This window comes from Rhopalosiphum maidis, chromosome 2 (genome assembly GCF_003676215.2).
Source record: "Rhopalosiphum maidis isolate BTI-1 chromosome 2, ASM367621v3, whole genome shotgun sequence".
Taxonomy (NCBI): Eukaryota; Metazoa; Arthropoda; class Insecta; order Hemiptera; family Aphididae; genus Rhopalosiphum; species Rhopalosiphum maidis.
This window is the reverse complement of record NC_040878.1, coordinates 2246354-2495421: the sequence shown is the minus strand read 5'-3', so window position 1 is coordinate 2495421 and position 249068 is coordinate 2246354. Positions and strand designations below refer to the sequence as shown.

The 249068-nt window shown below is 26.2% G+C and overlaps 5 protein-coding genes and 1 non-coding gene across 8 annotated transcripts; 1 reads left to right on the top strand and 5 right to left on the bottom strand.

Annotated features, from left to right (window-relative positions):
• Positions 1-25194: 25194 nt before the first annotated feature.
• On the bottom strand, positions 25195-216756 carry LOC113551411 (rap guanine nucleotide exchange factor 4). Its single transcript, XM_026953644.1, has 20 exons — positions 216269-216756; positions 180727-180869; positions 119823-119929; positions 76987-77124; positions 48824-48875; positions 46002-46111; positions 35764-36007; positions 34371-34554; positions 34139-34284; positions 33108-33252; positions 32863-33021; positions 32596-32766; positions 32356-32494; positions 32042-32282; positions 31516-31769; positions 30502-30630; positions 30255-30433; positions 28077-28306; positions 27538-27657; positions 25195-26538 (listed from the first exon to the last, which is right to left on the bottom strand). The coding sequence occupies exons 1-20, from the start codon at positions 216304-216306 to the stop codon at positions 26414-26416; spliced, it is 3054 nt and encodes a 1017-aa protein (XP_026809445.1). The 5' UTR covers positions 216307-216756; the 3' UTR covers positions 25195-26413.
• Trnal-cag lies at positions 182373-182455 on the bottom strand. The gene has a single exon. It is a non-coding gene; the product is annotated as a tRNA-Leu (tRNA).
• A 13035-nt stretch (positions 216757-229791) lies between the features above and the next one.
• LOC113552176 (integrator complex subunit 13) lies at positions 229792-232964 on the top strand. Its single transcript, XM_026954911.1, has 2 exons — positions 229792-230450; positions 231281-232964. The coding sequence occupies exons 1-2, from the start codon at positions 229975-229977 to the stop codon at positions 232833-232835; spliced, it is 2031 nt and encodes a 676-aa protein (XP_026810712.1). The 5' UTR covers positions 229792-229974; the 3' UTR covers positions 232836-232964.
• A 541-nt stretch (positions 232965-233505) lies between these two features.
• LOC113553797 (glucose dehydrogenase [FAD, quinone]-like) lies at positions 233506-237495 on the bottom strand. Of its 2 annotated transcripts, XM_026957331.1 has the most exons (4): positions 237175-237198; positions 236664-237091; positions 235919-236234; positions 233506-234345 (listed from the first exon to the last, which is right to left on the bottom strand). In XM_026957331.1, exons 2-4 carry the CDS (start codon positions 237000-237002, stop codon positions 233663-233665), a joined length of 1338 nt encoding a protein of 445 aa, XP_026813132.1. In that variant the 5' UTR covers positions 237003-237091; positions 237175-237198; the 3' UTR covers positions 233506-233662. The 2 variants fall into 2 exon arrangements, with proteins under 2 accessions (XP_026813132.1, XP_026813131.1); XM_026957330.1 differs by having other exon boundaries at positions 236664-237495.
• Positions 237496-238394: 899 nt separating this feature from the next.
• On the bottom strand, positions 238395-241510 carry LOC113553304 (glucose dehydrogenase [FAD, quinone]-like). The gene is made up of 3 exons (XM_026956571.1): positions 240716-241510; positions 239363-239678; positions 238395-239118 (listed from the first exon to the last, which is right to left on the bottom strand). The coding sequence occupies exons 1-3, from the start codon at positions 241442-241444 to the stop codon at positions 238436-238438; spliced, it is 1728 nt and encodes a 575-aa protein (XP_026812372.1). The 5' UTR covers positions 241445-241510; the 3' UTR covers positions 238395-238435.
• Positions 241511-244044: 2534 nt separating this feature from the next.
• Positions 244045-248545, bottom strand: LOC113553463 (glucose dehydrogenase [FAD, quinone]-like). 2 transcript variants are annotated; one of them, XM_026956798.1, is made up of 3 exons: positions 247741-248545; positions 245191-245443; positions 244045-244910 (listed from the first exon to the last, which is right to left on the bottom strand). In XM_026956798.1, exons 1-3 carry the CDS (start codon positions 248476-248478, stop codon positions 244228-244230), a joined length of 1674 nt encoding a protein of 557 aa, XP_026812599.1. In that variant the 5' UTR covers positions 248479-248545; the 3' UTR covers positions 244045-244227. The 2 variants fall into 2 exon arrangements, with proteins under 2 accessions (XP_026812599.1, XP_026812598.1); XM_026956797.1 differs by having other exon boundaries at positions 244047-244910; positions 245128-245443.
• Positions 248546-249068: the final 523 nt, after the last annotated feature.

Below are 249068 nucleotides of genomic sequence, written 5' to 3'. Positions count from 1 at the left end.
TACTTTGTAACGAATATCGATTATTGATAGTTCGTAAGAAACAATATAATGTTATTTACCAATTTAAACTTAATTTTGTGACAAATGAATTATACAGAAAAAAAATATAGTATATAAATATTTGTTGATATAATTAATATTTGTGGACTGTTGACATTTGTTTAGTTATTTTTTTTTTATTTATATATATATTATATTATTAATTAAAACATTGTAATTGAGAAAAACAAAATTTTCTCGGATTATCAGGGCTGACCTAGTGCAATTTTCATATGCAAATTATTACGATGATTTCATTAACGTAATCACGAATAGGTAGTATTTGCATACGTGTACGGCGTTTTTTTGTTTGATTTTTTTTTTTAACTATGTAAAGAAATAAAACAAGAAAAATATAAGCTGTTATAAAGCTATAATATAATTTATGTCTGTTGTGTTTTTTTTTAACCGTAAAAACTTTCACGCAAATCTTCGTGTTTTATATCCCAAACGCGTGGATGTTATATTTAAAGTGATTTGTTTTCATTATTTTGACATGCTATGTCAAATAGTTTTGATCCCGTTGTGGCGGTCATGCAGGCAACTACGCGAGTAAAAAGCTCGAAGAAAGAAAACACATGAGTATACCTAAACACATTGTATAATAATATATAGTTTACAAGCTGGAATACGTCTATGAGAATGTTCGTGAGTTAAAACACTGTCATTTAGAAAACAAACCATATTTTTATAACACGCGTATTATTAGGTATCAGTGTCGACCAGCCATCATATATAAGGTGTAGCGGACGGTACACATTTAAAGGTTTTGTAAGGGATGGGTGTGTGTCCAAGTGTGAGCAATTTGTTATAAGAAAACTTTGTTAAACAAATGGAATCGATCTATATGCAATTAGGTATTGTAGTATTGTAATATTATGGAAGTTCGACCATATTATGTAGTCTGGTTATTTGTACTTTATTATAACAAGTAATTTGAGCATTATACGGTTATGTATTAGTTATATTATATATTTTGATAAAAGTGATGGACTTAAAAAACGTATAACGTTTGAATCGGGTACCTTAAACGTGACCAATAGTTTTTAACTCATAAAACTTAGTTCATAGAAGTTTAGAAGGCTGGTAATTTCTTAAAATTATTTATGTTCTGGACCATTATACAATATTTTTAATAATTTTTTTTTTTGCATAAAAATTTATCAAAAATCTAATACATTAACCCGAGACCCCTAAGACAACTTATACCTCGAGGTCCCGATGTACCCCCGCTAAATCCGATATTGATGATATCTATAATATTATATTCGTCGTATTGTGTTCCATTATTATTTATTTTTGACCTTTTAGAGGCATAGATTTTTAATCACAACATTCACAGCTGTTACTGTATATTAAATTATATTTCCGTTATTAATAATATTTTCCATGTATCTGATTGTAATATTATTATTAATTAATAACATAGGTACGTACCTATAACGCATGTAAGCCCGGAAACGATATAAAAAACTTTCGAGTTTTCAGACAGTAAATGTTGCCTTAGGTATATAATTTTATTATAATATCATATTGTACGTGTATTGTGCACTTTGAAAAACAAAATGTTGCAATTCATCGTTTGTGCGGGTATATTGACTATATTATAGTGCTTAATAATATATATATATCATTACCTTTGTCTCGGAGACAGAGCAAATATTATTCATTTCACGAACCCCAAAAATAGAAAGGTTGGTTATTATTTCAGTCGTAAATCAAACGCCGAGTCGTCAACATAAGGGGAGCACGTGAGTTGCGTCCTGTAAAAAGGGTAACACGAATTCCGTACAAAAGATCAGGGTTAATATTCTTGATTAAAAATAAAAAAAAAACTAATTATTGAATTGACAATAAATAATATATATATATATATATATATGTTTTAATTTGTTGTTTTTTTGAATGTTTAATAAATAGTTTATAAAAAGCAAATATACGTTAAATCTAATCAAATGTCAATATGACCAATGACATAATATAGATACTAATCTAAATATACATAATAGTTATAATATAATCATAGATTAATCAATCATGTATACATAAATCAATAAATAGTACTAGTAATAATATCAATCAATCAAAATGTTAATCAAAAATTAGGTTTATAAAATTAACTTGTTACAAAATATAACCTTGTTATTTCATTTTCATTTACATTTTTTATCTGATTTTCAACAAATAAAATTTTTGTTTTGGTGATGTTTCCTAAATGTACATACAGAAATCAGCTAACTACTAAACTCATCGGTTTAGATTATTTTTTAAATATCTGAGAATGTATATATTCGGATGGCCGGATGGGGAGCTATTAAAACAAATTAAAACCTAATCCAAGTTTTTTTTATGATATCGGATTACGATATCTATTAATAATTATTACTTATAAAGTTATAATATTGTATCGAATCAAGTATTCTATATGAGCTTGCATGGTAAATCCAGAACATTGTGAAACTAAATATTTTTATACATATATAGGTATATGTATAAGGTATATACTTAAAACAAAGTTTTACCGATAGAATTGTATAGAGGGCGAGTTTTTATTGATCGTGGCATCTATAATGATAAACGACAACTTGGCTACTATTACTTATCAACTATAAGAATATGTAAAAAATCTATTGATTATAAACCCAGGAGTCAATAGATAAATACACCGCAGCGAAGAGAAAACTCTAGAAAAAAACCACTACTTAACCTATGTGGTAAGAACAATTTGTGTATACCTATTTTTCGGGATACAACTTTAGTAGGTATCCAAAACATGAGTGAAATTATGTGACTCGTTAACATCTTTATATGTAACCAGAAATTGCAGTCATCGATAGCAAAAAAAAAAAATTTAAAAAAGATAGGAGAAGAAAACAGAAAATACGACACAGTGTGATCAGAGAAATATTGACAATGATTCAGGAGTGTAGAAAACGGTGAAATTTGCATGTGTCGGAAACTACGACATTCGCGGAAGATTTTGTCAACGTGCCCGCCGTCATCGTCAACGGGGTGTACAACAAGAGCAGGACGTGGTCGAGAAAGGATTAGTGGATATCGATAAATTGGAGCCTACAATACAACCGACGCTATACACCGTAGGTCTTTCTTGTCGACCGTACGAATATACGTATTTCCGGACGGTCTACCGGATGTTGTTCTGCGACTTTTGTTTCAATATAAAAAGAATTAACTACCTATAATAGTATTTTATTGATGATTCTTATTTTAAAACATTACATAGTATATTTATGTACATTAAAAAAAAATTATCGAGACAATTTTGGCTATTGCAAGTCAACTTTTGATTATAGTTAACTAAAACTATACATAGTAAAAACAAAACAAAATTAAATTGTTTGTAAAGGGGTGTAATATTATTTTTTTATTTTGATGATTTATGTCTATACTATGTATTGGTTGAAAGCTTAAAAAAAGAAATCTTTAGTTGAAATTTTCAATCTGCCATAATCAAAGAAAAAAAATTATTTACATTTTATTTTCATACGATTTGTACAATATGGGTTTAACATAATTTTAGTATTTTTTGGATGTGTAATTTTTTTATTTGAATGTACAACAGAATTAATTTATTTTAGTTTATGATAAAATAGAAATATCTTATGAGTTAGAAAGTGCTTACTTGTAAGACGCAGCATTCAAAGTAGCAAAACTTGTTCTATTTATAATGGAAAATTGTAGTGTCACTCTTGCTAAACACGAAAATAATGAGTTCACTACGCGATAACATCACTCTAAAAAAGGTGTGCGCTGCTACCTGTAGTGTACTTCAGTTCTTGTGTAGCTAAAAATTACTAAAAATAATTAATAAGATTTATGTTTTATGCAATATTTAATATGTCTTTTAAAAAGTTATTTCATAACAAATCATGTTATTTAATTATGGTAACAACTAACTAAATTATCATCGCTACGTTATTACTTACAAAACCAATTAACATCGATAACACGCGTATAGCGCGTATGACATATAATATTACACTCGAATAGACCGTGTACATATATAAAATAAAATAATCTTCTTTTAAAATGCATTGGAATCGAATATTTTTGTGTGTAAAATGTGTATGTACGACAAAATATGTTGTACATATATTATTATGTATTTGTGTCGCGCACGTCGTTTCAATTACTTTAAGTGACATAAATATTAAAATACACTAATAGGTGAACAATATCGATGAGTTACGTACGACTGTACGATTTTGTGTAAGATACGCATAGTATAATATTATGTGATCATTTTATGTTTCTACAATTTTGTATCCATTTTAAATATTATATAATAACAGAAGGTATTTTTTTGGTAACAACTATGGTATATTTTTAAAATATAAATTTACATTTATTTTCAAAGCCAAAATAACTAATTAACTAGTTTATAAAGATTATAGAGAGTTTGTAAACTGTCAGAATGTTTTTGTAGGTTTGGGATTTTCTTTAAATTATTTATTTTCCTTAAAACGTTGTCGGTATAATATCAGTCAGTTTTAATCGTACAGGTGTACAAAATATAATATTACTAGTTGTTTTCATAAATTATGTTACATATTTTTTACAAAAGAAAATTTTGGGTGATGACGCAATGTTCAAGACTGTACTCACAAATATTCGATTACTGGTGTAATCCCCAAAACATTAACTCCAACACATTTAAGTCACACGACGATAATTCAGTTATGATCCGTCAGAACGCCGTGATTGGGTTAGGTTAAGGTTTAGTTAAAGCATTACTGAACGCTCCTCTAAGACGTACTCGAGAATTTGTGGTAGGTGGACATTTTTGTTTTCACGTTATCTATAACTTTTTTTGTCAGTTTGTGGTGTCAATTTTTTTCAGAGAATTTATAAGATTTGTACAAAACAAATAAACAACTAAAGAAAAAACAACTGTGTAGAATAAAAATGTGTTGAAAGTATACATGACATCGTTCAATCGTTCGGATCGGAACACTCCCTATCCCGTATTTATTGTTATTTTCGAACATATATATATATATATATTAAAGTCGATTTTAAAACTTTGGCATTATACAAATACTACGGCCAACAATTCGGTTTCAATAAATTCATGTTGCCGTAATTTATATATATTCGTACGTACGTATACTTTATCGAATGATTCATTATACACTTACGGTGGTCGAAGTTTATAGGTTTTATTTGAAATATATATATATATAAACCGATAGGGGTCGAAATAGCTTAGTGTCTATAAAATAAATAGTTACAGCTCATGTACAATATATATATACATAAATAATATAGTATGGGTGTGCAACCGTGCATCGGTGATATACAGTGTTATTGTAAAATATATTTATTGCTGTGTAAAACGCATTTGGTTCCAACGATTTTAAGCGATTTAAGTGTTTGGCAATACGACACGTATATAATTATAATATTGTGCGTAATCATACTATATATAGTAGGCATGTCATCACCACGTCTGTAGTAGTGTAAGTAAACGTGGAGGTCATTAGATGTACGGAATGATCTATATGATCTATTTAACAGTGGGCTTCACTTATTATCTGGGTCGAATTTTGTGTACATTATTTTTTTTTTAAACACCGTACACTTTTTTCTTACTTTTATATTATTAATCTAAGCAAATATGATTTTTAAAAGTTTTGATTCACTCGTAGCTATAAATATCAAGGACTAAATAAACAATTTTTTTAATATTGAACTTTTATATTTTAGACGAGCGGAATGAGGTTTCATGCGGTCACGCCACAAAATCTGTAGGTTTACTACTTCAATAATTTGAATTTAAAATTCTCAATTAGATATTTTTGTTAAAATGTAGAGTTATGACTTATTATATGTGTGTATGCCTACAATCCACTTCAAACTTGTTATGTATGTAAACATATTTTGTTCAAAAATACAAAAGTCGATTAGAAAAATTAGTGTAGTTCAGTTCGATGGATAACTATAAATCTACATAATAATAAACGTCGTTATAGTTGATAACAAATATCTTCGTGAGTAAAAAAACATTTATTATCAATACTCCTCTAACTGGTTCGGTCTATTAACTAATAATACATATTATTATCGACTTTGAATAGATAGCATTATGCAGAACGTCCACACCCCGCAAGCCTGTGGCAATCTCGACCCAGATTCGTGTATTTATACGTACTGCATTTAAGTGTGTCTGAGTGTAGATTATAATATTGCTATATGTTTGTCTCCTTTTCATTAATCGGACCGATGATATATTATTGGCATACCACTATCAGATTTTCTACACGGTTCGGTGGAGACGACAACGACGACCACGACGTTTGTTCGGATCTGCCGAGTAAAATCATCATATTTTTTTTTTTTTTTACCTAATCGGGTCGAAAACGTATGTAGATACTCGTGCTACGTCCATCTGATTTATATAATATAAAGTATGTGACATGCGCATGTACATAATACTTTATAAGGTTGTCGACAATGTCGTAGAAAAATGCACAAGTCGATGAAAACATGAGAAAACAACACTCGATAACGGACTTCAAAGATAATAAAGATAGCTGATACGCTCGACACACAGGTAGGATAAGTCATTGTTTTGTAATATTGTAAATTGGGCAAATACTGTAGAATTAAAATAAAAAAACCAAGTTATAATTTTATTTTAAATTCTGATTGTTTATTTAAAAGCAATAAGGTCTTGTTTAAACATTTCAATTAACGATATTGTCGTATATATAAAAAAAAAAAAATATTAGAAAATTTAGGTGGTTTTTTTAGCAAAAATACGGATCTAAAAGTGTTTGTAATGGTTTTATGTATAAACCATACCTATACCATATGTACTCGTGTGAATAACATTGAATTATATATATACATAATTGAATAAGGATATATTATAATTATTATGATTATTACTTATTTATTTGAAATAAACAATGTATACAACAAATACACAAAAAAACTTATATACTAAGGGTAGGTATAGACATAAAAAGGGTTCATAAGAATTAAATATTAGTCACACCGAAGTACTGAACTTAATTAATTATTTAATAATTTAAAAATAAAGTATTATTATGTACGCCCTTGAAAATGATAGTAACGATTAATTATATTATTGTTTCAAATGGTATTGCTTGTTTTCACATATACTATCTTATTGTTTTTACTTAATTAATATTATTTATGTATTTTTGTATTTTTACCATAACACCTCTCAAGGACCACATTCGTCGAGGCGGTGCCCTAAGTCGATTTTAAACTGCGCATGGTAGATAATACATATTTGCACAATTCTGTTATTTCGTTAAAAGAATCGTAATCAACAAACTATAATACTCCAATAATCAAAATATTATTATTGTGTTTAACTAACTATATGTGACATAGATGAACTTTTAGTTAAATTGTTTTCTTTTATTCTTGGAGAGGGAGGAAGTTATATAATGTCACGGAACTTTCAATATCTTCTTTAATAAATCATATCAATCACTAATACTCAATAGTCTATATGTGTTTCAGTTGAAATTCGATATGTCGACATTACGAAAACAAAATTTTTCTTATTCAAAATAGATGTATAAAATAACTTATAGGATCGGGAAATTTGGAAATTATCTATTTTTTGTATAAAAAATAAAACGACTACTCTCCCATCATAAATGTATTCACGTAAGTATGATTAATATTTAACTGCGGTTTCAAACATTGTGCGCATATTATTATCATTATTGTTGTTGTTGTTGTAGGCTACAATACATATAACCCATATAAGGTTACAAATTAAAACACTAAATAAAATAAAAATATATTATCTTACACGTCAATTGGTTCGCGCGCGTAATAACAATCGCAATATAATACGTTTGTGTGCGATATAAATTCAAAAGAAAAATTATGTAGGTACACACGCATAATAATTGTGTTATATCCGCGATCGTGCAATATCAATATCACGTGTCGCCAAACGCAAAAGCATAACACTATTATACGAGTATATTATTTATACTACGCGTACTACAAGCGACTGTCGAGGAGATACTATTACAACAATGTATATTATCGTAACCGCGTCGCAGCGCAGCATACCGCCTATAACACTACATCATACCGCGATATGGGTATATACCTACAACAGAATATTATTATCATAATAATATATAATACACCAGCAGCTGTAGTGTACACGATATACGTGTGCGCACCGTATATAGAAAGGGTATTATAATAATAATAATAATAATAATAAAATATATAATTAATAAAATATAAATAATTGGATTTGTCCGAACTACGTACATAACATGTTATAATAATATGCATAAGTAACAATATTGTGTGGTGCGCGGTAATGTATACACATATTATATGCGATCGTGTATATATCCCTAAGAATATAATAATATTATGTATAACGTTTTCTTATTATAATTCCCGTTATTTTCGTTTTGATTGTCTCGTGACGAGATTTCCGAATTGATAAGACCACCGGCCGCCGCGGTCTTGTTAACAGCTAACAGCAGTAACAGGAGTAGGTATAATATATTATTATTATTATTATTATTGTTATTAGTATAATCCTCTGCAACAGAAGGTTGAAAACTCGAACGACTTTCCTTTAACACTCACCGCCCACGCATATTTCCAATGATGATTATTCGAACTAAATACATAATGTATTGTATACAATATCGGTTAATCTAATAATAATATTACCGAAAAAATCGAAAAATCCGTGTTGATATTAATTTTGCAAGATACCGTTTCGGTTCCGAAATAAGTGCACGTGCATTTATTTTTCCATTTTTTTTTCACGCTGTTACACAACGTTTTATTATGGGTATGTGATAACAATATAATACGATATCGATAATGTATATTTTCTCGTAGAAAAAAATGTACGGAAACTCAATTCGTTTTTGGTATTTTTAAGGTAAAAAATAAAATACGATATAAATCAAAGATGGTATACTTATAGAAGATAATCCAACATAAATCAAATTTAAAATGTAAATTTATTATTCAAATATTTACAATGAAAAAAGTATACTTCTTTTATTGTATAATACCAATATTATATTGTTAGATAACCTATACTATGTTATTTTATATTACAACTGACGAAGAAGTTGGGTTGCAAATATATTAATAAGAGGACACCGTTCACTTGGTTTTTAATTTTTTAAGCATTTTTACTTTTTCAGAATCAATACTTACTGGTTTGTAAATAAAAAATAAAAGAAAAAAATATCTTAACGAACGAATGACTTGTGATTAAGATTGTCATTAATAGTTATTGAAAAAGAAAGAGAAAAAGTAAAAAGCTCCGACAGATCAATATATTTTCTGTGTGTACGGTATTCTGAAGTCTGCGTAAGTTCGCCAATACCATTTTAAAGAATATGCGATGGCGTAGTTTGACTTAATCTTAATATACATTTTAAAATCACAGTAAATGAAATGATAGTGAAATATTTGTTTTGTTTGATCCATCCTCGTAAACTTAGAGTTCGTTTTTTAATTTTATTGATTTGTTTTAAATATTTATTTCTTAGAATAGTCAAGTACCTCTACTCATTATTAAAAGACCCTGACGTACTTGACACATATTTCCATAAGATAAAATATCGTACACACAATTTTATAAAAAACTTAGTTGTTCGCTTTTAAGTCCTATGAAAAAAAAAAATCATAATACAGCTCATAGCTGAGGTAGTGGGGAATATTATGGTCTATAGTCACCTTACCCCGTACTATCACCACTATGCGATACCACAAATGTGCTCTTTCATTAGCTTATAATTTATATTATTATTATAAATACAAACCACAATCAAAGACGATTCGGTTATTATAATATCGCGTATGTATATATAAATAACGAGCAGCCAGTCAACCATTCATTATAATATTCTGCAGTTCGCATAATAATATTGTAACGCGTATTTATATTGTTCCCCGGTCGTATAATTAACTGTTCGGGTTAAAGACATGTCATTATTATTATTAATATGCTATATATTATAATATAAATATATGCGACGTGTGTACGTTCATTGCGGTGGATAGGTGCAGTCGACTTAGGATCTATTATTATACGTTTTCACTCGGATTCGTTAGGTATTGTAATAATAATATGTGTACCTAGCTGATATAATATACCATAATATCATTACAACATGTTAAGTCACCTTATATCTATATGTTGTTTTGTGTTTGAACATTAATTTTCCACTCCGGTTACATATATATATATATATATATATATATGTACACACACAGCACGAAGTTTTCACGTGAATAATTATATGTGTGATATAAGCGATATCGGACTCATTAAAATATATTAAATTTCAATTAAAAATAAAAACTATTTTAATTTAATTTCATATGCGTATATATATTATTATATACGCATTTATTACTACGCGACGTACTTGCGTTTAACGACTTATTTAAAACTTTTAAACTATTGGATTTCATAGTCGTTTTTTTAATACCGTATAATGAATTATACGATTCGATGAATATGCAGACACGTGTGATAGCAGTACAGAGAAGAATAAATTGCGTGAAAAGTTCTGTACGTTCAAATTAAAATATTTACATTAAAAACGTTTTATGCAAAGTTATATACCTACACATGATAATATGTCTGTCCTCATTTCATTTTTTTTTCATTTTTTCAAAAAAAAATTACGAAAAAATGGACTTCATGAAAAACATACGACCATTTCAAATTCACTTTTTTTTGAAGACGCAACAGTTATTATGTCATCTAGCATATTATTATAATATTGAATTTGTATATTATATAACTCAACCACGTTTATTTTTTTTAAGAAATCGTCAAATTAAAATTATTTTAGTTATACATATACTATTATATTATATTATAATATTCTGAATTAAATAATACGCCACACATCATTATTTGTGACCGACATCATATTATTATTATTATTGCTGTTCATTACGTCTAACCTTCTCCTTCACCCAAAATAAATCTAAACAAATACTGTCATATTATAATCGTAAGTATACATTTACACAGTATAATATACTACGCTTATTATTATTATATTGTATGTATGCGAGAAAAAGTACTTTCATTTAAAATGCACGCCGACGTGATATTTTATATGGAAAAAACTCGTTCACCTACGTTATAAAATTAGTTTACCCAAACGCAGCATAACGTATAGGTACCTACCTATAATACCGTAAACGTTTTTGTAGTTTAGTTAAAAAAAATATACACCCATTTATAAAAGTAACAATAAACAGCCACAAGGCATTGGGAGTTGTACATTGGATACGACAGCTGACTACATTACCTATGTATAATATTCGTAACGGATAAATAAGAATATATTATATACGATTAATCGTATTAAAAACGATTGAGAGATGAGGATTTTGGAAAAAATTCCACTTTCAAAATACAATTTTGAACAAAATATGACATATCAACAGGGTAATATACAGTATATATAGTATAGACTTATATAATATGTATTTAAACTAGGTAGGGTATAAATCATGCCAATACAACAATATAGGCGTTTAAATTATAAAGTGTCTGTGATGTGAATCCACTCAATGTAGTTATTTTTTTATCAAAATAATTTTCAAAAAATTTGATGATATCGTTTAAAGTATAACGTCTAAACATTTTTAATTAAAAACGACAATATAATATTATGTTATGTATCGTGAATTAATGAATTCACGTCATCTATAGATCTTATGAACATAAATACCTTTATAGTGCATATTATAGGCACTGTTTTAATAGCTTTTAAACGTGTACGTGGTTACACTCATAAATTGCAGAAACATTAAAGTTTTGCAAATGTAATTAATATTTTTATTTTCATTTAAGACATAATTTTATTATATAGTTTAATGTTGTGGATAATATTATATTAAACGGATCTGACTTATACATGTATTAGGTACCAGGTACCTTATAAATATATTTATTTCACTCGTAAAATAGTTTGAAAGAGTTGTAAAGTATATGTATTATATTATAATGTATATTACTGTACACCGTGTAATTTTTTAAGCTATTGTACGGTAGGACGTCAATTAATTATTAACAGGATTATTTTTCCATATAGTCTGTTTTTATATTTAAAATTTAAATATTATCTTTTGAGTTTTTCACTATGCTATTTATTGATTTCTATATGATATTCACACACGTCTGCTTATTTATAGAATCTTATAATTTATTACACCGATAGGTATTAAAATAAAGCTATGAAGTCCAATAGTTAAAAATTTTAAATTGATGAAACATCTGTTGCGTTCTTTTAAATAATGATAATAAAGTTATATTATATACCAAGGGTGGCCAACATGAATATGTACGCGAGCCACATATATTAATGCAATTATATCAAGAGCCAAATTATCTAATCTGTACTTTTATATCACAAAATTAATAAAAATAGCCAACATCCAAAAAACATATCAAATTACGAAATATGAAATTATAAAATAATAATAATAATAAAAATAGTTTTTTTTTTATAAATGTATGCAAAAAAAAATTAAAATTTTGGTTTTTGTAAATAAGACCGCGAGCCACATACGTCGATGAAGAGAGCCGCAATTTGGCCACCCCTGTTATATACTGTTATAGTCTATAAAATCTGTTTTTTTTTTTTTAAATTATAAACTTTTCAGCAGCATAAAATATTTTAATTGATAAATCCTAACCTATTTTATCCTATGGATTTAACTTCACATTTTTACGATAAAGATGACGGGTACAAAACTTAACGTGATACTTTTTTATGTGTATTTATTTATTTTCTCTACACATAGCGTTTTAACTAAGATTTATTATTTTAGGCTGTATTATAATTGAAAGCAATTAAAAAAAAAATAAAATACAAATAATACAAATTTATATTTTAAAATGTATAAACTGTTATATTACAATAAACTAACTATTTCGCTAAATTATAAAAACTAGAACTGTTTGAATAAAAAACTTTTCAATTTATAAATTATTCATATAGCTAAAAAATATTTATATCGTTTATAAAAAATCCAAGAAAACACATAGGACATCAATTACTTCATATTGTTTTTGTTACAACCTATTTTACGAAAACAGATTTAACAGTTGTTAAAACCATAACAAAGTAAAAATTCTATGACACAGTAAATATTACCTTTTATATTGGGTATACATTTGGTGTATTTTGGTGTCTAAACTATATGGCTATAGCCGGAGTGGTTTTATCTTCTATATGAGAGTATTACGTTAAAAGGTTATACGGTCAAAATGTTTTATCGTTTGGTACATATATGGAACATACATTTTACTTTCTGTGCAACGTCCTCTGAAACATTAAATACACCTTTCACATATTATTTCATTTTTAAAAATATTCTGTTACGTGGTATAATAAATTATAACAATATAATAGGTACATTAACTAAAGACTTAAACATAATATAATAGAGATCGATTTCGTAGATATTATATAAAATACAATATATAAGTACCTATGTCATACACAATTAGTTTTTCAGCTATTAGGCGCGTCCAGATTTTAAAATTAAACAGATCATTTATGGTGGTAAAAGTTGAATACAATAATTTTTGTAATCGTCTGAATTAAATACAGTATAATAACAGTGTGTTCGATCGGTATTTACCACATCCATCGACGAAATCACGTTCCACGGCACATTAAGTCACCCCGGGACTGCTATACGTCTATAGACTTGACGTTTGATTTCCCCGCGCGCGCGTGTGTGTGTATTTATTTATACCTATAATAATAGCCGATGGTCAAATTGTCCATTAAGTATCACAATATAATCATAGATTATCGCGCGCGAACCGAGTACACCATATCATTATTATAATCAATATAGCGGTCGGAGTATCTGGGGGTCTATAAAAACACACATACGTATTTATCGATCAGACTGGACTTATCGGGAACAATAACAATAATAACAATAATAATAATAATAATAACCATCGCTACCAAGAGTATTTAACCAGTGCCCGACTTTCCTACTATAAAAATATTAATGTTATACCGCCGTCTCGCTCGCAAATGACGGTTCATGTATATAATCTTCCTGTCAAACTATCGGCAGTGGTAGCCCATATAAATTTATATATATATATATATGACTTATGAGTGTTTGATGCGTATACCTAATAACGTTTCACAGTGATGCTAACATTATTGGTTTTTCTTTTTGTATGGTTCTCGGCTTACCCGTTTTATACAAACTCATTGTGAAATATTATTCTTATACCGTATCGGGACAAAATAATAAATAGGTAATCAAACTGTAAATGCAAGCAAAGAGTATGATAATTATATAGTGGTGTGTTATCGATAGTTAGGTACCTAGTTACCGCTAAATATTTCAACTGAACATGTGTGCCGCGATTAAACGAGCCGTTTGCTAGCTATCTAAGGAAAACGGGAAGCGCTTCCGGATGGATTCGCAAATAAGAAACCACAGTGCATCGCTTTCTATATTTACATTTCAATTAGTATAATATACGAGACGTATATATTATTTATACTTGATTATACGCTACTATATGTCTAGACAGCCACTACTGCAATATTAGCTGAAGTATTTACCGTTTTTTTTTTCTTTTTAATAAGTACATCTTTGCATAGCGACATTTCTTCTGATATGAAGTGTCAGTGTGTTATTGCAACGTTATAATCATATAATATAATATTATGTTTCAGTCGAAAACCTGAAAACCTACCTACCTATAAATTGATCCGATTATATGCTTTTCTTCATTCCAGCACCACAAAAACCCGTCGTAGTAACGATAATATTTATTATTTATGTAGCAGGTGGGTAGTAGATACGCTTGTTTATAATATAAAAAATTTAGCACACTATAACGCTCATATTTTTATATTATTGTATCTACTTATGATATTTCTGAACAATTTTAAACAGTGATTACTATATTTGTACAATACAACGGCCGTTAAATAGCGATTAGATAAAACAAAGTGATATGTACATTTTATATTATAATAATTTAATATTTTATTGTCTATTTTTAATAATAATTATCTTATTGTGGATTAATTGATTTCAAAATTATATACATTAAATTCCAAAAAAAACAACAAATAGGTAAATAAATTTTATTTTTTAAAGATTTATTTCTTGCCAAGTGCGATGTCTATTTATATTTGTGATAAATATCAAAAATTATAATTATGGCTAAAATTATATTCAACGTACATGAACTCAACAGCGATAATCATTTACTAACGATTACAATATATTAATACGATTATCTCGGCACACTGCGAAATAATAGTTTGTTATAAGTACATATGTGTGTTTACGCATCTACGGTGAAAATATCAGAAGAGAAAAGTGACGTTTTTCTGAATATGTTATCACACCGCGTTGTCGATACTACTACTGTACGAGAGTAGTATATTATAATATATTGTTATAATATTAAGTATAAGTACTTATATACGTGTGCCTTAGTATAGTTTATAGTGTTTATACGTATAGACTTTATGACACACGCAGAAACGTGGAGTATTTGTATGTGTGACAGGACGTGAAAAAACCCGTTCGGAATAATAATTATCGTCCGGTTATATTATATTATTATCTTTATATATAAGCGTGTGTATAGGTAGAATACTCCTCTTAATCCATCGTCTTTGGTAGTGACGACGGTCGGTAAAACGCGCGCGTGCAATGCACCGCACCTGTGAACCGCATTGGTGTTTACGAAGACCCGCACCACGCAATACAGTAAATCAAAAATCGTACACCGTTTGGTCTACGTCCGCCGGAAGTATTATATATAAAAATAAAAGTTAAGACACGTTAAAAACTTGTAAGTTATGTATATTATAATACAATTTAGTATAGACAAACAAAATATAACATATTATTATATAGTGATGTATCTCATTTAGATAAGATAAATTTCAACCGAATGACTTGAGATTGAAATGGGAGATTTTAATGGAGTTAAAAGATACTTAACTTCACATTTTGTGCCAATTTTTAAAATTACTTACTTTACGATGTGCGGATATGCGCAATAAATACCTTATATTTTTTTGAACGGTAACACTCATATTAATATTATCAAATTTGGAAACTCCTATTTTATCAAGCAATTTAGTTGAAAATAAATTCGTTTTCCAACACGTAATTAAAAGTTTAAACATATAGTTATTTTAAACAATTTAGAAATACGAGTAAATCTTGTTAGTAAAATGATAGTTGATAAATATTATTATTTAATTTTATGGTTGCTTATCATCGGACACCATTATTTTGTAATATTTCATTATTACATATTTTTAACCACTTGTGTGAACAAATTATGAGAATTATGTCGCAATGAGAATTAGGATTAAATACTTAAGTCGATTACAATTTGTTTAGCCCTAATTCTCATATAGGTAATCACTAATCATACAATATAACGTAGTATTTATATTGGTGCCTAATTTATTATACATTCCTAATTGCAGTGCCGTATATGTCATTATGTGGCTTGGTGTGGTGCGATCGTACACTCAACTGCGGAAACACTCCGAGTGTATGTATCGGCCGGTGTTGCTAGCTCTCCCGGATGGGTGACCACCCGGGATTTTAGTGACAAATCCTTGCCACACATATAAAAAACGTGTTTCAACCTACCGTCCCTCCCCCATACAAATGAATAAAAACCATCCAATGGCCTTTGTTGCCACGGATTAATTAATATTAATAATAAAAAAAAATGTCATTACTGCATACAGAAATTTAAGTTCATTATAATTTTAAATTTATTCACATAACTATAAATAAATAATAATATAATACTGAACATTTTTCCGTAGATTCTTACCAACTTATTTTTTTCCTAAGACATTTTTGCTTCTATATATGTTTTTTCTTTTTATTAATTTCAAAGAAATAAATATTGAATATTTTCGCAGGGAAATCATTATTCATTTATGTCTAATTGAAAAAGAGTTTGGTACTTGAAATTCAATTTCAAATACAGACTTTAAAATATAACAATATAACAGATTCACAGATCACTAATATTACAAAGGAATGTTTTACATGATGAATAATGGGATTGTTATAATGGGGTAGAATTTTTTGGATAACTATTGGATATTTGATCAGTGATAAGAGAATTATGGGCAAATATCTTGATGGTTTTGGAACATTATATAATAAATTAATAATCAACTACTTCATTTCAACTTTGAAAGTTTTAGTATTCACGGAGCACATAATTTAAAACGAACAACTTTTCTTAAGTAATATAATATAATAATATTATTGAAATGTATTAAAACAGAATATTATAAATAATTACCACATATTTATAGATACCGGAAAAAAGGAAGCACAATAGTGGTGTACCTAAATTGCCTACTTATAACGCCGTTTAACTATTTAATTATGACGTAATACAATATAATTATATCGTACAATGTACATACCACATAATATTTTAGTGGTGGTCAAATGATTTTGTCACGGAGGGGGGATTTTTAAATATGTACTACTTAATCATTAAAATATAATTTATGGTTATACACTTATGCCTGTTATCAATGTTTTAAATTAAGGTAAATTATTTATAACAAGTGAGGAATGTTGTTATTGAATTCATGATCATCAAGCGGGGTAATTCCCGCATATTTTGTATAATTAACTAAATATTAATAATAATAACAGCCTTTTTCCTAGAATGAGTAGAATATAGATGGTAATAATATGTATACGCTTAAAGGAGTAGTTGTTTTAAAAAAACAATAAAACAATATTTAATACATTAACATTATAGTACAATGTTGTAAGAACTTGTGTTTTTTACCACCCAAAAACTACCCACGAACCAAGGGGAACACTTGATTCGTGACCTAAAAGCCGCACCGCGTGATGACCTTAAGGTCAAGTCGGTGGAACTTATAGAATTTATTATACACGCAGAGGTCAATAAAGACCAAAGATTTAATAAAATGGGGAAATAAAATATTTTAACTATAAGAATAATAATTTTAAGGTAGTCATGAGATTATATTTAACATGGTGCAGATTTGTAAATAATAATACAATTTAAAATTATATATATTTTAACATAATAATATTTGAATTTGGCACGGGTGAGTTCGCCCGTATGGCATGTACTAATATAGTAATACAAATTTTTAATATGTGGCTCCGCGGGGTCCACGGACACAGACTCGTGCCGTGACCACGGGGTTACCAGTACGAATGGTGCTCAAAGCACGTTCAATAGATATATTATATACATCAGGGGCGGCCAAACGGTCGATAGTGTTAGAATTTATTTTTAGGCTACACACAAAGTTTGTTTCTTAATAATTATATATACTAAATAATAATAAAAAAAAACTTTTTTATGGAAGTCGATCCTCAAAGGTGAAGTATATTTTTAGTAGATCACGGTCAAAAAAAGTTTGGCCGCCACTGATATATATATGTACATTTTACAAACGTACACCTATACGATATATTACATTAGTTTTGGAATATTGTTATACAAAAGAAGAAAAACGGGAAATTGTGATCATCATATTGAAGGAAACAGGAGGGGGGCAAAATGTAGTATACATTACAAATACGACGACGGTGTTGGCTGCTTCGACCGCCACGGTCCCACACGGTTGTTCTTAGCCCGTGTTGTTGTAATGATGCACCAGTGGATGTATAGTGTTAGCAAAATAACAAGTGTCGGTTGAAAATGACAACAGTGTTTGTCGAACAAGTCGCAGGAGACGTGACTCGAAAATACGTCTTTTAGAGTCAGCGGTCGTGGAAAAAGTGACTTGAGCGCGGTGTCTCCGTTTGTGCCGGTGGCGTCGTAGTCGACGAAAATGTCGTGGAGAGGGAGTATTTCAGTATCGTCGCGTCGCGAGCTTTTTTGAATACACTGTATTGTTGGGAAACAGGTTGCCCTGTCGGCAAGTGCCGGCGGCCGTGGCAGCGGCGCGCAACGGCGACGACGGGCAATCGGCTGCGACATCGACGCGATGAACACTGCTTGTGTGGGGGGTCGGGGGACATAAATTGCATAACAATATTGTTTGTCATAATAATGTTGAATATGCGCGTATACGATAACAGATTAACTATATAATGGGTTTGGCAAGTTTAATAATATTTTAATATAACGGCCTAAAATTCCGTGACGTTACAATGTACATAAATTTAATTGTTATAAATATTAAAGAAAAAAAGTCACGGGGATCTATCCCCCTCACCCCTCCAGTTTGACCACCACTGACAGTATAGGTACGTCTAAGTTGTTTCACGAGATTATACTATAAAAGGAAATTGTAAAATAATAGAAAAATTAAAAATACAAGTCAACATTGCAAAATAAAATTATAATGTTATACCTAAGTTTATAAATCGATTGACTGAGTAAATAATTAGTGTCTTTCATTAAAAACATTTAAAAATATTATTTTATGTAACTGCTTCAGTTAAAATAGCAGTACAAGTATACCAATAACGTTATACCACGTACAAATAAATAATAATAATAAATGATATTATATAATGTTATATTATTAATGATAATAATTCATATAGTTATAAATAGAAATATCGCATAATAATGTGTACAACCGATTTTCATTACTGCGCATTTCCGGAAAATAATTACTTTATTTTTATCATTTTAATATAATATAACATAATGATTTGATTTTGTATCCGAGTCGATACTACATCGAAGACGTCGTGCAATAACGGAAGTGATATGATAGTATACTGTTATAATGGATACCTGCAACGAGACGCGACTAAATCTAGTTTTGTCACCGCTGTCGCGGATGTCAATATATATATATATATATATATACATGTGTAAGAATATTATTTTAATTGACATTTCACACTTGTTTCCGACAGCGACATCGTATCGATGTACAGTGTTTCAGCAACTGATACTGAAATAATGACGTTATACAATATTAACGGGCATACCGGGTGTCTTACCTACATTTGATGTCAACGTGAATACCCGTCCGAGTGTCCGAGTGACACATATTATAATAATTTTCTATTTCAGCACTTATCGTCGGTGTTTCCACATCCCGTAACGATGTATCATGCTTATGGACTTCAAAACTCATAAAATAATATACGAACACGTTTTGAACGCCAGATTGGAGCTCCAAATTATTATTCATATACTTACATGATATTAGCTGCAGGCCATATCGAGCATAACCATACCTAACCAGATTTCTACGCTGAGACGAAGTACCTGGTTTATTCGTTTACGATTTTTTTTTTTTTAATTTAATAGAATAATATATGCAATCTGTGAAACAGATTGTAATTACAATAAGCATATGAGCGCGACAAGGTAAACATGCGCTTAAATGCTTGAGGAGAGTAGAAACCAGCAGTGCCACTTGACCGATTACGAAAATAGTTAAGGGGCCTCGCTACTGCCGTCAATTTGAGCTCAAAAGACATTAAGTGTTGACAAAAGATGTCGGATTTTGATTCTGAACAAATATCCGAATTCAGCAGAAAATTTTCTACAGATCGTACGGAATACTTTGTAAAAATTAAATCTTGTATTCTAATGAAGTGGTAATAAAAACTCGAAAATATGAATTTTTTCAAATCATATTATTAAATTTAAAATTAAAATTAAAACCGGAAAGTTTCGAACGATCTACAGACATTTTTCTGTTGAATTTAAATATTTTTTCAGAACTAAGATCAGACAACGTTAATTAACTTTAATCTTGTCAAATCAATAAGTAAGTTGCCGTATAATTCGTATAATGAATTTTTATTGTTATCGTGTGATTGACATGTGTATGCGCGTACAAGAGTGGTAACCGTCGATGACTCCAGCCGGTACCCGCATTGAATTTCACTTACACTAATAATCATTTACATATTCTAACACATAGATCTCGGGTGGCTAAGACGAGATTATGAATTGCCTAAATGTTGTCCCTTAAATAGTAACCATAGCGGGCGCGCCCCTTAAAAAATAAAATAAATTGTCATCGGTAGAGGAGATAACGGCAACGCATCTAGTATATTATCGACGGTGGAAAGGAAAAAGGGCATAAGCGACATGTTTGACGAAATCGGTTTTTTGCATTAAGGCGTATACGACATAATTCTACATTGATTGTGCTCACCCGATTATCGATATCTTGATTATTGACATAGTTATGATCGATAATAAAATGATCGATAGTTGAAGGCGTAAGCACCATCTAACAAGTTAATATTAAATTAAGGCGTATGAGCCAACTAACGGGTGTAAGCGCCAACAACTTTAAACAATTTAAAAATAGGCGTAACCACCACAGACGTATATAATTATTGATATTATGGGTTATTATCAGTTTTATTGATATCTGAAAATTATTTTAATTACCACATGAGTTATTAGTTAATATATTTACATTAAAATCGTGTAGAACGTGTAATAATAATTATTATTTGATTTTATGATATGATAGTTGTAACCACCCAAATTCAGATTTGTAACAAAAATGATGCGTAAGCACCATACTCTCATAATATGTTTGGCGTAAGCACCAAAAAAATATAAAACCTAACTTTTCAGGTAAAAAAAAATAACAATCATTATTTTATATGATGCCAATTTATTAAGAATAGTAATATTTAAAGAATTTGTTCAGGCGAAAATTCAATGAAATTATTTTAAACGGCTTCAAAATTAAATAATGTTTTTTTGGCTCTCCTGTATAATTGATAAAATGACGCTTACGCCCTTTTCCCTTTCCACCGTCGATATTATAATATTTATCTACTTATTATCTTATTACAGAGAATAAACACTGACGATAGGATGAACCGATACGGAATTTTTACGAAATGTTATATCTAACACGTAACGCGACATTTGTTATTTGCATATCTTGTACGATTTTTATAACAATATAACGTGTAAACATATTATTTGAAATTCTCATTCACCTTTTATAGTGTATAATGATAAATGATAATAAAATAACAACGCGTTAATAACACACTTCACTTACGGACATTTTTGAATACTCGTGGACTATAGTATATATACATCGGACAGATAGGTACAGATAACAATAAGCATTTTAACAGCATATTATTACCGTTATTTCGCGTACACAATACGGTAGAATACTCATGTAGTGTTATTATTACTAAAATAATACCTTCAATTATATTATTATGAATTTATAATATTATTATTAGACTAAGTGGGTTATAAGATAATGGTTCATATGAAAAACTGTAATATCGTCTTTAAAAAATAGTTCAAAAAATGTTCTATAGGTTAAATTACTTAAATTTATTTTTAATAAAATATTAAATATATTTTTATTAGATACATTTGTTATTTCTGTTGAATCAGTGAAAAGTTATTCAGTAAGTCATTATTGTTCATAATTAAAACTTCCTCTTATCAGTTTTTCTTTTCACATTTTATTATCTTATTATATTTTTAGCATAGGCTTTAACAAATTATTATTTAACTTAGAATTAATTTATAATTTAGTTAACACGAATGTGTAATAAATACCTAAATCAATACAGATAGACCGCTATAATAGGAAAAATTGTATATTATAATTAAGGTTACATTTTCAATGAAATATTAGTTTAAAAAAATAATTAAATTATCTTTAATTGAATTAGTATTTTTCTGTATATTCATCAAGGTTTAGATGATTTAGAGTTTAATAGATTGTATTTTTTTTTTTAACTCAAGTGATTTTCTTATCATTTTACCTACATTTAAAAATTCTACGTCTTGTGGGTAGTATAATGTATAAGACTGTAGTCACTGGCGTGACGACAGGCCGCACTGCCGCAGTGAGTCTTATCTGCAGTTCACACATGTCATAATTATGAAATATAACATGAATTCAAATTTTAAAATAAAAGTTACCCATATTTGGCTCGGATCTTATATGATAAACAAAATATTAATAACGACTTGTTTTAACATTTATTATGTGTTTAAAATTATCACGAGATTAAATGTTGAACAATTCATCATACAGGTAGTTCTCAGATAAGTAGTCCAAACCCGTATAATCGTATGTAATATTGCGGCATTAAATAAAAAAATATATATGGTTTTATTATTTCTTTGTGATTTGAATATGTGGTCATAAAATATACTTTGTTTACATTGTCTCCGTGTTTATTTTTTAAATTGTATAAGTAGACAGTTTAAAATATAATACACGATAAACGTTTAAAACACATCACATAAACCCAACTTACTGCAAAGCAATAATAATAAAATATCACATACTATATTTTAGTTATATTCTTTATGTATTTTACTTGATAAAAATGGTTTTCAATGTTTTCATAAATAAATGGTTATGTGTTAATTTATTTTTAAAGTGTTCTTGTGTTTGAAATTAAAAAAGTAGTAAAACTATAACATAGTTATTTTTTTTAATGAGGTATTTATAGACAATATTTTTCATGTATACTGGTTTTTGCAAAGAAGGTTATAAATTATAATAATAAACTGAAGGTCTGACTGACGTTTATTTTATTATCACTGCTTAGGTAAATCGTGAACAATACAAGGTGACAAGATTTTCCAACATAACTTATTCTCTTCGGCAGTGTTTGCTTTCATTTTGGAAATGATAAATAATAATTATTATATTATAATAATAATACCAAAAACATTAAACAGTATAATATCAATATATTATTACAATAATAATTGGTACTGCATAGACTTAATATGAAATAAAAACAACTATAGCAATTTTTTTTTTAATTATTTTGTATTTTTGTTTTAGAACACATAATATATTTATTGTTTAAAATTTAACACAAATGGTGTATAAATAATAAAGAAATACGGAACAAATTTTAAGTTTAAATAACACAATGTCTAAAAAAATTATTTATAATAATATAAAAATTGCATCTTATATATAGTAATATTTTGTAGGAATATATACTAAAATATAACGCGAAATATCGAAGGCAATAAAGTGATGGTAAGCCTAACAATGTAAACGATGTAGCTGTATCGATAAAAGTTCCACAAATCAATTTGGATAGAAAGAAGAACGTTACAGGAATGAATATTATACAGTGTCGAAGAGTAATCAATAATACAAAATATTAGCAAGATGTACCAATAGGATAAAACAAACAGAAATACCTTTTAAAATAACAAACTCTCGGTATGTGATGAAATATCGTTTCCAACTATGAATATTACGATACTACTACTATCTACGCAGCTATAATAATAATAGACAATCTTGCTTTTAGGTTTGTAAACAATACAATGTCTTCGAGTTTATCTCATATATAATAATTATTATACATACAATATATAAATCACTATAACAACTATTAAAATACAAACGCCGTTTGAGATGCACATAATAATGATCGAACAAACAAACAATGTGATCGGAAGATATATTTTGTAAGTTGGAAAAATGGACCCATAATATTATTATCACAAAAAAATATCTGTAGTCGAAAAAAGTATACTACATACAATTTAAAATAGACTAGATCTTAACGATAAGAACAAGTGTACATAAAGTCGATGGATAGAGTGTGAAAATAATCAGCTTAACAGCGGTGCCGATGAAAACAAAAAAAACAACTAACAATTTATTAGACATAATAACGTGTTACAGTAATAATTATTATATTATCTGTATTTTTAAATAATAAAATGTCATTTTTACTTTTTTTTCTTATAAAAATTATAATTGTAATTATTTTTTAGAAAACAATATAAAGTCAAGAACTCTCGACACGGCAGTAATTCGTACTGAATGTTGTCACACTCTACTCGTATATCTAAAATAATACATTATTTCTATATTTTTCAAGCTCTAAGAACCTATGGTGTTTCCGTGATGTATAATTTATTAAAGTATTATTGTATTAATTTGATAATAATTATAATCAAAAAAATTTACTGATCGGAATTTGCAAATAAAATATACATCAGTATCTATAATAATAATAATAATAATAATATAAATAATAATAATAACAATAATCATAATAATAATAATAATAATATAATCATAAATAATAATAATAACAATAACTAATAAATAATAATAACCATCTCGTATCATTTATTATTAAATTTCATCCGTGAATGATTATCATTGTTCTCTGATTGTCTCATATTATATTATAAAATACGTTTAAATTAAACATAACGTTAGGAATGAACGAAGAAATACATTTTAAGAAAAAACAAAACAATAGTATGACGTATCTCCCTACCCTGTATTAACACGTCTAATATAAGGGTAAAAAAGGAAAACAAGAAAAAAGATACTTATATATTATAATAAATTATAACAATAATATTGCCATTTGAGAGGAGATTCGTGCATCGATGATAATAATAATAATAATAACAATTGTACTAATCACATACGCAGTGATTCACCATACCCTATCTTCTTCTTTAATACTGAAATTATTCAAAAATCGGTTTCTTTAAATTTTTAAATAAACTTGTAGATTATATTTTCAAATATTATTTTTTGTATCACTTAAGAATACTCTTTAGGCGATATAAACTTTTATTTTTCAAATTTAAGCCTCCATTTTTTTTCTATAAATTGTTGGGCAGATATATATATATATATATATATTTATGTATTTATATCTAAATCAAAATTCGAACAAATGGTTTCTGAGTTATTAAACTTTAAGTTTCAAGGATAATGGTCAGTGTATATAGCCCGGCTGCCAACAATAATCGGTATATTGTTTATGTTTACGAAATAGGTTAGACGAGAGATTCGGTGCCCGGGATACAGATGCAGTACATTATTTTTTATACTTCAAATTTTTAGAACAAGTATTTGAAAATATGGCCTTCGTGTATATTTAAAAATTACAAAAAACAGATTTTTTAATAACTTCATTATTGAAAAAAAAAGTGGGTGGGCGTCCTTGGTGAATTACCCCGTATATTATCTATAATATAATTTGCACGAAACAAAAATGTAAAAAAAAAAAACAAAATTCATACGATTTAGAACTAAAAATAATATACTTATAGTACTATAAACGCTCACTGTGATATGTACTACAGCGTATTCACGAATAAAATACTCAATGTTCGTGGTCTATACGCACGTGCGTACTTATCGTAGCATAATATATTATTATATGTATTATACAGTATTTACTCGGCGAAGAAGAGTCTGCCGTACAATATTATAATATTATTGTGATAATATACAACTCGTGGGGAATCGTTGAATCATCGTAAAAGGTGTGCGTGTATATTATTATATTATTTTATGATACCGTCGTAGATGAGCGTCTAAGTTCTCCTGGGTTCTAGTTTCTGGGACATGCTCATCAACGTCCGTTCGTTGTTCACACATCTTAAACAGCTCACGTACGACTTGACGTCGGCTTCGTTTTTCGACACCGGCGGCTCCAACACTGAAAAACGTAATCGAATGAACGATGTGTGATGGTTAGAGCAGTATTATAGTAATACAGCGGTAAGTACAATAACGTACGCGTTGTATATTTTGGGAAATGATTCTTTACGGAAAACACTCATTATTTCAAAAAGTCTACTGTTTAAATAATTTAAAGTCATAAAAAAATAATAATTTTAGAAAAAAATTATATATATTTACTCTTTTGGAGGACAGCTCACATTGTTAATTTTATATTCCAAAGCAGAATATTATTCGAAGTATTTTGATCTATACCAAAAATACTTTATCTGTTATATTAAGTATTTAATGTTCAAATGATCAGAGTAGTGAACCAATATTTTATTGCGGGTTACTGCGGTACAATTCCAGTACTCCATTCCGCTCATCTAAACATTAAATACTTATGTAACTCGTAAACTAATACGGTTTTTGTGTACAGAAAGTGCTTCAAAAAATATTTTGCCTCGGATTAAACATAAAAAATAAGGAATAAAATGCATATTTTTATTACAAAAATTGTTAACATTTTTCAGAAAAATGACTAAAAATGATGTAGCATCTCTTATAATTGAATAAATCTCTATAATTAAGTAATTATTTAAAAAAAAAAAAATCGTATTTTAAAAATATCGACAGAAAATATTAATGATGTGACAAACACCGTCGTAAAACGCCTGTTGCATATTATTAGCGCATTTCAGACTACTTCAGCGAGTTTTCTGTGAGGTGGAAATAAGCAATTTTACTTATACGGCTTTTTTATTACGAAATAAATACGATACCCACATAATATAGATAATGAATATTAAGAAAGAAAAAAAAACCATAGGATGCAAATGCCATACGACCACTGCTTATAATCGTAATTGTGCCCCTCCCCCCAACAACCCCCTAGAAGAAAAATTGTTTTTAGTAACGGCCAAGCCTCTGCCACTGACAAAAATGACACCACTGATGGGGCATTATTAAAAACCGTATATGAAACCCGTCTCACCCAAATGCCTGGCTCGGCAGTACCGGAGCGTCCTCATGGTTTGCGCCAGCATGTGCATTTTTTCAAAGTTTACTAAACCGTCCACGTGCGTTTTGTTGCCGTCGTGGGTGAATTTCATGTCTAGAAAAAAAAAAACGTTACGTATTTAATTTATTATGATTTTATAATATGATAGTGTTATTACAGTGTGTTGTTGGGATAAGTACCGCTATTTTATGGTTTTATTACATTCGAGACGTTTGGTGGCTTTTTTTTTTTTTCAGCAATGTATGTGGGTGGATAACGATCGCGGTAAATAAAACACGTTTTTAAAACACATTGCGTCAACAATAAACATTTTTAGTAATAAAAATAATAAAATGAAAAGTATAACGTGTTTTGCTCTCGTAATTTTATTTTATTAGGAGTTAGGACAAACGTGATAAACAGGCCAAGTGCACTACTATAATATTAAAGTGTTTAGTGTTTATTGTTCTAAAGCGTTTTAGTGCTGTTTAAGTTCATAGGTTTGCAATAGTAGTTAATAGTTATACTCTTACCTTTGATGAGCAGGGGCATGAAAGGTATCATGGGAGAAGGCAATTTGCCCACAGTGATTCTGTACGCCCTGTGATTTCGGCTCGGGTCGATGAGCGTCTCATATTCAGTGAACTGTTTTCGTGATTTGGACGGTAACTTGTCCCAAGTAGTTGATAACCGACTGACGGCCACGTCACTTAGTCCCATAAGGATAGCGAAGAATGCGTTGAAATTATAATATTCTTTGCAGCTGAAAAATCACGATTAATTTTTATTTAGTTACACGTTCTGGTGAGAATACAAGCAAATATTAATAATGATTCATGTAATAAAATGATCGTTTTTTCTTTATAATATTCAATACTAAAATTATTACTGTACACCCAATATATAGCGTACGTTATTAAATTACTTAAAATATATGTTTTAATAAAAAGTACATAATATTTAAAACTAAATTTTATAGCTGCCCAATTTTTTAATTTTTACTAGATATTATCTATAAAGCTTGTCTAGGTCAAGCCATTATATTAAATGTATATAAAAAAAAAAAATTATAATTATTATATGATTAAATTTTGTTTTCGTCGATGTACCTTATTAGATATTTCGGTCATTTATGGTGATATATATATGTATTAACAATTATAAATTTAATTTTATAACTAAATATTCTACTATTTAATTATAATAAACTCGAACTTTTACTTATATTACTTATATTCAAACGTAATTTTGTATAGTTGAAAAGCAGAGAGAAAAAATATAATCAAGTTATTCGGCATTCTCTCTGTTATAATTATTTAATAAAGGCTCGGCTGATTCTTACATCATCTGCACCTCTCGCAGTTGTAGCCATGATTGATAAACCCCTTGAGCATGTGAATATAGTGATGAACTATAGATAATATAATAATATTTTTTGAGTGGTTGAGACTTCGAAGGGGATAAGAATATACAGTTTATACAATTAAAGTCTATAAAGTGTGTATGTTTCTGAAAGTGAAATTCTATCTATGTTTTCTGATAAACCCACCACGCAATATACGTTGGTCACTGACTGTCTGACTACACCACTGATAAAATAATAATTCTGTAAATCCCAACCCAATCATCTCTTCTTATAACTTTCAAAATCAACTTTCCCTAGTGGAAGACTGATGTACAAAATGGAGGCTAAAAATTGTACAATCTAAATCCATCATTCACTTGTTTTTCTGTTTTCACGTATATCACTCAAATTTGAATATCACAACAAATTATATATTTTATTTTTTATTAACTCTAAATTTTAGACTGATTCGGGCCCATTATATTAAATACAAACGACTCGATATAAATTCTTGTATACGCCCACTCGAAACATTTATTGAAAATAATATTCACACTATTATTAACACCAAATTGTTTATCTTTAAATTTATAACTAAACTATAATATATACATTTAAAATAATAACTTAATTATATGAAATATTGCAGTCCTTCGTATATTATCCAAAACCTATCTAAACGTCTCAAACGAAAATTGTGTCGTTGCCTTTTTGACTATCAAAGCTAATCATGAAAATATCAAATAGATCTTATTTTTTTTTTTTTTAAATATCATATTTATTGTCTCTACAATAAAAATGATTTATAAAAATATTGTGTATAATACTGTACCTATATAATATTAAATTAATTTTAGCTTACATATTTGAAATAATAATATAAATAACTAACTATAATAATAATTTTTAATAATGTTACTTATAATACGTGTTTGGTAGTTTGTAAGTCTACACTTGACCCCTAGAGACTGTTTGAAACGTTGTCAAATATTAACTCTAGAACGGCAATCGTGATTTGTAAATCGCTTGCATTTCCTAAGAACTAACTTGTTTAATTATTTAAAGCAAATTAAGCAACACGGAGTGAAACTTAGGTTGAGTTTTATACTGACTACTTAAAATTTATCGATATTATGTTTTCATTCTAAAACGTTTTATATTTAAGCAATAGATTGCGCTAGTATGTTGTTTTACTTTAATTATTTTCAAAATATCATCATTCAGTAGTATATTTTTTGTTTTATTAACATCCGGTATTAATTTAGCCATTTGTGATATTTTTGAATAGCAGTAATATTTTTAGCATTGAAATCAATCAATTCATATTTTACGAAAGTCAAAGTATAGTTAATTATACATCACTTACTACGTTGCCAATTTTATCATTTTCTTCAGTATATTCGTTCTTTTTGATATATTTTGTGATGTACATATTTCGGTGATAACCCAATATTGAATCTCGTTGAATCGTCTGAGAAATATATCTAAATTTGCTGTGATTTGTTGGAATCGATGTCTGCCGAACGTCAAGTATATCAATTCGTACTAAACAGTGCAATTAAATTGAGTTTTAATTCTTTCTTTGTAAAACAAATAATAATACTGCTTTGTACCTCATGGACGTTCCAAAATAATTCCCAATCGAAAAGTGTCATGTGATATGCCAGTTCCTTGGTGCTCAATGAATCAAAATCACTTGATATTTCCGCCCCTTCGGATTTTTCTTGTTCTGGCACACATGTCTAAAGTCATATATTATTATCCATATTAGTGATATTTATGAATAAATGATTCGGTTACAAAGCCTTAGTTATTTTATGATCTAATATGTGAAATAATAAAATCTAAATATTTTAGTATTGCGATTTATTAAACATAAATTTAATGTAAACATTTTTTTTTTTTAATAAATGGACAACAGATACAAATAGTGAGTTATGTACCTTTTAGTTTTACATCAAAGAAACTATTTATATAGGTATCTTTTAATTAAATATTAAAATTAAGGACATACAATATAATTACAAAAGTTCTATACTTTAATAAAATGATTTTTATGTATTAAGATAATTTAATATAATTTTCTATTCCAATTGATGGTCAAACTAATACAGTTTTTCATAAATAAACTGTTATATTTAAAAAAAAAAAAAACGATTTTAAGTATATTGTGGATTGTTTAGAATTAATTGGACTTTATATTTTAAAATCTCCTTATCCAACCTAATACTTAAATCACCAAACCTAGAAACAAATCATTATTTTACTAATATAGTAAATATTTTTATCAACTACATATGTACTATTTTTACCGTCAGATATCGTTTCCTATGATGAGCTGTTTTTAAGGTTTATTTTATATTTCGTTTACAAACTTGAAAATACATTTTCATTAATTTAATATATGTTTTCAAATTATGTATTCAAATATTATTTTTTATTTAAATTATTTTATGAAAAACATATACATTTTTATTCAGACAACCCTTAAAATTTTTCTATTATTCTGCGTATTATATACATAATTATTTAGGTAACTTAAATAAACAAGATTTTTAATTGTTGTGATCTAGAATTTAATATGCATACATCTGTACACATAAACCTGAAAAATGTATTTAAATTACCAATGCGTCCATATGATCTTTTGGCGTTAGAAATATGCAACTGTTTAGTGCCACAGTGGTGGGTATCGAGTGTTCGCTGTCCCTGAACGGTACCCTTTCCCCATTTGATTTTACTTCTACTATCCTCAGATCTTGTACGGGATGTCGAAGACTGCATTTTTCGTAGGCTCCCACTTTAATGGTTTCTGCCGTGGCATTGACAGGCAGTCGCAACGTACAAAATGTATGATCGGCACAATACACTCGGAATATGACTGAAATACACAGAATATAAAAATTAAAAATGCATACACTACGTGTAAGTTTAATGATCGTAATCGTATAAAACTTTAACTTAAATATATTAATATCTTATGAAAACTTCACTGAATTTTTTCGAGTTTAATCATTTTAAATTACTATACCAGATTTTTATTTAAAATGTAATGTAATGTAAAATGTGATTAAATTATTATATTAATAATAAACAATTTTTGGTGTTTACTTTAAACGATAATAACAAGAATTCATAATATCATGTGCTTACTGTCATCGTTTGGTCGGATGATCGGCCTATTATTTTTTGATGGATTGCTTATTGCCGAAAACAGGCAAATGGGTTGACCACCCGGCGGTAACTTCCATTTTAAACCCGAAGTCTCTAATCTTTCGTCTTGATATCTTCTCAATCGAGACATAATATGATGCATTAGGCTGGCTTCTTCTTGCAGAGCTTGGCTTTTGCCACCCAACAGTTGACAATCAGCTTCCACGTCACTGGCCAGTTCCTGATAAAAATATAAAAATGTTTTGTAGACGAATGTGAAAATAATAATATTAACTCCGTGAAATTTAAAATACCTCGAGAAATGACATCGAGATGACGTCGTCAAACACCGGGTGCCTTATGGTTACCACCCATCTGTATACGAATTGTACTACTTTTCTTTTACAGTTTATGGTATATTCTCTGTCCTGCGCTGGATTTTCCATATGATAAGTGAACATATGCGTTAAGGAAACAAATACAAATATTTAACATTATATTATAATATAACAAACAATATGATAATATATTTGTCTTATATTATAAAAGGATATTATTTATTGAGTTCCGACACTAATGTCCTGGTGGGCATAAACACTATGTGCGTTAGTAAAAAGTCGTCTAGACACGGGTCGTTCCTGGAGCTTGCGACATTCGTGCTACTTAGCCTGTGCTCTAGGAGATGTTCTAGAATTTTTTGTGGAGTTCCAGCAATAATCATGTATCTATGTCGATGAACATAAGCCTTAGTTAGTATATTCGATTGTACGCAATAGAAAAGTAATTATAGATGTTATAATATTGATATTGTAACGTCGTACTTGTGTAATCGTGGAGATTTTTCTAATACCAACACGTCACTACCGAGTTCTTTCAGTCTGACGGTATTCGCTTCGATGTCCCTAACGATTTTATTATAGCTGTCTTTGTCTACACGCAACAGATGGGTATTGTCTTCTTTGACGGTTATGGTCGCTGATCTAGATTTTAAAAAAATCGATATTAACACACAATAATAATATTGCGATTGATACAATAATATATAAAGCACATGATTCAAAAATACCTTGGAACGTTGTGTATTAACGCCAAACCACCGAAGTCTTCGCCTTCGTACAGTGATTCCACTACGCCTTTGGAGTACGTTTCCACGCTAACCGCGCCCTGCATAATCACGTACCACGCTTTTCCCTCGTCTCCTTGTCGAAACACTACGACAGAATACACAAAACCCCAAGGTGTTACGATCGCGGTCGACAGGTATTGTATCACTGAAGGTTTGACATCTAACGAACTGCATAGTCGCTGTTTATTATGTGTTAGCTATATGCTGTGTTCGTCGTGTTTACGGTTTATTAGGTTTCCGAGTTACATTATTCGTGAATAATCGAAGGAGAAATCATGACCACGCCGTATTTCCAGTTGAACGGCATTATAATAATAATCGCCCGGAAGCATACGGAATAATCATTATAGTATTATTGTGTTAGTGAAAAACTGTACTTATAGTGAAAATGCGTGCCCCTTTCATTATAGGTAAACAATTGTTAACATTAAATAGGTATTAAATAAATACTATATGAATAACGATATATTTTCTACGGTGGGACTTTATGATTCGACTTATAATTGCTTATGTATTTTATGATGTATTAACTATGTAATGTAATATAAGTATAATTAATGGTGTGTGATAAATTATCTTTGTTCGGTTTAAGCTGTTTTGGACTTGCAAAATCCAAGCGATCCAAATCCAATATCTGTATTGGATGTAATAGGCACAATATCTCTGAATAGTATTGTTAAGACGTTTTGTAGTACAGATAGGTAATTAAAATAAGATGTTTTTTTTTGTATTGTGAATGGTTTTTAAGAAACATTTAAATTTTATTTTCAATATTTTGTGCAACATATCAACAAATATATGAAAAAGATACATATTGGATGTATAACATTTATTCTATTTTGATCAAATATATCACGATCAAACTTCCGCCCCATTTTTTACCTATGATGCCATTTATTTTTTCGTCTTCCTATCTTATCATAATAAAAACTATTATTGTATTTTACGCACTTGGAACGTGATTCACTTACGTGTATGGCCGGCTCTCGGATGAGCTTCAAACACCACAACAGATGCTAGTTCCCGTTTTACCGAGTTTGGCAGGTGAGCTAGAGCCTTCTGCTCACTTAGTTCCTCAAATATCAGCTCCAAGTCCTCGGGCGTCCTCTCCGAGCTCCTACCGAAAAAAAATAACACCGAAAATAAGAGATGTGTTTGTAATATAAGGTTCATATTATATATATAACTGTCACGGTTACTCACGGTGATCGCAGGATCAGACGTAAGTGCGCATCTGGTCCCCTGTGGACAAGTTCCTGTAGCGCTTCTTCTAGATGTTCTTCGGCTTCGGCCACGTCCTGTATGGTAGGCGTGTTTAGAGCACCCTCTCTGTCTTGCCAAAAATTGTAAAAAAGACACTTGTCCTTAAACGGATGTTCCCCGGTAGCTATATGAATGACATGGAGTAATGCGTATTTTAACTATTGATCCATATGTTGACAATAAAATTACGTATAGATTATATTATACTATAGGGTGCTCGAAATCCTATTTTGTACATGGTGATCTGAATTTCTTACATGCAAGTTTCCTGGTATTCTGACAGTAATAAATTATAAAATAGTAAAAATATTCTGATTTTTTTTTGTTTGTTTGTTTTTAATTACTTGTATAATTTATTAACTTCCCGATTCCTTTTAATCGTCATTATACTGGATAATTTATCAAGTATTCTCAGTTTTCATCCTTATTTATTCTCTGAACAATTAATTTATTAAATTTTTTAATTTTTAAGTAGACATAAGAACCAAATTTTCAAATACTTAAATTTATATATTATTTAAAGAGTGTTATGAGGTAATGCTATTTTTTTTCAAATGAGAACCAACTATTTTTTACTATACATTTTTAAGAAGATTTTTTTTTATAATGTTGATGTACCTATATGCCCTATTTAGATTAAAATTTTAACAAGTTGTTTACGAGTTGTGAAAATGTATATAGCAAGGCTGGGCAATTTAATGATATATTTTAACTTTAATGAATTTAAGTAAAGTTGAGTTATATTATAGAAACTAACAATTAATTTAATAAGTTTAATTTTATGTTAACATTTTCACTAATATCTAAATAGCTAAAAGGTGTTTGAAATTAATATATAGTATCAAATATAGGTTATTTTTATTAGGCAATTTTGGATTGACAAGAAGAAAATTTAAAAATCAAATTTTTAATTTATGCGTATCATCAATAATTATTCTATTATATTTAATTATTCATCAGTCCGTGTTATTAAAAGTTGTTAAATCGTTATTTATTAAATTATTTAATTATTGTAATAAGGTAGATTTCAACTTTAAGAATTGTGAATAATTCGTTTTTTTTTTCATCAACATATTTGATTTAGTATTTTTTATTTAGGATATCTGAGCATTATATATTATTATACCTAAGCACACAAAACACATGGCTGGAATTTAGTACAATGTTTTTTAATACAATTTTCGAGTGAATTGGTATGATTTTAAATGAGTTTAAAAATAAATAAAATTAATAAACAAATCGAATATATATCAATATTAATAATAATAATAATAATAACAACAACAACAAATCAAACTATTGTTGCAATGATATAGCATTATTTTTATCTCACCGTGCGATATGACTCCTTCCTCGAGCAGAGCTTGCCACATGCCAATCACATCGTGTCTGCTGAACGAATCGTGATCGGTGGATACTAGGTTCATCAGCCAGTCGATCAGCTCGCTGCCGGAAGCGCATCTCCGGACAACGGATCGGCCACCACCGGTCTTCCGGTCCCTGAGCACGGTGTTTTGATCACTGAGCAACAGCGTGCGCACTACCCAACCGGCTCTGGCCATTGGCATACTGGGGTTCTGCGCAAACGCAACGATTACGAATTATGACACATTACAAAATTGACAGCGCTCGTGTGAGTAAGTGCATCTATGTATACAATTATAATAAGCATATAACCCACTGCGCCGTATGCATCAAACGATCGAGTTAGAGTGTTTGACAAAGATATGTGTAGTGTAGTTATATATACAGAGTGATTCATCGAGTAAACCCACCCCTCAATCCCTGTTTTATACTTTCAATTTTTACTTAAAAATATTGATGTATACTATACATCAAAATTCAAGTGCAAAACGTCTAAGTAATTAAATAACCAGATACGTCTAAAGATTAATAACTAATAGTCTATCATGATTTAGAAGACATGAATCTATTACATGATTTGAAACTATAACAGACAAATTAATATTAATATACCTATTAGAATATTACCTATAATTCATTGTATGTATGTAAAAATGTCAACAAATTCACGATTTTCCAATACATCGGGGTTAAACATAGCTGGCGAATCCTCCTGTAGATATACCGTATAATGTAAATACTACAATGTTCTGTCGTTAATTTGAGTTATAGTCGACGTATTATTTGTTTTACGCCGCCGTGACACGTCGTTGTGAACTCGTGAGAAATCTAATCTCGTTGACATTGCATAATCGGAAGGTACGTATATATAATAATATACAATATATACCAAATAATATTGCGCGATACCTACTGTTTTATTTTTATAGATTTTCTTAAATATATATATTATATTATAGATACCCAACAGCAATATCGTCGTAATATCATGACGTGACGCGCTATTATTATGCAATACAGTCGCTTAAAGGTTTTTTCACGGAATTATGTGATTAATCGATCCGGTGGAAAAATAATTGTCGTAGTAACAGTCAATATTTAAACTGCCATTGAACAATCACACTGTGCACAGTGCCTTCCGGCATTGCGAGAAAAATTACAGGTAACAACTAATAGAACACTGACACGTATTTTATATTTTTATCTGCGGCGCGTTTAGTGCAAATATATTTTTAAAACACTCAAATGTGCCGAGTGCCTACGACGTTTTTGGAATAACAATTTTTCTAAGTTCATCCGCAAATAGCATTTAATTTGAATTTAAATAATAAGCGGTGTTTTTACACGAGAACTCGATGCACAAATATGTTCTGATACAGCAATAATCTACAGGTACAGTAGCTTTGTTCGACGGAAGAGACCTAACGTTTCTTGAATTAAAGTGTAACCTATACAGTATTTAGTTGCTTAAACGTCAATAGGTATACACATACATATAAAATATATGTTGTTTGCAGTTTTTCTTAGTAATCGTTAATTAAAATTATATTATTGTGGCTTAGACGCAATTTTTTTAAAAAAACAATACATTTTATTCAATGGTTTAATCTTTCAGTCCATCGCTATGAATAATTTATAGGATTATAAGTTGAATTGAAAGTAATGTTAATAATTATGATCGATTTTTTTCAATAATCATACGAAACTAGTTGCCTGTGTACCTACTGTTAATTAAACGATGAAAACCTGCATTCGCATATATTAAATTAATTTTCACATTTATATTTGATGTATTCATATTATTTTTACAAGCACGAAAAAACGGTAATTATAAATATCCACTGGCACCGGATACCAAGCAGTAGTATAATAATATGGCAAGACAAAAAAAGGGGTTTTTTTTTTGAAAATTGTAATTTTAATAATTCAAATAGCGTTATACATTAAAAAATATTTATTTACGAAGAATAGTTTCGTTCTTACTTTTTTTTTATCGCACAAATTTAATAACGGTTTTGAGCGACCATATTGAAACAACTGCTGTAAATGGGTCCATATTATAATATGTGTGGCTGTGACCTTCCACATTATGTACAGTAAATGAGTGAAATAGTTCTATCAATCATTAACGCATACTGTCATATGATCGAGTATGTTCAATAATAACCAACCATTAATAGCAAAAGCAGGTAAGCAAATTGTTTGCCCAGTGAAGGGCATAACATTATAAATCCACACTAAGATAATATATTAATAATATGTAATAATAACCAATCGACTAATGGTAAATCATTCATACACATTGAGTTCTATGAAATCTCTAATTAAATTTATGAACGCCATTATTCATTCAGGTGAATAGTTGTTAATTGTTATGATGTCGGTTTTAGATTCTTAGCGTAGAGATGAATATTATATTGATTTAACAATGATGTGTGTGTGTGTTATTTTTTGTATGGGTCATGTGTGTACGCTTTTCATATAACAGACAAAATAATTCGATCCTTCGAAGGTTGATTTTTGTAAAAAATTGGATCAAGTTGGTACTTTTGGAAGGTCAAAAAGGAAAACCCTCAAATACTTTTTAAAATAACTAGATAAGACAAAAAACATAGAGTAAACGAAAATTTTTACGCAAAACCAATTTTTGATAAAATCGATTTGATTTTTTGTCATTATTCAAAAGTTATTCAAAAATATATAAACGTTGAGACTTTAAATTTCCATCAAATTCACTAGATATATCATAATTTTTAAAATATTTTTACTCCTTTTGTGCTAATTATAAATTATTTAATTTAATTTTTCACTTAAGTACAATACATTTTTTGTGTCTACACTAGATCTTTGTACATTTTTTTTTTACAGAAAATAAGAAATATTTCATAGGAATTATTCCAAGTTCATTTTTATAAAATTGATAAATTTTATGAATATTTTCAAATCATTTCAAAAGTAGGTACCTATAATTCTTAATAATTTAAATTTTTTTCTCAAAGTGTTAACATTAATTAATACAAGAAATCTCATTACATTTTTAAATGAAACTTAAAAAAAAGTTTCGTATATTGTTATACTAACTTTTTATGATCGATTGAAGATACCAATTTGATGACATTGGATATTTTAACGTATAACTATAATAATTTATCATCTACCATTTTTGTTATTTATTCATTATTATTTATTACACAAATATCGAATATATAAACTTAATACATTTTATCGTTTTTAATAACACACATTTTATATTAAATATAAATATAAACTGTTACAGTGGTACATCCGCAAAGAAAATTCCACCTTTACAATCATGGAAGTATTATACTTTAGTAAAATAAATAAATAGAGACTTTAAAACATGTAAAATTAAAAACTATAAAATAATAAATACATTTGGTGATTATAATAAAAAACCAACAAGGAGAATGATGGAAAAAAGCGTCCAGATAAACCACTTAAACAATATTATATTTATTTAAGTCATTTTATTTTCATAACTTGTAGTGTCTGTAGAAATTATTATACACAAATATGTATTTTTACTGCAAGTTTGGTATTACAATTTTTTGTTATCGGTTGGTTCATATCCCACAAAATTATTATTATTTATTAAAAAATATGCTGTACATAATAATATGGTATAATGAAATATTCTATTAATATTATATTAATATGAGTTCCACGTAAAAGAAAAAAAATTGTTCCATAAAATCAAAAAAGGTCTTTTTTTTTTATTAGTTATCGCAGTTTTCTTTCATATATAAACGTAAATTTAGTAATTAAACATAATAATTCGTTCAATATATTATAATGTATAGGTATATATTTCTAAAAGTGCCATACTACTTGTGACAGAAAACCAGCTACCATTAATGTATGGGTACAAAGCCGTAACTGGAACAAATTTTCCATTGTGGGATTAAAATTGAATTATATATTTTTATAATAGTTAAAAAAACTTACGTTTACTTTAATAATAAAAACAATATTTATATATTTAAATAAGATTTTTTTATGAATTTTATTTGTAATTATTTATAAAATGTTAAATAAAATATTTACATGACAAAAAGTCTAGCGCAGTCTTTTTTTTCTTTAGTGAAATGATAATATCCTTATGTGTCAGATAACATGAACATATTACGAGTACATATTATATTAACTAGTAACCGATTTTTTATGTGCAATAAAACAAAATAAAATAATATTAATATAAATAACAGTTAATTCACCTATACAGTTCCACACTGTATTTCTGCAAAAAACTGCACAACAAATAAATAACCTGAGTTATTTCCAATAAAGCATTTAAAAAAGCTTATGGGTAATGACATACTTATGTATCTGTATTCTATATACTATTATACATATATATATAGTATGATGAGTGTATAACAAAATAACGCCAACATAATTCGTATTCACACGATTATATTATAATATATCGTTGACTATCGTTTTTATCAAAGAAATTATCGTATTTTTAGTTTTATGGTTAATTACTATAATGATTTGAGTTTTATGAATTAAATTTGTTAACTTTAAAAAAGTTCCGAGCGGATTAAACACCCCAATTATGGCTTTGTTGTTTTATGTTAAAAATGGTACTACAAGTACGGAATTACGTATCAACTAATAAAGAATATTAGATATTATACGCCACAAAGATAACTATCAAGTTTTATAATAAAATATAATATATTGTGGTAGAACAGTATACATTTTCGATTCAGTGCGTTGTGTCACCTTCGGCCTGATAAATGTCCACGTGACTGCATTGCCACATACACAATAACTCGTACTCATAGTGTCTAACAGTTTTTAAGATATAAGTGTACGACTGCCAAATATTTAAAAAAGAAAACGATGGACAGTGGGTACATTATACATTGAAAGGGTTTCTGTGATGGATGTGTTAAATTTTAAATCAATAACTTATAAATTGTATACGAAAAAAAGACTTTGATTGGATAGGCGGCCTATCGGCTTACATCAATAAGTATATTCCATGTTATTATTTTTTGTTTGTGTTGCTATTAAATTAAAATTTATTTTACTATATTTAATACAGAGGGTTGAATTAATTATTGCCGAAAACGTTATATTAATTAAAAATATCGATTAGAACATAATTTATTGTAATAAAATGGTTAGTATATAATATTATTGTTTCAATTAATTTTATTACCACCTGAATATTACTGCACGCGGCATTCATATGAACAGATACGAATTTCAACAGTTTTTCACAAAAATACGGCGCATACATACATAAAATAATTAAAATATTCTGTTTTTTATAATTTTTGTAACATCACATATTATGCATGTGCGAATATTTATATATCATTTTTATAATGACTTAGTTATCATCAAATACATATGTGTGAGTTGTACACAAGAGATGTATGCAATTAAGCGTCCGTTACACTCTATCAGTTTTGAAGTGATCCTTTGAACCTACACCTATTTGTATTAATTAATTATATATGTATTTGATATGTGCATAAAATAGTATTAAATTAAGCCAACGCATATATTATAATATATAGAAATTGTCTATTATAATAAATAAATGTAATGACATACTTTGGTATGATTGGATTACCAATACCTATAGTTGGAGGAACTGCAATCGACGAGGAATAACGTTTTTAATTAAGAGAAGAATGGTATTAAAATCGGATTCGCGGTTTTAAATAGCTGATTTCGAGGTAAAGTATATATCCTTTTAGATCATTTAAAAGAAGAACGCGTGCGAAGACACAACAATAAATGCATCTCCGACAAATTATCAATCATTCACATCATAAATTCTATATAACATATTGTTATTTTTATCACTGGTTGAATATTTCCTCGAGTTGAGCACAAATAAAATGAGGCGTACTCTGGTTTCCACACTAAAATATGATATGATCATTTGATGATTATATTTACGATAAGGTATTTAGAATAGCATTATAAAGAGCTAGTGGCTTCTACAATGGTTTTCAAATAGCACTGCTAAGCCGTCAAATGATATGATGTTTATGATAATTAAACGATTTTTAAGGAATTGTAATAATATAAAATTTAAGGACGATATAGACGTACAAATAGATACATGAGGTTTAGTATTAAGTTAAGACGACGTAACATTATGTGGAGTGATCGATCATGCCCGTATGCGGTAAAATAGGTCGGTACGAACATTTGCAGAAAATAGTTGCTTGTGGAGTTGGAAAGAATATGGATAAAGATACAATGTCTAATAGGTTCGATAGTTGAGGATACCGTTTTAGGAAAAGGGAAGATGAATGCATAGTTAGAGTAACATAAAGAGTTAGTGAGGGAGTATCAAGAATTATGTGAAAGAGGGTGTAGTCATTTGGCAGATGTTTGACGAGAAAAAAGAAATTTTAAATGCACAGTTGATCACGAGATATAAGTATTAGGATGTCATGGTTATAACATAGCAGTATGTCGTTTATCCATATATTATTAAGTCTATATATTTTGCAGTATATTAGGATTGTTAATAAAAATGCAAATACATAATATAATCCATAATATAATAGTTAAGTCGTTGAACGTTTAGGTATTTGGACTATACAATTTCTCTCGAACATTTCAGAGGTATTATTACATTTTTTTTTTTTTATACATATATTATGATATACCACAAAAAATATTTTACATACCTACTAAATTATTATAATGAGGTATTATACCTCCTTATGTACAATGTACAAGCGTGATATATTATATGATGACGACGGCGGAGATGATAAATTGAAAATAATGTTCAGATCTCATTAATTATTTTAAATATGCAACCACCCGTTCGAGTAATAAAAATAATAATTATAGTACGTGTATGCCATTTTAAAATGCTTAGGTAATGTTACTATAATGCTTTGTGTATCCAGTAACTTTATGAAAAAAAAAAATCTATTTTTTAGACTTGCGGTGAATTAATTTATACGAAAAACAAAAACAATACGTATATCTGCAAGTTCCGCTTGGTGACCAACACTTTTTTGTTTGATATCGGTGTGCACTCGACACTCGTACATGGATCGTTCATAAGCAAATAGAAGATTTTATAAAAACGATTTTAACGAACTCCGATATGTACGTCGGTCGTATTGTGATTATATTACGTGTAATATTGAAAACATCATGATGTATTATTATTTAGTAGGTATTATTGCAAGCACACGTTTTTTTATATAGATAATAGGTACATTTTTAATTTAAATTTTTTTTTGTGATATATGACATTACCTAACTCATATCATAAACTCTTATTTTTGTAATTATGTTTTTTAACCCTGAAGTAGTAAAAAGTAATTATAAATGTATAACCATCGTTCATGCAATAAACTACTATACATGCTCACAAAAATAATTGGGTGTACTTTGGCATATTATTGTTATTTTATTTTTGAAACAGTAGTAAAATTAATGTATTATGTATAATATCATGTTAGGCGAAAAAATAATAGAATATTTAAATAGACATTTTTCAATGCATAAAATATTTTTTTTTTTGAAATTATAAGGATGAATGTTTAATTTGATGAAATGTAGATAACGTCTATTTTAGCTTAAAGTAATTTAAAAACAAACAAAATAATACCATAATATAGACACAAATAATTTAGAAATAGTAGAGATAGATACTCTAATTATAGATATATATCGTGTAAACTTGTGCTTATAACATAATATTTTATCACATAAAATGCACTAGACACGAATTTCCTCTTAGATATTCTCCTATATTATAGTATATCTGTTTATAAAAATCAGTATTTGTTCTATAGTATATATCAGTTTTTTTTTCACAATTGAATTTGTATTTTTATTTGATGATACAATTATTTTTTCGTCGACATATTTTTGGAAGAAGTGACAAAAACATATTACCGAAGGCCGTAAATTACGAATATATATGACTTCTAATAGGCTAGTTATCGTTCACTTGCTCACAAATTAAATAGGCACTATATTACAGTGTTTAGCGTGTATTATTATGTTATATATTTTGTATTGAGTAGTATTTCATTAAATATAACATTATATTACAGTATATTATGCGTATAAACATGCGTGACAGGTGTACCTACATATAATAACAATAATGTACTGATTCACTGGTAAAATTGACGTATGCCAAACTAATCTATACACTGTTACAACAATATAACATTTACTGTACTAACACCGTGCACGGGGCTGTATGAAAAAATTTATTAATTTAATGGACAAATCACGGGCCATTAAATCATGGTTTAAGGACCATTAGCTTACTATTAATTAATTAAATGTTATTTATTCATGCGACCTGGCATTAGTATATTGCAGATGTTATATTATTTTTGTATTTAACAGTAACGAAATATTATATGTTACTGTGGTTACTATATACAGGTTTTAAGGTTCCAAAAAATAATCCCTAATTTTTTAACAGGTATATGTAGGGTATGTTGAGTGATTTAAAAAAATGCACAGCCTCGTTGTAAACTAGTAATCGTTTTCATACAGAGAGCCCGAATTTGTCCGTTATCAAACGTTTCCGACGTTTATCACTGTCAAATTTATACCACAATTGAGGCGATGTCGTCCATAATAATATTATGCAATTGTACGTAAAGCTGGGTTTACACTTGTCATCTGCCGTGTCGTGTCTAAAAATTGAGTTCAACCCAAATGGAAACTACTTGGTAGATCGCGGTTTGTGAACGATACCATGATTATACGACGGACAATCAAAATACGATAAACACGACACTTTATACAATATGTAGCTGTGACACGGCTTATTCGTAACCATACGTGACCACGATATTCTCCGCAGGTCAATTATGAAATAAAACCGTTTGCTCAGCGTCCACCGCACGCCGTCCGATTCTCAATGATCCCTTTAAGACTACGGTCGATGGACAATGAAATATTGTATGCGGTTTACTATTTCCAACGGGTAAACGCGATGATCTCCGTTGATGCGATCAGTCAGTTTGAGGAAAGCGGTTAGGGAGATATTTCGCACGACGACATCTCCACAAAACCAGTATTATTGTACACATATAATAATCATTTCGGGCCTCGTTGCTTTCGGTCCGCGACGTCCATTTACCGAGGATTGCAAGCGCCGAGTAAAGTGAGTACACCAATATTAATGTTATTCACTGATTCCATCAACTCAACCTTTCTTAGACACTTCTACGATAGTTGTTCACTGCGATTGATTGGCCATGGTCACGCATCGTGATACGAAAATTAATTCATTAGGTTATTATGCTGTAATGGTGCTCCAAAGTAGTTCCGATTTGATAGCTCATAATTAGAGGAAAGAAATATTATAAATTTAAGCGGGGAGTGGGGTCAAATGGGAATTGGTATAATTCCATCACCTCGTTATCCTATGGTCGAAAAATAATCCAGTGCGTATTAAACCTAATTTTTAAATCGGTTTTCTAATTTCGAATTTCTAAAGTGCGTAGTACGTACATAGTATATACAATTGTAAGATTCAAGCTCATCATCAAATATCGATAAAGTGACTGAAATGAATAGAAATATGTAAATATATGACATTACGTGGAACGAAATTATAAAATACAAGTGTAAAATATATTTTATCGTCAGAATATAGCGAAAAAAAACATTGCATTAATATAATTATTTGCGTGTATATAATCAATAATTTAATTGTTATCGCGCATCTGTACACACACACCAACGTTAATAAAGTCATAAAATGTTTAAAATATGAAAAATATTCGTATTTATATTACTGTGATGGGTGGCTGCAAGTCACAAACATTCAATGTTCGGTGAGGCGTCAACTAAAATAGTTTCAGAACTTCTACTGGGTACACTAATTGGTAGTTATTCGTAAGCCCTCGTATAGTTTATTAAAACATATATTTTTTTAAATATGTAATAAAACATAATATTTAAGACTGTTATATTTTACTATCCATTAAAATAACCATAACGAAATTAACATAATAATATTAAGATAAATATAAGCGTATGTGCAAAGCAAATTATGCATAATTAAAATATTTTAATTAACAATAACTTTAACTACTTTAAAGAAATTACATTTTTTTTACATTGCAATCATAAATAATTATTAGAACGTTGATTGTACTACAATAAATTGCTATATTTTATTAATGGAGAAGTTAAATGTGTTTTTATGTTTACCTCCGTAATGACTTCAGCCGGATCAGGATTATCAGGGGTAACTGTTCTGCGAGTCTGATTCATCACAGGTGGAGGAGATTGGCACTTGGTTAGACTTCCACTGGCCATCCCTGTTAGAGGCAAAAATATAAAATTTTAGATTGGTGCGAAGTTTTCATATAATAATAAATAAATAATGACAAGAAAAATGATTACAAAAATACAAATTACAAAGCGTCATGATGAAAAGAAAAATTAGATTTCAAGTCTTATTAAAAAAGTTCGAAATACGTTTTTTAAGTGTCGAGATGATAAACTTATAATCATAATTTATTATCGGTTATTTTTTAAAAATTGGCATACCGAATAATTTGAAAATTATTACCACAAAGAAATAATATTGTTGTGTCATCGTAACTTATCGGATGTTTATTTTCGTACCTACTAAAAGCTGAATGTAGTGAAATACAAATTTAAATTTGTAATTATTATTATAAAATGCTACGAATATCCATCTTTTTGTCGACATTCGTCTGTAATGCGTGCATATTGTACGTAAAAATAAATAAAAATTTGTACCGAGATGTATATATAATATTTTACCCCATTATTCAACTTATCCAATATTGTATACCGCTATAGTATTAAGCATAATAAATAACACTGGACAGCTCATACAGCCATAGATCTCAAATTTTAACACTTATTTACCACCGTCTTTAATTTTTAATTAAAAACACTATCTTATCTTGTCGGCTTTGTTGTTCTTGTAGTGTTGTACGGAAAATGGATTTAAAACGATTTTTTTTCTCTTCCGCCATAGTCATGGGCACCGCCGAGTACGGACGGCAATCAAATTCTCCCGCGACTACATAATTAAAATCTTTAGTCGGGACATATATAGCGCGTCTACGAGTTTCGTCTCTCTTTTTTTTTCTCCAAAAGATGGTTTTTACCTCAGAGAAAAAATACGTGTCACCCCATTCATGTATTTATATATAAACCGTAGTCGGGAGGTGTACGTTATTTCCTTTTTTGTTTTTTTTTTTTTTGTTTAAGGCCACAATAACAATAGGATTAACCGATCTGGCTTGAGCTAACGGCATACGATTATACGAACGGGGAATTCGTCAAGCTCAATGCGACGTGAGCGGTAGTATGGTTGCGGTTTGGACACTGCGAGAACTCATAATATAAAGGGATCCGATCCTATGATTATAAATAATTTATGGTTACGGAGGTATGTATAGGTATATCGTTACATTGGTCGTGCCCCTAAGCACAACGTTCATAATATATATACGTAAATTGTACACACGACACTCACGCTTACCACCCATATGATTATAATATGTATATATTATGGAGGATGATTATTTTATCACTTTACAGTATTTTACACGGAAAACATAATATATTATTTTTAAAATAAATTATAAGTTATTTAAACATCATGCTGTGTTGTAATGAATTACAATTATATTCCATTTTCTGAACTGTGTAAAAAACTATATATCTTATCAGTCACATTATAAATTCAGTCGTTTTATGGTAAAATGCATAGTGATAAAAGAATCGCCTTGTTTAATGTGATACAATATACTGAGTATACATAGAGTATACATATACTATATAAGCTTATACGTGTGAAGTATGTGAGCTTTTATTCGAATGTATTCGAAACCATCTGCTGTAGTTTATTGTAATCGATACATATAAAATGAACCAAATGCATACTATTCGATTAAAGCTGTTTTGTTGTTTTCATACGATCTTTTAACTTTATTACGTCGGTATAATGTTATAATGCAGACGCCACCAGCAGAACCTATTGTGATAGCTTTAAGCAGCTGTGCTCTATTTAACGGTGGAGGGGGGGGGTTATAATATATTTTCGTTAAATATTTTTATTACAATTTCCTTAAATGTCAAATAAAATGTATAAATATAAAATTAATGTTATTATTCACTATTTAGTTTTTAAAAGATGTAATTTGTTTTTGTTATTGAATTTTGACTGATGATCTAAACCCTATTCATAACACAATATTTTAAATTTATAAATAAAAAAATATATCTTATAAATTACTGTAAATTTTCACTTTAGTATTGTCTTTTAATTAAATTAATTTTAAATTTCAATTAAGTATTGACGCGGGATCGGTTAATACATTTATCGTTTATTCGTATTTCTTTCGAACTCAACTTAATGATCTACCACGCAGAATGCTGTAGAAACTTATAATACAGAACCCTTTTAATCTTAATACATATTATTATAACCTTTAATTAAAATATTCTATCAAAGGTTGCAGGTTTACCTTCAACGCCTTGTTTATCATTAGCGACCTGAGTTTGGGTATTTTAAGATAAGATTTTTATAATTATATTATTGTAATGCATAATGCCTAAATATTAACAATAGTTAATTCATTTCATATTGTAGAATACTTGCCTGTATCCAACTGAAAATTGTATAATGATAACCATACACATTTTAATATTTAAAATATTATAGGTAATTAAATTGTGTTATTATAATCACAGTGGACCATCGGATACACGATTTATACTCTACTCTAATAAAATGCATCGTTGTAACTGTAGAGTGTTAGTAAGCTATATAAAATGGTAAATATAATAACTGAAATTAACTTTTCTATATAATTATACATCTTGGATAACCATATGTCACAACTTATATTATAAACATTATATTTATTTTTTGAAAACAGTAGGTATTCATTAAAAATAATTTTTAAATTGTGGTACAATAAGTACTTAAAAATCAATGATCGTGTACATAATTAATATTTAAACAATATAATAAAATAAAACCATACCGTTTCTTAGTTTATTAGTAGCGATTAAGTCTTTCATCAGATTTGAGTGTTTCTGAAATCAAAAAAAATGTTACAATTCATTAGGATACTACAACAATGTATATAATTTTATAATCCTTAAACAAATACATCTAAAATAAATTAAACAAAAATAACATTAAAATAATACAAACATTAATCACTAATTTCATAACTGTATCAAAGCTATTGTATGAATACAATATATTACAAATTAACATTTTACAATATTGACAAATAAGATAGTTCTGTAGAATATTAAACAAAACAAGATCCTACCCTAAAAACAATAAGTAATCAGGCTAATACAAGCCTGATGTATTTAAATTAGCACTACACCTTCATTAACTGTTTTTGTTGGCGCTATACTAAAAATGATAAAATTCAAGGTTTTGGGTGTCTCCAAATAATTACCTTCTATTTTGACTTGAAAAATCAAATTATAAATATTTTATTGATGACTTTAAAAAAAAGTCGTATGTCAAAATCTGTTCATGGATATTGATTAAAATGTGTTAATTACAAATGTGTATTTGTGTATATAAAAAAAAGGACATGTTTCACTGATTGAATAATCCTCTCATTGGAGAAACTTTATTTATACGAGTAAAAATTATAATTATATTACTGATGATATAAATCAACGCATGTTTATAATAATTGAAATTGTACAATTTAATAATAAATGATTAAACACGTTTTGTGGTATTGTAAATAATGTAAATACATTTAAAAAATAAAAATGCCAATGAATTTAAATTTAATAAAAATATATCAAAAATTAGACAAATAAAATTTTGTTTTATGATTATACGTCAAATGTTTAACATAAAAAATATACAGTCAAGTGGGAATTCAACGTAATCATAAAGACATTGAAGAATTTTCTTCAATAAAAGAACAAGACAAAATACATTAAATTAAAATAGTCATATACTCATACAAGAAATGTAATATTTGGACATTGGCTTAGATTTTTAAATACTTAAAAAATGAACCATGTCCTGTCAATTTGTTGAATACATTATGAGCTCATGTCACAACTTAAAAACACAACTGAAAAAATTACTCACTTAAACATACATTGATATTGACGTTTGACCTATTTTGTGAAAACCAAAATTTTAAATTTATAAGATCGATATTATTGGTTTTAATTAAAAATTATTTTAAAGTGTGATTGTTTTTCAAATACAGTGATTTAAATATATATTATAAAATAATTAAACCCTGGGAAGATAAAGTTTAAATATTTATTAATATTGATTATGTTAGAATATAATTATAAAAGATTCGTTAACTGAAACCAATGAGTGAATTACACAATTCCAGATGTTCATATATAATATTTAAGAACTACATTTTTTTATTATTGATGGGTACACATGTATTTAAGATTTAAGTAAGCATATTTTATATGATTGTTAATTCAATTAAATCTCGATCAAAACTCGCAATTTTCTTTTTTATGAGAACAAAAATAAATAATCATAAAATGAAATATTTTGGAAAAGAAACCTAAATATAAATTTAATATTTTATAAAATTAAAAAAAAATGCATTCTCTGTTCACGATAAAAGCTTATAGGCTTATAAGTTATTATGTTATTAATATAAGATTTGATAATAAATAAGGATGAGTATGAATTAAGCTCCAGATGAAAAGCTTTCCATGCGATCGAAATTGGCGAAACACATTGGATATAATACACCTGCAGCACGCGTTTGTAAATAGTGATCACGCGTATACACACTTTTATGATCTTAAACCTATATTCTATAGATTAATCAACTAAATAAAGACATCCGAGTAGAGGAATATATGCACGTTACTGCATCGTCATCACCACCATCACCGTAATTTTTACGATGTCTATGAGGTAAGAGTCGGTGTTTAACGTCTGTAAATAAATTCAGCTCTTGTTCGCCTTTTTATGTGATAAATAGGGATGAGGTATGAAGACAAAAAACACGGAAAATAAGAAACAGAAATGCGTACACGAAAGAACGAAAGAACTAAAAGGTTTTGTTATCTCAGGTTAGTACCTACTTTATACTTTACTCCTTAACGCTAATGCCCCGAATCTTTTATTTATTTATTTGTTTTTTTTTAGCATAGTGTTTTTTTTTCTTTGACTTCGTAAAAATAAATAATAGGATATTTTAAAACACGATGGACTAAAGCAACAACAACAGGAAAAAAAACCGTTCTCGCTCTTAAAAAAAAAAAAAAAAAAATCGTTTTACCTTTCTTTTGATTCTTAATAGTTTGGTTGTATTGTTTACATTAATGTTAATGTTTTCCTCTAAAATTAATATCATTTAAACCAGAAATAATGGGATACAATTGCAGTTACCTATATGAGAGACATATAATATTATGTACACAATACATATAATTTTTATTATGTACTAGACAATATAAATCTTGCGTTTATCTATTAATACTACAAATACACCAGTTGTTAAATAAGTTTGAAAATCTTAGTATACTTCATATTTTAATACCTATACGGAGCAATAATAGATAATACATTTATAATGTCTGAAATATTTAATACCCCTATTAATTATGCCATATGTTACCGTTTATCAATCTCAATTAGTCTAATAAATTTTTCCAAACTTATTGAATATTCTGCATAAACAGCTTTTCTCAACAAAATTTGATACATATATTGTACATATTTTTTTGTTATTTGACAACATTTAGCGTTAAAATTTTTATTGGTGCGTGTATAATAATATGTACTTATTTTATTTTGTAAATTTATAATTAAAATGACACGAACATCAATTTAAAAACTTATAACCAGGGTGATATTTTTAAGGTTAGACATTCATTTTTTTTTTTCATAATCTGAAGTCGTTCCAAAATAACAGTTGAAAAAAAAAATTAATTTTAATCTTTATTTTGTCATTATAATTTTTAGAGTTATGGATTTTAGAATGATAAAATATATTTTTAAATTTTATATTCCCAAGCAGAATATATTTTTTTTTGAGTATTTTAATGTACATAAATATAGTTTAGAGTGAGTAGGTTATTATATTGATACACATTTAAAGCTTTGATGAATAAACTACCATCATGCGGAACACGTGTGACCTCTCCGAGTGTACGGACACATAGACCCGGTTCATTTTTAGTGCCTATAAATTATAAGTTATAGTTAATTAAATACCTAAACACTCTTATTTATGAAAGAAAAAGTATATGTAATCATTGAATATAAAACAATTTAATACTATATTGATACAAAATAAGAAAAACTATAATTTTTTTTCAAAATGTTTGTTTTGTTGTGACTTCAAATAACACGAGAAATATAATTTAAAAAAAGTTAATATATTTGAAAAATACGAATGTTAACCACTAAGATCCTCACTATATTAAGTGGAATTGCTAAAAATAAAAATAAATAAAATAACATGATATTTAGTCAAAGAATTTTTTTAATTTAGCTATATTTAGTATTAATTTTCTACGAAATTACAATTTCTGCAAGCTCAACTACTGTGATTGAAATCTCAAACTTGACGAACATTATTTTTAGGTATTTTCAAAATAAATACGCTGCTAGTAAATTCGTTTTATGAGGAAAACGAAACAAAGCAATAAGTCGTAATGCATTTTAGCTGGAATGAATGACTATATATTATATATTATATTTTTACGATCCACCCAATCTCGTCAAAATATTATTATTAAAAGTAGCGAGGAAATATCATAAAAGAAAAGACCATCAGATCCCATAATACCTGCTGTATAGTATTTTAAAATATAGTTTTCTCTCGTTTATGTACCCATTAAAATATTATATTATACAGTTTTACTTTTATGTATTATTATTATTATTAAAGCGGTTTTATTTTTTTAATCATCACGCATAGCACGACCATCAATCACTTTACAATATACATATTATTAATTTTTCAAATAGTATACACAATTTATAGTTTTTGCAGTGGTAGTAGCTTTTGGGTAATCAAAAATCGGTCGAATTTATAAAAAGCTTGATCAATAAGATATAGCTGTTGTTTTAAGTTGTATTATATTACTATAAAACTATATCATGAAACGATTATCTAAATATAACGTGATATTTGTCGTTTTATATTTTTCAATCCTTGGTTAGGGTGGTTTTTGATACAAAATTTGATCTATATGGTATTTGAGGATTTTTGAGGTTCAAAATTTAAATAAGTACAACTTATAATAAAAGTTGTATTCAATTTTAAAGATTTTTTGAATAGCCAAATTTTTTTCATTGGCATTTTTAAAAATAATACTTAGAAAAGTCGAAAATTTCAATTGTCTATAAGCAAGTTAAAAAAGGTCAAAATATTTTGACAATTTAATCGTAAATAGATAATCATAAAATAAACATTTGGTGAAAATTATTTCAAGTATTTACAATGATTCGTTTTTGAATTACAGCAAAATCAAAAAATTGATTTTGTCGAAAAGTGGTTATGCGTAACAATTGCCGTTTTTCCGTTGTTTTTTCAGGGTTTTTCCCGACGCTTTTGAAAACTACTTAACTACTGGAAATGTTTTACTTTTGACTCCCCCAAAGTACCAACTAGATGAATTTTACTATTCAAAGAGGGGCTAAAGTCATAAATCGAAGAATTATTCCTACTCCAAAACGTGATGACAGACACAAAAAAAAAAAAACACACTTTATTGTACAAATAAAATATATTCATCACTCTGTTCAGAATCTAAAAAATGTTCCCAATACTTTTCAAAATTATAACGAAAAAAAAAACATGAATTTTTACGTTAAACCAGTATTCAACAATATCGATATTACTGTATCGGTGTAAATTAAAAAATAACCTTAGATAAATAGATAAATTTTACTAAACGATCATTTTATGCATATTTAATAAATGATACTACTTTAAAAATATTTTTACTCTTTTTAACGTGCATGAAGTTAGTCCCCCCACTTTATCCTATCCGCCTCAAAATTACACTAATATTTTGGCAACTAAAATGAATCACTACTTAAGAATTTATTTTCGGAATTCATGCTTGCTGCGTGCTATGTATTGACATTTTAAAAATTTCAAAGATAACATTTTTATTATGAGTAAAGCGGCGATACAATGAATGGTAAAATCTGTTCTTTAACTATCAAAAACCCTGAGGTTAAGTTAAAACCCGTCATTTAAAAATGTTTATATTGAATAAATTATTTTTTTTTAAAAAAATTTTAAAAACTTGGTTCCTAGTTGTTCCAAAATATTGGTGATGATTTTAAGTGGATAGGATAAGGTGGGGGGTTGCGTGAAGTTAGTTGTCCTTTTACCATGTTTTCTGTGAAAAACATGAAGTTCCAATTTTGGAAAACTTAGTTCCAAAATATAGTTCAAGATATTTGTGTTGATTTGAAGTAGACAGGATAAGTGGAAAGCCAATTTTACGTAGATCTTTTTTTGAGCCAGTCAATACAATTGATAAAATGTTTAATATTATAGCTAATTCTTATTAAAAATTCAATACTACGTTTTTTAAAAGAAGTACATACTATAACCAAACAATTTGAAAAATAAAGAACCTAAAGTTTTTCTTTTTTTGGATAAACATTTTAATTTAATATTATGTTTCATAAATTTTAAATTCATATTTGGATGAAATTAAATGTTTAAACGAAGAGAAACTATTTTGATTATTCGCAATAATTTAAAAATATTATTTGTGAGTATTTAAAATTTATACTATATATATAAACAATAACATTTTATGATGCAATATTTTCAGCAAAACTTTGTTGAACTTATTGTATTACTAATTTTAAAATAAATTGCCCTAATAACTATAAAAATATATCATAAATATAGTTATTTATATAAGTTAAGATACCGTCTTCTTTCAGAGTTATTTTTCGTGTACGATAATTATCATTAAATTATAATTCAACACATAAATCACAGTAACCTACTCTTGATTAAGGAAGTAAACATAATAATATAATATACTCTGTACAATAAATCGATAACTCACTTTCGTGACTTCACTTTACTTTATTTTTTTAATAAATATTTTCTATTATTTTGTATAGTCCTCGTGTTTTGGAGCAGAAGGAATTCTTTAATATTAAACTTTGAGGGAGGGTTTTGATTAAAATTTGTATGTAGTTATGACTTGAGGGGAGAAGGGTCGCGCTCTCGGATTGTGTTCCAAAGTAAGAAATTAATAGTACTTTATTAATTAATTGAAAAACTAATAAATTACAAATAACGGCAGAAAATTGGGAATATTTTCGCATCACTAGCTTTTGCAAAATCGATTTTGTTTTTTCCACCAAATATTTATTATATCATTTCCTATATATGTTCTAGTTTTTAATTATTTTTATCTTTTTGTGCTATTTATTTTTACTAAATTTAAAAATTTAAATATTTTAATCTTTATTGATTAATGTTTAAAGCATTTTTTTTTTTTTTATAAGTCAAACAGGCTTAACATGTAATATTAGTTTTTTTGTATACTGTTATAACAGCAGTTAAAAAATATTGATAATATATTGATATAAATTTTCATTTAAGTACAAATTTTGATTTGAATTACTAATTGGTAATGATATCTTATGATTATAAAACTATATAGTTTAAATATAAAACGTTTAATTATTTCCACCTAAATAATTTATGCCTTTTAACACAATTATTCTTGAAAAATATTTTTGAAGTGTATTTTAAATAGGCAGGTACTAAATATTAAAATGTAATTATAAGTTAATTTAAAAATAAGTCTAATATTTTTAAATAATTATTATTTGCCTTAAATTGACACTTTTCAAGCCAGGAATCTATCCATGTAAATTGTTTTGGTGTACAAATATTTTTTAAATTGAGTGTAAACAAAGCAAAAAGTAAAATCTAAAAAATTTAGTAAACGTGTATTTTTTAGGGTATACTTGTATATTTTAGAGTTTCGTATCTTTAAATATAAAATCACCAAAAAAGAATTTCTAATAGCTGTACCTATTTTAAATACAAAAAAAAGTAATTAAATACCATAAAAATGTTTTGACGAAGTGACTTCTGTTTTATAATTTATTTTAATATTTTATAAGTGGTATCGACGATTTCCGTGGCTTATAAATAAGTCGACTTAGGAGTTCGAAATTATATCGTAAAAAGTTTACTCACGAATTTTTTTGCTATAATGTACTTACAAATGTAACTTCGGCTGTTTGTGAATCTTGATGAGCGATTGATTTTAACCTAACCTAAGGAATACCACGTGACGAGTTCCTCGTTGGTTATACGTCCTTTATAATTTTAACCACGTTAGGTGGTTAATATCGGTAAATTAGCGGAGCATTGACACGGAAATTGTATATAATGTATATTATTATAACGTATGTGTTTAAAATATGATAATGGAAGTATATATATATATATATTGTACGTGCGCAAAGGCCACCTCCGTTTCACCCAAACCGATTTCCGTAACTTTCCATCACAAGATAATTTAATGATAACAGACGTGACTTAGTGACACGTTGTGCTTTGGCCGAATTTCCGGCGAGAATATATACGTGTTGCGTAAGTACGCACTAGTTGGCTGTTTTGGCTATTATGCTATTGTAATAGACCATTAGGTACGGAAACCTAGTCGATTTATTATGGCAGCCAGCCATTGTTAGTACATCAGAATAGTAATTAATTGGCAGAAAAAAACATAAAATTCGACACCCAAAAACGTAAACATAAGACAAAACAACGCAATCGAATAATTACTACAATATAAATATAATATTATACAGGATGAATTACTTCGTGGTTGTTTTCGTTTATATTCGTTCATCGACTATGAAACTAAATTTGTATACATAATGGAAATAACCAAAATTCACATAAATCAACTAAAATTATTTTCAAACGTAACTACAGTCATCGTTATTATTATTATTCTCAGTTTAAGTAAGCCACATATTTTATATATATTATAGTGTAATAATTTTGGATCTTCTGCGAAGTGACGATTTATCAAAATTAAATTAATTTAAAAAAAAGTTTGTAGAAAAAAGTTATCGATGGGGACACGTTAAGGTATTAATATAATATGATCAAATATAGGGCTTAAATAAATTATTTTCGTAGGTACAATTTTAGACATTTCAAATTTCAAAACAAATTTTTGTTCCAATAGTTTAAATATTTAATTTAAAAGAAGTATCAATAAATATTTATCATTAATATTCACCAAAAATAAATCTATAAAATCAAAAAAAAATATCTTACAATACAATGTACTTTGTGTTGAACATAAATGTTTATCAATCGTAATATTGAATTTGAAACTAACAAATAATTCGTAATAATAATTGATTTTGAAAAGTAATCAATCAATGTATGTTGTTGGTATCAATTAAATTACGCTATTCCATTTGGTATTCACTCAATATGTTTTTTTTCCATTTGATACAAAATTTGCTTCGTAAAATTCAGAACGAAGATTAAATTATTAAAATACATAAATTATATGGAGTCCAAAATAACATATCACTAAAACTTGACAACCAACAGCCGTAAACCGTCGTAAAAAGTCCAAAATTAAACGGAAAAAAGTATTGAACAACTTAGATTAGGCATCTTGGTTAACCACCTATCTCAATCTCAAATTATATTATAAACATTTTAAGTGAATTAAGTATGCAATATTATCATATTTGTTGAATTAACCCAAGCAGATTAGTATTTAAGTTGTATGTTACAGGGAATAATAATTTAGGGTTGGAGATATGCTATTAAAATTAGTGAGTGGTTAATAATACGATATTTAAACGAAAACGCTATGTAGATAAAATATACAGTTAGGATGTAGATACATTAGCGTTATGAGAAATTTCGTTTTTACACGATCAAAAACAAAAAATAAACGAAAATGTTATTCTAGTCATTTTAATAACAATATCATATTTTATATGTGTATACGTTTTAAATGTGCTCTTATGATACAGAAGTTGTTAATTAATTAATTTCGTTAATTACATATACCGGTATCTATACAGAGCAATATCATCTACACGGCTATATTAATGTTTTTGGAAAGTTTCCTGTTTTAATATTATTTATTAACACCTGGAACATACATGGATTTCTTCGTGTACAGAAAATATTGTATAGATATACTGCAAACATTAATAATTAAGATAGCAGTGATTTTTATTTATTTGAAGTTTTTAAGACGGTAATGCAGTACTGCATAGTCGATTATTGTCATACAACTCAAGATCGAAATTTGGTTAAAATATGTAAAATAACGATGATTTAATTGTATTTTCAAGCTATTCGGTATAGTATATTAACAAAATCTTTTTAAAATGGGTTAATACTATATATTATATACTACAACAATAATCTCATCTATTATCTACCAAAAGTTTTAACGATTATCTAATTGGTATTATAATATTGTGTGTATCGAATAATTTGTTAGTTTTTACAGTGTAATAGCCAATAGGTATTGGACATCATAAAGTCCAACCTGTGTAAAAAAAAAAAAATATTATTGATTTCATGGTAACCCACTGCTGGAAAAAGAAAAAAAAAACTAGTGTTTATATAAATTTATACTGATTATCATTCAACGGAAAATAAATATATCTCGTAAGCCATACATTTTTTAAGCATTTAAACCACCCGATTCACACTGTTCAGCAAGGGATTAAAAAGAAATCAATGACAGTTCGACGATTGTTTCTAAACCCTAAAAAAAGTAACGCGCTTAGTTCCTATTATAATCGTATTATAGTTGCGGTTACACGATGTATTAAAAAAAGATCGGTAGCGTTTAATAGGTACACTGTCGTGTAGTAATAATTTTAGCATATCATTATATTATAATAACAATATTGAAATCTTATATTTTAACGTAGTTTATTTTTAGTGCAGTGTACACATATAAGTAGGTAGGTGTATATGTTTACCTAGTATATAATATTATTATTTAGAAAATAGATATGACTATTCTTTTAGCGTCCCAATTTTACCTAAATAAATTATTAGGTATAGGTATTTAAAACAAATCAAAAATATTGCTAATGAAAATTTGTGTGAGTTTTGTGTGTCAATTATTTTATGGGGTTTTTTAATAATTATGTTTGTACTTCAAAAATTACATTTAGGAACCAAAATGCAAATAAAATAGCATATTTTATTTTAACATGATTTGTAAAAGATGTTAAGTGCCATTTTTGAAAATCATAAAAACTTTTAATAGAAAAGTGTTGCTCTGAAAAACAATAATACATAATTTTAATGTTTTTTAACATACCAACTAAAATATTCAAAAACATTTTAAATTCATTTATCACATATTATGACATTTAGTTTATTTTTAGTATTATTAATGGTTTAAAAGTTAAAACTACAAAAGGACTAATAACAATAAATTATTATTATTTTTTTTTTCATTTATGAAAATAAAAAACTCTTAAATGTATCGTTGATAAAGTCAAAAAATAATTTTTAAATCTCTAGCGTACATCCCATTATTCCTAAATAATATGAAATTATCTATATTAATATGAAAAAAAAAATTATTGAACTAGTATCTGGTTTGAAACATGTCAAGTTTTGTAAAACGATTATTAATTAGTTACGTTAATTTTTAACAACAATTAATTAATTGTTGAAATTTATCCTTGACGGTTTTTAAGATATCAGACAATTACTTATTTTATTTAAAATAGCACAAATAAAACATATTAATCAATAACTATAACAGAGTCCTAATTTTCGTCTCTTCGAATCGTGGAATGATTGTATTAGTCAATTTAAATTTAAAATAGTTTGATCATTTGATTAACATAAGTTAGTTTCATAAAGTTTACAAAAGTGTGAAGTATAAAGGCGAAGGTGCCCTGAACTCAACGGCTCTATTACACTTGAATATTCTGTGCTGAGTAACGAGTGCTTTCTTATATGTGGCTACCCTGGTCCTCTTCAAAAGTTTTTATTGTCAACCAATTCGAATAGTCATAAACCATTTATTATAAAATATAATATGTATATATGTATATTTAAACAATTTTGAGAATCGGTCTAAAATCTTGATACCAAATAAATTATAAAATTAAATATGATGTACTGTAATAACAAAAATCAGTAAAAAAAAAAAAAAACTATTGTAATAAATTTGACGATATGTCTTGAAAATGTAAGTTACATTCAAATCATATTGCCTATTAATTAGATGTGTTATTTAAATAAATAACTACACATTGGTACGACCTAAATTTAACATTGTTAGTACATTGCGTATGTGTGTCTCCACTGTTTTTGATTGCTTATGAACATAAGCATCAACACTTATTATCAATAACTCAAGAATTCTTGATTAAAATCAGCTATTTCAGTTATTCATGAATAATGAATATAGACTATTCATAGGCTATGATTAAGTAATTTAATGTTCTTAGATATCGTTTATTATCTTCCGGCGAGGTCATAATAATATGACACTATTCTTTAAATTTAATAATATTTTTTTGTGTTAGGTAAGTTCTATAACTAGAATTAGAAGCTTAAAGAAATTTCAAACTAAATATTTCTTAAATTAACATTAGAAAATTTAAAAGTTATAAATTACAATAAGTTTAAGGAAGTTATCATAGGATAAGGATAATATAAAAATAATATATATAAATCATATTCTTTTTCTTTTTTTTATTTTAATGCGATGTGATACAATTAAAAATAATAGAATTATAATGATATTATATTGTTAAGCGATGAGTTCCTTTGGTGTATTAAAAATTGTTGAAAATAATGAGTACTCGATGTACCATAAACCATTTGTTCTTTGTTATACTTTTTATTTTTATTATACATAAACTGATCGATTGGATTAGATATTATGCTTTGATCGTGTTAATAATGATTCAAGAATTCACTTATATATTATATTCACCTACGAAATAAAATACAAAATATAAAATAAAATACTGTCATAGCATGATCGATAGCTACTTCCTCGTATAGCTTATAATAATAAGCAACAGTCGACAGTAATTATTGGAAAAATAACTAGCTATATGAATACACTTAGGAAATGAACACTCTTTCGTATTAAATTTAACTCAATTGTATTAATTAAAATGATAGATGTTATTATTATTATTATTATTATTATTATTCGATAGAATATTTTACATTTTATTTTTTTTTTAGTTAGTTCTCAGAATTCAATATAGTTATTTTCAGTTTGGATTAATTTTGATATAATGATTATAAAATATAAGTTATAAAAAAAACTTAACGATGTTATATAATAATTTATAAATAGTATGTTTGTTTTTTGTGACCATGAATTTACACCATCTTCTTTACAGTTAAATTTGTATTATATTATTTTGGATAGATTTTGAAAGTGATGATTACAAAAAAAATTATTAAAACTTCTTAGCATGCATTTATATTCATTGTGTTTGCAAGTTTCCTACAGTAAAATAATCATACTAATGTTATAACTATATTTTTCAGATTTAATATGTTTAAGTAAGTCTCCATCACTCTACAAGGCTCAAGCTCTAAGTTTTTCCGAACTTCTGTCGGAAACAAATGGTTTTTGATTTTCCGGTATTCACTGACTCGCAGTAAGCCGTTCGGTCGGTATATAAGTCTTAGGCTTTAAAACAAATAAATTGTTAGAAAAAACTTTCGAAACGAAAAAAAGAATATGAAAAAACAGACACTGTCATCTTCGGCTATCCACGAACGTTTCGGTTAGCGGTGATAGACAGATGTCGCACGTCTTGTTCCTTACACAATGTGTTGTTTCCGGACATCCGGTCATTAACTGGGCGCGCGCGAAGCCGAATCGTTATCGAAACATAATAGGACGACGGTGCAAATCGACGGGCCTCGTAACCACAGCGGACGATTTGTCAGGATATCTGCGTGGGATAACTATTATTATTCGAGCGATCGATCGGAAAAGCGCGATCAAAAGATGTGGGTAAAAGAAGAAAAATAAACGAAGAAAAAGAGTATAAGATACTACGATAAGACATTATTATATAGCTGTTATGGTATCGTTATCTTGTCGTCGTATAACTTTAAACTTTCGTTCCGTAGTAGGTATATAATAGTATTTTATATGTATCTGCCTGGGGCAGTCAAAGTCATTTTTCACTGGAATATTCGATTTATTTATTTATTTCGTCTACCCCCATAGAACTCGAGAAAAATTTAAGAACTTTCTCCACCCTCGCGCATATTATATGAATAATTCAATGGCTCTTCTTAGGGATATTGCTTTTGCGAGTAAATTATTATTATTATTATTATTACTATCAACATTATTATATACATGTAGTAACGTTTACCAACGTTCAAACGGCGTTAATGAATATTGTTTGCGTGAATTAAATGCTATCAGTTGTATGTGTTCAGAGCATATTGGGATATAATATTAACACGAAAATGATTTTTACTATGTTGATAAAAAAATAAAATGTCAAACACTAATTTATGACTATAGGTACGTTTTTTATCAATTACACACACGATAAATTTGACAAATAGCACACACCTAGGCGTATGTATTGCCTTACATCGTAGGTATGTTGTTTAGCGTTATATATTATTTTATTGTGAACGTAAAATAATTCTTAATAATCGAATAATTAAGTACCCACAACAATAAAAATAATATTAGAGGTAATAAATAATAATATACTCGAATTCTGTTTTTAAAACAATACCGAAAATAATTTTATTTAAATTGATATGGTCGACACAAATCGTTTTTAAGCTATTGTAATTTTTTTTTTTTTGGGTTGTATGATGTGGCTTTTGTTATTAAGTTAGAGTTCCTGTTCGCATAATTAAGATAGGTGAGATGCAAATTATTGAAACTTTGAGTTTGTTTCAAACAAAATATCAGTTCTTTCCCGTTAATAAGATATTTTATTACATGCCTATTTAAATTTTTTAGAAAAAAATGTAAGACAATATAAAAAAAATATTATTAAAACAAATCTAAAATTGTTTTTAAGATAATATAAATCATAAAATGTTTCAGAAAATAAAAAAAATATTGTAAACACAATGTGATATATGATGACTTAATAGTCCAATATCATGAATCATGATTCATGATTAACACTTAATAGGATTACTTTATTGAATTGTATGTTGTTTATATTTGAAATAACGTTTTTTAACCCAACCAATTTCTCGTGATAACTAAAAGTTTGTTGATAAAACAATTTTCAAAATATAATTTAAGTAGAATAGTTAATTTAAAGCATTTTCATTTTTGAGAGATAAATACAATTAAAATATAATATATATTGCTCAAATACACGTATTTGATATGTTAATAATATCGTTGTAGATTTTAAGTAACTATTATCAATAATATTTATAATCAATATTATAATATCAAACATAATAAAAACTATTAAAAAGTTGCTAGATACATGTAAATTTGGTTGGAACGATAAACAACAACTATGAACATTGTATTTAGTGAAAACCATAGACATGAATAATAATAAAAAACCGTTGTTATATATTATACGTATATAATGCCTGTGTGGTGGAAACAAACATATTATTATTAAGTACGTCCATCAATCTATGTGTTATATTCAATACAATATTTTACTAGAGTATTTTTAAACCAAAATCAAGCTTATTAACAGTTATTAATATAACTACATTTATTTTTGTTTTGCTTGGTTGTTAAAAACATAGATTTTATTTCGTTACCTTATCTTATGAAATAATTATTAAGATATTACTACACATTTTTATCTGTCTAAAAGTGTATCAAATTCAGTGTTGAAAATAGTTTTTAGAGATTTTATTTTTGTTTAAAAAGAAATAATGATCATTTTAGAAGAATTCTATGAAATAAAAATGCTCTAAGCCACTTTTTTTTCGGACAAGGGGTAAGAATAAGGATAAAAGTAATAAAAAGAAAAGGCAATAAGTCAGTATAATGGATTATATTTTTATAATTTATTATTTTCCATTTTCCATTTTTTTGATATAGTTAAGGGTAGAAATAAACATGCATTTGGAAAAGAAATGGCATAATTGAAAATGACTTAGCGTGTTAATATGGTAATATAGTATTTGTCGGTAAATTTAAACTGTAAACATTTGCGTGTAAAGTCAAATAGCATAATATACTCGTATTCAGACGTATTTTCTTCAACTCGAGTTTTCATTGACACAACCGTTGTTTTTATTTTTTATTTAATGTTAAATCAATATTATACTGCGAGTTCATAACACTACTATTAAAACGAGATTTAAATGATATTGGTTAGAATATATTTCACAAATTTATATTTTAATAAATTATTGCCATTATATTATAGCGAATCAATTACTTTTAAAATCAATCCAGTATAGGCTTGCATGTACTATAAAATAACGTATTATTACCGGTGAAAAAACGAAATTAACAAAATGATTGAATTTTATTATATTTAATGCATGTGAATAAAATACTACCTATAATATAACATCTACACTAATCATAGATATAAATTGGTATAATATAGCGTTTGAAATATTGTTGATGCGCAGCATTATTATTGTATTAACGTTATATCAAAAACACTCGTAAAATAATTATTTAACGTCAACGCGATTCAACGATAAGAACTATATAATATATAAAGTTTTTGTTTCTGTTTTCTATATATATATATATATATATATGTGTGTGTGTGTGTGTATTGCTGTATACTACATATCATATTGTAACCGACATGGTGGTACGTGATAATTTTGTGAAAAGCGAAATAACATGGTATTTCATAGTATATATATATATATATATATATTCGTATACAGTGCGGTTTTACAAAATCGAACATTCCACAAAAAAAGAAGTAAAATATAATAAAACTCACAGGGTGTGACACGTAGAATCTCGATGTACAAAAAATACTTCAGTGACCTATAATAATAATTGGTGTTTCACATCTCTCAAAGTTTGAACTAGTTCCATTCCGAAACTGGGGCTAACAAATACAATGAAAATAATCGCGTTATTAATCTATATATCTCACTTAATACTATACTTATACGAGGACATTATCTAATTGACAATTTGCACTTCACAGTTATAAAGAGGGACGAGGTTCTCATTTGAAAATAATAAGTCTGTGTCAACAGGATATACTCTTTAAGAGACGTAATACATGTTTTTACATTATCTGTCATTCTACCTAACTGGCAAAATACATAAATAATTTCACACACAACTTATGAATAGAATATTTAGGGGAATATATTTGGCTAAAATTTAAATACATAATTGTTACTATTAATACTAAATTTTGAAGAGAACACAATAATTTAGGGACAATGTTATCCCTTTTAAAAACTATTATCTAACAAATAAATTATAATATAGTTTAGAAGTAAAATGATAATAAATAATAATAAAAGGAAAAGTAAAACGGTGTAACTTTTTTGTTGGATAATTTATTTTTATAAAAAGGATGACATACGTTCCTTGAATTTATTGTCTTACTTAATATTTGGCGATAAGTGTTTGGACAGTGATGTTAACCCAGCCGACGATCGTTTCGATTTTTCTTATTGGAATTTTGATGTATTGGCCATTACATATAGACGGATACACTGGAGTATAGGAGGTCCGCCCTTTATATTTTAAATGGCACGGATAGCCTGAAGTATTTGATAATGCGATCTTTAAGTATACTTAAAAATTCTAAATATCCGGATTTGAACGAGTGAACCATTAAAGCGCACAGCAAAGTCGGTTCACGGTTGGCGAATCATCCCATTTAAGGATATATTATGTGCAGATAAACATATTATAATAGTTTCTGGGAACACGTAGGATAATATGGCGTTTTCAAACACACACGCGCGTCTTAACGTAATTCACCAGTTATCTGAACACACTTGTGTAGGTATAGTAATAATTGCAACATTTGTCACGTGACAGATTAAAACCACTTCACCGGCACACGCGAGACGGTGGCTGTTTGTGAGGGTTCGTCTTAGAAGTGGTGGCGTACTCGGACACGGTAATTAACCACCAGTGACGGGTATGTGTGTATTATTGTTATTATTATTATTATTATATGAGTAACGGGCGTTTCGCAGTAATTAGCCGCGATGCGATTGTGTCGCCGAGCCGTTGTATTCTGTGCCGTTAAATGTATATAGTAATTTATTGTTTACGCGTCTGCCGCAACCACTTCTATAATTTGTTCACGGACACCCACAACCGCTAGCTCCCGTCCGTGTTGTTGTTTCCGGTTTTCCTGATGACGACGTAGGTACACCGCTATCCGGCGACGTCCGGGTCTCTACTCGTAATAAATTGGCATTAAGTTCCGGTCGGACGACCATAATATATTATGTACGCGTGTACGCAGTGCTTATGCGTTTGTTTTCACATCGGTGTTATACTACACACTGATATAGGACGTGTACAAAAGACACGCGCGGGGTGCACTAACGGACATATGCACCATTACCCGCCACCGAGCGACAGCCAATGTATATGACGTTCGTATCACGTTGCGCGTCATAGAATCCCGTGATCGAAGTACTTATATAATGACAGATTAAAAAAATAATAAACAAGAATCTCAAATCTAACGGTATATGATAAAAAATTAGAGTAAACGGAAATAAAATTGGCAAGCGCGTGTTATCTGAAAATGACGAATATCGGGACGTAATCTTACATTTCCAACACGATGTCATAAAATCACCAGATAATAATAGTATATATCCCATCCGTAGAAAAGTTCATTTTATAAATAATAAGTTTACGATTATCTTTATCCAAAACGTTAGAACTTGAGACGGTTTAATATGGAAAATAAATATTATTTATTCGGTCTTATTATTTTTTTTTTTTTTAAAGATATAATATTTATTTTATTACATAACTTAGTTAATTAATAATATTGATTCATTAAGTCTACCGTAAATGATAAATTCAACTGTTTATTATATTTCTTAACAATTCAAAACGTATTTGAACAAAAAACAACGATAGGTACTACTTGGGTAAAAAATCAATATAATCATAATAGCAGTACATTGAATTTCTTAAGTATCCTATCAGAATTGTTGCCAAGTTCTAACACGTAAATATGATATTCAAAGTAGGTACAAAAAACTACCGTGAAATCACTTTCAAACTTCACCGTTGAAATATCGAGAATAGTCTCCGACGTTAGACCCGATCAAACTAAAGGAATTATTCTATACCTCTCACGCTACTGCAATAGTTCGTTAAATATAGGCGCTTGTAATAGCTATAAGCAAGCACTTTACTGTCTCACTATGTCCAGTCGTTTATAATCAGTTTCGTCCAATATCTGTCATCGGAGGCTGTATCGATTGCGCCGCAAAATACGATTATTTCTCGAGATACATTCCTCGCACGTTTAACTTACGATGCAGAATCACCAAGCCTACCGGGTTCGCTTTTAAATCAAATAACTGCAGAATGGGTTCCTATTGTTTTAATTGTATAACTGATGTGGTGGTTAGTCGTCGGTTCGAACGTCGATGATTAACGATCGTTAAACTTGTGTTTGCTTTTAAACGAAATGGTTAGGTATGTCTATTTGTTTAACATATTTAAAATAAACAAAGATACAAAACAATCATGATATTTTTAGTTTAAAATAAAATTCAAAATCTAATAAATGAAATTAAATGAATTATGATACACTACTATAATATTTTCTTTCTGATTTCTTGTATAACCTAGAGACGCGCGTTTTTTTTTTTTTTTTAAATTCAATATCGTAAAGAATAAATAATGAAGGTTTATATTAAGCGATGTGATAAAATTCCATATTCTGATCCTAAAAGCTATTTACGTTTTATTTAATTATTTTTTTTTTTCTAGAATAATTTATTGATCTTGATGTTTCTTTCTTTATAGATAAATCGGTAAGATCTAGAAGTATAAATATAACTTGCATAGTTGCATTTAAATATTTATACTGGTGTACAATATTATTATTTTAAATAATTTTCTTTATATTTTAGCATACTGTTTTATAAATAATTTATCAAAGGATAATTTAATTATAATATACTATATGAATGCAAGCATTCAACTAAAAAAAAAAAAAAATAAATAAATATTATTCTATAATGAAATATATATATTTTTTTAAAAGTACCTAGTATATTATTTGTTTAACATTTAATTTTTATATTAAATAAATAAAAATTATATTTTAAGAAAACTATTTTATTTATAAAACAATATTTGCGTAGAAGCATTGAAGATTAAATGTCTTATTTTTATTAAATTCATTTTTTCTTTATTTGGCCAGTAAATTTTATTAAAATTAAATTTTGTTAAATTTCTATTTTTCACATTCATGGTATGTTAGTTATTAATATACAATAATTATGATATAAAAATAGATTTAGCAGTTGGACTATTGGAATATAAACGTTTTTCATATATATATATATATATATATATATATATGAACATATTTGCACTAAATTATTTCTTAATTATAATTAATATAATATATTCATTTTTAATTTTATAAATATATAATATATATTAATCATACAATTTTAAAACTAAAATACTTTTAAGATAAAATAAGTTTTTTGGACATATTATAATCTATATAATTATACATACAATGTATGATGTTTTTTAAGAAATTGTGAAACATAATTTATAGATTAATTAAATGTATTTATTTATTTTGATACAAAAAACATATTATTAAAAATTACAAAAATTACAAAATTTTTTATATTTTATTATATTTCTGTTTTACAAGTAATTTATGAGTAATATTGGCATTTATTGTCTAGAAACTTTTTTTCTTTTTAATGCTATTTTCAAGATATTTGAAATATATTTTAAAGTTTCATAAATCAATTTTATCTGATGACAGTTGGATTTACTTTGGTTAGAATTATTTCAAAATGTCTGATGGTTTTCCGAAAACAATTTTATAGAAATGCATAATCAAAAAGACATCTTTCAGTAATAATTGTCAAAATATTGGAAATATGCATTGTTAATACTTTTACAAAAGACGTAATTTGTATGATTGATCTGAGAGTACTTTAAAGTACTCAACGTAGAACATTTAAAATGTATAATTCAAAAATAATTTTTCACTAGATATTTTTATTATAATAATATATATATATATATATATATTACGATATTAATTTCTAGGTAATATTAATATAAAAATTGAATACAATTTTTAGTTTAAAGTAATTTTACAAAAATTATTCTATTATTTTAGTTTTTAAGTTGGAACGTATAAAATATTAGACACCTAAAACTTTCGTAATTTATTATTGATTTATTTTAATTAAAAAAAAACAAATGTTGTATAAATGAAATGCCTACCAAATTAATGAACGATATGTCCACCAACGAGTTACTATAATTTAATATAAATAAGTAAATAATATAAAGATAGTATACTTTATAAAATAAAATATGCAACAACACATATTTCATCATGTTTATTTAAACAATCGTGTAATAATTTGCATGTATCACACTGCAATGTTTTATTTAATTATAATTATTATAAATTGTACGTTTAAGTGAGGTGTTTACGTAATATAAAGTCGTTGGAAAATTGTTTTATAATAAAAATTAGATTAACACATATTAAAATAACTGTAAACAACTTTAACACGAAAACTTATAAATCATATTATTATTATATTTTAATATGCATATTAAAGTCGATTACAAGTTTTAATAATGTTATATCTTAAAATAAACCAAACAAAATATCTGAATATTCATTTAAACTATTTATACTAGCTGTAATATAGCATTAATGGCGCATGATACAATTTCTCAAAGGTTGGAAAATGTGTGTTAAATTATTCTTAGTATTTAAAATTAAAATATGTTTTATAAATGTACCTATGATTTAAAAAATTATGTTTTTAAAATGAACATGTTTTCTATAATTTCACGGAATAATAACATAATAATAGAGATAAAAAAAAAATTGTTTATTAAATTATTATCAAAAAGTTATGGCTTATAACTGAATAATTATTTTTGAAAATAAAGTATTGTATTGTTGTGAAATACTGAAACAGCTTAGGACAATACACAAAACTACCGACATTGTATAAAAGACGCGAGGACTGTTGGTTAATATAATGACTATGATTATACATACATCATATGTCATGTTATTGCAATATTATTAAGTTAAGAAGAATAACCACGACAAGAACGACGAAATCGCTAAAAATATAAATGAAATACATTTTATGATATTATTGTAATATTATGTTGAACGGTTGGTATGTGTAATAATTTGTATATAGGTATGCTGTAAATACGTATATATATATATATATATGATTTAAAAATAAAATGCAAAATATAGTATGGCTGTAAATTGAGTAAAATCCACCATTTTGAAAATGATAGTGATAAAATGAATATATCAAATTAGAATTCGTATGGTTTATATTGTGATGCACTGTATATAATACGTATATCTTTATCTTTTCTGCTTTCCATAATCCTACAGACTATTTTTTTGGTTTGGGATATTGTTTAGCATTTGGTTAGATTTCCGTTGAATATTTATAAAATATATTATTCAGTTATCATACGGATAACTCATTTTTATTTTTTTTTACATGAACTTATTATCCATTTCCATATTGTCAGATACGAGGATAAGATTGATATGAATTTCAGAAACAATCATTCTAAAAATAAAATCTTAGAGTATAAAAAAAAGTCACGACCTATCAATTGTATTGCGTTTATTTATTTTAATTTTCGTTACGACCATTGTATTTAAAAATTTATGCATATTGAAGCCGACGTTTGCACTTTACATTAAAAATGTGTATAAACGAATAAATCTTGAATTTCCAGTCTTCACTATAGTTTCATATTTTTACTCGGATTAAACAATACTCAATCGTTTCGTTAAAATAAAACCAATGACCAATATAAATTGATTGTAATTTAAAGATTTCATCGAGTATATAATAATAATACAGAAAAAAACATCTGTCTTGTATCTATATTGGATCCAAGATGTGAAATTGTTAATATTAAAATAAAATATAGAACATTATTCGTACATATAACTTTAAATCGATTTTCGTTCGGTCTATATTGTTCAATACGTTAGGTACACAATAATATATCAACTGAAATATTCACTTTCACTCTTCACACGTTCGGGTAACATCCAACGTTTTCGAACTCTGTTTTTGACACAGCACAAGATAAACTGTCACTGGACTAAACTATTATTCTTCTGCAGAGGATAATAGCACGTATGACGCGTGCATTATCTTTATTATACTATACTGTTTTATCACTGCGAAAATACATTACCATTATCATAATAATATATTACATAACGTTGAACTGTATAAATAAACAACAGTAAAACATTTTCAACTGCTAAACCGTCCCATTCAAAAATATTGGAATTAATCCACAACACGCGAATTAGACTTGTAATCGACGCACTTTGCTCCAGACCGATTAAAAGCATCCCGCCAGTAGCAGGCATTCCATATATAAACAACCAAATGAGCAGCCAGAATATCAAGAATGTTTTCCAGGACATCACAACTTACCCGAAATATACATTCAATAACATTTATACACAAAATATGGTTTGGAAAACATAATACGCACCATAACACTTTTGTGATCTTACTGGTTTCTCACAATGAACATCAATCTCAACATGCATACACCCCCCGAGAAATCAACATACTCTAATACACTTAATAATCTATTTATGGAAAATCTCTCGCACACTCAAATCCAAAAACATATAAACACATGTCGCGTCCTATACGGAATGTCGTATGTCGGGATGACCATCAATCACGAATATAACCAAATCCAGTCCATTCAGACTCTCCGAAAAATGCTTTATATATTAAGTTTAAACTCTAGCATTCTCAAAGCCGACAAATAAATTATTTCAAATATCGACCACTTTTACAGCACGATACATAGCGATTCTTTATATACCCTCATCGATTTTCAAGACCCTGGGCATAGCCGCTAAACAAGCATATTCGTCCTTCGATGCTCTAATACCTTCTCTCTATTTTTCTACAGCGATATTAAAAATTTTATCGAAATGGATACACTCCATCAATCGGGGAAAGGATAGAACAAAATTAATATCAAGCTCAAAAAAATAAAAAAAAAAATAAAAAAAATACTACCTTGGATTTTAACCGTTAAACCCCCAAGAAAATATGAGTTGGCTGTCAACTGCCTCAAGCATTTATATTTAATAAAAAAAAATGACCTTCCTATCTGTACACGCTGTAGGATGCTTCTCACCGTCAAACATATTCTTACTGAATGTAAAGTATATAACACGGAGGGAAAAATACTACGAATACCCGACCCCACCTATAGCGGAAAAATTAAGCCCTCGTCTAGCTTATATCATCGTATTTAGCCAATTTCAATCGGTAACACATCTCATCAACCAAGTGTAACGAGCACCTATAAACCATAACACTACAACAATATATCACAGTTATTATAAACATCTAAGTTACCTAATATTCCGTATTTATTTCTATTTTTAATATTTATTTATCTTTATTTGTTTACCCTATTTTATTTTGTTATATCTCATTTGATTTATAATATACTCTGAAAAAAAAGAATAAATGTTTTTCACCATTATTAACTATATTATAAAATGTAATATGTCTTAATATCTAAATTATATACTGCAGTGTTACGTCTAATGGCCACAGCAGCTTCAGATTTTTATTCTTAATAAAAAAGAAAAACATTTGCAATGCGGTCGATCTACTATTAGAAATTGTCACGAAAGCTCGTTTGTCACAGTATTTGTTAAGCTAATTAAAAGTGTCCAATACGTCGTTCAATTTCACTGGTTTCATCTTAAACGAATTTTTTTATTGTAATTTGTAGTTGATTTTATTTTTGTTTACAATAAATTACAAAAATGGTAACTATTTAAGATAGTATCTCAATTAGGTACAATGGTTAATAATAATTAAATTAAATTAAAATATTAATAATGATCGGTTAAAATCAAAATTCATACAGACAATACTGCCTTATATATTATTATCTTAATTACAGTCAACATTAAAAAATATTTCAATATTTTTAATAGTCTTAAGATAGTTAAACATAAAAAAAATGTATTATTTTTACTGTTGAACAGCTAAATATTAAAGATCGAAGTTTATTGTTGATAATTTTTCGTTAAAAAAGAATACTTTTGTATTGTTTAATTTCAGACGGGAAAATATTAAAGATATTAGTAAGATAACGTAATAATACAAAATGCGTAGTATTATTAATGGTAGTTACATGGATTAAGGAGTAATGATCATATTATAAGAGATAACGCACGTGACGTAATTAACATTTTTCGGCCGTTGAAGACTTTTAAAAATTTTTAATTTTTTATGATAATTCATGATGTATTTAGAAAATTGATAGATTTTTATGGATTTTTTAAAGTAATCGGGGGACGTTTTAATATTATATGCCGTAGTAGAATTAATACCTTTAACATGCACACATGAGTTTTTTTTTTTTATAATATCTGAAAGAAAACGGATGGGTTTATGTAGGTGTATCAACATGGGGTCTCGCTATGTTTGCTTTCTCACAGATAAGCGTCTACCCACTACACTATTAGCGAAGGAGTATTACTCGTTTATTGACGAAAGTTTGAAACTTATATTTCAATATAGGTACTTAAATTTAAATTTAAAAAAAAAATATATTTACAGAAATCACATCTATATTCAGCTACGTCATTGCCAGAACCTTTAATTTTGAATATTAGTTCGACACTTTCACAAGACGTAATCGACGTATTCTGTAATGGAATGCAATCACAATGATATCTCTTTTTGTGAATTACTTTTTAAATACATTTTGGTACTATAGGTGTTGGGGTATTTACACTGTGGCATTATGTTATCGACTGTTATTGATAGACAGTCTTATTCGGTGTGTTAATATTATGTTTAAACTAAATAACGATAGTATGTACACAATATGCATGTAAAATATTATATATATATATACATGTGTGAAAGACTAGAGATAAGGAGACCGAACTCGTATATGCAATAAACGTTCAGTAAATATTGTATACCTTTGTCCTCAACAGTTTGCACGCATTAACTCGTCTGACAATGTGACATTTTCTTGTTTTTTTTTTTTTTTTTATACATATATAGATAATATGTAATATTCTAAAATATGACAAACACAAAATTAACCAATACATTAGACAGAAAAATAATCGATTTGTCTACCTTATAGTAAATGTATAACAAATAACTTATAGGTTTTTGTAATGACTGTAAAATTACGTATAAATAAACATTATATAATATGTTGTATATTGTTATATTAAATAATATACATTAACCTAATTTTAAAACATACAAAATGTATAACAAGTCGTATTATTTTAGGATAAATCATATTTATTGAAAAAAAGCATCATAATCATAATGTTAGACGGGTTAAAATAGCCTTTCGAGTGACCGCCACGTAGATTAGTAGAGAAAAAGTGCACAATATTTTACGGAACGTACATGTGTATGAGTTTAGTTTCTATATCTTTAGTCTGCATGGGGAATATTTTGGTATTTAAAACAAAATACAATAATGGAAATTTAAAAAGTTTAAACTACATATATAAATAACTAATCAACGACGGTTGTATAATAATCATTTGTTTATAATTGGCAATACATTAAAGATAAAACAAACTCCGGTTTATCACTTCTTCGTTATAATTATATATTATTAAACATGAATTAATATAAATATATATATTTATATCATTAAAATGCAAAACGCCATATTATGCTAAACTAACTAATTAACTGTTAATTTCTGATTTGGAAAAATCTACCAGTTATTAAGATATATTTTATATACTCTTATTACAGAAATAAGTATAACTATTAATTACTATTGTAACAAGGTAGAGTCATAATAATTCATAATTAACTTAAATTTATTTATAAGATTAAAGATTATTTTGTTTTATATCGTATATTTGCATTACAATTTATCATGTGTGGTAAATGTGTTTATTAGTAAGAACGGTTAGTGAATTTTGAATAGTGGCTATATATAATTGTTACAATTGAACTTAAGTTGAATGAATATTTTATTTATAACTACTCTGTCAATAAAGTTTTTGCTAGTCTGAAGGTGGTTTTTTTTCTACGATAAAGTAACTGTTTTATTTTATTCAGCAATGGAAACTATTAGTATTTAATGAACTTAATTTGATCCTTCGAACCAATCCACAAAAATTTTATCAACGACGTATGTATACCGTTCATGTGGAGAGTTAACCGCATGACCCACATTACAGGATGATTTAATACTTAGAATTTAGGTGCACATATAAACTGTCTAAAGAATATGATAGATAGGTGGGTATATAATATAATAAATTCTTTAATATATTATATTTATTTATACTCTATACTCTATAGTAGGTAAATATATAAATACTTTTTATATTTGTATCATGTTTTTATTTTTAATATAAGACTATTAGGTATACATTTATTTATAAATACCTAAAATTGAAAAATATATTTTGATAAGTACCCGAGTATATTTGTGATTTAACGTCGATTCGAATTGGGTTCACGAGATGTAATTTATAAGAAAAATCTTGAATTTTAAGGTACAGTTGGTAATGAAATATTTACAAAATGTTATGAAAAATTTAATTCAAAAAACCTTTTTACGCATTTACAGTGATTTTTGGATAACATCACCCAAGTATCTGGTATTAAAAATTTTAATTTGAAGTTCTTAGTAAAAAAGAAAAAAAGAAAAAAAAATATCTCCATTATAATCAATAGAAATAACATGAAATTTTATATTTAAAACGTAAATTATTTTTGTTTTGGCGTTGTACAGATCGTGAATTACGTTGCGTAGGGTTTTTAAAAATGTCTAAATTAATGCGACGTTGCAGGTACCTCAGGATGTAGACCGCCAACAAACAACTAATAGCAAAGGATGATTGACGACGTGCGCAAAGTTTGTAATAGGCATCGCTGGGTGAGACTACGTCTCTACAATGCTTCCCAACAGCAGTTTTCGTTGTCAAAGTGAATTATATTTTTTCCAAAAACTGTGTTTTTCTTTTTCTTATACTGCCTATTTATTATTTTTATCACTATATAATATAATATGCGTGTTATTTAAAGACTCGCGGATATCATAGAAATATATTTATATTACTTTTAAAAAGTACATTTATATTCATGGAGTGTTTATCCGCCGTCGACTAGTAAAATTACAATACGTGGTGTTAAATATAAACGATAATGGGGAAAAATGAAAAAATAAATAATATTTATGGTATTTTTTACAAGTTAGGTTATTATATATTTATATAACCCAAAACAACAGATTTATTTGATCCCTTTACTATTGTTCTGTGTTTTGTTTGGCATATGAACAATATATAATAATAAAATAATAAAAATATTTTGCGTTTAATAGTTCCTCATTATTAAACAACGTGTTCAAATAACCATATACGCACTTTGATTTATTAATAAGTTAACTGTGTATTATAAATTAGTAGTATGATTATCTACGTAGAAAACAAACGTTTATCAGCCCGCAGGCATTGTTTTTTAGTTCAACAGTAATTTCAACTTCTGAATACAAAAGTTAAACATTTTTAACGAGTATAATGAGTTTAATAATAATCTATCTCTTTATCGTTCACGATAAACAAAAAAAACGTGCTTCTTAGAAATTATTACTAAAAATGCATTATTAAACGCAATAAATTATTATAAAATATATTTTATGTGATGCATTTTTTTTTCGTTTTAAAATACTCTGAACAATTTGAAAATATTGTCAATTGAAAGATTATTTTTATATAATAAGAAATATTACTGTAGCACAAACAATGAATACGTTGAAATTAATGTTTAATATTATTATGATACAATATTCTACAATGAAATAAAACATCAACGCAGTACCACAATTGCCTATACGATGCGCCGTGTTACGAAAAATAAAAATAGAAGCTATTAATAATTACTATTTTAAATGCGTCACTTACGTCCCAAATCTTTTTAAAGTCATTTTGGTGTATCCTGAGCAGCTCACATGTAGTTTTCGTGCACACTGTCATATCTCTGGGCAAGTCATGGACTATTGATTCGCCGAAAGTTGCACCGACGTCCAGAGTGACAACGGCCTGGAAGAAACATGAAACAATATTATTCATTACTTAATGTGCCTAGTGAAAATTAAAGTAATTTTTTACTGTACACGTGGTTACAAAATTGTTATAAGTTGATTTATTTATAATAGTAGTGTAAAGCTCATGGTTTTTTACAATTAAAAAACCATGAGCTTTAGTCTTAGTTTTGTAACGCCTACTATATTTTATATTTTTATATAAATAATTGTAATAAAAATAGATGTAAGACCAAATTTAATCAAAGTATTTAAATAAATCATGATAAATTAGAATTTTTTAGTAGTATTATTTGTTTAGTAAATGTTGCAAGCGCATATTATATTTTTGATAGTATTGTTTTTGTATGTTTTTAATCCTATTTAAAATCAATAATTTATATTTTAATTATTTTTTTGATAAAATAGTTGTTTGTATGTTTACTAAAAATAATATTATCAGCATTGTTCTTAATAGATCACCAGTTTACTAGTATAAAATGACTTTTTGAAAATATTCTTACCATATTAATGCTTCATATGTTTATCCATTAAGTTAAACTAATAATATTATTCCCGAATAATAATAAAATTAAAATATTATAAATTTGAATGAAAATTAAACGCAGAGTTAAAGAATGATACTAAATTTATTTTTCTGAGTATTATAGCTATATTTTTCTAAATATGTGTTGGAGATAGATTATCTTATCTAAATTCATAAATTCAAATTAAAAGAATTTTTTAACATAATTCTGAACATAAATTAAATTTGTATAATCTTGTACAATTTAAAAATATAATCCAATTTGTTACAATAATAAATTGATCTAATTTACGAGGGATTATTATTAATATTATTTTTTTTTTTAATTGAAATTTGTTCAAACATCTTTAGAAACGAGATTCGATTAATTTATTTTTCACTGCTGAACATCGTAATATATTTGTATTTTAAAGGTATTTTTTCATTAATTTTATGTAAGAGTATTTTTTTTTTTTTTTTAAATGGCAGTAATCATGAAATAAAAATTTTGTAATAATGAATTTCATATTTTTGAATTTTATATTTAAATAAAAATAAATGTATATGATATTATTTACACATAATACGTATTATATACCCATTTAAAATCGTGAAAATAATGTAACATGTAATTTGAAATATTTGAATCGTAGTTATTATTAAGCAACTACGTGTTAAAACCGATTTTCGACGAAATAATAAATTATTACACGGATTTGAACCCTTTTCAATTTCAATACGCCCTTGTGCATGCTATAAATATTAGCCAGACCGAAACTTTTTGAATTTTGAATAATACAATCCTAACTTTTATGACTTCATATAAACCGAATGTGTGATCGATTACATTGATAATGTCTAAATGCTTTTATGAAATTTTGAAATGCAATTATTCCAACAGCAAACTTCTAGAATATTCGTTAAAAATTGATTTTATAATTGATTTTACATTTTTGCAATACTCATTAATACGTATTAATACGTCATTATAATATTTACTATATACTAAAACAATAAACATAATTTTATAATTACATAAATATAATATATATATATAACACAATAATTAACGTTTAGAGCTTTAATTAGTAAACATTAAATAAAAATACAGTTTCATATAACGTACAACGTATTTAAACCGTGTAAGATCTAAATTATAACTCGAGTTTTTTTGTAAAAATTTGATAAAGCATTAAAATTATAATATTTTTCTATATGATAACAAACTACAACAAGAACATATTTTAAATTGTGTAATATTTCTAATTGTATCCATGAGAATGACGATTTATAACTTAAATATTCAATATTTTAAATTATTATTTTACATAATTTTAAATAAATTTTATTTTAATTATATTTTTGGTTTGTATTAAAGTATACTAATATATATGTATATATATTGAAAATGTAGATATTTTAATTTAAAGAACAATGAATGAAAGTGATTTAAGCTATGATTTTTATAAACTTAAAAGTTTATGATATTTATATAGAATTAATGAAAAGTTATATAAAAATGGACTTAATCAGTGAAAACATTTTAACTCGAGTATACATTTTAAATGAAAATCTAATTGTATGTACAATTATACATTTTCGATGGCTACAAAAGCAAGATTTTTCTGTTTAAATGTAGTGATAAGAAAATCTGAATCTATTTTAATGTACTAAAATCCTACTGTTATTTACATATTTTTCACTGTAAAATTACTATTTTAATATTCAGTTAAAGATATATTTGAAAATTATCGTTCGAATAAGGTAAACCACTCATGATCAATTAACAATTAAAATAAAGGTGATTGAAAATAGTTTATTAATATTTGTATTGTCTCTTTAGTGTTTTTCCTGAAATAAAAAGTACAGGTCATCAATATTTCACTAAGAAAAAATCGTAATTGAAAAATTTGAGCATGTGTTTTAGTGCAAAATATCACTATATATCTACATATATCTTTATCGGATGATTAAAATTAGTAGTCTTTATAAATTTAAAATTATATTTTTATCCTGATATTTATAATTATTATGCCTATTACGTGCGTCTTTAAAAGATAAAACTAACTTTTAGGATAAAATCATGTTTCTAATCACAGAAAAAAAAAAGATTTAAATAATATGTATGGTCTTAATAACTGAATCATAATTTCACATGATATTATATTGATTATTTAACCTAAATCTCAGTACTAAAAAACATATGCATGTACGAACTATCTTCATTAATTATATAATTTTCTTTTTTTTTTCTTTTAATTAAATTGTATTTCAAATTTCTTTTTACAATAATAGTTATAATTGTATTCAATAAAGTATCTATTATTTTTAATAGTCAGCTACAATATTTAAATAATTCGTACACCACTTAGTTTTTCGTGTGACCACATAGCTAAAATTGTGATTATTTCCAAGCCAATGGCTCCACTAATATTTCATAATTTCAAGAAGTATAATATACAAATTATTATTGTATAATATTATTAAATATGACGAGTCATATAGATATTGGTTCGTGATATTTTTAATTATAAAATTAATGGATACGATTACGATACAAAGTGAAATATACGCTATGAGATTAAATAAATCAATAAATATGTGTAAAATTTTATTGTCATAAAATATAAATTAAACACATAGTGTTCGTTTAAATACAATGTATGATACTGATAATACCATAACTTACAGTTATAATCATAATAATCTTATAAAATATGAATATGTGATATAAATTTTTTGTGGTAGTTTTAAATTAGTAATTATATATGTAAATATTTTAACAACTGTGGTTTGACTAAAACATATTATTTTTATGCAATTGTGTTTAACAATAATAATATTAGCAAATGTAAAACTAAAACCGACCATCCGAAAGAAGTTTATAATTACAAAAACGAAACACTCACAAAATCGTTATTCACGCGTTAAATTAGTCAAATCGTGTTCTAAACATTATAGCCGTGGCTTTTTGTAGTATAACTTTTAAAAATAAAAACGAGACTCCGCAAACAGATTTATGAGGTGGGTACTTGACAAGTTTTTAATTAATTATTGAAATGAGAACTTCCGTCCGATTAATACAGGTACTCTATGATTCACATACGTATGACCATATTCCTATATGGCTACAAAACGTGTTAAAAACAATAAATCAACATACATTAAATAATATAAAACAATAGAATAGCCGAGTTGTTGAGATGCTATATACAGTGGTGTATAATGGCGAGTGAAACTAATTGGAGTTTCCATTGATTGGGGTGACCAACGCATGACACGACGTGTTGAACGTGACAACAGAGCTGATGATGAACTGAAGTTTTAGCCCCACAATTAGATTTAAAAGTGACAAAATACTATAAACGGAAAACGATTCTACCTATACACATTTTTTTTATTTCGAATAATGTGTATAATTTTAAAACTTCCTCTAATTAATATATATAAATATATTTATATGTATAAACATTACTTAAATAATATATTTTAAATGTATTCATTTTTTGTGCTATAATTTATGATATAATAACACATTATATTTTATGATATTATCATATTCATATTAAATATAACTGTAATAATGTCAGATGTAACAAGTTGAAAACAGTTTAATTATAATATTGCGAGTAAATTTTAAGATTTTACAGAAAAACTATTCAGCCAATTCAAAATCCGATATAAAGTTTTGAAAATGATTACTCATATACATCCAAAATAGTTGTGACAGACATAATACCCGAATTAAACTGTAACGCAAATAAAATAGGTATCAGTTGACATCATATTATTCGAAATAACTTTGAGAAATAATACGACAGGTGATTTGATTGTATATGTTTCATGACGATGATTAATTTTCAAAACTCTTAAAATGTGATTTTATTATCTCTCGAATATAAGATTTTTTAAATGCATTGCAATAACTATAAAATGCTTTATAAGATTATGTGTTATATCTATATTAATATTCGTTCTTGTGTTTAATAATATATGTTATAATATTTATACTATATAGTTAGTTATATTTAGTATTAATATTCATCATATTTTAACTGAAATTATATTACCACAAAATGAATATCTTATAAATATTAAAATATTCACAGTTCACTACAGGTGACACATATAAAAACATGGTTAATAAACACTACAATAGATTTTATTTTTAAAATTGTTAACATTAATATAAATATATAATAATGAAAAAATTAATCTTTTATTAGAATAACGATTATGAACTGTAATTTTCTGACATTTCTTGTAAGTGATCGAAACAATTAGGGTCGTATTAAGAATGAGATGATAAAAATAAGGGACTATTACCTCGGATGACTGATTTGGGAGAGAGACAGATGACTTTTTAAAATATTTATTGTTTTATTCCTTTTATAAGTTAATTGAATTATTTAATTATTTACACTTAAATTTTTTTTTTTATGTTATGCAATTTGTTATTATGACTTGTTAATTATTTTAATATTATCATGTTAGCATACATATTTTAAGCGTGTTAGTTATGTATTAAATATCGAATGTGATTAAATTACCACTATCAATTTTCAAGTATGATTAAAGTATTTTTGAAATTACATTCAAGAAAAACAATTAAATAATGTTTTTATTTTCAATTTTTAATAGCAATTTTATTTTGTCAACTAAATTGTTTTTTTTTTTTAACGAATATATTTAATAGGGTCTAAAAATTCCTAACTACCTACTACCAGGAATATGGTTATTGGTGATATTTTTTTACGTTAAGAAAATATTTTGGAAAATCGAAAAATAAAATGTTCAAAGTATCATGTATAATATATTTAAGATTCTCGAAATGTTGAAGGTTGACGTATACAAGTTATTGATTACTTTTTCTGCCGAAACTGTGTTCGCAATAAAATATCATAAAAATAAAAAAGAATATTATTGTAAAACCATTACATTCCTTTCATTGTTCAGCATCTAAAAGTTCAGAGCTTTTCAATATTGGGCACTTTTTTCTGATTTTGGCTCAAATAAATGGGACATATTATTATTTTGGGCACAGCAATCTATATTATTTTAGAATAACTATAGTTCCATTTCTTCGACAATAATATAAATATAGTTTTGCATCTTAAATTTTTCTGAAAAATAATAACAATATAATTGTATATTTCAAAAACAAGACGTTATATTATGTACAAAAGTATCATTTATATTCAGTTTTTATATTCAAATATGCATATATTTTTGTATAGCTATTTAATATGAAGCTAAAAATGATTGAAAATCACGTAAGAAAAACAAAAATGTATAAAGCCAATGGTGTAAGTAAGTACTTGTTTTGATTTTTAAAAAGTATATAAGTTTCTTTATGATTTAAAAGTCGTGAGTCGTTTCAAAGTTCAACGGCAATCCAATTTTATTCGGCTCTAGCTCAAAAATTAATTTTAAAATAATTTATTACGATTAAGTATTAATTTCATTTATTTGGTTGTATATTATCGAATACTGTAAAAGATTGTTGGATTTATCACATTTTTCGAATGTAGATTGTAGTGTTAATACTTAATTGTTTAGACTATAAGTGTATAATATACCGATGTAAAACATATTACTATTGTGAGCTTCAGCATCTATGGTAAATAATATATTTCATAGATTTTATCAACTAAATTAATTTTACGGTTTAAAAGCAAAAACAGTATGACTCTCGAATAAACCAAATGTCAATTTAATCCATACCTATATTGGTTCTTAATCACTTTTAGATTCTGAACGGAGCATCAATAAATGTATTGATTTTACAATGATAGGTATTTTTTTTCTTTAAATAATTTTTGGGTGAGTAAAAATTGTTAGGTTTTTAAAATTGGGGATGTTTTATGGTAGCAAATATTTATAATAGGAAAAAAACAAAAAAAAAAAAATTAAGGAAAAACGCAAATCCAATTTATGATAAAATAATTATTAATGATAATTTTTATTTGTATATCTAAATTTTGAAAATTTGAGTAAATCTTCCTTCATGAGTAGTTGATACTGGGAACCATTAAATCTAATAAATATATAATGATTATTATTTTTATAAATATTTTATATTTAAATTCGGACAAAATTATTTTTTTATAGTTTTTTTAATTACTTGTTTTATTTTAATTTAAAAACATTATTTGTGGAAACATAAAACTTTTACGTGCATTATTAATTTTTCCATACACGATAAAATTTTTGATTTCTTTTAGTTGTATATTATCGATTTATACTATGAATTTATTATTTTCTTTTGCGGTATTTATGAAAAGATGTTAATACTTTTTGAGTTACTTATATACAATGTTTTTAATAGCATAATATAAAAACATACTTTTAAATTATTATTAAATAATATTTTCGGAAAATTATTATCAACCATTCTACAATACTAAAAGTAAAATAAATTACTTTAATAGCTACATCAAAAACATATCATAAAATGTACTTGGTAATATAAGTTGATAGACCGCCTTCGCTCTGAATAGCTTTTCATATACAATGATGTACCATTGAATCTAAATTTAATACACTCATAATAGTGACTCATTCAACACATAATGTACAGTAGACTGGTAAGCACTTGACTAAATTTTTATTTAAAACCAGTCCCTAAAGACTATTAAATTAAATAATAAACTTTAAGTAAAGTATTAAATGATATAATGTAGTGATTGTCAAAAACAATTTTAAATTTTTAAATATTTTTAATTTTTACTTATTAATCATCTTAAGCATAATAATATATTATTATTATTATTTTTATTTTTGAGAATAATTTTGGTACATATAATTTAAGTATTGAATATCGAGGATAGTTGACAATAATTATAGTTATAACTATTTGATTTTTTTTTTGTAACTGAGAGTAGTGACGGAACACAAGTATACTGGCAAACAATGTTGGTCCACTACAAAATATTAATATATCTATTCCGTTCATCTAAAACGTAAATGCAAGTAACTACTGGTCAATTTGATTTCATTATCAATACACTTTAAAGCTTATCATGTAACACACAATACAGTTATATGTTTTGTATTTTATCTTGGTATAAGTACTTATATCACAGTTGATTCAATATATAGTACCGTATAATATCGCTTACAAGCATCATTATTATAATATAGTTTAAATATTTTATGCCAATGCTATATTATAGTATACTCGTAGTTTAATAATAACGTAATGGTGTAGTATTGTATCGTATTTATTAATTTTTATTTATGGTGGGCCATGACAAATCTTGTTTCCACTTAGCCTCTATCGAGTTTAGAGGACTTAACCCGGGTCGTCTGTGTATTATTATAATGTTATAAGCCTGGATATAGGTATCAAAACCGAAAAAAATATAACCGCTATAACACGCCAACACGCATGTCGTAGTTATAAGAATGATGATCGCGTGTGCGATCAGTATGCGGAGGCGTCGTGACGTAAAAAAATCGTGGAGAGAAAAAAACCAAATGATGAAATGCTTTTTTTTTAGCGTCCCGCAAGCGTAAAGGGATCGAAAGGGTGCAAAACAAACACAAACGGTACTTTATAAATAATCTGCGTAATAATCGAATAAATAGTAAAACATATAGTCTATAATACATAATATGCGTGGGATTAAAAAGTGTAGGTACATCAATGAATATTTTGATACGAGTATAATGATTTTTATCGGAAGGTGCGCCCTAATACGCTGAAGACGTGATTTATATCATTTAATTTAAATAATATACAAGGTATCGTTAAATTTATTAAAAATGTTATTATTTTATTTTTAAGAATAGGGTGATTTGTTTTTACCGAGATTAAGAATGTTGACGAAACAGTGGCAATTTTTATACTGTACATAAACGAGGTAAAACACGTTTAAATTAATAACTATTAATTTATAGCGAGTGCAGGTTTTTTTTACGATACAATAGACAGCATATGAATAGAATTTAAAAATAAAATGAACGGTTATGTTTTTTTTCGTGTTTATACAGCAAACATTTATTTGGTGATGTACAAATCCGATCACAATAATAATTCTTGACAAGAAATAGTATCTGATTTTCTTTTGAAAATATTTTACATGCATTGTGCGAAACGAAACCGTACAATATACTTGTCAATAAAAATACAATTCTAGTACGCGTTGATTGAAGTAAATATCTAATAATAACGAGCAACGGTTTTTTTATTATTAAGTTTTTGAAATATGGACATTTTATTTACAAATTTAAATTATAAATAGTTATTGTTGGTGCAAAATAATCGATCTTTATTATGAATATAGAATCGTAAATAAAAAATAGAATAACATTGTACAAATTCAAAAATATAATAATATTTTACTGTTCCAAATAAGAATTAGCTTAATGGTAACATTTATATTTTCTTAAAAATAATTTAAATTTTTGGAAATAATTTGAACTAATAACATATTAACTGATCTTGAACGGTGTTAATTATGACAAATTAAAATGCCTATGGATTTAAACGTTTTTAAACTCCGTCAAATTATGTAAACTGTATAGATTTTTAACACGGGAATGTTTAAATATTAAGTATAAAATACATGTTTAAATTATATCCAATCATTATATCTACAGTAAAAACTCTTTATAATTATAATAAAAAACTCCATACAACGTAAATATTACATTATATAATGGTTGGTTTGATTTATAACCTATTATATAATTCTTATACCCTCTGTATTACTTAAACTCTCTATATCGAAAGAATTCTCTTGGTTCCTTAAAATTCATTATAGAGAGTTTTCGCTGTATTTTATTTTCTATATCCAATGGCGAAAAAATATAAAAATGATAGTTTTTCGTGAGTCGTCTGAAAATGTACGCGTTGAATAGTAAAAAGTATGCAATAAAATATAGGATATATTACACTAGGGATATTGCTGAATCTATTATCAAACTTTTATGAAAGTTAGTCGAACGCTGTGGATTAGTTTTAGACCGATTTGGCCGTTTGTTTTTGTATATTATTTTGTATTGTTGAATTTATATAATATTTATTAATGTGGCCGATCCTGAAAAACGTTGTCCAAGACAAATAAATGAATAATGTCAGTAGATTAAATGCATTAAACTACACATATTTTTAACGCAGTTATTTGGGTTGTATAAAATACAGGTCTAAAAATCATATTAAATTATTGTAGCTATATTTTATTTTTTGTAATCAATGGCAACCGTTCAAAAACAATCGTTTTGTGTGAGCCAATAAATCACTCTGCGATACGCTATTTAAAATGCAAAATCTTAAAAATTGACTTTAATGTGCGCATTCTTGAATATAGTACCTATGTACTAAATTTCAGAATCACGAATATAATAAACTTGGTTATGGATCACTACCTACATACATACAAACATTGTCTTTTATTAGTATAGATCAAGTTGTATGTTAAATAACTATGCATATTATACTGGGTCATTTATAAAAAAGAAAAAGAAAAGAATATTGCTCATAATTACAAAAATCATGTTTTATTTATTGGAGTCATTATAGATACATGATTATTAAATTTTATTTATAAAGAATAAAAAAACTGAAACAAAATTATTATTATTATTATATATGTAATCGACACAGTGACCTAATAATAAAATATAACTATATTATCCAACCTACCGTACAATTAAAAATTTCATTTATATTTCTGTTCAGTATTTATTTTATATGATACGCGTTTGTCATAAAAATGATTCTGTATGAAAAGATTCAAAAAAGGATTTAGATGTGTACATTTCATACATAAACAAACAGAAAAACTAAAAATATGACAGAATTTTTATAGTTTTCATTCACGTGTGGTTTATAGCATTGTTGAATATAAACTATTGGCATCAATAAATAAGGTAAAGGCATTTCTTTTTTTTTTTATAGTTCAGTATGATCGTAAATTTCTTTCGTTTATTTTACGTTTTGATCTTTATTATACCAAAAGCAAGGTGTTTCGTATCTTGAGTGTTTTAGATAAACTTTAAACCAAACGTTGCATCGATCATATAAAACAATTTAAAAGATATGGATTTATATAATATATTACGTAATACTTATTGTAATATAATAAAATTCAAAAAAAGTTTACTCCAAAAATATAAAGATAATTTTCCATTGTAAGAAACTAATTTAATCTATCTACTTCTATGTTTTAGGGGAAAAGTTTATTTTTTTTTAAATAATTTATGGAACTCATACACCTGCAGTATTGTAAATCAGAATCGTTTTTTTTATTGCATATAATTTTGGGTTTTTCCTGTTTTGAAACTGAATATTTTTTTTTAAGTATTAAAGAGTAAATTGATATTTTTTTAAACCTTGTAATTTTTAAAGTACCTACATATTAATAAACGAAGTAAAGAATAAACATTTCACAAATACCGGAACACCATTTTACGGTAGACATATTTTAATTAAATGTTTTTGAAAATTAAACTACTTATTTTTATATCAATGTTTCGTGTTTGTAAAGGTATCAAAATGTTAAAAAAAATTTCTTTTTCGGGAATATATTTTATTAGTGCATATTTTTTAAATAACTCACGATCCCATATAGTGGATAAACAGGAAACTAATTTTACTGTCTTTCAGTCGAATTTGCAAAATTCCTTAACCCATCTGTTGGTATGACCCCAATTGCATCACCCCTATTTTGATTGCATACATACTATATTGAAAAACGGTATATAGACTGATAAACAATGCATATTTAATGGCGAACATCAATATTTTTAAAATTATATAAAAACGAAATATTCAATATAGACACGCATAAAAGAATATGACAAAAATTAAAAACATTAACCAGCAAAAAATTGTAATTTTTTTATTCGTCGCTAACACAATACATTATTTGAATACCAATAGTATGGAGAACAATCTAATAAATAAATAGTACATCGATAATACCTAGAACTAAAATGATTATCAAATTATGATAAATTATTTTAAGTAGTTTTTATCAAAAATTACTCGTGTACGGAACATACCGTTTTGAAATTAGCCACATAGCCAATATTAATTTAATATAGCCTAAGGCAGACAATATAAAGGGCGTAGCGAACCATAATTTATTTATTTATCAAATTATTTAAACGATATGATTAAAATTTACAGATTTATGAATAAACTTATTCATGATAAGTATTTCGTAATAAATTGTGAACAAAAATCAAAAATGAAAACATAATGCAACATGAAAGGGTTTACTAATTCCAACTTACGTACATTACGTGTACTTATTTTATGTACACTTTAGTGATTAAAAGAATCAGGATATATCAAGTATATATTATTTATGTTGTTCATTTTTTTATTTGAACATTAAATCACTATATTCTCAATTATCCGAGAAACAACTAATTATTGAAGATTCAGTTTTTATAAAAACATTCATATTCATCATTAATTATGTATTATTATCTATTCTATAGGATTTTCTTTTATTCCAATACAGTATATGTATGAAACCAAAATAAGGGTGTAATTGGACACATTTCAGCAGATAAGTTAAAGAAATTCGGAAATTCTATTGAAAGACAGTAAAAGTTTCCTGTTAAACTATTGTATAGTTTATATCCGTTTCAAAATTCGAATGAAATCACCACCTACGTACTTGGGCTTTAAATTGAATTAAATTATTGTTATACTAATATAATTATACTCGTGTGCTATAATCTCATCTTATTAATGTAACACAATAAGTAGGTGATTAAATTTATATAACATTGAAGATATATTATAATTATGGTGTTTCAAATAATGAGACTACAGTGGTATATGAGTAGAGAACGGATTTAAATTCTCTAAAAAACCAAGAAAAATGTCCTAAAAACTACGTTTGAATTCACTCATAGCAGATATATATTTTTTTTTAAATGCACTAAAAATTATTATTAACATTGAAAAAATGTTTATGCTTATTAATTATTTGTTTAATTGTATGTATGTATATTAAGAAACAAATGCCTGTACGTATCAACAATAATTTCATTTAAAAAACCGTATTATAGGTGGCGACAGTGTCATATTTATCTGATTGATAAAAACATAACAAATAATATAAATAGAAGCACGACAGGGCAAAATAAATAATATTAAATAGTATTCTTTTAAAATAAATTTTAACTAAATTTTTAATTTTTATCAAATTATATACATTCTTATATAAAAATCACTTAAAAACGTAAAAATACACTAAAAATGTCAAAAAAAAAAAAAAAAATGTTTATGGATATTTAGAAAAAAATTCAATTCGCATTCAAATCCGTTTCCAATTTATAAGTGGCAAAATATAGGTTTAGTAAAAATCATTTTCTGTAGCAGTTTATACTTTTAAACGTTCATTATGCTGTTATTGGAAAAATTATATTTTTGTAACCAAAAGAAAAATTTCCACGGAAGTATAGAACATAGTCGCATACAAAAAAAAAAAAAAAAATATGTATATATCTAATATATTATGTTAATTCCTCTTTTCCAACTTCTTAATGTAAAATCGTACGTGAATATTATATATTACATATTTTATGTTATAATTTAAAATAATAAACAACGGATACATGTTATAAAATAACAACCAAGTATAATTAAGTTCTATGTATTGTATGCATGCATTAGTCAAGATTTTATTTTAACAACAATCGTTTATCTCTTTGTTTGCAACAATTACAGTATTAAATAAATTATTTGACGATGAAAAGATAATTTTCAATCAAATTGGCTTTGTAGTCTTTGGCGGTGCATATATATTATATACGTTGTTATTTCACGGTAGGAATTTAATTTCATCTAAGAATGGCGTTTATTTGTTAGTCATTTCGCCTACTCGCTTTGAACAATAATCTACATTACGTACAGAGATTTCTAGAATAGTACAATCTCCTTTGAATTACTGTAACCTATTGTCTGTTGTGTTTAAATAACGAGAGAACTTTTTCAAACTCCTTACACGCCACGCGCTTGGAGTTGCCGCATTGAATATTAAACAAACAACAAGTGATATGGAATTATGGTCATAACTACGGCGGTGTTACATGTTTCAGGAAATATTCCGTTAACACACATAATTCGTACTATTAAATATCAAAACTAAACTTCAAGTGCATTTTCCGATAAAATATAACGGTGAGTGCAGTTGCTTACAAGTTTATATTAGCCAATTTCGTCTGAGAAATTTCATGAAATATTCATATGCGTGTAATAATAATATACGTACTGTAAGTTCCAAGGAATTTTTAGGTATAATACATATGTACGGTGAGTATTGCAATATACTTGTTAATGGAAAATATCGTTGCACCACAATAGTAACTTTTTTCCGACTGTGTTATAAAAATAACGTTCTATGAACAGATCAATGTGCAGTCGTAAATTGCATTTATAGTTACAGGGAGATTATAATATATGTCTGGAATAAAATAATTCATTATATACGACGTTAATCATTCGAAAATAGATAGTTTACACTTTTATATTTCCTTATTTTAAATAAAGGTAAAAATATTAAATTCTAACAACTTTTCGTAGTTTAAAATAACCTTATTAGCTTTTTACACTATATTATATTATCTACGATATACAATCGACCAGTTTTCTTGACATAATTTATTTTATTATTTTTTTTTTTTTTTGAAATTAAAATAAAATATATTCTAGACACAACGTACCTATTTATAAAAGATTGTCAGCGTAGAAAAAAATTATATATCATTGAAATATTATGATATTTATATCTGAATATTTGTCTCATAATATTATTTCAGTGTATTGTTACAATAAATAATTTATGTTAAAAAGTTATTACGTATATTATGCCTATCACGCCTATTATTCCTATTATACATAATATATCATAAAATATTAACACACATTTATGTCATTGTCTGTAATGTTTAACCACTTGCATTTTGTCGTGACCACAATCAGAGAAGTGACATATTGCGATAGTCTGTCGTTGTAGCTTTACACTTCAATGCCGAGTATAACAGTGATGACGTCTGGAGCCAAGTCAACCACGCTGCGGTTGTTGTTAATATTAAATGAAATTTTCAATTTTATTTAAATATTATATTATTATATGATAATAATGTCAATTTCATTCAAATATCCTATCAATTATTTTCTGTTTCGTAAATATCTCAATAACAAAAACCATAAAATATAATATATTTTAAAACATAATATTATGTTTTGAGACTAAGATGAGAAAATACGCAAAGAATATGGTTTTTTATTTTAAATTAATGAAGACTTAAAAGTACATAATATATAATATATCCTTTGATATAGAATTATCTATGTTCTAAATTTCAGAATCATGAGTTTTATAGACATCTATAGCTAATATTGCATACACACAAGCGCTTAATTTTATTAATATCGAAAATATGTAGGTACCTGTAATCATAATGTGTTATAATATTAATTAATTAATATACATTAGATATAATAATATTATGTCAACTAATTACTAGGTGCATAATTAACTATAATAAACTAGCTATATTTCCCGGCATGGCACGGAGAAAAACGATTAAACAAAATCGAGATGCAAAATCAACTTGTGGTGGGTATAGTAATAAGAAACTTATTTTTCTTATGTGAACCGATTTCAAACAAAAATTATCAGACATGCAATCATGATTATTATATTGAAATTATCCTCTCTAAAACAATTAGTTCAATGCATTATCAAGCACTTTGAATCAAAGTAATCACAGTCGGATTTTTCTGTAATATATACTACTGTAAATATCACCCGTTGCTTTTATTCTACTAATTTTGCGACCCATACGCGAGTTTCCAAATAATATTTGTGTAAAATTTAGTACAAATCGGTCAACAGCTTTGAATTTGCATACGTGTAATTAAGATATGACCTGAATAATACAACCGACTGTTTATTATAAGTTATAACCTAACTATCATGTACGTTCTGCTTCGGTTGAAATATTCACTATTGTTATTTTTTTTGACAAAATCGTCAAGTATTGTTTTAGTATATAAACATGAACCGTAAACTTTGACTCTTGGATATATATATATATATACATATAATAGGTATTCCTAAATTACAAAATATAATACAACACAGACACATTATACCCGATCGTACTATTTTATTATCTATAACCAGTGGCCACACTATATTTATAAACAAAAATATATTTAATTTTTTTAGTCAAAACGAAATTTATGTAAGTCACCTTATAGCTTATAGTTACTTGTAAAAGTTAAAATACGAATTTATAATCCTTTCATGAATCTCGTAAAATGTATTGATATAACTTTTATTAAAAACCGTCCAGTATAGTTTTTGTGCGTATCGGACAAAAAAAGAAACATTCATTTATAACATATATTGCTTTAAAAGGTAAGTTTATAATGTCACAAACACAAGTTAAAATTAAAACTAAAATAACTACGGTAAATCGTATTGATCAACACAAAAAAAAGTTTTTAATGTTATTTAATTGGTTTTTATTTGATGTCATTGAAAATAAAATTCCAAAACATTATAGTAAAATTAATTCACGGTATTGAAGATTGTGATTACTTATTTTTGGGACTTTGGAAACTAACAATGTAAGAAAATTACTATAAGAGAAATCTTACACTTAATTTTCGATTTTTTTGAGATTTGGCCAAGGAGTAAAAAAAATTAATAATAATACACTTTGAAAATAAAAAAATCTAAAAAATTCAAACATTTCAAATATTCTTAAATAAAAGAATTATTTCAAATTTTTTAGTTAATTAAGTAAATTCTAATTTTAATATTTCAAGTTTCTACTGTTGTTTATTTTTTAATAACAAAAACCAAAAAACAATATTTTTATCAAAATGTTAAAATTACCGTTTGAAATTTAAAGCAATACATAATCCTAATAACATTTTCATATTGAAAAATACTAACCTAATAATTTCATTATTGAATTTAGATCATTGTGCGAAGTATATTATATTATTACGGTATATTATTATTTCATATTACTTGTCCTCGGATACACGTATCTTATATCTATAATATATAGTGTACACTGCATACACGAAGTATGTTATATAAATATAAATATTTTATTAACTGCAAATTAATATTTTTAAATCTGTATAAGGCAATACAGTCGTCAATAAGTACCTAATATATATATATCTTGACAACTTATACAAATATATAATAAATAAAATAATGTTTATACAGGGAATATTACCTTTACATTATTATTTAATTTATTTTTATATTAAGAGATTTGTGAGGTTACTTTGCAAAGTAGGTAAGTATGTACTTCCAGTAGTAATTAAGTCAATGTCACGAAAAATATCAGTAGATTCGGATACCGAAAATTTAACTATAATAATTATTGTTATACATTATTGTATGTATTTATATACTCCTAATAAGTACCTTACTAAGATTTTAACGATAGTTATCATTATATCAAGTATCAACAAAAAGTTAACTAGACAATTATGTTTGGTAATAAATATTAATTAAATACTTGATGTTAATCTTCAATACTTGAATAAAATATGACATAATTTCACTATAATTTATTTTTATTCATTCTCATTTAAAACGTGATTAAGATAGTAACATCGAAATTCACAAAAAAATTATTTACTGAAAAAATTAAAATTAAAAAGTAAGTGGCGGGTTTCTCAATTGAAACGAAAAAAGTTATTATAACTAAAGAGCACCACTTAAACGTGATAAAAAAAAAAGGACTTAAAAATTCCAAAAATCAGATTTTGAACAACGGCACTATTAAAGAAAGGAAGGGGACGAGAATACTGCGTGAATCAATGAAAGGCCCTGTATACCTATAATAATATAATAATATTATATTATAAAAAAAAAAATAACGGTGAAGTATAAAATATCAATGACACCAGTCAATTGCACACTAAAAATGTTGTTAGCCATTTCGATAACACACAAAGCGATTTCACTCATCAGAGAATACAGTGGTCAGCGAGTAAGGTACTATAGGCCTATACGTTTATGAGAGTTTGGTAGTAGTGAGCGAATTCTTGGGTTAGAAGCTAAAAAATAATATATATATATAGCATAAAATATGGAAAAAGTCTAAAATATCAGTCATATTATAATAATATATTTGCCACCGCAATGAGTGCCATTGCGTGACCGTTTTTATACTGATCTATGAAAACAAACATATAAACACACACACACACAAATGTATATATATATATTAATTTAGTTACAGCTGGTTCCTTATTTTGCGGGTAATTTAATTAAAAAGGTCGTTTTATGTAACGAAATGGAGGGGAAAAGTGGACTCGTGGATTAATCAGTTAATAAAACTATGGCCGATTAGTCCTGAACGAGAAAATGTATACCTACCATAGTATTACTATAAATAATTGGAATTTTCAGTTGGAAAGTAATAAACCATTAAATGAATAGTGTATTATATTAACTGTAATAGAATATATTTGATTTAAAAATTATTTAGTTGGAATAAATGAATTTAAGCATTATTATGTACTTGTGTAAAACACAGCCGAATTATGAGCAGTGTATTTGACATGTTTCCTGAGTAGAATAATTTTCATAACCATAGTAAATATTGATTTAAAAGAAGACGTTTTACTTATTTTAGAACGTTTCATTTGTCAACAAACCTACTTGACAACATATTATTTCAATGTTATTATTAAAATTACAATACTATTATTATAATAACTTGTGTATTTTATCTCGTGGTTTAAGAAAATTAATTATTAATCATTTTGGTAGAACAATAGGAACTTGTTATAATTGAGTTGTAATAGCTTTGTATTTTATGAGCAAAAATTACTTTACATTTCTTTCAATAGAAATAGGTAATAATTCATCATAATATATAATGCACCTTAAAAAAAAAAACATGCTATAAATAATATGTCGTTAATCAAAAACGAAAAATCCCCGCCTTGAATTTTCCTGGATCAATAATCATAATCATTGTGTAATAATATAATATAAAATATCACTAATATTTTTTAAATTAAATACATTTTTTTCACCGTGTAATTACACTCAATTATGATCGTTGCTTTTATAAATTTATGACATATAGTGGTGGGGTCAAGTGCATTATCAAACAAGTTTTTACTTTTTTGTTAAAAACAATTAATAGTCGTATAATATAGATTACATATTATATTCATCGTATTGTTTCTAACCAAAAGAATCATTTAAATCATCCGATAAATAATATTGAATACTTAGAGCTTAAATCTAAAAGAATTGTTGATATTTTTATGTTTCAGACTTTTCCTGGGAAAACTTAAAAATATCTAATGCATAAATGTATGACCTAAAATGTTACCATTTGTAACGTTAAACATAAAAATAGTTTAAGTGGACATCTCACGTGTTTTCTCCACCGTGTTTTGTAAACGTACAAAATGTCAAGTTTTTGTTCAGCAAGAATAATTTTGTGATTTTAGCTTTAATATTAGACTATACAAATTACCTATTATTAAACATAAAGATAAAAAAATTATTTGTGTTTGTAAGTTGATTTTTACGATATTTTAATTTTTAAGTGAGTTATAAATTATAATATGTTATATTGTAACTTAAATTATATTTCAATTTAAAAATGCTTATATAATATAACTAGCTTAATTAATACATCGTAAAAAACCTAACGCATAAAGACAAATAGTTTTCATAGCTTTATGTCTTATAAATTATAATTAGTAAAAACACACAGTCATAAAGTTTATTACACAAAATTTGTTCTTTTGAACCCAACTTCATATATTTTTTATTGTTTTTATTTTTCAATGTGAAAAATATCAGAATTTAAAAAACATAAATATTAATATTTAATAGAATAATATTTTAATTTATCGAAAGGACCAGAAAAAAGATATTTAACACAATTTTTAGCAAGATTCAATGCCGCATTAAACATATTTGTTCATTTTTTTTAAACGATTATCAATATTGTGTATGTCACATATATTTTTAAGACATAGCCATCAATAGGTAAGAACTGATTAGACCATTATTTCTAATTTAGCAATTTTTTATAAAATAGAGGTATACAATTAAAATATAAATTTCGTTGCACTTGGAAGGAGTTTACACGATTTGTGATGGCAATACTCGTATATTGCTTTATTTTACGCACTAAAAATAATAAATGAAAAAGAGTAAAAAAAAATACTAAGATGACGAAAAAAATCGTTTTACTGGCAAGAGTGCTCTGATCTTAGACATTTATTAAACACATGAATGCAGTAATCCATAATTATTGTATAAGGGAAAAATTTTAAATTTAAGCATACATGTGGAGTTCAGCAGATATTTATAATATCTAAGTATTTTATTTATAAATAAAAAGTCGTATGAAAAAATAAATAAAATAGTGAGCAATGCTTTTCAGTAAAAGCAATCTTGAATTAAATTTTCAATTCTTTGTTTATAAAATTCCAAACTTTATCAAAATAAGTAAAAAAAAGTATATACATTGGATCATAATATAGTAAAAACATACTTCCATGAATATATATTTCACCAATTTAAACTTTTAATGGTAGTAATAATAAATTCTGACAAGTTTTGATGTAATATCTAAATAAGTCAAAAAATTATATATGTTTTGGCATAATTAAAGTTCAAAATTAATTAAATTATTAAATATTAAAAAAAAAAAATATAATAAACATTATTTTACCGCGGCATAAACGCGTAAATTCAGTGAAAATCATAATATTGTTATCGTTATATTTTTATGTCGTTCACCTAAGCACAGTGTAAACGGAATCGTTTTTAGACACCATTCATCCGTCGATTTCACAATGAATTATGTTTTTAGTTGAGAGAGAGGCAATTTCTATCCGCTTGATTGATATTGAATTAGTAACAATAATGACTCAAAGTGGCTGACTTGATGTATTTAATAAAGACAAAACAACCGTTTCGCGTAATCGATCAAACTTTGATTTTGGATTTTGGTAACATGATCGAGTCACACATTAATTAATATTATAACACAATAATATAACATTTTAGAACAACGCGTTGGCGTTATCAATACCGACGCCCAACAATAACGCCATGTAGATGATTAAAATTGTACGTTTCAATAGGTATAGTTTAAATATCGAAGTAGGTTTTATGTAAATATATTATATCATTTTTTTTTTTTTAGTCTTTGCCGCATGTTTTAGTCGATTTTTGTATATAAATACTTTTAACGTTTTAAGATTGCGGTGGACATTAAATAAATTCAATACATATTTTCGTGAAACAATAAAATCTATGAAATACAAGGATTTGTTCAAAATTGATAGGAAAATACTTCAAAATCAGTTTAAACCTATAAGAACATTTGTTATAGGTCCAAAAATGAAAAAAACGAATTGAAGTTATAAAAAGTAATGGTCTTTGGTAAGTTTTCGAGAACGATTGCGGCGGTCGACCAATTTCACGGAAAACCGAAAAACAAATTCCAGTATATCACAGAAATAATAATAATAAAAAGAAACATTTATATTATTACATAATATATATATATATATAAATTGACGTGTAATTATTTTACAACACTCGTATAACGCGTAAAAAAAAACATTGAAAGTAGGTAGAATATATAGGAATTTTAATAATAATATAGTATCATATTATAAAAAGTTTTAAATCACATTACGCCGGTGAAAAAGTAAAAAATACAATAATATTGTAATACAACGGCGTCTTTTTCGTATTACGTATAAACGTAAAGCAATTGGGTACAGTACGGAGAGACGTATAATAGTAAAGTACGCCCGAAGACAATATTTCCGTGATGTAAAACATGTGTTTTACAGTATCGCGGTAGTGACAAAACGTTATTTTCTGCTCGTTATTGAAACAACGCGTACCTACACATAATAATGTTATTCATAGTGTACTCGTATATTATATGGGCGAAATTAATTCAAACGGGTCTTTCATTTTGATATATTTTATGCAGAAAAACAACACACGAAACGGTGTAAATGTCATAACGTATCGTTTTTTCTAACATTCCACGATAAGGCAACATATTTTACGTTTACTACCTGCTGGTGATATTTATATTAAAATATTATTTATTGTTTTCTTCAATTCTTAATAATTTAATGTTATCAGTAACAATTTTACGCAAAAAGTATCTAACGATTGAAAACGTAAAAACGTTATTTTTCGGCAAATAATATGTATTTTTGTGTTCCTCCTATTAACGTGAATCGTGATGAAAAATATGGTTCGTGCATAATTCTCTGTTATATAACTATAAGTTGTTAACAATACACCAAAGGATATATACTTATAGTATATTCTCATTACGGTTTTTAAATATTCTATTAGCATAACCAAAGTATACAAATATATTTTCTTTTTAAGGTGCCTTACAGTCTACATTATTACTATATAAAATAAATTTCGTAGTAACCCCAGAAAAAAAATCATATTTTGTTAGAATATAAATATTATTACCTACGCTCATTGTTGGTTATAAATATTTAATCATCGAAAGAAATGTTTTAAAATCGATATCAGTCGTTTAACATCAGTACAGTGTACAATTCGAAATCCTCAAGACATTTGATATAAAATAATAATTTATCTACTATTTTAGTTTCTAAGCCCATTTCATTTCCTATAGTACTCAATGGCCGTTGATATTGTAGATGTATGTTTAACAAAAAAAAAAAATAAAAATAATAAAAGTGTATAATTCAAAGGCAACAGTCTAGTCCGATTCTATTTGAGGTGTTAAACTCGCTCGCTCGCTTAGACACAAACATGACTGCGCCTGCTATTCACCGCAGATGGCAAACTAGAAATAATTATAAACAGCAACGTCGATTACACCCAAAGCGATTTCATTAGCCAGAGAGTAATAACGACAAATGTAGGCCTAGGTTGTCAATAAGATAAATAAGTGTTCAATACGCGGCGATTAAGGCACTATAGTCATATTACTTGGATGGTGCTTAATAGAAGCAAGTGAATTTGCAAGTGATTAGTTGGTAAATTCACTTAATTAAATGAACCCTTTTTAGATTTATTGGAATCATAGATATTATTTTGTATCTGTTGACGGAAATAAAAACAATGTGAACAAAAACAGGTAATGTATACAAAATTTTTGTTTTATCGCATTTAAAAGTATCAGAAACTATAGCGATAGTAGATCACACAATTATTAAGCTATCTCGTTGAATATAATAAACTGTCAAGATAATAATTAAAAATTATTATTTACAATTCTTCGGTGTCTAATATTGTTGACATATTGACCTTTCTTTTTATTCTAAGTTGAGTTATGATGGTTATTCAGGTCACCTGTTAAAGGTTCTTTTTTAGTCATAAAGTATTTATGTATTAGCTTTGTATAGCCAAGCTATTGACTATTTAAAAAATCTTGTATTTTCTACTTTTGTAATTCAGAATTTATAGACCACTTAGGTATACATAGTTTTTTAATTACACTTAGTTTTTGGTTTTGTTTACAAAATAGACCATTATAGTAATCAGATATTTCTCATGTCAGCATAATATTACGTTAGTATTTTTATTTTTTCTGTAAGTACATTTATTCACAATTTTTTTTTCATATCTATGTCTTCTTTTTAATTTCCTTTTATATAATCGTAGTTGGAGATCCATAATAAATAGATTATCTTATAATATGTATTTATTGAATTATTTACTATAAAGGATATTATGTCTATGAGATTGAAGAGATTTTTTAAACTGGTCAATATCCTTAGAGAGTTTCTGAGGAATAAAACGTATTTATCTATATTAAGTTCAAAATATATTGTTTAGAAAATAGCAGAACTTTCAGCAGCTATTTAAAGCAGTATTTTTTTCTGTGAGATTGATGTTGAATTTTTCAGGTGACCATTTACGTATAATTTAATTATATTGTATTTAATTTGTTATTTACTTATAAGATATTTTAATTTATTCTCACGCAAATAATTTTTGTGCACGTAATAAATAATTTTGATATTTAATAAATAAATAAATAAATACAACCAGACGTAAACACGAATTTTATTTTATGCATTTTTAAACGCAAATAAGAGGGGAGGATGTTAACGACACAACTGGTTGAAATGCTCACACAAGCACAATGATTTTCTCTGCATAAAATAAATACATTTTAATCATAGTACGTATGCCTTAAAGACTTGTCATCTTGTGTAAATGTACATAGTAAAATAATATTAAAACCAATGTAGGATAATTTTAATATGCCAAACACAATCAATTTATTTATCAGCTGTTGGTTTATAATATACTATATGTATATTCGATGTATAAATCTGATAATTTGTATGAACTTCAATTTCAAGTACATAAATTAATTATTCTGTGAAAAATGTATCAGATTGAGGAAAATTAAAATGTAGTTTACAAAAATAATTTTGAGCCAATAGTAAGTATGTTATATTATATGTTTTAGTATATTTATTATTCACGTTATAAACTTACATTTTAGATTTGTATCAAGCATATATTTTATAAAAAATAGTACCTCTTTAAATATTATTACCTATATTTTTTTATAGAAAAAAAAAGTATAGTTTAGGTCGTTAGGAACACATAGTAAATATAATTAATTTATTGGTATAATTATGATTGAAATGATTTAGCTATGAGAACACGTGAAGTTTGATTTGTAGTACAAACTTTGAACGTAGAATGTACATTTTTTTTAAATATTTCGTTGTTACTCATTAATAAAAAGTGCTTAAATTGACTATTTAATATAAATAGTTAAATAATACCTACTACTGCTTAAAAAAAAAAATAGTAAGAATATCTATAATAATTCAATTATTTAACTATAATATTGTACATATAACTTAAAGATAAGGTATCAATGACTTGCATTTTTCTTCTTTTATTGTATAAAATGTTAACCAAAAAGCAATATAAAAACGTGTTTCATGTTTTTTGTAATTTGGAATATTATTTACATATATTTTATTTTGAAAATTCTAAATTTTTATTATTCTCATCACGAGTTTTTGTAGGCGCATGGTTATTGAAATTATAATTACATATTGAATCGTACAAAAAACAAAAATAACTCACTTTAATTCAAATAAATTCAAATTTTATTTTTTTTACTTTTTTTTTACATTTTTAATTATTCATATTGATTATTTTTTTTTACGAGTTTCTGAGGTTATCAAAATCTATCTAACAATTAAATATTATTGGAAGTCTCAATATGTTTGAAATGCAATTTACTTTTCTTCTGTTTTCTGTAATTTTCCATTTTCGATTTTATTAAAGATTTATAATATATTATTAAGTTATTTATAAACGGTTACATAAACAATATATTTAAAAAATTGATTTCGAGTTTAACCAAATATAAATAATGTAATTATTGGTTTATAATAATTAACTTAAATCTACATTTGATCTTTAATTATATAATAGTAATTTCTAAGCTTTTGTCAAATGCCGAATACAGATGAGAAATGAACGGTGTACACCATTGCGGTGTCCTCGTATTATAATTCAGAATATTAACACACCCTTCATACAATTAACAATATTAACGATTAATCTATCTGTCATTCGGATGAATTGTATACATACCTAAGTCCAAATGACCTGAATACAGCCATGATATAATGTTTATCTAATGTCTAACTTATTGATTAAAATAAAGTAAAAGGGAATATCGCTTGTTGTTCGTATTATTTTGCTATCGGTTAGTGCTGTATTATAATAATATATTATGCATGTTTTCGATTTATTTTTATATTTTCTGTGACGTCTCAGCTAGTGGGTACATTAGTTTAAGCAGCAATAACGCATATACGTTTATCTTGTTTTGACAGTCTTATAGGCAATATTTTTAAAAGTATCAAATTAATGGTACTTCTTTTTGCAAGTACAAAATTAGGTGTTTAAGATTAATATCAAATATTTCAAATAAAAGTATATTTTAAAATTTTAAATCTAAACAAGACACAATATTTTTTATGTTTTTATAGATAGGTACATATTTGGTGCATATAAATCTCAAAGAAGTTATATTTTTTAGTATATGACGTGTAAGCTTTGGTCAAGCTTTATTTACAGAAAACAGTATTTTATTTTTTATAAAGATTCAACAAATATCATAAAAAAAATTTTAAGATACTAAAAAAATTGAAAAAATGTAACCACCAAGTCACGTCGACAATGTATTGATCAAAATGTTTATTCAAGATACCAGGCCATCATAATTATATTATAAAAATATATTTAAATGAAATACAAGTACTATTTTTATGGGGTATTTTAAACTAGCTACACATATTAGTATATAGTTTATTTTGAAATAATAACCATATTTGTTGTATTTAAATTTAATCAATACCATTTAAAATATTTCAAAAGTAACATTGCACGCATCTATGCCTTATATAGGCATACCGTTTATTATATTACAAACAATACGTCATGTATATACGATTAAAGAATGATAATTAAAATGAGTCTTGATATACATATTAAAAGAATGTTGTGGTTATTTAAATATAAAAATCTGAAGTAGAAGATTTTTGTTTTATATTTTCTTTGGAAGTATACAGTTATTTTAACCACACATAGATATCTATAGCTTCGTCAATGTGTTTATTGATAATTCTGGTCGAAAAATATGAAAGAAAAACAGTTGTTAAACAACTTTCAGAACAATCGCTAATAAAAATACATTGACCGTTTTGATATTATCTTCATTATAACGGTTCATTGACATGATAATTATCACTATTATATTGACTACGGTATTTCGTTTAATTAATAAACTTATAAAAACTATTAATTAAACGAAATACTAAATAATTTTAACTTATAAGAACAGAAAACTTGCTAAGAAAAATAAAAAAAAAAAATAAACGAAAATGTATAAATAGCTAGATTATCCAATTTTAATATTAAATATAAATGAGAATTTTATTTTATTTTCTAATTATAAATGAGCAGTAAAATGCCCATTTTTATCTAAAATTAAATTAAAAATTGTTAGTTCTTATAATCTCATCTTATGTCAATATTCACAGATAATATATTATCTATAATATGTTTTTTAAATAACCATTAAACAAAGAACTACCAAATATTTCTAATGCTAATAATAATAAAGATATTTTAAAGCTTAATACATTTTTTTTTAAATTGTGTATTTTTGTTGAAAAGTAATAACAGGAATCAAATTTTAAAGTTTATAATTGTGTTGAAATATACAATTGAAATATTCGTGTTTTATATTTTATCAATATCAATCTGAAAATTATTCCTTATACTTATCATTTCAATTAATCAAGAGTAACATTGTAAATTGATTTCAAAAACAATTAAGGTCATATTTTTGTCTCAAATTATTGTCAAAACTGATAGTGATGTTACACAGGTATATTAAAGTATTGTATAATAGTACAATAGTTACTATCACGATGAAAACTATATTGTTTACGATCACGGGAGTTGACCAAAATAGATTAATAACAATTCAAACTCAATAAAAAATACACAAAAGAGTACGTGGAAACCTTAGTTTAATATTGAACATAATATACATATTTATGGCAAAGACCCCCTAAAAGCTATTGAGTTATTATCAGACATATTTATTTTGCGACTCCCCATGGGAGGTTGTGAAAATAATTAAACACGACGGTCAAATAAATCACTTTTACATTGAAATAATCTGAACCACAATTTCCTTTACTGGTTAGTTTTATTTTATTATTTTTTTTTTTACCACATAAATAATAATTTACGATCCAAAAAGACAGATGTAAAAGTAAAAAAAAAATAAAATTAATTAATAGATTTATTTTTCACTATTGATTAGGACTCAAATGAAACAGTATTCTGTTTTAAAAACAATCAAATGATAAGAACATTATTCTTGTTTTAAAATGTATAGATTACGAAAAAAATAATAAGAAAAAACGGGTGGTTTTTACAATGTGTACATAAAACAATTTTAATCAACGTTTTTCTTTTTACAAAAGAGTATTGTCTCACAATGATTGTTTGCAAATGTAATCATAAATAAATATGAATTCAGACAACTCGACAAAAATAATGCCAATTTGTCGCTTTCCAAAATCAGACTTAAGTCAGATTTTTATAGCGATATTTTACTTATATTATACTGCTTATATTTGATGAAAACCCTTGTTTTTCATGTAAAACCGTTTATACGAGCTTCTGAAATAGAAAATGTCCATGACAGAAAGTATATTTACCAAAAGCTACTTTTTAAATTCACTGTAATCCATTACAATGTATAGTATAGTTATCCATATTTATATATATTATTACGAGTAAATACATTTACAAAAATAGCATTTTAATGTAACTTGACTAAAAAATGTCTTTAGATCAATAGAAGAATAAAGTAATATAAACTTGTCATGTAAAATAATAGTTTTATTTTCAGTTTAAATAGCACTTAGTTTAATAAAATTCAATTTATTTTGATAATTCTCCGAAAAAATATTATACATTTTCTATCAGATGTATTTTGATAAATAATTATATTAATATTATTTTGATAACCTGAAAGTACACGGGTACTTTGTATAAAGCAAAAAATTAAAGCCTGAGGGTACATAATATTGCAATTTTAAACTTTTGATGAGAAAAGTAAAATCGATTTGTTTTAGAATTGGCAATTGTCCGAATTGCAAATCTCAACTTTGCCATTCACAGAACATTCAATATTAATATTAAATTTCATTTTTTATTTCTTTTATTATTTTTACTCTGATGGTTATCATTATTTATCAGATAATTTTAGTCTTATTTTCGTTCTAACTGTTCTAATACAGGTTAACAAACATAGTTCAGCATACAAACTAAAATAAACAATTAATAATTATTACGGAAATAATTTCAATATAACCTGCATAATAAATATTAAACATTTCACGGTCGACATTCTTCTATTAAAATACACCATAAATGTTAATAAATTTAATTCGTTCAAATTAAATTAAAACAATTAATTCAAATGTATTGTTTTTGTTAACCTGTATTATAATACCACATTCTTAAAAATCAATATATATATATTAAAAATATCAGTGCTTAAACTCAATACTGCATAAGCAACAGAATATTTTGAATTCTTTCCGTTCTCTACAGGTAATTTTGTCATTTTGGCATATAAAATCGGTTTACTTATAACAATTTATGACGAGATAGTCAAGCATAATATAATACCTGCTACGAACGTGGTTACGCGGTTTTACTGACATTAAAGTATTCTCGTGTATACTATGTTCACGAAATAATAACACTGCATCGGTTTCACCGAAATATCCGTAATAAAGTCGTACAATATTTCACGGATGACGGCTTGACGCCGTGTCTACTGTCTATGTATATATATATAATTATTACTTATGAGTGTGGAATTATTATACAGGATGATTCTTTTATCAAACATCACTTATTATTTCAAAAAGTATTAATGTTTTTGAAAATATTTTTTTACATAGTTTCAAGTTGTTAAAAAAAAAAACGGTTTTATTAACAATTTATATTTTTAAATATTTTTATCCTCATAATTTTTTAAGTTTTTTACTTTTTTGAATAACAACATAGTATTTTAATTTCATATTCCAAAGCAGAATAATTTTCTAAGTATTTTGATACACAAAATTCGAATTTAGGGTAAGTAGTTTAGGAGTTATACTTATTTAAAGTTTAGACAAGCGGAGTAGTGGACAATCATTTTGCGGGGTAACCCTGTAGTTGAAAGTATTAAAATATTTTTATACACTATTGCGTATTATTATACTTAGTATAATTTAATTATCAACTTTTTTAACATTATATCATATTTAAATTTATATCAGAATACAAAATGTATTAATAATAATAGTATTGGTTATTTATTAATAAAAAATTATTACACATATTACGCATATATTATAGACATTATAATACATCATAATATTATAGTTCACACTACAGTATTGACTTATTTAGTAAGAATATAACACAATGTATTAATACATTTTACTTATTGTCCATTATATTTTCCAAAATAAAATATTTCGTGAGACTATTAATAACTATCTGGAGAACACAAGTTTCATATAATTGTATACTCATACTAAGGAGAATAAAACTTAATTCATAATTATTATTATTATATTATACACAAAATCGAATAATTTTAAACTTAAAATATTAAATAAAAAAAATGAATTTCAATAAAAATTATTATTTTGAATTCTCAATGTTAGTAACCAGATTTCGAATTTAGAACGTTTATCTAGTAGATGAAATTTCATTGGTATTTTTACACTAACAAGGTACATAATCTACATATGTGAAGATTTGATTTATTTTCATTATATTTTAGAGGTTCAAATTACTTTTAAAATCTTTTAACATTAAATAACCCAATTTAAATCATTAACCTTCATAACATAGTCGCACCTTTTACAGTCACATTTCCGATCGCTAAAAGGGCAATTGGCCATCAATGCTTTTTGTCATTAAATTCATTTTATTTTTAGTATAACGTTCGAAATAATTAAGATTGATGTATTTCGTTACAACATTGTAGGATTATTTTTGGTCGAATTTCTTTATTTATATTTATCACATAATCGTTTATATTTTAAAGTACATAAATTAAAACAAAATTTTCATTAAGTTAATAATATACAATTATATACTCGTCTTATGGAAGGGAGTATGTGTGCTGACTCCATCGCTCAACAGCATTGTAAGAAATGAGCAAAAAATATCAAAATAAGACCAATCTACAGTCCTAGTAAGCGGATGAATGTTAAAAATATATTATTTTTTTTTTTTTGGGGGGGGGGGAGAAGCTTTGAATATTTTATGAAAACTAAAATCCCCTATTCTTCTAGATCACCCACTGAATACCACCAATGATTAATTTCAAAGATTAAATTATCTAACAACACATTAATACAAACTTTAGCAAATAACTTTTCCAAAGTTGTCTCTATTGTCGCTTCCCTAGTTTATCGCTGCTTAGAATTTTCTACTGCGTCGGATATATTATGTGTGTAATATTCTTTCAGTGAGATTAAAAGATTCCATTAACGTTTCCATTAATATTGAATGGTACAAACATAATATTTTGCAAAAAATTCGGTTACACTACTATATCAAGGATTTAAAATTTCACAATGAATGAATTGTAATTTTAATTTACATAATCGCATTCATCTGTGCTTCTGCAGTTGGTAAAAAAAATATTCTTTTGAATAAAATATTTCAGTTTTTAATAAAAGTTATAAGACCAGAAACATGCCTAGGTTTTTTAGTTTATGTAAACAGTAAATTAATTTTACAAATAAAGATAAAATAAGGTTATCTTTGTTTCATGCCCTTAAAAGTTGGTCATATCAAATTATCTATTGGAATGTATAATTAGTATTATTTAAGTACAAATAAATAGATTCCTACATTGTATTATATACATTTTTTTGTTAAATATTAATCAAAGGCTATGAAAATTAATTTTTGTTTATTATTCATTAAGAAAAGTTAGTGAACTTTGTTCACATTTTATTTTCAATGGTGGTTATTTATTACCCGCATTGTTTCTCCTTTTTTTTTTTACGAAATTTTAATTATTTTGAAACTTTTTATTGCTAGGTTTTCTAGGCCTTAGGCAATACATTTATTGTGACGTTTCCTTGCCAATATAATAAATAATAATGGTTTTAGGTATTAATGAATTACTTTATTTTTTTTTTAATCATCAATACACGTGCCATATCACATAAATTATTCATTACACTTTAGTGGTTTGAGTGGTTTGACTCACTAGTATTCTTTGCGACAAAATCTAACACATTAAGGTTTAGAATACAAAAATAGATCGATCATGTTAGATTTTTTTAATTTATGCACAGTGTTCAACGAGACTGAAGCTATATTTAAAATTTAAATATTTTACTAAAATCGTCTCTCTGGAGTTTATATCTGATAAAATTTCCAGTTATTGTTATTTTTACCCGTGCATTCATGATTGTAATTTATCCATTTTTTATAAACTCTATATTTAGTTATCTTATTTTCACTCCAAAATCATATACCATGTGATTTTATTAATTTTTGGTGCATATATTAATATGTACTTTGTACACAGTTTTAGTGTAAATTAAAATATTATATTAAGAAATATTGTTATCATAATATTATATAATTTAATGTTTCGAAAAAAATAAATATAACAATTGCAATCACCATCGCAAATACCTATTTATTATCGATTTTTTAAATTATTTTTATCAAATTCTACGCCAACATATTAGTTTTAAAATATTTTTTCCCATAGAATACAAAAAAAATCATACATTAAAGGGTTAATAATTGTTAAGTAACTTTCATCTGTAAACACAAATAACAACCTTTATTAATAGACTACCTAGTTAGATATAAATACGTCATGATTACATATTTTGTTTCCAGTGGGTATACCTACTTTTTCTAATTTTAGTATTTTTTTTTTAATTATTATTATTGTTTGTTTGTTTAAGATTAAATGTTAAACATTCTAAAAGTTAAACTTTAATTGTTCTATCTCTTGCATAGTTGCATACCTATAAAAAATGTTGGTAATTTTAAAGGCATACTGCGTTGAAATGCAATTTTTAGGGTATTATTGTTTATTGTTTAGAACATTTTTTGTTACTTTTTAGGACATTTAAATCCTAATTTTTAATTAAAATAATATATTAAACAGACATTATATGTCTTTATTTAAAAAATAGAATAAATAATAAAATAAAATAAAGTGAAAGTAAAGACATATTTAAATGTTTGGAAATTAATTTTTATTTACTGAATATAAAATGTTGAGATCAATCAATATTTTTTTTAAAAAAATGATGTTACATTTTTCACCGTGTAATTGTTTGTAGTTGTTTCCAATAAGCAAGAACTTTACTCAGTGATATAATTCATTGAATATTTACGGCAAAGAATATATTAGTAAGAGTGACAAAAACACTGTATTATGATGATCTGTTTAATGAATACATATAATATATCTATATTTCATTTAGCAAATAAGAATAGAAAGTTTGATTTCATATAATAATTTGACTATATGTATACATATAAATATATAATGTAATAGATTTTTCAGTTGTAAATACACCACTGCTTATAGGAACATTTAATATGGATCGAACATAATATTATATGAATTTGGAATACAAAATTACAGATACAAACAGATTGTATTGATTTGGAGATTATAATTTCGAACATTTTCGTAACACCCCAAAAAGAAAAATTTAACCAGAACTAGTTGCTTAATAATAATATAATCGTACAATGTGAAAAAAATCAGCTATATTACAATAAAAACAAATTAACGAGTTAATTATTATAACAATAATAATAATGTGAAAGCAGTAATTAAAAAATTCTTGGTATGGCATGAATATTAATAGTCTCATAGATTAATATTATAATTTATATTACACATGCGTACCGCGCAACCGCGCAACCGCATATGGAATGACAAAGTTTGTTTTTAATATTAAATTATTAGATTACGGTAAAATTGTCGACTTGAGTGCACTGAAATTGTGTTTGTCAGTATAATATACTGTGTAAAGTATTGTTAACCATTACTGAAAAGCATTTGTGAGTGTTTGGCAAAGTCTCGACATTCTGTCAGACATATTATACGTGTGTACGTATGTATTGATGAAATATTGAAAATACCCAAATTATTGGCATGTTCAATTTATGTATATGTATTTAACATAAATTTATAAATTTTAAATTATGGGTGTAATTCTTATTTTTTTTTTTATAATTTTTTATCATTCATTTATCATAGCCGTTTTTCTGAACGTCGTATGCATATTGAATATATATATATATATATTGATGATTTCAGTCAAAATAAAATGTTTAATAACAAATCATAATCAGCTTTTTAAATGACTATATACTCGTATACATCATAATTCATTTGGTTGGTTTATAGTTAAAACCCCGTCCATTAATAAAATCATTCATATTTCAATGTGAAATAATCCTGTTTCCAATTTCAATTTATTTAACAGTGTATATATGATTTTGGCGCCCCAGAGCGGAAGTTATTTTGCCATTTTAAGGGCTTTGGAACGTAGTAATTTTACCACTCTCGTTTTGTATAAATGCACAACCTCCCTAGAGTCTATAATAATATATTGACCTATGGCCTATATTAATATTAGTATATCGAAACAGCAGCCAGTATAATAGAAATAAAGTTATATGCATTCATGTTTTAACCCAAAAAAGTGATTATATATTACAAAAACTTAAAAAAAAATTATTATCGAACGAATAAGATTCTAAATTTTAATTTAAAAAAAACTGAATATCTGATTCGCATAAAATCCGAAATTTAATTGTTTAATGTTATAGTAAGTGAAAAAAGATAATACAATAAAATTAAAAATATTGGATCACCACAATATTATTTTAAAATTAAATTGCTTTCAGTTGGCTGTAAATATAATAAGAACTGTTTCAATAAGACGTTTATTCTATAGCAATTTTTTTTACATGAACTAAGGTTTAATATTGTAAAAAGTCGGAAAATTTCCAGGAATGTTGTATTTAGCCAGAATCTTCAAAATACTCAGAAGTACTTGGAAATATAGGAAAATTCACGGTAATCATTTACTATTTATTAATAAGTATTATTATTGAATTTCTTATTTTGGTGTTAAAATTGTTGATCAAAATATAAATACATAGTTAAGTTACACATTAGTGATAAAAAAAAAAAAAATTTTGTTATTTGATTTTAATAGTTTAATATTTAAATCTTTAAATGTTTAAATATATAATGATAATCAAGCAAAACTATAAACTACATTAGAGAAAAGAAAAGGTAAAGTATATTATCATGTATGTTAAGTATTAAGTGTTAACAAGTCCACTTATGATGCCATAATAGCATATTAAGTTTGAATGACAGATGAGAAAAACACGTATAGTTTATTATTGACAACTGGTGTATATTTAAACGTCTGTGATACTTATTTCAGCGTTTAAAGTGGTAATACCATAGAATAACTGCTATTTTTTAATTATACTGTGCCTATCATAAAAACTAAACATGTCATAAAAATGTATAAGAGACCAACTCAGTTCAACAATAAAAGTATAAAATATTGAAACATTGGAATATTCTTATATATTTAATACATTGACTAATATTTATATTTCGGCATGGATACAATTTCTCTGTAATAATTGACAATACTTAAAATGATCATTTAACTTAAAATTACAGAGTAAAATAAAAAAAATACTTTAAAAAATTTGAATTTTTTGAATTCTCAGAATTATTAAATTTCAATACCAACATATTAGAAAAATATTGATTCAATTTATTTTAAACTAATATTTTTATCCCATGATCTATTAAAATAATGCATTTTAGGTTATAAAAATTCATGAATACGATTGTAAATTCTAATAAAATATTTATTTATTTTTATGTTTCAGTTGTTTGTAATGTTTGTAACATGCGAATAGCCAACTAGTTAGGACGCATTGAAAAAAATTAATTGGACAGATTGTATTATGACATAATACTAGTAAATAAATTTAACATTGCAAAATAATTAATTATCATTAGGATAAATATTATATAGGTTTTAATGAATACGCGCCATGCATATATATTTTAAAACATTATTAATAATAAAATAAAAATAATAAAAATAAGCTGTTGGTAATAACATGAATATTATGTAAAATATTACACAGTTATATTCACTTATGGTTGCTTAGTTTCACTTAGAGGGATAGTGTTCATCGGATTTTTGTTGACTCTTAAATACCCATCTCACCTACCCTGACTTGAATGCACAACAAATTAGGATTTCTATTCAAAATAGATATACTTTACGGACGTGTTGACATTATCATCCATCATCAATGTTTATTCTGGAAACGCATATTTTTAATATCGATAAAGTCGTTATTGAAATTATTTCCGTACATAAATCAGATGCAAAAACAATATAAATCAAAACGTTATTTTGTCTCATCCACACCATGACAAATAGGATATTACTTTGGTTCGAAAATGGATTCGTATTAACAATCACATTTTGTAACAGAACAAACAAGAGTTAAATTTATACAGAATTATTATTATTATTTTTTTTTTCAAATATTTATTTTATATTTTGAATCGTAAAGCTAAAAAGTAAACTAATAATAATAATTAAAATACGCAAGTATGAAATGTAAATATAAACGTATTAATAGAAATAACGTTAAGTGTCAAAAAATAATAAAAACACAATTGTTACAAAATTTAACGTGCATAATATGATAATACTATTGAGCTTAGTTACTTGTTATTGAAAACGTATGAACCAATAATTGAATGTATTAACTGAAATACGTCTCACAATAAAAAACTGTTCAATTTTTAGTTCTTAATATACGATTTTAGTAGGTACCTTTAAATGTACATGTAGTGATGTGTATACTAAACAATCATATATTACGATAACTTTGTCATAATATTAATATAGTCATCATAACAATAGACATATAATTGTACACATTGATTTTCTCAGGTTAGTTTGATTTTATTTTGCTTACAGAATGAAAAAACACAGGATTGAAATTTGGAAAACTCGAGAAATTTATTTCGTTAGTTTAAGCCACCCGAACTGTTCTTTGCAGTAATTTCATAATAAACATTGTTTACCAAAACAATCGCACCGGACTGTTACGTTGCACAAACAGAACACTGACGTTGACCTGTTAGTATAAAAATATCTCGGCCCGGCCGTTTCACAGTTGACCGCTTTGACGTGAACAATCATACGCCGTGGTCCACGTACACTGTTTTTCACCAACACACGTATTGCGACGGTATACGGTAAATTCAATTATCGCAAAGGCTCTATATTTGATAGACGGCCCGCAAAACTCTTTATCAAACTAGAAAATGTGTAAGTTTCCCAGCGTCACTGTTTGAATACGATTTACTAGGAACGCTACAATGTCATGATCCTTTTCAAAAATAAAATATTCAAAAACATATCATCGAAGGATAAAACATTACACGTGAAAAAGAATATTTATTCCACGGAAACGATTCTCCGATTTACTTTAAAATGCACTTCTTTTAAAAAACGTGTAAATAGTGGGCGGAGGCACTTAATAATTATTGAAAAAAAATATTACGCTAAATGCGGTCCTTGAACTTTCTTATATCGTGTGAATACTAGTATTGAAAAGGGTTATCTTTGATTGAGATGACTGACTTTTTATTTTTTGATAGTTAAATTGAAATGTTTTCAAATTTACAATAAAAGTACGCTATTTATTGGTTCATTCTTATTAGAATGTGCGCAATAACAGATACAATTTTGATTTTCAAATAGCAGAATATTTTATTTATGTTTAATCCCAATATGGATAAATGCAAACGTTTGTGTACATTTTCAACTGTGAACAATAAAAATAATTAATATGTAATATAAATATTAAATATATTAATATAATTATTATTAATATACATTGTTTGTAATTAATTATGTTTAGAATTTAGATGAGCCAAGATTTAAATTGGCGAATAATTTACTTTTACATATCAATCTAATTTCCGTTCATAACACAAAATAAATTCAATTTCATCAATATTGGTTATTCATAGGTTTTAATAATTTGTATTACGCATTTACAGTTTTAATTTAAAATTAAAAACAGATTAAATAACATGTTAATTAGAATTTTTGAACTTTATCAGATTGTGTTCTGTGGATCTGTTTTATATTTATTTTTTTAATGTAAAATGAACATCATAATTTTCTGAGTGAAATATTGTTTTTGTAGTTTGATTATAATTTTAAAAGTAATAAATAATAACAAAATTAACAAATTCAATTAATTTTTGCTGAAAACTATAAAGATTATAAGTAGAACCTTAATTTAGATGTTCGTTTAAAATTCAAAAATTGTCTAACGGTAAATTAATTTTAGTAGAAATAGTATAGTTAAATAATTAACATTTAGTTAAAATAAGGAAAATAATGATAATTGTAAATTAAATTCAACTGCTTTTACACAAGCTGTTGTATAACATTTTATTTTTTAAATGTAATTTCTGTACTTGATGAATACTAAAAAATAATCTTGGACATTTATTTTCATTCTTTATGATAATAATAATTGAGACAGTAAAAATTAAATTAAAAACCAAAAATACGTGGTAAATTAAAAATAACCTATTTCCATGTGCAATGTACCTTCTATGTAATAATTACATTATTATTCCTGTGTTAATTTTTTTTAATTATCTTTTATTGTATATTTTAACGATGTTTAACGAAAGTATGCGGCCGCATATTGTGAATAAAATAGATGTAATCCATATTCGATGAAATAATGCGAATGGGTTGGTTCTTGCTGGAAATTGGTGTCAAAACTTTTAATGACGCTTACACTCCCACTCACATTGGACTAACTGTGTAATTAATATTTTTCCGGTGTCAATATAATAACATATTATTAACACTAAACCAAACATTTCAGAAGTCCCGATGGGCGGTATGGCTTGATAATAAGCTAATTTAAGTCATATGTTAGGAAATTATAACATAATTTATTTTTCGTTTCTTACAATAATAATGATAATAATACGAAATATTATAAACTATCGAACATTTTCACTTTTCATTTTATTTTCTATAGATCATTGTTATATGATTATTAATGACGTATTTTAATGTTAAACACTAGACAAAGAACATGCAACTACGCATTGTGACTTACATACTTGTAAAAAAATATTATTCGTTTCTCTCTTCTTCTTCCATACTTAAGCAGCGTTTTTTTTTACGTATCTATTTAATATAATATTATTATATTTTATATTGAATGATCAAAATTTCATCTCATGACTACTAGAAAAATTAAAAATTATCTGATGCAATTTTATTCTATTACGGTCCACGGCGACCTCATCCACTGAAAATACCGACCCAACACGGTTTTAATGTCGAATTTGTTACGGTTTTTCAGATTTGATCGTTATAATAACACCTATATATACAAGCTAGTTGTATAATGAAGTCGTAGAATAACAAACGACGATTTCTCACGTGAAATAATGAACCAGTGCGGAGGGCAATAGGAAATACTAAGGCTCAAAATACATCCGGGATAAATACGAGCAACTTGACACCGGGTCGAATTGCACGTGATGCTTATGTTACGATGACATGATGACTCGCACGTACCCACTACAGTACTGAAATAGACAGACAGAGAGTTTACAATGTATAGCTATATAGTCGACAACAGAGGTCTATAATCGTATGCGATTCTGTACCTTCGTATATTTATGCGCCCGATATCAAATCCACAATATAACTGAACGTGCTGTGTATGAAATACAATATATTTATACACATTTATTTTATAAACACAATTTATCTATACCGTCTCCGTGTCCGCGTCAATACGTTTTTCTGTTTAATATAATTTATCTATTACTAGTCAATTCATAATCAGGAATCTACGATGTTCTTACAACTTATAATATTTTTTTGATTTTGCCGAATTCAGAGAAGTAAAAATATCGATATTATTATTTTCGTGTTTTGGAATAAAATATAAACGATAGCCAATTCATAAATTTGATTTATATGCTTTAAAATTGTGAAAGTTATTATTAATATATATGTGAATTATCAAACATTCAAATAGCTTTACACGTATTTTTACGTTGGACCTGTGATGAGTAAATTATTAAACACAGCAGGCGAGTTTATGTGTATGAAAATATATAAGGTATGTAAGACATAGTTTATTTATATACAATATATATGTTCAATTATATTTTACATAATTCAATAGCTGCGATTACAAAAGTTATGAAACAAAAAAAAAGTGTACAAAAAATCCATTATTGTAGTTTTTCAATTTCTTAAACGTTATACATTGTGAAATTGTGTTAAAACTTATTAAATTGTATACTTTTGCGACATCGCCGCTGTTGAATAAAGAATAAATAAATGCATTTAGTCTTTCCAGGTAGTCAAAATATTTTTAGTCATATGTTTTGATATTTTTTTTGACATTTGAAAAGACTTGTAAACATTTAAAATCATAATAATTGTTTTTTTACGTAACATACAATTACGAAATTATTTTTAAGAACGTATTAAAAAACATGTATTATAATTTGTCTTATTGAGTGTTTTAGTATACACTTTAAAAAAATTAATTTAGATTTAAACACTAGAAAATATTTGTACTGAGTTTGCATTTACAATATTGTAAATACTTATATTATGTTCAAGTTTATTTCTCTTAACTAGTCTATACCCTTTATGGGTTTGGAACTTTTCCTGAAAGTAAATTACGCACAAAAAGATAAAATAAACGCGAGTAGTATAAATTTCCCAGTAGGTATGTGTATTGTGTATAGGTTTCAGTAAAGCCTCTGCTTTGCCATAAAGTGTCGCCTAATCTCTGATAGTAAATATTAGTCTACTATACCTAACACAGGAGAGGCGTTTTCGTTTTTATCGTTAAAAGTATTTATATTCGTCAGAGACATAATAATTATATGGCATTTCGTGCGATTGTTACATAAAACACTAAGCTTTAAGTCGTAACTATTGAGCGGAAATACGATTAACCATTATTTAATTTGCAGACGGAAATATTACGACAGAAATCTAAAATTATAAAAACACGAACGAATTTATACAACACATTTTTACAATGAAAATTATATATATTACTATGCGACTTAACTATAAATAGTGTAGGACAAAAAACAGTTATAACTGACGATTAAGGGTTATTTTTATTCTTTGAAATTCAATAAGGCCCATAAATATTGACCTAAAATAATACAATAGTATAGTTATAATTTTAAAATATATTTAATAAATGCCCCAAATTCCAAATTTATCAGTTACAATGATTAATTTTGCAATCATAGAGTATGTTTTTTTGTACTTAACAGTTTATTTTTTAAAGTTAATTTATATTAGTTTGAAAACTAATAATACAAATTCTTATTTATCTTCGAGTAATGAACGATTCTATGTATATTTATCTAAATTTATAATTTTTAAATATTGTAAGTGTAATGTTAATAATCTTTAACATCGGTTTTTATAAAGTTATTTTACACGAAATTGGTGAGAACCTCACATTATATCCTCACAGACAGTTTTATATAATAATAAGTATAAATTAAGTACGGCATTAATATACATATATCATATCAAAGACATAAACTCTGGGTGGATTCAAAGTTTATCAAAGTAAACAGTTGGCTAATATGTTAAGTACGTTAATAAAACAAAAATGATCCTTGTCAGAACTAACTCTAAAGCCAGCATCAAACAATATCGAAGGATTTTCAAATAACAAAAGTAACGTATTACAAGACATGTACATTTGAAATTTATGTGACTTCCTTTATATGTAAGAAACGCAAAGCAAGTGAAAAAACCATTTGTCAATGAATCTACAGAATGGAAAAAACTGTAGGGAGACCTTATACCAAATTTTGGAGAGCGAATTTGAAAAATAAAACCTAAAAATTATCTCAGATGTCTTTACAAAGGAATATAACACAGCGATGTTAACAATAGAACTTACATACTGTATAGTCACATCCATTTACAAATCCCTTAATACCCCATTTAAGTTCGTTAAACCAAAACATTTTTAAATCCAAAGGACTAACAAAAATAATAGGGAATTTAAATATCCGCGAAAATTATAACTAGAGTTATAGCTAAACTTATGATGACAGGGACAAACTAGAGAAGTAGAAAAGTGTTCCGGAGAAAACAAATTAAATGAAGGATTAATATATTGTATATAAGACTCAAAGCTCCTTTTGAATATCAATAGAAGTAGATGAACAAAGGATATAACTCTGACATTTTATTTGTAAGTAAAAATAGCATACAACAGAATAAAAAGTTTAAAAGCCAATACCAAACATCTAGTAAAGGCCTTTAAAACACAAAATGAATGCTATTATATCCGTACAAACAAATCCATTAAAAATCGGGAGAAAATATAATTTTAACTTATATAACGTCATTAGATAGTGTCATAGTGACCTTATGTAGAGCAAATTTGAACAGTGTAAGAAATTAAACCGAAAACTAATCTATCCTACAAACAATTATGCGACCCAATATTGACAAGGTATAGCAATGCTTATCAAGTAAAATAATAAAAATACCTTTGTATAATAATAACAGTGTTTCAAGCCAAAACCTATTCATGCAAATACTCGTATAATTTTTCTCGGGCATAGCCATATCGAACACACGAAGAGATATTTCATCAAACATTGAACATCACAGACACGCAGAATAAACCATCTCAATTGCGCTTAAAATTCAAAAAAAAGCAATTAAATACCAAACCAACACAAAAAGTCCCGTAAAATAAGAAGGCCGGCTAAATAAATGAAATGAAGAATATTCAAATCCCGAATTGGATATAAAGGAAAAACTGCCAAACGTAAGAAATGGGACTAGAACTAATGAAAATTATTTAATCGACTAAGATCAGGCCATTACGAGATAGTTCTAAAACATAGTAGTTATGTACTGAGAGAAAAAAAAAACAGTAACTATAAATTTTGTGAGACTTAAAGAACATGATATTTTTTTAATCTCCAAACAATTTGGAAAAAATTGTAATTATATTTTTCACACAATTATATTTATGTTTATTATATTTTTTTAATCACTAAAGTAATATTATATAACTACTAATTTATATTTTTAGTCGACTGTTCGCATCCTCTACTAATATCAAATTTTAAATTTTCATGTTCGGAGTTTCATTAGATAAATCTATCTAAACTATACAAATCTCTAAAATTTTTATACCATAAATAAATAAATAATATAAACACCACTAATGTTCGATCGCTACTTGAAAATAATATTTACCAGGAGTAAACATTATGCAAATACGAGTATAATAATTTATTAAATAAGTGGCTTATAGCGTCCGTGAAACCTTTGTTCATGTACATTAATATTAAAATTCTTCGATACATTTTACACTACTGTAATACATTTTTTATTAGACAACTAAAAAACCATTTTTTTCCTCACTTACCTTGTCAGTGTTAGTTGACGAAGTCTGATTAGTATGCGTAAGTCTTGCTTCTAAACTTCCACCTAATACAGCATACCAACTTGACCCGATTTCACCTTGTCTGTACACTGAAACAAGAAAAATAAAAATACATTAATTAAATAGAAATACACCATCAGTTTTTAATAATCTAAATAACATAAATCTAACATCGATTAATAAAACTTTTTGGGTTCGTTTATTTAATTGTGCTATATCTATTATCTACGGATTTAACGATATTAATAATTTATTTATTTATCAGTTCTTCTAATAGACAAAAAGTGACAGAATGTTGGTTTAATGCTCATATCACATCCATAATATTTATTTAATACATTCATATTAATTTTACTTTATTATTGAGCGAATAATATACATGTTCTAGATATAAAATATGATACCAAAACATAAATACCATTACGGTAATATAAATTTAATTTGATTATTAAGATCGTGTCATTCATTTGGGGTGTTCATTTTGAAAGATTTATTGAACTCAAAAATATTGAAATATAATCAACTATATACGTTATGCTGAAAGTGAAAGAATAGTTTATTCTTGTATGTAAATAAATTGTCTACAAGTATTTTAACCTTAGAATATATGTGTACATAGATCATTTCAAACGTTATAAAATGAAACCAAAATTGGTTAGGGTGATAAATTTTCGACTTAAAATAATCGCCCTGTTTGTAAATAATTTATAATATACTATATATGTATATTATAATGTAAGAAGGGAATATTTTAAATACATACTTTGAGTACATACATATTAAGTGAAAACCGAGGAAAGGGCGTAGAAATCCTTTGAAATCATGAGTGGCGTAGATATTATATACGTATATATAAAGTGCCTAAGTAATTGCCATACGTATATAATATATTATATAGCAACACGCCCATACGCACTTAACCTAACTGAGAGTGCTTTGCACATCGAATAAAGGTCAGCGTGACAGCGTCCAAGAGCTGTTGACATTTGAAATCTAAAAATGATCTTTTAAGTTATATTATATTTATCAGTGTTTATAGTGAGTAATGACTATTTATTAAAGGGACATATAAAAGTATTGTACGCGTATATAAATAGTATGTTTACTTAAATTTAAAAAAAATTTTTCCCGATGGACTTGACGGGTTTTTGAACGGTACAACTTCCGTAATGTACATTGAGTATTTATTTTGATTTTTTTTCCTCTTACATTACCCGCAAGTGGATTGGTTGTTTGGAATATATTATGTAGATATTTTGTCTAGAAACAGTTGTTTCTGAATAGATTGATTATTTATTTCTAAAAAAAGGATGTATTAAATATTTCAGACACAGAGGGTATTCCGAAATTTTGACACGCTTCGAGTACATTTTACTGCATCCAATTTCAAATCACTTGCAATATGTGCTGTTTGAAATATTTGGAACGCATTTACTACCTCGAAACGTATAAGGCACGAAAAAAAATACCATCGTAAAATCAATAACATCTTCTATCTGCTCGAAACCAATATTGTAATAGCTTATAAAGTTATACCCCCGATTTATCCAACGAAATGGTTTTAGGTTCAATTTCATTTTTACCTTGATAATAACACTTTAAAGACACATTACGATTTTTTACATCTATAGCATTGTAAACCTACTAGAGAATTTAGAATGTACAATTTTTTTATTAAAAAAATATCTTACACGCGTGTAACGTTGTATGTACACAACGTTATATTTTATTAGCTGAAAGTTACATCCTTTGTTTTTATCTATAACGTATTAAGAAAATATTTTTGTAAACACTTTTCGAATAAAGTTTTCGTGAGTATTATTCATTCAGGAATTACAGGAATTTAAATTAAGGTAACACTATTCTATTAAACACCATAAGTAAAAAAAATGATATTACGGTTTTTTTAAGTTATCATAATTTTCGTTATAGACATTATAAAAAAAATATAAATGTATTTTTATTTATTTATTTTTTGTTATACAGAAAAATATCAAACAATTAGACCTGTTTAGTATCGATAAATTAATTACGTACAAAATTACAGTATAAAACCTGCGTGCGCTCAATATATAATGTTATTGAATTGTTTGATGACTTAAAGCAATTTTTTGAATATTCAAATTATGTTGTATTATTTAGCATTTTATTTATGAGATATAAAAAATTAATTCATATAAAATAAAACCGTATTCAACGTATTTTAAAATTAACATTTTTAATCGCGTTATAAAATATTTGGTTGAGTATGGTTTATATAGCTGTAGAAAGTCATTTATATAAAACCATTCTATAACAATATAAACATTGAAAACAATAGTTTTCATATTAACACAAAGAACACAAATTTACATACAAACAACAACAAAGTTAATTATCTCTAAAAAAAAATCTAGCAAACACACTTTTTTGATTCTGAGAAATGAACAGATACAATATCGGTCACTCAACAGTTTTGTTTTCTTATACTATAAACATTTGTGTCAACAACCGTCAACAATTAAGGACATCCAAATTAAATATGCATGCGAGTGTTATTTGTATACAGAAAATGTTTGATTATTGAAGAGATATTATTTAATACTTGACTAATGACTATAACACACGAACCACAAAAAAAAAAAATGTGTGTAAAGACAACTTTTTGTTTTTTTTTTTTTAACATTTAAACAGATCATGGGTAAATGTCAGAAGAAATGTTTTATCTGAATACAATGAAATATTGTCATTATTGACTTTATAAATCGTAAACCTAAAAGTTTCCATCAAAAATTGGATATTTTACTTTTTCGTCCTAAAAATTATAATTACGAGTTAATTAATTGTGAGGTAGTTCATCACAATAAAAATGTATCGTATCTTATAGGAAAACTTGAGTTCAGTTCTGAGATATTTGATCTCTAAGATTAAACACGAGTTGGGTCAACGTAGTAATATGATACTACTGGAATTGGGTCCGGCGTCACAACACATTGGCTTTGAATTAAAAGATGCAGATTTTACTTAGCCCAAAGTTGGTGACAAAAATTTGTTAAACGCTACCGAAAGCAGGTAAAAATTCAGATATAATTATATATTTATATAAGTGACCATCTTCAGTGTGTTTTTAGTTGACTTTCGAGGCCAGAGTAAGTGTTAGTTAAATTTATGATTTACTCAATAACTGCTTGAATAACCATTATGCATAAAGTAAATGTGTACTTGTATAAATTATTTTTATTTATTTTTATTTGTGCGTATTAATATTATTAATAATTTAAAGTAAATATTTAAAATTATGTAACAAATTTCAAAGAAAAAGTTTTATAATATTTTATATTGCATAATAATTATTATGGTTATATAATAACTATGAATAATTTTTTTATGCATATTTTTATTTGAAGGGGTATTAAATATGTTATCAAATACCATAAATATCATTAATTTGCACACAACAATATTTTTACAGTAATATAAAGTTTGAAAGTTAACACCAATCAAATTTAAGTAAAAACCTAAAATCGAGTGTAAAAATGTTTTCACCAAGTAAATAAATAAATATAAAATTGAGTATCTATTTAGTATTTTCAGTTGAGCTTTATTGTAAAGATTTTGTTTTGAATGTATTGGCACGGGACAACGTTGAAGGTTTTTGTTGAGGTATCCCTAATTTATATTCCTTGTTTTTTCAATCAGATACCACATTCAATAAAACACAGTTACTTATATAACTGTTACGTTTAAGCTTATAACACCACGACTGCATAAAAGACTGGCCCTCAATATAATGGACGTTGCCGCAGCGCAGCCGAGGACATTTGCAGTAAAAGCCCCACCGTGTATTGGTGGAAACATTCCGAAGATACTTAAGGAATAGTTGACGGCCCATTTATGATATATACTGTCATCGCGCTGTCCGAATAATTTACCATTATTTTGTCCATACAATTCATCACATTTAAGGGGAGGTTGATAATGTCGTGTTGGCGAAGAGGAAGCTCACACTAGTACAATAGTATAATCTAGATAATACGTTTGACATATTGTTGTCTATTGATCCATATATTTAAAATAAATAGGTTCAATACGTGTGTAGTGAACGAATTACGAACAAATCGACAACATTTACACGACTCAAATTTTTAAAAATTTTGGATATATTACACTGACGCGGCCGTTTTTTTCTTTTTATTATTATTTTTTTTTTTTTAATTTAAGCCACCACTAAGGAGTTGGTTAATAATATTATTATTTTAAACTCAATGGCCGGCGTAATGTGTATGCAATTTAGGTACATTCGAGTATAGGTTTGTCCGGTGATAATATGGATAAACGAATTTATAATAATATTTAACTTGGAAAAATGAATTATTCTCAATACCTAAAACGATTTGGTTTTTGTTACCAGAAAAGCTTTGTTTCGTGACACAGTCATTATTTACGTATAATTCGTATTAATGAATAATATTATATTATATGACAGTACATTCATTATATCTGCAGTAGTATTCCGTTAAATCGAATCACATTGGGCATGGTTATTTACATATACATATTATAATGTTATACTACGTATACTCGGGGTGAAAATCGACTGTACCATAGCGTAGTTATATTACAAATACAGTACAACAAACACATGAATAAATTGCATAGCTGTGGAGTAAACTATATATTTATACATTTTTGTTAGTCTACTTTAAATAAAATGTTTTAATTTTTTTGAAACAAAGAACAGTATTACAGTAAAAAAAAAAAAAAAAAATGTAGGTGTATACATTTTCTTGTTATCTTATAAATATTTACTAAACCATGTTTATTCATCACACTATTATTTAAATGCAACTGTAATACACGGCAGCTAACCAATAAAAATGTTGAATAATAATTGTATTTAAATAAAAGAAGTGTTTCACATATTAAGACCATCCGTCCGTCCCATCTAATAAGTCTTATAATACACAGAACAATTAATAATGCTCGTATTTTATATTTAAATTAAAAGCATACAAACATAATATACATTATGTAACAAAATATTTTTTTAATATGTATAAACATTATATAGATAATATAATATTGAAAATCTTTGAATAGAGAATAATACGGCTGATGTATAATAGTATACTATACAATTTTCCGGGTCTTTTGTGGTTTCACCTTATTTCACCGAATTGTTCCGCGAAATTCTTCGCATTAGAAACCTTCTAAGTGGTTTTTTTTTTTTTTTTTTTTTGGTTTGAAGAGTATAACGAGCATCGTCACTGGCTCAGTTTGACTCAACTAACGAGTGTGCCAAACACTCAAAAGACGAGATATTGTAAAGCCCTAGGACATTAAGATCACCCAGACTATTGTTTTCAATAATAGACCTCGTATAATGCTTCATATTATCGCCACTTTAGTTTTTAAAGCTTCAAAATACTATGAATTGCACCTTACCATCTGGGAGCTTAACATTTAGACGGACGATTTATTTTTTTTCTTTCTAAATACTATATAATTTACACAGATATAAAACAAAACATAAATATATTAAGATGTAAAAGCACAGAAATTATAAGATATTATTCAACACCGTGATAAAACAATCTAAAATATGATCAACGTCGAATTTTAAACAAAACTGTGTGAAATAGTTTCCAGGTTATTTCATAGAAAATAAAATTTGTTTCCGTGATGAATAATTGTTGTAACAGTGTGTTAATAAAAATTTTTCATAGCGCAAAACAAAAAAAAAAGCACAGATCAATATGATTTTTAACAAGTTGTGTACGCAAAATGTGTGTCATAAATTCAACACCATCTTATATAATATATTGTAGGTATGACATATAACTAAAAGATAAAAAAAATACATTACCATACGTAAATATTACATCTGCTTAGCGATAATATTATTTGTTCAAGTAATAGTATAGTTACCGAGTTTGTATAAAAATATCTCGTTGTTTAAATTATACAGTTATCTTTTGAAACAAATATAACTATTTCGTTTATCTCTTAAAATGCCATGAACCTAGATTATTTCAGTGCTTAAAACTTAAAGAAAAGTTTAAATTATACACATTATAGAACATCATTACAAGAAAACTTATCCAACAAAACAAAACACAAGTTCAAAAAATATATACAACACAAAGCGTTTTCAAAATTTTCATTAGTATATTATTAGATTCATATTATTTACAACGGAAGTTGGTTAATTAAATATGTAATATAAATAAAAAAATTAAAAAAAATAGTAAAAATAAAAGAGTTAAGTAACTTTGCTTTACAGTGAGGCTTGAAATGTACTTCGTCATCGAGTAGGTCAATGTAGTGAATATTAAATTTTAATTTAAAGATAAACCAACCTAGAGTTGTATAATGCCACTAACCATTAGTAGTATATTAGTCGTAGTAAATAATGTAGTTCACGTATAGCATTTTAATCTGACTGGATCTAATCTTTATTCAAAGATATTACTGAATGAAAGCCTATTATGAATTCACACTTTTTCATTAATACTAATAATGTCAGCGTCCTGAGTAGATATACAATATTTATAACGTTATGATTTAACAAAATTTATCTAAATTATAAGCTATAAATTATAAATAATAACAGTGGTTAGTCAATGCAATAAGTGGACACTGATGGACAGTAGTAGCTATAATATTATGAGGTGTCGCATCAGATTATTATTGATATAAGTGTGTGCATGAATAGGTTAGTGATATAAATCACTGATCATCAGCAAATACCAATCAAATGATTGCAGAATGAGTACATTTTGTATATTAATTTATCATTATAATAAAATATAATCTAATGGTTACCTGATTTGAAAAAATAAATGTAATATGTTGTTGTATAAATATGCTAGATTAAAATTTTGTTTGGTAAGAGTATAAATTATTTATCATAAAATTTGCAAGTATACATTTTTAAAATAAATTATATTTAGCTTGACACTTAGTATCACATTAAAATAAATTTCATAAAGAAAACTAAACAAACAAATATCTATAAAACATGTTTTCATTTTCCAGACTAATTAATTATAATTTGTTTGACCTTTTTTTCATAGCATTACTCAGTGTGTCTCTTTGCACAATATCTACTAACTATTTAAGTATCATAATAACAGGGATCTCTTGTGATTAAATACATTTATTATTATTAATATTTGTCAAATGGTATTTTTTTATGTGAAGTTCTTAATACTGAATCTATGAATTAACTCGTCAAAATTATTAATAGTAAAAATAAAAATAAACCTTAAAATAACTATTTAAATATATTGTATTTTTTATATTACTACATATACATGTATTTCATATGATGTTGGTTCATTGACAGTGTAATAAAAATATAAACTTTCAATTATGTTTATAAACTATAGAATTTCGACTTACTTTGAGTGTAACAAATAATGAAATAACAATTATTTTTTCAAATAAATATAATATTAACCAACAGATAGAAATAAACAAAAAAATAACTGTGATAACGCCGACAAGGTTTTTTACAAACAATGTTAAAAATATTCGTTCTCTCGTTACGAATATCCTTTGAAATAAGTTTTATGTGTTAAAAAAATTATTATTAAGATTTTTATTTATATTTTATATGTATAATATAGTCAATGTAAATACTCAAAATTTATTTGACGTTTGATTATAACTTTATAATTTCATGTCTTTGGATTCAAATACACCCACTGCCCACACCCTATAGCCCTTAAAACCCACGATTTAAATATAAATCCCAGTTTATAATGAATTGCGTTTTCAAGTAGATCACGATTAGTTAACAAACGACGAATTTTTATTTTTCATAATTTCAAAATAGATTTAATTAAAAACAAACAGATTAACTCATCGGAGTAAAAAAAAAAAATAATAATAATTAATAAATAAACAAACGCAGTTGTATTGTAATATTTAGATATGTATATATATATTATATGTTTTTAAATTTATTTTTGCATTAACTACGTTATTATTAGACAAAAACACATTGTTTATGTTACAGGTACTTATGTTATTATTAAATTAAATTGAAAAATTAAACTTCTTTGATCAAAATTATTAGCTTAAAGACGATTGCAAGCAGAACACTTTCTCCCTAGAATTTTTAAATTTTTTTTCCAAAGCTTTATCTGTTACGGGCCAATTTAGTAGATATAGTACGTATACTTTAATTTTTGATAATCAGTATAAAACTCTCTTTAATAATAATTCGATTATTTTATCTTATCGTAGTTTCAGTTTTCACATGACACTAAATTATTAGCCGCTATACGATAATATACTTATTATTTATATAATGCAAGTACCTACTAAATCAAAATGTATGCAATATCTCGACAAGATTAAATTTCTTTTAAAAATTCATTATGTGCATATAAAACTTTTTTAAGAAACGTAAATTAGATGAGAGTCTTAATGGACAGTTAGATAAGACAAATATTCTAAGTATTACTAAGTATAGTTGTTGCTTTGGAAATATTTATGTCTCTTCCGTCTATAAGTTATACATCTGAATGTTCTTGCAGTACATTAAGGCATGTTAAAACATGGCTAATACGATCAACGATTAGTTAAGATAAACTTAGTGGGTTATGTAGGTCGAGTGATAATCGTGAACAAGTAAAATAAAAAAAAATAACAATTTGTTGAAAATGCATTGATACAATTAGATAGAGAATTTCTACATAGATTGAAATTTGTATTTAATGAAAAAGAATAATATATAAATAAAATGAATGATAATATTTAATTGTAATAATGTGCTATAAATAAATTGTATAAAAAATCTTAATTTATTTATTAAAATAACTTTGCTCATCCCTCCTCCAAAGAAAAATGTCTGAAGACGCCCCTACAATTAAATAAATATAGTTCATACGTCTTTATATAATATAATATACTGAAATATACCTAATAAAATTTATTTAAATAAAAAAAAAAAAAATTATATGAGGTTTTCATTTGAAAAACACTACAAATTCACAAAAATATTACGATTTTTATATCTTTTAATAAGTTTGATTGTAGTGCCTCCCACTAATATAATATAGTAATACCACAACAAATAACCATCTTATTATGGGATATTACGACGAATGGCATTAAAACACAAAACGATAAAAATAAAGTCTTTGTCTTTTGATATTTTACCTTCGATAAAAAAATATATATATAACCAATCGCATTAAAAATTATATGGTCAATTATTTTCAGTAAAACGTTGTAAACTGTAAAAATCAATGGGTTTTTAATATTTTATGAAGACTGTAAAATTTAACTTAACATTATTAACGTTTTTCCAAGTGTAAAATATTCCTAATTTTTTAAAAGTTTTGTAATATTTATTATATATAAATATATATATATATTTAAAGAACCAACAAAAAAATTAAATTTAAAAATGCTTAGAGCCCAAATTGCCATTAACATAATATATATTTATATATACGGCACACGTATAACGTTACTTAACACCACTTATGTATACGAACACTTTACTCTAAGCCACGGTGTTCTATTCCACGGCCCTTGAAGCCTTTCCTCTCTCCTAGAAGACTTTAAAAAAAAAGTCACAATCATATTATAACAAAATCGTAATATGATCGTATAGATATTTTACATTTTATAATTTTATATTTATACTACAAATTTTATAGTATAAACGTATAAAATAGGTATACGGCGGGAAATCTGGGGAGTTGGCCAATAGTCAGTATCATTATATAATAATTATTAATTTTAATAATAAGTTTGTAATAAAATAAAATATAAATAATAACATCATTTTTTTTTTCAGCGGTACCAAGTATTTTTATGAAAGTGTAAATTGGTCCACAAAAGATTGGACCATCCTGCTCTAAACTATGCTATACTATACTTCCTCAACTATGTACAATTATTGAATTCTACATTTTTTGTTTATCGAAAAATGAAACATTTATAAAATAACAAAAGATGATATTATTTTATTCTATCGGTGATTTATAAATACATTAATCAGCAGTTCCAGTATATTTATTTGTAAATATATAAATATGTATAATATGTAAGGAATAATACTACATATAATTTATATGTATATATATATATATATATTGTATAATACATAATATATTTATTGGGCACAGATAAATAAAAATAAATACGAAATAGTGATTTAGGAAACGTCATCAAGGTCGATAAGACAGCTGTATTTATTTCTTCTCATTAAACTGACTTTTGAACTTAAATTCATTAGTTGCAGTTAGATGTGCATATCGTTGACATCAATCGTATTATTTTATTATATTGTCGTTATAAATTTACGATATTTCGACGAGCAGCATAAACGTCAAAATAATAAAATTATATACAGAATAAAGTAGTATTTACACGGTTTATACTGCGACTGTATTTTAATTTACGACTGTCATTTTCTTTAAAGTTATTGTACTGTATATTATAAACAAGGTATGTCGGTAAGTCCTTTTAATATATTATTAGAAAACGAAAGGAGCTAATAATGTCTATGATTATTTTTCTTTATTATATTATGTTTTTAGTTAATTTACAAGAAAAAAAAATTTAAATATCCTTGATGTTCTGTGGACATTTTGTCCGTTTTACGATTGGATAACCGTCCCGCTTAATAAAATATGCAACATCCGTTCGTGTGGACGTAAATCACTTGTCGGTGGTGGCGGTAGTGGAAAGAAAACCCAGATGCTGTAGAACGGCGGTGATGGGATAGAAAGAAAAAAATGCAAAGCTTTCTTATTCTTTAAGTTCATGACAAACACCTCGCAGCCGAGATCTCGAGTAGGTATGGACGGGAAAAACAGGAAAAAAAACGAATGGGGGCTGTAAATTATGGCCTTTCTTCTGGCCTTTCCGAGGAGGGACCGCCGTTCGCACCGCTGGACGGAATGAGGCGCGCCATTTGTGCCGGATTTTAACTCAACAGCCTGTACTGCAATATTACGGCGTGTGCACGGCGGCGGCGGCTTATTTTCGTTTACCGCCGTATCGATATATTACACCGGCGATGTATAATATACATATAGTACGCGCACATTGCGCACATATCATTATGTGCACGTTGATAAAAGCTGTTTCGTTGTTTCCGTTTAATCCACTAAAAATGTTTCATTTCGCGCGTCAAAAACAGTCTTATAACGTAACGCAATGTTTACTTTGCCGCAGGTAAATTACATAACATATGTCACCAAGTAATGTACATTTCAAGTAGTACAATTGTAGCGGTACGTGTGCATAATTCTGAGATGAAAAAAAAATAGCTTCCACCACTGTTTCCCTGCGACCGGACGCATTGCGTATGCAATGATATGTTACATTTTAAATGCGCATTTTAAGCTTATTATTTTCTGTAATCGTATCATATTATTTATATTATTATTAAAAAATGCGATGTCCTTTGACAGTACAATTGTTTATAAATTTATTTCCAGTAGAACGAACATTTTAAATGTATGATTTTTTTTTTTTTTTTTAAGAAACCGTAGTGAAACGTTTTTCGAACAATGCGAAAACAATTTCACATACTTGGCCCGTGATCAATATTTCGAATTTATTTCATTGTCGTCGAACACATCTATATATTTTCAACTCCCACTTTATTTAAATGTTATTGCATTATTGTGTTCATGGAATTTGATTATGATACGTAAATATTTGTTGTATTAAAATCAATCCGTTCGTTCAAAAATCACGAAAACAAGTCCGCACGCGAAACCGGAATCCATAACATAATGTCCATAACATAATGTCATTTCCTAAATTTTAATTTGGCCAATCCCCACGAACATAGAACAACAGTGTTAGATTTATAACGGACATTGTTCGATATAAAGTAACATAAGTATTGCTAGTCCGTTGGAAAACGCCACGAAATACGCGGCGGAACACGCACCGGCCTAATATGGTTCGGGCCAGACGCATTCGACCAAACTCATTAGGCCGAACTAAACAATGCACGATGTAATAATATTATATTATATTACGGTGGTCTGTCAATATAATATCTCTCGCATAATATTATGGGTTTGTATTAATGTAGTTTAAAGCCCGATGTGTTCGTGGAATAATAATACATTTGAGGTGGATTAGAATGCGCCTTATAGGTTCGCAATTAAAATCTGGCATATAGGTTTCCAGATATTACCGCACCATTATTTCATATTAAAACACATCAAACATCGTGTCGTTGAGCTGAAAATTACCAAAATCGAATTAAATTAAACTGAAATCAAAATTCGTCCCATAATAATTATAATATAGTAAAGGTATACGTCATTATATGTGATACTATAATTATTATACAACACTGGTGATACGATAACACCATTGGTGTAAATTAGTGTACCATACATTTCGAACCACCTCAGTATATTTATTATGATATGAAAAGCTTACCACCGAGTAATAATATTACGAGTGCATATTATTTAATATAATATATATATTACCTTTTTATATCATTTTTAAAATACGAATTGTATACGTTCAGCACAGGTACGAGAAATGTATCAATATTGATCAATAAATATTATTTATATTGATCTATGACGATGCGAATAGATTAAGTTTAGGATATATAATTAATAAACTTTTCACACACACAATTTGTATTAATATGTATACTAGTTACAAACAAAATCTGAGATTGATGTGTAGAATCAAAAATAAAATTAAGCCAAATTTATAAATACTTTATATTGAAATATATAAAGAAATAATGAATGTTATATTAAAAATATATAACTCTTAATTTTTATCAAGCCATTAAATATATGACTCTTCTCGTCATAATCAACTCATAATGAAAATTAATAGGTATACTGAAATTTGAATTAGACGCATTTATTGCTTCCTCGCCCAGAGTTTCTTTACGTCAAAATATGACACCTTTTACGTTATGCATCCTTTGATGCATAATTTATCTTCATCGAGTATGTATGTAGTTAATAGTGATATTCAGTTAAAATAACACTTGCTGATTCAATTCTGGTTTATAGTGAACGATAAACCTTTTGGAACAAACTAAATGAAACTCTCGAAGTTTGATAAAGTAATAATGTATCAACTTTAGTCATAGTAAAATTAATTAAATTATTTAATCTACAGCGATGTTTGTAATGGAAATCAAATTATAATATTACACCTGTAGCACAACAACTTACATTTATTTTCAATATCTTTAAAGGTGATTATTTATAAAATAATGTTTTAAAAATTATGTAGAATATACAGTAATATTTAGTACACATATTACTAAATTATTTATAAATTATGTAAACCATATATAACTATATTTTTTTGTTTACAAATAGTACTAAAATAGAAAAAAGAAAAATTAAATTTTATATTAATTATGAAAGATAAATATAATTTTATTGAACCAATTTCGGTTTATTTTATTTTAAATATCTTATTTTTGGAAAAAAACAAATACGATATTTAAACGATTTATGTATAAAAAGTAATTTCGTTTTAAAATAAATTATAAAAAAAGTTAGATACATTAAAGATGTCACACAGTTGGGAAAACCTAATGATTTTAAGATTTTAATCATTTATGGCACTAGTTCCGTTTTAAAACGTCCGGATCAGTTTCCAGGAAGTGAATTTTAAGATAGATTTCTGATAATCTGGTTAGGATTTTATAGGAGTTTTGAACTATATCTTAAATAATAGTATGGCGATTTTATTTATTAACCCGATTTTGAAGTCAGTTTTTGTTTGAAATAAGCCATAGAAAAGTCCGGAAGTTAGACAAAGAAAGATATTGTGTAGTGTTTTCTTATTGTTGGGTAATAATACCAGAACACCAAATTACTACATGTTAATGATTTTTAAAAGCAAGTTTTATTTATAAATATATAATACAATAAGTTAAGGCATATTTTTAAGTTTAAATGTATAAATAGCCATAACAAAAAAAAAAGAAATGATATACTTAGCTATAATTTAGCTACTTGCATTTTTTCCTAAGATATACACAATACACACCGAGTTAAACGTCTGACAAATTTAAGTATAAATATTAATTTTAAAGTTACGTAATTAATCAATACACACATATAAACAAATTTTAGATTTTTTTGACAAAAATAACTATAGCAGTGTAGTAATAATAAATGCATCGTGGCTGTGGAAACCACAAACCGAAAATAACATTAAGACAGTCATTACAAAACTTTTCGATCAGACTGTACTACCTAGCTATAATGCATATTATGTGAATAGATTTTATATCATATTCATAAGTTTCAATCCAGACCATCTTAGAACTTGAGCGGAAACTCAAAACACCAAAGTTTAAAATACATACCTATGTTTTTGTACTAAAATATTATAATAAACAAACTTCGACAAGATGTAATATTATACGACTAAACACATAATATAATTTTATGCGTAGAGCTTATATTATAATAACATAATCTATACTTATAAAATATCATATATTTGTTTTTAAATATAAATTTAACAATAAATAATATTATAAGTTTATGACCATCTTTTTTTCGATACCGCGGATAAAAAAAAGTAATGATGGTTCTTAATTAATAAAACGTACATTGAATTAACTATAACTATGTTCTGAAGTTAATTTTAACATCCGAACGGTAATTATAAAAAGTTATAAACTGGGCCAACTACGTAATAATATGGATAATGGATTCGTTATGAAAACATATTATATTTCATGGTTTTTCGATAACAGAGTGATATCCACTGCGTTCGAAATATACCACACATTGATATTCCGGAATTGCGTGTAAACAACGCTGAAAAAACAGATTTACGTTATTAATGGATTTTATTTTTTATTTTTTACATTACGATATGTCGAAACAATAGTCATAGGGGCTGTGGACTTAATTATAAATATAACAACAAATAATAATTCTCGCATTAATTGATTATTATACAAGGCTTTTTTGAGGAGACAATTTTCTCGAGACCAAAATGGATGGGTGCCAAGTAATGGACTTAATGCAATGAAAAGTTTTCAATAATAATATTAAGTATTTATACTATTAAGTTAAAAAAAAAGTATAGATTAAAAGCTGTAGATACACGAGTGGTTTAATGCTAGGTAATTTGCCTCAGGTCTGAAAAATGTTCAGCACGCTACTGAATATAATAATATATTATTTATTGTTTTATAATCCAATCGATTTTTCAAAAACATTTAAATAGGTCAATCGAATAAGTCGGGCCTTAAATATTTCACATGAACTCTGAACTGAGTACTGTCCGAACTGGATTATGAAATTGGTTATCCGCGAGTGGGAACACTAATACCCGTCGTGATGTAGCGTAGTAAACTATCTAATACATCTCATATTAAAGTCTTACAATAAAATTTAAAACTGTTTATAATCATCATTTGGGGTTTGGAACATTTATAATATTATAGTATATATACAATAATAATATACATAAATTTTCGCTTGAAAAAACTTTTATTCTGTTTTGACAAATTGTACTTATATTGTTTCAACTTACTTTAAATTTAATAACATTTTTTTTTTGTCTGTTATACCTACGTATAAAATATTACTTCTATCCCTGTGTTGTCTGCAGCGAATTCCGTATGATGTTATGTATCGATCGCTCGACGAACCGTAAATCCTTTGTGCACGCGAGTCACAGTTATTTACTAGAAATATAAGAATATTCCGGGAAAAGGAGTTAAACAATAACTAAACAGAAGATTTGTGTGTTTTCACATTTAATTGGTTTTGACGGTAACGGTGAATCTTCCGTCACTGAATGGATGTTAAGATATTTGTTAATTATTTTAAAAACAACTTGTGAGAAACTTTTTATTAAATTTCAAGTTATTGAACATAAATTTGATCATACACAAATGTTTCAAACAAAATAAATAAGTATCTACCTATTATTAAACTATATTAATATAATTTATAATTTTCAATTGTATATTGGTTAATTTTTTCAAAATATAATAAATTATTTTAATTTATTATTTAGATAATATTTATTAATTACAACGGAAACAAACTAATTTTTGAAAATTTCAAAAATACGTAGGCTCAATACTTTTTTTTAGGATCTGAAGTTTGATTATTAACACAATTTTATATTCAAACGGTTAGATGTTTAATCAAACGATTACAGTTATTTCATTGTAATAGAAAATAAAAATAAACCTCAGGAACTTGAAAGTTTTCACTATTAATTATAATAGCATATTCTATACGCAATTTAATTTTCAAAATACTTAGACTAATTTAAAACTGAATAGTTAATATCATGAAACTATGCACGCTATCCATTTTACGGTACCTACTTCGGGTTTGATTATTAAGATTATAGCAATAATATATGATAATAATATTATATAATACTATATTAGTTTATAATTTACATACATTACATTCAGCAAATATGTGTTTTACCTACTATTTTACTAATATAGCCAACAGTAATATAATCTATCCTTAGAGATGGCGGTGACACATACAATCTCTTTTCATAATCATTTTATTTTTTTGATTCGGTAATTTATCTTAAAAACCAATTTAATAAATTTTTTATTAAATATAATATTATCAAATGTTCGCCACCATTTAGGTTTGGTTACAATAAATTAAATGACACCATAAATTTGTAGCTGTAATAGTATAATAATATTTAGAAATGTATATTCTGAACTTAATCAATGATGTATTATTCGATATTGGAATTGCTGAAAAAATGGGCTCATATCTAACGTTTTAAAAATATAGAATGTAAACATCAGATATGCAGTGTAATAAAAATGTTCTCTTTAAACATGGTGAAAAAAAAATATAATTTATTTATATAATGAAGAGACTATAATATTGTATAGTATACTGTTAGAAATTACGAATGTGGATCGAATATAACAATATATAATATAATATATGTGTATGCAAATAATAATAATAATAATAATAAAACATATTAAAGAATTAAGGTATTCAAGCACAAAATATATTGTACTACATTTTTAAACTAATCAAGTGACTTTATACAACATATTTATATTTCCTTATTGTAAATATGTTAAAATAATAATTGTATCACACATAGTTCAAATAAACAAATGTTGTCTTATTTTTCATTATGTACGATATCTACTCTAAATATAAAAATAATGAAATATAAGAAAAAAGAGATTATACTAAAAAGGGTCCTCATAAAGGATATAGAAAAATGTGGAATGCTAAAAGAAGAAGTAATATGACGTGCGGAATTCATGAAGTTGTTGACTACAGCAGTGGTCCATTTTTCATAACTACTATATAAACGTGAATTGAGGTAGACAAAAATGTTTATTAATAATACAAATACAAAAACAGCTGAAATTAAATATAAATTTCACATGTCATAATAATAATATAGTGTCTATAAATGTATGAAGTATATTATATTAAATGTTTTATAAATAAAAATTAATTTAATTATTGAAAATGTTGCGATAAATAAAATTCCTAACATGAAGTCTGCTCAAGCACAACGTTTTAGCTATGATATTTTTGAGGTTACTTAAAAACTGTATAACACTAGTTAATAAATTGTATGATGGTTAACAAACAAATTATCAAAATACAGACGATATTGAAAACTGTAATTATTCAAACGTGACAGAAATACAAATAGTAAAACATGATTTTCATTCAAACCAATTATATCACAACAACACTGTCACGATGGGAAATTTAACAATAACAAGAATTAACAACTGAATTATTTTGTTTAGTTCTTGCTTGCAAATCGCAGCCATGGTTGGTATCATAGATGATTAAAAACGTCGCTTTTGGATAACTGTCGAGTAAATGTAAACCATTCTGTTTCACGATAGTGTGTATAATTTATATCTACAAACTTAGGTAACGATCGGCGACGTTCGACAGCACTGAACTCTGGAACGATATTCGTATATATACGTATAATAGCCGTATAAATAATATTACAATATCAATGATTTGATAGCGTAATGATTTTGTATATCTGATGTTATTTATAAATAAATATTGAACATTTAAATTATATACACAAAACGTTAACTTTTATCAAAAGAAAAAAAAAATATGGATAAATAGACAATCATTTAAAAAGTTCAAACTTTTTAAATGAGATAATACTATCTGTTATATGTACATATTAATCAAATACATTATTCACTTCAAATTTTAAGTGAAGCACAACATCGCTTACTTCACCACTAAAGCCACCACTATATATAAATATGAAAATGAGATAAATGTAAACTCGTATATATATATATATAATATAAAAAACCCAACTTCCAAAACTCAGTAATATTCTCGAATGACAAATAGCCGTCGAAATACGTAGCAATTTAAAAAAAACTTCACTGGCTGGGCGTCTTATTTATTTTTCGTATTGCGGAAAACGTTCTGTTGGTACATTATACGGTATAATAAATATTCGAAACCAGCTCTATATAATATATAATAATAATATATATATATATATATATGTTCGTGTTCAGCCATTGAAAATTATAATCGATTTACAAGTGCGGTTGATGCGTACACATAGAATACACCGTCCGACGGCCGTGCTTACGCACAACGTTATAATATATAATATAATATTCGAATGTCTTTCATCGACAGATCTCTACGGCTGAGATAGTGGAAGACAGCTAGATGGGAGGGGGACGGAGTTATAAAGAGCTCATCGCGGTAGAACCCATAAACGTAAGCATATAATTTTTTTTTTTTTTTAAATTTAAATACAGGATTTATAGTGATACATAATATGACTGTACGTAAGTCACAGCTACGAGTGCGACAAGAATACGAAGGTCGAATACATTTTTAGTTAAATCGCAAATGGTAATGTGGTGTAGTCACAGCGCGGTCGTGTGGGAATGCTTTGTCATTGTCGTGGTAACTTTTCGCCTGAAAAAGTCTTCACACGCCGCTGTGGTTGATAATGTGAAATATTGAAAGATATGTTATATATATATAAAAATATTTTTTGTAACAGTGCGAAATGAATGGGTATTGTTTACAGTTAAAAGTACAATATATATTTTAATAAAACAAATAATAAGTAGGTATACATTTTTGATTATAAAATATGAATTTGTTTTAAATGCAAGTAGGTATCTACTTACATAGGTAATATAATAAATTATAAAATTTAATTACATATGAGTATAGATAATGGCTATGGATACAATTCCAAAGGTTTAAGTCATATAATTATACAAGTAATATTATAACTATATTGGTTTTGTTAATATTAGTATTTTGTATATTCATAATCACAAAATCTTAAAAAATAGACAATATATTTGTTCAGATGAGTTATCAAATCTAATATAAACACTTAAATTTATAATGCCATACAAAGAAAATAAATTCTATGACATTTTAAAATCCTACACGCGACGATACGGATCACAATTTACCACTGTGAACAGCCATCATCGCTATGCAAAATATTTTATAAAATACAGTGCTTATACACGTTGTTTAAAGGTATGTTTATTAAATATTAATAGACATATATATTATATTAAGCTGTCGAATACGTGTCTGACCATAATTACTTAAAATTCGTTTGTGGCTAATTGAGAGGCGGAAGAGGATTGATGAAAATAAATGCAATTAAAAAAACATTTATTTCTTAAAATATTTTCAAACAATATACTAATTATATATTTTGAAAAAACTCTTGATTTGATTACTGTGAAAATAACGAGCAAATATTTGATAAATTGTATGGCTTTGACCAATTATCTATTCGCAATTAAAATGGGCACATGTTGTAAAAAAATTTATGAAATATAAACAATTAGTAAAGATGAACCATGAACGTAATGCTATTTATATTATAATTTTGTCAAAATCATTAGGTAAAAAGACATGTGTAAATTATAGAGCGAGACAATATGTAATATATTATATATTATACTAACATAATGAAGCGCATTTTTAATAAATCAAAATACTTAATAGTGTTTTTTTTTTTCATGACGTAAGTTTAAAAAACTATAATATTTATCTAATAAAGACTAAATACGTTTTCATTCACTCATTTTACGTATAAAATGTTCTTTGGGAAACTACTGATTTATAGTCGTTTTTGTATAAATAAGGTTAAATATTCCTTATTTGTCGTCACTTGATAAAAAAATCAAGTAAGTACCTCTATCGACAAAAACACAAAAATGATGCATGGACAATGCTTTCTTGAGATTTGTAAAAATATAGGATATGACACCCTCAAAAATTAAAAAACATACATTACAATTTATAATATATTAATATAATTTATGTAGTGCTTTTGACACCTATAGCCAACTATAATCGAAAATTATATTACGCAGGACGGCGGTAATGTATACGTTTGTTTTCGGTCATTAACGTAATTAATTTTACCGTTGTTTTCGGTTATGCGCATAAATTAAAAATTAAAATTAAAATGATTAAAAACCGATTGACGGTTTTCTCGAAAAAAAATTTTAATTAAACTAAAAATATATAAATTATTAATATTTCACTAAAGCTTAGGACATCAGAATTTTGTTGAATAAAAATATGATCGTATAATACAAGTACCTATAAACAAATATTTATTATTTACTAAGACATTTTTAATTTTACTAAAATGCAGAATAATACACATAAGTCTTGTTACATTTCGACTAAAATTAATATTTTTTATTTAATTTGTTTAATTTTAGACAAGAATTCGGTTTTAATCATTTATTGCTACAATGTGAAATTACTGAATATTATCTGCAGTAATTAACTAATGTATAAGTATGCTACTTTATTATACCTGCGTTCTGCATTAATCGTAAATTATGCTAAAAATATAATATTGATACAATGTGAATTTCGTGTTAAACTACCTAAATAAACTCAACAGTCAATCGCCTCAATTCAGTCTTAACATTGTGCTGGTTGTTTTGTTTAGGCTAACACATTTTGTTATAATTTAGTGTTGCAAATGTTGTGATAAACTTGGTTCTAAATTGTATTAATTAATCACTTGTAATTTAAGAAAATAAACCTGTCATCAATATTTGATATATAAAAGCTAAAATTTTAAATATCAGATGAGGTGCAGGACAGTAGAATGATGAAAATATATCTCAGGGGCAGGAAGTTAAAAAACGTTGTACTATTAAATATTTCCAGTCACGTACGACGTATCGTTCATTAATTTATGTCTAGATTGATTTTTATCAGTTTCCTAAAGCTTAATTCATTTTTAAGTATATTATACAGAATGTATATTTTTATAAGTTATTATTTTTTATATTCATTTTAACACTATACGCACTAAAAAATAATAAAAAATATACTGTATTTACTGTTGATAAACTTCCTAAAGGTTAATAAAATTGGGTACCGAAACAATTTTTAAACTAGCTTAATTGCGTTAAAATGTTTTTTAGCGTAACGATTATTTTAAATTATCATTATGAATCATATAAATTAGTGAAAATAATAATTATTTATCAACTAATATATTTTATAAAACAATATTAACCATAGGTACAATGAAAAAAAATGATCTAATTTAAGGTTTTATAGCTTTTGAATATTGTTTATTTTTCGTATATTTTTTTTCGTCATTATATTATGTAACTAATATCAGCACTAAAATTAAATGCTATGCGATAGCAGTGATTTGAATATATATTTTAAACGTAATGTAAATATTTATTCATATTTAATAAAAAATATTAACAGACAAATCGAATAAAAATAAAACCATCTTAAAATATGCATTTTATTTATACGTTTAAAATATATTCTATTTTTGAATTTCAGGTTAATTATAACATCAAAACTCGGAATTTTGCAATTTAAATTCAATTCACTTGGTATTAAAATTAAAATAGAAACAGTATTAAAAAATGTACGTAAAATAAAAATCACATTATTCGATCTTACCACATATTGCGCCGCATTACGTATCATCCGGTCTATAATTGAGTCTTTATACTGAATAACAAAATTTAATGCTATGATATAAGCCCTCGGATCATATATCTAAGTCTCGCTAGCATAAATTCATTGAATTTAACTCTGACAAATTGTATTTACTCAAAACGGTTCAAGATTAACCGAATTTAATTTTATGTCAAGAGCTTAGTTAATTAAAATTAAATTCAACCATCATAATTATTAGCCATATACTACCATGGGCCGGTCTAATATAATTCATTTACTGTCTACTATTTTATTGGAAAACTAAACTAAATTATTGTTTTAAAACTCGTGATTGCAATTTATTAATTTATGACGAATAATTTTATTAGTCGAGAAAGATACTTCGTAAAATAAAAAACATTACATTAAAACCATTATTTGAAACACAAATGCAATTAATGTAATATACAACTAGTTCTTAATTCACCAAAATTATTGCCAAAACCATATTAATTGTACTTTAATAATTAATTAATAAACTAGTTATACATAACTTTAAATTATATCGATAGCCTAAAAAAACATGTGCAATATAATATTATAGGTCCAATTAAATCATAGTATTTCAGTTGAAGCATTTAATGATATAATAATAAATGTACGGTTTGGGATAATTTAGATCGAATAGAACTATTGAAGCCAGTTTCTTATGTTTATATTGTCAAGTTTCATGTATTTTGCCCAAAGTTTAATAGTTTTGTAGGAGTAACTTTAAAACTATTTAGGAAATTGAGGAGTATTTATATACTCCTCTTAAAGTATAACCTCTTCAATATATACTTCCAGTCCATCTTTACAAGCATGACCCGCTCATTATGATTCACATGAGTAAGTACCTCAAACAAATATAAAATGGCTTATAGGTTTGCTGATTTTTTTTAAATTTTAAACAAAAAAATTGTATTTAATAAAATGTTTAATCAGCAAAGTCTTAATTTAAGAGTTAATTTATGAAAATTAATTTATTATGTTAAACAAAAATAAAACTCAAATTACCTATTGTGTTTTATTAAATTATATATTAATACTGAATTTATCTTTTTTATTTCCGATCAAGTCTATTAAAACTTTTGTACAGTAGAAAGCAGAAAACATCTCAGATACAAGGGAATTCGTTCACCTAAGTACCTAATTACTATATACGATACTTAACTATATGATTGCCTTTTTATTTTTTTCTACAAAATCTTCCATTGATATTTAAAAAAATATCCCTATGACTATGATAGAATCTACTTAGTCGGACTTTCTATACTCGTACACAGCAGAGTACTACGCACTAGTATGATTAAATGGTATTCATGTTAAAAAGTTGAAAGTATATACAATTAAATAACGGTATGAAGGCACAAACGGTATAAACGGTATAATAGTGGAACGGTTAAATTTACGCCGCTATAGGCTAACTTTCTTTCATGTCTAAAATGATCACACCACCAGATATAAGGAGAACATAAGCACTTTGAATGATCTTTGAGAATCATGTAAGAAGATTAGATATTTCGCTAAACAGAATTTTAATTAAAGTTTATCAAACATGGCTAATAGAAAGAATACTAACACGGATAAACGCGACGACGTTGAATCGAAATAAGTTTAAAGCAAACGACAAATGGGTAGAAAATGTTAAGCTTGCAAAGTTAAATAATAGTAATGACCCAGCCTAATAAGTCACTGATAGATTTTGGATTGCCAGAAAATAGACAGCACAATACGTCCAAGAATAGAAAACGGAAGGTATGGAATCTAATGTTTAAATCTAATAAAAATTAAAAACAACTCTTCACTTGATTTCGATAACGAAAATCAAACGAAATTATGAATAAGTGTCCAAAAATTAATAATTTCACGGCGAAATAAAATTAATGGTTTCATTAAAAAAGTAAGCTCTTGACTGGTCAACTCTATTAGTGTTGTGGACATACAATACTCGTCATGAGAAACATTTTTCCACGCTACCTATGTGTACGTATATAAACGTTTTAATCAATACATCATATAAGTGAAATATATTATCTATCTAATCAAAGTTAAATATTTCAGTTTCAAAATTGTTATTGGAGGAATATTTTATTTGTTTATTTACATACATTATTTATGAAATTATGTGAAATAATAATATTGATTTTTTTTTTTTAATTTCGGACTTTGACACATATTTTTGAATGAGTTCAAAAGTCTAACGAGTGGATAAATATTGGAAAAAAATACTAATTGTCTGTAGTACAACAGTTAAGCTATACAAAAAAAAATATGTAGCTTTAGAATTGTTAATGTACTCAAATTAACTACATATTATATTGCTGTTGTTTTTTGTGATTAATATACCCGTAGGAAATAAAAAATAACCTTAATATTACGAAACTTTATTAAAAATAGATACAACGATTCAGACGATTAAGTTCAACAAAGACAACAATCATGTGTGTTAAATTTTAAAGAAGACAGTATTCAGAAAACTTTAATGTTAACTAAAAATAACTGATAATATTCCTGTGTTAGTAAATGTATTAATAATTCCACTCATTCTGGCAAATAAAATGATGGTACTGATATTATTATTATTATCGTTATAATACATATTTTGAACACAACATTTATCGTAAGGTAGTCTATACGATTTATAACTTTGCCAGATTATCTTAAACGTATGTAGCTTAGTTGATTTTTTTTCACACTTTTCGTGACTGAGTATTACAGAACGATTTAAACAATTAGATAAAATTTAAAATAATTTAAAACGTTAACACGATATTGTGATAAATTAATACTATAGGTCCTTATAATATTAAATACTACAGATGGTTTTATTTCGCATCAAAAAGAAATTTATAATTTATGGGTGTGAGCCATGGGACAATGTTTCCACTTAAGTTTGCACCTATACCATCGCGATTTCTTATATTTTATTTATATGTATATAAATAATACACACGAAAGTAAGTCGATGATTATCTGTCACAATACTTATGCAAATTACAATACAGTTTTTCCTGTTTTCGTAGCTTCCTTCCACGATCCTTAATTTTTTCTTAGTTATTTTCAATTACCTATAGTGATGTTTTATTATGTGTACAATCATGAATATTTCGCATTTTACAATAAGCTTCTTCTGTTTGATAAACACGTTCATTAATGATCATTGACTAAACGCCATTAACAACAAACGTTTTCGCAATGGCATAATAACAGTAGAGTTTAAGTAATGAATGTTTTAATTAATTTTTTTTTTTCAAATTTGTTATTGTTTTACTGTATATTTATTTAAACTTTATTCAGTAACTGTTCTCATCATGTATATATAAAAACAGATGTACAGAATTAATACAACTCTACTAAATATACAAATTGTCTTCATGGAGTATTCTCACATTACTGAATGCAATATTTTCAATGATTAAAATATGTGGTATGTATCTCTTTAAATATTTAAATTATAATAGGAATTTATTACATTCTCATAATATAAATCTCAGTTATAAGTATACACATAAATATATTTAATACAATTATCTTTATTATTATATCTGTAACTATATTATTACTAAGCAATTTCAAAAGTCTTGGTTTGCCGTACCTATTTATTAGAAATATTATTTTGATTTTCTTTCTGTACTTTTAATTTTTAATAATAATAAATTGAATATTTTGTCTTTCATCATACTAAAATATGTTTGTAAAAATTGTAATAAATCGAAAAAGTATTACAATTTATATTTTTAATTTATAATTTAAATTATAATAATATAAAATAATTTGGTTTTCAGTTTTAAATATATAAATAGTCTCTGTATCAATAAAGCAATTTTTAAATGATCAACAGTAGATCTAACAACACCAAACATAATTAATTTATATTTAATATTTTTACGATTACCGGTTAGATTATTATTATTATTTTTTTTTAATTTAAAAATTTGTCTTTAGCGATGTATTGGTTTGGAAGCTCGTAAGTGAACTAAACCTTTTATAAAAACATAATTATTCGAAAAGTAACTTTTAAAAATTGACAATAAGCACATAACAATATAAAGATCAAAAATCTTATATTATTTAATTATAAAAAGATAAATAGAACATTTTGATCTCTACAAATTTAAGTAAAATGATTTACATACTTAAATATTTTAGTATATTAATTTTTTTGGAAATTTAATAATATCACTTTAAAGCTCAATTAAATTAGTACTTAATCAAAATTAAAATAAATATATATATATATATACTAATTAATGATATTTAGTTTACGAAGAACGATAATATATATTAGGTAGTAAATATCTTCACATCAAAAACAAAAGAGAAACTTGACACGTGTTATTCAACAGTGTTCTAGTTTACCTCAATAAGTTTATCGTCTGAAACTAAACTGAATAAACATGTCTTATTCAGTATACATTCGTGTATTGTATAGATATTGGGAAATAAATACTAATCTACTTATTATAATATATTACTCATAAGTTTTTTTTTATTAATTTAATTTTTTTAGAAAATCGAATAATGTTCTTAGGTATAACATAGGTATATAAATATTTTTACTTCGAACACAAGCTATGCAAATAAACAATGTGTATATTAACTGAACACACACATGTATAATATACACCAATCTATACTTGATTTTGTCCCTAAGTGTACATTCCGTAAATCTACATATCCGCCTTGGTATTCCTATGAATTGAAACAAGTTGTTGCATTAAAGGAAAAGGCCCACACAAGATTCAAGTCATTTCTAAGCAGTCATGACTACAAAGAATTCTCCTTTCTCCGTGCTAAATTCAAATACCTTTCAAAAAAATGTTTTCTCGACTATGCCAAACATGCAGATACCTCCTTAAAAAGTAATCCAAAATAATGCTGGCAATTCATAAACAATAGTAGATCCGATCACAAGGACATCCTTAAAGTCGTTTCTCTTAATGGCACCTCCTCTTCTAACAAGCACAAGTCTGCTGAGATGTTTTCTTCCTGTTTTTCCTCAGTTTATTCTTCCAAGGTGATTCCATGTGACTTTGAATGTCCAGACATTTACTCATTTGATCTGCTAAACAACGTTTCTTTAAGCGTAGAAGATGTCTTCTAAAAAATATCTGAACTAAGTTGTAACAAATCTGTCGGTCCAGATGACATACTTGGTGTATTTCTTTTCAAGCTGAAATCCATTATATCTTATCCCTTTTGGATCCTTCTTAGGCAATCACTTGATAAAGGCATCTTTCCACACATTCTTAAACTAGGATCAATTACGCCAATTGTCTTCAACTATAGGCCCATCTCAATTTTATCGCATATTGCCAAAATGTTTGAGTCATTGGTCCGAAAAGATATTCTTAGATCTTTCAATAATAATATTATTATGGAATAGCAACACGGTTTCCGCCCAGGTCGTTCTACTATCACTAACAGCCTAATTTTTCATAGTTATGTTTTCAACGCTTTCCAAAATCATTTACAGGTGGACGTTATTTACACGGATTTTAATAAGGCCTTTGATAACGTGAACCATGCTATCTTAGTGAAAGTTCTAAAAGATTGTGGCACTGGAGAGTCACTTTTGTCTTGGCTTAAATCCTACTTAGTTAACAAATATCAATGGGTTAAACTACCTAATGTTAAATCTAATGTGTTCTTTACCCCCTCAGGTGTTCCCCAAGGTGAACACCTGTCTCCTTTGCTATTTTCTATCTTCATCAACAGCCTTAGTAAAACACTAAATCATTGTCAAGTTTTATGCTTTGCGGACGGACTCAAGATTTTTATGCAAATAAACTGCATTAAAGACAGTCTTCAACTACAAAGTGATTTAGATATATTTGTTGCTCTTTTTGTTAAATTAGGTTTGTCACTGAATCTAGGTAAGTGTAAAGCCATGACATTTAATAGAGCCCGCTCTCCATTAATGTTCTTCTATCATATTCATGATTCAATAATTTCTCGCTGTGATGAATTTACGATGGATCTTGGGTTCAAACTCTCCAGTAACCTTGACCCGGGCCTCCATATTGAAATGGTTTGTTGCAAAGCTCTAAGAGTGTTGGGTATAATAATTAGATTGTCAAAGGACCTTAACCTAACATCGTCATTGAATGTTTTATACTGTTCGTTAACCCGGCCAATTATTGAATATGGTGCCATTATTTGGGATCCCTATACTGCCGACAATGCTTGCCAGGTCGAAAGGGTACAGCGTAGGTTCTTGCGATTTACCAACTTCCTTTTAGGCATCAAATGTCTATTGCATGATTATTCCCCAGTTGCTATTCAATTTAATCTAGCCTCACTAGCAGAGCACAGGCGCATTATTTGTGGCAAGTTCTTGAATGGACAGATGATAGCGTTGATTCCCCGACTTTACTATCCTTAATTAATTTTAAAGTACCCCAACGCTCCACCCGCTCCATTATTTCATTTCATATCCCTTTTTGTTCCACCAACTACTTACTAAATGAGCCTATAAGGCGTATAATGCATAATACCAATTTGGACCCCACTTTCTCTTTTAGTTAGCTCTGTCATATCTATTAGTATTGAAATGCCCATAAACTGTAATATATCATTTTACTGAATAACTATACACTTTATCTATAATTGTATTTGTATATTATTATTATTATTATTATTATTATTATTATTTTCTCTTTTTTTTCTATCTTTGTAAACCATATTTTAACCTGTTTTGTATATGCCTAGCCCGTATATTTTAATAAATAAAAATAAAGTATATAATCTAAACTATTTAGTGTTTACAACTATTATCTCGATAAAGCCATACGGTGTTCACAGTTGAATTTATATTAACGACGACTAACGCGTAAGTATAGTGTTTATTGTTCACTAAACTGTATTACCACAGTCAGCAACACGGGTTAAATTTAAGACGCTAAATCAATAACAAAACTACTATTGTCGGGATGGAATAAAAATATATGTTAAATAATTAGTTGTAAATATGTCTGGTATCTTTACTGCATTTAAAATATATACATGTATGCTACACTGTATATACATCAAGATATTGAGGAAAATTTTTTTCGGCTTAAAAAAATAAAAATGAAAGCAAAACAACCACTTAAATAAATTACCTATTCAGTTAGGTAATGCGTGTAAAATATTATAGAAAATTATCATATAAAAACAGTTTGAGAAAAATATAAGACGGCACTACGTATATATGTAAAATGTGTGTACAAAATGCACGCTGAATAATATGAGTATTTTAGTTGGTTACGGTGTAAATAAATAATTAAAACAATTAGTTTTATTAGCACATATTAATGGCTACATTATGATACCGATTAAATTCAATGTATATTAAATATTACAGTAAAATACTTAGGAAAAATAAAATAGATAAATCGATTTAAAAAACTAAAACATCAACATTCATTAAACACCAATTTCCAGAACCTTTCCGGACATAAAAATGAGTTATATAGTGCTCATTAATTATATTTTACTAATAATTATTATTATCTTCAATGTTATTTTAAATAAGAATAGAGCTGAATTCACTTAGAGAAACATAAACTTATTTTTTTTTCTACAACAAACTTAATTAAGATATATATTATAAATGGTAAAGCATAACTTTATTATTACTTTTCTCTTTTTCTTCGTACGATTTTACCTTACAGCTGTAAAATATAATAAATGTTACACTAAAAATAAAAATATTTTAAATACATAATATTTTAGAAATTGAAATAAAGTCCACATTTTTATTTTTTTTAAATCACGATCTCTTAAGTATTATAGAATTTTATATTATCTGCAATATTTTATGCTACAAAAAATAAGTGGAAAAGGTAATACTATAATGACAACAGATTTATCTGTGGCGAAGGATTTAAAATATATATTTATTTGATATTCTCCCCGCATTTGACATGTTAAGCCAATCTATATACCAAGGTGATTTAACCAGGATCAATTTCTATACATAAATAAATGAGAAATTAAAATAAAAAAGACAAAGAGGAAAGTACAACAAATGTCCTACCATCTATAAAGATTAAGAAAAATAAGAAAAAATGTAAGTAGGTACTCCCAAAAGAACGAAGTCGGATAACGATGCATTACCTGTCTAGTATCCAAACCCTTGTTTATTTATTCAATAAAAACTAACAATTTCAAAATAAGTATACCAATCGGTCACTTACGCATATTTTCGACTGAAAATATATATTATTTTATTTACTATAAAAACAGAATTATTTAATTCGACGACAAGATATTGAATTGTGTACATATTGCATAACAATAAAAAAATGTATGGGTTACCTTTGAAATACATTTGGTAAGGCATAAAATAAAAATAAAATAAACGATTTAATCAAGTGAAACGTTTCTTTTCGAATTTTTTATTCCGTAGTAAAATTAAAATACATTATATTTTTACGTCATGAAATGTATTGTTAGACCCTCGAGGAATACGTATAACAAAAATTTTGATACAGTTTATTAATTCCCGAGGGGAATGTCATCTTACGGTACACCTACAATATTATTGTTAGAACGTTGTTTTTATATTAATTATTTAAATATATAAACTGTATTATAAAAACCAGAAGTAAAATTATATAAAACATTGCAAATTAAAGAAATATAAAAATATTGTATAAGTTAACCATAAAGTAAGCAAATTCAAAAATGTGTGGCGGTAATACAATTAGTTTAACATTAATAATATGAGAAGAAGTAAACGAAAACTGAACAAGACGTACATGAAATATACATATTATATCGTTCTAGTATCTACACATTATAAGCATTTGACGATGCTCATAAATTCGTTTTTATATTTATAGTATGGTAAAATATAGTAATTGATTTAAAAACCGTAGAAAAGAAAGAAATTCCGGTAATGGTAGTATTATTTTTACTATTCTTATTTGCACAAGCGAGTAGTTCATAAGATAATGTACAACTGAAAATTGCAGATACATAGAATTCGATTGTCTTAGTCCCGATATCTGATATCGTACATTTTAAATTTCACATAAACAGTTTTCTGTTCTGTTTTCTGTTTTATTCTTAAAAAATAAGCATATAAAAATAATACATATAATCTACAATAAAAATCAAATGAAAAAACAACTTATATTTAATGAATAATTATGGGTGATAATGACCAATACACTCTTAATTATCCGAAGTCTGCAGGCATAAATTGAGTAGGTATTTTATACATTATGATATCATTATTGTATTAAATTTTAAACCCGTTCGGCTCGTTCACACGACTTACACAAAATGTAAAATGTAATTTGGCCATTCTTTCGGTTATCCGCAGATTCGGTGTAATTACACTTAAACCGATTGAAAGCTTCAACTGGAACTAATTCAATTAGGTTATTTTATATGATAGCTCAAAACAATTGTTTTTGTGCATTAAATTTATCAATATAATAATTCTAAAACAGAATGTTCTATTGGATAATCATTTTTATGGACGATAACGTAATAATATGACTAAAAACTTTGTCTATGAATAATAGCAAAGTATTTTATTTTACAAAACCAGTATAAGTAATAACCGATATTATGGATAAACTATCCCAAAGTATTATTTTTTTATTTTTTTTTAACAATAATTTTTAAAGCAGATAGCATAGTTATTTATTTGTAATATGTATTTCTTTTTTTTTGCATATAATGTGCATGTACTTAAAAATAAAATATATAGACATGAGTTTTTGAATTAATATATAATATTATAGTCCAACCACTCTGAATAATCCATTTTAGTCCGACACCAACCACGCTATTCACTTTCTACCACACAAAGTCTAATTCCGGGTTTCCCAGATTTCTTTTTAATTTGTTTTCATTGTTCAAATATTGGCCTTATAAGCACAAACTAAAAATAACCGAGAGAAAATAATATTTTAGCGATGTTAAAAAAAACTCGAATTCTCTTGATATAACTTAATTTCAAATGTACGGTTTAAAACAAACTATAGCGATAAATGATTATTATTATTAAGGAGTTCCACATTGATTAAACATTTATAATTTAATTTAAAAATAAAATATCTTTTCGTAGTATAAATATTCTTTGATATTCAATTATAAAAACATGGTCAGTAATTCCGATTTCTTTATGTTTTTATTATCTCATTAAATAATTAATAAGATTGAAACATGACTTTAATAAACATATATTTAAAAAAAGATATAAATATAATTGAATAATTTATAAACATTTGACAATGTTTATGATTTTAAAACCATTGTTAAATTTTTGGAGAAATTGTTATTTATTTATATCAGTTTAAGTACTATAGAATGGATTTTATAAAAGTTTTGAAAACTAATGATGTTGTACAATGGAGCTTATTCGAGTTCTAAATTGTAAATATAAAACTTTTTGTGTTTATGGTGCATAATACTGATTAAGTTAAAAATAACATCTATACTTTTTTAAAACTAAAAAGTAAAATGCTAGAATTATACCATGGTTTAAGTGATAGTTATTGTGCTCTTAAGGGAATCCGTCTTTTAGCTAAATTAATGTATGTAAATTGATTACTGAACTTGGAACTTAAAGGTAAAATAATTTATTTTATATAACCCGTCTGTTTAGTTCACTCGTTACATAAATGTAATATCCATATAGTTATAAAATATTATATTTCAGGGTAAGTATATACAACGTATGTTATACATTATAATTAAATAATAAAATTTATTTATTATTGTTTTAATATCTTTATACCTGAAATCAATAAATTGCTAAATAAATTTCAAATATATAATACTGAAGTACTGAAGTGAAAAACTGGTTTTGAACTCAGTTTACATAGAAAGCGGTATAAGAATAATTCTTATGCAAATTGTATTTTATGTACACTGTACAATACATGATATGTATTGTTTATGATATACATATTAAGTACTACAAATTAAAATTATACCTATAAATGTTTATAACAGTACTAATCAAAACAGAAATATTAAAAATATCAAATATAAAATTGATAGTGATGTTTAAAAAAATAAAAATTTATTTAAAATACTATATGAATTTCTAGAAGTGAATGTTTATTATAATCTCACATTTATTAATTGGGACATAGTTTTTATTTTTTTTTTTTTTTCATTAAAAAAACCAAAGACTTTTGAAATTCAATGAACAAATAAAAAACTATTATAATTAATTTATTTAAATAATAAAATATAAAAATGAAATCGATATTTCAACACAACCAATTTTCAAGCAATTTTGTCGTAAAAAATGATCCTAGTGTAAAACTTACAAAAAATCATTCGCACACAAAAAAACTACAATACTATTGCGAATAAAGCAAATATAACATTTTCGCTTAATATATGAGACAAATCTGTGCTTTCATGCAAACAAATTCGACAAAAGTTCAAATGTGAAAAAAGACAAAAGGTAACTCACCGTAACGGAGTTCATAAAAATAAAATCATAACCCGTCAATCGAACAAATAAAATAAAAAAAAAAGTCGACTTTCAATAATATGAACAAATGGTTAGAGAAAACCAATTTCCAACGTTAAGAAGCAGCTAGGATGCTATTTATAACGACGCTACAAAAGGATACTATTTTTTTTTTAGTGTGGTACTGATCGTACGGATTAAAGCTCTAATAATTTTTGATGTTTAAGCAAGAGTTACTCAACAATGCGCATAACACTACTTTGGTCGCCACTTTACTACTTTGAACGCTATTTTTTTACAAACATTTACACTAAATAATATTTCTATTTTATTCTAAACTATATAAAAAATGAGATTCATTTAAATTTTAAAATCAAATTTTATACATCCAAACAAAACTTTGAATTTACATCGCTTACATAATAATATGTTAGGCTTCATAAAATCTAAGTTACGTTTTTGTACACATTGAAAGTAGGTTTAAAAGTTTTACTTTAAATATTCCTTTCTATACATTGCCAAAAAAGTAGGTAGTGTATTTGTGTAGCGTCCTAAATTCTATACAAATAGCGACGATTGTTGAGAACTTATTATTTTTTTTTCTTATTGTCAAGAGGCGTAGTTGTAGAATGTTACATCAAAAGTTGTGAATTCCGAATACTGCAAAAAAACTTTATATTTTTTATTTTATTTTTATGAAATATATGGAATAAACCCTTTTGAACGTAATGTACATTATAAAATATACATACATAAATTAGTTTTTACAATTTATGACATAACTTCCTAATAGCTAAACAGTTATTATATAAAAAAAATTCAAATTATATGAAGGGCCTACGTTGGAGTCGGTCATCATACGTCTGATAGGTTTATTTTTAAGATATGATACGTATAATCAGGATAGAGAAAAACACGTCAATTAAACTTATTGATCATTTATATAGGAAAAATAATTATATATATATGATATAATTTGCAAAAAATAATGGATACCTATAATTATTTATACATGTTTTAAATTGTAAACTGGAATTTTACAAGAAACGAAGCTTAACTTCCACTACTATGCTAATTGTACCCTAGCTGGTTTTTTTATCTCTGTATTTACATTTATAGGAATATATAACAATAATATTTTAATATTAGCATTAAATACAATCAAAATCCTGAGAAGTTGCTCTAATATATTATATTATTAGGTTTTAAATAGTTTTGAACAAACCTCGTTACTGATTAAACCACCGTAATGGATAAATTGAATTTAAATTCATCGAATAATCGTTGCATCTGAATTCTGCATTGGGATTGTGAACAAAAATGGCATATCTATATTTCTAAGAGTTTTTATATGCTTTATATTACTATTATTGAGTAACTCAATTTTTAATAACTATTTTATTATAATTACAGACATTTTCCCATTTTTCATATTTTTTTTAGTTTTCCCGATTTTTTGACAAGTATTATTATTGTTATTTTTTATGTCAGAACCAATAAAAACATACACACATCTATCAATATACAACCAATACGAAATATTGAGCGTTCCATTCGGAATCTAAAAAAATACTTCCATAACAAAAGTAAATAAATAAATATGCGTTTAAAGCATTATGTACTATACAATTTGCCATTGGGATCCGAACTTCAAATACGCTATTTTACTATTTATATTGCGTATTTGCGTATTTACTATTATATATTATAATATACGACGATATTATTAACAAAATTATTATTTTTGTAAGTAATTATATAATGATAAATGCTCGTGAAATTTACGCAAACCTATAACACTGACGAGAGCGCGATCCGCGAAGAAGGTTTAATATCGTTGAAAATCCTCAAACACACGTATAATAGTCATATTGTTTGGGTATACGTTAACAGGTATTTTAATACAATGTATTATGTTTACACGTAAAAACCTACCACCATATATAATTAGGTATATGGTTGCAGTTTAACGACCGAGAACTATCTCTTACGCCATGCCAGACACAAATTTCGGAGTTGGTATATTATAACGAATTTTCAAACGTTAGGATTGATGGCAACGATAAGGCGCACACACTACACAGACTTAATCACGCAAGTGACTCATTAGACATGCGAGATTGTCGGCCGTTAGTTTATATTTATATAGTTAATACTGTGTGTGCGGTTATTACGTCAAAACGAAATAATAGTGTCCTCTATGTATATTATAATAGTATAATACGTATCTAGGTTTTGGTACCAGTGTTATACCAGAGTATACCGGTATTTTATCGTCTATTCGAGTTGATTTGCTCGCAAACTTGCTGAACAAACCGCCGCGTAACATTATCATATTATTAACAAGCTGATAAAACAGCGGCGTACTTCCCGAAACAATTGCCGAATGCCTTACCCACAGACTGCTTCGATTCGGGTCAATGCGTCTCGTGCGTGTGCTTTATTGAGTTCTAATATACGCGCGTGTAGATGAAATCTACAAAATAATTATTTTAATAACAATAACACGTGTAGTTATTTAATAATAACGAAATAATAACGTAATTGAAAACGAAAATCCCAGCACGGGTTTTCGGTGATTGGCCTTAAGCGAATATAACGCTTACGCATTTAATTACGACGTGGGCCACGGCCGCGGTTTTCCTAACGTGGGTTATACTGTGTACTCGAGTTACATCAGTGACCTGTCGTCACGTGGACAACTTGGAACCGTCTTGAGTGTCTTGCAAATACTATACTAATTTATAGTGATGGCCAATAGAATACATTTTGGAGGTATTACATAATACATTTTGGAGATAGTATTTTTTTAATTGACGAGGAGTGGGCCGGCGTTTAAATAATGCAAATTAATAGTATTAACAAAATTAACGCTAAAAAAATGAATTTTTTACAAAACTAATTAATGACAAGATGCCGTGGAAAATATATTTTAAATACGGCATAGTAACACAAAACAAATTGAAAAAATAAACAAACGCTTGCATTTGTGTGTGTGTGTGTGTGTGTGTGTGTGTGTGTGTGTGTGTGTGTGTGTGTGTGTGTGTGTGTGTGTGTGTGTGTGTGTGTGTGTGTGTGTGTGTGTGTGTGTGTGTGTATACATGTTCGGTTGATTATGGTTTATTTGTGTTGACATTTTTTTTCCATGCCAGAATTAATTAATGAGTAATGTGTATAAGGACGTCATGTTTATTTCGACGAGTTTTCGCCTTTAATTTGAACTCTGCAATGCGTCCACAAAACACTTCACACGATGTCTGAATATTTAATTTAGACCACGGTCTTCTAAAAATAATATCAAAATAGTTTATATTGTTTTTTAATAGATCTATTAAAACTTAAACTTTATATTAAGCAAAAATTTACGCATAGTAATTAATCAATATTATACTTGATGACTATCATGCACGTTAATTATGTATACATACAGACAGATATACACAAAATGTAGGTATATAACTAATAAATAATGTGATTATAACTTCTAACTACAAAAATACAGTGTTATCTGTTTAGTGTGAATATGTGATAACTTAAATATACAATCAATCGATAAGTATAACAAAAAAAGAAAAACTCGAGCCAAATCATATGTTTCTAATGTCTGGCCTTTTAAAAATCACTCTGAACAGGATAATTAAATCAGTCTTATCGATTTTATATGTTTTTCAATTGATCAAGTTATACCTCGAACAGTCGGTATATATAGTTCTAGTTTTGAACTCATCAGTGTATTTTTCAGACCATTGAGTATAGATTTAACTTAGTTATAGTTCGTTTTCTTCAAACGCCTATTTTTCTAACATGTCAGAAAAATGAAAAGAGAAAAAATAAAATAAAAGAGATTTACTTATTTGTTTTGATAAGTTAGAAAAATGTTCGTAAAGAGAGCTACATTAACCGAGACAATTCTCCATTTTAAACTAAATAATAATAAAAAAAAAAAAAACAGGTAAATCACTCAGCTTTATGCTAGTAAGTGTCGAGTGTACCTCGTTATTAAGTCAGTCACTGTAATGGTAGACCAAATTGACCTAGATACAAAAAGAACATCTGCCCCAGGCCGAAACTTTTGAGAGATAACAAAATTTAAACTACCTATGAAAAAAAAAATACATACTGTATTTATTTATTTATAAATAGGTACGTGTTTTTATTTAAACATACCGTATAAATTGAAAACATTCAAAGAAGACTTAATACAATTTAAAAAAACATTACTATAACCAGCATCACCATAATACTTCATTTTTCATTAAAAGGTATAAACTATTATTTGCACTATAACGTATACCAATAGTTACATAATTTATAGAAACAAAATACTGTAAAACTGTCTTTAGAAAATAATAAGATAAAAACACACGCATCATTATAAAACCAATTATTCGTTGTTCTACTCAGAATCTAACATACTTTGTGTTCCAGGAATATTTAACAAACATAGTAACATGTGTAATGGAAGTTTGTTATAAATAGTCTTGTCACACCTTATAATATAACATAAAATGCTTTTCGAGGATAACTGAAGAAAAATACTGATATTTGTTTTAAATACTAATACATCCGAATTCATAAACAAATTAACTTTTGGTAACTGAAAGGATTACGACAACTATAATGTTGTTATCATAAGCGATTACTGTAGTCTGAGTGTTAACGGCATATATAATATGCATAATTCCTAAAGTTATTATCCACCACCATAACGCCATGACTCATCATTTCCGTCCTGTTTATAATGAGAATTGCAATAAATTCATAGTATATAATGAACTCGTTTGAATACATTTAGTTTATTTGCTAACATGTCCATCGTTCTTACATAATATTAAGCTCTATATAATATAATATTCCAAACACGTACTTTCATTAGATTGTAGGCTAAAAATACCGACGCGTTTTCAAACCGATATATTTATTTGTAAAATAGTATTTAAAAAATGGACAAATCTTAGACAACAAAATATCAATATATATAATGTGTATATATATGTGTGTGTGTGTGTGTGTGTGTGTGTGTATTTGAATTAAAGTTATAAAACTAAATTATATTGAAAAATAAATTAAATATTTTTCATGCTATAAGAGTATAATAATATAATCATATATATCACGGTTCCAAGTAGGTAAACAAATTCAAAAAAATTTATTTTGATTTTTCAAGATAACTGTACTGATCTTATTGTAATGTACCTTATAAAATATGTATCACTCGTATGAACGTTAAAGTATATACACTTGATAATATTCTAAGAAAATTCCTTATAAGTTATAATATTTATTTTATTATCAGCGTAGAATATAAGTAGAATAATTAAATTATTATGTTTATTTGTTTTCGTAAAAAAAAAAACATAATTAATATTTATAAGCACAATTTTACTGTGAATTAAAAATACGAAGATATTATGGTGGTTAGTGAAAAACCACAAAAGAAAAATTTAACTTACAGATAAAAAAATAAAATCTCCTATACATTATTATAAATTCAGTATCATCTGATAACGGACTCAAACCGGCGTGTTTTTCCATCTATCTAGTAATCAAAGAGTTTTTAAAGTTTATTTTATTAATATGCGCAGTATTTACAAGGAAGGCATGTTTTCTTTGTAGTAATTGCACATTTATTTATTTGTGCAATTAACGATGTACATAATTTTTATGGTTAATAAAAGAAAATACCTGATTTATATTAAAACATTTTTATGTATTTTAAATTCTGAGGATAACTCAATTTACAAAATGATTTATTAATTAATGTGCATTGCATATTTCTATATTTCTGTTAAAATATAACTTGGATATCCAATCAAACGCATTCATTTCTAAGGCGTAATATTATTTTACGACCTGGCATTCTAAAACTGTACGTTCTAGATTCAGTGGTAAATTCTAACAACCTTTTTACTCCGGTGGGACTTTTTAGCTAATAATTATTTTCTAGTGAGTTACCAAATTTAAAAAATATGAACAATCACAATTGTCTATATCAGAAAATTATACTGGTCTTGTTTTTCTCATTTTATTAGCTATATTGAGATTAGAATTATCAAGATTACAGATTACACATTGGGTGTTTTCAATATAAATATTATATGCATTATAGTTTTATTTAGTCTGATCGGCATGCTCTTGATAGTGCACATTATTGAGTTGATATTACATTTCCATACTTTATTTTGGAAATTTGTAACGGGTCACACGGAATAACTTCGTGGTCCGTGGAAGGTTGGGAGTCACAATTTTAGAGACTGATTTAAAAAAAAAATAATAATCCTGATACCCACATATTATTATGTATATTAGGTAAAACATATTCTTTACAAACATTTCGAGGGATTTAAACGTCAACACAATGACATAAGTACGTGTATATAGCAAGTACTTCAGTATAATATGTATCGAGCTTTTTTTTTTTCAATTGCAAACAACAAAAGTGTACATAGCAATATTTTGCTAGAACGCGCTTATTATTATTCCGGAAGCAAGAGAAAAGTCAGATCGTACAAGATATGCGTACGTATTCCGTTGCAGTGTTTTCAGTTTATCATCCATGCGTTTATACCTACCGGAGCGTCGAGCGCTCTATCTCTGAACTGTATACATAATTTAAACGCGTGGAGAGTAGGAACGGAGACGAGGGCGCCTTTTGTTTGACAGCATTTCCATGGGCAAATATTGTAGAGCCCTGCCAACTATGTAAATCACTGTATATTTCTGATTAACGAAAGGGCCCTGCGCTTAAAAAAAATGATATAGGTATGTACAATGAATGAATATTGAAAAAAAAAATTGTAAATGTTTCACAAAAATATTGTATTTTAATATTTGAGAAATGTAGTTTTTTTTCAATCATAAATAAATATCACATATTCGTAGTTTGAATATTATTTTTTATTTTTTGTTTTCAATAAATAATCAAAATTACAAAATTCAGTATAATTTTTCGTAAATATATTATTATGTTATTTCGTTTAAATCAATATAATATTTAATAATATTGGTTTAATATTCGACTTGATAAATCTATGATTAACAACTTTTAATGGTACTAACCATTTTTATTAGTACTAAAACAAATTATGGAATAATTAAATTTGAAAATATAAAATGTATAGAATCAAAAAGATAATGATTGGTTTATAAAAATTGTATTCGATAAAAATGTATTTAATTAACTAATTTAACTGGTTAAAAAGAGTTTAAAAATATTTTGTAATATTAAATCTAACAAACAATATTATATATATATAACAAAAATATATATTTGATTAATAACTAAAATTAATTATACTAAAAATTGCATAATAATATACAATATATTCTATTCGATCGCATTTTATAAATTAGAGTGATTATTAATTACGTAATATATAGCGTATAAATGTATTAATAATGATAAATGCATTGATTTTATTTTTACTTAAAGAATAAATTGCTTTTAATCTTTAGTTTTGCTAGTAAATTTCAAATATAAATCCCGACTATCCAATTTATATTAAAATTGAGTTCTTACGAAGTTAATTTATTATTCGATAAACAATTTAAAGGTATTGAAAACATGAATATCAAATAAAAATAATTTTTGTTCTATAAAATAAGTTTGTCAATTCAATTAGATACTATCATTAGTATAATATATAACATAATATACTTGAAATTTATAGTTCAAGTGTTTGGCATGATGTTAAAATGCCTAAAAAAAAGTAATAATATCAATGAAATTAATGTACCAACAATATTATGATAATATAATGTATAACATAAAGTATAAAAAGAGATTTTTTTTTTTTTAATCGTATTTATAATAATTTACAATTATATAATGTCCAGAAATATAATTTAATTATAAAAATATAATCATAAATAGTCGACTAATAACACCTGAATGTTTGTTTTAAGCATAAATATTACATTTATCAAGCATAGTTTTCAGGCACTATAATATTATTACCTATTAAAATCCTTCAAAAGATGAGGGGGTTACAGCAGGATTAATTATTCCTGTCTAATACAGGGGCAACGTTGTAAAATTGCATTTTATATTTCGAATACTATGGGTCACTGGTTAATTACAGAATACACAAGAGCTGTTTATTATAAGCTTGTTATTATTACATTTATAAAGAGCATAGAATTATGTATATTTATCGGTAGCATTATATAAAATAGAATAAATTTTATTCAATGGATTAATTATAGAATCATAAATATTCAATATTTTGTCTTTAAACGACTGACTTAAATGACCACCGAAATAACACACTGAAAAAACGTACTCAATTTGATTACATTTTATTTATGTATGACAAATAATATGACAGATTATTCCACCGCAATCTACTGAAATTAACAGTATAACCCCTTTTAATTTGATACAATATTGAGATAATAGTGTACATATTATTAGCAATAACTGATGTTTTAAAAGTGATCAATATAAAACAATTATTTTTTTTTAATTCGTCGTTTTTAAGGGTGTAGTAACAGTACACACTTGTGTTTAAACTGTTATCGGTTGTTTGAACAGTCACAACGAATATTCAAATAATAATAATTCAAAATATAATATTATACTACACACAAGTCAATAGTATTTTGACCATATTATATTTTTATACGCTATTAAAATAAGCAAATATTCGAAAACACGTTAATGTGAATTTATTATTAGATTTCATAAAATTATTTACTTATACATCTATTTGTATCATACTTAATTATCAAACATATTACGTTAAATATTAAACGAAAATATTTAAAAATAATAAAGAAGGTTATTAATTAAATTTTACAGTTCATCATTACATCATCAGCAGAGACAAAGAGTTTTAATTAATCACAATTTATATTATGTCTAGTGTGCACCAGCTATTATAAAACATATCCTATTCATCATAATCATTTCGATAGTAGATAAATGCATTTTATTGTACCGATGCTTAGGTTACGGAAAAAATGTGATTTATAATACTAAAATTCATACTGGTAACTTATTACGGTTTTTCAGCCGTTTCAGCGAATTTAAAAACATTTTAATGTATATTCAGCATTAGCGATGTTCACTAAATGCTTACAACTTGGTAATAAAAATGCTTAGGTTTATCAAAAGAATTATTATAAAACTAAATAAAATTATTATTTGTGTCACCATCAAAACAGATATAATTAGTTTATAAATTATAGAAACAATATTTCGTTTCATTGAATAAAAATCGTATTCACAGAATGATCAAAATATTATATCATCAATACTCAGTATCGCTCAATCTTTTTCGATTTTCACACTTAAACATATTATATAACCGTGATAATAGTCAACAACAATAAAATATTTACATAAAATGTTAAGCACGCGAATTATTTCCACTTTGCTCTGTCAAATTTTACTATCATACTCTTTATTTACAACACTAACGATGTTCTGTTCGTCAAATGTATCTATTGTTTCTTTCCATTAATATTTAATGTACATAACTTAACCTTTGCCTTTACGAATACAATAACCGATGTGTTATTGAGATGACTAAAACTGATGTATGTTGACATATTTTATCAAGTGGATGTTTACATTCATGAATGTCAATGCATTGAAGTCTGGAAATATTATCTTAAACAATTATGATCAATTAAATGTTTAATTAATAATCTTGTATGATGAAAATAACCACCATTTTCAATTTAAATTACAAAAGATATATTATTATTACAGTACAACTGTCAACTAAATGCTAAGAAGATATTGCTTTAACAATATTGATCAACGGTATTGATCAACGATTTTATCTTACCGAACATTTTTATTTAGGAAAAAATATAACAACAGCTTCTAGTTCAACCAAAGATTGGGTGGGACCCGTTTTGCTCAAAATCAACCTTTCCCGTTTTTCCCGGATACCCGTTACGACCAATTGCATTTTAGTCGTTTTAAAATTATGTTGAAAATGGTTTTTAAATAATTTTTGAGTTTCTTTTATCGTTATCCAGAATAAACAAGAGACGGTGAAATACAATATTTATACTTATTATACAGACTCATAGTTGTCGTGATCACATACTATTTTCCGATAACATACACACCTTTTCATCTCAGAATCAAATTAATGACATATTTTCGAAGAACATCTATTATAAAGGAGTTTCCACGTGAATATAACAGTTACCTCCATGACATATTAATTTGCAGTTGCTGGTTATCGAGTTTTGAGCTGTGGACTGTTTTAATTTAAAATATTTGCCTAAATCAACATTCAAAGATAACTATGTTTATAAAAAGTAAGCGAGATAAATATATGATGGCTTTTACTAAATATAGATTAAAATTATTTGTATGCGATGAGTGTTATGCTATATTTTATTCGTCCAATTATCAAGTGGTGAATGAAGGGAATATTTATTTTTAAACACTGACCATCTTCGACTGTTTAAGAAATATTAAAAGAAAAGATAATAATACAACGAAAAACGTGTACATACTTATATATAAATCTGTCGAAATAAACAGGTATGAATTTGTAAAAAAGTATGCGTAGAAATTTAAAAAAATATTTATATATACCTATAATAGTTATATAATTGTAATTTTAGTAGACAATAATAATGGTAATTTGTATTATAACTGTAATAATGTATAATTGAATATGTATTTTTAATTACTATAGCAATAACTTTTTACAAAAAAATCAGTAAAATTTAATTATATATTATATATTACCGACATAATTTTTAAAACGACTAAAATGGCTGATTAAAACGAAAAATTTCCAGAGATTACAAGATTACAAATACTCTAATGCATGGACAAAAAAAAACACTGCTCCGCATAAAAGTATAACTAAATAATGGCATTATATGTGCATTCATAATATATTATATAGTTCTAAATAATTATTTTTTTAAAAAAAAATTAAATTAAATATATTACAAAAATAGTAAAATTTATGTCTACCTAGTAGCTACAGCAACAATATAAATGCAATTATTAAGAATTATTGTTAATTTTTATTATAAACTTTCACATTTCTTGTGTGTACAACAGTCAGTTTATGTAAAATTACTAAAAAAAAATCACAGATTTCAACATTATACGATGCATAACCTAATCTATTACTTTTTAGCATACTAGGCAACATATATTATACAGATTTCCGATATCACGTCATTGAATACAGTCACGATATTTTTCACAAAATGTGTTACACGGCGTAACGTATAGGCAATAGAGGTACACAGATGCAATGAATAATACATATTATCATAAATCATAATATTCAATTGAATATTGCACTCTTATAGCTAGGGGAGGGGTTATCTGTTCGTGTCTATATAATATTTAAAACGTGAATGTTTGTATATTTTATATAACTGATTTAAATGTTTTAAAAAGTCAAATGTTTGTACTGTGGCTCTTTTTCCGTTAGGTTGAAATAATTACTAGAATTAATATACTGCACATTAAAATAATCCAAATATCACTAAAATAAAATATAATTATGTTCAAAATTAAAAGGTAATCAATTAAATAATAAAAACAATATATTGGACTCAAGAAAAGTGTTCCTTTTTTTTTTAATCACACAAAATTATTATGAACCCTATCCATTACTGGATATATATTTAATGCACAGATATTTAATTATTTATAAAAATGAAATTGACTCTCAATAAAAATGTAAAAATAAAGGTTTATTTTCAATGATGAAGAAGATACAATTTGCTTACTTAAATTGAAAAGAAATAAAAGCATAGTTTTCATTTAATATTCCATTATATAGATATAATATATTATATTATAATTTATTGTTTTAAATTTTTAATTAGTGTAAAAAATTATATTATACTATAATATTAGGTACATGCGTTTGTTCATTTTTCCTTATACCCAGGTACAACAAATTGTAAATGTTAAACTCAAAATTGTAATTGTATTTTTGATCAAATAGATGGATTATTATACATAATAATTCTCCAATAATAAACTTTGCTTCGTAGTGAATATGATGGCAAAAATCCTAAACGTATGATGCATCTTCAGACAAATAAAATAAATCCATTGGGGATACGAACAATCTGAACTATGAAAGAGAGATCATCCGGAAGAAAAAGAAATCGTCATGTATTAGGAGGCATCGGTTTTCGTACGTCTGACCTAATCGTAATTTTCCTTCTTGCCCCAATCTTTTATTGGAAGCCATATTTCTGTGAACTGAAATAATACACATTTATTTCCCAGAGGACTATAAAACCAATTGAATATACCTTGATTTACCATGTGGTCATCGCCAAATACAGAAAATAGAAATATACACCTGGAGAAATATCAAAAGTAAAAAACGGAAATCGTAGGTCAAATTATCGACATTTTTGACTTTTAAAAAGAAATGTATTAAGTTAAATCATCTATTTATATCTTACAACATGGCACTTGTGTAAATAAGAAAAAAATTATACAAAATAATTATTTTTTTAAATTTATTCTAAAAAATATTACTGATTTTTATTTATTTAGCACATGCTGATTTTGTGTCATCATATATATTCCATACTTATTAGTTATTAGTTCTATGTGGCGGTCATTTGATGATCCATATATAATTATTAGTTATATACTTAAATAATAAAGATCATGGTAAAAGTATATTAATAATTTATTAAACCAAGTAACATAATATTTTGCTGTAATATATTATTATTATTGAAAAAAAATTATACTTTAAATTATCTAAATTTTTATGGCAAATTATTCCTTAGTATTTATTAAATTATTTTTACACTAAATATTATGACGCTTATATTATACATTTTCATCGATGTACTTTTAAATTAAACCACATATAAAACGTAAAAACGATTTATTCTATATTTTTAAATAAATAACGATGATTGCATTAAAATTTTAAATGTCTTAATGTAATTTAATAATTAATTACATAACTTTTATAATTAAAAAACCATTAGCGGGGCATAACGGAAAAGTATCGTATAAATATTCGTAGTGTACAGTATGACTAATACTCATCGAGTATATGGTAGAATAAGTTTGAATCCAATTAATTGATTGCAATAATTAATTAATTGAATTTAATTGGATCTCACAAAAATAAAACGATTGCATAAATTTATCAAAATAGCAATTTTATTGCGTATACCACATATTATAAATTAACAAAAAAAAATAATACAAAACCATTGAAATTGTATAATATTATAATGAATAAACAAAATATTCATTCATACATATACATATCATTAAAGTAAAAATGATTTGATAAAATAGTATCTTGTTACTTTTTAGTTGAAAATGGTTATTCAAATGCGCCAGTAGAAATTTCAGAATTGAAAATTGTAAAAATACAGATATTTATATATATATATTTAGTTCTTTCAAATGTTTTCATGTTATATATTTAATTGTAGTATATCACCATTTCCAATAAACATTTCGTAAAATTATTAATTTTAAATAGCTAAACCATTGATAGTTATAAAAAAAAATCAACTCCATTACTAGTTAAGTCGTAGTTTAAACGATCAAGATTGCTAACTGTTATATAGTATAATATAGTAAATTATCCGTCAGTATTATGGCTTAAGATTTATATTAATGTTATTACATTACTATAGTATATTTCTAGACAATGAGATTATTAAGTAAAACGTTGCGCGTTTAATGTGATTTTGATATGAAACTGAACTCGTTACCCTTTTAAAAATATTAATTATGATATAAATACAACTCAATAAACCATATGTATATACACCCACTAGTTAATTAATAATGTCATCTGATGTTGCATAACTTTGGTGGTGCGCCTTCAATTATAATCATAATAAATTATAAATAACTTTAATATGTTCTGAATAGTGGTTTATATTTAGAATACGATAAGGATAACCTATACATACGCATAACCAAATATGAACGATTGGAATATTTTATTGTATGTACATTTTGCACTATATCACGTGTACATTATACAATAATATAAAATAATATATTATTGTAAATAATAATATCAAAAAATAAATACACCTTTATTAAGCATTGGACTTTATTTTAAAGAACTAATGATTTTTGTTTTTTAATAATTGTTGTAAATTTCAAACTTTCACCTTAAAATTCGATTTTATATTTATGATATTACGAGAACAATGAAATTCGAATGTAAGGTACATACATCGTTATTACTGGTTGTATGAATCATAATTCTGTACCAAATTTTTTAGCGCTTTAATAGAGAATTGATAGGTAAACATTGTATTTAAGATTCATATAGAGTAATAAACATATAATAGTTTCAGTGTTAATGGAAATATACATGAAGACAGATAACTGATAACTGAAATTATAAGAACAGAGGTTTGCTATGTTTTCCGTTAGAAAAAAAATTACTTTACATAGATAAGTTAAAAATGTTATTATTGTGCAAGTCTATAACACACTAGTACACTACAAATGATGTTAGATTATACTTATATATTTATATAACGTCGTAGCTGAAATAATCGACTGATTATTAATTATTATTGAACGGAAAAAGCTGTTCTTTTTAATTCTTGCGTAAAGTTTGATAATTAAAATGTTGATTTTCTTCGTCCAGCTATTTTATTAGTCCGATTCTATGAACGAATACGATGGAGATATACTAGTATTTTAATCGTATACAAAACAATATATTAAAAATAATATACTTAATATACAGAAAACGAGCGCCTTCGCGGTTTTTTATTTACTCTCTTACGCCTTTGACTTTCCATACTATTAAATAAAATATTTTATCTCACCAACTTAGAACTTTAGTAACCTAATTATTACTTAAATACTTCAAATAACCTAATAATATTTAAGTATACAATCTTCCTATATAGTATTTTACAAATTAGATTTGTAAAAACAAAAATCACAACAATTTTAAATATTGTAATTTTTAGTTAAATAGAGACTACATAGAATACTGCAATAATGACATTTTAAAATATAATAATTTTTAAACCAGTTAATGCCCGGACCGGTAACAAATATGATAAATATACTGTTATAACTATAACTATACGTCATATAAAAATATTTGATTTTTTTCTATTCATATATTGTAAGTTATAATTATTAAATATAGAACATACGAAAGAGTACGGCCGAACGTTGGATCACCTCATGTAAGAATGTATTATATCACATCCGGTCCTTTAATCTTCGATTTGCAGTCACATGCATGCCGATCCAATATAACCGTCCCGGTATTCAAAGCCATTCACTATTATGTGTTCACTGTATATATAATATGTTATAATATATAATTTATGTACCAAAATCACTAAATTGAAATATCATATTCTGTTGAGGATTTATGTCACAATATATATATATAGTTTTGATGGTGGGCTTCATAGGGGTGAATAAAAAAATGTAACACTACAATATTACTAAAACATAAACGCATATATGTTTAGGTATTTTATATTATACTAAATTATTCAACAAAAATATGAACAAAATCGTATAAAACTGCAACTAATCATATTCGTATATATAATCATACAGTACTATTCTGTATTATGTGTAAAAGCAATAGTAGAAAAAAAATATTCGATATTTTTTTTTTTTATAATGATTGATTATATCATAGTGCTTCGTTGATCAGATATAAATGCATTTTAAACATGATTCATTTGTAATATTAAATTTGCATTTTTGACTTATAGATAAATAATGTATTCTGTTATATGCATTGTATTGTTTACTCTAACAACTTAATATGCTTTAAATAACATTATCTTAATAATAATTAGAGCGAGTTTATGAGTGAAATAACAAAATGGTATAATTATATAGCAGTACAAAGAATTTAAAAATTCAACAATTTAAAAAAAATCGTTATTAATATTATAACTAATTACGTAAGTAAACTGTTTTTCTTTCTTCAATTTTTGGCATAAAAAAATATTGTATGCAAAATGAAATTTTAATATATTATTTAATTAATTTTCTTTCATAATACTTAGGTGCTTATACTACAATACTTTGTAATTTCAAATTTACCTTATAAATAAAATACAGTAGTTTATTATCATATCAATCAATTATTTTATTATAATCTTTTCTCCTTGATTCCCTTATGTCCATGAACTCTTAAGAAAAAAATTGAATCAAGATAAAAAGATAAATTAAGGCACTTCCCATTACTATAATTCATACTGTTTTTTTCAAAATGTCTGGCTATTGCATTGTTTGAATACAATAGCAAATTTTAATATAAACACACCCACACATATATATATATATGTGTGTATGTGTGTGTTTATATTTTATTCGCACATAATACATAAAGAGTGATTACTTTAACGCGGTTATCTTACTTAAATAATACTGAAAATAATATAAGAAAACGATTTTATAGTATATTTATTTTTTTTTTTTTTTGAGTTGATTTGTTTTATAATCTGAACTTGCAAAACTGTTATCAAGTGGGCACTGAAAAAACAGTATATGTTAATTAATTGAAACCTTTGATTTATTTTTTTTTACTTTTAAAATCAATCATTAACAGACCTTAGTTAATGCATACAATTTTAAAATTCAAATCAAATAATCAAAATCACACATGTATAGTATAGGTATGATTTTAATATATTTTTTGATTTCCGTTAAAAACTACTAAGAATATCAAGACATGCTTTCTCTTTAGGATTATAACCATTATAATATGTTCAATTTTCAGTATAAAAAAGTTCTGTACGAGTGCTTTTTTGCTATACTGGTGTACCCACAAAGTGTAGAGAAACCAAATAAAAGTTTTCCATGTCACTTTGATCTGAATCAAAAAAAAAAAAAACCACACATAAAAAAGATATACAAGGCAATTGTTGAAAATTCTTTCTTCCCTTGATATTGCAAGCTAGTGCGATATACTTTTTTTTTAATTTGTAAGAAATGATAAATCACTACAATCAAAAAGTGGTTCTGAGTGGATACCAGTTCAATGGTATATCTATTGTATGTTTTTTACAGTAAAAATGAGTGGTTCACTCGTTTTAAAACAAGAAGTTCGATTCGCCACCTGACACTTCTTATAAATAAATGACTTACAAAAATGTAAGTATGTGAAAATATAGGTACACTTAAAAATTAATTTCAAAAATCAATATTTGAATGTATTATTTAAAAAAATGTAGTGAGCATGCTTGATGAATCACCCTATGCGTTACCACCGACGATGGCGTTTGGTGTGTGTGTGTGGGTTTGTGTATATATATATATATTTATTTATTTATGCAAAAATGTTTATATAACAAATAGACGATGTCTAAGAGACGCGCTCGTAGTACCTATCGTTTAACCGCTTTTCGTTTGTAAAAAGTTTGACGCGTAACCAGAACCAACATGAGGCAACCGCGTGATTGATGGCTTTAGACAAGATAGTCGGATTTAATCCAATATTTTCACACACACATATTACTACTATACTATTATAGTTACTACTACCATGGTCACGGTCAGTGGATCGCCATAACTCATCGGCCTGCGTGTATATAATAATAATAATAATACATATAACGGTTTACCTCTCTACCGCGTACTCGAGTGAACACCCCTTACCTTAAAACACACACGCATCCACACTTTTCACCTGGTGGCAGGTGTGGGACGTCCCCACGGGTTCAATTAGGCTATACCCGTACCATAAGTGGGTATATATAGTGACGACATCGAGGTCGACGTCGTCATAGCTCTTGGGAGGAAACGTTCGTAACGACATTATATTTTGACGTAGTGCGTGAAAACGATATTTTAATACGTCTATAACTCGTGTATAAGCATTATGCTTGTCCAAATTTTAACATTTAACTTTAAATTTATTTAAGTATAATTGATAAAACATTCCGGTAAGCCTGAAACCCAAATATTTTTTTTTATTTTACAATTTGAATAATAATTAGGAATTTTATTATTTAATAAAAGGTATTGATTATTAAATATAAATTAAATATAATAACAGATAAGAAAATATAGTCCAACATTTTGGAAGGTGGAGTTCGGTTTTTTTGATAATATCTGAGAAATGCATCTTTTTATGATGGTATCTGTTTACGTCATGTATATTTGATCTATAGATCTATAACATATATAGGTGTGATTACTCTTTTAATTTTTTTTTATAATTTTTTTATAAGGATTAATAATAATGATTATTAACAAATAAACGTTTCTTCAAGTTTTTTTTTATTTTTATTTTTGAACACTAATACATCTAACGTCCACGGCTCAGAACCCAAATAACTTATTTGAGTACAAAACTATGACTGTTATATAATATTATTTAGTATTATTTTATTAATGTATTAGATTATAATTATAAGATGATAAATTAAACATTTATAAAACTCTAATAAATTTATAAATATTTGATTTAAAAAATAAATGTAAATTTATAAACTAATCTAATTTAACATAAGCGAATAACCTTACAGTTAATACTAAAAAAAATTAGTTGAAAATCATTTAACATTGTATTATAATGTCTCAAAATAGTTTAAAATGAAATGTATTTTTTTTTTTTTTTTAATATGTAGTATTTAGTTGACGGTTATTACGAACAATTATTTTAAAACTCAGTATTACTTATTAAATTAAAAATTTGATCATTCCGTTGTTGTTGAAAATAATAAGTCTGATGTCACAAATACATAGTCAAAATTTATACTAAAATTATTTATCTTTAGGTACATTAAAACGATAAGACACTTCCATAAATTAATTAATTTACTTACCCATTAGATAGCAATGGATTTAAACCAATGTATCAGTAGATAATTTATGTCTTAAATCACGGAACGCAAATAACTATAGTGCGAAACATTTATGATTTACCAGAACAAAAATGTGTTATCTTGGACGAAACCATATAGTTTATCTCTATACACGCCTTGGGACACACTATTTGTTCACAAATATTTACGCATGACTAATAATATTATCCGCGTGTAAATAGTGTTTATTGGAAGAATACGGGGCATTTAATTTAGAACCGGTCATGCTGTAGTGTATTGTTTTTATATTAAATTGACGCAGACTATAAAGTAGTCGGGCAATTGAACATTTCGTAAGCAATTAATCGAAATGCGTAATCATGAAACAAATTTCACCACTGCTTGCTTCTGACGATTAAGTTATTTAAATGGCGTTAAGTAATAAGTTCTATTAGTAAAGAATGATGTTTCAAACGCGACGTATTAATAAAACTATAGTGGCCAAGTGGTCTTGGACAATGTAAACATCTCATATATATTATGCACAATGGAAAAAAATTATTTAATATAAAATGCTCTTATTTATTTATCGGAACATTGATTACCCTTGTAACACCGATGAATCAGATAATTTTCAATTACTCGGATGCCCTATTTTTCATCATCTTTTGCTCTTTCTGCCGATCCTTAATTTCGCAAATTAATCGTCGTGTAATTGTACATGTACAATATTTAATTTTAAAAGTAATTTAAATTAACGCACTCCACTATTTAGCTTTAAAATATATGAATAACAATAAAAAACAATTACCAACGATTTTCTACACGGGTTGGATGATGCATTGAATGTGTCTGATCGTTTGAAGAAATCTAAATAGTTTGATAGTAAATGTTTGTCACTTCAAATAAATGTATTAATTCGATATACTATAAATAGAACTATTGTACAGTTCATTCGATAATATAAAATATATTTAGTTTGTATAACCGTTATAATTATCAACTTGGCGTGACAAACTATTTTGTCCATACTCTCTCGAAAAATAAATGAAAATTGTACAAATTGTACGAATAATTTATAACAAATTTGGTTTAAACCAACTATAAAAGGCATTGTGAACAATGACCGAGAATTTCTCACAATGACCAATTTTCCATTTTGGCACGTAACATAATATATATACATAGTATAGCATGTTTTAGGTAACGTAAATATATAATATTCTTCAAAAGTATAGGCTATAAAACAAACTTGTTGGGCCATATAAACTTTTACTTTTACAGACAAACAAAGTCATTGGACTGTAAAAACTTTTGCGACCGGTACCTATCCTCCAAAAATACTTTCTAGATCACACCTGTGTATCCCAACAGTCATGAAAGGTCGTTACAACCCTATAAAGTACAAATAGAATTTGAAAACATCCTTCTAATCACGTTTTCGGCCCTACAAAACAATGCATAGTATTATAATATATTTTAAAAGTATAAACTATATATAATATTATATATTTTACTAACTCGTGTAAAAAATTCAAATTATTAAATATCAAATATTATAATAACGTTTAATATTATATTCTATCATGTTATTTAGACTTGACTGAAAAACAGTAGGTATACCAAAAAAAGAATAACCTATACGTTTTGTCTTTATTCAATGTATATTTGTATTTACACTGTACGAGTATACGTTATTTGCTTGCATTGTTTGTAATTTAATTAAATACATATTATATTAGTTTGTGCCACAAGATATACAACTAAAATAATATACATTCTACAATTATTCGGTATGTATATACATACTGTTGATTATTTTACCTGTATATATAAATGCTAATTTATAGAATTATTATTTCACAATGGAATTAATATAAAGACCAGCCAAACAGATTAAAATAATATTTAGATAATCGTATAGAAAATCTATTATATTATTTATCCTACAAACTATACTGCCTATTATCCATAAAATAAAAAATTAATATCAAACAATATCATACTAAAATTTATCTTGTGTGATCAGTTTTAATAAACATTTTATAATTGTATATATTATGCATGTTTTAATCATTTGTATATAATTAATTTATCATCAAAAACATAATATATGCATTTCTTCTTCGTATTATGTGAGGTAATATTTCCACAATTCATTATAATATATTTTAATTATTATTAATATAACCGTAACTCACGCGTCAGGTGATTTTATATTCGTTTGTATTGAAAAGTATCTATTTGTAAGTAATAAATTGTTTGATGAACGTACGAAGAAAACAATATAAAATGCATATAATTTAATAAAGGTACATTCAAAATATATACAACTACTTTAATTCATTTTAAGTTTTTACATCCGACAACGTAGTAGTTAAACTTTACGATATTAAAACGATTAATAATAAATAATAATTAAATATAATTACAGATTTAGAAAACGTGTAGGCGGTTATAATAATTCCAGAGATAATATTATTCAATTTCATCTTATGAGAATAATGTAGATATTATTTTACTATTTATAAATTTTACACAAACAACTTTTATATCTTAAAAATAATAAAAACATGTATAATAATTTATGATGATTAGTATTCTAAATACTATATATTATTAAATAGTTGTTTAAATACATATAGACCTGTGGATTTATAGTTATCGTTTATAATTTGATATATACGAGATATACTTGACATAATAAGTTAATCAATATTAACGTCTTAAATCTATGTGAATACAACACATATACATTCGCTAAAATTTTATAAACCGTTTATTTTAAGAACACAGTAAAACTGTAATGTAAAAATAACTTATAAGAAATTACACCATTTATTACAGAATATTAAAAAATAAAAATGATAAATGATTTTTTTATAAAAATCATTATAATATTTTGATAATAATATTAATAATATTTTTGTTTGTATGTCATACATTTTATAATTCAGTTTATAGTGTTCATACACATGTCACATAATATTGGGGAGTTAGTAGGTTATTCAAATAAAAAAATCCCATGTCGACCATTTTAAATTGTCCCAAGATGTTGCGTAAATTTAAACGTATATTAAACTACTATATATGCAAATATGCTATACATAATAGTGTAATAAAAAACCTATAATTATATTAAAACTGGAAAAACACAATGGCCCATTTGTACTTACGCAATTTAGTATCCCAGAAGTCACATTAAATTCGCTTAGAATCTACCATTATCTTTATTTTACAAGACACAATGCACTTGTAATTTAAAGGCCATTCACAATTTTTTTCTTTCTATACAATACATGCTTGATTTTAGTTATCTCTTGAGTTCTATATTTTTGTTACAAGAATATAACTTTTTGAGTTGACGGAAAAATGAATATAAAGGCTTATTTTAATATAATATATCATTATTTTGAAAGTAAAATATAAAAGGTTGCGTTATAACTTATCTGAGAAAAATACTACTGCAAAAATAACAATTCGTTTAGGGGGAAAAAAAAGTTAATACTTACTTAGTTTGATCTTCCACACTAAACCTATAACCCGTGTGCATCGACTTCGATGCATACTTATCAATACATATTTTGCTCTCGTTCTAAGCTAGTTATTATAACTTGTAAAAATAAATCATCTTTCTTGTTCATTAAATATAATCCATATAAATATTTTCATTTTAACATAAAAAAAGGATTTATAACTATATCCATACGAGATATTATAAAATAGTTACATTTAATAAGCTAAAAATGTCTTGATTACTCTGATAAAATGAATAAAAATTATATTCTCTTCTATAAACCTTAAATATTACACAAGGGCAGATTAGGGTGGGCCGAACATGTATGGAGAGAGGAGTACCAATTTATACGGATAGTTCCAAGATGGATACCTTATAAAAAGCCGACTGAAGGGAAGACACCAAGACAACGATGGATGGACCGAGTCAAAGATGATCCGAATATATTTGGAGCATTGAATGGAGAAGAGATGACAATGCACAGAGAAACATAGAGTGGGATTATGAAAGCACCATTGAGCCTAAATGGTCTCAAAAAAGCATTAAAAAAAAAAAAAAAAATTATACGAGGGTTATTGACAATGAGTGATTTCCCCTATTAATAAATTCAGGATGCAAATGTATATTGATATAACAATTTATTGTGAGTACATGTGTTATGTGTAAACATTTTTATAAACAACTATATCATAATTGTACTAGGTATATATTTTTGCATTATTTAAAAAAAAAAAACATTTTGTTTAAGTACTCTAGACAAAGTGTCATATTTTATATAATTAGTATTATATCATAAATACTTTTCAACAATTAAAAGTTGAATTTTTAAGTTATAAAATATTCTTATATTTCTTATATTATTTCAAATAAATATAATACGATTTCATGCTTATTTTGACTTGAACATTATATAAATATTCAAATTAATTTGAATTTATACTGAAACGTTAATTATTGTAAATTTGTCCATGGTGTTTTCTCGACTATATAAATTCGATTATCTTGCTACTTAAAACATTTTATTGCATTTTGAAATACCCGTTTTCAGTTCACTTTTTTTCTAATCTATTTAAATTAAAATAATACAAGAGATAATCCAAAATAAAATAATGAAAAATGTTTTATTCTTTATATTTTAATATTATTTAAGATTTAATTTAATCACTCAATTTCTTCAATAATTTTTTATAAATAAATTTCTATAAATATTTCATTCACTAGTAAGTTTAATAAAAGGGTAAAGGCAGTATTGCCACTGTGTATAGCTGTATTAGTATGTTACACTGAGTGACACCCGTCCTGTATTATAAAGTTACAAACTAATATTCACGATAATTATTCAAACCACTGAATCTACAATGTATATTTATACTAATGAAAATTAATTTGCTTGAAACCTTGAAAAGTAATTTTTATAAGACGTTATAATAAAATAATATTTCATAGTCGTGTGTATTTTATTTTGAAATAGTTTTACCTATTTTACCAATTAAAATATTTATAATTATAATATAATTATTTTAAGGACATATTATTATAATTTAATTAAGAAGAAAAATAATTAAATTGTGGACATAAAAAAAAATACATCCAAAGTTAAAACGCATTCGCCTCTTGTTATAGAAATGATTATGTAAAGATTTGTCGTAGTGGATGTTTTAGTTACTTTCGGCGCAGAATCGTAGTGTTATGCTATAAAAATTAAAAATCAAATAATAAACACAGGAAAAACGAAAAGCAACTAAAATAGATCTAATGGAGTACTTTCATCTCATATTTTTTAAATAAAAACTTCTTAGAAAATAATACAATACAAAACATAATTTAAAATCAGTACGTTTTTCATTTCATTTGTCATCTAAAATAGTTGTTCAAATCATCATCTTCTATAATTATGAACCATTTATGTATATTTTCATAAATACACAACTTTTTCCTTATATTTATTTATTTTTTTTTTTGAACTTCCAATACATATAACAATAATCTTAACATTTTCACTGAAAATGTACTTGGAGTAAATTAGTTGAGTGCATTTTAGTGTTTCCAAGGGTTTCAAACTCTTTAAACAAACTTTACTAATTATACATTGTATGTAATGTATTTATAAGATATTATCATACACTACATATCTAAAATCGATATAGAGAAAACTATATACTATTTATACCTGTATATTCATACAAATCTAATTTGTTTTATCATTATTCACGCCAATTATTTGATTAAATACATAGTTAATGTTTTATTAATTTGATACTTCATATTTTTGCAATTACATCAGTTAATGTTCATTGTATAAGCATCGTTTTTATAAAGCAGTATTTTTTTTAAATGTAATAAATAAAAGCCAAGAAAATATATACCTTATTATACTAATTACATTGTTTAATTTTTTTTTTTTAGTTTTAGATAACGCTGCTCTTATTTTATTATAAATATATAATATTTAGTTATTAAAATAGTATATATTAATTTTTGAATTCAATATCATAGACCAGTTCTAACCCAACCTGGGTGGGTTGAGAATCCTTTAAATTTACTTTAGTCCAAGTTCCTCGCCTTTAAATGTATGTACAAACTAATTTTATTAAGTATCAAAAACGTTCTATGTTTCGCGCATAAATCAAATCTAAATTTAGAAATGGAATATCTGACAAACCCAAAAATAATATAATATATTATTGTAAAATTAATACATTCGTTGCTCATTTGCTTCACTCTGAATTTGAAATAGAACTTAAAGTATAACTTTTGTCTTAGTTATAAATAGCACCGTATTATTAAAGTGTTTTCTATTTAAAATAAATATAAACGCTATAGTTAATACAAAAATATTTTGTATAATATCTGTCTTTGGGGTACAAAACAGATATAAAACCTTTTAACCGTTTATAATGGGAATTTATAAACAAACAACTTCAATGCTTTCTCAGTTATCCAGGTACAACCTTCAAACATACGCCCTCAGGAAGTATACTGAAATCAATGTTTTCTGAAAATATATTTCGATTTTGTTCGAATAATATAAATACATTTAAATAAAAGAAATATAGAATATTAAACTGCACGCTTCCACGTGGTAGTCATAATCAAAACAGCCATCAGCAGTTTTTATATGATTCGAATGCATCTAGAACATAATATAAATCATACCTAAATATAGCAATACATGATTTTATTTTTCGATGGTCGTATAAGAATAATGCGTTTCTGGTTGGATATACCAATGAATTTCATAATATCTTAAACTCTCACGTATTCAAGATTAATTATAAATGAATTATAATAACAGTGTCATGTATCATAAAACGTTTATATCAGTGGACCGATGGTCCGTGGCAGTTCTAAAATTCAACTAAGCTAACTACGGAAGTGTTGATTAAAATTTATATTAATATAATTTTTAATACGTGAGGCTCCCCTTCTCGTCTTACATTATGAACTTATTCTTTATTTTTTCTATTCTATAACTATTCTAAATAAGATTTATTTGATGCTATTTACTTAAATTACTTAGTAATTTAAAACCGAAAAAAAAAACAATGAAATTTTTAAAATATTTAGACTAATTTTAAGCTATTTATAGGCTATATAGGTATACTAAAAACCTAATGTTCAAAAACTTAAGTGTTCGATGAAACGCGGGTATTAACTTTTAAGTTAAAATTGGCTGGTAATATGATTATAAATAATATACCTATAATAATTATTATGATATAAGCAATTTATTTTTGTCAAAAATTAGTTTAACTTACTATAATATTATTTACAGAAAACTAAACTAAATTACAAATAGCAATACCTATTCCTTAGAAAAATTAAAAGTATTTGTGTATAAACAGACAGATCTAAAAGTCTCCACTAAGTCTCACTTCTCATAAAAAAACATAATGTATCGTTAAATTCAAATTTAACACATCTATTACAGTAACCCGCTCAATGACAACAGACGCTCGACATAATATATTATACAGCTAAGCTATACAACTTACATACATTACAACAATTCTCTTGAATTTGTTTTCCAAGTTATATTAAAATTGTATAACATATACAATTTTGGCATTCATATTATTACAATAGCAATTATTTACAATCACATAATAACATAATATAAGACACACGTCAACCCTCAAAAGAAAATACATTATCAGTGGATCTTTATCAAAAAGAATTTGGACACCATTTCAATACATTTATAAAGGTACTGTATACATACTTTGTTATACAAATTCGAAACATTTTCGATAATTACTTAATCGATATATTATCGTAATATGTAAACAGCAACGCCTTTAGCCGCATCGTTTGCGGTCGTCCAAAAGATATATATCTGGATATAAAATATAACACGGATATTTATACATATATTTATACGATGAAACGTGCGATTTTGAAAAATGCATATACGGTTCGCACCTGTGCCGCATTCCTTGTTGCGGTGGATTGTTTGAATATTTAAACTTAAACGCGTACATACTACAAAGCCGTTGTGGGATAGTGAAATTATATATATATTATGCGGTCCACGTACCCGAGGCAACAGCCATATTCCGTTTAAATAATATAAATGTCGGTTTTTTATTCATAAAATTAAAATATATATACATTTTATTTTGTTATATTTTTTTTTTTTTAAATGTAGTACAGTCATTTATAAGTAAATTATTAGTGCTTTCAAGTGTATATGATAATTAGGGCAAACAAAGTTGTATGCTTTGTATTTTTATATTGTTAATTCTAAAAAATACTTAAATTATACCAAAATATTATATTTTATGACAAAACAATATTCTATGTATAACGTTTTATTTTAAATATTTAAGCATATATTTTGATGCATATTATTTATTTCATTTTTTTAATCAAGTTTAAAATAAAAACTACATAATATTTTTTATATTTTAAATTGAAATATAAATATCAAATATTTTTCTTTTTGAATATGTATTTCAGTATTTGTGTGGGTAAAAAAAGTATATTACGTTATATAATACACATATGTTATACGTATTATAATCAACGGAACGTGACATTTTTTTTTTTTTTTTGTAAACCTAACATAGCCAAAAGGCAAAAGCACTTGACCCGAAAAAGGACGTTCGGCTTCATCCTCTCGCGAGTCAGTATACCTACCATAGCTACTGTACCATATGATATTATTACATTTATGGCACGGGGCAACAGATAATATTATGTGCACTGTGTTTGGACATGACTTACGCATAACGCCGCGTTCCAGGTCCTCGTAGTAGCCTACGAACGCCAACTGTTGCAATACGTTGTTGGGCAGACGGTTTAACGTATCAACACGTCTGAGTCGTGACGTAATGGCCTCCACGTCTTTGGCGCTCCTGTCGGACGGCCTGAAACACGCACGAAATGCGAAATTAAAAAAATAAACTTAATGATATTATCAAACACAAGACATCCATACACAAAGCCCATAACCATCACATGATTATTGTTGTCGTAAAATTATTATTAAATTGTACAAGTACTAAATAATATGTACTACGTAGTACGTATGATTAATAGTTTTCACCGTTTTCAGGTAAAAAAAATACTCAATTTTGTTTTTTTACTGTTTTTGGTATGAATTACGAATGGCTGTTGAACACGAATCACTAGGATATTTTTTTCTCAATTACACACAACGGTTTTATGATAGGTCGTAGGTTTATAATATTATGAATATAACGCACTTAGGTACATAAACCGTCTAGTTCATTCATTTTCACATCCCATAGGTATCTAAGACATGTAATCCGCATAAGAGTAATTAATTAGTTTGTTGAAATCACATCAATAGTAATATAATGTCACTTCAAATGTAATAAAGGTACCTATATAACATAATTAATAATAAGCAAAGTATTATAGTACTTACCATATTTAATTACATAATATATACATATATTATAGTATACATTTAGACGAGTTACAACTTTATTTTATTATCATTATTATCGAGTTAATTTACAAGTCAGTTTTGGGGTAATGCTAAAAAATCAAACATAAATAAAATACAAACTTTTCAAAATATAGCACTTAAAAAACTTTTAAATGCTCCTCCTTACGTTTCAAACCACACTATTCACACTGATTTAAAAATGAAATTGGTACGCGAAGAAGCTATAGCTCATTACCAACGCTTCCAAAACCGTCTTTCCTCTAATAGCAACCCACTAATACGTAATCTTGCAGTCCTTTCGATTCCTGGAAACCCACCCAGACGTTTAAAACGAAAATGGTGTCGTGACCTACTTGCTCACCCCCCTCCCATCAACTAATCCAAAGTCAGAGCATCAGTTGCTTAAATTTTATATAAAAAAAAAAAAAAAAAATCAATATTGAGTGTCATTAGTGGACGACTTCTCTCGTCAAGCGTATCATGTTATAAATTACTCTAACCATATAAACTTATTGTGCCCATAGGGTATAGATTGTTTATCTCAAATAAAGAAGAAAAAAAAAAAAAATTTACAAGTAATATAAGCGTCCTTCGTGAACCGTGGTGTTGGTACATTAATAGATGGGTATACCATATACCATGATAGTTAAAAGATGTAGAACACGTCATACGTGTACATTTTAAAGAGAAATTCATTAATATTTAATTGCTAGTCTCAACCCGTAAATTTTATCATGTTTAATTTAAGTAAATTTATAAACCATATCAATATAATCACCCAGAAGAGATTTTAAAATTAACATTATGGGAGTATAAAAAATTAATCACTTATGTATTGTGAAAATGCATTTCTATTCTCGTGAGTTAAATATAATAGATATTTTCCACATTTCTTTAAATAGTGCATAATATTGTAATAAATTTGCTTTGTAAAAAAAAATTTGTTTAAAACAATTGTCAAGGGTGGGATTTGAACCCACGCCCACAGAGTGGACTGCGACCTGAACGCAGCGCCTTAGACCGCTCGGCCACCTTGACATTGATTTAATGATCGAAAAAATAATACAATAAATTGAACATTGTATTATAAATTATAGATAAGTTCCCATATTCTAAAACAAATTTAAAAAAATACTAAAATATTACATTTAGAGTACATTTAAAACAATAAAATAAAATACAAATGTATTTGGATAAATTAAATCGACAAAATAATATAATTCTATTAATTGCGTCTATATTATTGATTATAGGTAAGTACCTATCTAATTAGTAATACCTATTTAGTATTTACCTACAAATTTTATTATTTCAATAGATACCTAAGTACTTTGTAGGAAACTATACCTATACCAAATTAGTTGGCGATAATATATTTGAACAATAGTGTAAGTTTTGGATAAACCATAAACTTAAGTATCTATGAAGGGGACAGGGGCTTATTACTTAATAATGCTTCTATCATTACCAAAAGCTAAATAAGTACGTCAATACTTGGTAGTAAACCGTCAAGAAAAATATGGTTTTAAGCTAATAACGTGTAATATATTTCATTCAATTAGCTTCCATTAATTATTTTGTTTTGGTATACTTAGTACTTACCTTCCATACCCAATAATATAATATAAAACCGACAATCAGTCATTTCGATGAGATGGAAGATATTAAGTTATTTTATGAAGTTATGTTCTGATAATAATTTATTTATACCAGTGTGGTATCAGTATAGGCATAAATAGCTAGCCAATCATTTATTTATTTTTAGTAATTATATTAAAATTTTTATAGTACTTATCGGTTATCGCAACTACCTAACCAAATAAACGTTCGGTATTAGACGGAAAATGACGGAATTTTTTTAGTTGAAGATAGGACTGCGTCTACACTTATACAAGCAATAAAAGACAATATAAACCAAGGTTCAACTATTTATTCTAATTGTTGGTGTGGTTATAAAACTGATGGACTACAGAATGCTGGTTTTAATCAATTAACCGTTAGCACACTCACAATTTTGTCGATCCACAAACTGTTGCTCACACACAGACTTTCGAAAGGTTGTGGGATTCCTTAAATGGTACAACAAAAAAAGTACGGCTCGTTAACATAATATAGACAATTATTTGGTTGAGTTCATGTGGTGTCAAAAGCACGATAACCCATGTACAGAAATTTAAAAATTTTAAATTGCATGGCTGAACGTTTTCCACCTCGAGTTAATTATTTTTATTCTTAGTTTTTATTTGTTTTAATGACTTTAAATTACGCCAAGTAAAGAAAAGTAGTCGCGAAACTGATAAGTACCATTTTCATTACTATAGAAAATTTTAACTTAAGTACCTACGAGTGGAATACTTCAAGTTTCCACGAACAATAATTTTTGAATTATAAAAAAAAAACCAAGATTTTTTGATTAGAAATCATGAGATATTTTATATGTGAATACCCAAGTCCATTAAAACTTCAAATTCAGACGTTTATAAAAAATATTTGTAAAGTTAAGCTCGACTTTTTCCTATAATTCGTAAAAATATATGTATGAATTCTCATTTAAAATCTTAAAATCTTTGGTAGTAACCGGTATCAAAGTTGAAAATCAAATTAGCAAAAACAGAAAACAATTTTTGTTACGTAATTGTAAAATAATATTATACATATATCGCTCCGCTCGGAATCTAAAATTCTTTAACAACAAAATAGATGACAACAATATCTGCATAAAATGTGTATATTTTAATTGTTTAACTACTCGTAATAAAACCCAATTAAAATTTCTCAATTGAACACAAACAAATAAATTAGTGTCTTCGTGAAAACAATCAGTTCCAATTGAATTATATTTATAGATATGAAATATAATATATTATACGGAAATGACTGAGGTACTAAAGGACTGATATGAGGTCAAATAAGGTAAATCGACTAAATCAAATATTATATTGTAACGTAATATTAATATTTATGTTTGACCTCGTATCTCGTTATAATATAATTATTTATTTCATTGATTTATTAATTATTTTTACATCAAGATGTTTAAATTAAATAGATATGTTAACAAATAGATTTATTCAGTTTAACTTAAATTTGATATAATTAAAAAGCTAAGTAAAACATAAAAATTATAAACAGAAGTATAGGCATTATTACTATTATATATATATATATATACCTATATAAAGTTTTTGCTCAGTGAATAATATTTTTAACTGTATTTACATAGAATTTAATTTTTTTGTGTAACGAAAAAAAAATTATTTAAACAGATTATACTTAATCTAATTAGGGTTACAATAATTTGATTAATTTAGAATTTATATGAAAGATAGTAAGTAATTGTGTGTATTCCGGTTTATGAGATCTTGACTAAATATTGAATAATTCCGTTTTTCGTGAATAAGACATTCGGTTATCATGTATCTTATCGTTATAGAAGGTTACTAAAACTTATACACTTATAAAGTGAGTTCTTCACTTTTCATAAGGTATTGTTGGGTAATCACTGTGTGACCGATTCACATTTTGTTGATGGAGGTTTATTTTTTTTTTCGAGATGTCCGGTAGAAAGAGCCATATTATGTTTAACTCGTATATCCGCAGCTGTTACCATATTGCACTTATTGTCGGAAATTACTTTAATTTTAGATTTAGCGTCGTGTAAGATCAGGATATTTAAATTGACAGCATCCGAGGATTTATTGCCTCTTAACCTTTTTATCAGCTTTTTCGTTTTGCTTGGTATTTACATCAAAATAATTTAATATTTAGAATGTTTTAAAGTGTGTAGTTTGGTTTTGGATTTTTTTGTTCATATCATTTGAGGCGAAAATATTATATAATAATTATAATATTATTATTAATACTTCTCAAAGTGTGTTGTTAGTCATTGCAGAGGATGGCAGCGATGTGCATAAATCCTTTTTTATAATTTCCAGGGCATAAAAATGTTCTGCTATAATCTACTGTGTAGATGGAGCTAAAATTTGACAGTCTCAGTATAGTCACATGGGACTTATTAAAAAACTGCAATAGTTCTAACAGTGATATCCATTTTTGATCGACCAGTGCCATACTTCAATAAAATTGTAAGATGTGAATTAATTTTAAAGATAAAGTGTTTTTTCTCTCTTGGTTTATGCCCTGTGCACTGACTGTAAACCAGTTAATGATTTTTAGACAGTTAATTACTTCTTTAAATTTTTAATTTGAATTTAGATAAATATATTGCACTAACGTAAAAATAATAAAATATTAGGTTACCAAATCATGAAATAAAGTTCACACTAACCACGTGCTGAAAAGTTTTTTAAAATTATAAAACAAAATGCATATATTCTTCAGTGTCCGCAAGCTAAATGTTTTAAAAATTACAAACTAAAATTTCAAAAACATTGTTCATGTTTATAAAATAGTTTAACCCCAGGGAACCTTTGTGCATTTTTTAAAATTATGTTACTTAGCAAATTATCCGTTTAATTAAATTTTTTTGAAAGATAAAATATATGTTTATAAATGCATATTAGTATATTACCGGTATTACTGTGTAGTCGATATATTTTGTGCCATCGGCAACTATTATGTTAAGTACAACAATGAATACTAACAACTGGTTTTATAGTTTTAATAGTTTTTTTCAGACATTTAATTACCTAATTTATTCAAGACTTTATTTTTATAAAAAATTATACAAATTTATGATCATTCAGTGATTTTAAAAGCAACAAAGATTTTGCAACAGCGGAGTGAAAGATGAGTAAGCACACGTGGTAGTTCCAAAAACCATTACAATTTATTTTAATGATTTTATTTTGCTACACTATTAATATCATATTTCTGTGTCTACCTATATTTATCCATTTTTACATTTTAACGCTCAAAATGTACTAAATGTACCTAAAAAGAAAATATGTTCATTCAAATAAATACAATTATAATGATACTTATTATTATTATCAGTTATTACATTTTTCATCATATTTTTTTTACCATAAAATATTTGCAGTAACTTATTTCATTATGCAAATATATCGCATTTGTACTTCTACTAAGTTAAGATGATGGTCACGCAGTTAGGAGGGCTTATTTAAACACCGTGATCTCACCACGAGTCAAAATCAAAGGAAATATTATACAAACAAGTTCACATATTTGCCAAAAACTAGTCAACCAATCATCAAATGCCTCGTTATGTTATATAAAGGTGACCCGTTACGCGCGGATCTGACCAAACGAATGCAAACACGTCGACAATTTGCTCATTTTCTTGGTTTGGAGTTGAGTACTTATGCAAATCATTTAGTTGTATTTAGTATTTATATAATATTATGTGTTTAGCCTCTAAATATAGAATTATCAGAAGTCAAATACATAATTATTTATAATATAGGTAAAAATTATACGTTAATTCGATTTGCTGTTAATATTTAATAGGTATTATGGATTATAGGATATACCTACATAATAATTGTATTTATTTACTACACAAAGCATAACCGAGTGAATTTCTTTAATGTAATATAGTATAACCATACCTACCAGGCCGATCGAAAATTTTGAGTACGGCATCTAAAAAAGCCGCAAAAAAACAAATTTATGTCACGTTCATGCCACACGGACTAGCCGAGGACGCGCTCTTACATTCATAAATTCATTATATCCTATACTTTATTATTTTATTATAATTTCATACGAATGTTAAGCTATAAATAAAAATAATTCTATAGTTTATTCTAAACATAGAATAGAATGACTGTCTAGGTATTATAAAATACATTAATAATCATATTATTCATTATAATATTATTATGAACATAAAAAAATAAAATGGGTATACACATTTTAAATATTATTATGAATGCATATACATTTTTATATTTTACCGCGTACCTAAATATTTTCTGTCATAATGCGATTCTGAAGGTATTCGAAAACAATTTGTGTTCTTAAAAAATATAAAATATACGTGGAATATCAATAAAAAAAAAACCAGAAAAGTCGCTCTAACGTATATAGGTTGTAGTGTTCCTTGTTATTGAGTAGGTCGCTTAAATGGATGACACTCTCATATTGAATATAAAAAATGATTATAAATGGAAGTGGTGTGTCAGACTATATTTCTAAGAATATTTTATTTTATAATTTGATTTTAAGCGAAACAATACGTTAAAATTTTAAATACAAACACTTTCAAAAAAATTCCGGTATTTTTTAATAGCCGTAAGAATAACTTATCAGAAACCTTGTATTGAATGTTTAAGCTTTTATTAATTTTCAGTTGAAAAAAAAATTAACTATTATAAATCGAAAAACACAATAATAATTAGCATGTTTCAAATGTCTATATAAATAGTTTAAAAAAATCGATAAAATTTTGTAAATTATTAGTGAAAATGTCAAATAGTTATTCATTTTGGAGTTAAGTACATATAAAAATATACATATTTATTTTATTCAAAAGTAGATGTTGCATAATAATTTTCCTGTTTTTCCGTATTTTTTAGAATTTTTCCTGATTATTTTGTAAATTACAGACATTATTATTATTTTAACATCTCAGTAGGTGTCAATTTTGTATCAGAAAATACCATCATATTTAAAGATTAAAGCATTTTTTCCGCTTCAAAACTCAATAATAAACTTCATGAAAAAAATTACAAAATAAAATATAAACATTCAATAATTTGTAGATTTATCGAGCCGCTAAGAAAAAAAAATATATGTTTGAGTATTACACCTACCTTTAAAGAAAGTAAATATGCTCATTATACTTAAATCTTTGTTTGTATTTCAAATATATAAATTAATAATATTTATGTTAACAATGAACAGTGCCATATGCAGTTACTCAAAAGTCAAGATTGTTATAATACTCTAAAATAATGCTGTACTGTTATTTTTTATACTCTTTAATTACCGTTTCTCTCTACTGTTTTTACAAATATTATTTATCTTACGTCCTCAGTTATCTCTTAATATCAGCTAATCTTTCGATGACTGAGTGGAAGATATAACATAATATATGTCATTATGTCATACTTCCTTGTATACTGGAGTAAATATAGCTATAATTCTATAGAAGTATACTTTTGATCGATTTTAGAAAAAATTTATTCACATTTAATAATTGTGCAAAACATAATGCGTTATTTTAATTTGGTATCTGATGTAAGACATTTATTTATTACCATATTATCGTGTATATAAATAATACATACAAATATATTTCACATGCATTTGTATGCATATCCATTACTCGTGGTCACAATATTATTTATGTAGGTACCTCATTAATAGTCATTTACGGAGAAACAACTATAATTAAAAACTACCATGCTGTAATATTATACCCAGCAAAACATACTAAGAAGTAAGTACACAGTATAACCAAAATCTGTTTAAAACTATATTTTAAACAATCCATCACAATATCTTATAGTATGTTTTTTTATTTCTTAAAAAAATATTTTTTTTTATTAGTGTTTAACTTAATTAGTAAGTATAATATTATATATATTATGTGCAATAAAAACATTTATGAATAATATGAATTTATTTTCTTAAAATAAAAATGAATGAGCATAAATACAATACTATTTGATAGAACGCTTGAGAAGTTAAATTTAACAAATAAAGGATATATATATATATAGGTAGATTTAGAAAAAAAAATATTTCTAAGCATTTAAGACGTATACCTATTATTAGATATAACCATGTAATAAGAAACAAATAAGTAAGTCACTGTGATATATGTCTGTATAATAGTTATCAAGTGCGATTTGTTCGTTAAAATTTAATTTTAATAAATAATAATATACATTTTTTACTATAAAATAATTTTATAATTTTTATAATTTTGGTGTTAAAATTGAATATCAAATGCTTAAAAAAAAATCTTGTAATATATTGAAATTGTGTATTTCAATTTTCAGCCAAATCTTAAAACTATTATCGACACAATCAAAAAGTCTACAAAAATTATAAATAAATTTTATAATAGCTTAGACTAGCATATAGACAATTTTTAAATTTCATTGTGTATAGAATATAATAATTTAAGTGCAATTTTTGTGTTTTGCGTTAATGTTTTTTGAATTATAACAATTTGCTGAAATCAGCTTTAACTTAGAGCCCTTGGTCCCGGGATACCAGATATGATAAAGTGGTACTTTATAAATGAGTAGTTTAGTTTTAATTTTAATGTTACTTTTTGTATTTTTAACATACGGAATCGATTATTTATTATTCGAAAAAATTCACTTAATGCGTATAATATATTAATATGAAACAAAGTTAGCCTACGATCTAAGTTTATGCCAAGGTACTTAGATGTTTGTGTTGCGGAAAAAGATTAATAACAAACTGCTTTCTGAACATGGTTGAGGTGGAGAGTGGATTTGATATGACGGAACTTGGTTTGATTTACTTTGAAATTTAATAATATATTTCAATCAGTTATTTAGATCAAGATGATTTTGTTGGTCTTAGGCATCAGTATGTCACTGAGTTTTTGTTTATTGTGGACTTAGATAATAATATAACCTCGTTTTCAGTAAAGTCAATAACGGCTGTATCTGATCGGAAACGTGTATATAATATGAGAATGCATTACACCATATAGACCGCCAGCAACCCAAAATAAATATCAATTTGATAAATCAGAATAATTGGATTCAACACGGTTTTATGATGAGCGATTAACTCACTGACCAAGTATGATTTTAATAGAAAGAAATATTTAGGGGAAAACATAGTTTCATATTATAATCAACGTACAGCATTTGTTTATTATGTTTATAATAATAAAGAGGATATTTTTAGGTTATTTTCTATAGATAAGGGTGAAAATGATTGATGAATTATGAGGGTATTAATGCCCCAGAAACTATTTAAAATATTCCTCATTTCTCATTCATTAATTAATTTACAGAAAAATAGTAAACGCTTATAAAATAGTATGCCAAATATTTTATACGGTTTCGCGGTTTATCGGTTTTTTTAAAAAAACTATGAGTATTCAATTTTAATTTAATAAACTATCAGAGATGTATAAATATTAAATACGTATACGTATTTTACATATTTTTTTTTCATGGCCCTTCACAGCCTTTCATTTTTAAATCCATTTCTTTCCCAGAATTTTCAGATGTACGTATCTACAGGGACGTGTTGAGTTGACACACGCATTTCGAATGCATATCGAGCGCAGGATTCGTTACACTTTACACCGTCATGACCACGCACGTAGACCGTTAAAACTATAATACAACGATACACGCAGATATACACCTGTGTATACAGCGACTTCTCTCGCCCGGCACGTATTTACATCGGCAAAGGCCTTCTAGGAACAACGCGACGTCATAATATCAATCGATGAAAGCCCTAAGCCACTCGTACATAATCTATCGAACAACGTTGTAATGAAACCATAATACCTATTTCCACCCGTCACATCAATACTACGCTTCTATATACGAGTACTTCCTGCATCGAAGTGAGTTTTTTACCACTAACCAGTTATAGTTTTCTTCGAAAATGTATGCGTTTTTGAAATTATAAATATTATATAGGTATTATACTTTGAAGTCGCATTACAACACAACATTTATATTTTTTACAACTTTAATCGTTATGAATTATCGTTGTTCAGCTTTTTAAGTATACATTTTTAATTGCATACTCCGAAGCAGATTATTTTTTTTTTAAATTTTCAATGCGCTAAAAAGAAAACGGTTACTTGCTTCTGTGAGTAATAGGTAATGATTGTTATTTATCGTTGAATAAGTCAATGTAAATATATATTTTAAATTTGAATTAATAGATATATATGTATAGAAAGCTCGGTGTTTAGCCAGTTAAATTTCTTTATGAAAAAATTTTCATTCTGTTCACTTTTAAAAGTTTCATTAAAGGTTATGGTGGTCTAAATTATCTTGAGAACAAACGGGAAAATGTACGATATAATATGCCAATTAAATACTATTATACATTTTTTGGTCAATCATTTGGAACTATTAGGACATGTGTATTTTAACTTATGTCATGTAAATATAAAAGAAAAATGTTCACTATTCTAAAAATGATGAAAAAAAAAATGATATATAATTGGTTGTTTTCTCAATTAATTTAAGTCATACATGTGTTATTATGTTTTATATATTGTATATTATTCGGATAATTGTTAATCTATTTTTTTTTTTAAATTTCGTATGCATTTTGTTTATCATATGTACAATTATTGTAAAACATTTTTGAGTGAATGAAACGGGTAGATCAGCGTTTGTTATTTAATGTAATTTATAATATTTACATTATATTGTATTAAATTATTACTGTAAGTGTAATTTAATAGGTTGATCTAATTTTGTTAATAATAATACATGTAGGTTAGTAAAGGTGTGAATATAGGTTTATGGTATATATAGATAAAAATCAGAGTAAATATTTTGAAAAATTAAATTTTATATAGAAAATGACAGTATAAGACACGATAGGAGTAGTAGTGAGTTTCAAATAATTGTATATAACATATTTTTGAATTTAAATTAAATAAATAGCAGCGCTTGTGGAAAATCCTTATTTTTTGTAGAAATTGTTGTAAATTATTGTATACTTCAACAACAACCGTTATTATTTATTACACCTCTTTGTAAATATATATTAATTCAAAATAAATAATAAACTATAATGGCTAATATTTTATCCATACTTAAACTTTTAATTTAAAAAAACTGTATTAAAAATGTTATTATAATAAAAAAAAAATTTTATACCTATGTGCTTCAAGTTTCAAATTTTCAAATTTTTCAAGAATAAAAATGCATCAAATCGTCAATTTTAAAATGTAATATAATAATTATAAGTTGACATGGTATCAATTTTTAATATATATATACATAGTTTTTATTTTTTTATAGAAATTTTAAGTTAACGCAATTAGGTTAGGTATATAATAAAAATAAGCTATAAAAAACAAAAACATATAGGTTATAGGTATGTTAAAATAGTTCAAATATATTTTTGAATTGTTGAATAACGACTATATTAAATCATATTTTAAAACAAAACATTATTATGACAGTAGAAAGATGCTTCAGTTTCCTGTGATTATATTTAATGAAGTCATCGGGGTACCTTTCGACACTAATTTAATCGTGGGATTTGAAAAGCAAAACGTGATTTAAAATTAATTCTTTAATTCTGTTTTTCATTACCAACTTTAAAACTTAAAGGACGATACTTTAATTTAATAGATGGAATTTACTTTGAAACAATTAATTCAACTTTATAAATAAGTAATTATCCACATATTAATTTCTTAATGTTTATATAAATTCTGAATTGTTTTATGTTTATGGCATAACATTTGTATATAATGGGTCTTAAATAATAATAGTGATGATAATGATTGTTTTTTCAGTGTCATTTTATTTTAATTGCATACGTTTACTTAATTGCTCGTAGATATTTGAAACATATGTAAAAGCAATTAATTTCATCGTAATTTTAAATTATAAATTATTTATGTTTAAAATCGACTCTAATTTAGTGATGTATTAGAGTTGTTACATAATATGGATATAATAATTTAACTAGTTAAAATTAATTAATTAATTCACTATCATCTAATCATTATATAAAAATATAAATGAAGTATTCAAATCAATTAATTGTTGTATTTATTTGATATTTACATGTATATATTTACATTTAGTTCAATTAGTTTAAAGTTTATGTCACCAGAATTATCTAAAATATTAAATGGTTTATATTTAATTAAAAGCAAAAAATAATAATAATAATAATTCGATGTAACTGAACACGATATTATAATATTTAAATCTTTAATAAAATATTGGCAATTTCTTATACTTTTTTTAATTATAATTTATTTATGTCGTAATAAGAGCATAAATACCATATAATCAAATATAGCTACTCCTAATTATTTTTAATAATTAATTCAAAGTACATAGTTTTTTTTTTTTTTTGTTATTATACTTTAATATATGAAAAATAAATATAATGAAAAAATAGATGCAGGTATTATAGGTACTTACATCAGGTTTTGAGAATACTTCGTCATAGTGTAAGTTACTGTGATGGATTTATTAAATTTGAATTCAATAATAATATATGAATAATAGTTCTTAGCGAGAACTGTCTATTTGCTCATATTACATGATTCTCCACTCAATACATAAAAATGACGATAATAATATTATTATGGTACTTATTCTTCATCAAATATCAATAATTATCAACAAAATTACTTGTGATGTTCCACTGGTGGAATCCCTGCGATGATGCTCGAGAGTTGGAACACGGAAATTGTTATTGTCTGTTTAAAACATCATGTTTTTATAGACATAGGAAGATTAAGGCATACTATAGGGTACGCCTTAAATTTTTGGAACCATACAAATTATATGAAGATGATACAATGGATAATATTTTAATACTTAAAATCTATAATTGGTAATTTATGAAAATCGACTAAGATTAATATATTTTAGTTGTATAGACTTATTAGGTGTGCTGACTCACATGAACTATGATAACCTGGAAAATAAATCATTGATTACTGTTGACAATGACGCACGAATGCATGAACCGATGTTATCAACAATACATAACAACATATATACACATACATACATACATACATACATACATACATACATACATACATACATACATATATACAAAAGTCAAACTTGCCACGCAAAGTCTTTACGGCACAGTAATGTAGACGATTACACGTACCGCATAAAGTTTTTACGGGTATAACGACGAACAAGTTATTTCACACAACGACATCATAGGCATATGAATAGCGTATGAAACTTTTGTAGTAACTGCAGAAGTAAATATACGCGTGTGTTTTAGTTCGGGATGACCAATTCAGGCCGAGTTCACATGTACGACGATTCGCGTACAAATTTCAGTGTCATATTTTACATTACGTAACAACTGGGAATTTCCTATTTTTGACTCCTGAGTAAAAGCTAAATCGACTTGTTTATAGGAAACTACCTTCGGTGTTAAAGATTATTTAAAAATTATTTTTAAATTAAAATTTTTTACATGTTTGTGTATTTTGTATTGATTTTTTGATAATTTTTAGTGTTCGAGGAAAAACCATTTTTGACATTTGTATGTACGAGTTTTGAATTATCAAACTTTATTCAAAATCTCATCCTAATTGTAAGCCATAATAACAAATTACGGTTTAAAATGTGTGACCTGACAGTGATAATGCTTTAGAAATTCTCAACAACTAAATCATAAACTTTTATCGTGGCTAAACAGATGAAGAGGATTTGATGTCGATAACACGCCTTCCAGATTTACGGCTCATTAAATCCTACACAGACCCCAAATTGAGTTTGAGCTTATACGTGTATCAGGTTTGAAGGGGAGTATACAAAAAGGTGTTTCTGCGAGTCAAGATGAGTATACGGCGTGCAGATGTTGCGGCTATTGTGGGTCGTACACTCGTACAACATGTTGGGCTATTTAATGGGGACCTCGTCGGGTCGTTGTCAATGGTAACGGTGAAAAATGCATGACTCCGGTGAAAAGCGGACATACACATCTACAATACAGAACACAGTTTACTGGTATATTTGTATGAATCGTATTCAGTTTTATAAACAATGAACACAGGGTTTTAAACAAAGATATTTTATTTAATAGTAGGTTCAGGTTATTAAATTAAATTAGGTTATACGCTATTCATTGTAATGTTTTAAGAAAATGTTAAACATTTTTACAAATAGAAAACATATTTCTTGCATTTTATGAGCATACAACTTGTATTAGCTATAATTAGCTGTACATAATATAATCATAGTAATCTAAAAACAATGTGTGTGAAATTATACTAGCAGTTTTTTTTTATATAAAACTAAAAATTAAAAATATAAATGTGCTCAACTATTAAACAACAATAACTTAAAATCATCTAAGAAACAGAATAAAGAAATAACCTTTACTTTTTAAAATTTTAAAAGTGTAATAAACACAACATTTTAGAGTTTACTAACAATTTAACAAATTTATTATTTTTAAAGTTTTTTGTTATTTGGTTTCAAAAACAACCGAGAATTGAAAAATTCTAAGATTTACTATCCGTGTCCAATTACAAATCTAAAAAGAATGTATATAAAGCTTTTGAAGTACATCACTATTTCAAAAGATTATTTCGGGGAATAGATCAATCCTTGTATAACCAAAAGTTTATTTATTCTCACTCAGCGTGTAAAAACAAATCTTTGCTATTTTTTCTTTAGGTATAAATAATATAAGTTTTACAAAATAAATTAAATACGTGAATTATTATAAAAACTAAATTTAAAAACATTATTTTAAAAACATTTTAGTATTACCAGTTACAAAAAATCATTAAAAATATTTAATTACTCACAATAAAGCAAGATAAAAATAAAATATCTTTAGAAAGATTGATTACTAAAAATACTCAATCGTCAAATCAGCAAATTCTATTTAAATACATATACCTTCAGGCTATGAAATATAGCACATCTTAAAAGTTATCTCGGTCCACAATCAGAAAATTACATTCCTCATTCACTCTACTTATATCATTAAAAAAGTATCAAATTTTACTTCTCGTCTCGTAATCATAGTTTAAATTCAATTCGATACAAAACAAAAATGAATAAAAAATGTAAGAAAGTAAGCATAAAGTCATGGATATCGTTAACTTAAATTAATAACACCTAAAATCTCTCAATCCTTTTATCTTTTTAATGTAAATAATCAAGTTACAAAATACAAACAGTTTAAGTATCTAATATTCAAATACAATATTCTTGTTTATTCATAATTTATTATTGGATAAGAAAAATGTATTTTTTTCATTAAACACTTCTTTTTTTTATATATATTTATATCAAGAATATTATTAAAGAAGTTATATTATATATATTTGATTTCACCTCAGAAGGTACAAATACCGCAGTGTCAAAAAGAAAATTCAAAAAGCTGTCAATTAAGTAGCCACTTTATTGTATGGTGGGTGTAGTGGATGTATAAGATTTTAATGATAAATTATTCTGAGCGGAGGAAGTCTGCATTTTTGGTAAACAAAATTAACAAAAAAATATTGTTTTTATTTCTATTCACTCGATATGTTGTATTGATTTTTATTTTTAATCAGTCTTATAGACTTTACAGGAGGATTTAACCAAAATAAACTAAACATTTTTGAAATTACATTCTATAAATAGATGATTCTAGCAAAAGTAAACAATCAATATATCTCATTAAGCATTTCCATTTTTAGAAATACTACTTTTATATTTTATTCATTCTAAAATGATATTTAAAAAAAAAAATTGTATTTCTAATATTTTTTTTAAATTATTTATTATTGTTTAAATTTTTTCACTTTTTTGAAAAAAAAAAATGCACTTATATTTCATATTTTGAAGCTGAATATTTTTTAGAGATATTAAAAACGATTTAAAAAATAAATTACAAATGATTAGTTGCTTAGTGTTATACTTATATAAAGTTTGAATGTGTGGATTGGAATGTGACAGGTTGCAAGAATACGTTTAAAATGTTGATCAACTACTCATTTAAACTTTAAAAACTTATTAAAACTGATAGAATACTCATATGAAATTCGATTTTTGTATATTTATTCCAAGAAAATTGTTTTATTTTTAAAACAATGAAATTAAACATAATTCTATAATGTAATTTAAAACACTTAAACAATTAAAACGTTTCAACAGAGTGTAAAAAAATTAAAAATTTTCATAAATGTTGTTTTATAATGAATATATTATTATCATCTAAATAATATTTAAGACAAATAAATAATTTTCGAACAGATTGCCGTTAAAAAAAAAATAGAATATTTATTTTAGCAACCAGGATTGTAATAATTAACATTTATTTTGTAACCCATAATAAGATTATTCAATACGGACAGGGATAAGCAGCATTAAGTTTTATGTATCAAAGTTATATAAGATAGTTACATTTAGTTTTAACTTGTAATGATTAAATATTTACAACATTTTCTAGAAATTTTAAAATATAATTCGTTACCACTTGTGTTGTATATTTTTATTAATGATACATACAGCTTAAATTAATATTTAAAATAGTTATTGAAACCGTCTTGTATTATAATAATACGATAAATTTTATGTTTATATTATACTGTGTTGGATAACTGTTAATAATTTCTATATTTTATAATCCTATAATTATTCATTTGTAACAACTATAACTTAAAAATTTTAATATAATAATATAATTTAGTTACATAAATGTAACTTGTAACCAGTTACCTACTCAGTAAAATAAATGTAACTATACCTAACTATGTATATATATATATATATATAATTTCCTGATTACAATTATAGGTTAGGTTAGGTTAAGTCAAATTAAATAAATTATTGCAATGCATATTACAACATATCAATTGAAACATAAAAATATTAAGTTTCTAAAATGAATATTTTTCATATATTTTTATATATATTAATAATTATATCTTATCTAAATCCAGTGAATCCACGGATTATTCTCGCTCGTATCTTAAACCTTATCAAGTATTAAAATTAAACCAAAATAAGAATACCTATATTTGTATAGATACTACTGATACTTGAACACTAGCGTAGAATAAATGTGTACTTTTAATTAATGGTATATGATTGCATGTAGTATTATCGGATATTTCCCTATTACATATCATAAATGAAGATCACGCAGAAAAGTAAACAATTTTGTTGTAACCTATCATTAGATTGCACCAGATCTCCAACTACATATATAGGTAATAAAAGAAATACACCTTAAAATTGCTTTATACATTTTTCATTACATAAAATATATAAGTATAAGTATTTTTATCATTATCGTTTTCATTTTAACCGTGTGTAGTATGTTTACACTATTACTAGTAGGTACAATACAAGAGTTATTCGGAGCACGTAAGACGCGTACCATACTCATTCTCGTAGAAAACTAATGCAGCCACAGAAGCTGTATTCCTATAACGCAATCCATGAAAACAATTTAATCTAACATGGAAATGGAGTCTTGAATGAAAAATTGAATATACGTCATGAATAAGGTTCAGGACTTAAAGTAATTACATCATAATATTATTCGTGTTAGGCGATTGATCACAGATGATTTGGATATAAAAATTTATTTTTTAAAGTTAGCTACGTTAACGTAATATATTTATGATATTTTTCCATTTGCTCATATTATTTATGGATAAATTATTAAATATCAAACACTTGAAAATCTCATTGATATACTTTAGTAATAATAGATCACATTTTAAATATATATTTTTGGTTTGACTATGGCAATATTATTTTTTAAACTTTTTTTTTATTAAATTTTATCATATTTTAAAAAATATTTTTTTTGTGGCAATCACTGTCTAAAATCTTTAGCTCATATCCGAATGATAACATCTTTTCACCTCAGTAGGCCATTAATTATAAACGCTGATATCTTATTGTTTTGTTTGTGTGATCCTAATGGAAGATTTAAAAAATTGTTTTTAAATATTAATATAACTGTAGTGTATGTTCAATAAATTACATTTTTTGAGCCGTATAATATAACAATATCTTTTTAAAATTTGTATTATTAAAAAACTCAACCCCAATCTAGAATACATTCGTATTCAGAATTCTATCCAAAATTGAAAGTTTTATGGTTGATTTAAACGGTCTTACCAAAACAAATATGATTCAAATACCTAATAGTTTCTACATCAAAAATACATTTCATAAAATAATTGTTATCAAAAAATTTAAAACTGATGTCATTTACGAATTTTGATTTAAAGAAGTTCTACGCTACTTTATAGATAAGATTTTATTTCATCGAGATGACCAAAGAAAAAAAAAACTTACATAAATACGCTAAAATAGTTAACACTTTTGATTCTAAAAATTGTAATAATTGGTTATGTAGTATATTTGTATATATTTTTTTGTTTCCTACCGAATATTTTTCCAAGTTACAAAAACATATTTCCTATTTATCGTTCAATGTTTTTATTTTAATAAAACTATGGTAAATACATCAAATACAAATTAAATTTATATAAAATAAAAGCCATGTTAACTATATACATTTTTTTTTTTTTTTTAATGGTATATATGCGTGATTAACTTTTATATGATTGTTTGGTATTTGGTAGTAATAAAAACAATTTACAATGAGTAACCCTGAAATATATATTAAATATTGTAAACTATGATAAAACCAATATTTTAGTAACCACAAGTAACTTTTCTAAAAGCAAAAACATAAAATCCGGCCTAATGCATTTTAAAGTTCCAGAGTAATTAAATTATGTTAAAAGTACTTACCTATTATATAGCTATTTGAAATATAAGTAAATCTCAGAATTTCTGATCAATTAATTTTAAAACTTTTGATAAATTTATAGTTACCTATATGTTAAAAGTGTGTATATTTAGTTAATGATAAAGCACTTGGTAACTAAAACCTAATAATAATTTTTAGTTTTTTTAATTAATGTTTTTTGAGTATTATTTGAGATGCATAAACTCTATAATAAAACTTTTGTTCAAAGTTTATAATTAGTAGTAAATAATATGGATCCATAGCTTTAATAAAGATGTGGTTATATTAACTTTAAATACTTCCACATACCTATACTAAACAAGAGGCTTCAAAGTTCAAATACAATTTTCAGACCTTTTATTAACACATAGGAAACTAATACGTCGTAAATTAATGTTTTATACTTATATCACATTTTGAACAAATATCATTTTGTTTTTTGAACATTTATCACATCGTGAATAATATTTAAATTAAGATATAAAACCCTATTTCAAGGAAAATGAGCAAGTTTTCAATCATAATTGAATTTATTTTCTACAGCTCTCCCTAATCTGATATATTATATAAAATGATAAACCATAATAATGTATTATAAAACATTTTTAATGAAAATTCCAAGGAGCCTAAACAATTTTTTATAACCTTTACAGTGTTCAAAAAGCGTATAAGTGCTTATTGTTAGATTAAAAGCAACTGAGTATAGCGTGAGAATAATTTGCAATGAGAATTGAAGTTTTCTATTAAAAAAATACTGATACGCTATGCATTATGCTAAATTTAATTACAAAATGTTTAGAATTTGAGCATAGTAAAATTTGTTTTGTATAAGATTAATATAAAAAGTATTGGGGTTGTTGTTCTGCTGTATAATTTATTTCAAGTATGCCTTGTCATTGAGAAAGTTGAAATAGTAATATATCTGTTATAATATTTTAAAAATCAAGAACATAATAAGTGTATAATTCAGATACAATAAAAAATTAATAAAAAAACACACATCATTGTAAAACCAATACATTTACTTATCCGTTCAGAATCTAAAATATCAAAACTTACGGATAGGAATATTACATAATAATATATTATAGTACAATTATAATAAATGTAAATAAATAAAAATTATTTTATGTTAGTAAAATAGGAACACGTAATTTGAAAGATATTATTTTATTTTGAAAAAAATAGTGAATTTATTATTAACTATGAAATAAAATAGGTAAAGAGATTTAAATTTTAAATGTATAGCATTTAATATTTTAAGATTAATATATTTTTAACCAATTATACTAATTAACCATTATTTTATTTTAAATATTTTTATATGGATTAAAAACAATTTTTTTTAAATTTCGGGACACTCAGAACTCGAAGGTTTAACAATTCCCTGGGTTGATATAACACCAGAAACGTAACATAATACACACTAACAGTATTTATACAACTTAAGATTTTTCAATTAATATTTATCATATTGCAAAAAATATAAAGCACAAAAATATTTACCAATTCTCACTTGAAAACATGAAAAAATAATTTATTTTATAAGAGTTTCTAAATTAAATATAACAATTATTTATTAAATATAATTATACTAAATATTATTATTATATTAAATTTAATCATTGTGTGGATATTTCAAACATAAAATATCAAGTAATTTAATTTTACTTATTTATTCAATAGGTACTTATTTCATAATACTATAAGTGGTTATTAGTTTAAAATGTTTAAATGTATACAAAGTATGAGTTATAAATCTAATATAATTAAATCTGCAATTGTTATATAGAAATGCTTGCCTTGATGGATATTTAAAATGAATATATTAATAGTATTTACAACGAAAACCAGCATTATATATACTTATGAAATGTGAATTCCTTTATTCTAATTGAATTATTATCTTTACAACGTTGTTTAATATTCGTTTGGTTAAAGCTACGGTTAAGAAATACAAATCACCAGTTGAACCCTTCAGAAAATATCTACCTAGTTAACTACTTAATCAATTGTCTGTACCTTAACTCTTAAGATATATTATAGCTAGAAATAAATGCTGGATTTTGTGTTTGTACAATATAATTGTTTTATCACATTTATTATTTTAAATTAATAAAAAAAAAGTAATTGTAAATGCAATGAATATATAACCCAACCTAACCTATTATTATTATACACCACAATTACATAACAAAATGAAGCTAATATTAGTTATTACTCGTTTGAATTTTTCAACTCGTTCTTTTCTATTGTGTATACTGCGCACAATTGCTTCATACTATAGTTTATATCACCACATCAAGTATAAAATACATGTATATCAAACATACGAACGAATATATTGTAAAACAATACGTATAAAAATAATATGCTTATGTTTATATTTATGTTCCTACATAAATTAAAATTTATTTTTTGGTAAATTCTTCATCTTCGATCGACCATAAAGTGCTGTAACTATGACTAAAACGTCAAACTTTCTATCTCCCACAGGTACTTAATTTATGTGATAAGATCCAACAAGCCTTTACAAGTCAGGCCCGTAATTTTCGGGAAAACTTTCGTCGGGATATTTTCACGTCACATACATATCATAGGAACATATAAGTATGTTAGCCCTTAATAACCATAAAGTTAGAGAAATTCATCAGTACACTCAGTTAAGGAATACCACGTGAGTAATTGAGTGGAGGACCTCTCAATGTGTAAATGTCCCTTTGTATATACTCTTAATGAATGTTTGTATAATATAATATATGTAAATTTATACCAATTATTGAATAAATATTTTTCACAATATACTCGATTACATATTAAAAATTAAACGAATTAAAGTGGACAATTCGATATATTATATAGTCCCTATTTTTTATTTAAACCTGACACGAAATCTGTAATCTGAAATCTAAAGAGTGTAGTACTAATTATTTTAAGAATTTAAGAAATTAGTACTTGTAAATACGTATATATAATTACATAAATATAAGGTATAATAAATTTCAACTAATTACCTTAGAAGAGCAATATAATGTGAATCAAGTCCAAGCAAGAAAAATAGTGAAAGACAACTGTTGAATCAATTAATTTTTAAATAAAATATTTTACATAAAATAAAGTATCTATTAGTATTTGTATTTGACAAGTGAATTTTCTAAGTATTATAAAATAATAATAAAGCTTAGATACTAAAAGAAATTGTAAAGTATTTAGTAGTGTGTGTTTTAGTATTTATCTATATACCAACCACTATTGTTATTGTATAATGTTAAAGAATAATACGCGTATTAATGTGAAACAGTATTACGAGTGAATTATATGAAGATACATGGCTAACCTATTTAGGGCACTGGATAAAGGGTATTTAAATATAAAATAACTCAACCAAAAATACTTTTTTTTTCAAAATTATTTTTGTAAAAATAGATATGCAAATTATTATTGTTGTACACATAATTACTCATTAATAGTATATCTATTTATCAAAATTAATAGAAAATAATAGCAAATGTAAAATTAATATATTATTCACTCTAATTTTCATTTTAAAACAGTAAAGTTTTTATAAAAAATATACTAAGTATTAAATGCACTTATAGAAAAAACGTAGAACAAAATAACAATTCTACCCTTTCTAAAGGTACTTTTCAATTTTCACTTGTTTTCATAGAAAAACTACAACCTATTTAAGTTAAACTGAATAACAATAAGGAAAAATACAGATTATAGTTATTAAGTATTCGTCTATCTCACCACTTAACCACAATAGAGTTTTGCATTATAAACAATTATTAATTTTAATATACCTATTATATGGTTATTTTATAATTTATAAACAACAACAAATAACTATATTTAAAAAATTATCCTAATCTTATCATTGTTTATAATTAACCTAAATTATAATGATTGGAGATGAGTTTCAAAATTGAAATGCTCATTTAATTAAAAAAAAAAAATTATAGATAATTGAAATATGTCATTGAATATTAAATATTATAATGTGATTACTTTTACTTACAAGTAGTCAGTCCACTTGTTTTTGAAAATATTGAAATATTAAAAAAAAAAAAAATTATATCTAATATACATAATTTATTTAAATTAAATTATTTATAAAATATAATTTCACAATACAGTTATTGATTCAAAATAAAATAAATATCTATCCCTGAATCCAAATCCTAAAAGGATCTTGAATAGCAATTTAGCCGGGAATTAAAACCAATTTTCCAATACATTGTTTCAATATATATAAAATACCATACTGTGTATCAAATATTTGAGAATCTTGTACATAAATATTATGAAAAATATATTACATTTCACTTTTTGAAGAATGGTGTCGGTTAGTAATTTTGACTTCTTTAATTTTATTTTATTTTGACCTCTTTAGAAAATCATTTAAATTTTTTATACATAAAGATTAGCAAGCGCTACCAGTCTGCTACCTCGATTGGATAGTAAATAATATACTAACATATTATTGATATTAACATAGTTGTATTTTATTAAATCATTTACAAAATGTTTCCAGCATATTAAAATACGTATTATTGTACTCCAGTGCTTGATGAATACGTTTATAATTTCCATTTTATAATAATCCAAACCAATGAAATTCTTATCTCGAATCTCTTTAGCATGCTTATCAATAAATATTTATTTTTATTCGTATCAGATTTTAACGTATAGCAATAGACAATGTCAACAAAATAAATATTTTGTAGTGATTAAAAGTCATCGATATTTAAAGTTATTTAATATGATAGTTTAATATATATTATATATGTCTTAAAAACAGCTACCATCATTCAAATAATTTAAGTCACGGATTAGTAGAGCACGAATTTATAAGCACTAAACGTACCACAATATGCCACATAATATGCAGTGAAAAAATCATAAAAATATGCAAAAAAAAATATTATTTTTAAATTTATACATTTAAATAACTGTTAATTTATTAATGTTAAGAAAAATGTTTTTATTAATAAAAAAATATATTATTAGAATTTTCTATTTGATGAGATATTATTTTAGTAAGACAGAGACAACATATGCGAGTATGGCGATTTCTTAACTAATAATGTATTAAGATATGTTTGTATTATAGCCTTAAAGCTGTATAATATATTAACAAAAATTGGTTATTAACTTATGAATGTGGTAAAAATGGCGGCAAATATAAACATAACTTAACTTTGTACCTATAAAAATTAAATTAAAAAAAAATTATATCTACTTATATTAGATCTTATATATTTAACAATACATATCTCAGATATATAGAGTGATTCAACCAAGCCCCATAATTTTTTCTTCTAATAAGTAATTATTCTAATTCTGATCCATGAAATTTTTAAATCCCAAAAGTATATATCTTCAAATTAATGAAATTTGTTGTGCTACTTAAGAAGTCCTCTATGATGATACAAATTTCCATTTTAAAATGGAAACCCCGTTTTTTTATTGTGAATTATTTAGTAAATAATTTGTTTGAATATTTTGATGAATCTAATTCAAAATTTAAACGAGTAGTTTCTCAGTTATTTAAATGTTTAAAAGTCCTTAAAAAAAGTTTTAAAAAGCTATAAATAATTTAAATAATATTAGATCTAGTATTTATTATACTAATTTAGAATTTTAAATTTACACTCAAATAAAACGTATTTCGAAGACTAAAATAAAATAGATAAATAATTAATTAAATGTTTATTTTATTTTATTTATTTCTCTAATACCATAAAATAAATTATTTAAAATGCCAGAAAATGCAATTATTTACTAAATTACATTTGTTAAAGTCTGTTTTTACTTGGACGTATTATAAGATTAATTTAACATTTCAAGATTAAAAAATAATTTTAAATATTTACCACAAAATCTGAGTACCTATGAAACTATTATACTGTGTATCTAGATGACTATACATCTATACGTATATTAGTTTATTATATTAATTATAAATTAAAACATGTATTAAATAATTATATTGATTGAAACTAAGAAATAGTTTTTTTTATTAAATATTACGATTTATCTATATTGTTAATTATTTAATATTAATCATCCAATGTTTAGATATTTCTTCAATACATTATACATTTTATAGCGAGTGACACGTGACAACACATATATTTTATCTCAAAATAGGTTTAAAAGGATTCAGGTAATTACAACAAAAGTGTTGTGTGTAGAATATGACGGATAAACATTAAGCCTGACAAATACCTATCCCAGGGCATTTATTTGTTAGATTAAAAATAAATAAACATAATATATTATTATTTTTTATTATCATGTTTAGTAAAAGCTTAGATATAACTCGCATATATGTATACTAATAAATAATAATATTATCATTTTTAAAATTATTATAAAGGTAATGTGTATCTTACATTGGCATTGGATATAGATACCTTTGCAACTATTTTATGCAGCTAAGTTATACAATAATAACATGCATTATGTACCTATTATTCAAAAATAATAAAAAATAGAAGCAATTTTTATACAAAAAATAAAATGTATGTACACAAAATAATAATAATATTATACTATATTTTCGTTTAAACAAATTCAAAACTTACAAATATATACTCGTATATCTTCAAATTCAAGAATCTATTTGATTTTTTACGATATATTTAATATTATTCGTCATTAAGCATTTAAAAAACTAAAAAAAAAATTTAAAAAAATGAAAGTTTAAACCTTCGTATTATGGTACTTTATCATTTACAAATATAAGTTGTATTTTGTTATACATTTATTATAAGTTAGTATGATAAAATAATATGTATACATCATATATATATATATATGTGTATGTGTGTGTAGAACAACAATAAATATCAATGATTAATAATTAATATAAAAGCTATAAAATTATTATACATAATATTCAATAAACAGAACAAATAATATAATTATTCGTTCATAGAACGGTGGGTCATACAAACGCATTTTTATGCAACTTGGTATATTCAAACAGTAATTTAGGTTTAGGAGCATAGGATTTTTTTGGCCTTGGCCGCTCGTTTAGATATTATAGCCATCGCAACAAGTAACAACTATTATCAGAGAGCCAATTACATCAGCAGGAATTACTGAACCATAACTTCCTCGAAGCCGGATTCCAGAATTAAACTCATAACTCGATAATGAGTATATTCAACACTTCCACAGCGTAGGAAGCAAAATATGATGAAGAATTACTATATACAACTAGGAGAACAAATATTTTGACCGGTAAAAATAAATCAATAATATTTGGTAATAATAATTATAAGGTAGAGTATTTTTTTTTTTTAAGGATAAAACTTAGTAAGTAAGCGGAGCTATCGAAATTGTTCATATCTGAGACATTATAAAATTATAATATTATGTCTTGACAATTATCTCATTTTTAATATAAACTATTTTTATATAAATGTATGGATTTATTATTATTTTTTTATGTTCCCGTGCTATTAAATAAAACAAATTTCACATAACTTTAAAATATTGACATTAAGTAGCCGCATAAAGAATTATTTCAAAAAAATAAAGTATATAACATCATATTTTATATTAAATGAATGTTTACTTTGGTCTTAACTCTTTTTTAATGAACAGGTTTACATTAATACTAGGTATATACCTATATATTAATCATGTATTACTTCCTTTTATTATTTTTATATAATAAGTAGTTGCTAATACTTATTATTTTGAAAATACAATTTTTATAAGCAATAAATAAAAAAATAATATAAGTATCATATCTAACAATTATAGAATTAATTTTTTTTATAACTAACAATACGCGTTGAATTGTATGATAAAAACGATGAAGTGGTAAAGGTATACTTTATGAAATGTATCATGCATTACAACTTCGCTTATCAAAACATTAAATATGTACATAAAATACGAAAATATTTTTTAAAAAAATTATACGCACTTATCACCATAAGATATTTTTAAAAAATTAGTTATAAATATTGTCAAGTATTTAAAAAATATTTCTTTGGAAAATTGTATTTTCGAGTATTCGCTATTAAAATAAGCATCCTGTATTTTATGTAAATTCGATTAATAAAGTTTTTTGTAAAAATGAAAATATATATAAATATTAGTCAGGCTCGTATTTACCCACAGGTATGTTGGTCGTTATGAGTAAAACAAGTACTACAATATTGATCTGTTCACAGTTTGCCATGCCAATAATCCCAGGATAATAAAGGACCCAGTCATAAAATTCGATACAGAAGTATGTGAACTTTTTCCTATACAAGTATATATAAGATACTAAAAAAACAACACGTGTATGCATATTGTTAACAATAAATAAGTTCAACTTATTGGAGGTTCAACTGAACATTTAATAATTTACCAACAAATAACGCATTACTAATTAATTTATTTTACGTAAAGTAAACAAGTATAAAATTGCCAACAAAATTAAATATACAAGTATTCAATAGAAGAAATATTTTAAATATTCAAATAGGTAGCTATTTGTAATAATTTTTCAGGGGTAAATATTGATGATAAAATACTAAAGTGCATATTAAATATATATATTATAAGCTGAACTTAATTTATTTTTATTTAATTAACTTGTAGTATTATAAAAATCTACTCTATTTGTGTATTAACTTTTGATTGTTTAACTGCATTATATTATAATTTATTTTTTAATTAGATAGTTGAACAATAGTTTTTGGGTATTTCTCAAAATAATAATAAATTGTTATTGTGTGCACTATAAATTATAATTTACTTCTATCATCTGTTAAATATTTTTTTTTTGAATAATTGTAAAAATCTTTTATTTGAAATTTGTATAAGATAGAACAACATCTTCAGTTCATAAAAAAGTTTAATATAATTTGAAATTCTTATATTTTTAACGTTTTTTTTTAATTTTAAAAATCAAAATAATTTGTATCAATTCGTGAAGAATTGATTTCGTGCTAGTGATTTTTTTTTACCCGGAAACACATAATATATAGATAATCGAATGTCAGCATTTTAGCGGAAATGGATACGCCCAATTACGAGTATAATAATAGCTTACATATCAGGTTGTTTAACGGAAGATATTTATTAACCTGGTAGACACTAAATTTAGTGCACGGATGTTAACACCTTAACCCTCATTAAATGCATGCGTATAAGTTATAATTCGATGTACCTAATATTATATGTCCAGTAAAAATTCTTAAATGTATACCTCCTACCTAATTTAAAACAAAAATGTCTAAAATTATTTTGTCGTTGATTTTCATATTTTGAGATGATTTGTACCACTTTAGAACATTTCACACCTAATCTTCCATCCAGTCTAACCTCCTTTCCTACCTATAGGCTTTTTCCTCCCAATTCGTGCCTCCCCACCTAATGATTCCACATCCTTTTTTACTATGTCTTCTCGTATTGTTTTGGGTCAACCAAGAAATCATTTCTCAGTTTCTCCACAGATTTTGTTACTCTATCGTTCCAGAATTTTTGATTATTCATCTTTGTTGAAGCTATATAGTATATTTTCTAGTATTCAATGTAGTATAAATATAAATAGTTCTAATTAATATAAAATTAACTCGATAAAAATACCTAAAAATTCCTTTTATTATTTTGTTATTAAAAAAAAAAAAGTTATAATTTAATATATGTGTTGAAAATTAGTAGCACCTACTTATTACTATAATAAGTATTTTGATGATATCAAATATATTTTTTAAACATTTACGCGCATGTTGAATAATATTGAACTATATACACAGAATAGTTTTTCCAATATAATGATGTACCACTTATTTCAAATTTTAAACAATAATCCAACAATTTCTTTTATTAAATCGGTAATATAATATAATTAAAATGAATCCATCTGAGTGATCTACCAAAATAAGTGATTTACCCGAGGTAGAATAGAATATCGTATTTCATGCAGTATATATAAGAACTTCTTATGATAATTATTTACGTTACAGTTAATTTTTAATTTATTAGATTAATCATTGAGAAATTTGAATAAAATATATAAATCACACAATCAGATTGTTTTAAAAAAAACTTTTCTTTAATAACTATTATTATTTATTTACAGTTATAGTCCATATATTATACCAGTTTTTCATTTTATAGAAATCATTACAATTCATATATTTTACTTCAAAAATAAAAGTATAAAACTTTTATGTATTATATTTTGTATATATCTATTGTTACTAAATGCCACGTACCTACAGAAGAAAAAATTTAATCTTCATATTTAAACTTACAAATTTTAATACTCAACTAGAAATAAAATATAACGATTGTAGACTAAAAGCATAATTTTTTTCAAGAATATAAACTTCATTACAACTTGCCCAGTTCATCATCTTGACACTCAGCAATCGTTAATATGAACTGTACAGATTATTCTATATTTTGGCCTTTGGATAATTACTAATCATCAACTGAATAAAGAATTATGACTTAATTAATAAATAGTATTCATTAATTTGTATTTGGTATTATCCGCAATTAAATTCAATTAGGTTAGGATAGGATAGGTAAAATTTAAAATCGTTTAAGTAATTTTTGTTCCAAAACTTTAAAAAAATATATTATGTACCCATATTATAAGTGTTTGCCATTTAGTATTTATGAAAATATTTACATAAGATATAAATTGTACTCTCAACATTTTTTTGTACATAATACACTAACAAGTAAAACTGTAATTTATCTTTATATTCACTTAGTCTAAAATTTAAAAATATTATTTTTATTAATATGATTAGTTTCAAGTTGGATTATAATTTAAAAAACATGACCTGGTTCATATTGTAATATAGAAAAATATAATTTGTAGAAAAATGAATATCACCGATAATATATTGTTGGCATAAACAATAAACATTTTTATAATACAAATATTTACATAAATTTACAGAGAAATAACAGTGTAGGAAAACTGAATTATTTAACTTTTTACGGTATATACATATATATATATATAAGTTATATATAGTGATTCACATCAACAATCATTTTGTGCATACGAGTACTTTCTTACGCTTCCTTATCAGGTAATGTTTAAACTAGTATTCAATTACTTGACTGTTTAAAACTTGCTTAAATATTTATTTTGAAACTAGATGGCTTGCGAACGCTCGCTCATTTGCAGTTTTCAAAGTTATTAAAACCCCTTCGCTAAACGAAGATAAGTTGGATACTTTATGCTTATGGATTCTAACAAACAATTTTCCAATAATATATCAAACTATTTAAAATAAAAACAAATTGCGTAACAGGAAGCTTAGCTATTATAAGTGTCAGATGTTCTAAGGGAAAACTCTTTTGAAATAATCGTATTAATTATTTAGACGTTTATGCATTAAATGTGTATATTTAACTATTGAATTGTAGGATTTAAATCAATTTATAGCTTATACATTTAAACATTTGCTACTTTATTATTTAAAGTATAATGTATATTAAATAATTGCTAATACAAAAGTAGAACCAAAACCATAAAAAAAAAAAAATCTGTAGGCTACTTAGATTTGTATTTTCTAAGCTGAAAAATATGACCAAGCTACCTCTTTACACATATTAAGAGTATCAAAATAAATTTAAAAAATAACGTAATATGTCACATTTAAATATTAATATGATATAAAACCAGGTAGATAATTTTAATAAAATACATATTTTATTTTAGTAAATATAATTAAAATTATATATTATGTTAAATTTTATGCTAAATTAATTTACAATTTCCTTTTGAAAAGAATGAAAAATTGTACTGGAAAATCAATGTAGGTACAAAAAATATAAAATTAAAAAATATTTCATTAAAAATATATTATTATATATATCTCCAATAGATTTGTAAATATGCATAATTTATCTCAATATTTCTTAAAAAAAAAGACAAATGAGACAAAAGAGAATATATTTTAAACAACAACCATAGGGAAAAAAATATATTCCAACTCTTTATAAATAATGAGATTCTTTTGTTCCAAATTTAAATTATGAAAAAGGTTCAACTAGACAGAATAAAATTTAAAAAAACAACAAATTTTCTAACTACAAAATATTATAATATTATAGGTACAATTTAAAAAATTATCTCATCAAATTAAACACACACATTAATTGATTTTTTTTTTACTTTTATTAAATATCTTTTATTTTTAATATTTAAAATATATTACTAGATAAGTAAGTAAATTCATTTGATGTAGTTAAAATGAAAACATTAATTTTCCATTTTAAAAAATGATAAAATTTTAGTAAATAGCAATTAGTATAATATCTATAAACTAAGTTTCCTCATGATTGAATTAAAAACGTACTCGTTAAAATTTGAAAATTTATATGCTTGAATAAAGAATTTGTTAATTAATATTTTCATGATATTTTAATACACTCTAAAATATATTGAATACTAATAATAATAATAATTTATCTGTATGACATCATTATGACAAATTGTTAATACATCTCATCATAAATATACAGTGAACATAAAATAATTATAAACTATATACAGTTTTAAAATACATATTCCCTATTGGTTTCATAAACTACAAATGTTATTTATTGTCGAAAGTTTAAATTTCTAGGCTGTTAAAAATTAAGAATTAAGTAATAAAATATTTGTATATAATTTTTGGTACTATATAAATATCTTCATACCCGTAACCCAAGTTTTTATAAATATTTTATAATTAATTATGAACATTACGCACCTCACACACATACACACTTATGCAATACCTATGTAATATATTATATTTTTAACACACATTACTCATTTATGATGAATTTAATGATTTTAAAATCATAAATTGTACATGTAAATTATACACTTTGAAATTTATTAAACTTTTATGATTGTAGGTATAGTATATAAAATAAACACAATAACTACAATAATTCAAACGTCTATATTTTGTTTTTAATTTTTATTTTTAAATTACATAATATTTAATGATACTTCATGACAAATTGTCGGGAATTTTTTCATTAAACCTAGGATTTTTAACCTATTTAACCTTTACAATTTAAAATCTTGAATTTTACGATAAATTAGTAAATAACACGTTATTTTGTAATTTTGACGTGTTTTTATTTGATATACAAACAAAATAAAATTTAAAAACATATGTAATAAATTAACCTGCAAAATATATACTATCCTAAAAAATCAATAAATTAATTGTTCTGTTAAAAATGTAATTTTAATCGTAAAAACAAAAAAAAAAAAATACTTGAACAAATCTTAGACGATGATACAATATGGAAAATCCGTGTAATTTGAAAAATTCAAGTTCTGTTAGAATAAACAAACAAGGATGAAAAAAGAAAAAGAAAAGAAAATATTACTTTATTTTTAAGAATATCCTAAGAATTGAAAAGGTGAAAAATGTCTGACATTAACTAGAGAAGAAATCAAATGAAACAGACAAAAAATACAATAACTAGCAATACGGAACAAAAGAGCACTTGAAAGAAATATTATTGATGAAAAATGTAAGAAAACTACTACAACAAATCAAAGAAAAATTACAGAAAATATGAATAAATCAATTGATTAATTTTTCAAAAATATTTAGTAACCCACTTATTAATGTATACGCACTTTGATAGCAACTGTACAAGATACAAATGATCTAAAGACAGTAAAATACATTAAATACTATATAAACCTATTATATAATATTATAATATACAATTCACATACCTATTACCTATCATAATATTATATAATTTATTATTTGTAAATTATGTTTTGTTTAAATATTATTAAAATGCCGTCTACATTTCGATAAATATTAAAATAAAAAGTGTATGTAAGTATATGTGTATGATTTCAACAATGCTTATTTTTAATTTTTTGAAAATGGTTAAACAAAAATAGATGTTAAATTAATCAATGAAATACATTGTACATTTTTTTTTTCAAATAACATTATTACCAAGACATTAAAAACTATTATAATCTCTCATTTTGAACAACTATAGAAAAAACAGTCTATAAGAATAATATTTCGAAATAAAAATTTACAACAAAAAATATGATAATGCATCATAATGAACATCAAAATAAAATTTTTTATATTATTATAATTATTAAGTTGTATCTACCTATATACAAACTTGACTCAATGAAGATCAACCCACTAGATTTTTCTCGTGCTCATGTTGCGTTTTGTAGTTATACACGGTTCCAGACACTACGACAGTATAATATGTAATCTTATAGATAAAACGTTAAACTTTGAACTAACCACTTCGTATAATAAAGTCCTTTACTCGATTATAAATCAAGTAAATAAACAAAAATAAATCAATTTTCATCAAGTTGAAGGATCCCCATTATTACATGGGTCGTATAATACACGGTTTTATATCCATTATATGAGTAACAATAGATTCCATATGTACAAATACAAGAAAAATTCTTTTGTTAGGCGTTTTGAAATTTAGTTATTGTCAATTTTCTTAAATCCACGGATTTAAAATAATCGTTTAATTAATAAATAAAAAACATAGTGAACAATTATTAATAAATAGAAATATATGTATTAATAAATTAATCATTGATATGATTTTAAAATATAAAAATGGTTAGCGATAAAAAAAATAAAAAAAGGGGAATTAAAATTAGTAGACGATACTCAAATTAGTTTAATACATTCAAATTACATTTTTTCGACACATTTGATGGCCAATTTTTCATTGAAGACTATGTCAATTAATTATAAAATCTTATTCGGAAAAATATAAGACATAAACAAGGACGTAACTTCCTTTAATATTTTTAATTTTCAAGAAATATGAATTATTTTTAGTTGGGTTCTTAACAGCGCAACGAAAAACGGGACGCAAAATCCAGAATAAAATATACCATATATTGATAAATTATACCAATTATTAATAGCATAAATTTTATTTACAATATGGGAAAAACAATTATACTAGAATAGCTACGCTATAGTACTTTATTATGGTGAATTGTGTACAAAAATATTACAATTTACAAGTGTTTACAAAATAATATATCATTTTATATAACACAAAGACACCAAGTGCCCGAGTGATATTTTAAGAACTGTTAATTGCCGATAATTTGTTTTTATTTTTATTTTATAGAAGCTTAAACTGTTGTTTATACCACCACCCCATCTTGGCACGCATGACAATTGTTAACACAATGATTTTCAAAATCGATTATTATTATTAACTCATAGCTGCAAGTTTAATTTAAAATTAGGATTCTAAATATTTTATTTTTATACTTTAAAGACCTTCATCAATTTATTCATATTTATAGGTGGTAGATAACTACTCCTATTTTAGTATTTAGTCTTTTTGTATCAGTCCACGAAAGGAAATATTTGTGAAAAAAGATTTAGTAAACTGAAAATTATTAAGAAATATCTAAGGTCTACAATGTCACAGGAAAAATTGACAAATATGAGTATTATATCGATTGACTGTGAATTGGCTTCAAAAATTAATTCTGAAAATATTATAGATGAATTTGCCACTAAAAAAGCACGAAAAGTGAAATTTTGAAATGTATAAAAGTACAATTATTTTTTAAATTATTATATAAGGTTATAATAAGTTTGGCAGTGTTTTTTTTTTCTTATTAAATATAATAATTATTATAATAGCTAATAAAAATAAAATAAAATAACAAATGTATAAATCTTTTATATGTGTAAGTACGTGGGCGAGGGAGAGGGGGTAAATAATTTTTACAAGGGCGGAAATATGTTAAATGGCCAGGAGCGTAAATTAACATGCTACGGGCTCTGGTTCTTAACTATTATAATAAAAATAAAAATGAATAATGAACGATAGGTTTTATTTCCATATACGTCTTATGATTATTCCATCGAATCATTCTACTAATACTACTAATTTCCCCCAACTTATTTTTCCTCGTAGGAGGGTTACACTTGTAAGTTGTAAGTCCCATACTCAGGCCTAAACCACCTGATAATTTTTCTTATTTAACAATACCGATTTTTTGTTAATTAGATATTTCAATCAAACCATATGCATGTACATAGAAGCGTAAACAGGTTTTTTTGTGGGGAGGGGAGCTAAATGCTTTTAACTTGAATTATTGAAAATCAAAAACGAAACAAAACAAAAATACTGATAACACATTTACGTTGATTTGCCGTTAACGTATATTTTACTGTTTTAAATTATTAAAATTTGTGAAACAATTTCCATATTTGAATTTATAAATATTTCAAAACTATATAAAAAAAATACGACCAACGGGGGAGGCCATAGCCCCTTTAGCCCCCCCCCCCGCGCGCTTGGCTACACCACTGCATGACATAACACAATATTATAGTTGTACACTTGTACACCTATTATACGCGTTATGACTTATAATCATCGTAGTACGCCATGACGTATGTAAGGTAGATGGGTGAAAAGTACCTTTTGTCGATGGCCGTGATCCATTCGGTAGCTGCCATTGGAATAACAACAGTAACAACTACGACGAAAAAATAAAAATAAAAAAAAAACCGTTTAATATATTTACGATATGCGGTTGGTATTCGCGCACTACACACGCGATCGAGTGACGCGTTCAATTACAGTATATCGGTCGGTAAATGCGATAAATCGAATACAAAACTAATAATATTGTCGTCGACTGAAACGTACACCACACTACGGGCAATATACGCACAAAATATAATACTATATATGTGTGTGGTGAATATGACCGGTAAGACTGCACCTGTACGACACGATCGCAATGACAATTATATCATATCATTTCACCGCGCCGGTTCCGGCGGTACCGATGACCGGTGACACGACGTGCACGACGACGACCGCGGCGGTGTACACATCGCGGCGCGCGTACTACTACGACTGTCGTCGACGCTACCGCGACGTGTCGGCCTCCGAGCCCTCGTCGTCGCGGAGGTATTATTCCGTGCGCCCTGCGCGCCGCACCGGCCGAGGGATTGCGCGGAAGTTTCTACTTGTTGAACGGCCGGCGGCGCGCCGCGTAACTGCACGTGCGACACGGCCGCGGCGGACGGTGCCCCCTCCCCACACCGGTCCCCTCACCGCCCGGCAGCCCGGTCGGCGCGGCGGAGAAAAGTGAAAACCCGATGAGTCGCCTTCCGAAAATCGCGAGCACTCGCCTTTAATCAACTATACTCGCTCGTTTATTCGGAGGACATAATATTCGAATTACAATAATATACTTTGCAGGCGGTTCCTCGTACTGAGACGACTTCCACTGAGGCGACAATGTCGTTATTCGGAAACTATGGAAGTTGTACATACGAAATGACGTAATGTGTACCTGCAGAAGTTCACAATCTTTTTCACGGAACACGTCAAAATATATCATATTATTATTGAACGCTTTGCGCGTATATTAATTGCGGACCGTATTCGCGTACCTACCTAAACAGTTTGAAAACTCTTGGCATAATATATTATGATATTAATGATTTGTTAAGTCCATAAATAAAACCTAAAAATAGAAGTCACGCGTGATCGCAGTCAAAAATATTTTAACTATACCTACTCGTATTAGAACTTTTATAGAATCACTACAATTAAAAATGTCTAAACTAATAATTTGTATAAAAAATAACGTAATATTAGTGCTGTAAAATTCATAGTTTATGCCGAAAAATGACAATATTATACACGGTGATCTGCAGTGATGTGTTTGGGGCGGGGGAGATTTCAAGGGAGAGCAATTGCACGGGATAGCACTTTCTGTTGCCATATATTTTGCATTTACCATTTTTATAACCGATTACAGATTTATCATAAATCTATAAGTATACATTTATACTTATTAAAAAACTGATTATTCTATTGAAATGATTTTGAACGATATAATCATATGATTGTATGAAGGACTATTGAAACGAGCCGCGTGGACAAGTAGACACTATTATATACAATAACGTGTAATTTTTACACAAAATGTAAAACTACTTTTCCACTTTTTTCATACATCAATTTTTATCACAAATATATTTTTTAATTTTTATAAAATATTAAATCAAATTTAGAGGAAGATAAAAGTTAATATTTAAAAAGCGGGGAAGTCATTATCTCAACTAAACTTCAAGACTATTGCCTCATTCAAATTTATTTTCAAAAATATTATTGCTTTATTGTCAATTAGATTGGTATAGACAGGGGTATATTAAAAGAAGACAGCTTGTCTCTCCAGGCTACCTGTTTTTTTTTTTTAAAGCGCATACAATAATTTTACAGTATAATTCGGAGTATATAGTATACCTTTATAATTATAGTGTCAAAGTCAACAAATTTATAGTTCAAGAACTTTAATATAAATAAAAAATGTTAAACAAATATTTGGATTGAGTTTTGATAATATCAATGAATAGTGGTAATATGACTGGTTTATATTACGACCACCCAGAAAATATTTGTTCGCCACACAGGTCGATTTAACAACCTTCACTTATTTCTCTTTGTAATAATAACATAATAATATACGGTGTTAAAGGCGTTAAACTGATGAATGCTTTATTATATACATAGGTGTAAATTATAAATATAGAACAGGCTTCGCCCCCCGCACCCCTTACATAAGCATTTTACAAAGTTATTGTAACGTTTATTATAGATAAATGATTAAATGATAATTTAATAGTTAATTCCATTTTCTTTATATCAATTAATAATTGTTCAAGAATAGTCTGATTGGAATGATTTTTCCAATGAACTACAATAATAGACACTAAATTTTACATCGCACGTCGCGTAAACCATTTCTAGAAATCTATTTTGTCATGGCGTATACGCGTATACATAACATGTTATCGTTGATTCAGAACCCAACTTAGACGGCGACTAGGGGGCTGCAGCCACTGGCCCCTGTTGATAATCTAATATTATAGTAGTACTGTGAAATTTTATGATATTATTGCTTTCGTTAGACATTAACTATATAAATTAGTCACGTTTTTTAGTGGAATTTAAAAGTATTTACATATTATAAAAGTATTAGAAATTTTGTTCACTCATGTTCACTGTCTTTTTTAAATTATATTAAACAAATATTAAAGACCTCTAAAATTATATTGCCCGGGCCCATATTTCCCAAATTTGGCTCTGATCGTTATCGTTATAAAATATTAACGTAGCTCAACCATTCTAATTTTATTATAGATTTACAATACAAAATTCATGCACGAACATTAAATGTAAATATGAAATTTATTTAAAAACTTAAAAAAAAAACAATAGAGGGGCTATACAAATGTTTGGAGGTACTAAGACCCCCCTCCCTTCCAATTTACGCTTATGGTCGTATCGGATCAATCGGAAAACACGTAATTACTTATTACCAATAATTTGTAAATGTATACGAATTGGATCAAAGATTGTTGGCGCCGTATGCCCATTTAACAATAGTATTCAACAAACCGGCCGTTTTAATCACTTGATAAAAAACACAAATATAACTTTGTAGACCCTATATAACTTATAAGTGTAGCTCACAAACAGAATGTAGAGTGGATGGAGAGAAAGAACTAATAACTACTAAATGAGGCAACTACAAAAACGAAGAAAGACTAAGAGAAACTTTTTTGATTCATATTTAGAGTTTAAACGTGGAAAAGTAAACTAAAAGGACGCTATCTGTTCACCAAAATGCTAAAACATATAACAGAATTTTGGCAACTTGCATGATTATATCTATGTAATCTACATATTAACATACTAAATGAATTAATATGTATACTATAAAATAAAGTTTACTTAATAATAATGCATTTATTTTTATCTTTTCAATGTCAAATAATTTGTCTAGAATTTACCTAAATAATTTTGTACCGAAAATACGAGAGAAATAAGTAAGTAGTAGATATGTTGGTGGTGGGGCTATATTTTCTGGACGGGCGTAAACTAAAACCGTATTTTTAATTATATCTATATACAAAAGTGTTGTATAAAAACTATAACTATATTATGTTTAAAATATTTTAAATATGCATGGATAATTTTGTTTTCAAAAATTATTTTAGATTATTCGTTAGTTATTATTTAAAATATTATAATCAAAATATTCTAAATTTTTTCTGAATTCAAAACTTACAAAGAATATTTGAGAAATTTAGTTAAATATATAATATAATGTGATTAATGAATGATATTGTTATACGTATAACAAACATTTATTGTATATTACCCATGATTTTAATTGTAATATTATAATAAACATAACCAGGGGCGGATCCAGACCAAGATAACAGGGGGGGGGGGCGATTTTTAGAGAGCACACATTAATTTTGATAAAGTATTTATTTAGGTACATACATATGTTACTTTCCACAGTCTCGTACAGAACAAAAAAAATATTTTTTATAGTAGATTATAGTAATAAAAAATATATCACTATAATTTTGTTACCCTTGAAGTATAATTACGTCAAAAATTAAAATCAGGAACTTAAACTATTTTTTTTGAAAGAACAGGGAGGGCGATCGCCCCAATCACCCCCCTCTGGATCCGTCACTGAACATAACAAGTGCATATTATTTATAATATTTTAGATTTAAAATTTGGAGTATATTCTATATTAATAACGTAGATAAATTATTTTTATTATTCTTTAAGTCTTGTATAACAGACATTTTACCATTTTGATGTACCACTTGGACACTTAGTACATTTATAATTTTTAGATAAGACGTACAAATTATAAATATAACATATTATGTTTTTATATTAAATTATAAAATACAAATTTTCGGAGCAATATATCATATCTTGTTTGTTGATTCTAAAGGCTTCACTAATTTGTTTAGTGGTGTATTCGTAATTTAGTATAAATTCCTAAGAAGTTATTATAATATAAATGTTATGAAATTGTTATCTCAGATTTAGTACTTGAATTGGAGGTGTGCCCCACGGACGGTGTCCATCGCTGTCCATTTTTTTTAGCGTTCCCCTTCTATTTATTTGGAACGGAACGCTGGAAACGCAACATTTGCCGTAGTGAGTTTATAAATCACCAGTTTTTCTGATGCAAAATATACATAGCTATGAAAAAAAAAATTGATAAATAATCAAATCGGTAGGCCGCGGCGGCAACATTATCTAGACCTTTTTTCTAAATGACTGCTGCGATACTGGGCCTGACTATTGTGAACATGACTTATTTATCACGTTTTATTATATAAATAGAAGATGATATCAAATCTATGAGTGTTTTTTTCAACACATTTTACGATTCACTTTGTAACAGCGATTGACCACGATTGAGTTAATTGCCCATGTTTTATAGGAAATATATAAGAGAATGTATTCATAATTAGGAGCTTATAAACAACAAACCTAACTAAATTAACGTGGATAAATGTATTTCAAAAAAAAAGTCTTGTATAATAAACAATTATTATACGTTACAATTTTACAACCATTAAAAAAAAATTAACACATTCATAATGTGTACAACTGTACAATGTTTCGAACAGATTCGTATGTCATTCAACGACGTCGCAGCCACCGAATAATCGGATCAGAATCGAATCGCACGCGTTGTCAAATCATTACAGTGGCACACGAGACGGGCAGCTCAAACAAGAACGATACACTCGTAACGCGGAACTCTGACGAGTCACTGGAACTGTGCCATCTGCTCACTAGATCCGACGTACGCGCGATTCGTCATTTCTGCGGAACGTACCCCTCCAGCTCTGCGCATATCGACAATGACGACAACGCACAGGGAAGCGGGGTTTTACGAATATACGTTTTGTTTGGGAAACATAATATACTTGAACACTTACGAATAATGTATTCCTACTAGTGGCTCTTCATTGCATAATACGGGAACAAAATAAATAAAATATGCGTTAACGCAAATATTTAATACAGATGTGTCGATCTGCAAAATTCGAACTAAAGAAATGTTGGAGCTCCGAATAGGTATGAATAAAATCACTATTTAATAATACGAATACAAGCAATATAATGTGTTGGCAACATAATATACTAAAAACCAAAAAGCCTTTGACAAAAAATATAGATACTACATAGATGCCTTCCATGATCGCGCAAGTCTGCCCGGGGTGGGTCTTGCTACGACGGAGGACAGACAGTGAATGTTAATGCTGGCCGTTTCGCCGGGCCTTTTATACCTGGTTCATTAGCGATAAAACAGGACCGGTCTCGTGTTCTATGACAGATAAGACAGATAACAAAGAAACCGTCGAAACCCCAATAGTGCAATCGCCGATGAACGCACAATTTAAATAAAAGTTATTTTAAGAATAAGATAATTATAATAACAATAAAAATAGTAATATTAATAATAATAAGATTAGGAATAAGAATAATAAGAATGATAATTAAAAAAAAAATCATAAGAATCTAGAACCTTCCCCAAGCTTCCCCGCACACCAAACGGAAAAATTCCACCTAGGACAAAATATCAAAGAATTATTTATTATGTACTATGCAAATCGAAAAATTTACAAATGTATTATATATGTTTATTTTACTAAATCAATAAATTATAACTGTTGCCTATATAAAATCCTACTATAAATATTATATTGAAAATATTATACAATATACAAATTACTAATGCAAATAAATACACTATTGATATTAAAATACAAAATTAAATAACACACATCAAAAAAACCTAACTAATATTTTTTATTCTAGTAAGATAGTTCACGAAATTAAAAAATGTAGAATATAATTTTTTGAAAAACTTTTATGTAACTATTTTAAACTGTAATCATTACGAATACCTCCAGCTGGCTGCTCTATAATTTAAAATTTTTATTTATGTACCTGTGTTACTCGTCTGTAAAGCTTCGATTAAAAGCCAAATTTGTGGATAATTAATTCGCACTAATGTTGGATCGCGGACGCCGATCGACGTACGAGATATTTATTCTATTTTTTTTCTTAAATTTACACGTATATAAATATATAATATACGTTTGATTCGAAGACCATTTGTCGGTGTGCAATACTGTTTTTTTAATTCAATAAATTGCATTTTATTGTATTTATATAGTTTTGTTGTTCTCGGTACCTTGCTTACCTTTACGTCATATGTCTTCATCCACGGGTTGTGCTGTATATCATAAAAGTGTTTCTCGACGACGTTTGTGTCGCACAGTACTGTATTCATGCATACGGGTGATGGGTGTATATGTAATAATACAATATGATAAGTTTTTTGTAGGTTGTATTGACGACTGACGAGTTAATAACATGTTATATATCTTTATAAATCGTAATTTAAATTATAATGTCATTCATGGATAATGTAATAAATAAATAAGTGTTTCTTTATTTTAAAATATTTTTTTATAATAAATTGAATGATTTTTTAGGTTTATAGGTGGCTGAAAGGGATTTGGGGGGCTTTGCCCCCCCACCACAATAATGTGACATTGAATTTTGTGTGGAACGCTTGTTCATCCAACATCCGCTGAATACCCCTTCTAGTTTATTTCCAAATCAAGCATTGCTTGGATTATAGGACATTAGGTAATTATGTTTATTATAATTTATTGTATATATCTAATTATATAAATTATCATTTATATTTTTTAACTGAAAAAATACCTAAATCAAGGTGAAAGATATATGGATCCAGGTTTGCGGCCTTGATTAAAAAATATAGTTCGCAATCTCCATATATTGATTATTATGAACCAATCATGTAACGTCGACACCACGATGAACATTATAATTAATGTTCCTTCTGTGCTCCGAGGGCAATAAAGTTATCATCTGATCATTGTTAATTGATAATAAAATATTTTTATATTTCTTTGTTGTATTTTTTTCCTACAATAATTATTAATATTAGGTATGTAAAAAATTCATTTTTATTTTAACATTTGGTATTTATAATATATTGGAGGGGTATTACATCACGTCACAAAAATAATTTATCTATAGTATATTGTATACTTAATAGAACTTATCAATTCTGAAATTGTATATTATTCTATACTAAACTAAATTAAATATTCAATCCAATTACTAAATCACTAATTAGAGAGAAAATCATTAAACTTGACAGTGATTTACAAATGAAAATGTTTATGAAAAAGGTTGACAAGTGGATTACATTGGTAATACATACCACATCGTGTATATTAGATATGTTTCCAGTGAATCACTGTTATGGGTTTGTTAAATTTGAATTCAATGATTGAATGATTTATCATTGTACAAGAAAAACGATTCTGACCGGAGACTATTGGGCATAGACCAACAAATTGCGTTCCTTACTTTTACGGTCAATATTTGAATTTATTGCGTTACTTTTTTCTACGGTCAATATACCAACCACGATTGCATTAAATTGTTTTACCGTCAGATATGAAAATTATATTGTTGTTCAATCTTATTCAATCAATGGCGTGCCCAGGGATTTTCGATGGGGGGGGAGATATATGTTATAAGAAAAGACTGGATTTAATTGCATTAAAACACACAACTCTTTAATTATACCAAAAAATATAAAAAAAATTGTATAATAAATTGCACTGTAAAAATACCAGTCATATAAAAAAACTTTAAATTTTTAATTATAATTAAATTAATTTTAAAAAAATTATTTTTTTCACTCTATTACTTTTTCGAATTAAAATGAATAATTAAATATATTTCCAAATTATGTTCATTAAATTGTATTACTTAAAATATATTTGTACAGAAAAAAATTACGTTCTACTTCTAAAATGTATATAATATTATAATAATAAATATAATTTATAAGCAATAACTTATTACTAATAATCAAAAGCAATGACTTATAACAAGTAACAACTCTAATATCTAATAATTTGTTTTCCGAAAGTCAGCAAAAAAAGTCAATGGGGGAGATATAACCCCTAACCCCCCTTCCATCCTCAGGGAACGCCATTGTATTCAATTGACATTGAATTATACATAAATGATCTGTGTACTGAAATGTTTGAAAACTAAAAACTTATTTACTAATCAATTGATTATGTACATTTATGTACATTTTATAACAGTATTAGGAACTTTATGAAATGTCACATTTACGTATACAACTATGAATTTAAGTGATAAACGAAAACAAAATAATAATAGGTACATTTATTGAATTTGCCTTATTCTATTTATTATAATAACTATTATTAATTTAACAATCATGATTAGGCAGTATGAAAAATACAATTATATCTTGTATCTTGTATCATGACACATTTTATATTAGTACCTATCTTGTATCTTATTTTTCCAAAAGTTACAAGATACTATTATTGTAAGCATTTTTTCTAAATAGTACCAAAAAAATGTTAATTATATTTGTAGGGCTCTCAAAACTTACAATAAATATAACAGAAAATTGTAATAATTTTTTTTTGTCTGTGTATTATAATTAATATTGTATTGTAAATAATTGTATGAAGGATACCTGAAAACTGAAATTTTTATGAAAAATTGTCCAGGTGCAATCGAGCTGAAATTATCGACGACGAAAAAAATGACCACACAATGCTATAATTTGTAAGATAATTTGAAAAACATAAAATTAAATTAAGGTATATGTCCGTATAATGGCGTATACCTATCTAGTCATACAGATAAGCACTAAACTAAAATTTTCATTCTCATAAAATATGAATTCGCTACCTAGGTATGAGTATAAAATTTATTCTAATAAAAACTAAAATGAAATATTTTTGTAATTTATCAACTTTGGTGTATTTATAATTTATAATATAGTTATTAGTTATATTAGTTATAAATGTATAATGTGTATTGAACTGTTGATTATTATTATTATTATTTTCTTTTAACTATTATTTATATTTATGATTTTATATGTATTTATGTATAGACAGTTTAGTGCATAGACGTTTAATAGTTAAAACAATTCAATTGGAAATATAAAAGTATATCATGTATCTTATATCTAGATACATTAAATGTATGTACTATGAATCATGTATCATGATACCTTTTTTTGAGTATTTTATCCAAACCTGTTAACATTAGCTGCTATTTAGTCAATCGGTCTTTATTATATTATTATTATTTATTATTTAATTATTAAAAAAATATGCATTTATATATACCATATTATATTAATAAATATAACTTAAAATGTAATAACACCTTTTTTATAAATACCGTAAAACAGTTAAAATAAGTCAAAAATTACATTACGTACAGTAATAAAATTAATAATACGAGTAATATAATGAAATGTACTTAAAAGTTTTAAATCCCATAAATATTTTTCTAAATAATAAAAAAAATGTATTCGTTGTTAAAATAATTAATTTAGTACAATTTTGAACTTGAAATGCCAATAAAAAATAATTGTTTTTATATATTTTTTAGGTTTTAGTGCTGGTTTCAATATGAACTTCTTGTGAGGAATCTCATATTAAATTATCAAAGCTTAGATATAAAACGAAAACTTTTTATGAGTTTCTAATTACAAAATAGTTGAACATTTTTTGCGATTTTTACGAATTTCGTCAAATACATATAAAAAAATAAGGTCTATGTATTTTTAATATTTTTATAGGGATATATGAACAGCTTATGTAAGATCTTGTATTAAATTTTCAAGAAATTTTACCCAGTGAATAATTTTTTATCGTCATTTATAGAAAAAAAAAATATCTCAGGCCTATAAATTGAAATGATTGAAAAGACACTAAATTACCGGAGACAATTATATGTCTTAAAATCAATTACTTATTATATTATAATTTAGTAATATATTACCTCTCCGATCCTTGTTGCGACATACCTGTGGAAACCATGGTAGCGTCTAAGATATAAGATGAGGTGACCGATTTATATTTTAAAACAATAAGACTTTTTCCTTTAATTCACTACTGTTAATTTTATTTAACTTTTTAACACAGATTAATACACGTATTTTAAATGTGTGTGTATGTGTGTAATATCTTATAGTTATATTTTGTGGCTTTTGTCCTATTCAATATATGCTGTAACTTATTCTTATCCTTAATGGCCAACAATTATTATAATTATTTTATTACACATTTTAAATTTAAAAAGGATATAATAGTTTAGGCACATAGCTGAAAAATGATCAAAATATTTTAAAAATTCTACCATGAAAAAAAAATGATAAAATAAACTAAATTTCGTGGAAATTTCAAGTATCTACGGTCATTTATTTATTAATAATAACAAAAATTGTTTGAGATGAGTTATTGTATAAGTTAATATCCATTGTATGAATTTTAAATTAAAATAGTCACTAAGAAATAATTTAATTTTCTAATTTAGGACATTTTAAACATTTTATTGATTACTTATCGTATATACATATACAAAAAAAAACACTTCTTAAAATAAGTACATTCAAAGACTTTTTTTGTAACCAGATATACAAATATTTAAAACATTAAACGGTAGAGTATAGGAGAAGCTTTATTAGTGTAATATTATCATAATTAAGCTAAGTTTTTTATAGCTTGGTGTTGGTGCCATGAGTTCAGAAGCCACCCATGAGAGTTTAACAACAAAAATATAAGTTTTTAATCACTTTTACCGTTGCATAAAAACTATTAAGTACCTATTTTCAAAAAAAAGCGTTAAACTTTATGCTAGAGTTTAAAGTAAATTTATATTTACTGTTTTTTTGCTCCAACTCAAAATTCAAAAACCATAAATTATTACCTAGTTGTTGAAACTAAGACTAAAAAAACCTGCATAGAAGTTTTTGGTTTGGAATTAATTTAAATAAGCTTTGAAGTGAAAATAAAGATATACTTACTTAAAGATATTACTTTCATGGAATTAAATATTTATAAATATATTTATAATTAATTATAATAATATAAAGCAACCAACGAGGATTTCAAGTATTACAAGACACTAGCAGTACCTATACTTACTTAAATTAATTTATTTTCAACAAAACATAATAATGATTTCTGAAAATCTATACAGGTATAGGTTTCTTTTATACAAAAAATTCCTTTGAAGCTTTTGAGAACTTTCTAGTTTATACTTTACACGCATTTGACGCTTTGGGACCTTATATTTAAATGCAAAAAAAGATCTCTGTTTAATAGTTAATTAATTTCATTATTTTTTATATAGGATATAGGTTTTATACTCATATAATATTTGTTTTTCAGATACGTACATAAGTTCTACTTAAACTTAACTATCAACCAAAAATAAATAAATAAATGTACTAGGATAATTTTATAGAACAATTGCCTAGATTGACAATAAAAATCGTATCGGCTCAAATAGTCCTTGAACCAGCTCTCAATTTTTAATACATACAAGAATGAGTGGAATCTGCAGTTTATTTCATTAATAATTCTTAAAAACTTATACATAATGCGTTAAAAAGAATAAATATAAAATATAAATGTGATGCATTTTATATACGTAATGTATTACACAAAATGAATAATTAATATGTGAGATTCTGAGCGGGTGGATGTTTTCAATGATAATGTCATAGCTATACTAAAACCTGGTCAACCTTCCGATATTCCCTCGTCGTATAAAGTATATAGACCATTATTCAATATTTATATTACAGATCAAACTTCTTCCCTTGAAAATTTTATCACTGAATATGTTGAAGAGAAATCAATTCTTTAAGTTCACGAAAATACAATCATCGTACTCGTATCTAACAATATCGCTAAAATTGTATTATCATCTTTCTCTTAGGTACCTGTTGAAATCTACAGGTGTCAAAATTGGAAGGTAAAAATTGATTAATCTAGTATAGAGACTATACTTTCAAATAAAGAAATGTTCCAAATTACATTTAACAATATCTTAATAATTCCAACCTCACTATAGCCCAAAATACCTTGGTGTACTTTTCGAAAAAAAATGTATCTGATAATTTTGTAAATTACAAATATTTATCTATTTAGTACCTATTTATATTTGACTATAACCTTCATCAACGTCTAATTTTTTCGATTTAAGTCCAAAGTTTATATATTAAAAATAAAACAGTATTTTTGGAGTATTGACGTGTATCATTGGTTAATTTATACCAATTTTTTTTATTATATATTTTTGACATTTTTGACACATCCTAAGGGTCCTATCACTGGATAGCTTCCCTACTCACCGTCTTCTTGTCCGTCATTATTTTGTTTTCCTATTTACTTATTGTATATACTTTTTTTATACAGATTGTAAATGTTATTTATATTTTTTAATAAAAAAAAAAGTTATATTTCTTCTGTAAATGTTCGTTCATAAAGCTTTTGTCGTGTCCACATCATATTTTTTAAATACTTAACTTCTCTATAGGCAATAAATAATAATATATTAATATGAAACAACTAGTCACCCTAGGACCCTAAAAATATATTATAGTAGAAAGGGTAACACATAAACAGTAAGATAATAATATATTGTTTGAAGTTCTTCCTATATATTTGGAGATTTTCTCATTTTATTATGATTTATTATGCGAACCAACAACTGATTCGAAATCTGTAGTAATACATTAAATTGAGGTCAGAGTGTGATACCTTACTATCAAACACTAAAGGTACTAGCTAAATTAAAATAAATGTTGTAAATAGTTGGTACCTACCTACTTTGGCATTGGAATAATTGACATTAATTGTAATATAGGTAACTTACAAACTTGTAAATTAGTTAACAACGGATATCTATCGTTGATAAAACATTATTTAATAATAACTATTTGTGAAATTACAATGTTTCGTATAAGTAGATGTGAATATAAGGGAAATACTAATAATTATTAATATACTTTTAAATTTGATAATTACTGGGGACCAAATGGTGGGGATCAAACGTCGTAGAATCAAGTTGTGCACACTCAATAGATAACGATAATATATATATGTCATATCATGTAAACAAATGATAACATAATTTTGCGGCTGGATTCGTGATAAACTGATAGCAATAAACAAATTAATCGAATATTGAACACATTACATTTTTAATTTTTATACACAGTTCAAAACAAATTACAAAATTACTTACCACCTGCCTAGTGCTTGACTTTTATTTTAATCGTTTAGTTATGTGTTCGACGTACATTCTTAGTCTTAAAAAATGAATTAAACGTTTCATTATCTAATTAATAATATTTTTAGTGCATAAATATGAGCTTAATGGATCAATTATTTCCAGCTAATCACAAAACCACATTTGTGGTGGACCACACTCCATACCTTGGATTGGCTAGTAATTCACATATAAAAATGGACTTCACCAAACGGCCATCCGGCGGAGTACTACCTGCGCCCATATTCAAATCAATGTGGACGTGTAGCATTGAAGCTGTACTCGAATACTGCCGTATCGTCTGGGATTTGTTCCCAGAAGGGAAACTTATACGTGTTATTAGTAGCGACACGCAATCTCGCAACTTGAATAATTGGTCATCTAGTCAACAAAACGTTAACTATATGCTGCATCATTTGTCGTGTTTAGGGCCACCTGCAAAACTTGTACCAAATCCAAATCGAGACTACAGTGTTGTGTACGGATTTCGTACCGCAGCTGAAGCAATGACTGAATGTACTACAGCGCAAATGGACCAAGCAGCTAAGAAAAATAATATTGAAGTTCAAAACAAGTAATTTGTTTTAATTATTTTAAATTATAATTGTTCATATAACTGCCGGTACATACTATATATGATTTGGCACATACATTTTGTATAAAAAATTTAATTGAGTTATCAAATTGTTTTTTTATTTGCTTAATTAAAATCAAATGCCCATATCACAAACCTATTTTATTACTAGAAGAAAAGGAGATATATATTTTTTTTTTAAATTATCCGTGTACAATAATAATTAATTTTAATTTAAGTTTGTAGTTCCCTAAATAAGAAAAACTTTTTCCAAATGCCATAAGAGTGTTAGGTTAGAAAAAATTGTTTTGCTTATTATTTATTTTATACCTTAATAATATTTTCATACCTTAATATAAATCTTTAAATATATATTCAACATTTTTAACTTTCACTAATATAAAAAGTACTTAGCCTATTTAAACAAGTAAATAAATAACGCATAACATATTAGAAAATATTTAGGTATTTAGTTCATTAATACGTAGGAATTGTTATTTAGATTGATTAAATATAATTTTTTGTGTAGAAACTATCTTTATTTTTTTATTAATTTAATAATAATTAATTATAGGTGTATATGTATATATATATAAGAAAATCATTTGAACCTTAGTTAAACAAAGTGTTATGTTTAATATGATATTGGTTATATTTAACTCCAGTAATTTATGAATTAGATTATTGCTTAATTATGCTTTAATGAATTGCTGAAAATGTTCATTCATTTTTTTAAATTGTTAAAAAGTTATTAAGAATAATAAATTATTGCAATAAGAAATAATTATCAATACCCATGTTCTTATTCAATTTTTTATATATTATTTCAGGTGTAGAACAATTATTATCACATCAGCCAGAGATAACCCGTCAATAGAGAATCTCATGTCCATGTTTCATAATGAAATGATCAAAAGCAACAAATATGCATCTCAACCCAATTCAATGTCTATTCATCATTGTCATTTAGTAATAATTAACACATATCCAGATTCTATTACATGTGAAGTAACTGATCGTCCATCTCATACCATATCACCAATGTTGGATTTGGAAGTGCATTCAATTCCTGCGTCAAAAATTGGTATTAAGATATCAAATCTTTTATTAAAACACTACAATTTAGCCAGTACAACAGTTACTGGTATCCCAATGAAGGAAGAACAAAATGCCAGTTCGTCAGCAAATTACGATGTAGAAATATATCATGCAGCTACTGCACATACAACTATTTTAAATGCAAATGTAGCTGATGCTAAAGCAGTGGTCGCTAAAAAAGAAGGAGCAGACTACGAAACAATTAAATTAAAATGGTGTACGCCTAGGGCTAATAACAACTTACCGGATATTCACAGCTGTACAACATTACATAGAATCACTCCAGTTGATATAAACAGCAGACCGAGCGCATGTTTGATAACATTTTTACTGAATGGTCGGTCAGTTTTACTTGAGATGATTAAACAAGGTGGTGGTAAGAGTATGTCACATGTTCTAAAATCGTACAATGGTGAAATATACATACACACAGTATCGTCTGGTCGGACAGTACTTGAAGATCCACCGGCCATTAGTGAAGGCCCAGGAGGGAAAGTAACCCAGTACAGAATAGCTGATTTTGGTAATTTCATGAAGTTAAATTTACTGCAACCAACAAAAAGAAAACAAACAGAAGATAAAAACAATATTGATGATGCTAAAGAAAAACTGAAAAAACAAACTGCATATTGGCCACTCATAACATCTTCAACTATAATATATAATTTGAAACAATACACTGAACCAATGTTGTCATTAATGGTTAAAGATAACTTAAGTGATCAGGAAGTAATGAATTGCAAACAATGTATTTATGCTTTGATGGCAGCTGAATCTAAGAATGAACACCTTATTACACCCAGTTTATCAAATCCACGAAAAATGATGAAAAAAGATGACCAATACAAGTCTATGTGGGCAGAGTTAGAAACATTCTTAAAATCAAACTTATACACTGAAAATCACTGTAAAGTATTGCAATGTTTATTTGAATGCCGTGGTAAACTTGATGAAGAAAAGATCATTGAGAAAACTTTAATGCGTTTCAAAAAATCTTTGGCTGACAGGCCGAGTGTAATACGAGCTACTACCGATTCACCTATGTCCCCACCATTAACTCAACAGACAGGAATAAAACATAACATAGCACATAAAAACGTTGATGTTGATCCAAACAGTGTTATGTATTTGCAAATTATTCAGGATCAAGACAATCGTAGAGTTAACCCTTCTTCGCGACCTCAGTTTGCTGGTAGATTAAAATCTATTCAAAAGAGAAATGGTAATTTATTTGCAAAACTCTATCAGCATTTAGACGATGACACAGATGCCAAGAGTGTAAAATAATATTGAAAATATTTATTAATTGTTTAATTTTGGTTTCTCATAGTAAACCAAGTTTTGTATTTTATCTGTATTGGCATGCATATTATCTGACTCAAAAAAATGATGTTTTACTACAAATTAAAAATCATTATAAAATATTTTGTACTGTAAAATATATATTTTTTTTTATTATTATTACTGTTGGTTGATTAATATTATACAATATTATTCTATATTAATAATAGTAATAGCTAATAATTTATTCTACTTTCTATCAAACAAAAAGACAACAATAATACTATCATAATATCATTATAATTTCACCTCAACATTGTTGTTAAAAAATTGAATGATTCATTAAATAATTAATGTTAATAAGCCACATTGTATATAAAACACAACTGTTTAAAATGTAGTAATTTTCAACCTTTATTTCACAATATTGACTCTTTACTTAAATCTAAATAAATAGCTACTCACTCAAAACAATTAATGGGATTTTGAAAAAAAAAATAATTAACAAATTTAAATCTATGAAAATTATTAAATTTACATTTTACTATTTTATTGAAAAAATAAAAATTACAAATCTATTTCATTAATAATAAATAATATAAATAAAGTAATGTTTTTAACAATACATTGGTTGAAAATATTTAATTTCAAAGAATAATAATGTTGTGGAGTAAAGTTGATAAAAATGTGAAATACTCAAATACATATTGTAGAAGGGATCAAAGCTTTTGTAGTTTTTTTTCAAACATAATGAGAAAAATGCTTATGGTAGGTAGATACTAGGTATATTGGTTATAATTTTTAAGCACAAATAAATAATATTGCTCAAAAAATTACTTTGACCAATAACTTCGAATCATATCTGCTCCCTTTTCACCGACCATTAAAGTAGGAGCGTAAAGATGTGCATGGGGAATATGTGGAAATATCGATGAATCCACTACTCTTAGCCCTCGAACTCCGAATACTTGTAATTTATTGTTGACAACATCTCCCATCCTGCATGTACCGCATTGGTGATGATAAGTGTGTGTCAAATGTTTTGATAAACAAGTCCAATAATCGTCGGATCGGAATGGTAAACTGTTGCACTTCGGATACGGTACAGGATTCAGTTTAGCAGCCACATCTTTAAACGCCTGTGTTTCTTCTACCATCTTAACTAAATATTTAAGAGCGTATATGTTGTCTTCTAGATCAGTGTTGCTGTCATAATAACCATACGACATAATCGGTGGATCCAGTGGATTATTGCTTTTCAAAGTTACGCTCCCGCGAGCATTTGGTTGTAACAGCACAGTAGCCATGATAAATACGTTTGGTTTATCAGACAGAGGACCAAAAATTAATTCTAGACCTCTACCCGATGGCGCTCTTATATAAGCTAAGCCATCCACTCCCCTTGGCACTGTAAGTGGTCCTTGACCATACTTAAACCATTCTTCAAATAAATGAGGGTCTGATGTGGTTGTTTGATTGATTACTGGGCTTGTTTGGTTTATTATGAACTCCAAAGCTAAACAATAATACAATTTATATTATAAATTGTACATAAACCTAATAAGTAAATACATATAAATAAATACAGTACATTTTTAAAATAATATTAATATAAAAAATAAATAGGTATTCTAAGTATGGATTATTAAATAATTTTTATATTTTAAATTTTAAATTTATTTAGGTCAGTGTGACACTTCAATAACAAAACAAATATGATGTATAACTTTTTTTTAACCAGGTACACGAAAAATATTTTATTTTAATATTGGTGGTTTGCAAATTATCATCATTTATCTACAATCTACATATTAAGTAGGTAGGTAGGTACCTATATTAATATAATATATAGAATTTAACATACCTAACCAAATATCATATAAAAACAAAATAAAAGTGTGTTATGGATAAAATAAATGGTTTTTAAATACAAACAAAAAATATTTTATAAAATAGGTTGTTTTCATAACACACCTTTTTATGGACGAGTTTTCACTATATATTTTTGTTTTTAAGCCATTTAAAAGCGATAAAATCTTTGATTTTGAGTTTTTTATATTTTTAATTTTTGCAATCAAAATCCTTAACTCCTTTACAACGTCACATTCTGATACTTAATCTCCTGAAATTTTTGTCACAGTATTACAGACATCTTTCAATTGACTTTGAAAAATATATAACCATACTTAGAATGATTAAAAAAAAAACTTTTTTTTATTTCTCGAATTACGATTTTAAACCCGAATATAAATATCAATTATTCTTGCAATAGCTAATAACAATGATAGCCAACATTTTTTTTATTGTCTTTACACTCTCAATATTTTTATATTCAACATTTGCATGACCACGAAACTTCAAATGTTCAACCCAAATTATATATTGTATATATTTACTGTAATAACAGCCAACAAGTAACACATCGACAGTTGATTGTATCACGTTATATTATACAAAATATGAGCAACGCAACCAATGTCACAACTATTTGTTTCTAAAATGTCATTTAAAAATGAAAAAAAATATTTTTTGTCTTTTTCTCATAACACCTCTCAAATTAATATTACAATTATTATCACCAGAAAATGCAATAATTTTACCCGATAATATTTTCTTTTTCAAACTCTAAATTATATTATAATATATTAATATGATAAAATATCTGCTATTTTTCCTTTTTAATTAACCTTTTTAAAGACTTTAATTTATACTCCCAACATCTGAGTTTGGATTGGAATATTTGGAATAATTTATTAAAACTGAAAATACACCTTCTTTTGGTATTATGAGAACAAACAATTTATCAAATTATTTAATAACACGTCACTGCAAATACGAGTTGGCAGTTGCATATAACTTTATAGTTAAGTATAAGTTATAATTTAAAATAGTGAATTAAATACACAATTTAAAGTTAACCAAAAAAAAAATTATTTATGTACCAACGAAAAACATATACATATATATTGTATATTGTATATATGTATTTATGTTATTTATATTTGTCTATGATGAAGAATGAAAATAAAATGGTGTAAAACTAAAACTTTTAAATCTTGGATTATAATTTCTAAAAGTAAAATATATACCAACTGTTCCATAGTGATCTTGTAAATGTTGCCCCACCTGTAAATCTTGAATTACTGGTATTTTATGATTTTTTAAGTGATCTTTTGGTCCGATTCCTGATAACATTAGCAGTTGTGGTGAATTTATTGGCCCAGCAGACAAAATAATCTCTTTTTTAGCAAATACTGTCCTCTTTTTGTCTTTTTTTATAAATTCTACTCCAATTGCTAATTTAGTTTTTGGATCAATTATTATTTTTGTTACTTGGCTGAATATTGCTACATGGAGGTTTTGACGATCTTTGACTGGTCGGATAAAGGCTTTAGATGCGCTTACCTATAAGACAAAAATTTATTTAACTGATAATAACTAATAAACAAATAATGCGTTATAAATAATCCTAATGGAAGTCGTTTTCTCACTTTAAAATGCACATAAAGATGAATTCTTTATCCAGTAAGTAATATTTTGTAATCACAAAGGATACATTAAATCTTAAGATAATATTTTAAAAATTTTAAAATGTCTAATTTTTATGATTTATGAAAAATAAATTAAAATAAGTATAAGTATCTATAGGCGGTATAGCTAGATAAAAAAAAAAATATATATTACGTAATTATAAAAAATACGCGAAAAAAAAGAATGGTTTGCTAAATAAATTAACTGGCAATGTTCAAACGATCGAGTGAAAATATAATACTAATATTTATTTATTAAATTTTAAAGATATGCATTTAAAATTATAAATATATATATATTTACTCTGCGTCCATTTATTGTTGTGGCTTGTAAACGCGATGATCCATACTCCGGATCAACTGTATAATCAATATTTGTTTTTAATCCTAATTCTCCGCCAGCTTCTATAAATTTATCAACGAGTGGTGAATGATATCTGACTCGTTCGACATGTAGGTTTCCTTTTTGCGAATGGAACGGTGAGTTTTGATATTCAGGTATAGAATTGTTTTCGGATTTCAAAAAATAAGGCAATACATCGTCGAAAGCCCAACCATCGTTTCCTAGATCTGCGATTATATCATAGTCTTCTTTTTTCCCTCTCTGGTAGTACATATCGTTTATTATCGATGATCCACCCATGCCTTTTCCTTTTGGCCAAGGACAACGGTTATTTTTAAAACCAAAACAACCATTTTTAACTGGCTCCGCGATGTATCCCCAACTGTACTCTGATGATTCTAAAAATGATGCTACTGCCGGTATATCTGTGTACACAGTTTCGTCTTTTCCTGCTTCTAATACTAGTACTAACCAGTTCGGATTTTCAGACAGGCGATTTGCGACTACGCAGCCTCCAGTACCAGCTCCGACGACAATAAAATCATACTCACGTAATATAGGTCGAGTACCTAAAAAATTGTTTTCCCTGAAAGGAATTCCTTGTTGCTGGAACGGCCCATAAATTGACTGGAATAACTGTGCAAATATTGACGTAGTAAATAATGTAAATGATAAAAAATATACGGATATTTTAAGAAGCATTTTCATGATTAAATAAGTATAGAATATTTTTGAATAAATTCACTTGAATACTACTTGATCAATGGTCATTACACAGTACACCTTTTATACATAATAATGGCAGTATCAAAACCTTAAGGAATACTGTTTTCTGTAGGTCAAAGTCTTCTTTATATATACTTACCTACCAAGTGTTATACAATATTTAAAAAATATATAGTATTTCTCCTACTAAGCATAACCACAAAATATATCGATGTAGTACTGTTATATGTATTATATGTAAATTGCAAGTAGGTGTTTTAACTTCTAGATGTAGGCTATTAGAGTTAATATATTAATGTATTTATTAAAAACCAGTAGTTGCTACAATTTAGTGTTAAATTTATGTTTATTAATGTTACAAAGGAAATATTTAATTTAAGTATAATTTTTTTTTTTTTTTTTATTACCCACAATTATTTATTTTATAGATAGGTAATAAAGGTATATACATTTTAAAAATGTTTGATAACTTTAAAACTCGTCACATAATATATATTTAACATAAATAAATTAAGCAGTAGATAACATCAATATTAAATTTAAATTATACTTAAAATAAAATAATTATATTCTTAGTTCTTATATTATTGTAACTACTGTTTTTTAATTGTTGTAAAACAAAAATTTAAATATTTGTGGAATTGAAAAAAACATGGACATATTTATTTTGGAGGACCGGTTTTTATGCAAATCATCTGTTCATAACGCTTCAGTCCGTGTGTAAATAAAATGTTTCTTTCTGTTATAATTTTGAAAATAATATAATAATATTTTCGAAACCACTAAGTCGCTTACATACTTACATTAATTTATTAAGCTAAAACTTATCATCAAAATAATATTATTAAATAGAAAAATAAAAAGTTTACTTTAATACAATTTTTTATTTATTTTGTAAATTTGGTATAAAACTATTAGTTTTGTTTACAATAATTACAATAATACTTTATTATATTGCAAAAATATATAAAGAAATTAATCAATACGTAATACGACTCTAATAAATATTACTTTGACCAATAACTTCGAATCATATCTGCTCCTTTTTCGCCCACCATTATACTAGGGGCGTAAAGATGTGCGCTTGGAATATGTGGGAGTATCGAAGAGTCCACTACTCGTAGTCCCTGAATTCCGAATACTTGTAATCTATCGTTGACGACACTTCCCATCCTGCACGTAGCACAGTGATGATGAAATGTGTTAGTGAAGTGTTTTGATAAACACCCCCAATACTCGTCAGATCTAAATCGGAAATGTTCACATTTCGAGTACGGTACAGGGTTTAATTTGGCAGCGACATTTTTAAACGCCTGAGTCTCCTCTACCATTTTTACAGCATACTTGAGTGCGTATATATTGTCCTCGAGATCATTATTATTGTCATAATAACCATAGTACATAACGGGTGGCTGCATTGAGTTGTTGCTTTTTAATTGTACACTCCCACGGGCGTCTGGTTGCAACAACAAAGTACTAATGAAAAATATGTTTGGCTTATCAGTTATAGGAGCCAATACGAGTTCAATCTCTTTGCCAGACGGTGATCTAATGAAAGCCAAACCGTCTCTACCTCTCGGTACTGTAAGCGGTCCTCGGCCATACTTTAACCATTCATCGTACAAAAACGGATCTGCTATACTTTGTTGTGTCAGAACTGGACCTGTTTGATTCACTATAAATTCCAAACCTAAACAAATATTTTTTCTTGATTTAAAATAGAAAAGTAACATAACATTAACTATAGAAAATTATTTATATTTTCAAGTGTGAAAGATCACGACAAATTTCTATAACCGTATCAATATAATTTAGTATATAATATATGAATATAATGAAGTTTATAAAAATTTATAATATTTAAAAAGCAATAATTACATAGATAAAAAAAAATTATATTTGAATACCTAAATAATAAAATAAAATATAGGTACCGATTAAACCATAGTGATCTTCTAAATGTTGTCCTACAGGTAAATCTTGGATAACAGATATACCATGGTGTTTTAAGTGGTCTTTTGGTCCAATTCCTGATAACATTAATAATTGTGGTGAATTTATTGGCCCAGCAGATAAAATAACTTCTTTTCTAGAATATACTGTTCTAATTTTTCCCTTTTTAATAAACTCCACTCCGATTGCTTTTTTAGTTTTTGGATCAATGAGTATTTTTGTTACTTGGCTGAATATTGCTATATGTAAATTTTGACGATCTTTGGCTGTATGTATAAAAGCTTTTGATGCACTCAACTATAAAATAAAAGTATTAAATTAACACAAATCACAAGTATTAAATCCGAAAATACATGGATTTTTTTTTAAAATAATCTAAATTCAGTAGTTAAAAAAGAGAGTAAGACGTTTTCACTTCTTTTTACTTATTTTCCCTCCCCCACTTATTATATAATTTAAAATTATCTATCTCGCTTAGTTGTTAAAAAATAAGCGGTTATTATAATTTATAGCTTTCATAAACAATCGTTAACTAACTTTTTTTATAAAAATTATAAATCGAGATAAAATAAATACATTTTAACAATTGACACCAAAAGTAGAATAAAATATCACTTCACGCAGTATAATTTTACTACAATAGTATAATATGTAATTATTGATAAATTAGATAGATATCTGCATTCTGCAGTATCATTTACCAATGTTTTATATATTTAAAATGTTTGTAGGTACCTACCAATAAAATATATCTCCTGAATGCCACTTTTCCACCATTTATTTACTTTGAAGAAATCTTGTTTACAAAAATACAATGTTTTTATGGTACTCAAATGATAGGTTTATATTTTTAAACCTAATATTAATATTATATACTTATGCTGTCAAATACTCAATTGTTTTATATTTTATTTATATAGAAAAAAACGTAGGTATAAAATAACAATATTAAATTAAAAATTTTTTGGATAAAGTTATAATATAATATATAAAGTACTTTACGAAAATATATTTTAAATATTTAAGCGTTTTATATTGAAAGTAGGTATAATAACTTCGTACAAATATTTAAGCACGATTGATTTCCACAATAGAATAAACAAAATGTCAGTACAAACTAAAAATTATAAGCAGGTAGTAGGTATGTACTATTATTATATTTAAATATGTCGAATTTAAATTATATATTTATTATAGGTATAGTGTACATAATGTAATAACATATTAAAGTGAATCTAACCCTCCATCGTGGGGGCCTGCTTAATAAAGTCGATAGGAATGTCAGCATTTATTTTTCAAATAAAATAAAAATGTTTACTAAAATATATATTTACTCGGCGCCCATTAATAGTTGTAGCTTGTATACGAGATATTCCATATTCCGGATCAATTGTATAGTCAACATTTTTTTTTAATCCTAGTTCACCGCCTGCTTCAATGAACATGTCAACAATTGGTGAACGATAACGAGCTCGTTCGACGTGGAAGTATCCTTTTTGTGAATGGAATGGTGAGTTTTGATATTCTGGTATAGAATTGTTTTCAGATTTCAAAAAATAAGGCAATACATCATTATAAGCCCAACCATCATTTCCTAGTGCTGCAAATGTATCATAATGGTCTTTTCTCCCCCTCGTGTAAAACAAAGCATTAATTATCGATGACCCACCCATGCCTTTTCCCGTTGGCCAAGAGCAACGTTTATTCTTAAAACCTAGACAACCGTTTTTTGTCGGCTCTGTGCTGTATCCCCAACTGTAGATGCTCGATGTTTCTAATAGAGACTGTGCGCCAGGTATTTCTGTGTAAATGGATTCATCTTGTCCTGCTTCCAGCACTAGTACTGACCAATTTGGATTTTCAGATAATCGATTTGCGACCACACAGCCGCCCGGACCTGCGCCAATGACAATAAAATCGTACTCACGCAAAATAGGCCGATTGCCTAAGAAATTGTTTTCCCTAAAGGGAATTCCTTGTTCGTATTGGCCATAAATTAACTGTGTGCGCATTGAAGTAGTAAATAAAATTAAAAACACGAATATTAAAAGATTTGATATCATGACGAATTAAACATTAAAATCTGTGTACTTGACCATCAATAAGAATATTATATTCGCAGTACCCTTTCGAACCACAGTTAATACTGCTTTATGTAGGTCAAGCTTTCCACTATTTATAATGCACCTACTAGTCGTTTAAAATCACGGAAATATACACTGTTTCTCCTACTAAATATAATCAAGAATTATCAACATTTTATACAGTTTACTGGTTTAATACAAAGTATCACAGTACAGTAAGTTATTAAAATTTTCAATTCAGGTAAATTATAAATAACACAATACAATACAATGATACAAATCACAAACATTCTTATGCAGTTATATACTTTTTAAACATTAATCACATAATAAATTGTATTTAATATTTTACATGAATTTTGGATGGTCTGTTTAAATAGATGTTCGTGAACAAAGACAAACTTTTAAGCGGTGATTTTGTTGATCTTTTATAAACAGTAAAGTTAAATGGATCGGCCACGGTATAACCAACAGTACGGTTGTACAAAGTGCTGGTCGCTAGTACTTTCTACGCACCACTCGGTCAGGCGAATTGATCTTAAGCTAACAAAATGACACTTGGTTAAGCGACGGATAAGTAAGTAATACATTTTTAAATTTATATAAGTAACCCTTGAACTATCGGCACTTGATGTTTCTCTACATGAACGACTGAAGGCTTCTTCCATCAGTTATATAATATGTATTCAATGATTGTAAACAGCACGTAGTTTTGTACAGTGACGTACTCACGGGGGGGGGGGGGTTCATGGGGTTTGAACCCATTGGCCGTATTTTTTTTTAACTATTTCATATGCGTATCACAATATAATATTTTTTTACCAACAATATCACGATTATTGATTAAATGTTGTTTATATGTAATAGGTAATGCAAAAGACTGTTGTTTTGTCTCAATTTTTACTAATAATAATGAAGTTAGAAACACAATCATTTTAATAACAGATGATAAAATACAGAAGCAATCGAAAATGATAAATTAGTAAAATATTTATTAATCTATTTTAATATCTACCTACATTAAAAAAAATTAATACCAAAAATAGTTAGTTATATACATTTCATTCAATTACATTATCTATCTTTGCGCTATGGGAAATAAAAATCAATATATAACTCAATTTAAAAATTTTGGGAGGAGAATGTTTTGGATTTTCCGCCACTCGCGGCATACTATATAAAATAACTATTTTAACATTATTTAATAAAATAAGACTAACTTTTTTAACTTATAAGTCAATACCAACGTACCATAAGTTCGAGGAATAAAAAACTTAAAAATAATCTAAATATTTTGAAAATCTCATTGTGTATAGTAAATAATAATATACATAGAAATGAAAAGTTTAGAGTACCTATCTAAAATTTTACAACGAATAATAACTAAACCTGTTATTTTTCGTCTAAATATTCGATATTTTTAAAATTTAAACTTTAAATATCCCCTCCCCACCAAAAAAAAAAAAAATATGCGTGAATTTTTATTTTTGAGATTATTAGCTATTTGAAAATTGTATACATTTTTAACAATAAAATGATTTAAATTCGTCGATATTGACGAGTTTTATTAAAAATTGGACTTAATTATTTAATAACATCTTAACTTATTTAAAAAAAAAAATAATGTTTTGTTTCTTTGAAAATATATTTTTGAATACTAATATATTAATAATAAAAGTGTTAAACATTTTGTAGAATCATAATAATATATAATTTATATTATACATAGAATGTTAGAATTAATTATAAAAAAATATTGAAAATCTAATTTCTAAAGATCTAACATGTTGTTTTTGTAGCAATTTTACAACATTAATAATATGTAGGCATAATTTTTGTTTAGTTTTATTATAATAAGAACAGAAATAAATATCGGCCATTGGGTAAAAAAAATAAGGTAAGTATCTTATCGTCGAAACCGAGACCGGTTTTCAACTTTATCCACCACGGTAAATTTAAAATTATCGTTTCATCCAATATAAGTATACAATAAAGCATATAGTTTTTTTGATTTTTACAAATACTAAAATAATATATTATTAACAGCATTTAGTTAATGAGATATAGAATAATAATATGATAGATACCTAGGTAATCAAAATTGATAGAGTAAAGTTTTAAGCTTTCGTAAAATGTTTAACTACCTACATTATTAATCAATTTCTATTGTCTCATTAGTCATTTACAGAAGAGGATTTTTTTTAAGAGGACGTTATACCCGCGCATGTGTAGTGTCTTTGTCCTATTAACATATCATAGCAAATTTGCATTCAGCAGAACACATTTTGTCAAGTTAGCTTTAATATTAGAGTAAATTTACCTATTATCAAATTTAAAGCTAAGAATATTATATAGGCAATGCCTTATGTTTTTATTGATATTATCATTTTAAAGCGAGTTATGACAATTTTAACGTTTTAATATTTTAGATAACTATAACTTATTTTAAAATTATATTATTAATAAAATCATATGATATTTTCTAGATAATATTCTTAGCTTTAAATTTAATACTAAGAAAATTGAATCCAATATTAAAGCTAATATCACAAAATGTGTTCTGTTGAACGCAAATATGCTATGATGTAAGTTAGTAGGACAGAGACAACACATGAGGGTATAAAATATAACGTCCTCTTAGATAAAAAACTGATTTATTATGCGTTTGCAATAAAGCAATGTTTATTTTACTATAATAATTATAAAGTCATTAGTTTCAAAACCCTTAATTTCACATTAATTTAATTAATAATTCACTCATATTATTTTGACCAATAACTTCGAATCATATCTGCTCCCTTTTCACCAACCATTAATGTTGGAGCATAAGTATGTGTACTTGGAATGTGTGGAAATACAGATGAATCCACAACTCTCAATCCATCGATTCCAATTACTTGTAAGTTTTCGTTAACGACATCTCCCATTCTACACGTACCGCAGTGGTGATTTGAAGTACTCGTCACGTGTATTAGTACGCAAGCCCAATAATTGTCAGATTTAAATGGCAAATGTTCACATTTTGGGTATGGTACTGGGTTCAATTTAGCCGCTACACTCTGAAATGCCCGTGTTTCTTCTACAAATTTCACTGCATATTTAACGGCAAATATATTTTCTTCAAGGTCAGTACTGTTGTTGTAATAATCAAAGGACATAATAGGTGGGTGAATTGGGTTATTGTTTTTTAGAGTCACGCTTCCCCGAGCGACAGGTTGTAACAAAAATGTATTAATGTAGAAAACATTTGGTTTATCCGTTATTGGTGTTAATACTAGTTCATGTTCTTTTCCTGCTGGTGATCTTATGTATGCTACACCTTCTCGTCCTAGTGGAACAGTGAGTGGTCCTCGGCCATACTTGAACCATTCATCAAATAAATAAGGATCTGATACACTTTGTTCAGTCAGAACCGGACCCGTTCGATTTACTATGAATTCCAAACCTAAACAACAAATACAATATTGTAATATAATTATTAATTAATATGATATTATACATGTTATATTTTATTTCAATTAAATTATTTACAACTTTCAGTCTTGATAACTTGTGCACTAAATATTGTAATCAGCATATAAATATGTTAAGACATAAAATAATTTTTTTAATTGACAATTTTTAATATCAAAGCTGGTTTTATGTTAAATAATTAGTTATACCGATTAAACCATAGTGTTCATGTAAATGTTGTCCTACTGGTAAATCTTGAATAACTGATATACCGTGATGCCTTAAGTGCTCTTTTGGTCCGATCCCTGATAACATTAGTAACTGCGGTGAATTGATGGGTCCAGCTGATAAAATTACTTCTTTTTTAGAATATACTGTTCTGACTTTTCCCTTTTTAATAAACTCCACCCCGATTGCTTTTTTAGTTTTTGGATCAATAAGTATTTTTGTTACTTGGCTTAATATTGCTATATGTAAGTTTTGACGATCTTTAGCCGGGTGTATAAATGCTTTTGATGCACTTACCTACAACAAAACAACTTACTATTATATTTATATTAAAATGAAACACAAATATTTATATTTCCGTGAAAATCAGTGCCAATGTTTTGCAACTGATTTGCAATTAGAGTTATATAATTCATTACCAATAATTATCACTACAATAATTCAAGTCTTAATAGATAGAAATTACCTTCACGTAACTACTTCTATATAGCCTACCTCTATTTTTTCCCTTTCGATATTTCATCGGTTCCAAACAATGCAAAATGTTTAAACTATTTGCAACCTAATTAACACACGATTCTCATGTCAACTTATACATAGATTGTGGATGAATATATCTTAAATAATAAAAATACAGTATCATAATTATTGAAGATGATATAAAATAAAAATACTTGCAAATAAAATTTTTTTCTAGTTTTGTTTCAGATTTTAATTATATAAAGCTGGTAAGTCGCTCTTATCTCGTTCAATTTTCCCATTTTCGAATATTTTTCACTAGTATCACAAGTCCTTATAGTTATACTATTCGTCAGTCGTCATCTATCATATTATATTCTTTTCAAATTATTCCTATACATATTGTCATTATAAATTGTATTCAACACATTTACTACATTTATCAAGCTATCATAATTAAAAGTTATTTTTTTTATCTCAGTCGTAATCTCTTTGTTTTTTGTAAATATACTATATAAAAAAATTACCATATCATTATTATTATTATTCATAGGAAATGGTAAAAGTAAAATATTTCAAAGTAAGTAAATTATAGAACAATTGTAATGTAGATATGGAAATCACATATTGGAGCATTTAAAAAAATAAACAAAGTGAATAGTGATACATATATTAGTTTGAAAAGCAAGGGCACAAAAAGAACAAATTAATAAATACCAAATTAGGTATATACCTACAACTTAAAATAAAAAATAAATAAGATAGGCAAGCGGGTACCACTTTGCTTTACATTAGGTGTCGAATGAGACTTTTATGGGTGCATTAAATTTTATTTGAATTCAATGATACCTATACAGTATATATATGAATGTATTTTTTGTAAGTTTTATTATTAGCTGTATTATTTTTTTATTTTATAGTTTATAACTACAAAATATTTTGATATTTTTACCGTAAATAGAAAATAATAATATGAATATTTGGTGAATATTTGAAGTATGGTTATTTATTTTCGAGTTACCTGTACTATAAAAACAAAATTGATTTTATCAAAAATTGGATTTGTGTGAAAATTTCTGTTTTTGCTTGATTTTTTTTTCCATTTAAAGAAAATTACTGGTTATTAAATTTAAATTTCACCATTTTAAAATACAAAATATTAGATCCAATTTTCTATCAAAAACTTCACTCAACATTTAAAATCGAAGTATTTTACTGAATACTTATCGTGTATACATACAAGAAAAACCTCACATAATTGTATAATCAATACATTCATCGTTCTGCTCAGAATCGAAAATTATAAACAAAAAAGGTTAATCGATTATATGTTATGCAAGAATTATCGTACATTGATATACATTTTTATTATTTGCTTAATTATTGATTTATAAAATAAATTTTTTTAATCATAAACAACATAAACAACACAACCAATATTTTTTACTATAAATACTAACATTAATATGATTATTTTACCAGTCCTAAATCTGAAAAATTATTAATTAGTTATTATTACTTATTAAAAATAGAGAACGAAAATTATACACGATTTTTGTTGAAATTAAAAAATATAGTAGAAAATGCCTACCTACTTGATCGTTTCGTGTTCGGTAAATTTTAACAATACGTATTATTTTAAAAATAAAATTAGAATTCCTTCAAAAAAATATTTACCTGCGAGTTATCATAAATAACGACAATAGCAATATTTCGTAAATATAAGATTTTAGTTAAATTATAAAAACTGTTTCCAAGTAAACCTGTTATATGCAGGGGACAGTGGCGTAGCCAGGGGGGGGTTAGGTGTTGGACACCCCTCCTTCAACCGTATTTATATCAAAAATATAATGTTTATAATATAGGAATACAATGATTTGGTCGTGGTAAAATGTATTTTGTTATACCGAATTCACATTACCGACCGCATTGGTGATAATAATCATTATCATTCAATTATTTTATTATTGTATCACGGTTGTAGGTTGATTTTATTTTATTACAGAACCCCACCCCCTAAAAAAAATCCTGGCTACACCACTGGCAGGATATATGGTTTATTTGTGTATCATAAAATAACTGATACTATATACCCATGTGCCTATATTATAGGTATTGGGTATATGTATATTTACTCGGCGTCCATTTATTGTTGTGACTTGAGAACGTGATACACCATGTTCTTGATTAATTGTATAATCAATATCTTTTTGTAATCCCAATTCAACTCCGGCTTCGATAAACATGTCAACAAGTGGTGAAAGATAACGTACTCGTTCAACATGTAAAATTCCGTTTTGTGAATGGAAAGATGAGTTTTGATATTCTGGTATAGAATTGTTTTCAGATTTTAAAAAATAGGGTAATACATCTTTGTAAGCCCAACCAGGATTTCCTAGTGCCGCAATCGTATCATAATCTTCCTTTGTTCCCCTTGTGTAGAGCAAAGCGTTTATGACAGACGATCCGCCCATGCCTTTTCCTTTTGGCCAAGGACATCGCTTATTCTTAAAACCTAAACAGCCGTTTTTAACTGGTTCAGCGGTATAGCCCCAATTATAACTTGTATTTTGCAGTAAGTTTGCTGCTCCTGGTATATCTGTGTATAAAGTCTCGTCTTGTCCTGCTTCCAATAATAGCACTGACCAATTTGATTGTTCAGATAAACGATTTGCCACCACACAGCCTCCAGCACCAGCTCCAATCACAATAAAATCATACTCACGCGATATAGGCCTATTACCTACAAAATTGTTTTCCCTAAATGGAATCCCGTGTTCCTGATATGGTCCATACTTTAACTGGTAAAATTGAGAGCGTATTGAAGGTGTAAACGAAATAAAAAATACGATAGTAAATTGTACAACATTCATTATGAAACTAGCATAGGTAATATTATGATTACTATCAATTGACAATTATTGTCATTTCACTTTGTAATAAAAAAAAAAACTCTAGTAATATCAATATCAAAATTTTCATCGAAACTGTTTTCTGTAAGTCAACGTCTCCACTATTTATAGCAGGAAAGTACTTTATATTTTGCTAATTTATATTACTCCTACCAGTCCTATACAATTTTGATAAAGAAATATTGTATTTAAATTAATTTTACCTATACGGTTTACAGATTTCTTTTAATATCTGTATAAACTAAGTTGTATTATGGTTTTGATCTTTGAAATGTAGGTTATTTGACTTTATATTTTTTACTTGATTTTATAGTATCAAATTTTTAATATTTTTCTTAAAATGTTACACAAGAATATTCAATAATAAATTATTGTACGTAAAGAAAATCTATTCAAAAACTGTTTCCGCAGTTATAACTATCTTTTACAAACTAATACCTGTATATCGAATTATTGTCAAAATGTCACTATCATTAATTTTGTCCCTCAAATTTTTTTAAAAATTAACTATTGATAATAAATATTAATTAAATTATACTGCTAATTATAAT

What these genes read in the sequence shown, in the direction of transcription:
- LOC113552176 (XM_026954911.1), top strand. Translation starts at nt 229,975, where the DNA reads ATGAGCTTAATGGATCAATTATTTCCAGCTAATCACAAAACCACATTT. An exon ending in AATATTGAAGTTCAAAACAA is followed by an intron (nt 230,451 to 231,280) that starts GTAATTTGTTTT and finishes ATATTATTTCAG; the next exon opens with GTGTAGAACAATTATTATCA.
- LOC113553304 (XM_026956571.1), bottom strand. Translation starts at nt 241,444, where the DNA reads ATGATATCAAATCTTTTAATATTCGTGTTTTTAATTTTATTTACTACT. An exon ending in CAACTATTAATGGGCGCCGA is followed by an intron (nt 239,679 to 240,715) that starts GTAAATATATAT and finishes TTTATTTTATAG; the next exon opens with TTGAGTGCATCAAAAGCTTT. An exon ending in AGATCACTATGGTTTAATCG is followed by an intron (nt 239,119 to 239,362) that starts GTACCTATATTT and finishes ATATTTGTTTAG; the next exon opens with GTTTGGAATTTATAGTGAAT.
- LOC113553797 (XM_026957330.1), bottom strand. Translation starts at nt 237,410, where the DNA reads ATGAAAATGCTTCTTAAAATATCCGTATATTTTTTATCATTTACATTA. An exon ending in CAACAATAAATGGACGCAGA is followed by an intron (nt 236,235 to 236,663) that starts GTAAATATATAT and finishes TTTGTCTTATAG; the next exon opens with GTAAGCGCATCTAAAGCCTT. An exon ending in AGATCACTATGGAACAGTTG is followed by an intron (nt 234,346 to 235,918) that starts GTATATATTTTA and finishes ATTATTGTTTAG; the next exon opens with CTTTGGAGTTCATAATAAAC.
- LOC113551411 (XM_026953644.1), bottom strand. Translation starts at nt 216,306, where the DNA reads ATGGCAGCTACCGAATGGATCACGGCCATCGACAAAAG. An exon ending in ACTTTAAAAAGATTTGGGAC is followed by an intron (nt 48,876 to 76,986) that starts GTAAGTGACGCA and finishes TTTTGATTTCAG; the next exon opens with AAACACTCAAATCTGATGAA. An exon ending in TACTAATAAACTAAGAAACG is followed by an intron (nt 46,112 to 48,823) that starts GTATGGTTTTAT and finishes TGCCTCTAACAG; the next exon opens with GGATGGCCAGTGGAAGTCTA.
- LOC113553463 (XM_026956797.1), bottom strand. Translation starts at nt 248,478, where the DNA reads ATGAATGTTGTACAATTTACTATCGTATTTTTTATTTCGTTTACACCT. An exon ending in CAACAATAAATGGACGCCGA is followed by an intron (nt 245,444 to 247,740) that starts GTAAATATACAT and finishes GTTTTGTTGTAG; the next exon opens with GTAAGTGCATCAAAAGCATT. An exon ending in TGAACACTATGGTTTAATCG is followed by an intron (nt 244,911 to 245,127) that starts GTATAACTAATT and finishes TTTGTTGTTTAG; the next exon opens with GTTTGGAATTCATAGTAAAT.